Source organism: Equus quagga, chromosome 3 (genome assembly GCF_021613505.1).
Source record: "Equus quagga isolate Etosha38 chromosome 3, UCLA_HA_Equagga_1.0, whole genome shotgun sequence".
NCBI lineage: Eukaryota > Metazoa > Chordata > Mammalia > Perissodactyla > Equidae > Equus > Equus quagga.
The window spans coordinates 136,433,913-136,722,270 of NC_060269.1; the positions used below are offsets into that span (position 1 = coordinate 136,433,913).

General features: G+C 41.3%; 1 long non-coding RNA gene across 1 annotated transcript; it reads left to right on the plus strand.

Annotated features, from left to right (window-relative positions):
* The first annotated feature begins 7,329 nt into the window (after positions 1-7,329).
* Positions 7,330-177,763, plus strand: LOC124237130 (uncharacterized). Its single transcript, XR_006887945.1, has 3 exons — positions 7,330-7,397; positions 160,110-160,277; positions 177,492-177,763. It is a non-coding gene; the product is annotated as an uncharacterized LOC124237130 (long non-coding RNA).
* Positions 177,764-288,358: the final 110,595 nt, after the last annotated feature.

Below are 288,358 nucleotides of genomic sequence, written 5' to 3' on the forward strand. Positions count from 1 at the left end.
TAGGCTTCTCAACAACTCTCTTGCTGACCCCCTCTCTTGCTTTCTCTCTCTCTCTCTCTTGCTCTTTCTTGCTTGCTTTTTTTCTCTCTTGTCCTTCCTTCCTTCCTCCGTTGCTTCCTCCCTTCCTCCGTCCCTCCCCTTTTTTCTGTCTCTTCCGTTGCCTCAGACATTGTGGGTGAGTCCTGTGGATTCTTTCCTCTGGAGACTGAATTCTAAGCACATGACGAACAGTCTTGGCTCTAGTTTCCTCCTTGCCTACCCCTTCCGCTTCAGATTTATTTAGTGTCCAATATTAAGTAAGATCTTCATGAAAAGCCCCATATATAAAAATCTTCATCTACACATAGGTAATTTTTGGACTAATCATTGGTGGAGCAACACATCCCTATAGAATTTCTTTTATTTTTTTCCCACCATCGAATTTCTGTTTATGAAAGTAGTACACGCTCACTGTGAAACATTTGGATAATAAAGAAAACCCAGGGTGACTTTAAGCAGCAGGTTCCCCCAGTGTGGCCAGAAGAGGATTTGGCTTTCAAGAGAATAATTAACAAAACTCGTTTTAAGAGCCCATTTATTGCAGAAAATAGGGGAATTACCTGTCCAAGGGAATGAGAAGCGTTCAGATGTTGCCGACATTTCCCTCAATGCACTGTAGTCCCAGAATAATGACTTCTTTTATAGGAAAAGGAGGAGAAGTTGCTGCGGGCCAGTGGATAGGAAACAGACTGCTAGGCTTTCTTGGCTTGCAGAAAGTATACCCATGTCTGCCTTTTCAAAGAAGGCCATCAGACCACAGCAGAACCCAATAGGGTATATATTCCTTATCTTTTTTGATTTATTTGTTCTTATAGCAAACCCACATTTCCCAAAGTCTGTTCCATTGAACAAGTGTCACATATGATATTCCATGCCAAAGGGTTCCACAGTCAAATAAGTTGGGAAACCCTCATCCCATTGTTCACATTTCTTGGAGATATGCGATGCACATTAGCATATTAAAGAATAGGAAGGCCTGAAGTAAAGGGACCTGCCTTTCATTTATTGTTTCTAAAACTTATTTGACTGTGGACTTTCTTTTTTAAGTAACGTCTGCTAATAGATAGAACTATTTGGCTATAAAAACAAAAACAAATTCGCAAAAGCAGTTATTGTAGACTTAACTCTGGGTGCATAGTCTTTATTTGGGGGCTTTTGCATTTCTGGTGTCCTTTTTTTCCTGGAGGAGAAAGTGAGTAAGGCAGGGACTCAGCTATCAATTCGCTAGTGCCAGTCACTGTGCTGGGCTCTTTCCTGGTGGTACTGCATTTGAACCCCATGGTGACCTGCATGCCTCGTTTTGCAGATGAGCATCCTGCAGCTCAAAGAGGTGATGTAACTTGCTTACAGCCACTCAGCGAGGGAAGTGGTAGAGCTGAGTGAGGGCTACGGTTGCCCACCCTATGCCAGGGCTGTCAGTGCTTCCAACACTCATGCCCTTCAGCGCAGCAGACATGGCCCCCACTGTACCCTTCCCACTGTTGGGGCCCCTTAGCGGCATTCATTGGTTGCCCTTTAAAAGAAACTGATGTCAGCAGAGTGGCATCACGCACAGACCCCTATTGGTGAAGACTGCATACCCTTCATACTCAAACAACTGGAAATCAAGCATGTGATGTGTATGTATCCATATCCATCCATCCATATATATGTGTACACATATATGTAGACACGTGTATACACACACACACACATATATACATATATGTATGTATGTGCATATGTAGATGCCGGCTTCCCCAGAATCCCTTCTAGGGCCTGAAGCATAGTAGGAGTTTGGCGACAAATATTTATTGATGTGAAACAGGGAAATGAACGCTGTATGAAGTATGAACTCATGTCCTTACACTCCCTAGCTGCCTCTGCTTTGTTATTCTCCATAGCCACCACTGGACGTATATTTACCCTTTTACTTTACATTTACTTGTTGATTTGCATACAGGGTGTCTCCCCACATTTGGATGCCTCCCCTCATTTTCCTTGGGGAGGCAGTTCTTTAGCTCGTTTATTCACCACTGTGAACCTACAGCAGGTGTTCAGTAAATATTTGGTGAAAGAATAAATGGTTGAATACAAGTTTTTACCATTACTTCTACTTCCCCCAAAGTCCTCAAATTCCTTGCTTTATTTGTCTACTTCTCTCTCAGGAGTAGTTAAAATGTACTGAGGGCTGTAAATATAGAAAGTCTATATTCTTGGCTATTCCACTATAGCAAACATGGGAGGGCTCTGGGCTAATGGGCACGGGGCTGTTTGCAGGGCAGAAACAGCTACAGAGTCTAGTGTACAGGAAGGTATGTAGTCACAGGGACAGTACACAGAGTCGCCACCATATGCTTTCAACTACAGCCCATCACTGTCACAGCACAAATCTCATCAGCAGAAATCCCAAGTTAAAAAAAAAAAATCCAGATAGCTCCACTTTCCATCCAGTAAAACTGCACCCTGCTGGGGTTCTTAACCTGGGATGGAAAAGTATTTCAACATAATGAATCTCCATTGCGAGCCTTTAAAAACCATTCTTCTTAGAAAGGGTCCATAGATTTCATCAGACTGCCAAAGGGATCTGGGAAGGATCAGGACTCCTGAAAAGCCCTGACTAATGTAGACCGGGTGGAATATTTTGGTTGACGCTTAGGTAAGGCAAAGGGAAAAATAAGTTTTCTTTAATCTTTGAAGTTAAAAACAATCTATGTGTTTATTCAATATTTGCCCCTGCCCTCCTCCTCTCTGCACTTGTAGGTGGGTACAGTCAGAATCAGACACACGCACGTGCATGCACACACACCTTACACACTCTCCATTCTGTGATGGCAGAAGTGCTTCTGATGAAACCCTGTGGTTTAGGAAGGTAGGTGAAGCAGAGCTCCACTGGCTCGGCAGCCTGTGGCCACCTTCCCTTCTGCGGAGCCATCAGCGATGAGCATGGGACTGACACGGAATGCAGAGTGTGGTTGAAAGGCATTCTGCCAAAATGTTTTCCGACCGAATGGTAGAGATTGAAGCTCGCCCAGCCCTGATTGGATTACTGCAGCCCCAGAAGCACTTTAATCTCAACTGCTGCTACTCAGAGTGGGGAGGGAGCCGGGGAGGAGAGGCAATGATTGAGACGTGTTGCTTGGTGAAGGCTCTTGGAGGCTTGGGTCTCCCAGCTTTGGGGCTGGCGCTGGGAATAGGAAACTGCTTGTCACAGAGATAAAGTAAGGGATTCTTAAGTATGGGTCTGTTGATAACTTCCCTTTAATTTGGATTCTGTTGTATAAAATCTTGGTCAAAACAGGCTTTTAGCACACACAGCCTGGTGGTGGCAGATTGTGTATCACTGGCTGATTGTATTCAGGGAATAAACCAAAGCTTTAAATAGCGATATACTTTCATAATGGGTGTGTGCTGGGGGTGGGGAGGCAAAGGAAAAAAAAGAGTTGGATTGTAAGAAAGAAGGGACCCTTTCGTAACCAGAAACAGCAAAGTAGAAGGAGAAAGGAGTAGAATAAACTGTGAATGAAATAGAATAACCGGAAAAATATTGTAATCAAAATGAATGATGTTTATCCAATTACATACTTGTATCCAATATTAAAGTAGTTGGAAAAATGTAAAACCCCCACCTTGGAACAAATTTATTTTCTTAGGCCACACAGAATAATAGAAATCATGATAAGCTGTGATTAATTATATCTAAAGTAAAAAAGGGAAATAAACCAGGTTTTCTGCCTGACTGGGGCCCAGAGTCCATATATAAGGGCAGGTGTCCTGTAATTAGAAGTGAGTGTCTTGGACACAGGAGAGACCAGATGACCCAGGAGAAGGGCTGGGAGGGATGGGAAGGGCTGAGAGGCACATGTGGATCTGGAGCGGTCGAAGCTCTGAAGGTTGAGCCATTTGCCCTTTAGGCGGAGGGAGAAGGAGAGCCAGGGGCAGGGATTCAGGAATGTGGTCCGAGGGGAGGCAAAGATAGATTTGCCCAGCGTTGGCATTTTAGATGGATTGTAGTGATGAGAGATGAAGGCTACAAAATGGAAGGCAGGAAGAAGAACAAAGGAGTCTATTACTCAGACTTTCCCAGTAGGGTGAGAAATGCAGGGGAGTGGGTGCTGATTTCTGGAGTGATATTTACAAAAACAGGTCAGGAAAACTGACAAGGACGCAAGCATAGAGCTTGTTGGAATAGGAATGTCTGCGTCTTTCTATGTACGAGGGATGTATGAACCCGCGTGCATGCAAGCAAGTGGCAAAAGTTATTGGAGAAGCGTCAAGGTGGAAATTCATAGCTATTATTTTTGTGGCCTCTAGCTACAAGAGCTAACAGGTGAAGATAGTCTAGAGACCCAAAGTGGGAAAAGATGACATTTTAACATTTTTGTCAGGTAGGCAATTTAAAAATAAACTTGAATTCAATATATACCATTAATGCTAGAGGTTGTGTTATAACGATGCAAAAATGCCTTCTTTTCCATAGCAGTTAAAAAAAAAAGTATGTTGTAGGGGGCTAGAAACCATATATAGAAGAGGCATATGTGACTGTGACAGCAGCCCCACAAAGCTATTGAAAACATATCACGAGTCTGCCCTCCAGAATTAACACCGTAACCTATGTCAGGGACTTACTATTATCCTAATATCTGCTTTTGGATTCTGTCCAGTCCCATTAGCGATTCCCATGTTGATTGCTCTGTTACTCGTGAATGTTAATTGCTTCTAAATCTCTTTGGATGTTCAGATGCTTGGGGAAAAAATTCTGACTGGCAAAGGTGCGAGTTTTATTAATGTGCAAGTAAACAGGAAATCTGTTTAGAGACCCCAGTGAAGTGTCTGTGACTCAAGATGTCATAAACAGTTGATGCGGCATCCTTTTTCTCATGTCTGTTGTATGTTGGTGGTGTGACAGGAGTGAGGAAAGCAGGTTTTCAGTGATATCTGTGGTGTTTGTCCAAAATCGCCATGCTTGTCGATGTGGTTGGATTATCAAATCCTTTCCTCTGGGATTCCTACTTGCTTAGTATGAAGTGATCTTGCTACCTTTGAGATAAGCTTGTACTTAGACAGTGCTATTAAATCGGAAGATGTAAAAATATGAATATAATTTGGCCCATCACCGACATGTCGATCTCCATAGTTTCTGAACCAGAAGGAACCTTGAAGGAAATAAGCTTCTTAAGCTTCCTTATTTTGCCTTTGGGAAACAAAGGCCCAAAGGGATGAAGAGGTCAGAGTCACAGAATGGATCACAGTAGAGATGGATGGAGAGCAAGTTTACCTGACTCTTGTCCCAGCGCTTGAGCAATCAAGAGATGGGAAAATGATCAAACTGGTGTTTATTATTATATTTTTCAGAAACATTTCATTGCGTGTTTGTGGAGTTTTTCTTTCCTTAGGATGGAAAAACCTATTTTGATCCAGTATTGAATTTTATTTGTTAGTAATTATAGCAGGATCCCAGTGAGAATAAAAGCAGATAGAGGAGAAGGGCAGAACACTCAGTTCAGCATTGCGATTCATTTGTTCAACCAGTATTTATGGGGTACTTTGACCCTGGGATTTGGGAGTGAGCAAAAAAGTCCCTGCTCTATGGAGCTTATATACAAGTGGGAAGGACTCAGGAAAACAAGTAGAGATGGGCCATATACTGTTAGGTTGTGGTGAGCCTTAGGAAGAAAGAGACAGAGCAGTAAGGGGACAGAGCGTGGTGAGTTGCAGCTATTTGAGATAGGTGCTCAGGGGAGAGGAGTATATGAGCAGAGATCATGGAAGTATCTCAGCAAGACTGTCCCAAGCAAAGGGACCAATTGAAAGAGAAAATGTCCTGAGATGGGAATGTGCTTGGGTATTTAAGGATGAGCCAGCCGTGGCCGTCTAGTGGTTAAGATTCGGCACTCTCACTGCTGCAGCCCAGATTCCCTTCCTGGTCAGGGAACCACATCCCCCTCCCCGCCCTCCCTAACTCTGTCTGTCGGTTGTCATGCTGTGGTGGTTGCGTGTGGTGCTGAAAGCTATGCCACCGGTATTTCAAAAACCCGCAGGGTCACCCATGGTGGACAGGTTTCAGTGGAGCTTCCAGACCAAGACAGACTAGGAAGAAGGAACTGGCCACCCACTTCCTAAAAAGTTGGCCATGAAAACCCTATGAATGGCAGTAGAGTATTGTCTAATATGATGCTGGAAGGTGAGAGGATGGCTCAAAAAGACTGGGCAGGGCTCTGCTCTGCTGTGCACAGGGTCGCTGGGAGTAGCAATCAACTTGATGGCACTAACAGCAACAAATTTGAGGATGAGCAAAGAGGTCAGTGCGGCTGCAGAAGTGAAGGTAGTGGGAGATCATGACCCTCAAATCATGGGCTTTGGGAAAACTCTGGGTCAGACATTTTATGGAGACCCATCTTTAGCAGTTCTGTAATCTCAAATAGTATGGCTCATAAACAGAGCCCAAACTCATCTTTTTTGAGAATATTCCCCAAAGGAGTCATCGTTCTGGGATTGGTGTCTACGACTCACTAGTAAATTCCAGAAGCCTTCAGATCCTTCCAGAGAGTTTTAGATCAGAGTAGTTGTCGCTGTACTAAAAATCGTTTAACCATAACATTACGTCTCTTGATGGTAGGACCCGTGTCACACACATTTTTGTGTCCTCTGGGAAACCGCATGCAGCGTGAAACTTACATCTAGTAAGAACTCAGTAAATACTGATTATTTGGTCAATGCATGAATAAATGGCCTGAGAGTGGTAGAAAGGATGAGGTGTCCTAGAAAGGATTGTTAAAAATACACACTTCTAAAAATGTTGTTAGCGAGATTACTTCTGAAGCATTCTGACTTCCTTGAAATAATTTTTAAGACAAGTCCATATGCTGATATGTGAACATAAGTGTATAATGAACTGAACAGTAGTAACATTATTTTCAGGCCAAATTTTAGCTGGATGGTTGTATTTTGTCAATCTAATTTTTTTCCCATGTTTTAAACTGGGTATGGAAGTTTTTCCAATCTTTTCTCTAGTATTAAAGGAATATTGGTGTCTTGGCTCATATGAGCAAGGATTATATTCAGCAATGTCTTACTCTGGGTATAATGTATTTAATATATTGAGATTGTGGGGGAATTACCTGGGAAATATCAGTCCCCTAGGAAAAGATGGGTGATCAAGTTGCATTGTGATGGGGAAGATGGAAGTTGTAATTCTTGTCCGCTGTTACTGAATTCTCTCACTATAATGGACCAATAATTTATTCTCCTATTGCATTTCAATATCCCCATCTGCAAAGTGGGGGTAACACAAACTTACCCTCTGCCTTTCAGGTTTTTTGCGAAAATCAGTGAACTAATATTGGTAAAATTGGAGCCCCATGGATGAAGGGTACTTTGTAAGTATAACACATTATTGTCATGTTATGTTCTGTTACTCCAAAGTGCAAACACCAGATGTCTGCTCTTGCCATATTAGGCAATCAGTAACACCAAGTTTCACACCCAAATATTGATAATCTGACTTCTTTTGAGGAATTTAGCATTTCTGAACTCTCTAATGTTTTGCCAATGTGTTGGATGTATGAAAAGCCTCTCTTCTCAAAAAATATTCAGGCAATGTTTACTACACAATTTGGAAGAATACATTTCTGCAGGTTGTGTAAAAATGTTGATATAAACCCTGGATATGAATGTAAGTTATCTTTATTTCTCTTTCCCCACCTCTCTCTTCCTTTCTTTTTGATTTGCATTTAACTCTGTGTTTTGAGCTGTCAGTTTGTGTATCAAAGAAATGGTTGGCTTCAGGGAAAGACTGAATGTTTCACTGAGGTGAGCGATGTTTTGTTAATGATGGAACTAAATTAGACATTCCTTAGACAAGTTGCCAAGTATTGTGTTTCAAGACTTGGTTTGGGGTAAGGAGGCCCACTAGAATGGTGAGCCAAGTGTGACTCACCCCTCCCTGACCGTGTGACAGCCCAGGTGACTTGGAAGTGGCCTCCTGTCCATGGAATGGCCAAGGGCTGGAATCCACAAAGCCAAACAGCAGGCAGAAAATGTACAACCCCTTAGCAACTGCTTTGACTGATTTTCTCGCTGAATGCCACAGCTTTTTATTTTGCTAGGTCAACCAATGCCCTGGCTTACGTAGACTGGTTGGTGACATGCCGAGTGTATAACTCATGGTATTTTTTTCAAAGGGTGGCCGTCGCCCTTTAAAAAATTTAAAAAATGTTGTGACTGCTTATTAAAGCCCATTTTAGTGAGTCCCCCTTGTATCTGGAAGGGTCCGTACATGTCTCATCTAGTCCTATTTCTCGGCCAGATCTAAGGATTCTATCTGATGGGTGCCCAAGAACCTCTGGAGGCAGATATACTACCTCAAGAGGCAACTCTTTTCAGTTACAGCGTTCTTTCTTGAACCCAAATCCACCCTCTATGTATCTTCCACCCTTGGGTCCTAATATTTACTATCCATACCTACAAAGAACAAGTCTTCCTCCTCCAAAGTGACACCCTTTCAAGTATTTGGTGGCACTTATTGGGTCCCCCTTCGATAAGCTTTGTCAGCTTCAGTTCCCTCCACAACTGGACCTTGTGTGCCATGACTTCCAAGCTCTCTACCCCTCTGGAAAGGTTCTCATTTGTCTATATCTTTCTTAACAAGCAGCACTAAGACATCTTACCTTCTCCAGGCCCCATTCTGCATCTCAGAGTCAAAAGATCTAACCAAAGGTATGGAAGAGAATGACCTCGAAGAAATCGTCTGGGATCTCTGTGCCCATGGATTGCTATGAGTAATCAGACAGCAAAGCCCACATCCCTCTGTGAGGTGCAGATGATTGACAGGGAGAAAGTTGTTTTGGTTAATAATACAATCTGCTTGCCTCCTGGAGACACAGCCGTAGCCTACTAATTCGTTAGAAGTGAATTAAGGTTGTTTACCGATGTTTTAAAGTAACTGTCAGAGTGAAAAAAAAGTTCCTACCAGATGAGACCACTCACCTACTTCAGAGTTGCTATTTATTTTAAGCTGAGTGCATAAATAATATATTGAGATACGAAGGGTGATTTCAAGCATTAGAACACGAAGCCTCCTGTTTACTAACTGTCATTGGGCTGAAGAGAATTTAAACAGCTCTGAACCTTTTTGTCTGTGAATGCAAGGCATGAAATTAACTTTCATTTCGTAGTTAGCAGAAATCGTGATTAAGGCAGCCTTGTTGATGTGTCTTGTGCTGATCTGGGGCTCTTTTGCTATGCAAGACAAGCCTTGGCAGCAAAATGCTTCCCGTGTCTCCACTGAAACAAGACCCCCTCCCCACCCGACTCCCCCAAAAAGCACAGATCTGTCTGGGTCACTGAATCAGTTTGTTCTGGGTATAAAGAGAAATAGTGGAAGAATACTAGACTGGGTTCCAGGGGTGCTACTCCTGACGGCCAGTAGCCCTCTCTGAATCATACTTTCTTCACTTGTAGAATGGGGAAAATAGCACCTGCTTGCACTGCTTCACAGGGAGATTGTGAGAACCCAGTGAGGTCATTGCTGTGAAATGACTTTGAAAGGTATCAGGTGTCATATCTGGACGGGACAAGGCTGTGTTCTAAGTGACTTGCATATCTTAACTCATTTCATCTGCCTGACAATCCTTTGGGAGAGGTACTTTCATTATCTCAGTTTGACCACTACAAAAACTGAAGCCCAGGGAAGGGAAAGGACTTGCTCCATCATCTAACAGCTAATGAGGCAAATTGGGATTCCAACACCAGTCAACTGGGGTCCAGAGTTTGTGTGCTTGACTATTACTTATTTGGGAGAAGGGGCCGGGTTTTCCTACATATGATTGTGTCTCTTAGTCATGTGCAAGTAAATGAAACATCATTCCTAACAACCTGGACCCAATTTAGCTGGAAAAAATGCAGGTATGTCTTCTCCATGAGTGATTATCAGCAAAGAGGCTTCCCATTGGATAAGGATGGAGCAGACTGTATGGATTAATTATGTTTTATGTGTAAAGAGCTTGGTGATTCGTAGATGAAAAGCCCTCAGTGAAAAGGTCTATTACTTGCAATGCTTTCAGAAACAAGAAATTTGATTCCCTTTTTGTCCCTGTAAACTTGAAAGTCTGATAGCCTATTTTGGAGTATAGGGAGAGTATTAGAGAATGAATAGAAAATGTATGGAATGTTTAATTTTGCATGATTACATTTCATATTTGCTGAGGTAACTGTGGCAAATAGAAGTGCATAATAATATCACAGCACACCTATTTTAGATGTTTTGATGAAATACTCTGTGTTTTCCAGTCTGATACATGAACCCTTTGGGATAAGTCCTTATTAAGCAAATGAACAAGAATGTATTTGTGTCCGCATCATTGAAAATATGTAATTTGTACAACTGCTTTTTTAGTGATATTGACATTATATTTATTTGAATTTCAAAAGAGGAAAGAGCCTAAGTGATTAATGAAAACAAAAATGATGTGAGTTTGCCAACATTTTCCCCTGAAATATTCTCAGTCTGTAGTGGGGTCGTACTTAAAAGCTGGAGTGGGAAACATGGGGGTCTAATTTGCTTTGGATTTTTAAGGGAAGCAGTTCAAAAATAGGGTCATTTCCATAATCCCCCCAAAATAGATGGACTCATGAGAAGTAATCAGCGGAGGGAAAGAGTAAATTCTGCACTTCCAAATTGCAAAAACCTCAGCCATTGCTGCTGTGCCCTAGAACTTGTTAATACAATAAGATAATTGCATAATTAAATACACTATGGAATTTCCATAATTGGAAACTTTGTTTTCTCATCACAATATGCAACTTGCTGATGCTGAAAAGCATCGCAGCATCTTACGGAGGCCCGGCTCATTCTTTCACGTCACGTCCTCTGCAGTGTTCTGCGGCAACTCTGGCAGTTCTGAGACACTTCTCTTTCGGGTTATTTTTAGTTGGTTATATTTAGACAAGGTGAAATTAAGCAGGAAGTCCCCCAAAGTCTGACTTGCCTGCCCAGGCCATGGGAGTTGAGGATCATTTTGCTAAAAGCGTCCCTGGTGCCCTCTAGATCTTTCTAGATAATAATGGGTGAAAAGTGAAGCTGAAGATGAGTGCTGTTTGGAATAGGGGAGGACCCCTCTGGACAGTGATGTAGCTTAGTGGAGTTGCTGAGAGGGCAGTCTCCAGAGCTGGCTCCTGGGTTCAGACCTTGGCGTGGCTTCTTACCTGCTGATTGGCCCCTGGAAAGATACTCCATCGCTCCTGTTTGTGGTTCTGTAAAAGGAGACTCTCGATCTCCGTGCAAGCCTTGATTGAGTTAATACACGGAAAGAGCTTAGAAAATACAGCGCAGGTTGTCAGCGCCCAGCAACTGTTAGCTAGTATTATTAGGCAATCCTGGAGGAAGTTTCAAATTCATTTGAATGTGGCAAATCTTTGAGGAAGAACAAATAAGTAGATTTATGGTTTTGTCCACTCAGGAAGTATTTATTGAACCCTTTATCTGCCATCATCCTGGGTGTCAAAAAAACAAAGATGAATATCACCCATTTCCTGCTCTGGGATGGTTCAATCTGATTGGGAAAATAGACACGTAAATAGATGATGATAAAAATAATAGTATTAAAACAGTGTCTGGCAGATAGTAAGATATTTTGGCCGGGACTGGTCTGTCATCATAGTATCCCCAGCACGTAACACTTAGATGAATAAATGAATGACAGGAATTTGGTCTAAGATTATTTTGTCTGACAGTCAAAGCAGTTTACTAGCGCGGAGTAGGTCCCTAGCTGAGTAGGAGACTAGATGAGTCAATGCATTCATGGACCAAATTGACTTTAAGCTTCTTCTCTTTAGGGTTACTGTCGTCAGTGTGAGAAAGCAGATGAATTTGCTAATGTTCAATATTAGGGCCCACACTAGGGTGAAGCAAGTGAGATGTGTTAAGCTGCAAAATTAAGGAGGCGCCCACTCTCAGAGTTGTGCTGGTGCTGAGGAGGGGCTCAATTTCAGGGTCCTGCAGGGGCTTCCTTAAATCTTGCACCGTAGATGCCTTACTTTCCACGCTCTGGTCCAGGCCCTGTTGAATATGCTAGTCTTACATGTATGACTCTGCTTTATTGTTTGTGCGTTTGAACACTTCCCCAAATTTTATTTCAAAAAATTTCAACGCTGCAGAAAAGTTGAAAGAATATTCCAAGGAACACCCTGTACGCCTTTTGCCTGTATTCATTAATGGTCAATATTTGACCACACTGATGATATCCATCTCTACAGACATGACTCTGAGCCTTGTCCTAATTCACCAGAGAAATCATGTATCCTCCATACAGCGTCCTCCCCCCACCTCTAGTGCACGTAATGTTAAATATACTTCCTAAATTCTGCATCTCTAATTTATAAATTTTGAAAGAAAAAGACAAAAAGACCATCAAGAGAACTTTGCTGAAATATTTTTTTCATGTTTCAAAACTGCTACTTGAAACTTATTTTTAGACTTTTAATATACTAACATATTTAGAACATGGCCAATGGAAGATGCCTAAAATTTTAAAGGTTATAGAGTTTTCCTGGATGCTTTGACATTCTCTTTCACGGAGGAGAGATTTTTTTGAAAAGGCAAATTCCCTTGACCACTGTTTTTCTGAGAGCCTTTGAAAGGGAGATGGTAGTCCAATCACTGATACGATGAGATCACCGTTTTCTGTGTTAAGAATATTTACTGTAAGAGGTGACTTGTAAATATGATAGAGGGACTATTTATAAATTGGTGATATGCTCTCAAATAAAGAGAAATACATGCTTGACTTTGGACTACACTGACAAACTTTCATGAAGAAAATCCTTTCATGGTAATCTTGAGTGTTTATAAAAAATAAGGTATCTGTCACTATAAAAGTGTGGCAAGATCTGCCAGAAAGTTGTGTTATTTCAGTGGCTTTGAAAATGCTCTCTGTGGAAGCCTAGGGGATCTGGGGAGGGGCCTCAGGGCCACCATAGGTGGCGGTGATGGGGACCAGAGGGAAGGGAGCCAGACCGGCATTGGGAATCCAGACCACTCGCTCATGTTCCATCAGAATATCTCTGATATCATGTGCTTTATATTGGCAGCTGCCTAAGAATCAGTTTTCAGGAAAGCATTCTAACGTTAAAAAGAGAGAGTTCGGAAATCATAGCATTGGTGGCTAGAAGAAGAAATAGGAAAAATTTGTGCAGCAGTGTTGGTTGGCAGTGAGAAATGATAGCTGTCAACTTGCAGGGTGGGAGAGGTCAGAAAAACCATGAAAAACAGACGCAAGAACTATAACACAGTTGGTGTCTGGGAGTAGTAAGCAGGGTCAAACGCCCATGCACAGCCTAAGGCGGTGATTCCGAGGCTCCAGTGAGTCCTGGTCCTTAACCCAGATATTCTGACTCAGCAGATCCAGGGAGGGGCTCAGGAGGCTGATTTTTAACAGTCACCCTGTACCACACACAGAAAAACTGCTCTCAAGTCACGTCTACATCATCGAACATTACAGTTTTTGGTGTTGATAAAGATGACTGGCATTGTAAAGAATATATTCAATTCAGTCCGGTGTAGTATAACCCTTTTTCAAATGCAGGGACATTTTAGAATGACTTCTCTCCAAAATGCTTAAAATAGAGAAGATTATCCTGAATACTAGAGAGGAAAAGGCAAACCTAAATAATTATTATCGAGTTTACTAAGTCCAGTGGGAGATGTACGTACAAGGGGAGAGGAGAGGAAGCTTGTGTCTGGCTGGATGCTGAGATGGGCTCTTGGAAGAGGGAGTCTCCTGCTGGGGCCTCATGGCTTGACGGGATATGCCTGGGCTGTGGAGCTAGACGGCCCTGGATTTGAATCCTGACTCTCTTACTTGCTGGTTGTAGGACCTTAGGAAATTTACCTAATCTCTTTAAGCTTGGGTCTCCCTCATAGGGTAAGAATGAAGATTAAATTAGATGGTGTACTCAGAGTACTGAGCACAGGGCCTGCAAAATGATAGATATTCAATAAGTGGTTATGATTATTATTACACCTATTTAAGATGGACCTTAAAATGGGTAGGCTTCCAAGAGGGCAGGAATGTGAGTGTGGTGTCTATTGGTTTTGCTTTTGGATGGGGTCGGGGAGGGAAAACAATAGAGTATCCTGAATGAGAGGAAGAGCATAGGCAAATCTTGACGTAAGAGATGGGTACACTTTCGTGCCTTCAGTGTTCTCAAAAGTGTTGTTTGTGTAGAAGGTGCTAGATGATACAAATGTTTTACAAATATTAACTAATTTAATCCTCATAGTGACACTATAAAGTAGGTGTTATTATTTAACAGACCATGAAACTGAGGCACAGAGAGGTTAAGTAACTTGCCCAAGATCACACAGCACGCAGTGGTAGAGCCAGGATTTGAACAATCAGCTTCTGTACTTCCGTCCACTGTGCTATGCTGTTTTAATAATTATGCTTGATATTAATGTGTATCAGGAAAATACAACTAGCACGGTAAAAACCATGACTTTACTGATATTATTGCCTCAAACAATAGTAAAATTTTAAAAAGTAACTTGATTTAAATGAGTCGTATAAAATGAATAATAGTAGGGGTGACATCTCATATGACAAGAATCCTGCAGGTGATCCCCAGATGATTTTTAGCCTGGGAAAATCTGGGGCAAGGAGAGAATGGGACCGCCGTGGGAGACTGTTACCTCCAAATCATTGTTGTGTAAGACAATAAACAACAATAAATCCCTTCAGTTCTGGGGAAGAAGCACGTGGGAAGCCGGGGGAGGGAAGGCCTTGTAGCTTGCTGGGTTCACTCCCACGTCTTGCAGTTCCTTTGGGAAGGGGGAAAATGTCCCCGTTGGCCCAGAAGCTCTGTTGGGAGGCCAGGCTGTGATCTGGGCTATTTTGGAATTTTTCAGTTTTCGCTCCTCTCCCTCTGTCCCCCCTCCTTCCTCTTCCTTCTTCTCTCTCCTTCTGCCTCTCTCCCTTCTTCCTTCTTTTTATTGTGCATGAGGACAGATTTCAGAGAGGCCATGCCCCAAGAATGCAAGTGCCTAATGCAATTCAGTAGGAAAAAGAGTTTCATCCTCTACGTGGCATTTTAATTTACCTTCAGCTTTCCAGGATGGATGGGGGCAGAAAAATCTAGAAGCCCAGGTAATCCGAAAAGAATCTGTGCTCAGGCTTTTATATTTGCAGCAGACTTACCCTCCTAACAACCTGAGGCTAATATTAAAATGTTTGCATTCCTGGGGCAAATGAATACAGGAGTTGGTCTAGAACTTGCAGAAAACCTGAGTGTAACCAGCCACCCTTGGGCAAGGAAGTTTTGGGTAATTCCACAGTCCCCTAAACCTGGGTGAGGATGCCTGCTCCTTGGGCTCCAGATCTGCCGTGTGCTGCCCGTGCGTGGCTGGGTCTCATATTTAGAGACGATGGGTCTCCTTCTCCAGTTCTGTGCATTTCCCCTGTGTTACCCTGAGGACAAACCTCATACTCCATTCTTCCTACGTCTCTATGCCCACACTGCATGCTTGGCATATGGTAGGCATTCAGCACCTTGGCATATGGTATGTATTCAATACATAAACTTTGCCCATCGGTTAGTAAATGATATCAATAATGCACTATTTCTTGGTTCAGATTATGTTTCGACAAATATTTACTGAGCACTCACTATGTGATAGGCATTGCGCTGAGGGCTTTCATGCTATTGGATTCTTACGACAGCCCTCTTCACCTGTCAACGGTGGGGAAATCAAGGCTCAGGGAGGCTAAATAATTTGACTAAAACCACACCCTCTTGGCGCTGCATGATTCAAGCCCAGCTGTCCCGAATTTCAAGCTCAGTTTTCTGTCTTTTGTGTGCTATTCTCCTGGCCTTGCAAACGTTGAGTGGGTTTCCCCACGCCTCTTAGAGTTCCCTCGCAACCAATTCTCCAGGATCTCAATAATCAACCCACGAGTAGGAGGAAAGTTTCTCCCTTTCTGACTATAAGTAAAGAATCTGTCTTCGTGGCAGGAGACCCCGAGTGTCCTCAAAGCCCCTGCTCACAGCGAGTCCGGGAACGGAAGCTGCTTTCCGCGTTTCCAGCAGAGGCTGCCTGGGAAAGCACCTTGGGATTAGGCCTGCGGACGTGCCCCGGACGCGGTTTCCCAGATGAAAATAGTTGTTACAGCGACTAGAAAACTGGATTGGTTAAACCTTCTGGTTTTAGATTGTTTTTGGAGAGTAACTATGATTTTTACTTGTCACAGGCTAAAAGGAAAAAAAAGTAAGAGTGAAACTTCATAGCTATTTTTCTTCCCTGTATGTTCATAGTGGTTATTTATATCTGGGAAGTTTCCATTGGGATTTAGTTCAGGATATAGACTTGGCAGGGTGGCTTCTGCACTCTGCGGTGACATTTGACAGACTGCAGGCAAAGCAGGATGGATTTCTAATATCTAGATGGATGGATTTGGGGGCAAAGTGTTAGGATTGTACTGTATTATAAAATGGATTTATTGATTTGAATCTAAAAGTGGCCCATCGCCTGTCAATATCAGATCGGTGTAGATACGTTTGATAAATTAGGGCTCCCGACCCTTTGCCTTGTTTGCTTTATCAACTCCACTTGGCAATAACAATAAAAGACTCCAGGTGGTGTATTGCGAATGGCTTATTGCACGCGTCATGTGCGCGACTGACCTTAGGGCCCGGTTTTGCGATCCCGCATATGTTATAACCCTCCAGAAGTGCGCTGCTGTGCCTGACTTTCTCCCCTGAATTAGACATTTCCCTGCGATGTTGCGTTTCAATATCAGCTTCGTGCATTAACCTTGAAACGCTGTGCCCATGCTGTAGGCAGCATCTTCATTTTCCAGATGAAGAAATTAAGACACTGTGAGGTTAAATGCGCTGCCCAAGGCCACATGATAAATCTCTACTACAGCTGGGATCCAGGCAGAGGTGTTATGGTTCCTGGGTGAGGGTAGGACACCTTCCTTTTCTGTGGTTACAAAGTAAAAGGATCTGAATTTGCAAAAAGCTTGCCAATAACACACTTTTTGCCCAGGTGTGGTGAGGCTGCTATTCTATCTCTGAGTCTTTTGGGGAAGAAATCCATGCCCCTGTGCTGGAATCAGAAATTTCAAAGAGTGCTTTATTTGGTCTTTGTAGCCACAGACCCAGGTTGAGGACTTTCTGCATCCCACTGGGTGCCGACCCTTGTGGCGTGGTTCTTATGCCGTATGTACCTTTCCGGGGGCAACTGTATGTCCAGCCAAATGTTAGGTGATATGGGGGTCATAGAAACAGAAGACATGGTTCTTCCCCCTAAAGTGCTTACATTTTGGTTGGTGGGAATGGTAGAACGCTAGTCTGTATCCCCAGATCCTTTCATTTGTGGGCTGGTAGACATCTTTGGTAGGTGAAACAGGCCCTCTGACTCCATTCACATGACCACAGCCACAAACACAATAATAAAGAATGACTGCATGTGCTTACTGAGCTAATCCTGGCAACTATGTGGAATAAGGTTAACAACGGTGTTTGGCATTGGCAATCCCTATGTGTGCCATGTGGGGTTCAGGTATAATTCTGAAGGTATAGCTTGGTGTAAATTATGTTACTATTACTGTTTTACTTTGCTGTTGTTGTTTTTTGAGGAAGATTAGCCCTGAGCTAACATCTGCTGCCAATCCTCATCTTTTATTTTTTTTGCTGAGGAACACTGGCCCTGAGCTAACATCCATGCCCATCTTCCTCTACTTTATATGCGGGATGCCTGCCACAGCATGGCTTGACAAGCAGTGTGTAGGTCAGCATCTGGGATCTGAACCAGCAAACCCTGGGCCACTGAAGCAGAACGTGTGAACTTAACCACTGCACCACCAGGCTGGCCCCTGTTACTGTTTTACTTTTGAGCCCCTTCTGGAACTTTGAATTACAAAGTCACTTTACTCTGTCATCACAATGATATAAGCTAGAATAGAAAACCACAGAGATAGTTACTTGGAATAATATAGCAAAACCTTTCTGAGCTGGAATATTTGGGAGGTAAATGGAGTTTTATCTAGGAAAACATTTTTTAAAAGCCTTTCTGGTTGAAAATTCGTTCTAAATTATATCATGGAAACATGCTTGTATCTCTGTTTTCATGCCTTAGTGTGCACAATATAACTAAATTTTCCTTTTTGTAGAGCCTCAGGGTTATGATTCTGAAGACCAGAATTTATTTTTCAGGTTGACAGGGTGTAGGGCATTAGCCAACTGATGACTTTTAGCATGAAATTTTTGACATTAGTTTATTTCAAATACGGTGAGTTAACGAGCACGTTTTCCACAATCTCATTTGCATCCTTTGTCCCAAGGGAGATTGTCTAATAGCATGTTTTTGCTTTCTCTCCTCTATCCCCTCAATCCATATTCCTCAAGAGTCAAAGAAAAAAGCCAATTCCACCTGAACGTATTGTCAGAAGTGCAGATTCCCCCAGAGATTCAGATCTAATGGATCTGGAATGGCATCTAGGAATCTCCATTTCTAATAGGCACTTTGTGCTTTTCTAACAAGCTTATTAGGATCTTTATTTATAACAAGCAGGTGTTCCCGGGCCCACACTTTGAGAAACAGTGTTAAGAGGCGGAGGAGTTGGCTCCGAGGAGATTCTAAGTGAAGGAGGAGAGGGGGTATTTGTTAGAGAAAGTATTCCTTATTCTGGAAGATGGTTTCATGGGTGACTTGGTGGTGGCTTTTAGTCAATGACCAACTGGTTATACAATCTTATAGAAACTCACATCATACATTTTACCCCAAATTCAAGTTTACAAACATTTATCGCAGACATCCTCTTGAGATCCCAGGATTTAAAGGAGAAACAGAATAATATTGATCACTGGGAAATATATTTATTACGGGAGCTGTTTTTTTATTGTAGGGAGAATTTATTTCATGCAAAGAATATATTATTTGATTGATATTATCAGATTATAGGAAGTCTCTGAGAAAAGAAAGAATCACGCCAGCAAATTATCACGTTAGAGTTATTCATCCAGCCGTTTGTATACCATATGAACAAGTGCTCTTCGAAATCTTTCGTTATTCTGTCAAATAGAAGAATTATTCACAGAGAACATTTTCATTACTTTCAAAGCAACAGCACTAGTATGACTGAGCGCGTGTGCGCGTGCGCATGCACATGGCTTGTGGGTGGATGTCAGCAAACAAGCCGTGAACTAATAATAAAACAACAAATTAGCCACAATTTAATTAAGCACAATTTATCTCAAAGTATCTGAATAGGGATATGATTACATAATTATATGTAAAAATTTGAGGGAAAGAACAGACATTTTTCTTTTCTTGTATTCAACACCGCATTCCGCCATCATCCGGCAGCTGTTTTTGGAGCTGCCAAGCTGGGTCACAACTTGGGCCAAACCTTTTCCGAGGGAATGGTCTGTGCGAGCTGGCGGGCTGTCAAGCTGTGTGTGGTCCTCGTACCAGCAAATGAGTAAATCAGAGTTATAAGTTGCAAATGTGCCTCAAATTAACTTCTACATAGTAGGGAATGAGCTTGGCATAATTTAAAGTCCAGCTCAGTGACAACCTTCTCTCGCGGCAGCTGAATCAAGAAGATGATGGAAAATTAAGGCCTGGTGGGCCATGGAGCTTCCACAGGGCATGAACTCAGTGTACTGCACTCGAAATGTCACATTCCGAGAGGTCCTGGAATTAGCAGGCTCAGTGTCATATCGCGCTGTGGGCTCTGTTCACATGATGCAAGCCTTTGCTTATCTGACCGGGCCTAAAATAAGACACTCCGATGCTTTATTTATGAGCTCCGGGCCACCCAGCCCGGTGATGTAAGTAACCTCAGGGTACACAGCATTTGATCACTTCAATTCCCATTAACTACCTGTTTCTAAATGGGGAAAAGCATTTACCCAGCACATTGCGTTATTCATGAAGACACAAAGGCAGCCTGTTGTGCTGTCACTGGGGTTGATTTCCATGTAATGTGATCCAGCTGTTGAATGCTGCAGTGTAATGTTGGTTTTCTCCTTCTCTTTTTCATTTTCTTTTTTCTCTTCACTTTTTCCTCCTCCTCTGTTTTTTTCATTCTTAAAAAGAATTGGCCAATTCCAGCTATTTTTAAGCACATAACAGTTTATCAAGAAGTTAGGAGCTGTTCCCCTTTGTAACAAAGAAGGTCACAAGTTGGTGACAGAGAACCCATTTTACATAATAACAGGAGCATTTACTGCAGAGATTCTCACACCAGCACTATTTCTATTTGGGACCTGATAAGTTTTTGCTGTGGGGGCTGTCCTGTGAATTATGGGATGTTTAGACCATTCATGGGCTCTCTTCACTAGATGCCACTAGTGCCTATCCATTTGTGAACCAAAAATGTCCCCAGACATTCCTGAATGTCCCCTTGGGAGTGAAACTGCCCCTGGTTGATCTATGTGACAGCTTACTGGGTCTTTGTTAACGAACGATCTCACTGACTCTCCCTGAGATTGTACAGCGATGGTTATCAGATCTGGATTTGGAGGCAAAAAATCTGGGTTTGAATCCGGCTCCAACACTGTCTCACTAATTGGTGTGACTCTGGGCAAGATATTTCGCTTATCTAAGCCTTAAATTCTTCACCAATTAAATAAGGAAAATAATACTTAACTTATAAGGCAATTGAAAAATCAGTGAACTAATATGTATAAAAAATGTGGCATATAATACATGCTCAAAAATTAATGATGTAATTACATGACCTGATGTATGAAATATTATGGCTGTCAACTTAGACATGCAGAGAAATCAAAGGCCGTCCTGTGCGCCCCTCTTATCATGTGTTGCTCAGTTCCGGTTTTATCCTTCTTCTATTTCCCTCTACTTCCATCCCCCAGCCGTTCTTATATTCCCGAAACTGACTAATTATAGCTGAAGATGTGAAATCGGGAGAATGGAGAGAGAAATGGTGAGGGGCATGGAGGAGAACGGTTTCCTGGTGGGATCGTTCTATTAGGAAGCCCCACGAAGAGGTGTGGGCAATTCATTTAGCTTCTTGAGTCTGAAAATATAGAAGGATTGTAAAAACAAAGAAAGCTCAACACACCATTAATCTGAACCCCACTCGGCACTCAACAAATGCCAAATCCACCTTGTGGTTTTTGCTTCAGGAGAAAGTGAAATCGCTTTCCTTATTTGGGAGTGAGGGTGATAAATGTTAAATCTGTTTTCTTAGGAAACAGCTGAGAAAACAGACAAAATGATTTCATGTGACTAGCACAGTTTTCTGCCTGGGTCTTCAAAGTCTGAGTCCCTTTTGAGCTGTATCTAAATCTAGAAATAAGGGCCACGCGAAGAATGAAGGAGTAGACATCAGACAGGAAGTTGGACTGTAGTCTTTGACATTTCTCTCTCAGCCATCACATGCGTATTTCATAGAGCCTCCACGTCTGCTACTTGCCAGCAATTAGGAAAACGTTGGCAAAAAACCTACGCTACCCATTTGTTTGGAAATACTTCTTTCTGGGTATGTTGCAATTTCACTCACGTTTTGCACATCTCTCTTTCTTACGTCCACTTGCTTTCTAGTTGTACCACAGAACACAAGGATTGGAAAGTGTCTGAGAGATTGTCAAGTCCATTGGTTGAATTGCTTCTAGACCATTCCTGACATGGACTATCTGTCCTCTCTCCTTGAATGATTCCAGAGATGGGGAGCTCACTGTTGTGAAGGAGGATGCTTAACTACTGAAGTGCTTTCTATGTTAGAGGCGTAAAATCTGCCTCTCTGGATCTGCACTCAATATTCCTTCAACAAATACATCCTGAGAACCCACTGTGTGCCAGGACCCAAATATGAATAAAATATAACTTCTGCCGTCAAGAAACAAATTGTGGTCATGGTGATATGTTACATGGATGTAAATAATTCATTTATTCATTCAACAAACATTTATGAGCAATTATGGTGAACCAGGTATCTTGCTAGGGACTGAGGATACAATAGAGCAAGAATACCATCTCTACTCTCAATGGAGCTTGCAGTCTAGTGGAAGAGAAAGGCATTAGTGGAAAGATCATCTTAATTAGTATATAATAGGATTGCACTAACTTAAGTGCAATGAGGGATAGGGACAAGGTTCTGTGTGTATGTGACCATGAGAGCTGACTTATATTAGGTGGAAAGGGAGGATCGGGAACTGATTCCCACCAAACAGTCTGTTTTCTCTGAGCTGTGAAGGATGAGTGGGAATTAGCCCACTCAGGGAGGAGGGCCCTGAGTTTGGAAGGAGAAGGGAAGAGTGAGCATCCTGATTGGGGGATGGCAAGTGCTGCAACAGGAGCTGACATGAGGACCCAGGGAGCGGTGGAGGCCAGCAGGACTGGAGTCCACACAACAGAGGTGGGTGAGGCCAGCAGGGCTGCAGGAGTTATAGATTTTGGTCTTTATCTTAAGATCAAGGCTGTCGAAAGGATTTCAAGAACTATTTAGGGGGTAAAAAGGACAGACTTGGTCATGGTGAGATATGGACCAGATCAGATCAGTGGACGGAGAGAACACACTGAGATACGTACTATGAGGGTGCCAAGGATGGAGCAGCTGGCCCTCCTGGTAAGGCTGTAGAAGGCTTTATAGAAACGGTGAAACTGAATCCTCGTGAAATAAGAGTGGGCATCCTCCAAGCTGGTGTTCCAGGTAGGGAACTGCAACAACACAGATAGGCAGGCCTGAAGCTTTACAGAAATATTCCAGAGCACAGCAAGTTATCCTTCATAGGCTGGAGCACAGGGCCAGTATCATTGGTGAGTATCAGGACAGGAGGCTCGAAGTTGGGTGTGGCCAGCTGGCCAAGAGCCCTGCAGGCTACGCCGAGGTATTGGGCTTCGTTCTGAAGATGAAGCTTTGGGGGAGCTTTGAGAGGGAGATGGAGAGCCTCAGCTGCATTTAGAACAGTCACTTGGCTGCTGTGTGGAGGCGGAGACTGAATGCTGGAACATCTGATGTAAGGTCTGTGCAGTGGTCAGGATGAGGAATAAAGAGATCTTTCGCCAGGGCAGCGGCAATGGGCTGGAGCTTTTAAAAAGAGAGAATGAACAGGACTTATTGTTGGGACTCTAGTATGCCATAGACACCTTGGCCATTGCTTCCCTAATAGCTGGGGAAATGCTGGAGAGGCTAATATGAATCTACAGAATGTGGCCTGGAAGAAAACTTTAAAGTGGAGCAAAATGATAGGAATGAAATACTCCAACACATACAGAAGCAACAATGAGTAGTTCCCATTTTGTCTGCTCTTTTGGATTGTTCACGTACCTGTTCGTTTTCTTTGTTAAAGGCAGAATATTATTTATAAAATGCTGTTTAATCCCCCCAAACATCTGGATGTTTGGAGTTGCACAGATAAAACATCTGGATTTAGGCCTGAAGTTTTGCCCCTTCTTCCAGATGTTCAGTGTCCTGCTGACAAAGCCCATGGGTTTTTGCAAAGAGCCATCTTGTAAAACCAGGTGCTAAACAAGGCTTGAGCCTGTAGATGAATTTTAAGGGGTATAAGAATGAATAACCCCCACATGCATGTGCTGTAAAATGACCAAACTAATTGTCGGCCCAAGGGAGTTGGGAATTTTTCTGGTTGACCAAAAAGGATATGAAATAGTGTATTTAGGCTTTTTAGGAATATATTTTCGGATGAATATTTGCTTCGAACAACGCTAGGTGGAAAGGTCAGGGGAGATTAGAATGTGATGCCTATGGAGGGGTTCTCCAGCTGAATTCAAGTCTATCGTTTAACTTGGCTGGCAGACAAGGAGCCAAAGAATATGAGGGTTGAGTTTATTCTTTCCTAAATAGCACTTTTTGTTAGAAAAGCATTTTCTAGGCTTTTTGATTAACCCCTTGTGATCTTTTGTGAAAGAATGATCCACAAGGGGTTTGGGCAATTATTTAAATGTAGGAATTATACACAAACTTTCGAAAAGTGCAGCTCCATTATAATATCTGGGGCAGGAGAAACACGCATGAGAGAATATGCAAACTGTGTTAATAAATTTCAAGTGAACCATCTTGGCCATTCCTGGAACTGGGCTTAAGTTAGTTCGTTTTCTCCTCCCCCTGCCACCCCTCAGCAGCGTAGTTTCTCTTTTATCCTCAAATGTGTTTATCTTTGGGTGGGACGGGAATGTGACTGCAATAGGTCACGCCATAGTTGGTCCCAGAGTTCCAGGAGGCTGCTCCCATGGACTGGGGAGATACTCCCCTTCTCTCGCACCCCATCTCATGTGTGTACCTCCTGAACAGTGTCTCTGCTGAAAAACCACTTCCCCTTTCTAGATAGAGGAGACCTGCCTTAGGGCCAAGGGTGCATCTGACTAGCTACGTCCCTCTGCTAGAAATGCCTCCATCTGAACTACTGTCAAGGCAAAATTGCTTTATTTTCTAATTTTGATGATATTAGCAAATACATGTAATGGGAAGTAAAATTAATCAGTTTGTGCTTGTGAAATTGCCTCCTGTTTACCTCATTCTTGTAGCGATTTTTCCCCCTCCTACAGGGGTTATTTTAATTAACAGCATGAATTTTTGGTAGTTTAATTTATTTTATGATTGTGTAAAAATACTCCTTTGTAAGGGTTTATATATAACTAGCCAGCTAATTAGCAGTAATATTTTAACAACAGCTGTAGAAGCAGGGAGTCCCATGAAACACGGCTTCTCCCTTCAGACTGCCGAGATATTTATTGGTGTCTAGCCTTATCAGCTCTAGCTGAAGGCAACAGAGGAGGGTAGTGTGAGCATCAGATAATTAAAAGAGAAGTCAGCATTCCAGTCGTCCTCTCACCTGACACACAGAACTTCCTAAGGACTTCTGTGTCTCCAAGCCTCTGATTTAAGACTCCATCTCCTTGGCTTCTTGTTCTTCCAAAGTCTATTATATATTCCTTGTGGGCCTCAGCATAAGACATACCTTTCTCGAAAATTATGAGGAGTCTTTTAACGGCATTAACTTGAACTAATAATAGTCACCAGCATTTGTATTACACTTTCCATTGATGCAAAGCATTTGAACATAGAGTGAAGTCCATCCTCAATTCCTTTAACTTATGGGAATTCAAGTATCAATCTGGGGAAAGGGTAGGGGTGCAGGGGGTGGGAGAGAGGACGGGGGGAGGTGATGCAGAGAAGCAGAGACACGGAGAGTCAGAGAGAGAAAGCAAGATAGACAGAGAGAACTTCTCCCTCTGTAGCTAACACAAACCCACGATCCCCTTCCACGCCTCCATTGTCACCAAGCCACTGTTTTGCTGCCTTGGGTTGGGGTTCAAGGACCAGGCACAGGAGAGGCAAGAGGCCACACATGAAGAGGACTGTCGAGACAGAGATGCGTTAGGGGACCAGCAGATTCGAGAGCTCCCACTGCATCTTGTTTCATGGTGTGCACTCATTGGCCACTCTCCGTGAGATTTCAGAGGTCAAAGAGAAGTCGCTTGTTTTTTTTCACCACGTGTTTTATTCCCAAAGGCAAGCCAACACTTACTCCAGAGCTCAGCGTGAACTCTGCCTACACTCTCTTTTCCCCTTATGTGTGTGGATTTCAGATCTAAGTCCCGCAGAAGCGTGTGATCCTCATCACCATGTGAGGGTAGGTATCCTCAGCCATATTTGTCCCTAACCTTATTTTAAGATAGGGACACTAAGGGCTAGAAAAGTCAAGTGACTTGCCCAAGATGTCACAGAGTTAGTGGTAGAGAGGCAACTGGAACTACAGCCGGCTCTTGGAAGGCTGTGCTCTGTGTTTTTAAAGAATGCTTGGGAAGCCTAACTTTATTTTCCAAGGGAGAACATACCAGTCTTTTCTCTGTGTACCCATGGCGCTTCACCTTGATGATAGCACGACCTCAGTTTTCTCAGCATGGAGCATTTGCATGTTTGTTGCCCTCACTGGTTTGTGAGCTCCGTGACAGCGGAATCTCCTTGTGCCTGGCTTGGTGCCTGGTCCATAGTAGATGCTCGATAAACAATTATTGTGTGGATGAGAAAAATCATAGTAAGTCGAATCTGACTTTCCAGTGCAAACTTCTTTATAGTAAGGAGTCTAAATTTCTGATTAAGTGCTTGATATTCACCTACTTACACTAATAGTTGTGTTTGAAAATACTATACGTGCCATGATGGTGCAGTGCCTGAAACATAGTAAGGGCTCAAATGTTAACTATCGTTGTTTCCTCAAGTTTAGTAAACTAGAGGGAAAGTCTCTATAGAAAGTACAATGTAAGTGTTTCCAAAAAGTGTTGAAATTGATAAAATATGGAGAATCAGTAATCACGTACATACGTGTACACACACACACACACACATCACACAAAACCTTGGTTTCACTGGATTCACTTAAGAGATCTTCTGGAGAGATGAAATGTCCAGTGGGGGGACGGGTAAAACTTCCTAAGCAATGGCGACCTTCTTGTACAATAGAATCACTCCAGTGACCAATGTGATGTCTCGCAGTGTGAAGCGCTTTATCTTTCGCATACCTGAGGATGAAATGTAATTGAGATCAGCAGCTTGCTTTGCCTGAGGCTGCAAAGCCAGAGCTTTACCAGTGCATGACACATAGTAAGCGTTCAGTATGTATTTGATAAATGGCTGAATGATCTTATTTGGCTTTTACCGTAACCCTTTGAGGTGGGCATTGTTATTATCTCTATTTGGCAAATGAGGTGCTCTCTGAGAAGTCACGATCCCCGGGGAAAGTGCCCTAGCTGATCAATGACAGAGCCAGGAGTCAAACCCATAGCTTTGCATTCCAAAGTCTATGCTTTATTTTATTTATGTAAAATAGCTCCACTAATGATGTATTAATTATGTGGATAGACAATAACTAAGTCTAAAGTAATAAGTTAGCAAGTATAAGATAGTAACTAAGTATAAGCAGCTCATGGTAATATTGAGAGGATAGTAGGTGTAGTGGTTCAAGATAAGGCTCTGTAATTAGATAAACTTGGGCTCCAGTCTTGACTCTACTGCCTATTATCTGTGCGTCTTCAGGTAAGTTACCTAACCTCACTGTGCATCAGTTTCCTCATCTCTTAAATGACAGCAGTATTAGTGTCTAATTTACGAGGTTGTCTTGAGGATTATGGGAGATGATGGCACTGGCTGAGCGTTGGGCATAGAATCGGGGCTCAGTGGTCACTACCTAAGAAGTAAGTGACAGGTCCTGACTTCTGTCCCGAACTGCAATGGGGTCTCCCTACCGTCTTCATCTGGAAAATGACAGGTTGGATGACATAATCTATAAGACCCCTTCCAACTCTAAAATCAGTGATCTGAGCATAATTTTGTGATGTCTCACATGTGATTCCCCTCAGCATTTCTGAAACGTTTTCATTCTCTGATGAAGAGAAAAAATAATAATGTGAAGTGGAAAGAGAGAGGAGAACGGAGGAATTGTAAGAGCATCGGTAAAGGATGGCTGAAGGAGTGGGTATCATATGACAAGTAGCTAAATTGACCATTATGGGTATTGAACTCCATTTGGTGTGTAATAGTAGGTGAGCACTTGGCCATATGAAACTCATATCTATCTATCAGCTTTCCCCAAACACCATCTCAATTAATGAGCACTGAATGAGGAATGGAGATTTGGCTGGGCAGAGATAACGGTAGAAAATATGAGAAATATAAGTATAATACTGTAATTAAAGGAAAACCGATGTGGCTTATGGCCTCCATTTCAATTCCTTTTTCTTTCTTCCCCTGTTAAGCAGCATAAAGCAAGAACTATTATGGAAAGTAGATAGAGGAAGCAACATTTCTTTAAAAATCTAAAAAGAAAAAGTCCAGACTTGGGATTTCTTTTGATGGGGAAACAATGCAACGTTAGATAATTCTGAGGTTCTCACTGCAAGAAAACAATAATTGTATTTTGTATTTTATTATAATAATAGGTTCCCAGCTAAATGCACAAATCTAATAAAACCATAATACCGAGCTACAATGGGCTTCATGAATTGGAAATGGAGCGAATTTAAATGTTTTTGGCACCTGCCACCCAGTTCCCCAATAATAAGATCTATAATTTCCTGATAAGGGCGTGCACAATTCTTGTGAATTTAGCTCAACAGAAGGGCTAAGGGCTGTTTTCAGTGTGCATGTTAATTTCTCATTGGCCTTGTCAGGCCCGCTCTTCATGGCTAACCCTTTTGCCATTTAAAAACACTAAAAGTACTGAGGTAGATTTTGTGACTTTTAAAGAGATTTTTGACCATATAATTAGGAGTACAGGACAGAAAATGGTGAGTCATCCTGGGCTTATTTGAGTGTTTCAAAAGCACTGGGTGTCACTCATACACACTTAGAGAACACTGTGTGTTTGCAAACGGAGCAGGCAATATTAGTACGTGTTTTAAGGCTCAGGGCACAGTGGAAGAAAGCTGTTGCTGCTTTGATCTGAGTGGTTAGTTCAGCAAAGTTTAGCGCAATTTTCCCTAGTGGCTGCTACAGGTATAACTAGAGATTGGTGTGGACGTGGTGAGTGGGGTGAGAGAGATGGGATTTCATTTCCCTGCTCAGGCTCTTGGGCCCTGACAAGGCCTCTAGGCCAAAAACAGGTGCCTCATTGGGCTCTCACACAAAGCATTTCCGTGTACAACTTGGGGTACTGCCTGGGGTCCTTGGAAACCCCCTTTCTTCCAAGAAAAGGGGTGTCATCATTGGTGGGAACACTTCAAGTTGGGTCCCATTTTATGACTATCCTAGTGCCAAGTCCACAGGGAATACATGAAGAAGCCACCAAGAGTGTCTTCTGCCTTTAGCTATATCTTGCTTACCCCTTCCAGACCCACATGACACCAGATGGGTGGCTGCTGATGGTATGACCAAAGAGTCTGGGAACTGTCATCTCCTTATAAAGCTTCCAGGTGCATGGCAAAGGTTTCAAACTGTTGGCTCACCAGTAAAAACTGCTGGCAGGTACACTTCACCAGTTCTCTTTTCCTCCTGCATTTAACCTCTACGCCACCCCATAGCAAGGATTTTGTTCCTTTAGGCTCATGGTAGACCTTTGGATGTTGATGGTCACTTAACAGCCAGTGGTAAGAGTTTGAGATATTTAATACATATAGTACCAGGATGACAGAAAACACACCTCTGAAAAATTTGCACTTTCCTCCCTGTGTCCCCCACCTTCCGCCATAACACTTTCTGCTCTCCTTTCCAGCTTGGAAAACACAGTTTAATTGAGCTGAGTCACCTGCTTCTGATCACTTCCTTATCAATGGCAGAGGAGTCTACCTTGACTTTGCCCCCAGTCTCATTTAATTAGATATAAGCCTACCTCAAAGTCAATTCATTCTGTTTCTTAACATTGACTGCAGTTTCTCTTTTGGCTAACTCCTTGCCTTTCCCTGTGATTGAAGCAGTGGAGGTTGATAATTCATTTTGTTCCGCCATTATTGATTTGGTGGCTCTGGTCCAAAATTTGAAAATTTCTCTCCAGGTTGTTCTTGCCCTTGGTTTTTACAAAGACGTTGCATAAAATGAAGGGTGTAGGTCGGAAATAGAAGCTTCAGCGCTCCTTTAGGGTATGAGGGTCCACTTTCAATTGTGAAAGAGGCTTATTGTTAATTACAGAGATTTCCAAGGGCATCACACACTTCTCATGCGGTGGCTGGGAAAAAATCCTCCTTACAGAATGCTTTCTAAACTGAGAATGGATTTGAAAGACCATTGTCTGCCCTAGCTCAGAAATTATTCCCTCATAAAGGACTTGTGTAAAGGTTTTCAAGATACCTTTATGTGAAAGATAAACTATATTAAGGGCCCAAGAGCTTCTGCTCACCACATTTTTACTGAAGGTTTCCTTTCTTGATTCTTATAAATGTCAGTTTCACCGAAGAGTTTCTTAAAGTCACCGCCTCCCTTGGATTAAGAATTCTGAACCAGAAAGTGGATACTTCTCTGACATCCTTTCTTTTTGTTCCGGTACCTTGGTGGATGTCAAGTGGCCAGTTGAGTTTTTCTTGAGGGATCATGAGATTGTTGGTAGGCTCTTATATTGCCTTAGAAAATCTTCCTTAAATGAGCATTGCAGAAACCCCAGGAACCAAGAATTTGTTTTGTGGGGCTCTTGTGGAGGCTTACATTTCTCCATTATTCCTCTAGCATGTGATGTTTTATTTTCATGTTGCAAATAATTGTAATAAAGGCCTATCCTTAAAAAAAAAAAAAAGGGAAAAAACCCTATCTTTCTTTGTTTCATTTTCCCCAACTGGTACGGCAAGCTGAGTCAGTGACCCCTGGGGTCTATTTATTGGATTTTATGAAAGAGCAGTAGAAATGAACAGAATGCATTATTTTCTTCAGGTCACTTTAATTCCATATGAAGATGGGTCCTGTGAATTAGTTCGTAACCACTGTAGTGTGTAAGCGTCTTACTTTCCTCTTCTGATTTTTATAAAAGCCGACAGAATCCATGACATTGTCTTATATCTTTAGAAAACTGGTAGTAGATGCCTTCCAGAGACACTTATTCTAAATAAAGCTAAATTCTTCCCTCTCCTTTCCATCTAATTTGATATGGGTCTCTATAAATAAAACAAGCCTGTAATGTCAGTTTATCATTGGCTTAGAGATCTACTCAGCCTTGACCTCATGCCTGTGATGAACTCGGTTTCCTACGGTCAGATAGTAAAATCACGACCAAAAAAAGTATTTTCCTGAAGCTCGACAGAAAACCCAAAGATGAAACCACCATCAAAGGACTTTTGAAATATTTCCCTTCTGTCAGTCATGACTGTTATAAAACAGGTAGTGCGAAGATGTTTATAAGCCTCGCTGGCTGTCAGCTCCCAAAGTATCCAGCCAAAATTGGGGAAAGCTCTTACTGCGTTAAGTATTCTGGCTCAGTGCAGCAAGATCCAAATCTGCCCATTGTGCTTTCATTTCAATAGGCCCTCTAGATTCTTAATTACAACATGGGCTAATTATGCAGTCAAAGTTCTAAGCTGCATAGATGTGCACAGCACGTCTTCCCTTTCCTCTCCTTCTCTCTGGCATTCTTGGATTGGTTTTCCCGACCCTGTCAGACTGAGATGTAAATCCTTAACCTGACATTCATTGTGTCCTGTGTATCAGCCTTTCCTGCCTCTCTGAATTACGTGCCCAATAAAGTTCTCATTTCTGTCATAGGTCAGGACTTGGTCTTTTATAAATTCTTAGGCCGGGACCATTTAAATTCTGTTTTTGATTTGATCCTGCCTCTTCAAATTATTTACCTTGTAAGCGCTTTAACTTTTTGGTCTTTAGCCTCAGCATCTTAGGCTATTAATTTTTTTTTTTCAACTCGTGTGACCGTTGAAGCAAATTTATAGAAAATCTTGTTGACAATGAGGTGGCTTCATTCAGGAAATGAAGAGAAATGTTTGGAAGGTCTTCAAATGGGAGTAATTTGCTAAACCGTGTGTGTGTGTGTGCGTGCCTGTCCTCAGTGCAGGTCACTGAGGGAATCTGCAGCTATTAGAGCCTCTTGAGTTTAGCACGTGTAGAATATTCTCCATCTATGTATTTCTTCTAGCCACTTCTTTGGGTGTTTGGTTACAGTTTCATTGGGACAATGCCTTAGTTTCCTCTGAATCTAGTTGAGAGAAAGAAGGAGAGTGGGAGAGAGAGAGAGACAGAGACAGAGACAGAGATAGAGCGAGAACGAGAGCTCTTTAGTACGATGAGTGCTGTGAAAGGCTTATGACACATGAACAGGCCAACATATCACCTCATATTTGCTTGGTTATTGGGTGACTTGTCAGAATAGTTTTGTTTCTTTGTTTTGAGTTGGAGAGGAAGTTCTCTAATATTTTATTCTCATATACCTTCCAGTGAGACTTTTTGGGCTATTCCTACAAATTGCAAAGACACATTGGAGTCACATTGTTTTAGGCTTTCCTCAATAAGAGAAGGGCCCAAGGTAATATGAAAAAGCAGACAATGCTGGGCCTTTCTAGCCCCAGGGCCCTGATGCGGCCTCGGGGCACCTTTTATGGGTATTCTAGCCACTACTGGGCATTCTCAGTCAACTTCTGCTTGCCTTGGCCTCCCCTTCCGTACATGTACTCTTTGCACTTACCTGTCTTTGACCTCTGTCCTTGAGAATTTGCTTTCTGCCAGCTAAATCAATAAACATGTTCATGCAAATATGTTGGAAGTTACTAATCACCTAATATGTTATCCCTTCTGGATAAAATATTTGCATTGCAACAGAATCCTTCTAGATACAATGCCCTAAGTCAAAAAGATGGCACTCCTGGATGGAATTTCATTTGATCCTGTGAGTATTCCCCAATCGGGCCAGGCTGAAAGCCAGCTTTCCTATACTAGCATAGGAACTAAACCGATTCTACTTGGATTAACAGCAAGTCTTTGTGAATTTTTAAAAAAAGTGTATTTATGTATTCTATATAGATATAGATCTAGTATAGCTATGTATGTATTATGTATTTTTTTCCTGGTTGGAAAGCCTATTGATCCCAGCAGCTGTTGAATTTTTATATGCCATTTATGCTTGTTCCCGTGATATAGTGAAATATTCAAGGCAAATTTGATCAGTGTTTCTTAAAAAGGTCAAGTACTTCTATAATACTTTAGTCTGAAGACATCCCAAGATGTTCCCTGCCAATCCAAAGGGAGTTGGACAAGTATATGTAACTAATGGAGTCACAAATTGGAGGCTGGCAAAGTAGTGCCAGAGGAGTTTAAGCAAACCTGGTTCTGCATCGATAGTTCCACTGACCTGAGATCTCTCGGAGAAAGGAACAGTGTCATTCCACTGGGTCACTTCACCTGCACAAATAATCAGGTGTGATTCTGTTCCAGGATTTTTTCAGTGATTTTTTTTCCTCTCTCAGGGAGAATGGAGCATGGTAATGATAGCAGTTGGTCAGCTACAGCCTAATTCAGTCATGTTCCATGCTGAACTGTCTGGTAATTTCATTGTCACACTGAAAGACAGATTGAGACATATTTCAAAAAAGTGTTTTATGGTGACCTCAAAGGTTGTGTATTTGAAGACAGCCGCAGAAAAGCAGACAGTGTATACCATTTTGTGTAAATCTGAAAAGTTTTTCTCTTAAATTGAGGGGAAAACAGGAAAAAAAAAAGACCAAATGCAGGGCTATTTTCTTTGCTAGAATAGTTGTTACTTTTTTTTCCTCTGGAAAATAAATAGGTTACTATCTAGGTCTTTGTGTTTTTCTTCCTCAACTTTATTGTATGTCTTGTCAGTTTCACTCTGGCAGTATTATCTTTGACAAGAAAAGGACTGGATTTTGAGTTGGCAAAAAATAAAAAATAAAAAGCGCATGCCCCAAATACCCAAATAATGTTTAGTGGCACCCTCATTCTTTGTATTCCCTTATGGCAATACAATTTCTTCCCCAGTGGAAGTTTCTGGAAATAGGTATTTGACCTCCCCTACAAACTGCCGCTTGACAGCTAATTTGGGGAGGATTGCAGTTCCATCTTCAGAGGCCTTTGTAGTCTGGGTTAAGTCCCCAAATGTGAACTTCATCTCCTAAGATTTCTGTGATTGAGTTCTTTGGGATGGGCCACTCTTGGGCATCATGGTGAATCCTCTGTACTAGGAACTCTTAGGAGAGAGAATGGACCAGACGGGAGGATGCCTTATATCTGTTTGAAATGTTGAATATCAGGGCTCTGAATGATGAGGAATTTTTAGTGGAATTTATAGGACAAGATCCCAAGAGACAGGATGTGCAGGGAAATACAGTTGCCACCCTGATGTCACAAAACGAGTAAATAGTGGAACCAGGTTTTCAACCCCGAGGCTTTTTCTCCAGACCACCCCTCTTCTGCCTCATTTCAGTAGTCTAGTCCATCGCTGTGGCGAGGGTTTAGGTTGTGGAGTGTCAGACCCTGAGACTAGGCAGCGAGGCAGAGCGGAGTCATAAAGGGACTTGGGACTGAGGCTATGAACTTTGGACTGTCTCTGAAACACTGCGGAGCCCTTTTTATCCTATATCTGCTCACTTACGTCTTTCTTCGGATCATTCCCTATTTGTTCTCTGCCCCTCTTCCATTTCTGATGAGAACCTTCTGATTATGAAGTTGCAGTGACATCATCCTTTGTCAAACAATAAAACCTTTCCTTCTTTTCTATAAATTTGATGATCCGTCTGGTTCCTTCCCCTGCTGTGCCTCTCCCTGGGAAGTACAGCCCTTGATCAACACTCCTCCCCTGCGTTTCTAGATACTATTTTGAAATCCATACTGAGCGAATTTACTTGATGTGTACAGTTGGTAATGATCTGTCAAGCCTAACCACATCTGTCTCATGATATCAAGATTCAAGTGGCCCTCTTCGCTTTCTTCCCCTTTTAGATCTTTCCTAACTTCTGCCTTTAGATCCCTTTCTCTTCTTACACTACCCAGAGTCATTTTACTTTGGAACTCATTTTACTGTTCCTAGATTTCCCCCTTTCTCTTGGCGTACTCATGGACCAAATCTTGGGACAAAGGAAGGTGCTGTATGAGGTGGGTCCAAGGGTGCCAGATAGGGATTAAGAAAGAGTCTATTCTGGGGGCTGGCCCCGTGGCCGAGTGGTTAGGTTCACGCACTCCGCTGCAGGCAGCCCAGTGTTTCGTTGGTTCGAATCCTGGGCGCGGACACGGCACTACTCGTCAAACCACGCTGAGGCAGCGTCCCACATGCCACAACTAGAAAGACCCACAACGAAGAATATACAACTATGTACCGGGGGGGGCTTTGGGGAGAAAAAGGAAAAAAATAAAATCTTTAAAAAAAAAAAAAAAAGGAAGAGTCTGTTCTGCTCCCTGCTCCACCAGTAACCAGCCGATGACCTTAAGTAAATTAATTTACAGCTCTTGTCCTTGCATCTTTCATTTTTAAAATGAAGTAGTCCATATAAGATGGGAACTGACTCCTGTTAAACTCGGTCTCAGATCCTTGGCCTACCCATGCTTCTCCCCAGAAGGAAAATCTAGAGGACCAAGAGAAGAATCCCTGAAGTTGGGGGCTTTTATGTTTTGGGTTCATTTCACAGGCAGGTTAGGGATTTCGGAGGTGATCCTTTTCACCCCCAATTGTGTGCTAGGTTAAATACCAGGGCTTGTTTATATCCATGTAGTCATGCCAGAATGACTAAGGATGATAAAATTGGAATGTGTTGCTAAGAGTGGGGCTGCAATCAATAGGATTGCAATGGTAATAACACCAATACATCTAGTTATAGAGATGTAAATTGCACTTCATTTGAAAGTAAGTTGGAACCACACTGGAGCAAGGTGGGATGAGGAGCTGGGCTGCCTTAGAGTGGGAAGTGTTTTGATGCTGGCGCTGGAACTTTGGGATTCTGGTCCACATTTCCAGAAATGCCTTCAGCTACCATGTTGTCCTCTACAGAGGAATCAGAACTCCAGAGACCAGGAGGCGTCCAGTGAACAGAAAGTGTTTCCTGCCATCAGCAACAACAAATGCTTTAAAGAAGGATTTCTTTTGAGGGGATATACCAATAAGTCTCACCCAGGCTGCACATTAGAATCACCTGGAGAACTTTTAGAAGTCCAGATAACCAGGCTTCATCCCTAATCAATTAAATCTGAATTTCTGGGAGTGGAACTCAGGCGATCAGCATTTTTGAAAACTTTTCAGGTTATTCCAACGTGCAGCCAAGGTTGAGAACCACTTGTCCTAGACTTTCTTCCAAACTGTGGAATACTTTGGGGTGCTGTAAAAGACAGTTACTGACGCAGAATCCCAGGGGATTCTGCATTGTAAACAGATTCCTCAGATGACCTTGATTAACAGGAGTTGGAAGATAAATCCACTGGCAAACAAAGAGATGAACTGTGGTGATAAATATCAACTTTTGATGACATGAATAATTATAGCCTTAATTGGTTAGTGGTAATTCTTATTAGCTGTGATGAGTGCAGCTGGGCAGCATTAGATCGAAGACCAGGGCTGATCTTCATTGTTGGGAACTTCTGAGGGGTCCTACCTTTTCTCTGCCTGGGTTTTGGACAAACTGAGAAATAAAATGGAGGCCACATCTCATCTTTATTTCCATGAAGCTGACACGTGGCTTGGTCAAGAGAGGCAAATGGCCCGTCACTGTAACCCAGATGAGGTAGATTTATCCATTTAGTCATCACAGGATATTCCCCCACCCCCTGGCACTTGCTGGAATAACCTGGAATGCCAGCTTCCTGAGGGCAGCTCATGCCCAAGATGAGAAGGATGGGAGTAGCGCTCAGCGTACTCAGCTGTTCTTCCCAAATTCAAGCTAACGGATCATGGCACTGTACATTGTAATGGGATGGAGAAAGGCAGCTGTTTCCTAGGGAGATCTTTTCTCCATGTGGACTGGGAGAAGGGGAAAGGTGGTTCTTTCAATCATTAGGCGACTCTGTAAGTTACTTTTTGCTTCCTGCCCCCATTTTGTACTTCTACGGTTTATGTGCTCACTGTCCTCCTGTCTGGAATCTGTCCTCAGATTTTGATTCATGTCCAATTTTCTCTTCTGGGTACAGAGATCCTGGAGGGCTAGAACCAGGTTGGGGTTTGGAGGTCTGAGCTGAGGCTGCAGGTAAGGGATACTGGGCACTCTTCCATCACTGGACTAACCAACCTCTGTATTAAATGCCCCCTGTTTAAATATCTGGAGTGATCTCTGTTTCTGTGATTGGACCATGACTGATGGAGTTGGCATTTTATGTTTATCCTCTTGTTTAATATTCCCAGCATCCTGGATATCTTTGTCTTATTCTATATCCATTTTACAGATGAGCCCATGGAGATGTAAAAAGGTTAAATAATTTGCCCAAGGTTATATTTCTAGAACTGTTGAAACCAAGAATTTAAACCCAATTCTGGCTGAATGTAGTCTCTGGTTTCCTATTGTTTCATGTTCCATTACCCTGCACAGAATAAAAAGCCAAGATAAGAGTTTTCTCTTTTTGCTAAAGATCCCCTAAGAAGTTCTACTCTGAGAAGGTATGGGAGGGTGACTGGGCGCATCTGTTCCCTGCACACATCTCTCAACTCCTGCTCTTGTGCATTTCACTGTTTGTAAACATCACGCGATCATAGACCTTGGAGCTGGAAGGGCCAGAGCTGATCATCTGGCCCAGCATCCTGCCTTCTGGCAGGCAACCGCTAATTATCTTTATTTTTCCAAATGAGCTGCTGAACACTGAAGGGTTACATGACTCGCCCAAGATGACACAGTGACCAAGTGATAATGCAGGCCCAGGCCCCAGGACTTCTGGGGGTGACTTTATCTCTCTCCAAACACAGAGCCAGAGAAATTAACCCAAAAGGAAAGGCTGTGAGACAGTTTTCCCAGGATCATTCCAGAGGAGCTAATTCTTTGCATTACATCAACCCTACCACTTAACTCTGAAGGCAAGAGCAGAGAAAGCTGCTGACTGGGGAATTCCCCACCTCATCTGCCCTCCCTCTGCCCGTGTCTTCCTAATTCTCCTTATTAAGGGTGAACCCTTTCCCGACCTGCCGAAGCCAGGAGTGCAGAGGAAGGACCTTGGAACAATTCCTATTCCACGACAAGTGGGTATTAAGGAGACCCAGGCTGAGCTGACAGCCTGTGATGCAGAAGGCCGGGCGCCTCTGCTCTACCACCAGATTTGCAATTTCTAACGATCCCACCGCCCGGTCAGAATGAGCACACTTTAGACAAACGTGCTGGAAATCATCTTGTCACTGGTATTTACAGTGTCAGACAACGGCCGACTGGGACACATGCTCTTGGTTTAGCAGGAGTGGTGTGAGTGAGGCTGGAAAGGAACTCATCCTCCCCAGATGGGTGATGGGCGGTTACAGACTCCGAAAACGTGGACTCCTGGAACCAGCTCTCCCCTCCTTGCTCTCTCTCTTCCCTGGTTTTTAGGCTGTTTCCTCCTCTTTGCCTCTCTCTCTCTTATTTTATTTTTAGTGTTATCGTTTTATCTTTCTCCTTTCTTTTTGTCCCGTTGTCAGTTTTGATTTTTCGGTTTTCTGTTCTTCGATCATTTGTTCAGATATTCGTCCAAACGAAACTCCTCTACTGAAATAGCTAGTAATTCCCAAACTTATCACGTCCCCAAAGTGGACTTTTGATCTTTTCCACCCAAACCAACTCCTCGCACTGCCTTTCCTAGCTCAGCACACGGAAGCCCCATTTTCCATTTTTTCAGACCAAAAAACCTGGGGTCATCCTTGATTCCTCTCTTTCTATCACACACTATATCCAATCCATTTGCAAATCTCTTGGGATCCATCTTCAAACTATCCTCAGAATCCAATCACTTTTTAGTACATTTCAGTTATCACCTTGGACCAAGTTTCTTAGCTAGATTGCTAAAATAGGCTTCAAACTGGTCTCCTTCCTTTTTTTCTTTCTGCTATGGACTCTTCTCAACACAGCCGCGTACTCTGTTAAAACTGGTCAGATCATATCACCCTTCTGCTCTAGACTCTTCAGCGGCTCCCCATTTTACTCAGAGTAAAAGCTTTGGTCTTAAGACAGTCTCCGAGGCCCCAACCTCTCCCTCCCACTTTGCTGCATCTATATTGGCCTCCTTGCTGATCTTTGAGCATGATGTATACACTCCTCCCTCAGGGCCTTTGCACTTGCTGTTTCCTTTCCCTTCTGCTTACTCTTGTAGTTCCCTCAAATCTTTTCTTAGATGTCACCTTCTCAGTGAGGTCTTCCCTGATCAGTCTTTTTAAAGTTCAAACCTCTCTCTTACCCCCAAGCGCTCTCGTCCAGCTGAACTCTTGTATTTCTTCCGTAGCACACACCAGGATCTAATGTTTTGTAGGCTTTACTTAGATGTTTATTATAGCCAGTCATCTCCATCCACCCTCCCCATCTTGCCCCCTCCCCACCAGAATGTAAGCTCCTTGAGGGCATGGATTTTTGTCTGTTTTGTTCAATGCTTTGTCTCTCTTGCCTAGATAATTGCCTAACACTTAACAGATGCTTAGTAAATATTTGTTGAATGAGTGGATGAATAAGTGATTGAATGAATTATTGAGCACCTGCTATGGGCTGGGCATGATGTTGGCATTTATGAGTATCTAAGTCATTATTTTACTTATTTATTCCTTTAACAAATACCCATTGAGGACCGATATGTCACGTTTTTGAGGATGTTCTAGTAACATTCTCTCTTTTCTTCACTTATTTCTCCTCCTAGGGACCTCTTTTTTCCCACCTCCACATCAACTTCCTGGCATCTTTCTCATTTTTGAATACCTGTCCTGTCCCCAGCACCTTATCTTCAGTCCCTTCCTCTTTCTATGGAGCGCAACTCTTTTTGGTCCCATGTGACAGTAGGTACACAGTCTGAACAGGTCCCAAAATCTACCTTAGGGGTTTGCTTTGGTTTTGGGCTTCCTCCCAACCCCCTGCAGCTTTTAGAGGTGGATATACTTCGTCATGACACTGCTACTCTCTTCCCCACCCCTGCCCCTACACAGCCTCTATTGGAAAATACGGAGGAGACAAAGATGAAAGATTCTGAAGTTTCAGGTTGTACAGTAAACAGGGCATTTAGATGGCTTTTCACTCCCATCTTGTTTATGATATTTCTGGCCAGAATTTCATGGAAATCGAATCTCAGAGAAGGCATATTTCTTTCTTAAAAAGAACAGAGAAGAAATGTTAACACATGCATAATATCGTAGTAACATTAATGGAACTCTAAGTGAAGGGAAGAAAAAATATTACTTGTAAATCAAACTCCATTTGTCTACATTCGTTTCTCCTCTAGCCACCAATCATACAAAATTTAATGTGATTCTATATTTTCACGTTTTTACATAACTTCCATAGTTACTATTTTTAATGACTGCATACGACTGCATTTTCTTGATCATAAGATGCTACTGATTTTAAGATGCAGCATTGCTTTCATAACAGCTTTTTGAAGAAGAAAAAAAATATTACCACTTTATTTGTATACATTTAATGCAAGATGCAGTCTAATTTCAGAAATGTTGAAAATTTACTAAAAAAGCTATCTTAAAAATAGAGAAAAATAAAATAGTTCATAGAATGTCTATTCATTTTACATTTACATTTACTTTACATTTATATTTACGTAGTTTACTTTACTACAAATAACCCTGCTGTGAAAGTCTTTGTGCTTTTAGCTTATATCTTCTGAATTGTTTCCTTGGTATAAATTCACAGAGATACCAACAAATATTTTTATGGTTTTAAAGCATATTGCAATGATGTTTTTTAAAAGGGTTAAAGCATTTTAGCCTGTTACCCAAAATGTATGCTTGAGTATCTGTGCTTAGTTGCAACTCTGCCAGCATTAGGTTTTATTGTTTTTTGTTTGGTTTTGTTTTTTGCTAATTTTGTATATGTAGATGGTTTATATTTGCATTGTTTTGATTATTTGGGAAGTGATATAAGATACATTAGTGGTAAATTTAGTGATTTGTTTAAATGGCTAGTAAAAGGTGTTGCTGTTGACAAGGTGGTATAATATTATCTTATTCAGGCGACAGACTGGAATTTGATCTTCAAAGTTCTGGCCTTTGGCTGGGGTGGAGGAGAAGATTAAATTAATAGAATTATTGAAAAAGAAAATCAATTTTTGTTTCTGAGAACAAGTCTAATTAAACTTTTGCCATTTCCCAAGGACCTTTAAAAGAAGGCACTGCTGTCTAACCTTGGAATTTTCAAGAATATCTGTTGGGAACTTTGATGCTGCTTGTTTCTTTTACAGAATACGTAAGGAGGGATTCAATTTAGTCACTTCGAATACATGATAATAATAGCCACACACGTTCATTTATGGCATCTACCATATGCTGGACAAAGATCCAATCACTTTGTATACTCATTGAGTTCTCACAATGACCCCATGAGATCAATATTATTAGTAGTAGTCCCATTGATGGATGAGGAAATTGAGACACAGAGAAGTTGATGTATCAAATAAGTTAAAACTCTTGGATACCAAGCCAAGCAGTCTGGCTTCAAGCCTATGTTGTTAACCACCTCAAGGCACTGCCGCCTATGAGCATAACACACTGCAGTGTAGACAGGAGGCTGGGGAGGTTGCTGGAGATGCTGGATCCTGGAAGACTTTCTCTATGCTGACGCGCCTGACTTTCCATGTTGAGGATGGGAAGATGACATTTATTCTCTTGCCAACTGAAATCACGTTTTCCAGCCACCTCTGCCTTTTTGACTCAAGTCCAGAGCCAAACACCGTGATGATATCTTTTGCCCTTGGAGATGGTCCCTGAATTATACCCTTCTCTCATATCCTTCACCTTCCCCCTGTGTTATCAATGTGTGACTCTCAGTGAGGCAGATGTTCAAAACACTGGGACTTGCTAAACTTAATGCAGACGTTCCAATGCTGCAGCATCTGGGATGTTTCTAGAACATTTTATCTCTCTACTGGACAGAATGGTGAACTTTGATGGAAGAAAGGTCCTATTGTTATTGGAACAAACAAATCATTTCAACTAGCTAATTTAATTACAACCATGCCATTGCTCTTCAAAACTTAATCATTTTATGCATTTCTTCTGTGCTTTTGTGTCACATGCAAAAATCTCCTCTGTGTTTGTTTGTCAAGAATTAGTAATATGTTTTACTTATATGAAATTTTATTCCTGTTTGGAAGATAATTTAGCCCAGTGATTAAGGGCACAGGTTTTAGAGTGACAAGGACCTGGAAAAAATCTTAGTTCTGCCGTCTCTCATTCTGTGACCTTAGCCAAGTTGTCTAATTTCCTCAGGTATGAAATGAGGATAATACCGTCCTACCTCATATGTTTGCTGTAAAAGTTAAAGAAAATTAATGAGCTAATGCTTATAAAATGCTCAGACAGTACATGGGACATGCTAAGATTTCAATAAATTAGCTAATAATAATATAGGTAATAAAATTTTAATGAAATGTAATAAACATTTAGGTAAAGTCCAAACTCAGAACTCTTTGGGGGAAGTATTTCATCTTTTTGCTACTTTTCTTTCTCTAAATCAATGACTTCTAGCTGCTCTTACTGTTTAATTTTGTGATCTCTCCCCTCTAAAAATTTCCTCTAAAAGTACAATGAACTAAGATTTATTTTGTCTGTGGAATTTTAAAAAATAATGTCACAGGTTTTTTTCGTAAGCATTGGAGACATCCTCGTTTTTTTTCCCCATCTGGGGGTAAGATGTGCTATGTCCTTTAGTAGTTTCCAGGGTTGTACAAAGGAATTGTAAAACAAGTACACTTACTTTCAAGGAATGAAAATTTTAACCTTCATGTCTAAAATTGGTCCAAAGAAAGAAATAACTTCTCCTTAAGAGTGGGCACCTGTCACTGGGTGTTGTCATGAGGAAGGGCTCCTCGAAGGGGCTTCTCAACAGGAGGGATGGGATGGTGGACAGATGAATCCCAGAGTGTGGCAGTGGCCTTTGTGTTGGCTCATGTCGGAATGGCCTCCAATACCAGGTCCAAGGCACCACGTATAAAGCATCAAATATCTGAACATCATCCCCATCTCTACGTTTTTAGCTAGTCTCCAGAGCATACATATTCGGGGGAGGGGAGATGGGTCTCTGGAGCCCAGCCAGTGGCTGCAGGTGTTTAGTGAAGATAGATAAGAGTTAACAGAATAATGGAGACAACTCATTGATTGATTGATTGTTAACTGAGCAGGACCCTTCTCCTGAGGCTTTATCTTGATGGTGGCTCTCATAGGGTGGACGCAGGGATGCAGGTGTTGATAGAAAAATGACTCCATCACTGAACAATTCAGGGGAAGCCAGAGTCCAGTATGATGGAGCAGATAACCTAGTTGCAGTTGTTACGGAGATTCTGCCTGGGAATGTAACAATCCCAGCCTGCGGGCATTGGTCTGACAGCTGCTCTCAGCATTGGAGAGAGATTCTGGATGGTTGCTGCCAGATAACAAGAGTTCAGAGCATGCTGGCTCAGGTGTGACTACCCCCGGCAGTGTGCTGGCACTTGCAGAAAAGCATAGCAGTCTCCCTGGCTCCATTTCCAAGGGTTGTGAGGCCATGAAACATCTCCAGGACTTTTGGCCTGGTACCACTCGCTCACCTTGTGGGCTCACCTTTCTGCCTTCGCTACTTCTGAATCAGCTGAAAATTTGAACTCTAAGGGGGAAATACGCACCCCTCTCTTACTCCACCCAAATAGCACTACAGTTGTTTTAATTGGAAGAGGATTGCGGTTTCCCCACCTCGCACTTGATGACTGCATTGGAACGTGCATCTCAGCCAAAGCAGGTTCAAGGGTGGGCAGCAGGGCAGATTCTGGGACACTAGTCTCAAAGGGACAATAAAACAGCCCTGGGAGTGAAAGGAAGACAATGTCAAATTTATCAGAACTCCACTCGGCGCAAAGACTGACACGTCTTTGGAAGGAATGCTGTGATTGTGCTGCTTGGCGAGGGGGGCGTGGTACTGATCATCTCAAGAGACACATGGAGTAACAATGGAGGTTTCCTAAAATGCCTTCTGAGGAGGATGGAAGTGGTTAACTGGTTTGCTGACTAGGATGTGGAAGTGTGGGCCAGAGCTGGATTGCTGGGGACGTTAGAGAAAAGATTGACTAGTGTCACCTCCTCCATCCTTCCTGTCTGAAGCTCTTCTAAATAAATGTGTAACTAACATTTTAGTGCCTTTTTGCAAAGATGACAAATTATAAGTCTGCTTGGTGAATCCACGTGACTTGATCCAGCCCTGCATCCTAGCATAGGTGACAGGACCCATCTCCTTCCTTCCTTCCTGGTTATCTCCTCCAGGCACTGCTCATTGACCAACCAATTTCTCTGTACCCTCCAAAGTGTGAAGAAGATTGTGTGCATGGTTTGTCCAGGGTTTTCCAAACTCATCATGGAATCTCTTTGTCCTTTGACAACTCTTACCATTTAGTCTTTTGTGTACCAGGCTTAATAAGAGTCTTTTCTAGCTGTTTTATCAGGTGCTCCATAATTCTCAGAGCAATAGTCTATGTCATTTATTTATTCTTTTGACAAGTATTCACTGAGCACAAGCTATATTTCAGTTGCTGCCATGTGCCCTACCAACATTTTAGATTCAACAGGTCTCTGGATAAATCCATCACCATTCTTCAACCCATGCCCCAGAAAACTTATCTTGAATTTCTAAGTCTGTATGAATGGCACCAGCATTCTCTCCCATACACTCAAGGTTAAAGCCTTAGAGTAATCACCAATGCCTTCCTCTTTTGAATATGTCATTTACTTTCATAATTTTTAAAAACGTTTGTTGTTTTTATATAAATGTTGCACATTTGTTGTAGAAACATTAGAGGAACACACGTTAGCTAAAAGTGGAAAAAAATGCTTGCCATTTCAAACCAGTTGCCAAGTTCTAGTGTTCTGCCTCTCTGTGTTCTTTTGTATCAGGTCCCTTCTCTTGTCTCCATGGCCACCAGCCAACACCCTCCATACACTCATATTCTTGCACCTGAACAATGGCAATAGCCTCTAATAAGCGCCTCCACTCTCCACGTTCTAGTGTCTATGGGGCCCACTTCTGTGAAGGTGTGGAATGGTCGCATGATCCAGAATGAAAGTTAGAGTCCTACGTTTTCTCAACAGGGTGTTAATACCACCTGTGCATCTCTAGTAGTAAAGCAAGGTTACAGTTCTTGAATAAATTTAAGGATCTACTGTTTCTTATGAATATGAATGTGCTACAAGCCAGCTGAAGTTTTGCTTGAGATCTCTGGCAGAAAATACCTAAGGGACAAATAAACTCTTTACTCCCTTGGATCCTTAATTTGTGCTTCTCCTTGCTTCAACATATCGCATGCGTATATTAACACATGTTACCTCCATTCCAGATTCTGTGAGATGGAGACCTAAAATTGAGGACCCACTATGTGTCAGGCACTCTGCAAGTATTATGTCTTATGTGGTCTTTGCAACACCAGTAATTATATTATTTAGTTCTGTTCTAAGATAAGGGATAGGTACAAAGAGCGTAAACAATGTACCCAAGGTCACAGTTTCAAAACCAGGTCTTGATGCTTGCTGAGCTGTCCCTTCTCAGGGAGAGTCTTGGATAATCAGAAAATCCAAGGGCTGCTTCCTAACCAAATCCCTTTCTAGGTGAGATTTTCTTTCTACCCCCTTTCAGGTAGTAAGTTTTGTTTGTAGGGAAACTGTTCCTTTAAATCCACTCAAATATTTGAACAAAAAAGAGGCTGGGACTCCTGATTCTTTTTTTTAAGCTATGTTTCAGGGAAGAAACAGTTTGGGCCAGAAAAAAACTGAAGGGCAAAAAAATTCTCAGTGGATCCTTTCAACTATCGAAGAATCTCATTATCTCCTCCTGAAGAAGAGCTGATTTTGAGTAAGTCAGCTCCATGATATACCATTTTATCAGAAGTTAGCTGCAAAATGGATCGGCCTGCACAGTGAGGTGGTTCCATATAGTAGGGAGGTCTGGTCAGACTCGATAAATTATACCCGCCTCAAAGACACCTGGTGAAAAGAACTGCTTCCGAGGTTTACAGACAGATTTCAACAGGAGCTGGGAAACAGTTGAGTGAGTTGCATTATCCACAGCACCTAGGCACATGGCTAGGATAGTCACCTCATTTTTTCTAGTCTGGGGTAGGCTACAAGAACAAGTAAGACATAGGTTTTGCCCTTTCCGTAGGCAAGCATCTTCTCACAGACATTCCAATGTGTGACAATCCAATCTGCTTAGTACAATAAATGCTCAATAGATATTTCTTATGTTAATTCACTGTGGATACTTTTCCACTATAGCCATCTTGGTCATTTCCTTTGTTCCCATAGGAGCAAGGAGAACTGTGGGTAGTCACATGGTGTTATTTCATTTTGTCTTCCACCTCTTCCCTGTCAAACCTTTCTAAGTTTGTTTGAAAACTTCTCTATTTATGTCTCCTTTTTCTTCCATAGTAAGCGTAGCATTATTTTAAAGTTGCATATAAACCCCTTTGAGAAGATATCAAACCCCCATTGATAAAAATGTAAACTCAAGTACAATGAGATTAAATCACTGGTCATTAACAAAGGCAAGATTCACCACCAGGATTGTCTGATCCCAAGCACTTTTTTTCCCCTCTCTCAAGAAGGACCCTACTAAATTCTGCTAAAAATCATTTAGTGAGGCAAACGCACTGGTGATTTCATCAGTGAAATTCAGCTCGGGTCTTCCTAAACTGATCAGATACCAGCATCCTCCATGTCCCATGCAAATGTGCATGAGCCATTCTCTCTGCGTGTGGCTCTCTGGCTCTCTGTCTCTGTGTGATGTACGAGCTGACAAGATGCTGGTGAGATCACAGGAGGGTCTGAAGCCATTTGTTTATTTATAGCCTGGGCATATCCTGGGGAGACCGACCCCCTTTCTGCCCAGAATAGAGCCAGCGCCTCTGGGAAGAGAGAGCCGGGGACGTGAGTATTTCCTTACTCCTTGGCTCTCAGATTTGCTGCTAACAGAAGGTGCACTTAGAACTCTCTGTTATGGCGACTGGGTTCTTTTTTAATGCTGGACTCGGGGTTGAAGCCACAGACTTGAAGACCCATGATTCAGAGCCATTCAAATATGCTACTTACAAAGAGCAAGGGCCAGCATAGTTGGCGTGTGTCTAAATATCGTGTACCTCGACTCTCCTGGGTCATTTCCTTCCGGAGATACTTTGCCTTTTCCTCTCTTTGCTCCCAGGAAATGTTCTGCTTTTCTGCTTTCAGAGCTTTACCTTCTCTGGAGTGAGCATTTCAATTTGGCAGAGGAATTAAGGATTAGCGTTCTGGTACTTATGTTCTCTTCCCTTAGCACTCCTGCTTCTCGTCCTACGGCACACAGAAATGGCCTCTGCTGGAGGGGCCATCCACACACAACAGACAGCCTGGAAGTTTCGGGGGCGAGATTGAGGAGGTAGCACACTATAGTCAAGAGAGCAATTGCAGAAGAACCTGGGAATCTTTGTCTTTGCCATTGTGTAGCTGTCAGTTCGGGTCCATCTTATGCTTCTCGTCTCTCACATGGTAGTAGTACCCATCTCTGAGGTTTTTATGTTCTCTACTTCCTCTTTGTTGCCAAAATCTTCCAAAGGCCTTTTTAGAAAACCCTATTCTGTAATTCTTTCTGTTCAACTTTTATACACAGGGCAGAGTTTTAAAGGCATGTATAAAAGCCCTCCACCCACTCCAGCTTTCCTAAATCCTTAGGAAAATAATGTGGAATAATGCTGTTGTTTTCGGGGAAGCTTGCCATTTGTTTTACCGGTCTGTAGTTGATTAATTTGCAAATGATATTCCCAATAAAGTGCTTAGAAGTAGATAATTACAACTATATTAACAGTTCCCGGGGAAGCAGATGGTATTCTGAGGACCTGCCATGTAGCATTAGTGCTGAAGCTCCACTGTAATGTACCGTCTACCCCAGAAAACCACAAACAACAAGCGCAAATCCTGCTGATATTCCAGATTGGGAGGAAATTGTGCTTTTGCCTCACATTCCATTCTTATCGGAATTTTTATGAGTGTTTTCTTGATCGCTACAGTGCTCAGTGAACTGGTACATTTTATGTTAAGTCTCATAACTCCCCAACTCTGTAATTCTGAATTAGCCCCATATTAAGTCTGCACGAAGCAAGTTTTTAAACTGTTCATCAGTGTTCCTCCTACCATGCCAGATATTTTTAAGTGCAGATTATCTCCGTACAAACATATAATTTCAATTTCCTAAATTACCTGAGCCAACATGCCATGATAGATAATCAATTAAGAATTTTTGGGTGCAGAGGAATCTCTTCCTCTCTCTTTCTGTGTCATACACAGATACACACGTGCATGCACATACATACATGTGCATACACACACAAACACATGCCCTTGTCTAGTTAGCATCGTATTTTCTTAAGCTACCTGATAAAAAGGCATCATTTTTCAGCTTCTAGCTCTCAGGAGAAAAGCCACCACGTCATGCATTCCTGTCTGCCTACTGGGAGTTGTCCCTCTTAAGTAGGCTGGAGTTATGTAAGTGTTAACACACAACAGGGCGTGGGATTAGAGTCGAATATTCACTTGTGTTCTGGTCAGCTGAAGACTGTTGGGCTCTGGAGAAGAGCCCATGGATCACCAAGAGCGGGATGTTAGTGTGATATGGAGCCTCCTTGGTGATCATTGCCGGGTCTTTGCTCTAGGTCAGGCTCGCAGTAGGCCACCAGCAAGGACTAGCCTTGTCTTGGCAGGGGTCTCCCTTCAGTTGCTGTTTTCTCTGAGTCACTGCTGGCCTGGAAGGGCTATGTACAGGTCATTGCAGTAGACCTGGAATGACCACTCTTGTACTTGCCCAAGTCCATAGTCATTTCTGCTACGAGAGTAGGAAAGGATAGTGACCATTGTTTTCTCTGCTTCCCTTAGGGGAGAATGGGCTAGGAGAATATGTGTGGGCTGCTGAGTGCTTTGTGCTTATTTAAAGCTGTCTCAGAGCATATGCTCACGGGCTCTTCTAGAAGCAGGCCTTGTGATTCTTGCTGGGGGCTTACACATTAGGGGGCTTAGTTCGATACACAAGTAGGCTCCAGGATTCCCAACAAGTTGTTCAGTTATCACCATCAGCCTTTTTACTGTTGATGTACACTAGAAGCTTTTAGTGTTAGCTGCCATCTTTTGCGAGTGTACCATGCACCAGGCACTGTGAGAAATGCTTTGAATACATCGTTCCATTTAGTTTTCACAATTTTCTGTAAAACAGATAATAGCTGTATTTCACCAAAGAAGAAATAGAGACTCAGAGAGGTTAAGTAACTTGTCCAAGGTCACAGAGCTAAGAAGTGTCAGAGTTGAGGTTGAAACTCTAATCTGCCTGCTGCCAAAACCCAGACTCTTAATCGTGATGTCATCCAGTATTCAGTTATTTTATGAAGTCAATTCAATGAACATTAGAAAAACTCACCTAGCATGTTTTTATAGTTCTTTGCAGCTATCAAAAGTGCGTAGATGGTAAAACAATGCACATCCTTGATTTTATATAGGCTGTGCTCAAGGATCAAGAAGAACATGGGAAAGGCATGGAGATGGGGTTGAATGGGAGGTTGGAGCTGGACTGGGAAAGGTCTTGATAGTGACAGGAAAGAGTTTGGAAAGCATCCTACAGGCTGTGGGGAAGCCATGGGGGTGTTCAGGCAAGTGAATTACGTGATCAGATGAGAATTTTAGAAAGAGTTTAGAAAGAGGATGCTTTGGGAAAAGGTGGGGGCAGTAGACAGGCAATCTAGTTAGGAAGGTTTTGGAACAATCAAGATAAGTAATGCTAAGGTGCTGGCTGGCATAGGTGATGAAACAAGGGGAAATTGCATCATGGAGGTAGAATATGCCAGTGCAAGAATAAAAATAACCAGTATTTATTATCCTATGATGGTGTATACGTCATTGTTTTAAGCATTTTTTAAAAATGTATGAGCTCATTTAATCCTTACAACATCTCTATGAAGTAGCTGTATTATTTTCCCCATTTTACAGATGAAGAGATGGAGAGACAAAGAGTGCCCGAGGGGACATTGGTTATAAGTGGCTGAGCTGGATTCAACCTCAGCCTCTCTCTCTCCAGATCTTGAGATCTGGCTAGCGTGATGTCAGACCCTGGACCAAGGTGGGGCGTCAGCGTCCAACTTGTCTTTTCCTAGACATGCCAGCCATGCACGCACATAGGGACATATACCCCTCTCTACCCAGGACAAAATGCATGTAGGGCACAGAAGAAGGGAGTTGGCATTAGCCTGTGTGATGATTCTGTTTGTGCCCCCTTCTGTATCCTGGCAGCCCTTTCAAGGCTGTACTCAGGGGAGCGACATTCAGCTTTCTTTCTATTTTCCTCACTTAGGTAGGAATTACCTTCGATCTTGGAGTCTCTGGTGAAATTGAGATCAGAAGACCTGGGTTCATGTCTGTCTCCGTAAATTATAAAAGCATGTTTTTGGGCACATGACTTAAGTTCTCTGAGTTTCAGGTTTCTCATGATTAAGATGAGGATGATAATATTCATCCATCTAGTCATGCTGTCAAGGAATGGATATTGAGAGCCTACTGTGAGACCTGCAAATGTGAGGGAGGCACTGGGCAAAACAAGACATGAAAAAGTCACAGTGTGTGCTCTTAATGAGTTCAGGGTCAAGTGGCTCGCACAGGTAAGTAAATAAGCACCTGCAATTCAAAGAATCAAGGAGATAATATTCATTACAGCTTTGTAAAATCTAAAGTGCTTTAAAATAGTGTGCTACTATTGTTATTAACTCTATTTGGGAGAGTGAGGAAAGAAAGTCAGAAAATGCCAGAGAAATCTAGGTTGGGGTTGAGCTCCTTGCATCTCCAAGGCTCCCACTGGGAGAGGTTACAAGACTGCAGGGCCCTCCAATGAGGGCACCAAGGCGCCTGCCTGCTTTTGACCTTTCTGGAGAGTGCTTGCATGAACACACTTCATTTTCAAAAAAAGTTTAAAAATACGCACTTGGAATTGCCGATGATCAAGCATGAATCTCAGGCCAGAAGTGTGTGGGAGAATTGTGCTGATCTGGGAGTGTGCAGGTCCACGTGCCCCTGCAATTTGACGTCAGCACAGTCCAGGAGGCGCATGGCATCTGTGCCCCTGTGCGTGGTCAGTGTGTGATGCAATGTGTTTTCACAGCCTGTGAATCAATTCCCTCTAGGACAAGAAAAAAACAAACACCGTGCTGATTAACTGGATTTAACACTGTTGAAATTCCTGATTTTGCAATATTTAAGCACTTTCTCAGCTAAGACGGTGAAATAGGGTAAGCAGAAAACGAAACGCCACACATATTTATTAGAATCAAGCCCTTTCCTTTTTTGAATGTTGACCTTTGAGTTTCCAAATTGGGCAGAGGAGTAATTATCAGGAATACTTTGATAAAAAGTTGTATGATTGCAATTTAGGAAAATGACTTTATATTTATAAATCCTTTGTATTTTTGGTAGCACTTTAATATCTGTTATCTAATTTAATCCTTCATACCAGCTCTGTAGAGTAGATGGAACATCTATAATTAGGTTATAGATGAAGACACTCAAGACGGAGAATCTGTGACCTGTCCAAGGCTCCTACACCCAGGAAAAAGGGGAGAGGGAAGAAGCTAAAGGAAATCAATATGTATTGGGCAGCTATGTGCTCAGTGCTTAATACACAATTGAATTTGATCGCCACACAATCCTGAAGGAATAAGTATTCTTATTCCCATTTTACAGGTGGTTAAACCAAGGTTATACATTTAATGATTAGAGGCTGAGTTGGGGATTAGACCCCAGATCTCCTTAATTCCAAATCTATAGCTCTTTCTCTACATTTCCAACATCCTCTGATTATGTGCTCTTGTCAGTAAACTGTTCTGAGCATTTACCTCCAATAAATGTGTATTTGTTTATATACAAATTATTTGCATGTACTATTGCACTGTTACTTTTTGCACAGGAAATAAAAAAATAAAGATGCATAAATATGAATAGAAGACATATTATTTTCTTTCTGTACCCCATTTTGAAGACTGCCATCTAGGATATGCTCCTTTCTTAGCAAGTTAGGAGCACAAAGTTCATTCTTATGGTTCATTTTTTTAAGAAAATTCCACTAGATAGTATAGGAATACTTTAAAGCAGGGTTTCTCGACAGTGTCACCGTTGGCATTTTGGACTGGATAATTCTTTGTTGTGAGGGGCTGTGCATTGTAGGATATTTAGTGGTATCCCTGGCCTCTATCTGTTAGATGTCAGTAGCATCTCCTCCCCAATGTGACAACCAAGAATGTCTCCCGACATTGCCAAATGTCCCATGTTGGGGGTAGAGGAGCAAAATCACCCCCAGTTGAGCACCACTGTTTTAAGGTAGTCAATAGGAATGTTCTCCTTGCTAATGCCCAGTGAAGAAGGCATCAGGCAGCACCAGTTTAGGAGACATTTTTTCTTGCCCATTGAAATTCATCCAGAGGACCCTTGGGCTCTGTTCCAACCTATATCCGGCAACTCCTGAGGTTGGCCAGCCAGAATGGAGGTCCAGCTGTTCAGTGATGATATCAGCCTTTGGATGGCTCCTGTCCCCAGGCACATCACGTCTAATTTTAACATCTTGTGCTTCACTGCCAATGGACTTTGACAAAACCACTGGGGAAGACCATGGTGGTGCAATGTGGGGTATGGTATGACATGGCAGTCAAGGGCATGGGCTCTAGAATCAGGTAGGCCTGTGTTCAAATGTGTGTTCTGCCACTATTATCTGTGACCTTGAACCATTCCCCTGACCTCCCTAAGCTGCTCTTTCCTCACCATGGTGAGACATGTAAGGGAGAAGAACACTTGTATTATAGGATTGTAATATTTAGCACAGTGACTGTTACTGGCTCTTAATAAATGGTAGTAGCTATTATTTTGATTATGATATGATTATAGAAAACATTTAGACTCTTGCCTGGCATATAGTAATCACTCAGTGAATTACACACATTATCATAATGGATGATGTAAATATGTATATTTCTGAGTTTTGTGAGTTTGATTACAGATTCCATGAAATAGGGACCAGACCTGTCTTATTCATCACTTGATTCCCATAGTCCTGGTTCGGCCTGGCGTGTAATAGGTGGTCAATAATTGTTTGTCATGAATCCATGAATGCAAGTGTTCTTCCTTGTAAGGTGTCAGAAATTGCGATCCCACTATTTCTTTTGGTCTGCTTTAATATCGTGTACAATGGCCCCGGCTGGGCAATGCTCCTAAAAATTCTCCTGCCCACTTCACCCTGTGCAGCTTACTGTGAATGAATGCATTTGGCTCTCCCATCAAGGAAAGGGAGGGGAGGCAGCTCAAACTTTTCTTTTTTATGGCTTGAAGCTCAAGGAGAGGGAATTCTTCATAATTTTGTCTAGTCAATGGAAATGCAGAAACTTAATCATCAGGATTGTCTACTTGTTCCCTTGGATTTGACTGAGATCCTTGCTGTTATGGTATTTCCCTGAATTCCATTTCATAATGCAGGTTTCCTTATTTGGTTTCAGGTTTTTGATTTATTCTTTGTTTCCTCTGGGTAGTTTTAGAAAAATTAGGACTCTTTTGTGGCTTTAGGAAAAAAAGATAACTTATGAAGTTGAAGAAAAATTTTTTATTGGGAATACATCAAAAATCATCAATAAATCAGGCAAAACAATGCTTGATAAATTTAGGGGAAAATTGATTGCAGCAGCAATAGCTGATTTAGACTAATGCCTGGTTGCGTCATTACTCAAACAAACACGGGAGCTACATCAGTTTTAATTTCTGTCTTGTTTAAAAATGAGCAAGTTCCTTTCGGCAAATGACTGTTGATGATCTGTATCTTTACATTAAAAAGGGAGAAAATTTTCCACCATTTTCTGACTTGTTGATGTTGTATGTTCTTCAAATTTTCTGCACCTCAAACCTATAATTTTCAGAATATGTTTTATAAAAGCGGAATTAGCAGTTTGGGCTTACTTTTGTGTTTGTATGGGTATTGGGAGTGTGTGAGAGAGGTGTGTGCATAAGTATGCGTGTGGTTTTTGTCGTTTAACCTAAATGAGATATGCAGTTGGAATGTTCCTTTTGTTCGAAAAGCATGTATTCAAAAAACATATTGCCTCTCAACTTCACTGAGTAACCTCTCTTTAGGTATTAATGGAGTGAGTGAATAGAAGCTTCCATTTTGCCTTGTCTAGTATCACTCAAAGACTGATTTTCTGTTAAATTATATGTAATTGCCTAGCCACATCAAAATATTAAAAAAAAATTGAGAGCAAGAGTAGCCAGCCCCATTATTCCCACTGTGTCTAGGAAAGGATGCTGAGATTCAAAGGAAGTAAACAGCTGAGAGACTGGAGGTTTCTAGTTTCTTTTTTTCCCTCAATTATGAAAATATGTGAAAAATGCAGAAAAATTTTTTAAAAGTCAAAAGAAAATATTTAAAAGTTCTATAAAGTTTTGCTGTCTAATTGCAACCTCTGTTAGCATTTTTAATATGGTCTCAGGCCGTTTTCTATAGATGGGTTCAAATAGAGGAATTGAGGTAAAGTCGCACATACCTTTTTGTATCCTGATTTTTCTTTCATGTAACTTATAGTCATGATTTTGTGTTATTGAAAATTTATAGCAATTTAATATCTTCATCGATCAATAAACCATAATTGACTTAACTTTTCCTCTATTATTGCATATTTAGGTTGTTTCCATTATTTTCGTTATACCAAATTTTGCACTTAATTAGGTGAGAGTGCTCTGGCCCAGATATGTATTCCACTTCTCCTCCTTTTACAATTTGCTTACATCTCCTTCTGTGGTATCTTAACTTGGCTTTTTCACTAAGCCAAATGGCCTGGTCTATTTGGCTCTCTGTATCTTTTTATTAACATTTCCACAGCTTTACCAGGGGCTGGTCTCCAGCATAAAGGACCCAGGTGATTTACTGCAATTTACCTCTAAGTCTTGACCATAGTATGGAAACATTATCTCTCTGAGCCCAAAGAATGGAGCTATAGTTGCCTCCAGCCAAGAGAGGAACTTGGCTGGACGTGGCCTTGCATTTAAAGCTGAGTTTTAATAATTCAAGGTTTGCTTCTCCCCAAAACTACCTTAAATCTTGAATTGTCAGAAGTTTCTTATGTTTAGCCATATATTGCTCTTATTGAACATGGGTTGCTTTCCCCAGAAAGTGTATGGTTGATTAGCCATAGTAATGGACTTTCCAATATGAACCTGCCACAGAATGATTCCCAAATATCCTGGCTCTGACTTTAGTGTTCTCTACGTGAGTATTGTGTTTAGAGCAAAAACTATACCATACACTGATCCTGTTTCTGTAAAGAAAATCCTCAGTTGCTCTTGTCCAGGTTGGAAGCAAAGAATCACGTGTTTGTACTGTTCTATTGTGTAGAGAGGTCAAGGGTGAACATTTTGAACATCTGCCTCTTTAAGTCTCATCTTTTCCTAATTTCACATTACAATTTTCATGACCGATATCATTTGCTAAATGTCTGTATGTTATATTAAACCTCTCTCTGTATACCTGAAGTCTCTCCTTTTGGTTGGTAGTTCTAGGTTTTTGGCCAATGGCCTCGTCTCACTGGTTATGTCTTCCTTCTGGTCTTGCCAACTTTCTTGCTCACAATGGTGATCACCACAGCTAGTCTGGTCTGAAAGGAAGTTTTAATTCATTTAAAAGGTACCTATTGAGGTCTTGCTATATTCTAAGGGACTGCAAATAAAAGAAAAATAATTTAGCATGGGATATGAGGGGCTGAGTGATGCCTTTAAGATGCTCCAGATCAATATCACCAGATGTACTCATGGCCTGCCCCATTGGAAAATAAGAGGAGAAGGTGATGTCTGTTGCATGGACTTTTCTGCTGTTAATACTCAGTTCTGAACTTGCAATGCCCCCATGTATGTCTCTGTTAGGCCCTGTTTCTCAATGGGCAGGGTTGGGCAAACGAGCTTATAAACAACTAATAAGGTACAGAGTGGTGGTAAGTGCCAGAGAGGAGTTGTGAACGGCATTGCGAAAGAAGGGTGATGAATTTGGTGCTCCTACCCTGACATTCACAGCTCTCCTGCCAGCTCTTCTTCTCTGCTTCCATCTTTCAGGTTGTTGAGGGGTATGTGGATATGGGAAGAAATAGTTTCCAGGAAAATTATCCTAGGAAGACTGTTTACTGAGGAACACAGATGTGTCTGTCTTCTTTTCCTCAAGTCCTTCCTTCCTTCTGTCTGTCCTTCCTTTCTTCCTTCCTTTCTTCCTCTCATTTATTATTTAATTTATCCAACAACTATTTATTAAGCAGCTTCTGCTTACCAGGATGGAAATAAAGTGATGATGAATCCAGAGAAGGTTCTTGCCCTCAAAAAGCTTATATTCCAGTCAATTAGCCTACTGGCACTGCTGATTACAGGGCCAAATTACAGTGCTCCACATGCAAATGTTTTCACTGTGATTAAGTCATGCTGTCTTGGCAGAAAAGCTCCCTTTGGCCCTTTAAGTTCTTTAACTCTTTCCTGGCCCACTGTGAGTTTTATTAACATCATGTTGTGTCTATGGTAGGCCTTTATTAAGTACTCGTTAATTAGTACTTGGCTAATTCTGCAGGTTTCCTAATAGATATGCATCTTTGATTTATCTCATTTTCAGGCACAGTCTCTGCAGGAATTGACTCAATGATAGTTTCAGCTCTACATCTATAATAATCAAATCCCTTAAACATTTATTTTTAGAGGTTATGCTCTACTCCAGCAACTTAATTTCATAGTAACAATGAACAGTTTTCCAATGAACACTTCAAAGCACCCATAGGCATAGAGTCAAGTTCACTGCCTTCAAGTAATCCAGAATTTAAACCATTCTAAGTCAGTTCTTTGGCACATTCCTTTTCTTTCAAAGAGCTCAGAGCAACTTGCTTGCCTTATCTCCTTGATCCTCACATTACCCATCAGACATTCACGATGGGGTTTCATCATTGCCTCGCCCTCTGTGAATCTGCAGCAAAAGGATAGATTTTTATATTCAAAGATGTTTTATGCTTTTGTATTGTGAATCTGAACTCATAAATACTTCTTTATTTTTTCTCTGTTTTCTTTTTTTTTCTCTTATCTATCTTTCTCTTTAGTTTTTTCATCCTTTACTTCCTTTGAATAGTTCATTATTTCTGTATTGAAAGGATAGATCTCAAATGTTACTCATTCTTAGTAAAAATCAGCCACAGGAGGGATTTTTGTGTTCCCACTGGCCAGCGATCCGTTTCCTCCCATCATGAAGTCTTCCTGTGTGTGGACCACAGGTTGGATTTTAAAAGCTGTTCCCTGTTAAATTGATAATGGCTCATTTTCAGAGCTGCCTCTGTGGTTATGGATCCCCAGTCTCTCTTGTAAGCCCCTTCTGGGGCCACAAACCTTTGTGGAGAGAGAACTTCTTCCTGACGAGGGGGCAGACACCTCCTGAGCCTCCTCCGGCTGATTGGATGACTTGGCCTCTCAAAAGGTCGTGCACACAGTGGATTCTTTAAAGCTTGTTTATCTGGGAAAGGGCTTTAGAAGAGAGATTGAATCCCTGCTGTCAATGACTCTTTTCTGAAACAGGGCCAGGGAGATAAGGAGAGTTCATGTTGCCAGGTAATGACCTTGCCTGGACCACTTGAGAGAGGAACCTGGCAGGCATCTTGTTTGGAGGGGCCTGGCAGAATGATGACTGGGCTGACTCTCTACCCAGGGGGAAGAGGGCTGTCTCCTCTCTACCCCCAAAAGGCCAAGGAAGAAGAGAGTTGACTCACATGGACAGTTTTCCAACTTTCGGGCACAATGCTTAGGTTTATTCAAGTCATTGGGGTCATTCAATATTTCTCAAAGTGTCTACTATGCATGAGATGCCAGTTGTCAGCTTTTACCCCAGCACACTCCACTCATCAGAGGACTGGAGACAGTGGGAGTACCAGGGTCAGAAATGTACTCAATTCACGAGCATCTCTTGAGTACCTTGCAAGTGCCTGGCTCTGCATTAAGTTCAGTGGAACTACAACAAAAAATATGTGACATAGTTATTCCCTCCTGAGTCTTGTTTGAATCATGTTGGGGCCCAAAGTAGAGATATATGAAGCAGCTAGAAAACAGTGCTTGGCTGTGCAGAATTGAACTTCGAAAGGAAATTAATTGCAACATTATTTAAAATTGCAATAAAATTAGAAACACTTTTGATGTCCATGAACATGGGAATGCTTAAAAACGATGCTTTAACCATACTGTAGAATATTCTGCACCTGATAAAAAGAATGCTGTAAATGGAACTATAGGCAATGGCATTGGAAGATTGCCAAGATTATTAAGTGAAAAAGAAGAGAATTTTACTTTCTCTACAAGCCATTTATATTAAAAATACCTATATATGTTTATGAATGTAGATAAATGCATTGAAGAGAGACTTCCATCATATTTACATGTGGGCTTTTGTTTTTCTGTTTCATAAGGATGATGTATTTTTATATTACTTATATAATTTAAAAAGTTAATAAGGAAGTAAGTGCTAGATTATATGAGATCAGAAGAGAGGAGGGACAGGGCAAGTGCTCCCTCTTTCTTGACTATGCATGTTGAGCCACTGTCTTATTTGAGCAAAAGCCCAGGGGCCTGGCTGGAGTTGCTTCTTCTCAATCCTGGGCCAGGGGAGTAGCCACAATAATCAATATGACTTTAAAAATGGCTGACTCTGCTTGTGAACAGCACCCAGGTGGAAAGATCCACCATTTGTCTTCATTTTCTCTTTCTACCCAACGTGTTTGTGTTAATGGGGATGAAGGTTGGCAATGTAACTTGTGCCTCCTTGTCCTCAAGAAAGTCATAGCCTGAGTGTGTAAGGTCCTTTTCTGCCATTACTTTTTTTGATATTGACAACTGCCAAGATACAAAAAAGCTGATATTGTGTTTATGGCTCTAATTTTATTTTACACTAATACCAGTCACATACTAATAAAAAAAGAAGATGCATTATAGTGATGTAGTTTTATGGTGTGTAATTTCTACATACTTGTTTGAGAATTATTTGAATGTATATATCTTTTGTCTCGATGGATTATTTACTCATTGAAGTTGGGGATTTTGTCTTTTGAGCTCATAGGTATCCACTAGAGTTATGTAGAACGGTAGCTTGTTACTTAATGGACATTTAATAAATGCTTGTTGATTGAATAAGTGGCTGAATTAATGAATGGAGTAAATAGTTTCTGACTTTTTGTTTAAATGTAGAAAGCAGAGTCAACTCAATAAAAATGAGGCCATGGACTGAAAACTATAAAATAAGTCTGTCTTCTGAGTGAAATTCCTTTGGCCAATTAAAAAAATATGAAATCAGTAAGAAAAATACAGAACAAATATAACAAATGCCTAAGAAACACCCATGTGTCCAACATCCATATTTAACAAATGCTCTGTTTGTCACGTTTACGTTAGATTTTTTTTTTTTTGCTCAAGAAATATCACGTTTCAGATACATTAATACTCTACCTGTCCCTTTTCCAATCCCATTAGTCTCTCTCACTTCTCAGAGATAACCACTACTCTGTGGGAAATGATACCTGTTTCTATACTTTTACTTTTTATGTAAGAGTATACCGCACAGTCTAGAGTTTTGTGAGTTTTAAAATTTGCATAATAGTATCAGAGGCATGCACCCTTCTGTGACTTGCTTTCTTTTATCAATATTATAACAGAGATTTCTCCCTGTTGATAATGTAGATATAGTTCATTAATTTTGACTCCCCTATAAATAAATTCCGTGATTTATTTACTGCCTATTGATAGATACCTATTCCCCTATGGATGGAGACCTGGCTCTCCCCTCGTTTTTCACAGTTATCAGTAGTGCTGTTGATGACACCTTTTGCTTAGGAGAATGTTCCTCTAGGCCATGTACCGAGAAGCGAAATCCCTCAACTGTGGGGGAATTATGTTTTCAACTTTACTAGACATCAATAAATTGTCCTCTGAAAAGGTTGCACTAATCGACATCCCCACTAGCAGTGTGAGAGAATGCCTGCTTCTGTCCATCTTCAGTAACACTTCATATCAGTCTTTCACTTTTGATTTTTTAAGGGAATTTATTTCTGGCTGATGAAGGCTAGGTTACAAAGTTCACCCCCTGCCAGTGTGCTTCATGCTCCAGATTTATGTAATGTCATCCAGTGATCTAAACATCGCAAAAGTTATCCCCTTTGCCAGGAATACCTTTGATGCCTTTGAGTAGCAAACCCTTACTCATTCTTCAAGCCCCAATTAAAATGTCCCTGCCTCTCTGGCACTTTCTCTGATTCCCCCAGATCATTTGTTGCTCCCTCTCCTTGCTTTCACAGCTCTCCGTGTAGATCTCACTTGTTACCCTTACGATGTTATATCATTATTACTTTCTGTGGCTGTTTCCAACACTGGACTGTGAGATTCTCCAGGGGAGGGATGATAGGCATGGGACTCAATTCATGAGCATCTCTTGAGTACCTTTCATGTGCCTGGCTCTGTGTTAGTTTCCACAGAACCACAGCAAAAAGATACATGACATAGTCTCTCCCTCCTGAGTGTTGTTTGAATCATAGTGGGGCCCAAGGCAGAGGTTGATGAAGCAGCTGGAAAAGCCTGGCTGTGTAGAAATGAGCTTCTGTCACTTCTTTACACCCTAGCACTTAGCCCAGGTACAGCTCAGTCAATGGTTACTCCATAAATACATGAGCAAATAAATTAATAAATTAATCCACTCAGCGAAATCTGCTAAGCACTTTTCTAGGTGTTGGGGATGTGGCAGAGAACCAACCTATTAACTCTCTCTTCTCATTGAACTTATATGGGTGTGTTGGTTGAGACGGGAGTGGGCGGGGAAAAGGATAGACAAGAAATAAGTCAACAAATCAACTATGTCAGGGGATGAAAACTACAGGAAAAGAAATCTAAGTAAGGTGATGGAGAGGTAGCAGATGGTGAGATGCCCTGTACCACGTCCCTTCAGCCACCTCTGACTTCAGCTGCTGCTGAGGAGAGGTCCTTTGCTTACAACGACCTCCCACCTCTGGCACTTTCTCCAAAGCTGAGAAGCTGGCTCTCCCTGGGAGGAGCAGCCTTCCCTCCAGCAGGATTAGTTCCAATTGCCCACAGTGGTCACCAGCTCCATCTTCAGCCCTTCATTGACTTTCTCTCCTACCTTGTTTCACTCCCCCATCCTTCACTCCAGCTCCTTAGAATCACCTGTCAAATAAACATTCTGTTTCAAGTTCTAACCTCAGGCTGGAGGAACCCAGACTAAGACAGAGGATACTAGAGGGGCCGCTAATCAATACAGAGTAGTTAGGAAAGGACTCTTTGAATGAGCTGCCTGAGAAAAGAGAGTAAGCTACGGTCACCTGGAGGAAAGGCGTCTCAGAAGGAACAGCAAGTCTCACCCTAACCCTGAGGTGGGTGTGTGCCTGGCGTGTTTGAGGAACAGCTGGGGGAAACAGCTGGAGCAGAGGTGAGCCAGGAAGGAAGCAGGAGATAATATCGGAATAGGAGCAGAGACCCTGTAAGCCAAGGTAAGGGGTTTACAGTTTATTCCGAATGAATGAATTGGACGTCTTTGAACAGAGGAGAGGCAGGCTGCACCTGAGGTTTTAAATGAACGAATGCATGCATGCATGTGTACTGCTTATGACCGAAACAGACCTAACAAGTAATTTGGTTATTTAGAGATTCCAATTCATGCAGATCTGAAGGGCAGTCGTATTTCATGAGACAGAGTGGAATCACAACCAATTCTTCTGGTCAGGACTGATTTGACTCTGCACTCAGATGTCTCTGAAGTCAGCTGCTGTCCAAAGTCACTTGACTTTGGTAAGCCTGTGCAGGAGGGAGAAGTAGGAAGGCAGGCAATAGGAATTCGAGGCCAGGCAGAATTTCCCTGGGTACTGAGGATTTTGAAAATGATGTTGAGGCTGCATAAAGGTCACAGACTGCTTGTTACTTTGTGATGGGTGGGATTAAGTCAGAGTGTCCGCTGCTTAGCAATGTTTTAGCAGGTGGGCTGCAAGTAAATTTCAGCTTCCTTCACGAAACCGAACTCCACAGCTAAAGGGGATGTTAGCTAATTCATTGGGTTTGTGAGAAACTGCTAACTGGCAGCTCAATTACTTTTGCCTTCCCCGTGGCAAAGCCATGCAGGATTGTTGGGTTCCATAGCAGTTTCTCCTTTGCAAGGTGGCACCCTCCAGCTTCATTGCTGGGATTTCTGAAAGAGGTGTTTATGGTATTTATTTATGGCTTCGCTGAAAAATGAGCACCCTGATCGGATCACAAAATGAGATGACTCAGAGAAATGATTGTGCTTCCTCTTTAAGACTTAGGAGCAAAAGGGCCTAGTGGCATAGGAATGTGGAAAGACTGGCGTGGAGTTACTCAGGCCCAAGGGTCAAGGTGTGGGCACCAAGCTAGGACCCGGAGGAAGGAAGATGATAAAAGTCCTAAGGAGAGAAATGCCCCTTTCCCTGGTGAAAACTCAGGAATGAATAATCCCACACTAATCTGACTTTTTCTGGGCCTCCCGTTCATTTGCTCCGTGTGCATTAAATTTATCATCACTGGCGTAGCTGGAAAATGGAGGTCAAATTTCATTTTGGCCTGCAACGTGATAAAAATGACCCGCAAAAGGTAGATGACAGGTTGTTATTTTATGCCCTGGAAAATAGCAAAGATCAGATAGTGCCTCCTCTGTGTCCTCTTTTTTTTTCTTCTTGGATGGCTGATACTAACTTTCCTTAGTAATGCATCATAAATGCACATCCTCATTTGTTATAAGGTGGTCAAGGTTTAAAACAAGAACGATCTTTTTCTAACTGGCAATTTCAATCAGTACAGGTTGACTAGGCACCCTTCGCTGTGTGAGTTCTTTACGGAACCACTGACAAGTCGTAAAAATATCCAGAGCACAAGCGTGACATTCAAACACACTGTCTCTTCTGCTTATAGTTCATTGACTCCCAGAAGTCATCTATTTATAGCAATTAATGATTTCTAAGCAATTAGATCCCCCTGTTTCAACAACTATCATGTCATAGGATAAATCCTTCCCCACAGAAAGGCATGTGGCAGGCAGCTTCAGGTATGGGAATCGAGGCCAAAGTTGGGATGCATGAGGCGGGGGAAGAAATCTTTTCTTTTGGCGTTTGAGGTAGGTAGGATTCACATCAATGAGGACTATCAGGAATTGTCTCTACATCAAGATTTTGAAACTTAGGAAGTGCTCACTTACCCTCCACCTAGCTTTGCCTCCAAGGATAAGAGCGATAGCACCTGCCTGTCACTCTGCCAGGTGACAGCCTGGCTACTGCATTGCAGCCTTCTCCACTGGAGGTCCTCCATGAGTCAGTACTACTCTTGCTTTTGCTTTGCTTTGTAAAGATCATTGCAAGGGCTTATCTTGGGTAATTGTTATTACTACCATCTGCATTACGGTATAATTACCTCTCCAAAATGCTAGATCTCTTTAGCTGATGTTTAAAGATAAGTAATAGCCAAATAATTGCAAAGCCTTTGGATAGAGAGCAGGAGCTCTGCAATAAAAGGTGGGCTGTGTTTACAGCCTGCGCTTCTCTCTCCGGTTTTTATTTTTCCTTCTTTGGGAGTGGTAGATGGGGGACCGATTTTCCTCCCTAGCTCTCCCTTTATTTTTACACAGACTGATGACTAAGTCAATGTGGTAGAATTTATCCTTATCCCACTCTGATATCCATCCTATACAATTGCCCGGATGAGGATGTGGCATTCAGGAAAGTTAACTTCCGTTGATGGGAAGTCGTGGTGGGTAAATTCTCTCTCTCTTCCTGAGGACTGAAGGTGGGAAAGCAGATGAGATAGATTAGAGAGAAGTCCCATGGCCTCTCTCGGATCAGGCAGGCAGGTTTGGTGTCTTCTCATCCCGACTCCTCACCTTTTAAATAAGCTGTTGATTGGAACTTCTTTCTTTGTGGCTCCTGATGCTCTGAGGTTCAGGCTACAATTTCAAGACTAAACCTTGAGCGTATTTCTTTATTAGCATGATCGATCAGCAGAACCTCAGCCACCTGTGAACCTGGTGCTTTTGCTATAAATTCTGGAATACCTCAGACACAGAACCATAGACGGTGAGGCTTAAAAAGGGAGAGAATGGGGAAAATGAAGAAAACGGGGAGAAAAATATGGATTAATTGGTAATGCAGAGAGAAAAAGCATGACGGCATCATGATGGTTTGCGTAAAGAACAGTATTGAATTTATGGTTTTAAAATCACTATTTTAAATCCTGCTTGCTGTTTGACATTCTCATTTTTCTAGAAATTCATTTGATTAAGCAAATTAGCCCAAATATTCATTTCCTTAAATTTTTAAACAAGTAAGGCAGACGGATTACTTTGAGCCTTGTGGACTCAAGGAATAGACACCACATGCCCGCAAGATTTGGGGTCAGTAGTATACTAGCTTGGAAAATACTCTCAGTCCTCAAATTTGCCCTTCTGTGAAAATTTATGGCAGATGTAATAATTAATTTTATGAAGATACTTAAAAATTGCAATTATTTGGGAGTTACTTTGTGCCATTACCCATACGAGGCTTTTTATTAGCGTTATCTCATTTAATCAACACAATAGTCCTATGAGTAAAATTATTATTCTTTCAGTTTTATAGATGAGGAAACTAACCCTTAGAAAGTTTAAATAAGTTGTCCAAATCATATTAACAGAGCTGGGATTTGAACCCAGCTAAGTCTCTGCTGTTAAGAACTTATATATGACGTATGTACTCTGCTCATGTGGTGGAGTGGATATCTGTATCTATATCCATAACTATAGCTACATCTGTACAGATATATAGTCATATATACATAAAAGTTTACCTGTGATTGTGCAATATGACTGCTGGATATCTTAGCTATGCATTTATTATAAGCCAGGATTTATATTGGGCAAACCAGGAAAGATGATAGCTATTTTGCTGAGGAAGATTCACCCTGAGCTAACATCTGTTGGCAATCTTCCTCTATTTCACATGTGGGCTGCTGCCACAGCTGGGTTTGATGAGCATTTTGTAGGTCTGTACCTGGGATCTGAACTGGTGAACCCCGGGCTGCTGAAGCGGAGTGCGCAAACTTAACCACTACGCGACGGGGTCGGCCCCTTAAGATTCTAGTTTTTTCTCTCAACAGCTAGTTATATTCTCCATTCTGGTGGAAAACATGCTGGAAAAGATTGTGGTGGGTTGGTGTTTATTTGCTAGGCTGCTGATTAGCCTCTCCCCAGCTGAAACAGCATCCCTTCTCTTGCTCCATTCCCAACACCACCAATTAAGCAATCATTTTAAAAGCATTTCTTCTAGCACCATTTTAAGAAATATCTGCACCCGTAAGAGCTGACATTCAAACAGGCAAATCATGCAGCTTCCTGAATGTGCTTGTAAGTGTGTGTGTGTGTGTGTGTGTGTGTGTTTTAAGGGGGACTAGAAATGTGCCTAACTCCCTAAAATACATTCCTGGCCCACCAGTGTCTGAAATTCCTCTGGTAGATCTTGGTTCCTTTTCTTTTTTTTCTTTTGGCCAGGAAGATTGGCCCTGAGCTAACATCTGTTGCTAATCTCTTTCTTTTTGTTTGAGGAATATTGTCCCTGAGTTAACATCTGTGCCAATCTTCCTCTATTTTGTATGTGGGATGCTGCCACAGCATAGCTTGATGAGCAGCATGTAGGTCTGCACCTGGGATCTGAACCTATGAACCTTGGGCTGCTGAAGCAGAGTGTGTGACCTTAACCACTGCACCACTGGGCTGGCCCCAGATCTTGGTTCTTTTGACATAAAAGTTTATTCTATGTTCAAGGACAAAATTCTTGGAAGAAGGGCTATAGTAAACCCTGCCATGTATTGTAAGCAGTTTTTATCAGATGTTGTCTAGAGACGCAGACTTAGATGAGGGCAGGTAAAGAAAGCATGAGGAGCGTGGACAGCTCGTGGGAGGTTGTGGGGGCATTGGTTTTGAAGACTAGAAAAGGGATGCTAAGGAATATGAAGGTAAACTCCACATTCTTCTCTATTTTCCATTAAACCATTGCTAACTCTGGCTAGTTAATTGGATTAGCCAAGGAAAGAGTTGAATCAGTGCTGGCTGCTTTAATGGAAGTTTCCATACTTGGCACCAAGACAACACATTCTCCCTAGTAGAGAGTTGCCCAGTCTGTGGTCTTTCTTCTTCCTTCCTTTTGGTTAATGGTGGACTCTCGATGGAGTGTCTCTTTTGTAGGAGTCCCCACGCCTTCTTGGAGCACCCACAGAAACAAGGCACAGAACCTGCCCTCATGGAGCTCCTAGCCTAGGTGGATACACTAAGAATCAAAATGCCCGAAGCTTCATAAAGGTCAGGAAGGGATCAATCAGCTGGAGTTGTTGGGATAGATTGCATAAAAGATGATATTGAACTCTGGGTCCTGATACATGAATGGCATCTTCACGTGTGGAAAGGAGGCAGGGTGTGAAAACTTCTCAGGAAAGAATCGTTCTGGAGTCAGAATTTTCAGGTCCCAATGAAGCCTCATATAGCTTGAAATTAGTAAGGATAGAACAAATCGGTCCCCAAGGGGTCTCATTGCAGGACGTTCCCCGTCAGGATTCGCTTACCTGGAAGGCTGGGGAGAGGTGAGCCGCTGCTGATCTGAGTCCTGTGTCCCGTTCCCTTCCATGGCTGTGGCATGTCTGGAATGGATGCTAATTGAATTTCAAAGTGAAGGTACCCCTCCTGTTACTGTGGTGAATACCCCAGTCATTGAAACCTGGCATCGCCTTATCCGTTCCCAGCCTTGCCTCCCACTGTTTGTTTTAGGGGACAGCTCAGGTAAAGGCAAATACATCCCAAACAGATAGATTAATGCCTTTTAAACAAAGAAAACCAGGAAGACTTCTGAAAAAATGGAAAAACCGTAGTTTGATATTTTTGAGAAAAGTTACTAAAGACTCTTAAATTTGCATTACAACTTAAATACGCTAAAGCTTTTGCAGTTATAGACTCAGTAATCGATCTAGATATCTCTTCTTGCTTTCTCTTTTCTAATGTTCTGGTGCCGAGCAAAAACAGCGTTTCTAATTTACATGTCCAAATTAGTTTCAACTTACTTATATTGAATGATAATAGATTTCTTTTCTTTATAATTAATGTTGTCTGAAAACATAATACAGATTTAACTTATCATTGTAAAGATCTTAAGATTTTAATATTTTTGCAGAGGCATAAATACAGTGTAGCTATAATTATTTCATTATGTATGTATAAAAATAGGATACGGCAAAAAGTACATGCTTTCCCTCACTGATTACTCTTAATGTCTCCCAAATTTCCTGATTTACAATATTCTCTAAGGATGTAGATTTTTCTAATTGAAGTACAGTAATTTGCATATTTTTAGACCTTGTTGACACAGTTAATTGATATGTCATTACTTATATCATGCTGAATATAATTTACACTCTTTATTCACGGCAGACTTACAATACTGGCCTTTTGGGGAAGAATTCACAAAGTCATGTTCTTTGTCTTGCTTTTCTCTTTTGCTTAGCCAGCCTTTGCCCAAGGAAAACCAACAGGAATGGTGGCCAATTGGCAGAGTCTTCTGTTTGGCTAAATATTAACCATTAACACAATAATCTAATAAATCTTAGCATTGGTGTTAAAATGTACATTTTTCTAGCAGTCTGCTATTTTCAAAGGACATTCACTTATTATTGTCTCAGTTAATCCTCACATAACCCTTGAGATAGGGATTGCTACATTTCCTTTACTGATGAGCAAATAGAGGCTAAGAGAGGCGTGAAGACTGATCCAAGGTCACAAAGCTAGAAGATTGCAGAGCTGGGATGGGACACAGTTCTTTCGTCTCCAGGACAATGTTTTTCCACTGCACCACGCATTCTGCCAGAGAGGTAAGGAAATAGGACTGAAGAGTGTGAAAGACAGAACAGGAAAATAAGAAAGAAATGCTAGTGGAGCCATGGACCAAACATACAAGCTTAGAGACAGGGGATACAAATTCATGTCAGTGTTGTCTATCGAGGTGTGTCTGAAAGATTTAATGCTCCCAGTACAGTTGCACATTTCTCCCTCTCTCTCAGAACTCTGAATGGGAGTGTTGTATACACCCTATGGCTTGGGCCCAAGCTTTCCACTCCTTTGTCCCTCCCACAGTGCTTTGCTATGTTCAAATGAGGCACTCAGAAATAATTGTTGAATGAGTGAATGGCATTCTTCAAAAGTTGGAGTTATGGCTTCATTGTTCTCATGATGGGCTATGATTATATCTGTGCCTGCTTCGGCCACCCACACCCATCTGAATCACACAGGCCTCCTCTGCAAGGTAGAATTACTTTTTGCCTTTCTCCTTTTCTTTCTTTCTTTCTTTTTTTAAGCCCCATTACTCAGGCTGGAGAGTTCTCGTTAAAAAGATGGCTGGAATTTGGCCTAGCGTTTACGTGGATTGCTAAAGATGTAGGATCTGCTTTTGGTGGATTTCCAAGTGTGCAATCCATCCAAGCAGCTGAAAATCACAACAAATGGAGTTCAGAAAGCATGCAAAGGCGAGACATTATTGTATAATGGAAAAAGCATCAGCTTGGGAGCGAGACAGACCCAGGCATGGATCCAAAATCTGCCGTTTGCTAGCCATGTAACTCCTTGCAAATCACCTCCCTGAGCCTCAGTTTACGTTTCTGCACAACGGGACTCTAGTTCATGCTTCCCTCTGAAGGCAGTTCAGAGATAAGGCATGTAGAGTGCCTCGTCCAGTACCTGGCACCCACTGGATCTTATGTCCTGTCCCTCATTCATGTTCAGGCTGATGTTGACCCCATTTAGATGGGTTGTAACTTCTGCTCAAAGAACACATACAGCTCAATTCTTCATTCATGGGTATTGGACCATGTGACTTTTTCATGCCTTGTTAACGTCACGGGTTTGTGTTGGGAACTGTGAAGCGCTTCCTGTTGTCCACTGTGAACACAAGTAGAGGGGCTGCTGTGTTCTTCCGCCAGCAGCTGTGGGGGCCGTTCATTTCCTGGAATCTGGGGGCTCACTGGGCTACCCTGTTTTACGGAAGGGGGCAGTGTTTGGGAGCCGGGTGGGATCCTCCTGCTCTCTTTATTGGGAGACTCTTTTTCTGATGAACGACAGGCTCATCTTCCTCTTGAGGGTGCTGCTGCTGTCGATCGCTTTCCACCAACAGTGGGAAATATGCTGAGCTTGACAAGAGAGTGAGGGCTGGCCACTGGCTGTGGTTTTCCTTTATTTCTTGAGGAATGAGCTGGTAGAATAGAAAGAGCCCAGGCTATGAAGCCCTGCAGCTGAATTCTGCCTTTGGATTTCAACTGCATGACGTGCAGAAGCCACTTCATCTGTTTGAGGCTAAGTTTCTTCCTTTGTAAAATGGGGCTAATAAAACCTAATTTATAGGGCTTGGAGAGGATTAGAACCTGGGAGTTAGTGGCGGTTCAGGAAATAAGAGAGATAATGATTTTTGTTGTTTTCATGAGACGACTTACAGGCCAGTTGTATCCATGAGTTGAGTTGGTAGCCACCTACGTGTTGTGATTGTGCCAAGGACTGGCCAGCAGTAGAGGACCCTGCTGCTGGCCAGGGGCTCACAATCCTTACAAGTCTTCTGTAACTCTGGACATTTTGATTGGGTTATGCTGTGAGGCTGCCTGGCATGGCACCTCCTTGGCTAGGTACTGTGTTAACAAGGATTTTTTGTTGGATCGACCAATTCCCTTCCCTTCTAACCTAGGAGGAAGTGGCAGGGTCTTGCAGAATCAGGTTACAGAGCAGGTGTGCTTGGGAAGAGGATGCTGGGAAATGGTGGAAGGTGCTGCCAGGTGAAATCCTTTGGTGGGGAGCTCAAGGCAGTCTGATAGGGATGGGGCATAGGAGGCAGTGAAAGAGAGTGAGGCCTCCCCATGGCTAAATCTATTAAACTAAATGCATGGAAAGTAAGGGTCTCCTCTGTGCCAGCCACTGCGCCAGGTGCCAGCAAGGAGAACTCTTAAGTCAGCCTCTGTTCTCAAGGTGCTGACCGCCTAGTGCACAAACTGTGAATGCAAGTCAGAGTAAGGCAACACCTATGCAGGTATGATGCAAGAACTATAGGTGGTGCAAGGAGTGGTTCTCACTTGTAGTAGGGGTAATTAGAGAAGGCTTCCTGGAGGAGGTGACATTAGAAGGGCCTGGAAGTCTAAAAGAGGACAATTGCCACGTACTTCCTATTTTGTAGTCTTGCCAGAGGGTGGGCTAAAGCACTTAGCTAGGACTTTCTCAAGGGTGCAGCAGAACTTACGTTTCTGTCTACACATGCAGAGTGAAATGGAGAATCCAATCAGCTATTTGGATCGTTCAGGTCGGTTTTTGAGGCAATGTTGGGGCCTTTACTTGAATTATCCTGGTGGTTTCCATTTTTTTCTTCTTTACTCTAGTTCCCCCGGGACCATCCCTGTTGGTGAAGAGAATGATACTGGTAAATGTTGTCAAAGCACTCATGGTGTCTGAGGGTTCCTTAAGAGTTAGCGCCTTAGCCTGATCCCCAAACTCACCTTCCACTTCCTTGGGGAAAGCCTGACATTGAGATGGAAGCCTCGGAGGTGGGAACAAGGAAGACTTCTCTACTGTGGCAATTATTAGAATGCTAGTGTAGCCTCAGGATACAGGACATAGATGGACAATGACACCAATGAGCTGGCCCTTGCCTGCCTTGCCAGTTCTATCCAGTACCGCTTTTCTCCCCTACTCGCCATGTCTTGGCCATATTGCCTTTTCTCAGTTCCTGGAGTACGCCATATTCTTTCCCGTCTCAGACCTTCACCTGTGCTGTTCCCTCAACCTGGAATACCTTTTCTGCCACACTTTAACCAACCTCTGCTTATCCTGCAGTCCTTGTTTTAAATATCACATTCTTAAAAGATCCTCTAATCTACATCAGGTCCTTCATGTTATTCTCTTTCATGGGACCCTGGTACTTATCCTTTAGGGCGCTTATAAAAATTTGTGATTGTATATTTACTTGTGTGCTTGTTTAACATTATGTCCTCTGCTAGACTGTGAGCACCAGAAAGGCAGGGAATATTTCGATTTTTTTACCCCTGTTGCATAAGGACCTATACAGTGTCTATAGCATAGTAGATGCTTAATCCACAACTATTATTTACTAGGTGAGTGAATAAATCATACAGTTGTTGATCTGGAAGAGATCTTAGCAGACATCTAACATAAAGGCCTCTCTTTCTTAGAAGAAGATACTGCAACCACAGATGTGCAGTGACAAGCCAGGTTGGGTTAAACAGATAAATAGGTAGTTGGTGGCAGAACCAGGATCAGCCACTGAGTTTCCTGAATTCCAAACTGGTGATTTTTCTATTAGATGATTTTAGAGGTAGCCTAACATGGTGATTAAGAGTGAAGATTCTGGAACCAGCAGCTCCATGGGCAAAGTACCTAACTTCTCAGTACCTCGGTTTCTTCATCTATATACTGGGTGTAAAAAAGGCGACCCATCTCATAGGGTGGTCATGAGATGTAAATGAGAAAATGTAGGTAAAGCACTTAGAGAAGTGCCAGCTCATGGGGAGTGCTCGATAACTGTTAGCCATCGTCATTACATCACCACGATCATCATCATCATCATCATCTTGAGTCAATGAGGGCATTTGCGGATGACAAGTGATACCATCCTAAGGTGCATAAGCAAAGAGGACTAGTATTCATGGCATTTTATTGCCCTAAAACCCAAAAGTCCCTAGAGAGGCAATGGGGGCTGCAGATGCACAGGTCTCTCTATAAGTGGTGCAATGTTTGGCAATGAAAAAAACAAGTGTGTTTAAAGAAAACGCACACTAACTTTTTCCACACTAGATGCTCATCTGGAAAATACCTCTGGCTGCACATGCAGAAGCAGCCTCGGTGGTCACAGCAGGTACTCAACTTTTTGCTGGCAATTAGCTGCTGTCTTTCCTTGGCAGTCCCGCCTGTGGTTCTGTCAACCAGTGGCACTGAACGGGTTAGAAGAGCAATCATGCCCCCATGCAAAGGAGCACATGCTCCAAATGGCTCCAACTGAGTATCAACCTCTTTGCAACCTACCTTCAGAGATGATAATGCAATAATAAGGCGCCCTGCTAAGTGCCTTACCTGCATTCACACTCATTTAATCTTCCCATCAACGCTGTGAGGTGGGTTCCATTTACAGACACTGAGGACACTGAGACACAGTGGGAATAAACTGCCCAAGGTCACATGTGGCATGAGCATGTGGCAAATACAGATCTGAACCCAGGTGGTCTGATGCAGAAGCACCCACACTTTTAATAACTGGGTGATCCTGCCTCATGAGGCACAGCTGTAGTAGGTGACAGGTGGAGTTATTGGAAGCCCAAATATTTATTCTGAGGTGGCTCGACTCTAACTTAATGTTTTCATAGAAGGGTCCTCTTTGCATTCTGAGATATTTCGCACTGTGTGTGCCTCTGTCTCTGTCTGTCTGTCTCTATTTGTATGTCCCTCTTATTTCTCTTGCTCTCCCTCTCTGTCTGCCTCCCTCCTCGTCTCCCCCACCCTCTCTCCGCTTCACACAGGGCCGAAGTCTCCAGTCCACACACAGTCTGATAATTGACATGGTCAGCACAGGTATCAACATGCCATGAATTCACGAACATTCAAATTGCACTTGCTGTATATAAGTGACCAGAGATCGGTTTAAGAATCACCCTCCCTCCAGCAATATCTGTAAATGGAATCAGACCCAGGGATGATTCTTTATACATATAATGCTTTTGCTGCTTTAAAGGAGAGGAAGAAGGTAAAAATTCCGAAGCCCTGAAAGCAAGCAATATTCTCAACTAAAAAAAAAAATCTGTTCTCTCCAGCTATAAACATGCAATAAATCACCCATACAAATAGCCTAATCTTTAAACTGAAAGTTGGCAGCTGTGCTAACTTGCTTCTTGGACCAGCAAGGGGAGAAATACAACGCCAATGGCACTACCTTCGAGAAGATGGGGCATTATGTGTTGGTTGTGTACATTGAGAATACTGCAGGTTCATAGATGAGCATTTCTGGGGTCTTGGACGCATGCTTGCTTTAGCTCTTTTGGAGAATTCCAAGGTTTGCTTTGTCAATACGAGCCTGATTTAGTCTTCAGTTTTAAGATAAGAAAATCATCCGCCTCTCAGTTTCTCTCGGTTTCTCAGGTATATGACTTAAGAATTTTAATGATTTTGGAATTACATCGTGACAGGCTGAGTTTTTTTGTGGAGGGTGGTGAAGGACATAATTACTCAAGTTTCAGGGAATATCTGGTATTTCATGAGGGAAAATGTCAACATTTGGTACATCTGATGATTTCATTTTATATGTGTGAAAACAGAGGCAAATGTCTGTATTTGAGGAGAGTAATTGTATAGATCAGTGTCTGTACTTTTCTCCAACACACTGTTAAAATAATAATTAAGGCTCCACACCTGTTAGACTGTGAACAAAATCCTTTTCTCAGAAAACAGTGCCTTTCGAGAAGCTCACAGAATCACTGAGACGAGGATGGGAATGGTGCGTAGCTTTCTTGTCTCTACTCCTTTTTCCACATCTGTCTCCATATGTCTGTTGTTTTTTCTTCTTCTTCTGCCTCTTCCATCACTATCTCCTTATTCCTCCTCACTTCTCTCCTGGGGAAAGCTGTTTCTTGACCTTAGGAAATGATTTTAGCTGGGATATCTCTGGGCCACTGGTATTTTCATTACCAGCAGGGTCACCCATGGTGGACTGGTTTCAGTGAAGCTTCTAGACTAAGGCAGCCTAGGAAGAAGGACCTGGCCACCCACGTCCAAAAAATTGGCCATGATAACCCTATGAATAGCAGTGGAACATTGTCTGATACTGTGCTGGAAGGTGAGAGGATGGTGCAAAAAGACTGGGCAGGATTCCACTCTGCCATACGTGGGGTCACTGGGAGTCCGAATTGACTCAATGGCACTACCAACAACAAATCTCTGAGCCAGATTGGGATGCAGCACCTCCTTCTATGTTTCTTGAGCCAAGTAGAATTTCAATTGGGCTCTGAAAAAAACAGGTGGCAAATTAGGAGAGAAAACCATCACCAGCACCAAGAACAGCATCCTCACTTTGATCTACCCCGGGCTGAGGCTGGGCACAGAGGAGGAAACTAATCAACCAGGCATTTATTGAGCACCTACTAAGTGCAAGACACTCAGCTGGGTCCTGGGGAAGCACCGTTTCTGCCCTTGGTGACCTGATGGGATTGGTTGCTATAAAACAAAGGCAGCTCCCTCAATACCAGGTCTGGATTAAGCACCTGGTAAGGACTGGCTGATTAATTTCCCAAACACCTCTTCAAAGTGAGTTTCAGAGTTCTTAAAAGACCCATGGGAGGTGGCAAAGAAAAATATAGTTAGTGTGCACCGCTGGACCATCTGTTGTCTCACTGAAAAATAGAATATTCTTTTTTTTCAGTAAATTTATGTATTCTCCTTAAGAAGTCAGTTTCCTAATTTCCAAATTGGGGATAATAAAAGTACCAAACTCTGGGTGAAATACTTAGCACTGTGCCAAACACATTATATTCAATGCTTGTTAGCTACTATTATCAGGGTGGTATAGTCCATTGGCTTCCTACAATTTGTATCACCAATTTCAGGTGGCTCAGTGATACTTTCACACCACCACACTTCATCTAATGATGTCAGAGGACAGAAGCGCAACAAAGAAAGTTGGACATGAGATGTCAAGGAAGTGCATTTTTTTTTTTTAAAGATTTTATTTTTTTCCCTTTTTCTCCCCAAAGCCCCCCGGTACATAGTTGTATATTCTTCATTGTGGGTTCTTCTAGTTGTGGCATGTGGGACGCTGCCTCAGCGTGGTTTGATGAGCAGTGCCATGTCCGCACCCAGGATTCGAACCAACGAAACACTGGGCCGCCTGCAGCGGAGCTCGCGAACTTAACCACTCGGCCACGGGGCCAGCCCCCAGGGAAGTGCATTTTTTTTAGCAAGATAGCAGAGGAAGATTCAGCAGGTATTTTTTTTCGTTTTGTAGGTAAGTATTTTTCACACCAGGCCTTGTGTACATGGAGTTTTATATCTTTTCTTCAACTTGCAAACTGATCATTTCCCAGAAACTAGACTCCAGTAACATTTCATTAAAAAAACATCTTCGCCGGGCAAGGCACTGAGTCACATCTTGCATTTTTCCTTTTATCCCTAGCAGATCCTTTTTAAGATCAGATGTTCCTGATACAGGTAACAAGGTCATTGAAGGTAGAATGAAAGATCAGAGCAAGGAACGCAAACCAGCGCGCACAATGAGATTATTTTATATCACAGGGAAGCTGCCCCCCTTGCTGCAAGTCTGTTCTGAATATAAACATTTAGTTTCACCGCAATCCAGTACCTAGCAAGGGGCTAGAAACATGCCAGGTGTCCAATGACCATTTGTTGGTTGATATTCACAAAACTCTTTTCCAGGACCTTAAAGAAACTTCCTAACTTTGGTTCCATTTCTGCCCTCTGGTCCACCTAAGGACGTAGACACTCCCTTTCGGTGAGATGATCCTTCAGTACTTGGAAGGCATAGTAGCCAAGAGCCTAGGCTTTAGAGCCAAGCTGCCTGGTCCAGAGCCTGGATCTTGCCAGCTTGTAACTAGTGCGATCATAGGCAATTACTAAGTGCCCTGTACCTCAGCATTTTCATCTGTAAAATGGGGTAATAAGGATTCCTACTTGACAGAGATGACTTTATATATGCAAGGTACTTAGAGCAGTGTCTGGCACTCAGTAACTGCTGTAGAAGTATATACTTGTGTTATTGTTGTTACTATTACCAGCTACTGAGTCTTTTACTACACTTTGATAAATGCTTTTCATCTAGCATATCGCTTTATCCTTATTTCCATTTGATCTTCTTTGCATGATTTCCACTTAGAGTCATCTCCTTAGAGAAGTGTTGTGTAAGCTATTTTATCTTCCTTGCAGCCCTTCTCAGGGCCTGAAGTCATTTGTGTTATTTCTTTGATTACGTGTTTATTGTGTCACTCTCTGCACTGGGATGTAAGCTTATTGAGGGCAGAGGTGCTGTCTGCCTTGTTCACCATGTGATTCCTGGTGCCTGGGAGCCTGGCCTGTAGTAGGTACTCATAAATATTGACTGACTGACTTGGTTCTCTTGCCCAGTGGAGATATCCCTAAGACCGTTAGCCGTTTCTCAGGTGATCTGGTTTCTACACTTTCTCCAGCCTGCTATTCATCTTATCCCTCTTAAGCTGTGGTACCAAGAACTGAGCCGATATACAGAAGTGATCTTGTCAGCCTCAAGGGCTGCGGAAGTGTTCTGTCTCGGCAAAATGGGCCTCCGTATTGTTTTCTCAGGGTGAGATTTTAATAGCTTTTTTCATTTCTGTTTCAGCCAGGTAGCACCTTTAGCTACTGACCCGCTAGACTATGCAGCAAGGTTTTCCTTGCACAATTGTAGTTGACTATGCAGGACTTTACTTTTATCCTTGTTAAATTAAGTTTTCCTTGCTCTCTGCCCAAGGTTCTGTTTGTCAAGGTATCTTGGAACTTTCATTCTGACATCTATTGTATGAGCTCTCTTATCTTCATGTACCATACATAGTTAATCAGCATGATTTATACACCTTCCTTCAAGGAACTGGCAAAAATGTGGAGCTGTGGATATACAGCCTGTGGCAACCAAAGAGACACCCCATATTGACATAAAAAAGAAATGATCGGAATTCCTACAATAGTAATATCGAGTGTTAATTAACTACTTGGCACATGTGAGATCTTGTTCTAAGAGTTTCAAATGAATTAGCTCATCTAATCCTCACAAGAACCCTCCAAAGTAACTACCATTATCATCACCATATGTATGTGGAGAAACTAAATAACTAGTAAGAGAGAAACTAATTTACCCAAGATACTTGGTGTTGGGATTCAACCTGGGGAGGATTTGAACCTGTGTTTTTCTCTCTAACACAACTACTCTGTGATCACTCTCGTAGATACTAATCCATTAGTTAATACTTCCTGGTTACAGTGATTTTTAGCTATTAGTAATTCACCTGAGTCTACCATCTTATTCTCAAAGAAACTATGGAGCAATTTAGCCAATAATTTGATTAAGTTCAGATTTACTCTGTTTATGGCATTTCCTTGGTATTCTTTGTGGGCAGTAATTGAAGGAGCAAAAATACGTTCCCAAAGCCAGGAACTGGTTTACTTTGGACTGGCAGCTGCCTACTTAGATGAGGCAGAGGCAACCTTTCTTATCCCAGAGAGGTCATTTTTTGAGTCTTGATTTTGTAAGTGACACAGAAAAAATGGCTTTAAATGCTTCTACTTAAATGCTCATATTGAGGATCAAAAATACTAAAAAATGGCATGAGGCATTGGGAGTTGTCTGGCAGCTTTTACACATCCATCTTCTAGTCCATGTGGACAGGAGTGAACGGTTTCACAGCCTCACAGCCATCGAGGGCCTGGTGATATTTACCATGCCCTACTTCAAGTTGCTTATTCAGATCATGAGTGCTGAAAAGAGTGAAAAACTCAGTTGGGACCAATGAAATAGTGTCTGCTTGTTGGGCCCGGGGCTGGAACACTTGCACATGGTTCTTCAGATGGCAGAGTGTAGCTCACGTAAGTGACCCCTGGAATTGTCATCTCCATTAGAGTTCTCTTTGGCCTATAAAAGCCTTGTAAGTTGCCCTTCCCTTGTACCTGATATTCAAAATAAGGAATTGAAGTTTATCAAATATACGGTAATAGAGTATTTCTCAGAGTATAGCAAGTAGGATGATTTTAGGTGGTATACAGATGAACATATGCATTTTTTATTTTAACAGTTATGGAGAAAATATGTAATTAGTTTATAAAACAAGTGATCTCATGGTTATTATTGCTTAGAATTAGACAAAGCAAAAAATGTGACTCAATTTGAACTTCATTTAAAGAAAAATATTCAGTAAATAACAATATTGGTGGTTTGCAGAGTAGCAATGATTGTGAGAGTGATATGTAAATGAATGATGTTTGTAGAATATTGGGCTAATGCAATGTTAATTAAAAATGTAGTGTTATATATGTAAATGCCATTAAACGTTTTTCATGCTCATTATATTTCCAGAGCTCAAATTGGGCATGTAGTCACAGTGGATGCACTCATTCATTGCAGGAAGAAGGGCTGATGGATCGGAGAAGGGAGGCAGTAATGGTGGTAAATCCTAGAGAGACATCAGTCCTTGGTAGAATGGTGGATAGGATCTGGTAATGAGAAGCAAACACCTGAGAATTATTAACTCCTACTCGTCGTTTAAATCAAATTATTCCATATTTTTGTCTTTGAGTGTTACTTTAACCCTCTCACCCCCAACATTTGTTTTTTAATTACAAAGGAATCTAGTTTTTCAGTAACAAATGAAAAACATGCCAGCTGAGACAGCCTTGACTATCTGAACTCTGTTTTCAGTAATGCCACTGTATCAGTCAGCTCTTGCTGTGTAACACACCATCCTAAGATTTAGTGGTTAAAATAATAACCATTTTTTGGCTCATGAGTCTGTGGTTCTGTAGTTTGGGCTTGTCTTATCTGGGTTCACCCACACATTTGTGGTGAGCTGGTGGTTAGCTAGGCAGCTTTGCATTTGAGGCTTGGAAGGCTGTCACCTGGGGTGATGGGGGTGACTGGACCACATGTCTCTCATCATTCATCAGGATAGCATGGGCTTGTTCTCTTGGCAGAGGCAGGATTCTAAGAGAGAGCGCATGGAAGAGTGCAAGACCTCTTGAACCTCAGAACTGGGACATCACTGCTTCTGACACATTGGATTAGTCAAAGCAAGTCCCAAGGCCAGATCAGATTCAGTAGAGGATGAGACTCTATGTCTTGATGGGAGGAACTGCAGAGTTACATTGCAAAAGGGAATGGTTATGGAGAAGGGAAGCATTGTGGCCATTTTTTGCAGTCTATTACACCTACTTGGCAAACATGTCACCTTGGACAAGTCACTTCATTTCTGTGGTTTGTGGTATCCTTGTGTGTAAAAAGGAGATAATATACTAGCCCCTCAGCTCTTGGAGTTACAACCAGGCCCCACAAATCAGATCAGCTATATCAAAACACTTTGAAACCTACAAAGTCCCTTTAAAAGGTGTGATTTTGTGCTTACTTTGCACAGATTCCTCTTTAGAACAGGACATCATAGTAGAACTTGCCTCATAAAGAGACATGAAGAGTCTATAAGACGATGATTGAAAACTGCTCAGACCAGTCCTGGCACCAAGAAGGATTCCATAAATGGCAGTGGTTCTTTTTATTATTAATTAAAAAAAATGAACATAAGCTATAGGTGGAGAATACTCAGTAGATTGTGATTAAAAAAGAAACAAAAACAAAAGACAGAGCAAATTCATTTTAATGAAATATAAGCTTACCCCAAATCTCCAACTGTTTTACTATAAAACGTACTTGTTCATCACCAGTTGAATGGCTTTTGAAATCATCTATTTTTATTGTCTAACAAAGGGCACTTTGTTGAGTGCTTCATTATCTGTAGAAATGTTTTAGCATTCGCACCAAAACCCTGTGCTCAAATGCTGGCGTTGGCAATACCTCTTAGTGATAATTTTCGAGTTAAGTATTATGCATCAGGTAAATGATTGTGCATATAAATGGTCATTTTAGATTCTGCATTAGCAGGTAGAAATGGACAATCTTTTCCAAGAAATATTCGACTTTTTTTCCCCCTACAGTTAACTGCTTCAAGTAAGAGCATGCTGTGATGTTGTATGAAGTCAGATTAAAAAGAATAATAATAAAGATCTTAAAACTGTTAGCTATTCCAGGAAAAGACTCGGGACATTTACTGTTTACTTTTTTCTGCTGTACAGCTTCACTTATGTTTATGATGTTATTTGAGTAATGCTAATAAAAGCCACTAATAGCAATATGCCATTTAGAACTTATGGCTCTTACTCTTTACAAACATTGTTTTAAAGTACAGACACCTAGATATTATAATAGCACGTATCTCCCTTCTAGAGAAAGTGCTCCTTTGCTTGCTGTTTCCAGCACTATACTTAATGTATAGTGACTCTGGAAGACATGAGTTGGATTTTACTTAAATCTTGGTGAGTTGTACATAGTGGGTGCTAAATAAATGTATGTTAAGATGAATAATGAATGAATGAATGATGGTGGCTTATGGAGAACTCTTGTGTCTCATTTATGTAATATTCTTGAAGGCCATCTTTTAACCAAAATCTCGCATAGTTGATTAAAGACACAAGAATATGTCCCATGAAGGATGTTTTCCATTATGCTGTTTCTCCCCATGCTGTTGGCAGAAGTGTACTTCTGTAAGATAATCTGTATATGACATACAGAGAAATCAATTCCCTTACAAGATCGCCTTCGAAATTGCAGATGACTTCCTGAAAGTGGAATCTACACTATCCTATGTAAGTGGCAGTTCACTCATTACACACTTCTATCCTAAGACATTCAGATGTAATTAAAATGACCTGTCTTCCTGTTGGCCCACTACTGGACATGGTAAGCTCCTTGAAGACAGAGAAACTGTGTTTTGTCACTTTAATGCCTGTCACCTCTCAGAATGCCCAGTATCTACTAGGCACTTATAAGTCCAAAAATTCTTTGATGGCTTGAAACACCGCCCATGCCCTGCCCTCCAGGAGCTTTCCATCTGGTGTTGAGGCAGTGGAGAGGCATAAAAATTCAATTTTAAAATCCATTTTCAAAAATCATGAGGACCTTTAACTGACTCCTGTGCAGAATGTGTAAAATAGAGAAAACTGGTGCCACACCAGGGGTTTGAGTATGTTGCTTGCACTCCTCACCTTTGACCTTTCTTCCTTGGCTCTGCCTCCTTGTCCCCAGCTCTGTCTTTTCCATGTGGTTGTCTGAGTTGATATTATTATTATTATTATTATTATTATTATTACAATTTTTATTAATCTGGGGTTGTGTTTCTCTGAGGAAGTTGACAATCAGTGCAGTGGGTCCTTGGCTACGAAGTGGTAGCTCTTCCCTGTTCCTCACGGGTGTGTGTCAGCGAAGGACTTTGCACACTCCACATGTTCAGGAACTATATATATATTTTTTAAAGATTTTATTTTTTTCCTTTTTCTCCCCAAAGCCCCCCGGTACATAGTTGTATATTCTTTGTCGTGGGTCCTTCTAGTTGTGGCATGTGGGACGCTGCCTCAGCGTGGTTTGATGAGCAGTGCCATGTCCGCGCCCAGGATTCGAACCAACGAAACACTGGGCCGCCTGCAGCGGAGCGCGCGAACTTAACCACTCGGCCACGGGGCCAGCCCCTCAGGAGCTATATTTTTAAGTGACTAAATAGACTCCATCTTCTGCTTTTGGCTGTTTTCTAGTTCTACGCAATCCCTCCCTCTTGTAAATTTCAGGATCCTCTTCTGCCTTTGAATGACATCTCATTGTGCTCCTTCACCCGACTCCACGTTCAAGGATGATGCTTGTGTTACGCCCCCATTCCCTTCTCCCACTACACTTTTTTGTTGTGTGGCAGGACAATGGAGGACGATGGAGGCTCAAGAAGTAAAGGGCATTAATAAAGTAGTTGAGGCACGTTGCAAAAAGAAAAATAATCACCAGGTAAAAAGGTAGTTCTATTCTGTGTCGGCACTGTTCTAGGTGCTGGGATAAAGCAGTGAATAAGAGTGACTGAGTTATAGCATGTTAGGGCTGGAAGAAGGGACCTTCTATGCAATACACATATATTGAATGTCATCAGAATGCCAGGAACCATGGTTGGTCCCGGGGATACAGCCACACTCTAGTCTAAGGCTCTGAAGAGTGACTTTCTGGGGAGAAGGCCAGCGAGCCTCAAGACTTGAGATGACCAGAGTGAAGGTTAAGTCCTTCTTATTCATTGTGTTTCTGGCTGGAATCCCCAGAGTGGCTGCATTTGACAATGGGTCAATTGATTCTATGCCCACGACTTCTAAGCTTCCCAGCCCTGTGAGATGCAAGGATGCCATCTGCTACGTGTTTAAGCGTTCATTACTGTAGTCATGAAATAAATGAGATTGTGGAGGATTTTGCACTCTCTTCTGCTAAATAAAGCTATGAATGGGATTACAATAAATTTTATTAATAAGATTTTATTATTTACAGTTGGCTTGGAGCCATTAACTATATATAAAATAAAAGCAATGAAAGGATTTAAAAAAAGTCTCAGAAATCAGTAAGCTCAATGGTTATTATCACAAAATGGGATCATCTCTTTATCAAGGAGAGCAGGGATGGACCTTCAGCCCTCCCAGGCGGCATTCCATTTTCTCCAGTAAATAATACAGGGTTTCCCCCATAATTACCTGATAGATTGGAATAGCTCCTTGGGATCCATTTTGGTCTGTTGGGTAAATGATATGTTTTCTAATGGCATTTTTAGCCAACAGTGAAGCTTGTGAACTAATGATACATGTAGTGAGGGCTCTGTAGGGAACTGTGAGGAGGCAGTAGTTACTTTTATAAAGTTATACACAGGCCCCGAGCTACCAGATTCCAGGGACACAACATTTGTGTTTAGTATTACCAGAGAAAATAAACACTTTGCAAGAGCATTCTTAGGGCATTTTCACAGGATGTCTGAAGAAGCCATGCGTTGGGCAGGGTGCCATTTCCAGCCGGTGACATCCCATTTGAAATGCAGCTGCTCTTTGCTGCTATGAAGGACATGTCAGAATTAGTCTGGGACGATCCCATGACTAGTCCCACATGGCTGCCTGGATCATTGGTCATGGAGTTGTTGATAGAGGAGTGATTTAGATTACTGAGGCAACCGTGAGATCATGGAAAAAGGCCCTGAATTGCAGTCATAAGACCTGGGTTGGAACCTCAGCTCTGACATGGGCAAGTCACTTACCTCGCTGAGCTTCAGCATCTGTCTTTAGAATGAGGATCACACAGAACTTAGGAGGATTGAGAGGCATGCCTTATGTGCATTACTATAGGAAGGTTACTGGCATACACCAGGCCCTCTGTGAGTGTTTGTTACGCAATCAAACCAATAACAAATGACTTGGCACTAAGACGTTCTCCAAACTTGCCTGCTTGTTAAAACACAGATCCCCAGGCCTCCTACCTGACCTGTTAACTGAGACTCTCCAGAAGAGAGGCCTGGGAACCTACATTTAATAAACATCCCAATTGATTCTTATGGTCAGACAAGGTTGGAAAATAGTAGTGAAGACAAAGAAGCTGCAAAGGATTCATTTGATGTTTTCTGGTCATCCATAGAGCTGAATCAGGCACGTGATCCGGTTATCCATCCCAGTCATGTGGCCCTTGATTTCTGCAATTAGCAATATAATCAACCGTTATGGTCAGTTGTTTGTTGATTCAGGTGTGTGTGGAGATGTGGCCTGTGACTCTATCATGACCATCTCAGAGTGGCTTGGCTACGTTTCTATGGCACAATGAATTTTTTCTTTTTGCATAATTCCAAATTGCAAGGCATGTAAATGTATTCTAAACTTAAAATCAATGTCAGTCCAAGAAACATGATTCCCCAAAGAGATAGAAATCGAAGTGACAAGTCTGCATAGCCCTCTCAGAGCTGACCCAGCCCCCTCCACGCAGTTTCAATGCTGGTTGTCTCATGGCATGGAGCTATCATTAAAAGGCTTTCCCTGGAGTGGTAATGAACCTTCCAGGGGTCCGCCCAGCCAGGCATCTTACAAGATGCCTATGAAGCAAGCTACGAGTTAGATCTATGGTCTAGCCAGCCTGGCATTTTATCTGGAGCTATACCTCTCATATAGTTTGTAGGGCATCTGCTACTTCCTTTCCACGCTGACGGTCTAGAAAATTAGACACTTCAGTAGAATAAGAATTAATAATAATGAACCACAATATCTGGGAAGCTTCTTATGTACCAGGGACTGTCTGCTTTTCCAATGTTATCTCGTTTAATCTTCGTAACAACTCTGAGTCATTATTCCCATTTTACAGATGAGGAAACTGATGTTTGGAAAGAGGTTAAGTAACTTGCATGAGGTTGCTGAGCTACCATAGTGAAGGGCAGAAGTAAACCTGGAAAGTTTCCAAGCTCCAACTCTCAACCATCGTGCTGTGGTATAATCCTCATGATGTAGCCCAGTGTTTCAGATGTTCCCAGCTGCTGTGTACAGATGTAGTCTCACTGATATTAATGCACTCAGGCTCTGCTTCTTTGGCTTCAGTTTGCCTGATCTTTGACAATCTGTCTCTCTCCAGACGTTTCTGAAAATTTCTATGGGGAGAGGGCTTATTTGTCCAGTTTAATAGTGGCCACTGCTGTTTTGCTTTTATAATGCCTTATGTATCTATCACCGCCATTTTGAATAACAGAATCTCAGAAGTACAAGGGGCTGTAATGGTTATTTAGCCCCTTGAACAATGAATGTTGACTCTGCCATCTCTGACACATCATGAACCCTTTTTCTAAATGCCTCTGAGGATGGAGAACTTGCTGCCATCCTAGGCCATCTGTGACAACTCTAGGCAGACAACACAACCTGTTTACATTTACTTCCATATACATTCTTCGGTTGGGGCTGATGGAGAAGCTCAAATATACTCAAAGATAATGTGCAGTATGTAGTAGTTGACTGAATCCAGGACACAGGATCCCTGGGTTTCGGAATAGTCACCTTCCTTGGATAAATAACAAAGTGACTTCACCTCAGAGCAGAGGGGAATCGTAAGATGGCAAAAGCTGAAGAGGCTTTGAAGTCACCAAGGGGGCTGACGTAAAGGAAACACTGCGGTGTTTTCAGGATTGAAGGGAGAGTCTAAACCAGCAAGGGTAAAGTGCCATGTTTGCATTTTATTGATTTCCTACCTATTGATTTCAACGGATGAACTGTCTGCCTGAGAGAAAGAGACTGACAGTGAAGCAGAAACCCAGACGGCCTGGCCTTCAAGGGAGGGAGGGAATTACATATAAAACACCCCAGGCACTTAATTCTCTCACAGTCTACTCTGAGCACATTCCAGGGCTTTAATCCTTCTCTTGGAATCCTGGAGGGAGATAGATTTGTGGGCTTGCCTGAGCCTCCTCCACTATCCTCCCAGGAAATCTCAACAGTAGGGAGAAAGGATTAGGGGTTCTCATTTGGATCCTACTGACTTGAGCCACAGTATCAGAACTATTCTGAGCTTCATTGTGTCTGATGCATCTGTGTGTCGTCAACACCTAGCAAGTGGTTACACAAAGTAAGTGCTCAATAAATGTCTTGAAAAATGAAAGAATGAATGCTTGATGAATTGCTGTCTTTCTTTGGGGGCTCAGGCATTAAAATAGTCTTACGTTGGGAGTTTATCTGAACATCTCAATCCTTCCAGTTGGGAAACAGTCAGAAGGGCAGGGACCACTCTTAAACTTCTTTTTCAGTGCTCTGCTGTGATACTGTGATATATCTTGGGAGGCCTTTGTGTTCAGCATCAGCCTTTTCTCCCTTTGATAAGACTAGGGGTAGTTTTTGCCCTGGTAGAGGACCACTGTTGGAGGCTGTTTTTCCTCTGTCTTGGTCCAATGTATTGACTTGGAACACAATGGTAAGATAGTACTGGCTGGTTCCTGAATGCTTTTTTTTTTTTCATTTTAAAGTATCTTTATTGAAGTATTCTTACCATTCAATAAAGTTCACCTGTTTTAAGTGTACAACTCAATGATTCTTAGTAAACTACGTAATTGTGCAACCATTGCCACAATCCAGATTTAGAATATTTCTATTACCCTAGAAAGATTCCTCAAGTCCTTTTGCAGTCAGTCTCCAATCTCACCCTCAGCCCGAGGCAACCAGTAATTTATTTCATGTCTCTATAGAGTATGTGAGTTTTGCTTTGTTCATGTTTTAATGTTTTGAAAGTTCATCCGTGTTGCAATATGTATCGGTAGATCATTTCTTTTAATTGTGGGATAGTTTTCCATTGTATGAAGACATCACCCTTTGTTTTTCCATTTACTACTTGGTGGATATTTGCTTTTTTTTTTTTGGTTTTGAGATTGGCCCTGAGCTAACATTTGTTGCCAGTCTTCCTCTTTTTCATGAGGAAGATTGGCCCTGAGCTAACATCTGTGCCCATCTTCCTCTACTTTGTATGTGGGACCCTGCCACAATGTGGCTTGATGAATGGTGTGTAGGTCTGCACCCAGGATCTGAACCCGTGAACCCTGGCCCGCCAAAGCACAGTGTGCGAAATTAACCACTATGCTGCTGGGCTGGCCCCATCCTACTTTTTGATTTTTATGTTGTGAACATTCTTGTACAAGTCTTTGTGTGGACATATATGAGAAGGAGTCTGCTAGGCTCTGTGTAGAAGAAAGGAGAACAGAGATGACTAGGAAATGAATTTCACATGTATTTGTGACTTTTACACCTAGTACCTAAGTAAGAAACAAAAGAAATCTGTGTCATTATTATCACTTTTAATATGTAAAGTGATTGTATTTTCTACACCAAAAGTCAGTCTCAAGACATGTTGATAAAAAGTTTATAATATCATAAAAGTGAAAGGCCATATATACACATATCATGAATTAACTTTTTTGTAGGAGTGGGGTATTGGGTTAATAGAAATATGATCTGCTCATCAAACAGAAAGAATTGCTTGAGAGTTAAGAATTCATTCATTCATGAATTTATTTGACTTTAATGACATGTGCCAACCATAGTTCTGAGTGCTGAGAGTACAGCAATGAATAAAGACTCCTGACCTCAAGGAGCCTATATTCTAGAGGAGAGACTGAGACAATAAAACAATAAATCAGTATGTTACATGGTGATAAATGCCATAGAGGAAAATTAAGCAGTTAAGGAGGTTAGAGTGTTGGGGATGGAGGTGGAATGGGACAGTTTAAAATAAGGTGGTCAGGAAAGCTTCTCTGAGAAGGTGAGTCTTGGGCAAATACATGAAGAAGGTGAGGGAGCAAGTCATGTGAGTATATGGCAGAAGAGCATTCCAGGCAGAGGAAAAAGCAAGTGCAAAGGCCCTGAGGCAGGAGTGTACATGTAGCGGACAAGCAACAGTGAGGAGGTCAGATGGCTGGAGTGGAGGGTGTAAGAGTAAGAGATGACATCAGAGAAATGGGATCAAGCAGGGGCAGTGATGCCCCTGGAACATGCCTTGAAAGGTAGTGAGGTCCTTGCCACAAAGAGAAGCTGAAGGAGCGCTTGGCAGGGATCCTACTGATAGATCAGGCGTCAAATACTCAGCTGGATACAATAGCTTTTCAGGTCCCTTGCAAAACTGGGACAGCACCATGATGCTTTGAGATAGAAAATGACTGTTCTCTACTAAACAGGTGAGATGTCTGGTGGATGAGATTTGAGCCAGAGGGCCTCCACTGTCATCGAGCTGATGGGATATTGCCCGGCATTTGCTGTAGGTGGGTGATGTGAAGTGAGCAGACTCTGAGGAGCTCAGCGCAACATCTCATTTCACCGACTAGCATCTTACTGGGTCCCCTCCCTGCCATGGCCTTGCAATTTAAAAATCAAGAATTCTTTTTTTCCCTTCCGTAGAGTGTACCCTCTTGGTGTATAGGTAGGAGGGAAAATAATTTAGTTTGTGAGGCTCCAACAGGTACTTTACAGTACATTAATGTCCACTTAGCTTCCACATGGATTGCTCCGTCAATACCCAAGGCATTTAAAGTTGCAATTTTAGGATCTCTTTCACACTGGGTACAGACACACTCAAGCTGAAGTTGTTGCCTCTTACTCCCCCAACTGTGAGTGACTAACTGATTTTCACCCTTCACCACCACTCAGTAGAGGGTTGTTGGGGCTGGAATCAGACAGCACAGGTGGTACCACCTGCCACACTTTTTAATTTTTTTTTGAAAGCTTTCCATGTTTCTTTAGCAGCTGTTGCCTTTGGTCTTTTACTACTTTGTTCAATGGTGAGAAAGGCTGGCTCACAGATTATGGAGGATCTTTTAATTTTTTAATATTCATTATCAAACATTTAGGTGGTTGAAGTATTTGGGCTGCCATGATGGCCAGTGTATAGAAATCATAGTTAAGTTTCCTTGTTGACCCTGAATTAAGGCCCATCCTTTGATCATGTAAAATGGTTTATTTGTCATGTGTATGACTTTGGTGCAGAGGGGTCATCTTTTTCTTTTTTTTTAAACAAACATTTAATTTTAGAACAGTTTTAGATTTACGGAAAAATTGCAATGATAATACAGAGTTCCCATATACCCTGTACCTAGTTTCCCCTATTATTAACATCTTTCATTAGTATGGGACATTTGTTACAATTAATGAACCTATATTGATACTTTTCTAGTAACTGAAGTCCATACTTTATTTAGATTTCCTTAATTTTTTCCCTAATGTCCTTTTTTTGTTCCAGGATCCCATCCAGGACACCACATTACATTTAGTTGTCATTTCTCCTTAGATTCTTCTCGACAATTTCTCAGACTTACCTTGGTTTTGATGAACTTGACACTTTTGAGGAGGACTGGTCAGGCATTTTGTAGGATGTCCCTCAATCGGAATTTGCCCAATGTTTTTCTTGTGATTAGATTAGGCTGATGGGTTTTTGGAAGGAAGACCACAGAGGTAAAGTGCCATTTTCATCACATCAAATCGAGGGCACCTACTTTCAACATGACATCTCACTGTTGATGTTGAACTTGATCATCTGGCTGAAATAGTGTTTGGCAGGTTTCTCTATGGTAAAGTTATTCTTTTATTTTGCTTTTTGCCATCCTGTACTCTCTGGAAGGAAGTCATGATGTGCAACCCCCACTGAAAAAGCTGGAGCTGCACTCCACCTGTTTGAGGGCAGCAGATGTGCAGAAATTATTTGGAATTTCACTGCATGGGAGATTTCTCTCTTCCCCCTCATTTACTTATTTTATTCAAATCGTTTGCTTATATCAGTATGGACTCATGGATATTTATTTTACACTTTGAGTTATAATCCAAAACTATGTTATTTTACTTCATTCCAGCTTTGGCAGTTGAGAGCTCTTTCAGTCGGCTCCTGGGTCCTTTTGACATGCTCCCACCATTGTGTATGTATGTGTGCATGTGTGAGTTTATGTGTGTGCGTATGTGTGTATTTGAGCACTTCCTTATTTTCTGGCGCTGCAAGATGCTCCAGAGCCATTTTGTATATTACTTTTCACAGTCCAAGAATTGGCCATTTCTGCAGGGAGCCCTGGTTTCTTTTATTGGAGAATGGTATCAGAAACCAAAAACTAGGCTCTAGGAGTGCTTATCATGACTAGGATGTTATTGCTTCCATGCCAGGAGGGGTTATATTTAAATCAAACCTTTTTCCAAGTCTCCCAAGCCTTGGCTATAGTGTATAATGCTGCCATGAACATAGTGGTGCATGTACCTTCATGCCTTTGTGTTTTCAAGTTCTTTGGATAAATACCCAGCAGTGGGACAGCTGGATCACATGGTAGATCTCTCCTTAATTTTCTGAGGATATCCATACTGCTTTCCATAGTGGCTGCACCAGTTTGCACCTATTTTGCAACCTAGGTGCCCATCAAGGGACGAATGGATAAAGAAGATGTGGTATTTATACACAATGGAATACTACTCAGCCATAAGAAATGATGAAATCAGGCCATTTGTGACAACATGGATGGTCTTTGAGCGCATTATGCTGAGTGAAATAAGTCAGAGGGAGAAAGTCAAATACCGCATGATCTCACTCATAAATAGAAGGTAAAAACAACAACAAACAAACAGATAGCAATGGAAATTGGATTGGTGGTTACCAGAGGGGCATGGGGGGAGGGCAAAAGGGGTGATTAGGCTCACATGTGAGGAGATGGACTATAATTAGTTTTTGTGGGTGGACATGATGTAACCTACACAGAATTCAAAATATATTACGAGGTACATCTGAAAGCTGTATATTGTTATAATCTAATGTTACTGCAATTAAAAAAATAATAATAAATTTTAAAAAAACCACAAATGTTTTTTGAGGAGACAAAGTTGTGATATGGGAGAATGGGTTCTGAACTCGAAGCTGCTATTTGGGGGTACTAGCTAGCTCTTGCCCATGTAACTGTGTGTGTGAATGTGAGCAAGCCACTTCGCTTGTGAGTCTGTTTCATCTGTGATATATAACATGGGGACATTGGTGTTGTGCCTGCCTCATTTACGGGGTTGCAACAAAGATCCAGAGAGTTCATATTATTTGAAAATGTTTTGTGAATTGAAAAGTTCTACACAAAGATTGGTTTTATTTTCATCATCTTAATACTTTTGCGTATATTATGCCTGTCATTGTTGTAATTTTAGTTTGAACATATTTCATGCATTTTCAAGTACAGGATCCTAAATACTAGTATTCAGTTATTTTTTATTTTTTTGAGGAAGATTAGCCCTGAGCTAACTGCTGCCGGTCCTCCTCTTTTTGTGCTGAGGAAGCCTGGTCCTGAGCTAACATCGTGCCCATCTTCGTCTACTTTATACTTGGGACACCCACCACAGCATGGTGTGCCAAGTGGTGCCATGTCCGGACCTGGGATCCGAACCGGCGAACCCCAGGCCCCCGAGAAGCAGAACGTGCAAACTTAATTGCTGTGCCACCGGGCCGGCCCCTTCAGTTATTTTTTAAAATTAAAAATGTTATCATTTTTAATCTTAGAACTTGCTTGGTAATATGTCCATTAGAAATTTCTGTATGAGAAAAAGTTTCTAATATTTTGCTTAAATTATTTCCCTTTCCTCCAATTCTTCCATGTTTTCAGAGGTTTAAAGAAGAGTCAAGTCAGATACTAAACAAGAGACAACTGGAGTTACTCCTAGCAGTTGTGTCAGAGTAGCTTGGAGGGATTTCGAACTTTCCTCCTAGCAGGCTTCCCTCCCACACCAAATAAATGTGCTAAGTTGAAACAGTGCATTTTCCATGCAAAATGTCACATTGAGACAGGTCCCCTCAGCCGCCATTCCAACTTGCTTGCCCACCCCCTGCCCCCTTATAGGAATTCTGGGCCTGCCAACGTGTACAGCCAGAAGGTTTATTTACCCTCCAATCTGTGCACTAGAAACAAAGCATAAACTACATCATGCTTTCTCCATGCACCGCAAGCTATGAAGACTGCATTGTATGTAACGTGGTGGAGCTCTCGGTAATTTTAAAACAGATTCTCCAAGGCAACTAATTTGAAAGGGTACAACAAAATCAAATCAGCCTCTTTCTGTTTGATGTCCCTTGTGTAAACCAACTAGATGGCATATGTGTGTGTGTATGTATATATATATATATATATTTAGCACCATGGAGATTCACTCAGAGTTTGAGGACGGGAGGCTCGGCTCAAAGCTGTCAGTCTCTGGGTATTGCTCCCTGGCCTGGCGACCCTGTGGAATAACCCCCAGCTGTGGGCTATAAATGATGTAGAAGGGCGGTGAACCATCTCAGCAGGAAGACAGACACATTTTGCTGGCGTTGCTGTGTTTGTGCTGCTTATTGGAATTTTAAAATGTGGTCTTATCCAGAAAAAGGATCTCCTGCTCTTTCCCCACCACCAACGAGACTGAGATTTCACTTCTGCACTGGGTGCCAGCTCAACTCTGCTCCTGCCCTAGTCAACTTGGTTTTCCTCTGCATCTCTGGCGCTCTGCTCACTCATAACACCTGTTTAAATCAGTTTGTCTTTCTTTTTAATTAAGAGCTAATGTCTGAGAGAACAAGGAATGAAACGTGCAAGGAAGAGAGTTGTTTATTGTACTAAGGACACAATACGGAGATGCTCATACTGAAAATGAGAATTATCTGGTTCAAACAGGATTTTCATTTTGCTGTAAATAAACCAGCCTAAGGTGAAATGATCACAGAAAGAGAGGGCAGGGCAGTGGAAATCCAGACTGCTTGAAAATGTGTTTATTTAAATAAACAGCTACGTTATTTCAAGTCTGATGTGGGAAGGAGGCTTTCTCATTGGTTTGGGAAAAGCTCCCTTTGGGCTGTTTGTCTTAAACACAGCCTAACAGAGTGCTACTTAATGAGAGCCATGCGGATCTCAAATTCAATTTGGTTTCTAACTGGCTATAGCACGTACTTAACTTTGATCTGTAAGTAGGAATCAGGAGCATGATTGGCTAATGTTTGACTTCCAGTTGGCCTAATGAGATTTTATGAATATCAATATTGCTACAGCATCATAATGTATTTGCTGGCTTTTTGTGGCAGTGAAAAAATATTGCTGTCTATTAGTCAAATAACTTGGTTTCCTAACACCACAGTAATTAATCCGATTTCCCTTTGGTGAGTGTGGACAACTGCTCCTTAATTTTTGGGGAAGTCAGCATATATTTTTAATTGATGCTTAGTTTGACTACATCTAATGTCAGTCAAATGTTGTTAATAGGCTCTATTATAACACAAAAGTGCTGATATTTTAAAAGCAGTTGGTGAACCCCAACAGGGCTGTGTTTTCAGGACTGCTCTGCAAGGTTGCATTACTCATTCAGCAGCAGTACCGAATTTATGTCGTTAAATTCATTTTAGCCATTGAAACTTGACAACTAATTTTGGATAAGAATGATTGGAATTGATAAACTCTTACTTTTGGAAGTGGCTGTTTTTCAAAACAAATCTTTTATCTGATATGGCATATAATTTAGTGGAAACATACCCAAATCGGCATTGCTGTTGATCATGGGGGCGGGGGAAGCATTCAAATGATTAGATCCTTTATTTTTCAGGAAGAAATAAAGAATAATGTATGAGGGCCATGATGTTCACTCAAAACAATACATATTTGGCAATAGTTTGTAAAGTGTTATTTTTTAGAGAGGGAGATGGAAAATAATACACTTGGTGTCTGTTTTCCACAAATCTTATATTATTACATTTAGAAGAAAAGAAAACTCTTGGACATTTCTGGCATGGCAGAAAACTCCAGTAAAAAGGAGATAAAGAAAATCTATTTCATGAGTGCCTTCTTGTATAGGAAGGGCTCTTTACATGTGTATCCCACTTAATCTTTGCAAGAACTCTGAGATAGCTAATATTAACCTCATTTTACAACTAAGAGAAAGCTTTGGTGAGGTCGAATCACTTGGTCAGGACCCATTGCTATAACGTGGCTGAGCTGGAATTCACACCCAGATGGGCTTGGCTCCAAAGCTCTTTTCTTTTCGTTAAAATGGAAGCTTCATGAGTGAATGGGTCACTTCATTTTTGCTCACCTCTGCCTCTCCCAGTGCCCAAAGCAGTGGCTGGCACCCAGTTTAATGATAGCTCCCGGCCATTCCCTTCCCTGACCTCCAAATATACCGTCTGAACCTGTGCAAACTACCTCTTCCCCTGAGCTACCATCTTCATATTTTACCCCAAACTAAATCAAAACCCCCTTGTAGTACTGACTTTTAGTTTGCTGCCTGTCTAGCCACCCTTCCCCTTTCTAATAGTCCTCTCATGGTATCTCACTACAACCCCGTGAATGAGATAGATCCCGTCAGCTCCGTTTTCCAGGTGAGAAAACTGAGGCTCAAGGGAGTTAAGTGGCTTCCTGTAGTGCACATCTCGTATGGGGTGGACCTGGTATCAGATTCCAAATGTGTCTTACTCCTTTTGCATGGAATCTGAGCTGTGTCTTGAAGGCGGAGATAGGACTGTTGAGTCAACATTCTAGGTGACAGCAGGGCTAGAATTAAGTTTGAGCAAAACCTCAGAGGTGTGAGTGCAGGTGGGACCCTTGAATAAAGTCATCGGGATTCTGGTGTTTTAGACTTGTTTGCAAAAGGTGACCTGGTTCATTTAACAATGTCATGCTCTTCCTTCCTGACCATTGCAAACCTGAGTCATACTCTTCCTTATTTAGGACCAGCCAATAGAACCTGGGAACCATTTTGTTGGAGGGTAGCTCTTTGACAAACTCCTTTTCCAATCACTCATTCTGTAGCCAGCAGCTGCCTCCTTCATGTTTTGAGGGATCCACACCCACACCTTTCCTGTTATTGCTTCCTCTAGGCACAGAAGATTTGGCTTGGTCCTCACTTTGAGTTTTGACTCTAAAGGCACAGCAAGGTGCACTGGTTAAAGCGTTTTTGCCATCTCCCACCATGTCTTCCACAGTTACTCCCCCCAGTGAATACCTGGTTTTTGGCAGAAGGAGGGAGAACATGACAGAGCCAGAGATTCTCAAAAGCCCCTTGCTGATGAAACGGTTTTGCTTTTTCTCCTCTCATGCTGTTGTTTAAGTTTCAGGTTTCTGTCCGGGGAGCCTCTTGAAGTTAAGAAAAGAGACCACAAACAGTGTCACTGCTGAGCTCCCGTGACAAAGTGGTATGCTATGAAAGCCCAGCGATATCAAGCTTGTCAAGTGTTTATTTTAGATCATGCAACAAAGGAAAATCCTTAGCTGTTCAGGTCTTGCATTGCTAGACTCGGGGAAGCAGGAGAGCCCTGATTTCTCAAATGTTCTCATCTGATAAAGGCTTCTTGTGTTGGCCACTCTGTCCATGGTGGAAAGTTACCCACCTTCTCTCTGTCCCAGTTCTTCCTCGTTGTCACAAGAATCAGAATCGTTGACTGTTGTTCTTGGCAAACAACCCATTCTCTGCTCAGGTCTCAGGACTGAAGAAACAAGGCTGACTGTGAGCATAGTTTTAGCTCCTCCTTCTCTTCTCCAATGTCTCCACCGCCACCAGTGCCCTAATATACAATGGAAGTCATGTCTTAGCTGCCTAGTGCCTTTCCCCCTCAATTCACAAAATTAGCACCTGTGATGTGCTAGGCTCTGGTCTAGACCGGGGGATGCAGTGACAAACAAGATAGTTGAGGCCCTTTCCCTCCATAACCTTTCTAGTTACTCTCCCTAGGGGAGAGCCTACCATTTTGAGATGGTTTTCTACACTCACAAAGCTCCTCCTGTGATATTTTTCTGAGCATCAGATAGCAATGTGAACTTTCTGCCCCTTTATTCAATCAGCTCAACATTTTGTTAACCTGAAGAGTTCGTGTTGTTCAGCCGAGCTTGAGAATTGGGTGCATGCTTCTATTTAGATCATTTATAAAAATATTAAAGAAGGCCAATATCAGGGTATCCTCTGGGCGCCCTCTTGATGTGCTCTGTGTTATCCTTAAGCCGATCTGCCTGACACAGCTTAGGTATGTAGTACATATTCAATAAATTTCTCATTGATTCATTGATCCTCTTTTCTTGTCAGGCTAGTTCCCACAATCCTAGGATGACTCAGTGTTTTAATGGCCCTCGATTTGAAATATTGTTAGAAGTCTTTTTTGAGGCTAAATAAACCCTATGAATTCATTTCTCCTGGTTCCCACGCTTGCCTTCTTAGAGGAGTTACATGATCGAGCAGACCTCAATTCATTGCCTCCTGCCTCAATCCTATTCTTATTCTCCCATTGGTTTTGTTGTCTTCAGTGTTTGGTGATCTGAAAACTTGGATTCTAAATTTGCAAGTCTCAGAGTGAAAGGGAGTGATTTGTCTTTCCAGGGCCTGCGAGCCAGCTTCTGTAGCCTTCTGACAACTGTGCATCACATTGGCTGCTGGTAACGAAAGTTTGAGTGTTTTGTTCAGGAGGTCCCCAACTTTACCCTTGAGTTCAATGTGTTTATAAATTGTAGCTGATATCACTGATGCTCATTCATGCAAATATTAAGTGCTGGGTCCTGTTCTAGGTACAAAGAGCAAGGGCTCCTGTGCTGGGAGAGCTTACATTCTAGTGGAGCATAGGGCAGTGAATAAGCCAAGACATTTAAAAAATGAGAATTTCAATCTGCAGTGAGGGCTATGAAGCCAATAGCCAAGCTGCAGTGAAAGAGACATGGGGCCATGCAGGAAGGAAGAGGCTGGGTTAGGCAGCATCTCCTCTTTGAGAGGTGACGTTGGGCAGAATATGGCATGATCAGGAGGCAGACATATGATGATCTTGATGAAGAAAGCTCTTGGCAGAGCAGACCCAGGCACGAGGGCCCTGAGATGGGATCAGCTTGGTGCTTTATGAAGAATTCCTGGGTGAATTTCAACTGGACATCAGTTCCAATCATAATATCTGATGTGAATACTTTTACTTAGTTTTAATAATGACTATTGTTTATGGATCATCAAATGATATGCTAGATGTTCCAGCTCCACATCCATTAGCACTAGTTGCTAAAATGTAAGCTAAAATGAGGGCAGGGATATTTATTTGTTTTGTTCAATGATGTATCCCACATACACATGGAAAGTACTCGATAAATATTTGTGAACTAAACAAATCCTTACCATAAGCCTGCAGAGGAAGTAGCACCTCCCCTAATTTGGAGATCAGAAGACGAAGGTCCAGAGATGTTAAGGAGAGTTGGGGTTTGAGTCTGAGACTGTCAGACTTGAAAACCAGTGCATTTCGCACTGTGCTCTACCTCTCATGCTTGTTCTAGTACATTCCACCCACCTGCTTCCAAAGTCTAATCTCATTAGCGTTCCTCTGAGTCAAGACTGAGGCAGGGAGTTAATTTGGCTGTTATGCTCTCCCCTGTTCATCAGGGAGTGGTCCTTCTGCAGCCTGATCATTATATGGTCCCACTGATTTCTGAGCTAACTTGCTGCCTTTGATATGGGCTCAGATCTTTTCAAAAAGCCAGACCTCAGACTCTGACTGCCAAAGCTTGCCCTCTAAGAGGTTTTACATAAATCATAGCATCAGAGCACGGTTCATGCTCTTACATTCAGGCAAATGTGGAAGAGCAGAGGAAAAGGGACCTTACATGAATTGAATACCTGCTATGTGCCTCGTTTGTGATGGGCATTTTGTATTTTATGTACAGAACCTAATTTAATTTAACAATTAATAATTACTATAGCAGAATGATGATGAGAATTGGTTTGGGGGCTCAGATAGATCTGGATTAAATTGTAGGATCAAGCATTTAGAAGCTGTATACCTTTAGAAAAGTTATTTAATCTCCCTGTTCCTTAGTTATAAAAGAGGTCTAATGTCACCTATCCTCTAGGCTTATTGTGAGGATTAATAAGAACATCTGTAAATGCTTGCCTGAAGCCAACATTCAATGAATATAACTTATAATAACTTGCTACACTTTAGTGAGTTTAAGATGCCATATATTAAGTACCATTATTTTATATGCCACTAAGAAGTGGTGCTGCCAATTTGACTATCATGCACTATCAATTGTAAGATACATTCTGATATTAGAGATGGAATGTGGGAAAATGTGCCTCTTAGAATGGATGAAGTATTGTTATAGGTTACGTAGGTTGTGTAACCCATTAACAGTGACAATAAATTAACAAATTAGTGAGCATCTAAATCTAATCATTGGGTATTGTTTGTCAAGTGCTTTAGGAATGAAATGGTGGCACCTTTCTTTATAGCCTCTTTCAATTATTTGTGACCCTCAAAAATCAAAAAGATTTTTCTTATATCAAGTCAGGCTCTCCAACAACAATTTCAGCCAGAATCTGCTTGTTTATTCCACTCTGCAGATAATAAACGAGTCATCAGTGTACTCAGAGCACTCATTCATCTGCTTGTTAACTTACAACTTAAATGCCTTTCTTTCAGACTAACTACAACATAATTATCTAGGCCTGCAAAACATCTCACCAATGTAATGTGGGTGAGTTCAGAGAATCAGGAGATTTTAAGTTTGCTATTCATTCATTCGACAAATATTTATGGAGAGCATAACGTGTGCCTGGTCTTTTTTAAATATTGGAAATAAGATTGTGAACTAGACAAGGTGCCTGCTGTCATGGAATCTGGGGGAAGATGGGTAATAAATGAGTAACAAAGGAATAATATTTCAGATAGTGATGAAACCTATGACAAAAATAAAGCAGGATAATGAGATAGAAAGTGACTTGATGCTGAGGCTGTTGTAGGTAGAACAGTGGGGAAACGTCTCTGGTGAGATTACTATTGAGTAGGGACCTGAATGATGGGAAGGAGGGAGAATATTCTGGTCAGAGGCAACTATTACAAAGACCTTTAAGGTAGAAATGGACTTGGGCTATTTATAAAACAGAAAGAAGTGGAGGGTCTAGGAAATGTAGGGGTGAGTATGGGAAGGAAGGTGGAGAGGTAGGCAGCGTCTAGATCATGGTGGCATTGACAAGGCAGGAGAGGGAGAGAGGAGCTTATTCTAAATGTAGAAGGAAACCAGCAGAGGAGGGCAGGCCATTAAACTGGGGAATGATAAGGTCTAATTTGCTTTTTATTTTTTTCTGAGTTCCCTTGCAGCAGAGTAGAGAAAGAATTATGGGGTGGGGAAAGGAGACAAGAATTGAAGCAGGGAGACCAGTCAGAAGGATGCCACAGAGATCCAGACCAAGTCTAAAATGGCAGGAATAAAAGTGGAAAGACGTGACTGGATTGGGACAGATTTGGGAGGTGGAGCTCTTGTGATATGGATTTGGGAGGGAGAAGGGAAGGGAAAAATCAAGGCTGACTTCTAGGCTTGGGGACTGAGCCACAGAGCGGATGGTCGTGACACTTACTGAGATAGGAAAGAGCTGGGAGGAGTGCATTTAGGGAGACATCTGTGGTCAGGTTACCATTGAGATGTCTGTCAGTCATCCAAGTGGACAGGGACGGGAGGCAGATATGTGAGTCAGGAGTTCCAAGGAAAAGTCACTGTTAAAGGTGTAAATTTAGGAATTATTTAAAACTCAGGTGAAATTTTCTAGGCAAGAATGGAGATAGAGTTGAGAAGATGCTTAGAGGAAAAGGAGAAGCAGCCCACGAAGGAGCCCCCACGGCGGGTGATGCTATGGAAAGACGACAAGCTTTGCAGATCAATTGAGAGGAGAAAAATAAACAAAGGATGAAAGATGTTGAGGGGCTGGATCATAATTGCAGAGTGATGGACCGCTGTTGGGCTGGGAGTCTGGAAGAGAGAGACTTTCGCTAGGAACAATGATGCTCAAAGGAACAGCTGCCTTTGGTTTTGGGGAAATTGAAACACAGAAAGTTTAAGTAACTTGGCCAAGGTGACAGGAGTGATAGAGCTGGGATTCAAACTCAGAGATCTTGGCTCGAGCATCTGGATTCTTAACTACCACACTGTACTGTGCCTGCCTCTATGTGGATCTTTGAAGAAGTTTAAATTAAACAGAGGAAAAAATAAAATAAAAAGAATATTCTGTAACAAAGTTGCAGCAGGATGGGAACTGTGGACTGGCTTAGTGAAAAGGTATTTTGGGTCAGCTTCACCATTTGGGTGACAGTGCCATTTTCAAAGAGACCAGAAGCACTCATAATGAAAATAAATGTTGTTTGGAACGGAGAAAGCAGGCAGAGTTCATTTTCTTCCTTTCCCTTTCAGGTAGTTCTGAGCAATAAAGGCCACCAACCACTATTCATATCTGATTAAACAAAAGTAAAAAAAAAAAAAAGTAGAGAAAAGACCACAAGAGCGAGTGGCAAGCTTAATCTTTGGTATTTAGAATGATGAAGAGAAGCAATATGTGAAATCCACTTAAAATATGATTTCATGTTCTAATATACATTTTGAATTTATGGGGAACTGACTTCTGCCATTTATTCAGAGAGCAAAAAAATGCATATGCTATGCAGCTGAACTTATCACACCATAATGGGACACCTAGCATTTTTCACAAGTGATTGATCTTCCCCACCCCTTAACAGTTCTTTCCTAACTGTTACAAAAAATGGAATACATTTCAAGCTTCTCTTGAGTTGAATTGAGCAGAAAACCAAAGAAGCCACTAACATTCACCAGCTATAGTAAGAAAAAAAAGAGAGAGATGGAGCTGGGGAGAGTGTATCCTTTACGAAAAAGGAAGAAAATTTCAGCTGGGAGAAACACCCTGGGGGTGGATATGTTAATTGGAATATTCCCTACTAAGGTTAAATAGAACTTAACCACTGTTTGAAGCCTATGTTATATATCCCAAAATACATACTGAACCAGGAGGTAAAGAAACTGGGTTTCATTTCCAGCTGTGTCGTTGATTTGAACAAGTTGTTTAACCTGTCTGGGGAGCTCAGTTTATCCATCTTCAAAATGAGAAAAACAGCGTTTGCCTATACCCAACAGAACCTGAAAGCCAGGTTTCATAGTCAAAGCTCAGGGTCCTATTTAAATTTGAGTTTTAAGGTGAGTGGATCTTTTTTCAAAAAAGAATCCTGAGAATAGGAAGAAAGAAAAACAGCTGGATGTAGAGGTCTAAAAAGTGCTTATTTTGCACAGATCCTTCTCCAGTTATACAGATCCTAGTCCTAGTTCCTTTCTTGGAGCTCTTGAGGAACTTTAACTTGTACTTTTCCACTAGGGTGACCAACTCATGATGGTTTGCCCAGGACTATCCTGATTTTAGCATGGAAAGTCCCGTGTCCTGGGAACTTGCTCAGTCTGGGTCGACCCTGCACAATTGGTCACTCTAGTTTCCATTGAGCCCTGGGTCACACTTGCCTTGGTGTTTGTGTGTTTGCAACTAGACTACAAGCTTCATGAGGGTTTGGAAAGTAAAATATACTGATTGTTCCTAGTCCTTTTGTATTTTTGACGGTAAGTTTTGGGTCCACAGTATGTCCTTCTTGCAAATACTTCATTGATGGATTTGTTTGCCAAATGCACCCTAAGATCTTTAGCCTCTGCCTCCTGCAAAATATTTTGCCAAGCAATTTCAAATACGTTATTACATTTAACATAAGGGTCCATTGAGGTTAGCAGTGACCTTCCTACCTAATAGATAAACTAACTGGGCTTCAAAGAAGAGAGCAATTCACACAAGGCCACCCATCTTATAAATGTCTGACCTCAGACTAGGGCCTAGATCTTCACTGAGCAAAGCCCAGATTCTTTCACTACGAAACGCTGGTTCTTGTTTTGTGGGCCTGGAACACCCTTGCCCCTCGCTTGATGGGTGGATATTGAACACGTTTCTCAAGGCTTAGCTCAAGACTTAGCAACCACTCCAAGGGGCTTTCCTCAATGCCCCTGCCTGTTAGAATTTCTCTTCTTTCTGAGTCCACATCATTCTTTTTTTCTTTGGAACTTAATCTTACCCTGCCTTTTATAATATTGGTTTTCATATCTGTGTCTTGCTTTATGTCTCCTGGGTGATTATGTGCTTCATGAGGGCAGAGACAAGAGCTTCACTCATTTTTGAAGTCCTAGCTCCTAAGTGCCTGCTTATTCATTCATTCAAGGTTTGATGACTGTGTTTAGCAATATCTTGATTGGAGGGGAAGGGACATGCCCTTCACCTGGCTTGAAGTCAGCCAAGCTAAAAAAAAAGTAGAGAGGAAGTCCTTCCTCAGGTGGAGTGGCCATATATTTTCAGTTTTATTCAAGGGCCGGACTACCACAACTTGCAAAAATCTTCCCATAGCATTTTCTCCAAGTTTTTTTGCAACTCTTTAAGCTCGGCCAGTCAGAGAATTAAAATGTTCAGATTCTACGAATATTAGAAGAAAGTCATTTGCTTGGTTAATTTATTTGACAGGCATGTTTTTGAGCATCTGCTCTGTGCGAGATGTCGTGTCCAGGTCCTGTGGGGAATTTGAAGAGTGTAAAGTTTGGCTCCTGCCCTCTAGAAGCTCACAATCTGGCTGGAGAGCCAGGACAGACACATTAATCACTGCAGTAGAACACGGCTCATGAGTTCCCAGAATGAGGGGAGACAGCTTACGCAGTGGTGAAACTGGACGACTACCTTGAGGAGGTGGGATTCAGGTTGGGCCTTGAAGTTTGAAGACAATTAGAGATAACAGTGATTATCAATCTCAAGTGTCTTAATGGAAAGGTGGTCCTGAGTTTGGGTTTGTGGGCTCTTTTTCTTTGCTTCATGGTCGTCTATCTTTCTTTGTGAGAAAATCTGGCTTTTCTGGGGTATTTGGTCCTGTATTCGCTTCTCCCTGCTCTCCTTTCCACATTTGTTTCCTACTGTTTTTTTTCCCCCTCTGTCATTTGGAGAAATCTGTTTTTGTTTGGCAGACCTGGCATCTCTCTGGGGCCAATGACCCATTTTGGTTTCAATTTGATCTTGTTTCTAGGCCTGTAGTGATAGAAAGCCTACAGTCCAGCCCCTAAAAGTTAGATCACACCATTTCCATTCATGAACAGAGTCACCATGCACCCTATTCACATGGCACAGGAAATAACATCATTAGGTTTTCATGTGAATGAAGAACCTGGGGAAATGTTTACAGCACTTTGTGAAATTTTTATGGACTAAGCCATGATTGACATGTTAATAAACAGCTGAAAAATATTTTGGTTTGCTTTCTACTTATCCTTGTAGTTCCTATTGGAAACCTGTTGTCAACTAGCGTATGTCTTCCGTGCCCAGCGTACATGTATCTGCTGATAATTGCTGTTTATTCTTCATTTACAAAGAAATCCTGGAGGAACACTGGAGCACCAATCTGTACCATCTAGTGTCATTTTTATTCAGATCAAATCTTCTGGTTGCTGAAAGCAGGGGAGGTGCTAATGCTTGATATTTTTTTCAAAGCATGCCATTTCTTTGAGATGTTATCTAAATTATTTTATTTCTGAGTGCTGGGAGCCTGGCAGAAATAATTGAATTGTCAGTGTTTGGTGCAAATTCTAACATCCATTGACTAGGAACTTTCGATTTACCAGTATTCCTGATTCTCTCCCATGTGACCGTATGAGTAGAGTGATGGTACAATCGTGTCTTCCGAGAACACTCCATGCTCCTCTTCAGTACCTTCTCCACATATGAGCTCATTTTGCCTCCTGTATCCAAAGCGTCTCTCTGAAATCAGAGTCAGTGCCATTATTACTGTCGCTAACAATAGCTCATGTCCACAGCAGGGAAGAACAATTAACAAATTCATGAATTGTGTTTGTTTACATGTCTGAGCTCAAGGCTAATTATTTAATTAATGTCTTCTGTCTTGAACAGAAGTGTTAGCACATGGAAGTGTGGCTGAGTGGCAAACAAGGTGAGATTTGAGAAATTCCAACTTATTCGTGATACGTAAATAGCCATTTATTCACTGCAGACCTAGAATTAGGGTAGGAGTGTTTTAATCTCAACAGCTAACTCTGGCAATGCTTGGTAAAGAGTTCATTAATCAATTTAGTTAATGCCTTTTGCAGTCATTGGAAGGTACTTCATAGCTGAGACTAATCATTATAATAATAGTATTAAATGTCAAACTATTCAAATACGTCAACCAAAGCTTCATCATATTTCACGTTGTAGGGTTGGGCAAATGTAGCTATTGATTGTTCACAACCTCAGAGCCCTAACTCAATCTCTGACTCTTCTGTGTGCGCCCTGAACTCTTCATTTATATTTTTCATATGGTGGTACCCTTTGCATTGTGTAAAAAGCTACCCTCCCCCTCCAGTGTTGACTTATGTCTTGGTGTCCCATGGTCCCTCACGGTGTTTCACTCATTTCAGGTGCTCCATAAATGTTTGCATGAAGGGAAGGCTGATTTTCAGAGTTTCATTGATTTTAATATCAAACAAGGAAATAGTTTGCCCTTAGAGCTGCTTCTTTTTAAATATGTAAGTACAGATAGAAAAGTGAGACAGTTACCAGGCCTTTGTAGTTAATACAAAGCTTCTTTTCAAAATTATCTTTATGTTTTGGGTGGAAGTGGCTTAAAAAGAAGAAGGAAAAACCTTGAAGTATCCAGCAATTCCCTGAAGTTGGGGAGCAATGCTTTTTTTCTTCAGTTTCTTCAACAAAAGACCAGCCCTGGCATCAGGCTGTGCATTTCCCCTCCCTGTGCCTTATTGTTTAAAGAAATGAATCAGATGCTTCCAGAGATCCCAAACTCCGAGTTGATTGAGTTTGATTATTCCGCTGACCCTGTAATTATTTATTTGTTTCTGCCTGTGTCTGAGACACTCTGCCACGTGCTCTTTTGGAGGCATGGATGAATATGAGGATGTTATGGTGTCAAAGTTGAGGGTGTGACCTCTAGAACCAGAAGGCCTGGGTTCAATCATTAGCTTCATGATGTATGGGCTGTGTTACTGACGACTCTGTGCCCTTGCGTACCCATCTGTATGATAGGGATAGTCATAGTACCTGGTGATAGGGTTATTGTGGTGAATCAATCAATTAATACATCTCATCAATATAAAGAGCTTGGAACAGTGCTTGGCACAAAAATACGTGCATTTAGTAGATGTTAGTTAGGTAATATGGACTGAATGTTTGTGTTCCTCTATTCCTATGTTGAGGCCCTCATCTCTTATGTGACAGTCTTTGAAGGTGAGGCCTTGGAGGTGATTAGGCTCAGATGAGCTCATGAGGGTGGAGCCCCATGGTGGGATTGATGTCCTTATAAGAAGAGGACGAGACCAGAGTCCTCTTGCTCTGTACCATGTGAGGGTGCAGTAAGAACTCTGACATCTGCAAACCAGGAAGTGGACCTTCATCAAGAGTGGAATCTGCCAGCACCTTGATCTTGGACTTCCCAGCCTCTAGAACTATGAGAAAGAAATTTCTGTTGTATAAGCCACCCAGTAGATGGCATTTTGTTATAGCAGCCCAAGCTAACTAAGACACTAGTTTCTGACCTAAGCACACGGTTTCTGATCTCAGGCAACATATAGTTTGGGCGGAGGTGGGGAGGTCTGGGGAGGAGAGACAAAGCAGAGAAATGAGGAAGGAGTAACTGACCATTAGATAGCAGTAGAAATGCCTTGTTGGCAGCAAGACGAGGCAATAGGAATTTAGGGGAGCCAGTGCTTACAGCAGAAGCTTGAGGAATGGTAGACTTTAAAAGTGAAGGGAATCCCAGAACTGGGGAATTACATGTGGAGAACTGAGCAAGTGGTAAGCACAAGGCCTGTTTGGGACATGAAGGAGATATGTGAGAATAGAGAGGAGAGGCTGTGAGGCGAGGTGTGGAAAATAAGGATGGGTAGACTGTGGACAGCAGTCCCCAGCCACAGTGGAAGGCATAAGGGAATGGGCTTTGGCATCAGACTGACTTGAAGTGAGTCCCAACCTTGCCTCTTTCAGCTGTATGACCTTGGGCACGTCAATGTACCTTTCTGAGTGTCAGAGTCTCATTTATCAAATGAGCATAATTTACATAAGTCCTAATGCTCCAGGTACTCAAAATGTGGGTGCACTTAGCATATCTCCTGTGTGCAGTGCACACTGGAGATTTTGCAGTTGAGTTACGCTCCACCAACAATGTTTTAGAGTTAACTGGCACAAGAAAAGAAAGGACTTCTTGGCTATAAAATTTCAAAGGAGTTGGGCTAATTGGGGTGAGTCAAGCCCTCTAGTTTTAATGTGAAGGGTTTAGTCTGTGTTGATAAGTTTTCTTCTGAACTTCATTTAATCAAAAACTAAAGCAAGAGCTCTCATTCTTGCTCCCACAAAAAGAACAGAGGCTTCAAAGCCACCAAAATACTTGCTAAAGGAAGTTTGTAGAAGAATCATTCATTAATTGACATTTGTGTCCAGTGCCCTTTCATGTTCCACCCACTTGTCCTTTCTGCATTGCAAATCCCACAGCGTGCTGGTCTCCATTGACCTTCTTACTCAATGGTTCACAAGCACACCATCCTGGGAGCAATTTTTAACCACAAAACACAGCCGGTGTATCTCTTCAATTCGTGACTGAAGATGAAATAAGATTCTCTCATCTTGTTTGTACTGCTGATTTGTTAGCTCTTTATTGATTAAAGATCGCAATGCACAATTTGTTTTTTATCTTAAGTAAGGATATTCTGTATCTGTCCCACTGTATATGAGTTATTGATTTACTATGATCTGTAAAAACTCTTTTGTCCCAAAAGTTGGGGGCTCTCCACCTTCCTGAAGGGTTTTGGAAGGATAGTCATCCATCCTATTCTAAATCAATGAATTTCAGCTTCTCCCATGAGGTTTGCTGTAAGTTTAGGAAAAAATTGGATTTAGATTTAGATGAAAACAGTCAAGGCTAGGATGGCCCCTCTTAATTTCTTTTCTTTCATAACTGGCTTATTGGAGGAGGATCTATAAATATATGTAACTGCTGAAGAAAGCTTCCCCACTGCTCAGTGTTCTTCCTGTTTATTGCGAGTGGTAGGCATCAAGGCATTTTCATTCTATTTGCAAGTGCATCTTAAGAACATGTGCATCTATTCGACCATTAGAGAACAGCTTGTCTGAGCTCTTACAAACTGCATAGCTCATTCACATCAGGAAATGTGTGTAAATTGTAAAATGTATGAAACTCAAGCCTTTAATGGCAGCAAATTGATTCCCTAAATGAACAAAGCAAATTAGTAATAAAACTGGTAACCCAATAGGCCTCTTTGCGTTAGCCCCAGACTAATTCTGTAGACACACGTTCTGTCTTTTCACTACCAACTTATTTTTTTTTATTAGCAGGATTGTCATAAAAGATGCTAGATATTAAAATCTTTTTAAAATTTCTAAATCCAACAACTCATTAATACTGCTTACCTTGGTTTTATCTTTTAGAAATATTGGCTTTAGGAGCAAATAGTGAATTATGGAAATAGATACAGGTGGCATATCTTCATTATTCTTGATTTACCAAGATAGATAGAGTTAATAATAACTGTACTCATATAGAAAACTCTTCATCAGAATTATTTTATCCTTTCATCCCATGCAGTTGTGAGCATTCTCTTTATAGTTTGTCAATTTTATTTTTGTCATTCATTGAAGTGTGCTTTCCCTACCATTTAAAGATAAATGCAGTAATAATTTTAATGGGCATGGTGAAAGGGAAGACCACCCAGAGATTAATATTTGGACACAGCATGATTTGAACGCAGTCTTTGATGCTCCTGAGCGCATTAGAGTTTTGACTGATATTTCAAGTATGTGTGTTTACATTGCATTTAGAGAGGCATTTAGTCTTATGTCATTAATGGGTTGTCTCAGCTACTGTTTGTGAATGTCCTTACTTATGAGGAGGAAGTATTTTTCATCCACCTTGACAAACATGTATCACGTCCATGTCTACATGACAGAAGGATTTCTAAGTACATTTTGTGTTTTTTCTGTGTTGAGCAGATACCTTTAGCTTTGATATGGTGAGCAAATAATCTTTTCCCCTGTCTTAGCCAGTTTGAACTTAGGATTCATTACAGACAAATAGGCACCAGTTCTGATCCTGAATCTCCCCAGGAGATCTCAGGGCTCTCAGTCCATTTGTTGCTCTGTTTAGTTCTTAACATTTTGTGCTGCAATTTATATTGATGTGCCAGTTTCTTTTCATCCTGCTAGAAGCTCCTCCAGGTCACAGACCGTGTCTCCCTCCTTATCATATACCCGGAAGCTGACAGAGCATATGGTAGATACACGGCACATAGAGGAAGGAATTTCAGTAGGTGACTAAGCTTGTAAGGGGGAGGGATCATTCTATGGGGGCTCAAAGAAGACTTTAAAAGTAGGTAGTGTTAGAGCAGGGCCATGTAGGAAGGGTGGAAAGCAGAATTTATGGGGATAGCCTAAGAACACAGGTAAAGGAAGAAGATGTCAACTGTGAATGTCAATGCATCTTAGACCCAAAGTAGGTGTCTAGACAAGAGTATATTTGATTGTGAGATGGGAAAACCTACATAAGCTGGTTTGTAATAAAAGGAGTGTGTGATGGGGTGGGGGCAAATTCAAAGATCCAGGAAATGAAACCTGGTCAGACCTCAGGTGAGTGGGAGTTAGACATCTGCCAGAAGAGGAGAGCACCTCTTGCTCTCTCTGAGAGGATGGAACCTGGCTTTTTAAGTTTCTCAACTACAGAAGCTACACAGTATCTCCTTCCTGCTTCTCTCTGGCTTCACTGTATTTTAATTGGTTTCCTTCTGCTCATTCATGGGCCGATATGGCTGCACGCACTGATTTGTTAAGACCTCATGGTTCTATTGCATATGACCACCAGATGATGATCTTTGTGGCATTTAAATATTCTCTTAGGAGAATTTGAGCTGATTGGCCACTAGTCAGGCAGTGGGTTGGCTGGCTGTGACCTTGTGGTCATTTCTCATCCAGTTGGCCAAGAGTGGGTAAGGGGGCAGGCAGACCCGACTGGGGTGTTTGAGTGATTCAGGTTCTTTGGAAGGGGCTGTGGGCAGGGCAGGCAATAAAATAATGCCAATGAATTTGGGTAGGAGAATAAGAAAAGGCACAGCGAGGGGCCCTCTCAAGTGTTTCAAGGCTTTGACATGCCCATTGTAGCCAGAGGGCTGTTACAAATGCTTGATGTTGTCCACTGTGATTCAGGAAGCTGGGAAACAACTGCTTTCTTGAAGAGCCTGACCTTCTGGAGTAAGGCTCAGTCTGAGCCCAAGGACATGGGTGACAGGCACCTCTACACCAGAGCTCTGCCTCCTTCACCCTGGCCCTCTTATTGTCTTCACTTCTCTTGCCCTGGGTTAGGTTGTGACTAATAGGAGGGTAAGGAGGAGTGACAGTTGTGTCAAGGTAGGGCAGGAAATTAAAACCCAGGACTGTCACTCCCTAAGGCAGGGTATCTGGTTGCCTGAATCAAAGTTTCCTAAAAGCAGAACGTTCATTCCATGTTTAATGAGTATTTATTAAGTGGTTTCTCTGTGGCAAGCCTTGTTCCAGGCTTGGGGGCTATGGTGATGAATGTGACAGATAGGTCCCTGACCTCATGGAACTTATATTCTAGGTGGGGGGAGACAGGCAATAAAAACAGAAACTAATAAGATAATATGTGGCAATAAGTGCTATAGAAAACAACAACAGGGAAACGGGCTGGAGAGCCACCGGGGGTGCTTTTGCAGATCAGGTGGTCAGGGAAGACCTCTGATGATGGGACACTGTCAGAAGGAGGTAATTTCTGTTGTGTGAGAGTGCCCCCAGTGCCCCATTCCAACTGACCCCATTGTGAGCTGCCGTGGAGGTCCAGTGTTGGTCCTTGTGTTGATTTTCTCTCTCAGGCCTCGTTTAGGCTGTGTGCACCTTGTTTGCTAATAATGCAGTCCATCTTTGGGAAAAATGCTGATGCTGATTGGGACCTTTAATAGGTACCTCCTTTTAGGGTCTAACAATGCTTCCCTAGTCAGTGGGAGAAGGTGCCTGTGGTCCCAAGAGTAAAGACACTTGAGGTTATGTGAAACTTCTAGCTGACATTGACAGACAAAAACACTCCTGTAGAGTTTTGGAGTTCTGTGTTGAAGCTTTGATTCTAACTTTGTGAAGTGCTTTTCAATTAGGACTTCACATCTGCAGAAATGTGCACTCTCAGTAACACGTCAGTCCACAGGAACTGACACATGACACAGACACATGAGGACAGACAACTTTGCTAGGCCTGGGCATACACATGGCTAATGCTAAAGAAATGAGCCATGCATGTTCTGTTTATATTTTGGTTATGACTTAAATACTGGTTTTTGATTCAACATCCATTAGACTAGTGTTTTAATGGCCTTATAATCAGAGCGGTCCTCTTGAAGAAAATTTCTTTGGTTGATATTCAGAACATCTGACATGGTGTGTCCCATCTTGGAGCTTCAGAGGACACATGAACATCTTATACTCTGCTAGAGACTTTGAGGGAAAAAGAATCTGTTTCACTTTCCTTAACTCACAGTCCCAAACTTGTTTGACCACTTGGCTGCTGTCTAGGGCATAACACCAAATAGTTGTTCTAGGTGTAAGCATGAAAATACTCTTTGGCTTTGCATCTCCCAACATTGAGTGTAAGGCTCAGAGGAAGCCCCAGTACTTGTGGAAGTTTTAAGCACATTATCACTCACTTACAGGCACTAATGACTCCGATAATGTTGTGAAGTTTAGCATAAATAGGCTCATCATTAAAGTTGATGGCAGAAGTACAAACAAGGCCCACACTATTAAATTTGCTATTTGTTCGTTATACATCTGGAATTATCCTCCTGTCTCTAGCTGTGTCACACTGGTGTTTATAAACCTAAGTAGAATGTAGTACTATTTTGTTTTTCTGTGCAGTGAGTTGATTTTTTAACTTCTCTCCACAAATTGGATTATCAAAGCTGAGAAGGACAGATTTTGGCTTTTCCAAGGTGGCGTCTGCCATTCTGGTCACAAGGCTTTTCAGAGCATCACGATTGTACAGAAAAAACTTTGCAGTAGATTTAGGGATGAGGGTTAAGGATCTCATGTTGTGACTTTGACAAGACACTTAGCCTTGCTGAATTTTTGTGCCATTATCTGTTAGGAGAGCTGGTAAAAGCAGCATTGCCTCACAGGAAGGGTGGCACAGGCACCATACAGTCACAAGTGCAGGTGGATTCGGAGCCAGATTGGCTGGTCATGGCTGCTGGTATTGCTGAGTGCCTTTGGGCAAAGCACTTCATCCCTTCCTTACTCCGTGGAGTGGAGATGATCATAGGGGAATTGTGAGGAGTAAACGTGTGAATACTTACAAAGTATTTAGGCCTGTGCCTGGCGTATATACATATGTAGTGGAATATATATGTATTAGACTATGTATATTTGAGTATATATATATATATATTCACCAAACACTAGCTTTTATATCAAACAGATGTACTTGAAGGGGTGGCAGAGTGTGGAGTTAGGTAGGATATTAATTATTCCTGGTTCCCAAGGATCCAGAGACTAAAAGGAAAAAGAAGACCAGAGACATATTTACTGCCCTCTTAGAGCTCGGGAGTGAAAACACACATGCCCCTGGCTGAGATACAAAGAACACTACGGTTATTTTGCCAAATGTCAACCTCAGAGGAGGGCTAACATTTATTGGAAGAGTGCATCTATTTTGTAGGGATGCTGGCTCTGTGCTTCTAATGTCTGGATGAAGTGACAATGAAGGCTCAGAGGAAGACAGATAGGGAGAAGGCCCAGGGAGAGGAGAGAGGCTAGTGGGGCAAAGAGAGTGGAAGTGGGCAGCCTTTCCCAGCAGCTGTCATTCTGCGTGGGTCTCACTGCCGGAGGGAAGCTCAGGTGCCCTTCTGGGCAGTTTCCTACGGCAAGGTGCAGGCTTCCCTTAGTCTGCGCCTAAGGCCAGCAACGGTATGGAGAAGGGTCGCAGAGTGCCCGCAAGGGTCAGCTGGTAAATCTGTGATATGGAAACTCCCAGGCTCCAGTGAATTCCCACTTTCTTTTAAAACTCAGCTCCAGCATCGCTTCCCCTGGGAAGATGTCCTTCAAGCTTCCAAGCAGACCTTTCCCCATTTCTTTTTTTTTTTAAAGATTGGCACCTAGGCTAACAACTGTTGCCAATCTTTCTTTCTTTTTTTTTTTTTTAAGGATTGGCACCTGGGCTAACAACTGTTGCCAATCTTTTTTTTTTTTTCTGCTTTATTTCCCAACCCCCCCCCGGTACTTAGTTGTATATCTTAGTTGCAGGTCCTTCTAGTTGTGGGATGTGGGACATCGCCTCACCGTGGCCTGATGAGCGGTGCCATGTCCACACCCAGGATCCGAACCCTGGGCCGCCACAGCGGAGCACGCGAACTTAACCACTCGGTCACGGAGCTGGCGCTTCCCTATTTTTTAATCACAGACCTGTGTATCCCTCCATCAGACTGTTCCTTAGGCCGCCGAGTCCCCTAATAATAATATAAACCTGTCTGAAGTTAATGTGGTAAGTCAGATATGCTGGCAGGAGTGAGGGCTTTGAACATTTGTGACTTTAACGTAATCAAAACAGTTAACATCTGTCCACCCTATTTGCTAAAATCCATGTTAATCCTCACATGACCAAGTTGTGCAGACACCTTCTTGGGACGCTCCGCAACTTGAAATTGTTTTCCTGTCTGTCTCATCAAATAGGTGCAAGCTCCTTCAGGGGAAACTTCCTTCCACCTCTCTACCTTTACGTCTGGGCTCTGAGTCAGCACAGGACATGTGGCCAATAGGGCTGGTTGAATGTGAATACGAATGTGAATAAGTGAAAAGCACACAGACTCACTGTTGAATCAAAAGCATGCAAAAGGAAGCCAGTTTAGATGCTATTTTTGCTTGAAACTTGCAGTAAGACTACCACATTCCTGAAATTCGTCACTGGCTCTTCCCCAATTTGCTATAATGCCAAGTGGGGGTTCTGAGATTCTGGTTTTGCTTCTGATTTGACTTAAGCCTTCCTGAGAGCAGGGACCACGTCTGTGTTTTTTATAACTTTATTCCTAGTACAGTTGCTTATGTATAACAGACATTCAGTAAATGCTTGTTGAATGAATGAGTGATCAAAATATTGGCACAGTCATATAACTGTGTAAGACACATACACATACACACATGTACCTTACAATATACATGTATTTTGTGTGTGTATATATATATGGCTATACATATTCATACCATCTCATGCTATTCTAATTTACATTTCTTCATGCACTATACCTTTATTTTAGTTCTTCAAACAGGCCTCTTTCCTGCCTCAGGGCCTTTGCATATGCTAGTCCCTCATTTAGAAAGCCATTCTAGCTACTCTTGCATGATCAGCTCTTTTTGATCCTTTTGGGCTCAACATAAGTCACCTCCTCACTGAGACTTTTCCTCATCACTTTCTCCCAAACCAGATATTCTTTTTTTCAGCTTTTGTGTGATTCTTCACAGCGCACATTACAACTTGCAGTAGTTTTGCCTATTTCCCATTATTTATATTGCCCCTCTCCCCTATTAAAATGTCAGCTCACAGGGGAAAGTCCTCTGTCTGTGTGTTCACCATTATGTCTCCAGAACCTGGTACACAGTACATTCTCCATAAACATTTGCTGAATGAACAATTGAAGGGATCAAAAAGAAAGGAACAGAGATCATTCCTAATCTTCATAATTCTTTCCCTCACAAATAACCACTGTTAACATTTTTGATGTATATTCTCCCATTTTTAAAAGATACGTATTATACATATATTTTTTCATAGACAGTTTCACCCTATGCTGACAATTTTCTTACTTGCCTTTTTCCCCACTTACTAATCACTATATTTTGTCCCTTTCTCCATGTTGCTATTACTAAGCACATCAACACTTTATTACAGTCACAGTGGCCTCCTGCCATTCCTTGACCATCCCAGGTACGCTCTAGCCTCAGGACCTTTGCACATCCTACTTCATCTATCTAGGATGCTTTTCCTTTGGATAAACACAGGCCAATGCTCCAATCTCCTTTAGGTCTTGTCCAATTATCAACTTCTCTGTGTGATCTTCCCTGATTGTCCCCTCCTTCTTTTTAAATTGCAACCCTAGCACTTTTCTTTCTCTCTTCCCTGCTTTGTTTTTCTCCATAATACTTTTCGCTGTCTGATATAATCTACATTTTACTTACTTATTTATTAGTGCTCCATTTCCACCCCTTCTGAAATGTAAGCTCCAGGAGACCAGGGAGTTTTCTCTCTTTTCTTCTTTGCTGCACCCCCAGTGCCTGGAACAGTGCCTGTGATGCTTTATTGAGGTTGGTCTCAATAAATCTTTGCTGAATGAATTACGTCTCAACACCATCAGTTTAGGTGGTTGGACTGTGTGGGCCACGACGATTTAATTTGTTGAGTGGATGTAATACTATGGGCTTACTCTCTTATAACAGAATAATATTATGAACGTTAAATAGTTCTTTGAGCGCCTCAGGAAAGGCTCATAAATTAGTTTTATGGGTGATTGTTTTTAGCACGATGCCATGGTTTTTGAGCCACGGTTTGGTAGCAGGTTTTGTGCCCTGATTAGAAGCATGCTCCCTTTTCCTGGTAGCTGTTCTTAGAACCTATCGACCTGCGGTGTCTTATTTTCACTGAAGGAAACTGAGTGTTTCTTTCTTTGCTTCAGATGGTCACATCTTTAGATCCTGAAGCAAGAGATGCAGCCCATTCTCTCAGGAGTCCAAATGCAGCAACAGATTTTGCCTCCAAGCAAGTAAGATATGCCATTAACACAAGCAACTTTCCTTCACCAGCTCGGCTCTCATTTGAATTTTTGATGCCTCGGTGGTCATTTCGAGGTGATAGTTGGTAGGGAGAAAGTCGCAGCATGGAAAGGGGGAAATCATACACCGTTTTCCCCAAGGCCTGCTGCTTTGGCTTGATAAAGTAACTTCCCGGATTCCGTGTTCTCTGCCTCTGGCCACTTAGCTGGGAGTCCCTGCCGATTCCTCTGAGAAGCGCATCATTTGGCATAGCTGGTTAGCAAACCCCAGATCCGGGGTCAAACTGTATCAGGCTAGTAATTCTTCAGCACAGGTCAACACTGAAGGTGAGGGACTTCAAAACCCTCCTGTGACAGCTGAGTAGATGTTTCTAGCAATGTATTCCCTGAGGGGCGAGCAAGCTGAGGATAGGCAGGGCACCGAACTGCGGACTCGGAGGCCCATTGGCCGTTGTCTTGCTCTCTCGGCCTCTTCAATGTGCCCGCTATCATGTGAACCATAGAAGGTGTTTGTCAGAGTGGTGGTGAAGTTCTTCTGGCGTGAGACATTTTGCCTGTTCCTTGTTTCCCCACTTCTTTCGCTAACTCGCTGCTCCAAGGATCCTGGCTCAGCATCTCCTGGCGTCTCTAATGGCTATTTGAAGCCTGCGTTTAGTGCTTAGCCTTCTCTAGGGTTCTCCCAACTCCTATTAGTCCTTTTGTTATTTGGAGAATTATTCGATATGTTTCCAAGCAGGAACACAGATAAGTCTGTGCTGCCAAGAACACCCTCCACCATTTTTGGATGGGACGGTCTCTCTCTTTGCTTTCTTTTGGGGTGGTCCCAGGTGGGAGGGGGGCAATGTCTCCTACTAGTCTGAAAGGGCTGGTGTCTCTCAGTGATTTTTGAAGATAAGTATGTTCATCAGGAACTGGGGCTTTGAAAGAATCCTCTAAGTCACGCTTCTCTCAGGTGTGTGAGCACAAAGAAAGAGATTCACCTTTCTTTGTCTCCCTTTTCATCAGCAGAATCCTATTTTTAGGCCGTTGACATATAATTCAGCTTCCCTTACAACCAGGTCCTGGCATTCCTTTTAGGAATTTCTAGAGCCATTAATGGTATGTGACTAAGTTGAGGGCAGAGTGTCTTATTACCTCAGTCCTCTTCTGGGGATACATACGTTTGAGGAGCGAGCTATTTTCAGAAAGTTTCCAATGTAGCATTGTCCGATGATCAGGCCACGACATCACAGATCTTGGCATTGTTGTGAACAAAAGAAATTCCTTGTTCCTGTCTCAAGGCAATGTGATTACAGGGCCCCGTGATCAGATAGGTGACCCAAGGTGGATGCCTTTCTGAATGTGACTCGAGTTTATCTGTACCTGTCCCCACCATTATCTCTGAGTACATCCTTTGCATTTGAAGATGACATGCCTGTTGGATTTATTTCCAGTCCTGTCTGCCACCACGCCTTGTGTTTACCTTTGCTGCCGTGCTGAGGACGAATCATTCTCTCACCCCTGCCTTTGTGGTCTAGTGTCTCACACAGCCAGATGGCAGGCAGGTATCGCTGGCAGTTTTGGCTCCAGACCGAGTGACGCTCTCCACATGACCTCTGGAGTGGTCAGGCAGAAGCTGGTCTGCCTCTGCTTGGTACCTGGAGATCCCCAGCTCGTCCCCATTCTCCACTGGGAAGAAGCAAGCCTGTTTTTGTCTGTTTGTTTTTTGGAGAAGTTTCCAGTTGGGTTTTCAGATGAACTTGTTTTGGAGATGCTACCTTTTAGGTTTAATTCGGTGGGTAATTGAGCTGTAATGGACCAGAGTTTTACAGACCTCCTTTTTGGTGCACTCAGTTCCAGCATTTCAGCTCACAAATGAGCACTTCCCTTGTGAGTCACGAGTGTGTGGTTTGCCTAATGCTCGGGCTCAAATACTTATTAATATGTGGGAAGGAAGGAAATGTACCCTCGTGTGGGGCCCACACAGGAGCCTATCACGCACTGTCGAGAATCCCCAGGTTTCCTCAGGGCCATGAGAGTGGAAACACTTCAGGGTGACTGCAAACAGTGATCTTCGTTGGGATTTTGCATATTTCTCACTAAACAGGATCATTTGGATGATATTGTATCAACTAATAGCAAAGGCTGTTTTTCTCTCCACTACTCTGTAAAAAAGAAAGCGATGTTTACTCAAGCAATCTGTGTATTTCACACTTAGAGTCATTAATGTCAGTTGATTTTTTTTCAATAACCATTTAGCAAAAATTCACTAGTAAACATAAGTAATTAAAAGTTCCTGATGGTGGAGAAAAACAACTTGTTAACTTGCTTCTTTTGAAATAGCTTAACCCACTTCGCATCCGCCATCGATTCGAAGGAAGAAAAACTACACCGGAGAGCCCCACGGAGTTTATGAGGAGACATTGCTAATGGAAACAAGCTCTGCTCGGTAGATCCCAATATACGGCTCAAAACACAGAAGTTAAAAGAGGTGCTGGATAGAGGCCACAGAGTGTCTTGTAGGTTAAAGGCGCAAGTCTCAAAATCAATACTCTTGCTTAATAGACGGTGCCTGCTGGGCTTTCAGGCAGGGTGAAATGTATTCGTATGCACACACTAGGATCTTTGCATTCACGTGGATTTCTCCTGATGTTTCCAGTTGGACGGAGTGGGTAGGCTAAAGGGAGAGGTGACTATTTTAGCGGCCAAAGGCTTTTGCTGTTGTGAGAAGACAGTTCTACTCTTTTGTTTCTTAACAAGAACAAGCAGGAACTGAATTCTCATAGCCCTGGTAAGACTTCAGTGATTTGCAAAAGGGAATGCATTTCATGTGACCAAGCTGGTTATTCCCAGGCGCATACTTTGGGATTTCACCAGGAACAACCAGAGGTCCCAAAACAAACAGCCCTAAAGGATTTGTGAACAGGAAGTGTTCCCTCCCTTGTTGACCTTAACTTCTATGTTGAGTAAACAGGTCTCTGTTCTGTATACCCTGATGTGTCTAAGGCAGCTTCTAATTTCACTGCAACTGGACTGTGTCCAGTTGACCCTTTGGTTCTGGATCTTAAAACTGCCAAGAATTAAAGGTTGAGAGAGACCTGACTTAACTAGAGAAACTGAATCAGAACAGGCCGTGGGTGGCTGTGCACATTTCTCAGGTCGTAGGTCAGTTACCTGACCTTCGGCGGGGTTAAGAGGGGCCCCCATGACTTAATGGCCCTGTCTGACTGCAGTTTAACTGCAAACCTGGCAGTGTGTTTGTTGTTCTAACTTTTAGATGCCTTATAGCTAGTTTAATCTGGTGAACACACAGACCAGGGGTGTGGGCAGATTGGACTCAGAATCTTGGGTTCCACGCTCACCCTGGCCTTCTGGGGCCCTGGTTTTCTCTTTGGCATGGAGCTCTTCAGATACTTACATGGCAATCTGTGGCAATGACTGAGACAGGATTTCACAATCATGTTAGATGGTTCTTTTAGGAGTGGTGGTTAGGAATTGGGCTAGTTTTCGTCATCGAATTGTCAGGTAGGTTTGTCTGTAGATGAGGGGGAAAAATGGCTTAGACGTTGCTTGATTGTTGGGATAGCACTTCAGAGAAGGGACTTTTGCAAAAGTTGCTTGCTTACACACCGTGACCTCCCACTGACCCCTTGTCTGTGGCTTAGAAACATTGAAGTTATATTGAGATAGGAATCTGCCCTTGGCTAGAAGCCAGGAGTGTCATCTAGGTCTTTTGTTTGATGGGCTTCCCTACGCCCGGTGCAGGCGGCAATGTGGTCCAGTAGACCAACCATGGACTGGGGATCTGAGTCTCTGCATTTTGGAAGGTGACTTCCTCCTTCCTCACTTACTATATCACCTTTAGGCAACTCATCTGAATTGATCTGTTTCTATTTGAGCATCTGTATAACGGGGTTGGTGAGAGTGGAATGGGAAGTACCATCCTTGGAAGGCCCGTGCTGTGCTGAGTACCTATTGTGTCTGAATGCTCTGGCGACTCAGAATGGCCTGTAATAGTTTATAAGGGCTGCCATAGCAAAGTGCCACAGACTGGGTGGCTTAAACAACAAAATTTATTTTCTTACAGTTCTGGAGGCTGGAAGTCTGAGAGCAAGGTGCTCGCAGGGTTGACTTCGCTCTGAGGCGTCTCTCCTTGTCTTACAGATGGCTGCCTTCTCCCTTTGTCTTCACATGGTCTTTCCTCTGTGTGGATCTGTATCCGATTCTCTTCTTCTTAAAGGACACCAGTCATACTGCCTTAGGGCCACCCCTATGTCCTCATTTCACTTCATTACCTCTTTAAGGCTGTATCTCCAAAGACAATCACCTTCTGAGGTCCTGCAGGTTAGGACTGCAACATATGAATTTGGGGGCTGCACAATTCAGCCCGTAATATGGCCCCTCTGAGATGGGTCTAATATTACAATTTTTGGGTAAGAAGACAGGCTAGAAAGGTCCGTTTAACCTCACACAGAAAGAAGCAGAGCCAAGACTTGAGACTCTCTCTGATTCTACATCTTGTGCTCTATTTTGTTTCTCTGCTTCTGCTGAAACGGACCTCCCTCCTGGGGATAGTTGGTACAATGACTTCACAAGATCAGCGTTTCCATGGCACTGTTCTCGTGATTCCTCACCTCTGATTCTGACTTTCCGGACAGGGTTGGGTAACTTAGATCTGCTTGTCTTACACTCAAACCATGAGGTCTTATTACGTGTGTTTATATGTTTCGTAACACAGCGTAACTCATAGTCTTCCCGGCCTCCATCAGAAATCCAACTGCAGACACATAGATTCTAGAATTTAAAAGATCATTCTTTGTGAAGTGGCAAATGGACTTGTTATTACTTTTGAATCACCTCTTCATAGCCTGAGTTCACAGAATAAACACTCATTGACCCGGTTGACTATACCCTTCATGATCTTGAAACAGTTCAATTAAGTGCCTGTACAGTGGCTCCATATGTTGGCTGGATGCGAGCTGCCAATATTTCGACACTGCTTTCTCATTAAAATGATCAGGGCATGAGCCTGGAAGATTCCAGTGTGTGCCTCACCTGGGACCTCCCCAAGGGAAATGCGCCTGCCAAGCAAACCAGAAATAGTGTCAGAGAGGAAGCATCCCCCTCTGCTGGCTGCCCTCCTGGATCAAGTCATTAATGAGCACTTTTTACCCTTGGCAGGACCAGGTAAGTTTGAGAAGTGTGCCTCCTGTGGTGTTGAAACACATTCCAGTTACTCCCATGATAGCGATGCATGAAAAATCAACATATTGACCCCCCCAGAGTATATATTAAATTCTGAAGGATTAATCAAAACTGCACCATGTTGTGTGCAATTAAACCCTTGAAAGGCAAAATAAATTTGCTGGAGCAGTAGCAGCTCTCGTACCACTTCTAGCCGGAATGAGGCATTTTTCAGTTCTATTACTAACAGATGAGTTTTTGCTTGGGTGCATTTTTCAGGAGGTGGGATGGGCTAGTGGAGACATCTGCAGAACATTTTACGGATGGGAGGAGAACAGGGAGTCAAGCTCTTATATTGTTACCCTTTGGAACTAGGTAAATACCAAGCAAAATCCTTCCATCCGAAGGAGCACTGGATTGTGTCATTTTTCTTATTAGAGAAGAAAATGCCAAAGGGTCACCTCAGGAAGAATGGAGGGAGTGAAACCTCGCTGTCTGCCAGGCCCTCCGTAGGGATGGGTCCCTGCAAGGAGGGCCATGGGGAAGGATCGCTCTGCTCACTTAGCCATGCTCCTACATTGATGAAGATGACGATTTGGTGTGCATTTCCAATTCAGGTGAACAGAATCCTGGAGCCAACTCTTTTCTCCCCCACATGGCTATGCCTGAAATCACCCACACAGCTCCTCACAGAGGTACCTCTACATGCCCCTTAAATGTCCCAGTGGTGCCCAGTTGCACATTGTGTAGCCGTTTTAGTTTATTGTATTTTTTAAAGATTCAATTGGAGTCTGTTGCAGAGAGCTGGGAAGCTGTATATTCAGTTCACCAAGGAGTGAAAGAAGAAAAGTTTGGTGTCGGATTGCTCTGTAGTGACGTATGGTAGCCACAGAAACTGTACTTCCGAGCTAGCCCATGAGCTAAAGGAGAATCGGATCAAAATGAGGTCTGCGGGAGGGGAGTGAAGAAGTTAAAATAGTCTTATGAAGGCAAGAATGAGACCAGAATTGCTTTTTTCTTTGTCCACTTTTGACAATAAATTTCCTCTGCTAGCCAGGATGCCAAGGCTCAAGAGAGACTCATAAGGATGGACACTGTAGTGTGCTGCTAATGGCACAAATGTGTCTCCATGTCTCCTGTTCTACTGGAAAAAAAAAAAAAATTAGCGAATCAAGATGCTTAAGTCACTCTCATAAATAATCCAAGACTGTATTCATTGCAAGAAAAAATATTATGTAGAATGATGTGAAATCCTTGAATTAATAAATTCAGAAGCTCTCACTGTGTTAAATGTAGCAATTAGAAAAATAAGGATAATGTGCTTAATTTATACAAAGTACATTTTTTTTTTCAAAGTTCCGAAATAAATTTTATTGGGAGATGCATTGAAAACTCTCATGACATCTGGAATATGGAGATCTAATTGCTGATTCAATGGCATTGCGAACACGCAAACATATTTCCTTGGTGAAATGTCAAAAAGGCAGCAATCAAAATGAAGCGTTTAAGCATTAAAATGAAGAAATGATGACTGGGTTGATTTGTAAACATTTATCTCTAAGCTTACTTTATGAAAAAGAAGACATAAGTTTAGGAACATGTTGACAAATTCGCACATTCTAAGTCCTCGATATCGTGAGGGCGTGAAAGGATGCATGGTGGGTTCACTCAAAACTTGTGTTTTCCTAAATTCTGATAACCTGACTTGGCTTTTTATATGGCATTTCTTGCACTTTAATGAACAGCAAGAGGTTGCAAGGGGATTAGGGAAGGAATGGGTTTATTTTTCACCCCACCTTAGAGTGATGGAACATTTCTCTGCTTTTGAAACGATCATTTTTGAATGTGTTCTAGAGTCATTTACTTGTCCTGTGATGTTGATTGGTGACAATATTTACTTTCACTTGTGTTATTGAATAAGCTAGGTTAGGAGCCTCCAATCCCAGCATCATCGAACTTTGACCTGACCATGTAACCCTGACCCCTTCTGAGTGCTACTTGTTCTGTGGGCCAGTGTTCCTTCAGACTGATTAGATTCTGAAGAGGCAGATTAGATTTCAGGATACATCTCAAGTTTGCACCTCCTTCTGGTAGAAGGAGCACCTAGCAACTGTTACCCAGGATGTCAACTATAAAACCAAAATGTGTTAAGCCACTTGGCAGAGAAGGCAAATAAACCTGTTGCTGAAATAATATTCCTCTGTGCTGGCTTAGACAAATCTCTACCTTCTACAGAAGCAGTCTAGAAAGAAGTTTCCAATGAAAGGAGGGAAATTGTTAAATCAGCGAAATCCCCCATCTAGGGAGGGACTCACAATTATCATAGCCACTCAATGAATAATCTCCGTCAAATGAATATATTTTCAGGGTCCCAAATTATGCCAATCATATACCATGAAACCCCTCTTCGATGAAGACCTGATCAAGAAATAAAATCTGCTTGAGGAGTGAAGTTGCCTTCCCTGGAGGCAATGCATTTGTAAGGTCTCCACTGTATTGTGCTTGCGAATAACATTTATTTCTGTAGTGTAAATATGCAAGAGTTCATTTTAATAAAAAGTAAGTCCTAAAATAAGATAAAACCCATGACTAGACGTGCATTTGAAGATTTAGAGTGTATTCATCTGCTGGTTTTCGGTATAAATATTCATTGGTTTTGAGCTCTCAGGTGTTGGAACTTTTAATCTGTATTCAGATGGAGGTACTTTAATCAGAGAGTTCATAAAAGTCTGCAACTTTCACCCCCCAAGAAAAAAAAAAACAGAGTAACAGATAGAATAGAGGGTGCTAGGGCTTCAAAATAACCCACCGAGCTGAACTGTATTGCTAGAGGGGGAGAAGAATAAACACCAAATGCCATTTTGTACCATAATATCAATATTCTATTAAAAATAAATCTCTTGCTGTTAGACGGAAAAGTCTCAAAAAGCTGTCACTTGACTGCAGTCTTCAGAGATGACTGATAATGGGTAAAAAATCCCATAGCATCTGTTTACCATGTACTCACACAAACTGTTAGGAATGTTTTTAAATGTCAGCAGTAATGTATGCATGTGTATTAGCTATCACAGCACAACGTTGCCACCGCGACAGCACCAGGGACTGCTCCAAATTAGGTAGGTCAAGTGAAGAAGATACCAGAGGAACCCTTTGAAAGGATGTAATTTGTCTGGAAAAAAAGAATCTAAACTGTAAATGTTAATATGTGAATACTGGGAAACCCCCTACACCAGATTTTGAATCAAGCTGTAAATCATAGGAAGGTTTATCAAGACCCCAGTGCTAAGGTGAGTTTGGGGAGAGCAAAGGCTGGAGGGAAAAATTTTGCGTTAGGTGTATTTTGCATTAGCAGGCTCTCAGATTTCTCTTGGTGACCTAAGCACATATCAAGAGAAGAAAGTCATTGAGGTGCAATCGCTGACTAAACAATGCGATGGTGACAGCGTTGTTAGCAGCTGCCGTATTGCTTGAGAATTCTGCGCTATTTAACTACTGAGAGGGGAAACACTGCATGTTGTCCCAGCAAAGTCATCAGGACTGCGGGCAGTCTTCAAAAGGAGCTTTACAGCAGTTTTTGCTTTCTTCAAGAAAACAAAAAGAGGTTTGATAATTGATTTTGAGAGTGGATTTAATTTTTTCTGATATGGTCAAGCCCCATGAAGATAATATGGCATCTTGAGGATTAGAGGATGCAGGAGTCAGAAAGAACTGAGAATGAATTTTGGTTTCACCACTTGCAAGGGCGTAACCTTGGACACATTTAAGGTTTAACGTCTCTGCCTCAGTTTCTTTTTTTCACAATGGGGATGATAATAGCACCAGCCTCACCGGGTTGCTGGAAGGATTCCATAAGTTTATGCACGCAAAATGTCTTCGTCAGCACTCAGTAAATGCTCCAGACAAATTCAGAGGAAGGCCAGTGTGAATGAGTGAAAAATATAAACTATGCCGTGTTTTAACATAAACGTGGGGTCATTATTTTCAAATGTGCATGGGAATTACGCCATGCTGTCTAGAGAGTTCTGCCTTCATAATTCGGTGGCACGATTCATAATTCACACATCAGAGCTGCTGGCCTCTGTTTATACCATGAGAGGTGTGTTTGTATACAAAATGGTTGCTTCTCAAGTGCTTAGAAGAGTCGGCTTCCTTTTTGATCCTGTTTCCAACATTAATTGGCTTATTAAACTCTTTTTTTAAAGAATAGAACCAAGGTCACCTTTAGAATACCTCACATTCTCATTTATATTTTAAATCGTGGTGTTTTAACTAATGTGGTTTCATTTTGTTTGACTAATCATATAAATTGCAGAAGGGAAAACATATAGAATCAAAAGAAGTGGTTTCTTTCCATTTGTCCAATCTACTTAGATGGGGAAATATTCAGAAAGATGCTTACTCTTCTTTCCTCTGTGGCCCAGTATAAAATTTCTCTCTCATACCATGTGTCCGATTGCAGTATAGCTCCTGATGTTCACTGCATCCCTGCCTTCTCAGCTAGCATAAGATTTCTACCAGGGCAGGGACCATGCCTTATTTATTGGAGCAATATATAGGCTCAGAACAATGCTTGGCACTTCATAGATGCTCATTTATTTTCTGTTGACTGATTATAGTTGTAAGGTTGGGCGGTAACAGAATTAGTGAAGTCAGTTCTTAATGCTTTTAGAGCAACCAATGGATTATGTTTTGTGTGCTGGACATAACCTGGGTGCTCAGATTAAAACCATTTTCAACACTTCCTCACACTACAAGATTTTCCCTTGCTCATTCAACAAACGTTTCTCCACTAAGCCCTGGGTGACTGGCACTAGGTACTAAAGTTAGACATGGCCCCTGGGGCCAGGCCTAGTAGTGCAGTCAAGGGAAGTGGACTTATCAGTAAAGAAACACAGTGGAGTGGAAGAGGCACCCAGACAGAAGGGCAGTGAGCACCCAAGAGGAGGACATGGTGTGGTCTCTCTGAAAGAGACCGGAAACACTTCCTGCAAGCAGTGGGTGGGAAAATCTCAGCAGGGTTCCCTGGGAAAAGAGTGATGGGAGGAGAGCATTTTAGGCTGAGGGAATAAAGTGCAGACCGCCTGACTCAGCAGGAATGGAGTGGTGCTGGAGAGATGAGCCTGGAGAGATGAGTGGGGCCAGTGCCCTGTGCTGTTGGACTGTTGTGTATCTTATAGGTAGTGAGTGGCTGTGATAGATCTTGAGAAGGTTGTTGTGTGAATTGACTTTCATTTACAGAAGCATCAAATGTTAGAAGTTACAGATGACGAAATCCAGGCCTGGAGACATGAAATACTATGGAGGTGATGGTGCATAACAGAAAGTTTGGAGAGATTTTTAAGGGGACGGTTTGTGGTCAAAATTGGATCTGGTCATCTCGTTAATTGTATTTCATTGAACAAGTCACTTAATCTCTCTGAAACTCAGTTTCTCCATCTTTAAAATGGAGACAGTAATTTTACCTGCTGTCCAGGTGGGTAGGTGGGTATTGTTGTGGAGCTTAGATGAGGCAATGCGTGTGAAGGCCTTTGAAAACGTGATGTGCTGGAGAAATGTGAATGTTAGTTGTTAAAAGCCCGGTCTTTGGCCTCAGCTTGGCTGGGTTTGAACTTTAGCTCTTCCACTTTCTAAATGAACATTGCTGGGCAAACAGCCTACCCTCTCTGTTTCTGGGTTGTATGTGAAGATAATAATAGTAACTACCTCATTGGTTCTTGTGAGCATTAAATGACAATGCATGTAAAACACAGTCCCCTGTACATTATAAGCACTTATTATTAATTTAACTATTCTGTCTAGTATTCTTTCCAATATACCCTGCTGCTTTTCTTTGAACCTCTGCAAGACAGCTGCAAAGCCACAGAAATCTTGGAACTGATCAAATGTACATTCTAGACATGATAATGATGAGCCATTGCTAGGTGATGGCATGTAGACTTTGGCTGTCCAGTCCTCCCCCTGTGGAACATTGGGCACTGTGTGTAGATCTCTACCAAGCAGTTCATAGAGACTTTTGACTCTCCCTAGAGGGCTATCTAAAGTTACCCTCATCACCGAGGTACTCTCGGGTCTCAGTGATTGTATGAAGAATTGAAATCTGAAAGATTAAATCTTCCACCTGCCACCTCCATTACTGTTACTGTTTATTACCTGCAGTCTTGTCAAATATATATATATATATGCGTCAAATGACAAGAACACCCAATAAGTTCATTTTAACCTCAGTACAAAATATAGAAGTCCTTAAAATATTGAGTCACCTTTAAAATTATTGCCATACTTACACAATACACTTCTGTCCTTTCATGGCCTGTGACTCCTTGTTCAAGTATTCTGGTCTTCCTGGTGAAGTATTCTGGGCTGCCCACCTTCTTAGAGGGTGAAGGGTCTTTTGTTGCCAGGTGAACTTCATTGTTTGTTAAAGGGGACACTCCTTCATTTTCTCAATTATGGGTGACTTTTCTCAAGTTACGGGTGAGGAGTAGAGTCCTATTTGGGGCATAGAGAGCTCATCTAGGCTCTAACCTAGCCAGACTGGAATGATTTTAAGAGAGGATTGGGGAGAGAATCATTTTTGTTTTTCTGATTGCTATTAACCTAATAATGATACAGAGGAATAATTTGAAAACAAAGTTAGAAATCACCCATGACCCACACTCACACATATATTGATTTTGGTTTTGCTTATTCCCTCCTATCATTATCCACATGTGCACGCACACACACACACACACACACACACACACACACACTAATAGAGTGTGATGGGCTTGAATGTTGATTTTGACTCTGAGGGCTGAGATCAGCTTTAGTTCTTTCAGTTACTGACATGTAACTTCTCAGGACTGGATCTATGATTCACTCTTTCAACCACATCATAATAATCATCGTAATAAAATGTCACTTACCTAATACTTATGAGGCATTGGTCCAGGGCTTTAGACATATATCAATTCATTTAATTTTCATAACACCCCATATGAGATACATCTTATTATTATCATCTCTGTTATAAAGAAGAAAAAACTGAGTCACAGTGAAGCTCAGGAATTTGCCCAGAACTGGTGGGTGGTAAAGCCATGATTTAGTGAGGTTCTCAATCTGAGCCTGCTTCACAGGAGAGGCTCTGCTGTGGGACTGTGGCCTGGACTCTTGCTCATCTGTTCCTTCTTTCTGCAGATATATATGGGGGATGCTAAGGGAGCTCATTCCAATGAGATATGGACACAGAAATGACTTAGGTAAGAGGAAGTTCAAGAAAAGTGTTCAGAATTTACATTTGGTCTAAACATTAGTTACAGAGCTATTACAGGCATGGGGAAATCTTGGAAACTAGCCTTTGTCCGGTTCTACTTTTTGGGGACTCATTTGGTCCTTTATGGCTTCTTATTAGTCCTTCATGGTTGGACTTTTATGTGTTTCCTTTATTTTTTTTTTCCTACAATAGCACCCTTCCTGATGTAGTGATGTAAGTCATGTTGATAGAACTGCTTCCACACATACTAGTGAGCTCCAAGTTCTTGATGTCTGTGGAAGGCTGTACAGTGAGGTAGGACAGGGCCATCCTTTAGGCCAATTTAGCGTTTTTGATTATGGAAATTTGGAAATTTTCTCCTGGAAGAAATGGAAAGTCATCATAGAACTTAAGGGGTTAAGTTTTTATGAAGTTGAGTCTTTATCTCGATTCATGTATGTTATATAATATTATGTGTACATATATCTACATATATGCATACATATGTGTGTACGTATATCATGCAATTCTTGAGAATTATACTGGAATTCTAATAACCAAAGCATGATCCGTGCCCATCTCCATCCTTTTCCCCACCAGATAAAAATGTTTCTAAATGAAGACTTTGATGTGATAAAAAATCTTCAAATTTGGAAGCAAATTGTGGTGCTTTGGTTTATGATGTGAAAAGGCTCCTGGTCCCCCCATCCCTGCCCCAGTTTTTATTAGCTGAATTTTCTAGGCACAGGACACATTTGAAACTTTTCAGCTACTCTGGTCATGACAGCTAATGGTAGATAGTGCCATGGTTAGGAAGTTTCTCAAGGCTAATCATTTTTCAAAGGAGGAAAAATAAAAACAAAAAACCAAGTAGATTGATAAAAAGGGCATGGTGTTCTTGATGAGGCAGGCAAAATCTCAAGGCATGGCTCATCCCCTCTTTTAATTATCCAGTTCATTTAGTCAGCTGTGATCCAGGACTTTAGGAGGTCACCTGCAGTGTGAAAAGAAGGCTTGGCAGCCATTGACCCACGGTTTGGTTCACGGATGGAAAATGGCCACCCAGGCTGACTTGTCCTTTTATAAATGGAACCTGGAGAGAAGGGCTCCGGGTGTGATGTGTGGTGCCGAGAAGTCCTCCTCCTGCCCTGAGCTTTCTTGAACCTCATCATAAAAAAGTAATTGTATCTGAGAAATTGGCTGGTCAGCCAGCTTTTGTGATGGCTCATTCACTTGAGCAAAGAGTGCTCAAAATGGAAAGTTATAGGTAATGTAACTGGAATGCAGCCCTCGGGAAGAAATAATATCAGCATTGCTGTCACACCCCTGCATGCCCCTACCTTTTTCCCACCTCTGCTGATTATTTGACATATATAGGACAACCTTTGGGGCTTCCTGTCATTGTGGCCAGGCAGCCTCTGAGACATCATCTTCAGGCAGAGGAAAAAAGTCAGGAAAACTCACCTTGCTCCTGCCTCACTATCTCTGAGACTCACTTATTCCAGGATGACTAAGGAGAGTACCCATCTCGTCCTGCTACCAGGCTGCTTCTCAGGCCCCTTGAGGATACACGTCTCCATTAAACCGCCTGCTGTCTTGTAGCCCATTTAAAGTATGTTTCATCCAAGGAACTAGAGAAATGATTTTGTCCCTTGTATAACTTCAGACTGCAAAGGCCATTACTGATTAGTTAACTTAGAAGACCTTTTGGGTCAATTTACCCATGTGAAAAATGGTTGTGTCTGTATGTGGTGAGAAGCCAGGCCCAGTCAATGATTTAAATTACTATTTCAACACTCACTGAGGGAAGAGAAGTTCATCATTGTCAAAGCTGCATGTTGGCATCTACACTGTGTTGTAGAGTCTATGAGATTTGGACTGGAGTCTCGTTCTGTCACAATGGGTAGTCACTACCTTGGGCACGTCACTTGACCTCTGTGATCCTCAATTTTCTTTTCCCTATCTGTAAAGTGGGGATAATGATGACTACCTCATAAGATCATTGTGAAGATTAAAGACCAACTGCATTTCATAGCCAAGGGTTTAAAAAATTACACTTTTGAGCTCACCCTCCTCTTGAGTTGGTTTTAGTCGCATAAAGAAAAGGCATTCCCTAGTTTGTTCTCGGAGCCCTGGGCCACCCCTCTAGGGAGTTGGGCGGATCAGATATGTGAGCCACAGCCCTCTACCCCACCTCAAGGAACCAAAGAGCTAGTGGCCGTACTGTAGAAATAAGCCACATTTAGAAAATTTGGGATATGAGGTCTCTCTCAACTCTTCTTATACAAACCTCTAAAATTCTATAAGACTTTTCAGCAACTTTGTGGTTTTGATGCCATTGTTTGTGAATTGCTGGTCTCTCCTATAGAGATAATCACAAATGTAAGGGATTATAAAGTAGGGAAGGAGAAAGGAGGAGGGCAGGAGAGGAGTTTTCCATTGAGCTTGGTGGGGTCATGAAAGTAGACAGGTTGTGGTCCTTGCAGAACTGCTTCAGTAAGAAGAGAGGGTGGCCAACCAGGTGTCTTTGAAAGTAACAGATTCAGAGTCATTTAAAGGCAGATGCTTTGAAGGTGTGTGGGGGCTCCTCTGGAAGACTCAGAGGCCAGGGCTCCGTAGCTGCATGTTATATAATCAGAAAGGCAGTGACTATTTGCCTGGAGACCACCTTGGGGAAGGGCTTGGGGCGGAAGCCTCCTTGTGCTTGCTGTCTGTGATGGAAATGAATTTATAGGCATTTTGTTGGCACTCTAGTGGAGGGAGGACCTGGCAAGTTTCTCGAGAGCCCAGAATGATAATGATGAGTGGGAGTTAATTATGTGATCCCCATCATGATTCATTTAAGATGCGTAAAATACCATTGTTGGACTCTATATAGCAAGGGATCATTATTCTGCATGCAGTTTGTGTTGGTCATAAAACGTATTTTGAGATCTTTTCACAGTGCTGCCTCAACCCAGTATTTTCTGCGAAGCCTTAAGTTCCTAACTGTGAATTTCAGGAGTTTTCTGGGCTAACTCTCTTCCCATGTTTTCTTTCATTCAAGGAGAGAGTGTAAAGTATTTACTCTGAGAAATTGCGAAACCCAGGGAGGTTTTCTGAAATTCTTGTGCACTCCTGTGTTTATCATAAATCTGAGACAGTGATACCATCAGCAAGCTTATTTATGTCTGAATACAAAACACGAATACCATTTAAACAGAGCACTCTCCTTTCCCAGCATCTCCCGTCATAGCTTGACTATGACTCTTACAACCATGGTGGACAGTCTGCTCCACTATTAGATATTGATTAGTAATTTAGTTTGCAGTAAATTGTTCTCTGTACTAACGTTTGCATCTCCTTCCCAAAAATGTGTTTCCACCTTCGGCCCCTTCTCCAATGTCATTTGAAGACTGTATCTGGCCAGCAAGTGAAGCCTTCCTCCTCCCTGGCTTTCTAGAAAACAAGTTACTCCCGGTGAAGACCTGTAGCTTGGGGTTTCAATGCTGCTTTGAAGTGAGACCCAAATTGCAGGCCATGCCATAGACTGTCAATGTAAGGTGTCTGCTGGCACCAATCGGATGACTCTTCAGGAAGTGATAACTTTAAAAATGTATGATGAGTACCACTGAATTAAGACAGATGGGCTGATTTGTGTTATTCCTAAAATAAGTGGCAAGTAGGTGTTTATCTCATTTTACAACAGGACAAAATTGCTTTTGCAGTGATTCATTTGTGATCCCAGCTAAGCTGTCCTATTAATTTACTTTACTTCTGACTGGTGTATTTGCCTCAGTATTTATTGTGTTTCCCATCAGTGTTGTCAAACTGTGGTGCTGCTATGACACCTTGACATTTGCATTTAGATGATGGGGTTATGGGTTAGTATTGTAAGATAGTGTATCCGGCTATGGTGTGGTTATTGAAGGTGTATTCATAGCCGTTTCTGACATCTTTCCTTGAGTTCTGCATGTGGAATCGTGATGATTATTGTAACCCTCCAACAGGCTCTCCTGCTTCCAGTCTCTTGCATTCCTATCACCTATTCTGGATGCTTTTGCTTGAGTGATTTTTTTAACATGCAAATTTGATTTTGTCACGGCTCTTTTTTTTTTTAAAGCAAACCCAGATTCCTATAGGAAATCAGGCTTTCTAATAGCATGAGTCCAGGTAGGTGTGATGGGGCCTATAGTGCCCAGGAGAGCATCCCCCATCCAATGCAAAAAGAGCAGTTCTATCTCAGCTAATGGGAAAGTCAACCCAGCTTCTTAAGGAAAGTTAGAGATCCAGGTTTTTACAGAATGTCTTGAAAACCTTGCACAGGCCAAACACATTGCATCTGTGCACAGCCTCAACTTCGAATCCCTGGCTTACAGTCACTTGCCAGTCCCCCTTTGGACCTTAAGATATTGTCTAAACTCTTTAGCATGGAATATGCAACTCTTAATAATTGGGCTTTGTTTCCATGCTTGTCTTCTTCTGCACTGCACTCCATTCCCACTGGTCCCTATGTTATTCACGCTGAACCAACTTCGGTAAAACCTTCCATAATGCAATGAGTGAGCTCCAAATAGTTAACTGTATAGAATGAGAGGGGCAGGGGCATTGGCTATGAGGTGGATGAAATGAATGGGGAGAATCTATGTAGCTAGGCATCTGGGTTTCAGGGACCTTGCTGCAAGATCCAAATCCATCTCAGTCCTGTCTGTAGTTTGGTACCACATGGTGGCAGGGGTCTACTCTGGCTTAGTTATCTAAGGGAGCCCCTATGGCTGGCTGGGATGTTCAGGAGAGCAGCACTGAGTCCAGGAGTCTATAGGTAGTTGTCATCTGTCTTATTGGTCCATTCTGGAGCAATTGGGATGAGTGTATACTTTGTATGTGGGACTCAGTGTCACCTCCCTTTGTATGCATGAACACCATGTGCACATGTACACACACACACGCACACCGATAGACACACGCACATGCAGAGCAAACAACTTTAGCTGTCTCCATTTGAGAACTGGGTCTGGACAGAGGGCAGGAGACAATTCTTAATTATGTCCAAATTCATATCATTGCATGTAATCCTGGGGTTTTTCTGTACTTGTAGTTCCTCAAATGCCAGCACTAAGCTGTGTTTAGCCTCTGGGCCTTCGTAAGGACTGTTCTTTCTGGTGGCATCACTCTGGTTAACTCCTCTTAATCTTTAGGATTCAATTTCTACTTCACCACCTCCTTGAAGACCTCTCCACACCCCTAGGAGGAGTCAGGTACTTCTTTAGCATTCTTGGTACATCTCACCAACTTATCGTGTCTCTGTAATTGGTTCATTCCACTTGGGGTCCCAGGCTAGCCCTGAGTTGCTGAGGGACAAGGACCATGTCCTCGATAGACTTTTCTTTTCCCAGTACCTTGTGGTACCTAGCAAGTTCTCATTAAGTGCTTGTCGAATGACTGGAAGAATGGAGACAAAATGTTGCCAAATGCTGTAGAAAAGTTTGCCAAGTAAGAATGAAGCATTTTGTTTGAAATATATATATATTTAAAATGTATTAATATATATAACAATATAATATATAATAATATAAAATATAATAACATAATATATTAATGTATTTATATATACATACATATATATAATGTGTTCTGGCTCGTACAGAGCAGCTAAGAAGTTAGCATACCTTCCTCTCCACCCCCTCCACCAGCGACATTATTCCATGTGTTAGTTTTCTTCTAAACTTCCTGGCCCAGAACGAAGTTTTCCATGAGTGAAGACTTTCTTGCTGCTTCCTGGCTTGACCTGAAGTCAGATGCAGGAGAAAGGAACCTCACAAATAGGTCTGCTCTTGCCAGGTCATCAGCCCAATTGAGAAGACTCGATAGGCTCGTTGAAGTTCTAAGCACACTGTCACACGGAACCCATACTTCCTGCCGTCCTCGTCCCATTCCCCCATCATGAGTGTTAACGTTCTCCAGCTCGCTTCCTTCCCCCTCAACTCTTACACTCCCTTTGAGTCAGCGTCAGTGACGTGCTCTTCCCAGTCACTTCGAGTCTTGCGGTTTGCTAAAATGAGGTTCTCAGGAACAAAGGGAACTCAAGTTCAGGGTTAAGATGCTAAAATCAGATTGTTCTCCTCTGGCAGTAAATTGGTATGCCACTCTCACCACTGCCGCAGATAAAATTAACCATGCGTTGAAATCATTGCAATAGGCAGTGTCATCAAAGCTTATTTGTAATGAAAATATGATGTTTCAAACCTAAACTCAGGAGTATAATGAATGTAGGACCATATGTTCCCCTCCCACGTAGGGCTGCAGAGAGGAGATGCTATTTAAAATATATAGCTGTGGATGGGGCTCCTGGTTTCCTCTGTATTTCTCGCTCCTGGTCACCCGTGGGTTGTCCAGAAAGAGTTGAGGGCAGATCCTAGTGCACAGACCTGGCAGGGATGGCTGCTGGGTCTGAGGTGGTGCTGGTGGGTCTCTGGCTTGATCGGCTGCTCTCCTTCAGTGGCAGTGGTCTCAGTCCTTAGTGATTTTCCCACTGTTGCTGCTTTGTGTTGTGTTTAGGTAACTATTATAATGAGGAGGAGGAGCGAGGAAGAACAGGAGGTAAACTCTAGTGAGTGGGTCCTTGAGACTTATGATCAGACTCAGAGGTTCCTGAGGGCAGAGTTGGTTGGTGTTCTAACTTGTTAAACATGGATGGAGGAAGAGGCTTAACTCCAATAGCCGGAAGCCTGTGTTTTCTGTCGCTGGCCTTTTCCTGGCCAACGCCGGCTCTCTGAAGGGGCTGATCACTGTCATTTGACAATAAGCTTCAGCCACAGAGATGCTGGGGCTTCTGATCCAAGTGCACAGGATGTCACAGGTGTGGAACCCTGAAGCCTGACAGTAACCCTGACCAGCGGGTATTACTACTCCTGTTTTTCTTTCAGATGAGGAAACTGAGGACCAGAGAGATTGAGTAGCTTGCTGGAATGATGATGGGCAAGCTGAATTATTTCATGCTTGTTACTGCAGGAGAGAGTAAAGCAGAGGAGTCTAATTGCCTGGTTTGAATCCTGGCTTTGCCATTTAATAGCTATAAGACCTTGGGCAAGTTGCTTATTCTTGCTCTTTATTTTTTCTTCTTTAAAATGGGAACAACGCTTATCTCAAAAGTCTTTATGGGGATTAAATGAGAGACTGCAGGTAATGGACAGGAATCAGGACATGGTAAGGGCTCATAAATCTTGCTTATGAGTATCATGTTGTTACCTCTGTCAGGGTCCGTGGAGTTTCTCTCTGTCTGCTGTCTCTGAGCCATGCCTACCTACGTCCTTGCTGGCCACCCTACCTGGGGTGAGACCAGATGGTGGTATTAAATGTGTACTTTAAAAGAGTTTTTTTCTTGCAAAGATTAAAGGGGACAATATATGTGATGTTGCCATTACATAGCAGGCATGCCATACACCCGTGAGGTTCTTTTTCCTCTCCTACCCTCAGTGGCCTTCCTCCAAGCTCTCGGGCCTCTTACGGTGTCATCTGCCCTAGGTATTCTTGTATCCTCAGAAGGGGACTTATGAGGCTGGACAAGCATTTAAGACTCAAGGAATATGTTTCCAATGGAGGAATTTCAGGCCCCTTTTCAAATACAAGAAGGTGATTTCGGATGTGTTTAAGAGTTAGTGAAGAGGAGATGTGTTTTTGTGGGGTTGAGGGGCCGAGGATGGCTCATGCAGTCATTCACATCTCCTAAGCTCATCCCAGATAAATGAAAATGGATAAAAGCATCCATTTCTTCTTTTCTTCCTCTCTCCGTTGAAACACACACCATATTATCCAAATTAAAATCCTCCAATCAGTTGCTATTTGTAATTTTTTTGGCCAGTGCGCATACTACATTATTGTAAAGTTAGGTAAGCCTGCAGCTTTTCATTAGGCTTGTTAAAATGAAGAGGTGCAGTTGAAGAGGTGACAGTCTTGGGTAGCTCCCTTGATGCTCCTTTGATCTCCTGATAGTTTGCTCAGTCACCTCGGAGAAGCCCCCGTGTCTTTTCTCTCTTCAGCTTTTACACCTGGAAAACTGGCAGGGCACATTGCTGCCTTCTAAGCCCAGGGCTTTTGGGTCTAGTGAAACAGTTAATTTAGGGCAAACAATCTGAGCGCTCCTGGTGAAGTGGTCGCATTGAGAGCCTAAAGGGGTGCTGCTTGGACTTGACTCTTAGCTCTTAGACTGAGAGGTTTTATCAGCCAGTGTTGTGGGCCACATCTGGGGCCGGGAGGAGGAAAATGGCCGTGTCTCATCTTGGTTTTGATCAAACGTCTTTTAGAAAGGTCTCCTGACAAAAGAGCCTGCCTCACGCCGTCAGGGAAAGCAGGATTGGCTTTCCGTTTTCTGTTGAGACAATGCAAAACAAGATCCCTCGCCAATGACTGCCCGATCAAGGTAGAAATTGACTGGACCAGGTGATGCATTTGATAGGTCACTCTCACCGATGCGCCAGAAACGCCTTCTATTAAGAACAAAATGAGGACAAATTGGTTATGCACCTTTTGTTATTTTTAGATTGCATTGACATTTTTTTTTTCCAGGTTGGAGCCTATTATCCTGAACTTTCTAATAAACAGGAGGGACGTAGAAAACGTTTCATTGTGTTGACCTTTACTTAATTTTCTATGCAAGTGCAGAAAACTGTTACGGAGGACCAATCAACACCTTAAATATCCTGTGTGTCTATGTTATGCTTATAAATAGGTGTGGGCACAGCTTTTGAGTATATTTTTATCAGCTCGTGTAAGGGTAAAGGGCTTATTTAAAAAAACATATATGTCTCTATATTTATCTGTTTCTGAGAATGGGGTAAAATGGTTCATTTAGGGCCATTGTGGTTCCAGAGATCACGTGGCTGCTAAAATGTGAAAATCGGGTAGTGTTCTAAAAATAATAATATTCCTCTGTGGCTTGCCTTTGGTGAGAGCTCGGTGTAGGGCAATTAGAAAAATGATATTTAGTTGACGATTTCCTCTTTAGCAGAAGGCAGTGGCCGGCAGTCGAGCTAAAAGTGCTTGCAAGGCCAGAGAAACACTGCAATAAGCTGCGCACATTGGGGAGAAGCACCTTTTAACGTTTTGGGATTTTTCTTTCAATTTTCTTCAAACGTTCAAACTGCAGGAGGGTGGGTAATGCAGCTGTTCTTTGTAGCTTCTCTTCTGGCAGGCCGACAAGAAAATCAGGGAGCTGCTGGAGTCCCTGACTTGGCCCATAAATAGCGGCAAAGTGCTTGGTTTTGAAATGCCTGTGTAGCTCATTGACCGTGCGCGATGGCTGGGATGCTAATGGTTTATGTGGCCTGCAGGTGACAGGAAGATTTCTGCAGGCAGGGCTTTGTTGTAAATTCAGTCTGCCTCACCGCCTCCTCCCATCAGAGGTGGTTTCCAAGTGATCACAGGCTTTTTGAGTTACGGTGAGGGGCGCCAAGATGAATGATGGGTTGGCCTAACACAGCTGTTGCTCCCGTCGTGAGGAATTCCAGAGGACGCATAAAAAGAGATTGTGCTGCGGAGATGTGGGAATTAGAAATGAGGCCCAAGTTGTGTAACAAAGCGGGGACTTTTGTGACGACACTGTAAGAAAAGCTTAGAACTTTTAGGTTACTGTTCCAGAACTGCATCCAAGGTATATGGCTCTTCCTTATTATTACTATTTATTGTTAATAGCAATTATGTCTTGTTCCTGTAAGGGACTTTAGTTCCACAGTGTCCTCACATCTGTCATCTCATTTTATCCTCATACCAAGTGGCAGATATTTATAGAGGGGGTGGTGTCCTTTTCGAGGGAGCCACCGGCCTCCTTTTGAAGTGTTGTTGTGTGCCAGGCGCTGTTGAAAATTAATTAAAAAGACACATTCTCTATCCACTAGGCACTTATAGGCAAGAGAGACGAGAAAACTGCAAATACTAACCATGTAATAGCTGTTCTCCAAAAGGCCCTTTACAAATAAGGAAAAACGAGGTGAAGGGTTTTTGGTCTGTTTCTTGTCTTGGTGGATTTGCTCCTGGAGAAATAACATTGATAAACAACAACATAGTCCAAGGACATTAGTATGCACTTGGCCCTGTCCTAGCTGGCACCTCATGTGGATTCCCTCATTTAATGCTCACAGCAACCAGGCAATGTTGATATTACTATTAGCTCTGTTTCATCAGAGGAAAGTGCAGCACAGAATGAGCCCAAGGCCACACAGCTGGTAAAGACATTGGCAGGACTCGAATCCAGGCCATTTGGTCTTGGAAAAGTTTAAAGCTTTCTATTTATGGGAATAGTATTACTCTCTGGTTCCAGAAAGGCTTCTGGGAATCCCCTTGCTCAGTACAGATGTAATCCTTTCAGTGGAATCTAAATAATTTCTTTCCAATGATTATTTACCAACTTCACCGTGCAGGCTTCTAGTCATCCTTTGTTTTTATTTTTGTTTTTTAAAACCTGGTCAAGGCCAGAAGAGAACCCAGTGGGGAATACAGCACTGTTCCGAGGCTGGGCTCCCCAAAGGCCCTTTGGAAGTCTGTACTGAAGAATGTGACAGAATCTTTTAACCTAAGAAGAGCAGAGCTGTGATGGAGGGGAGATGCAGGCTTACGAGTCAGAAGGTCTGTGTTTGAGGCTTGAGTGAGTTTTCACAAAATCCCATCTGGGTTCTAGGTTCATCCCTTATAAGATCAGGACCATCAGACTCGTCTCGCCTGTTTCTTCGTGCTTCTTGGTCCTGCCGAGCTTGTTCCCGCCTCTGAGCCTTTGCATGTGCTGTTCTGTCTGCCAGGAGTGCCCTTCCCAGATCTTTGTATTGGCTTCTTGTCTTTCATCATGCTCACAAGTCAGCTTCCAGAAAAAGTCTTCCTTGACCACATTACTAAAGTGACAACTCTCTACTTGAGCTTCTAGTGCATTATTTTCTTTCATATTTTTGTTATACTTATTCTGGTCTTTGTATATTTATTACTTTTAGAAACAGCCTTTTTATTTGCTTACTCGTTGATCGTCTGTAACCCCAAATTCACTAGAGTGTCAGCTCTTGAAAGCAGGGACCGTGACCATCTTGTTAACTACATGATCCCAGAGCCTAGAACTGTGCCTGGATGAGAGAGGGTGCTCCATCAATGTTTGCTGAAGAGTGGAGGAGCAGTGGACTAAATGAGTTATCTAGTTGGAGGGCTACTCAAGATAAAGTGAACAAAAAGCATATCTACAAATTATTGCAAATATCAAGCACAAATAGAATGAAAACAAGGGGGCAGATCTGCTTAAGATACTTAGATGCAGCCATGTGCTCCACCAGAAAACTTGCTTAGGTGGCTGCATAAGGACTTTTCTCTCATCTGCTTGTGTCAGTTCCAATAACTGGTATGTAAGATAACAGGTAACTTAAAATTAAAAAGCCTGCCCCCGCCATTATCCTCATCATAATGCCGGAATTGAGTAAGTAAATTTCTTGCATATGTTCTTGATTGGGATTGAATAAAAATCAATGTAAGGGGAGCCCAAAGTCTTCCTTTAGACAAAGTTTCATGCCTCTGATCTTATCAGCAAGGACAGTCAAAGGGAGGGTGTGTTGGGTTGGTCTGCGGATAAAAAGGGAACTCAAGAATAGCCATTAATGATTTTCTCCTACTTGGTCAGCATTAAAGCCCTACATCATTGGGGTACGAGAAGGATTGTGCTCCTGATAGCTGTGCAGAGTTCATCTTACTGGGAGCTGGTCAGAGAATCTCTCAGGGACCTGCCATTTTGCATTCTGTCTTCATTGGCATAGTATGAACCCTGGTTGATAATGTTCAGAATCAGAAAACCCTCTGAAAGCATGTATGGGATACACTTTCAAAAAAGATTGAGATTGAGATGTTTGTCTCCACGTATCACATGGGCAGAATGATGTACTCCAAGATGTTCTGTTGCTTTGCAAGCCACAGGATTTTCCCAAGCCTGTATGACTGTCTTTGCTACCTACCCTTTACCAGAAAAATGTTTATTTAAACATTGTGCCATCCCCACAAGCACTTTTATTATTTACCGATTTAAAAAAATGACACCATTACTTTTCTTCTGAATTTTTTAAAGCGACAATTGTGCAATTAAATTACTGAATTCATTTATATTTAATTGTGCTTTTGGTTTTAATGTGCTATTGGACGACTCTTCTTTCTGAGGCTGTTAGTTTTCCATGCAACACGGAGAATCTAAGGCCGTATCAAGGAAATATATTACATGGCAAGACAAAGTCTCATTAGTGTTATTTATAGCATGCTGAAACCTCATTAGGGGAAGGTATGCTGGATTCAAAAATGCATTACTGGGAACGCTTTAATTTTTGTACTGGAGAAATTGCTTTTATTGTGTTTCTTTGTCACAAGCATAGTGGCTACTGGACGTTTTGGTTTCTTAAAGTATGAAATAAATTAAGTTAGAAGAAAAGAGTAATTAATCCATTAGCAAGTATCACCGCATCATATTAGCAGAATGGCCTACATGTGGTTCTAAGGAATTTCTATTTACCCACACACCTTACCCTTGACCAACCATTAATTTATAACTTGTTTCACCTCAGGTAAAAAGCAATATTTTTCAGGGTAGTAGTTTGCATCTTAAACAGCAATAATGTGCTTTTAGTGCATTTCAAATCAGGGATGAGTGAAACTTGAGGTGCAAAGTCACAAATTGCCCAATTTAGGAAGTTCTATTTGTTCTAATGTGAGCCATATATCCAACTCTGCGTAAATATTGTCCAGGAGGCGTGCTGGAGAACTGTGATTTGAGGCAAATGGAAACAAAAGAATGAGTCCCTGAGTTGTCAGTCTCAGGAATGAAACTCATTTGAACTGTGTGGTTGCCTGATGAGATGGAGCAAGGAGATGCTGGACTATTACAGTTGAAACTCTCCTTTTTTCCGAGACTTCCCCTTGCTGCTGGATGGGATAGGGAAGTAATTCAGACCAAACCACTAATTTCTCTGCTCCATTATCATCCTGACTGTGGTTCTTCATTGTCATCTATGTTTGAGCGAAAGGCTGTATCAGTTAGGATTAATTTCCAGTATAAGATTCAGAAAACCCAACTAACAGTTGTTTACAATATAAGCACATTTATTCCCTACTTAACAGGAGAGATAGGTAGTCTCAAGATTTGTTCATTAGTTCAGCAATGTCATTAAGAATCCAGGTTCTTTCCATCCCTCTTCTCTTTTTTTCTCAGCCTTTTCTCTTCATGCTTATTGCCACATGGTCTCAAGATAGCTGCCACAGCTCCAAGTATCACATCCTTACACTAAGTGTTGCAAGTAGAAAGGGAAGGGCAGGGGCAAAAGTCTTGTAAGTTTGTATCTTTCTTTCCATAGAAAGGAAGCTCCTCTCTCAAACTCTGCAGGCTTCTCCTTAAGTTTCATTGGCCAGAACTGGGTCACATGACCCTCTCCCTTCCCCAAAGAAATTACTAACATGCAATAAAATTACCAGTGTTAGACTAGAGCATGGAGAGTGATCCCTGTTCCCTAAGATCAAGGGTTCTCTCTGCAAGGAGAAAGTGGGATTATGGCTATTTGGTACTGAATATGCAATATTTGTTGTCTGCCTTGTTGGCCACAAGTAATTTATAAGACAGTTTTGCTCAGTAAATATTTCTATTAGTCACACTTGCGATTTTGTTCTCTTGGCCAGGATAGAGAAGATTTTCTCATCTTTCCTTCCCCTTTCCTTCCATCTATGCATCCATCCATCCATCCACCCACCTACCCACCTACTGAGCATTTGAAGAATAGCTACCACTTACTAAGTATGAATGAATTGTTTTGTGGGATAGAGTGATAAACCAGGTATGGACTCTCCATTAAAAGGAACCCTGATATATTTTGGAAATTAGACACATGCCCAAGTAATTGTAACTCAAGATAGAAAGGATCAATTGACCTGGGAGTTCAGAAGTGGGAGAATCAGGGAAGCTTTCAGGAATAAGATGGGATTTGAGCATTTTATATCTAACACTCACATTAAACACAATAGCCCTGTCTGCAGCTTTCTCATCAGAAAAAAATTCCTCGATTTTCTCAGGAGTTATTTTTGATGGATTCTCTTGCCCCAGCTTCCTGCAGCTGCCAGTGACACCCCTAGGGGTGGCATGGTCCCTGGTTAAGAAAGGAGTGGTGATGGGGCGAGAGAGGAGTCTGGACATTCTTTTGCCTCACTTGATAATGAGTGCATTTGAATTTGTGGATGAATTAGTTGGCTGGGTTTGATGAGATTGCTATTGGAATTGTGTCATCAATGACTCCAAGTGATGCATCCAGGGCAAGATCACTACAGAAAAAACCAAGAGAAGCAATAGAAATCATCAGCCACGTTAACGGTGATGAATGATCATGGCATCGATGTGGCCTATTCTTTTTCTTCCTCTTGGAAGCAGACAGCCTATACCTGGCTACGTTTCTAAGACATAATGACATAAATAGCTCCTAGGTGTACATCTACAAATGGTCTGCCTGCCAACTTATACTTGAAGTCAGAAACCATTTAGCGCAGAGGGGAAAACTTGAGGTTTTTGGGTCAAATCCAGCCTGTGGTCAGATTTTGTTGGGTGTACGTGCTGTTTCAAAAATCATGAAATTTCAAAAAATAATAATAAAGATTTTGGACCTTTCTTTAAAAAATGGAAAGATATAGAAATTCTGGGTTCACATCCTAAATGGCAATAATTACCTAAAACTAAGCAGCTCCAACTGCTTTGAACAGGGCATTACCACTTCCTTTTTGCTGCAATACCTACCATTCCCTGCTACCTAACACTGGATCTACTTGATTCACTTATATTCCCTGTTGGACAATGGAAACTTTGAAGTTCGGCATCTCTGACTTAGAGGTTTTAGTTCAGATTTAGGCAACACACAACAGATACACTCTACCCACTTGGAAATGACTCTTCCCCTCTTTTCAAGTCCTCAGAGAAAGCTTACCACTGTCTTCTAAAGGTTTTATTGTTTTGTTTGTTTGTTTTGCCTAAAGTCGCGAAGAACTTCATATTTGAATTGCTAATAGCTTTCTTTATAATGTGTTGACATTTCAGTTAGTTTTAAACGGAGTAAAACTATTTGGGCAGAGTTAATCTAGCTAAGTGTAAATTAATATGTTTCTTCAGAGGTATACTATATATATATATAACATGAACTCTCTCCACTGGGAGGCATTTTGGAAGGCAATGAACTCTTTTAAGAACTGTCATTGAATGATCCCAAGTGGCTTGAAAGAGTTAACCCACTTCCCAAGTATGCAATTAACTTCTTTGGGGCACTGCCAATTACAATCTTGGAAAATTTGGTTGAGTTATTGTGGTTGTTACTATTGCTGTTAAATAGTAGTAATAACGGATTTATGTAGTACCTTGACACTACAGAGCTAAAAACAATTACATTTAAATATCAATTTAATTTAATGTGAAACCATGTTTTGTCTAATCATTGTAGCTAATTGCCATCTTTTAGAAGCAGTTTCCACAACATTTTTATTAATGGTCTGGTAGCAACTTAGCTGTTTGGAAGCTTCTTGCATGAAATATTATGCAGTGTGAATTTATGTGTGTCAAAAATATCTTTTTAAATGTATTTACTAGCTGATGTGTATATAATGTATGACCTACTGAAGATTAGAAATGTCAGTCGAGTCAACATGTCTTTGAATCAAATATGTCTGGAGAATGTTCATGAGGATAAGATGAAGCCTTCATATAATGAAGTCAATATACAAAACAATGAAAAAAGAAAGTTGGCCCTTCCATTCCATCTGTCAACTAGGAATCCCTATTGACAATCAATAGATGTTCAATAAACCCCAGAGATCAAACAGTACTGGAATAAATGATGTTGGAAATAATCTCCCTGGGGGCAATGCAAGTTGTGTGATATCAGAGTAACCCCAAAGAAAGATTAAATACCTTAAATGCTTTCCCTTAAGCCCCTAAGATAACAAATGATCAAAAAGTCAAAGTCAGTGGGAAATAAAAAAAATATTTGTTTTTATATATGATGACTAGGCAGAATGATGGGCTTAAAAGTCAGAAGGCCTAGTGTTCAGATCTGGATTCTTCCACTTTTTAACTGTGGGACCTTAAACACGTTATTAGGTATTTCTGAGCCTTTTTCAATTTCCCCTTTTTAATGAGGATAGGTATTACATATTTCTCAGGGGGATCTTGAGAAGTTTAAGTGAGATGATTTCTTTAGAGAGCTTGCATAGTGCTGGGCGCACTGGAGATACTCAGTGTGCTTGTCAAGTGTCCGTTCCCTTTACTTTTACACGAAGAAAAGATTTTTTGCACCTTGTATGTTAGGAGTTTTCCAGAAACTGTCAATATTCTTGTACCAGGTTCATGAAAATGATCTGATTGTTCTTGCCTGTGTTTCTTGCCTCATCCAAAAATGCCTATCTGGCTACCAACACCTGGATTGTCTTTCCCATTGATTATTTTCCCAGTGGTTTGGGGATTCTTGTTGCTGAGCTGGGGAAGGAGTTGGTAAGTTTGGAGCTAGACCTTAAGTCTCATAGCACTAAATTAAGTGATTTAGGCAGGTGTTTGGTTAGTATGCACAATTCAAGCAACATAACAGCATCCACTTGATTCCACTTTCAGGTCAACCTCTTCCTAAAAGCCATCAGTTCAGATATTTGGAAGTAAAGTGGGGCATCATATTGACCTCTTAGGTTAAAATCTAGTATTATTTTTACCACGCTTGGGTCATCTCCCCACAGTGTGGCCCATTGGTCTTGTTGCCTAAGGCTAAGTTATGTGGTTGAGATAGGTAGGGTAGACCAGATGGCTAGGTAAGGGTGCTGGCATCTAAACCAACTTGCTCAGGCTTGCTCTGATAGACAGCAGAGCACCAGGCAAGCAGAGAAGTGGTGCAGAAGGAAGTTCAGTCTGGGGGCCACCGGTAAAAAGGATGGAGAGCTCAGAGAGCAGAGTTGGAGACCCATGCTGGGAGATGGTTGCTGCAGGCCCTCCTCTCTTCATGCCTCACCTCTTCTCTGGGCTCCTGGGGCTTCTTCCTTCTCCTCCTCCTCTGTGGGGATGCTGAACTCATCTGTAGCAGCTGGAGAGGAGGATCTCTGGCTCTGTGTCACCACTTCTAAGGAGGCAAAGGTAGACGAGGGAATGGAATTTCAACAACAGGGGCTCCAAGTGTCCTTGCCCCTCCTCTCTTCTCCCACATCCTTGAACTTGCTCCTCCCTCCCACCCCATGGCTCACATCTGTTGTGGAGGCCTAGGAAGGAAAAGAGATGTGGGCTACACCACTTCTCAGCATCTCTTTTCAAGGTCGATTGTGGGGATCAATAATTGAACAGTGAGTTTTAAAATATGAAGTGCCATATAAATGCTAAATAGACTTGTAATTGATGGGGACTCTAACGTTTCAGATACCATAAGGTGGGATGGGAATGAATAGATATAAAGGCTTATTCCATAAATATCATGACAAAGTAACACATTCATTTGTTTGACAAATATTTATCAAGTGCCTGAGTGCCTCCTAGGAGCCAGACATTATGGTAGGTGCTAGAGATACAGAGTGAACAACCACAGAAACAACAATAAACCTGCCCTCCACCCCTGCCCAAGAACGCGCGTCCTAACAGAGAGAGAGGTGATAAGCAATGGAATACGTAAGATATATAGTATTACAAAGTGGTGGTAAATGCCGTGGAGAGAAACTAAAGCAGAGAAGGGATAAGGAGTTGGGGAGAGGTGCAATTTTAAATGGGGACGGACTAGATTATTATATTTTACTAATTTATTCTTACCAAGGAATTTAGATTTTCCAAATTAAAATCTATTTCGAGCTAGGTTAAATGATGCCTTTTCTGTTATGTAGATATCCTTTCCAGAAATGGCATTTATGGTTGCAGGGGTGTGTGTGTGTGTGTGAATTTTTATAGCTCCCGACTCAGGATTTCTGTTTTAACCAATACTTCCAGGTTCCACTAATTCACTAATCCTTTTTTCCAACTCTTTCCAGTTCTTTTACCATTCCTCTTCCAATCTCTTCCTCTCAACATATCCCTTAGTTCCCTAAGTTTAGTAGCATCTTCTGGCCAAAGTTAGCCCTGTTTGTGCTCCTAGAAATTAAAATTCAGAAGTCCTAGGGCAGACCTGGTGGCTTAGCGGTTAAGTTCGTGAACTCCACTTCAGCGGCCTGGGGTTCGCAGGTTTGGATCCTGAGCCCAGACATACACACAGCTCATCAAGTCTTGCTGTGGCAGTGTCCCATGTACAAAATAGAGGAACATTGGCATAGATGTTAGCCTGGCGACAATCTTCCTCAAGCAAAAAGAGGAAGATTGGCAATCGATGTTAGCTCAGGTCCAATCTTCCTCACAAAAAAAAAAAAACAAACCCCTAAAACAGAGGTCCTTGAGAACTCAAAGATGAGCCCCAGGCACCCCTTGGTGTGCAGGAATTTGTGCCCAGCTTTGGTATAATTGTCAACAGCCCAGGCTCTGGAGTCAGGGCTGAGGTCTTGGGCAATAAGACCTTTCTGGGCCTCAATTTTCTCGTCTGCAGAATGAGAAGGATGATTTCTCATTCAGAGAGCCATGGTGTGAGTTAAATGAGAGGATCCAGGGAAAGTGCATAGCACATTGTCTGACCTATAATATGCTCAAGAGATGTTAGCTGCTCATCTCTTGATTTTTTCCACATTCTTAGTTTTGAACGATTATTAGTATAGTATTTTTATCTCAGAGCTAGATCAGGGAAATCATCTGGTTTAATGGTTCTCAAATTGTTTTGTTTTTTAAATCAATAGAAAGAACCCTATTTTTTCCAAATAAAATCTGGCGTGGAACCCCACTACACAAGATAATGAGGTTAAGCTTGTTGAAATGGGAGCAAGAAGTCTGGATCCTGCGCACTTGGCGTGTACCCTGTGAGACCTCACCCTTGTCTTCTCCCCCATGAAAGCATGTAAGGCACTTCTGAGAAATACTAGGGTTTCTTAGGTCTTTTAGATAAACCAAAACAACTTCTCAGAGGGAGCCTGACTCTAATCTTCCCTCAAATACTCTGCATTCTTAAATTCTCTTTGCAAACAGTCAGTCAACCTTGCTTCCTCCCTAGAAAAATTTGGGGTGGGAACTGGCAATTTGGATTTCTCATTCATCGGCTCCATCCCCTTCCTCTTTTGTATTCCTTTCCAGGCTCACTAGAGACTATCTACTTGGCAAGACCAATGCGTTTTTCATCCTGTTTTACCTCTATACAGCATTTGTAGTTGACCATCCCATCCTTTCTGAAACTCCCCTCACCCTGGGGCTCCTGTGATCCTACAGTAAGGACCTGAGGCCCCTCAATAATGCTCCTAAATGATACCTTTGATTATGTCAACCTTTTCTAAGAAGCCCTCCACGGCTCCCTCTTACCTGTAGAATCAACTACACACTCTGCAACCAATATTCAAGGCCTTTCACGATCTATCTGATATAAAGCTTCTTTTCTAACCTTATATTTTATGACTGTCCTGGACTATTGCCTGCACATGCTTTAGACCTCCCAAATTGTGTTTTTAAAGTTGAGAAAGTTTACTTGTGGCTGGGGAAAGAAAAAATAAGAGCGGGATTAGGGAAGGTGTGAAAGAGAAAGCACTCTTTCATCTGGACCTGGTAAGATGGGTAAAATTTAAAATGGTATCAATCGTAGGAGGAGCATGCCATGTTCCCTGCCATGCATTGAGTCAGTATGTGCCTTTGTCAACTCTTCTAGATGGGAGTTATTTGAGATCAGGGACAAATGTGTAATTCATCTTTGGAGCTCCCAAAGTACCCAACTCGCAACTTTGCTCATCATAATTCTCAACAAATGAATGCATAAAAGAAGGAATGACCGACTGAATTTGAAGTCTAGTGAACTTAAAAAATTTGCACAAGTTAGTATAGTCTATTAATGAATAGATTAAACCCTTTGAAAAATGAAAACTAATATAGAAGTATGTTTTAATTATCTAATTCCCTAATGTGCTTTTTGTTTTATAAATGATGCAATTATGTTATTACAATGTATTTGTGTTCATTAATAATTTTGTCAGAAGAAAGCCAGTGTCCTGTTGGAATTATTTGTATACATGGACTTTTTATCATAGCTTTTCCAAAGGAAGCTGTATTAGTTATTTTTTTGCCAAATAATGCTTCCTCACAAAGGACTCCAAAATTTAGTGGCTTAAAGCAACCACTATTTATTACTTCTCTTGAGTCCGAGGGTTATCTCTGCAGTTCTGCTGGTCTAAGCCAGGGTCAGACAATCTCAGCTGGGCTCACTCTTGTGTCTGGTGGGTCAGCTGGGGGCTGGCAGGTTGGAGGATAACCTTGGCTCTGCTCTAAGTGGTCTCAGGCTAGCCCAATTGTTCTCTTGGTGAAGGCAGAGGAAAAAGAGAGTAAGCAGAAGCATTCAAGGCCACTAGGCTTAGATCACATACTCACACTGTGACTTCTACCACTTTCTACTGGCTAAAGCAAGAAACAGGGCAGCCAAGATTCAAGGGATGGAGAGAGAGACGCCACTTCTGAATAGGAGAAGCTGCGGAGTCACATGGCAAATGGTATAGATTCAGGGAGAGGCCGAGAACTGGGGACATCCATCTTTGTAATCAGTCTGCCATGGAAGATCTACATGCTTTGTCAGTTTTCCTTGCGCTTAAGAGGGAGACAAGGGAAGATGCACGTTATTCCAGCTTGAAAGACCGTGAGCTTCCTTTCGTCTTATTGATACTCAAGCTGCTACTTGAAGGTGCTCAGTGTATTACTATTCAATCTGCCCCTGAAGCTGATTTAATTCTTTAAAGGCTAATTCTATAATCTGTCCTTTTCATGCCCTCTTAGTTTCTTATCTTCTGACACAGGAAATGATAGATCAGTTGATTTGTTGCCTTTGTGTCTATAATGAGTAGAGAAAATAAAAGAGATTGGGAAGTTCATGGGAAGCGGATATGAGGAGAAATGAAAAGAGATATCTTTCATTTGCCTCTTTCTTGGCTTGCTCTTCAAAGGCAAAATCTAGAAGAAAGTGGAGTGAAGTCTCGGGGGATATTTTTTGGTTCAGGAAGGATCTAACTAGGTAAGTGAAGGCATCTGTGGGGGAGAAGTGAATGGAAGTGCTGATCTGGAGTATTGGAAGGCATGAGAAAGAAGGGACTGATCAATAGCTATTTTTCAAGAGCAGAGCATAATTTGTGTCAGGCTGCTGAAATGAGTTAGTGCTTCATAGTTAATGGCTGTGAGCACATTCCTTTATCGCAGCACTCTCCAAAATGTTTGCCATCAACAATTCTAAAAGGCTGTGAGTGACTCACAGCCCATGTGAGTAATGCACTGGAGCTTCGTGAGCTGGGGCCTCTTTTCTGGAAATCTTCCCCTTGGACATCGTGTCTCTGTATTTACATCTCTGGCTTGGCTGCCCCTCAAATCGTCCAGTACTCTTGCCATCTTGTTTGGACATTACTCTTTTTCAAGTTGCTCTTCTTTCACTTGGAGCTGTCCTGGTTTCCCCACTCAGCCCTTTCTTAAGCCCTGAGGAAACACCATTCTCTTGCTATTTAAAGTGTAGTCTATGGACCAATAGCATAGATATCACCTGGGAGCTTATGAGTTCCAGGCCCCGTTCCAGACGTACTGAATCAGAGTCTGCATTTGAACAAGATCCCCAGGGGTCTTGTGGGATTCGAAGGAACACGAAAATTTTAGAAACACAGCGTTATTCCACAAACATTGATTTTCACCCGTTATTTCTATTCTCTCACTGTTAACCTCCCCAAGGCCCTTTTTTCCTCTTAACTTAGGTTGGAAAATGCTCCTTAACTTTTTACTAACCTCTATGTGAGTGATTCCAAAATGTGATGAGTGATTGAAATGAAGTCTTGTTAAAAGATTTTTTTTTCAAGGTTACATATTTGCTTTGGTAATTGGAAGCTGGGAGGGGTCTTCTTGCTCCATAAAGTGGTATGGATCACACAGAAGTCTGAAAACCAGGCATTTACACAAACAAAGGCCATGCTATTTTGCCTTCGTCATACCCTAATGTTAATCAAGGCTTTCTGCTGGAAGAGTGGGTGCTTCACGTGATTGGGGGCATATTAGGAATATGACCCAATTTAAATAGCTCCCACTTGACTGAATTATATCCATTTACTTAATGTTTTTTGTGAACCACGTGCCATACACTAAGCCAAATATTATATATTCCTGATACGATTTAATCAGCACATCAGCCCAAAGGAGTATGATCCCCATTTTACAGATAAAATTGAGGCTTGGGAAGGGAAGTAAATTGCCTAAAGTTATACAGCTGGTGAACTGTAGGATTCAAAAGTGGCTGCGTCCTTAATTACTATGTGATTTCTTTCTTTGGTTCTAAAAGGCTTTTTCCTCTGGGTTTACTAGGCACATCATTTCGAGAAGAGGCATTACAGTAAGCTAATTTCTGACCTTCTTCCACACCAGGGCTTGGGTATTTTGAGTTCTTCATCCCCATCCTTGTCTTCATTGCCTGTTTCGAATGCTGTCTCCATCATGCCGTCCATTCTGATACCTTCCAGCAAGATGTCACCTCTCTCTTCTTTGAATTGTGCTGCCTCTGGTCCTCTGGAAGCTTTGCTTCCTTGTGGAACTACCTGGCACCTTCTCTAACAAGGACATTCCATCCTTTGCTCCCCTCTTTCTCCTTTGCCCTGCCTGGCACTGTGCCTGGCACATCACAAATAACACATATTTGTTCAGTGAATTGAATCTGAGCTGATTTCTCTCTGACAAGGACTTTGGGAGTGTTAGAACTGTAAGTGGAGGAAAGGTTGTTAACAGAGGAGAATTTCTCTACACAGACTATTTCACACTTTTTGCCAAGGGCCAGCCCGGATGTCTCTTAAAACCTAGTCCACAAAGAACTGAAACAGAGGGGATGATGACTAGGAGGCAAAGGATGTTATAAAACCCCAATAGCCACTCTGACCCACACTCCTAGGAAGGCAGAGCCCACTCGACTGCTTTTGCTCCTTAAAATTCTCAACTAGAAAGAAAGTAGAAAACATTTAAAACTTCCTCTTGGAAAGCTATTCTGCCTTTGATTTTTCAGAATGTCTTCAAGTGATTTGGGTCTATTTTTAACACCCGTGAGACATGATGTTGTAAGGAGAGCTAAATATAGGGGCCACATCCCCCTTTCTTTTATTCATTGGCCTTAATCTTCCTCGGAGGAAAAGAAAACGCACGCACTATTTCACCACGGAGTTGTGACGTTTGCCCTGATGGGGCCTGCTGAAAGGAAATTCATAAATCCTGTGTCGGAAATAAAGATAATGAATGGCTTCTTTTTGGAGAAAACGTTAAGTGGGAGTTTATTTATGTAAAACCTCCCCTGTCTGCTGAAGACTGCGAGATAGTTCCTCTTCCTTTCCTCGGGGTCCTTTGGGGACAGCAGTCAGCCTGAGTTACTAGAGCAAGCTTCAGCACCCTACCATCAGAATCCAGAAGAGAGGACACTCAGCCAAAAATAACACAGCTTCAGAGCAGCAGCTATAATTCCGGTTCATTATATACTTACGAGGCTGCTGCTGCTTCTTTTTTTAAAGAGGGCATTAAGCACATGTTAAAAGCAAACAACTTTGTGAATACCCATCTGACCAGAAGCAGAGTCTGGGGCTTCTTGCAGTAGCCCTGAGCCCAAGGGACCCATGCGAGAGGGCTCTGCTCTCTGTCTTATGGGTTCTTCATGCCTTTGCGTTTCCCACACACCTTCAGGATCCGTCATTTCCATTTGATTTGGGTGGATCCCTATATTGTCAGCATCTGGGATGTGGCTTGGAAAAGTCCCTTGGGTGAGTCTCCGATCTGGTGTTGGTGCCATCATTGCCTTTAGTTGTTGGTGTGGAGGCTAAGAAGTGAAGGCCAGTGGGAGTGTGGCTAACAGAATGGGGTCTGGAATCACCCACTTAGTCCAGGCTCTACTCCGTTAAAGCCAGGAGAACTTTGGAAAGTAATTCAGTGTTTCTATGCTTCAGTTTCCTCATCTGTAAAAGAGAGATAATAATAAGACCTTACAGAATTGTTTTAAAGATTGAAGGACAAGGGGCGAAGTAAGCATACTGTAGCCTCTAAGTTTACCATTGTAACAAAGGGTGGGGCCAGTGAGTCTTCTTGAGCAGTGACACGATTTTCAGCTCCTGGTTTGATATATTGACTATGTTTTAACAACCATCTGTAGGGTGACCGAGGCTTAATTTGGTTTCTAAATCTGTTCATGGTCCTGCTTCCCAGTGTTATTTTAAGGATGGTGGCAACCTCGGCTTCAGCTGAGAAGCTGCGTCTACAACAAGTGTTGTATCTGTGCTCCATGCAGGCTGCCTCCTGGATAAAGAAGAGCAGCCCACATCCCTGGCCGAGAGGTGGAACTGCAGCTGCAAACATTGGAGGATTTCTTCCAATGAGGTAGAAATCAAAAGGTCCTGAATAGCACTCTTCCTGCCCAGCTTCCAGAAATACAGTCCCGCCGACTTCCTAAATCTTCCAAAAGCAGCTGCCTTTTTAGACCTCTTGGCTTGTGTTGTTCCTGTTCCTCTGTCTTGAAGAAGGGCACTCTCAAAGGAGCACGTCTTTGTTGAATGCCATTCAAAAGACCCTGACATCTCTGCTGATCTCCAGCTGGTCTGTCTCTGAAGAGGACCTTTGGGGAAATAGGGCCTTGGGGCTATTAGATCAGAAGGACACTTGTCCCTAAATTTCTCTTTATGCAAATTGTTGACTGGAATCCAGCAGAGGAGAGTTTATTTGTCTGTGTGGACATCAGTGTCTTGTAGGTGTCCATGGATATTTGGATTTAGAAATAAGTCTAAAGAGAAAAAAGCATCCATAGGTCAGAGTACTGTCAAGTCTGGGTGCTGTGGTCTACATTACTATAGAGATATTTCAGAAACTATTTTATTTGAAAACACTACCACCAAAACCTTAAACTTAGCATTTATACTAAGGGTTGGGGCAGGGTCTCCATGCTGTTCTTCTCCAAGGACGCTGCAATATGTACAGGATTCTTGGAGCTGAGCTGTGATGGGCTAGGGCGTTGGGATGGGATGGACCCCCAGGGAAGTGCAAGCATGCTCCCTCTCCACAGCGCAGATATTAGTTGTGGCTGAAACGATTTGCACACCTGGCTGTCTTCCTCACGGCACAGAGAGGGCAGGGATGTATTTTCCTCTTCTCTTAATCATTAGTACCCAGTCCCATCCTTAACACATAGTAGGTGTCTAATTCATGCTTTTAGAATCCGGGAGCAGTAAAATGATGTGAAGACACGACTTTGCATCTGTTTACTTGGGAAGAAAGACATCTATCTTGATTTCTGTTACGGGACTGGATTTATCTCTGATGCCAGTGTAGGACTCAGAAAAACATTTGAATTTGAATTCCGACATCCAGTGGGATCTGTCTATAAATTTACAGTTTATTTGATGGCCCTCATAGGCACATTTAAAATCTGAAATAAAGTGAGTTAAATAAGTTGTAGAATTTGTCTCCTTTGCCCTGCCCCCACCCCCTGAAAGTGTTAAACAGCTGTGTGCTCAGTTTCATGGTTGCGAGGTTAATACACGGTCTGCATCTGCAAATTGGAGTTTATTTGTTGTAGAACCTTAAAAAATTATGGCTGTTCAGACAGAAGCTAGAAAGTATGAATTCAGCTCTTATTTTGTAGTTCCTGTCATAATGCTTTCCTGGAAAAAAAATGGATAGCCATGTTTGTTGCAAGTGGCCTTACCTCTAAATTATATTGTTTTTTGTGGTTTCAAGCCAGATCCTGACGTTACTTTAACTTGGTTTTCATGGTTTAATTTATTTTGTTTGGTAAAGATTATTCATCACTCATTTAATTCCAAGGTTATCTATTGACTCTTTTCTCCTCATTTGGTATTTTCTGACATTTTGTGGCACTCAATATTGATTTATACAAAATCAGTCATCTAAATGTCCAGAGGAGATGTCATTCACGTGTTATCAGCTGTTTTTCTGAACTAATAAGTGGAATAGTCATGTATGTGGAGGTTGGTGGGTGATTTAAGGGTGGGAGTCCTGCCCTTCGCACCTGCTGGATCGTGCTTATAAGTATCCTTATATAATTTTGAAAGTGAGGTCACTCAGAAGGTTCTCCACAGGCAGCATCAAGCAGTTTCTTGGTGGGGGAGGGGGGGCTCAATTCTTCCCTATAACATCTATCAGTCATTCTATTCCTGAGCCACTCTAAAGCTACCCTCTAAAAAAATAATAATAAAGCTTGCTATGCAAATAGACCTTCAAGGTAAGTCTCCCTAGCCCATTGTTTCTTAAACTTAATGAATCAGCCTTGTTAAAATGCAAATGAAATTCTGTAGATCTGGAGTGGGCACTGAGATTCTGCATTTCTAACAAGCTCCTGGGTGATGCTGGCCTGGACCCTTTGAGTCACAAGTCCTTAGTCTACCTTCCAACCAAATTTCCATCCTAATTCCCTCCTATTTTGAAATCTTCCAACTGCATTTGAGGTTCCCTTTGCATTAAGATGTTGTTATTAGGAGTAAATGAAGAGGGAAGAGATGCGCCACTCTCCCCCTCCAACTTACATTTTATAACAGCAATGAGAACCTAGGTATTTGTTACTAGTATGTAAACCAATTGGACAGTTTTTAATAATCTTTCATCAAAAGAATTTGGTGGTTGGTAAAGTCAATTTTCGTGAGTCTTTGAATTTATATTTCCTAATTTTTTTGTGCTTGCTGGACTTTGGCAATCCCTCATCTCCTGTCCTCTGTCTTTTTCCTCTTCGAGGTGCCTCTTGTTCTGTTATTATTCCTTGCCTGGTTGCAAACAGTCGTACTCTGCAAGCTGAACTGGAAAATAACTTGTGACAAAGTGTTAAGAGAGAAAGCTTTAGGGTCCCCTTCTTAAGAGTATTTGCAATTTCATAGACAGTGACAGAAAAGTTTTTAAAACCAAAAGCCATTATTGGTGGAATTTTTAGCACCATGACCGACTACTGGAGGATTTTGAGGGGGGTGGTTGTGGAGGGGAGAAAGGGAAAGAAGTTTCTAGCCTGCTCTATAGCCATATAGCCTATTTCTCATTCATCCTACTCACAAGATCTATCTTCCCCCTCTACTCATTAGTCTATTGGTTATTATTTCTGGGTCTTGTGGCTTCAGATGGTCTTTAAAGGAAATTCTGTTAAGAGAGCTTTCTGTATGGGCTGGCCCTGTGACTGGGTAGTTAAGTTTGCGTGTTCTGCTTCAGTGACCCGGGGTTCGCTGGTTCAGATCCTGGGTGTGGACCTACACGCTGCTCATCAAGCCATGCTGAGGTGGCACCCCACATAGAAGAACTGGAAGAACCTATAACTAGGATAAACAATTATGTACTGGGGGGCTTTGGGGAGGAAAAAAAAAGTATTCTGTAATTCATTTCTGCTGTTCTTAACATTTGCTAAGGCAACACTCTGTGTCTCTGGGCTTTCTTGATGTCCAAGACATCAAAAAATTGGAAATAGTATATAAACATACTGGAAGGGGAAATATTATTTTTGTATTGAACTGGGAAGGATGATGTATGGAATGTCTTCACCTGGGTTGGACTTAGATTTGATTCTTCTCAAATCAGCCACAGATTCCTATGTAGAGAAAAATTGAAGTTCTCATCTGTATGTTGTTTCTTATTACATTATTTTGCTTCGGGCTCAAACATATCAAAGTAATTCAGACACTCTGGATGAAATCATCTGATTTCTATCAATAAATGTCTACTAAATCCTTCTGATTCTAGGCAGTTGGTATTATTACATAGTTATAGGAAGACACGGTAATGCCATGCAGTAATTAATTGGAGTCTACGTGGCTCCAATTTATACAATGTTTAATGTTTATAGTTACATCCAGGCTGTTTCTTACTTAAGTGATATAAGTAGACTTAGGTATTGAAATGGATTCTGTTCCTTGGTTTGAATATTTGAGTCTATTTCTCTCTATCTCTGTTCATAATATGTAGGTTAATAAAAGTCCTGCCTGGTTTACCATTTTATTTTTTCTCATAGAAACCTTATTATTCCATACAATTGAAAATGCTAGTTGACTGATTAATCACATAAGTTGATTAAGTTGGAGAATCATAAATCATATACCTACACAAAACATTAGATTTTGCTTAAAATCTGTAAGTGCACACTTATTAACAACCATTTTGCTGTGGAGCTAAAGTCTTTTCTCTGGATCTACAGAGTGGAATTCTGGAGTCTTTTTATATAAGCCATATTCCAAAAGGAACCTCTATCAAGCTCAGTTTCAATTTCTTTCTTTTTTTGTGTGTGAGGAAGAATAATTCTGAGCTAACATCTGCTACCAATCCTCCTCCCCTCCTTTTTTTTTTGCTGAGGAAGACTGGTCCTGAGCTAACATCCATGCCCATCTTCCTTTACTTTATGTGTGGGACACCTGCCACAGCATGACTTGATAAGCAGTGCATAGGTCCACACCCAGGATCGGAAACAGCAAACCCTGGGCCACTAAAGTGGAAGATGTGAACTTAACCACTGTGCCACCTGGCCGGCTCCCAGTTTCAGTTTCTTTGATGTGAATTAAGAATTTAAAGACAGTGACCAGCAAGCTGAGTAGAGGATCTGAGTAGATTTTTATGATCTCTGCTCCTATAACAGCAATTTTTCTTTCTTTCTTTCTTTCTTTTTTTTTTTTTTTTTTGAGGAAGATTCGCCCTGAGCTAACATCTGCTGCCAACCCTCCTCTGTTTGCTGAGGAAGCCTGGCCCTGAACTAACATCTGTACCCATCTTCCTCTGCTTTATATGTGGGACGCCTGCCACAGCATGGCTTGACAAGCAGCGCATAGGTCCACACCAGGGATCTGAACCCTTGAACTTCGGGCTGCTGAAGCAGAACATGCGAACTTAAGCACTGTACCACCTGGCCAGCCCCTAGAACAGCAACTTTTTTAAAAGCAATTTTTCTTTATTAGATCTTTCCAAAACATTTGACTAGTTTCATGAAAGCAAAACTCCTTTTCCATTAAAACTCATATTTTATAGATATGCCATTTAATTACATTGTATCATTACATTAATGGGCACAACTGTATCAATAGGATTGGGAAGAACACAAGTGAATCTTGGGAGGCGTGTAACTCAGCTATATGGGGGCCAAAGTACGTGGGTGTGTGAGAGAATGTTCTAGCAGCTACGGCTTCTACCGGCCACAGTCCTGTGGGCATCACTGTAGTTCCGTGTAGATATTTTACAGAGCGGATGGTCAGCTTTCATTATTCCCATGAAACAGTGAACTGCAAACTGATATTCCTTTTTTTTTTCCCTTTTCTGAAATACAACTACAATCCGGGAGTTCATCCTTTTCAGATTTGTCACTCTTATGACAGCTGTTTTTGTTTTGTTTTGTTAGAGTTAATATACAGACACCTCTGGTGTTGTGTATTTCGTACATTATTATAGTTCTTTTGTGAAGCAAATTTCTGAAGAGAAACACCTTATTATTAGCTTCTAATTAAAAAAAAGGAAAAACAGAAGTAAAAGTTTGTGGGAAGATGTCTTGGAAAACTTCATTGAGAATGGATTTAAAGGGAAAGCGTATAATAAAATGGGTGATAGGAACTCTTAAAAATTCTAGCCCAGGTATTAAGGGAAAGCATGTACGAAATCCTGTTGGTGGGTAGAAGACCATCATATTTCTTCCTTGCCTGGGGACTCCTTGGCTCTGTACTTATTTTCATCAATGTCCTGCTGCTCCCCCCACCCCAGGCTTCCTTTCGTTTTCTCTTTTAGACAGAATATCTGCATCTATTAGAACAAATTAAAGTGCCATATTCCATGATCATATAACAAATGGAATACAAGGTTTAATTCACTTGGAAAACTCTTTATCTTCTAGACTTTTGATTCTTGAAATGAAGTATTAACCCATTTTTATACTATAAATTAAAGGAATTTTCCTTAAAATCAAGGGAGGCTGAATGATGCATTTTGTATAAATTTTTCCTTTTTTAATTTTTTATCATTATTATTATTTTTTTTTGGTGAGGAAGATTGTCCCTGAGCTAACATCTGTGCCAATCTTATGATATTTTTTATAGTTGGAATGCGCCACAGTGTGGCTTGATGAATGGTGTGTACGTCTGTGCCTGGGATGCGAACCTGTGAACCCCAGGCTGCCAAAGTGGAGCATATGAACCAAGCCACTACGCCACTGGGCTGGGCCCCCTTTTTTATTTTTATATATAAATTTTCCATAGGGAAAATGTTACAAATTCTAAAACTCTTTCTATTTCTTATTAGTTAGCCTATTCTTAATAAACTGCTTATCTTGAGGGAAAAATAGTGATTTGCTGGCAATCCTTGGCGTCCACTGGCTTGTAGATGCATCACCCCATCTCTGCCTTCATCTTCATGTGGTGTTCTTCCTGTGTGTGTCTGTCTTTGGGTCTGCAGTTCCTCCTTTTTATAAGGACACTGGTCATATTGGATTAAGGAAGGCCCACCGTAATGACTTCATTTTAGCTTGATTACCTTTGTAAAGACCCTGTGTCCAAATAAGGTCACATTCTAAGATACTAGGTTAGGACTTCAATGTATCTTTTTAGGAGGACACAATTCAATCCATAACACAAGGCATAGTTATTAGCACTTGTATTTGAAAAACATTAAAAAAAAAAAAAAAGAAGGACTCTCCCAGTGGCATCGCAGAGCAAGTTTGGGTTTGTGTCTTAAAATGTCAGTGTTGTGATCTGACCAGAGTTTTATCCGTGCTTTCCTTATAATTTATTTTCATAGTTGAATCTCCCTTTAATGCAAACGTTTAACAAAGACAGAAACAAAACTGGTTCTTTTTTGATTTGATTTAAGAAGAGTGTATAAAAGCTACGCTACTTAATAAGCTCCTGTATTCATGTATGTTCTCATTATGTTTACATTTTGAAGACGTGTACTCTATCAGCAGTGAATTCATACCGAGCTACATTTATTATTTGATGCTTCATTTTGCTTTCATTAATTTCCTTGCTAAATGATAAATAGCATTAAAGTCATGCTATTCTGAGTCTGCGTTCTGAGACAGAGTGACGCTGCATTATTGAACACTTTTACCCTTTCTTTTTAAAATTCATATTTCTACATCATCTATGGAAATTGCCACACTTAATGCTACTAACACATGAGCAGGAAAAACCCAGGCTGTAAAAGAAGGAAGAAATAGGACAGCATGAGGGACGTGAATGGAACAGCCTGGGCTTGTAATGGAATCTATTTAAAATGATATTGCAGACTTACTCGATGTTTGTGATAAATGCTGTATGTGGATTATTTCATTTTATTATTGCAGCTCTGTACAGTATGGGCAGTGTATTGGTCAGAGCAGGCTAGGTTATACTGAGGGAACAAACAACCCTGGCAGTTTATTCCTTCTTCCCATGATGCCTGTTGTTGGTCCAGGTGACTCTCCAAGGTGACTGTTCTCCATGAGCCGGCTCAGCGTTCCAGTCTCCTTTGATGTTAGAGCACGTCTTATTAACCTGTGCCGTCACTGCAGTAGGGGAAGAGTTGGCTATGAATCAAGTGCTGGTGATTCAGGCCTCCGCCTGGGAAGTGATACCCATCATTTTTCTTACATCTTGTTGGCCAAAACAAGTCATATGGTTATGCCTAATTTTAAGGGGTTTAAGGAAGTGCAATCTTGTTGTGTGTCTGGAACAGAGGGAAACCAGATATTGATGAACAATGCTATGGCCGAGACGATAACACTTCCCTTTTACAGACATGGAAACTAGGGTTCAGAAAGGTTCGGTGAGCTACCCAGGGGTTTAGAGCTAGATAATAATGGAACTGCTCATCAGACGTAGGTCTGTCTGACTTCAAAGACTATGTTCAACCACTTCGTTTACTGTCTTCTGTAAGAACTGATTCTACTACCTTGCAGATGGTGTGATTCAAATGGGAAAACGAATTGCTCCCAGTTTTCCTTGTGGAGTCCTGTTGATAAGGATGTAGAGGAGATGAGGAAGAACCAGATGGCCAGTGAGGCTTCCACTGAGTCTGGTCTCTGGGGACATTTTCTGGACCTTTTCTCCTCTGGCCTTTCTCTCTTATACTTCAGGGTAATCTCTGAAGAAGCATCTCAGTATTTCCAATAAAAGAGAGGAGCCAAGTAAGTAAAGGAGGGATTCTGCATTTATCTGCTTTGCCAGAGATGAGGGGAAGGTATAGTCTTGTAATTATTAAAAAGATGATAACAAGAAGTTACGTCTTTATGGCAATTTATAGCCTACAAAACATTTCCTATATAATCTGAAGATGAGAGCAAATCTCAGTGTACTAATTGACTGAGATGCCATATTAGTGAGATGTGATTGTCAAAACAGCCAATGGGACCTGACACTGCCTCAGTGAAAGGGCATTGACTAGCATGGAGTAGGGATCAAGAACACAGGCCTTGGAATCAGAATGGGGCTAACTCCTGGCCCATCACCGAGGCAGATGTCTTTGTCTCTTTTAGATTCTTCATCTGAAAATTAGAAGTATAGTGATGACTTCACAGAATGTTTGTAAAGGAAAAATATGGTAAGGTTAATAAAGCAGTGAACACAGTTCCGGGTACCCAGATCCATGCTCCATAAATGCTGGCTGCTCTTATTATTATTATGGTGGTTGTTATTATGAGAATTTTTCAAATAAGACATATGATTGATTATTAGACTTTATATGCAATGGTAGATCATAGCGAGAATATTGTAATAGCTTCTGGAATATTACAATCACTATCATTAGAGATAGTGGAATATATTTTGAGGCCAGCAACCAAGATGGAGAAATTACCTGAAACCATCTTACTTAATTTGCTTAAGGAACTAATAAAATGTAACCTGGAAAAAGACACTTTAGTAGAGGCTTGAGAGCAGGGGCCACTACTGTCTTTAGATCTCTGAAGGGTTGTCCTCCAAAATAGGCTTTATCCTCATTCCTTATGGAATTAAGAAACAGTATAGCCATGGAAGTTGCCAGGTGAAGGATGTCAGTTCATTTTGGGACAAAGCAATCAACCATGGAACAGGAATGTCTTGGTAGTGTGTTTACCGTCCTTGGTGGTATAAGCATTGTTTCTATGGATATTTGGATATTGACAAGGGCATGGGGATTCAAGCATCAGATGAGTGATTAGATTAAAGAAACCTTAAGTGATACTCGATACTGAGTTTTGTGATTTTAATCCTGGGCACTTAATAGACTCATCTGGTGGGATTTAAAAAAAAATACCAGTGTCTTCGCCCCCTCCCCCCCAGACCAATTAAATCAGAATCTCTGGGAATGAGACCTCAGTAACAGTATTTTTACAGATCTTCCCAGTTGATTCTATTGTGCAGCCAAGTTTGAAAGCCACTGTTCTAAGGGAAAAGAACTAGCTTCCATTGATGGTAGCCCCAGCTCCATATCTTAAAACTACAGGTAATCAATTCTAAACAGCAGGAGAGAATATCATTCTGTGTGAGAAACAGTAATGAAGCAAGATGGAGTTTGGTTCAGTTTTGCTTGATTGAGCCCCAAGTTTTGAGGAGTCGCTCCAAACTGAAGCCTCTAGGCATTTTGAATAATGATTTGGGGAAAGGGTTGAGGTTCATGGTCAGGTTGAATGCCTGCCGTGGAACATCCTATACAGGGGAAACTGGGGACGATAGATGCTCAGGATTCAACTCTAGGAATGAGTTTATTTTCACCCAAAGGAGCTTGCTATTATTCATGTTTACTGGCTTCTGAGTGATTCATATGGTGTTGGGGGAGATGTGTTCAAATGAAATGTGTTGCTTCTATGTAAAGTAGCTTATTTCTTCCAGGATACTCCAGCCCACTGATGCAACCCTGCAGAACAATGCAAATTCTGGTGTGAGAGAGAGTGTGTGTTGAGTGAGGAGAAGACGGGGAGCACACATAGAAGTGCATATTTCTAGGGCACACAGCATGCCTTCGCAATTCCCTCCTCTGACTTTTATGCCAGAAGCATAAGAATGACCTATTGTCCCCTGGCCCTGGAGCTTGGTTGTTCCTAATCTCTGGATGCTCAGTGGCTGAGCTGGCCTCCTGCCTGGCCAGTTGGCAGCTTTCAGGGTAGTCCCATGTATCCCAAATTTGTTCCCCCGTGGCTTCTCCCTGCCTGATCCCTCATCCTCTGGCATGGCGTTTTCTCCATGACAGTCGGCCCCTGAGCTGCCCTCGCTGCTGCTTTGGTAAAGGCTTACAACGAAAGAGAGTCACAGCCACTGGCGAATCCAGTTTGTGCAAGCAGCATCAGCAATGGATGAGACCTCCCCCAGGCTGGAAGAAGACTGGAAAAAAGGACTTCAGCGAGAAGCGAGCTGGCAGGTAAGTGATGTCCTCAGCTCCAGATGGACTCAAATCTCTCGCTCAGCTCTTTTCACCCAGGTCTAGGTAATTTGCATCAGTGTGTTTGCAGAGCTGCATTATCTGCAGCCACATCCATTTGGGAAAAGTTATCATTAGTTTCCATTTCTTTATAAACCATGCAAATAAGACTCCAAATGAATTTACTCTAGATTCTTGAGCAAGCTAATAGGGTTTTACAAATCTATAGATGTTGCTAAATTTATACTTTCTTAATAAAGGCCCTTGAATTAACAAGTTGCAGGTGTATATCAAAGGAAACATGCAGATTTGGTTTGTGTGAGTACAAGTTCATTGCAACATAAAAATTTAATACAACACCTGTCATCAGACTTACTTTATGGTGTTATAGTAGCCCGGAATAAAGGGCTTGGTTTTAACCTATTTTAATGAGGTGACCATTCTTTTAATGCACCTTACGTGCCTTTCTTATTTATGCTGAACTCATAATAGGTAGGAGCTCTGTGGTATGCAGAGAGTTCAAGCTAAAGGATTCATTTTAGTGTCGAGGCAGTTTTCATTAAAATATGCAAAGCAGTAATGTTTATACGTTACAATACCTATTTCAAATTAGCAAAATTATATGCTCGTGTCTCGTAAGCTGCCAACTGAAATCCTTTCCTAAATCCTGTTGAATGGCTCAGATTACTCTTCTTCACATTACGCATTACACACCTCTAATGCATATTTTTACGCATCCACTCCATTGCCATTTAATTAGACAACAATATTGAAGAGTGATGCCAGAGCTTTTTTTCTTTAATGCTGCTGCCTTATGGAAAAACAGCACTTCCGTGCGTGAAGCATTTCTTATGGGTGTTGGATAAAGTGAAACTGTGATTTTCCGTTTTGTCTATAGCAGAAAGTTTCATATAAAAATAATGATTCACAATGAGTTGATTTTCAACATCAATTTTTTAAAAATAATTCTCCCTTTTTATAAAAAGAGGGAAACTTCATAAGATTTCTCCTCTGCAATAGAAATTTTAGTGAAATGTAGTACTGTTATTGACAGTTCTGTTCTGTTCTAAGCAATGTGATGTTAAGTAAGAAGCTTCAGAAAAAAACATCCTCCAGCCTGTCGTGAAATTGGAGTCCTTCCATTTTGAGTGAGAGCATTATTTAGGAAGTAGGAAGAGATACAAAATACATCTCTGCATGCTACTTTGAGTATGTCATGTGGTGGCTCTCTAGGGGTCTAAACAAGTATTCAGGTATTTTATGGTATGTTGATGTGACTTTTGGATTTTTGTCTTTTGTTTGTACCTTTCCTTTAGAAGGTTGGCATCGTATATATAGTCTTCATTTCAAAGGAGGATGAAGGGAAGAAAGATGTCAGGAGATGACTCAGAGATCACTGTGGACAAAATGTTTAAACTAGAACCTGAAATCCAAATGTCTATGTTAAAAAAGCATCTATCCTATTAATGTTAGCATCCCATGAACCTTTAGCGTAGTATTTTCCCCAAAGGCAGATAATGAAAATGTTCTGTATGCTGCTTGCCTCCATAGACGTGCTCCTGCACAGCTGGTTGACCTCTGTCACTTCCATTGTGATAACTGAAGTTCTCCCTCCAGCCGTGGAGGTAGTGGTTATGCAAAGGGCACCCCAGTGTCTCATTTGATCTCCCCAACTCTTGGTAATGCGTGGCATTTGGTGTCACAATGTGTCAGCTCCAGCCTCATCTGCTTCTGGCCCTCCCCCCCACCAGCGAGGCCTGCCTGCTGCTCTCAGTCATCTGTATTGCCATCCTGGGTCTCCACATGCATGGAGTCGCCCCTCTTCAGCTGACATTCAAGCTGTCCCTAAGGGAGGAAATTAAATCTGATGGCATGAGATGCAAGACCTTTGTCATAGGACTGACTTCTTTTGGCCATTCATGGCAGTGATGGAGTTGGGGGAAGTTTTAAAAACAAATAGTGATGATGCTGAAGCTTTAGTTTAGCCAAGTACTTCATTTCTTATTGAAACTGATCCAATACTTTCCTATCTAACTACCCTTTACCAATCACAGTGCCCAGGGTTTTGTGTGTGTGTATGTGTGCATGGATGTGTGTGCTTGTGTATGAACAAAAATACATGCACACATGCTCCAATCATCCCCAGAAGCCTATAAGGTAGATATGATTACCCTCATTTTACAGATAAAAAATTAAGACTCAAGGTTGTACAACCTCTCCAAAACCATCCAGTATATTTGTCTCCAATGCCTGTGTTCTTCCCACTTTGGTTGCTGTGCCATCTGAATTGGATTTTATTTCATTTTTTTGTCCGTGGAATAATAGCTTATGGGCAGCTGTGACGTGGGCAGGCAGGAAGCAAGAGGAAGAAAGGGAAAAAGCATGACGATCTTCTAATGGAATAATCAATCTCTGAATCATTAAGACTTTAATAAAATGCTTTTTAATGGTTTATGTTTTTAACCCTTACTCTATACCAGGCACTAAGCTACACTTCTAATTCTTACAAGTACTTTGACAGACAGATATTATTTATTCCTATTATACAGATGAGGAAACCAAGGGTCAGTGGTGTTAGGGAACATGCCCAAGGTCACACAGCTACTGAGATGCTGAAAAGGAATGTGGACCTGCTCAGACTGACCCTGAAGCCTGTACTTCTATACAAGGCTGCCTCTCAAAGTGTATTTTCAAGTTATATTTTGATCATACCTATTTTAACTCTCTCAGCTCATAATGATGTCATGGGATATGGTCCTTGAGAAGTCCCCCGATAGTTTTTGTTTTTTTCCAAATAAATTAAGAGTTGAGCAGAAATGCCTTGTTCATTCACTTTTTCGGAATGTATTTTAATTGGATGCTGTTTGCCTTAAATGAACCAGCTTACCCATGGAGTTGGAAATGAACTAGATGCAATTTCTAGAATCAACTGTAAATCTGAAAATCCATTTAAGCATATAACCCATACTAGAAAACCAATAGCAGCTGTGTCACAGTTAATGCTGCTGTCTCGCACAGCTCACTTCAGCTCTGGGAAAAGCTTGGGTACAGAGATGCCAGTGGCTTATGCCACCAGGTAGCCATCTGACCACTGGAAAACTTACTTAAGGTGGCAGCTTTGCTTCTTCACTTGTAAACCAAGCTGATTATGCTTGAGTGAGGCCCTTAAAGGAAGATGGGAGGAGACTGGATGATGCTTCATTGTTTTGGGCAATTGTCAGTTGAAAGACATTATGGAGAGGCAAGCGACTCATTTCTGGCTAATGTTTTATGTTGGGGTAGACCCCTTTAAAATAAGCAATCTAATTATAGTGTGGCCATTGTGAACTCATCTATTGATATTGTCTATCTGTGCCTGTCTCCCCCACAAGAAGATGACTTCCTCAAGGGCAGAGATGTATCTTGTTTGTCTCTGTGTCTCTGCACTTAGCACCGAGTCTGACACACACTCAACTCTGATGATGTTTGCCTGACTAAAGGGAGTTGCAAATTTGATCTGGAAAGGAGCTAAGATGTAATGTGGACCCAAAGCCCTGATTTTACATTCGAAGAACTTAGGCTGAGGGAGGCTAAGTGACTGCCCCAACTTCTACTGCTGGTTGGTGAGGAGCAGGGATTGTGATCTCCCTGTTCTGCTTTCTTCCTTTTCCCTGAGGGGGTAGGGACAATTTCACGGAGTAGGTGGCATTTGAGCCAGATTTTTAAAGAGGAGTACAATTTGCCAGCAGTGCAATCCTGAGTTAGGATCCAGGCTCTGCTGCTTCACTGATGGCAGATTTGCTCTACGTGGGGCAGAGGACAGTTTCTTGTGCTTGTCTCTGGGTTCAGCAGGTCTCCTAAGGTTATTGGACTGACTGAACTTCTCAAAGTGGTGTAGGCCAATTCCATGGCTCCCAACAGAGGTTGCACATGGTGAAGGAAGCTTCTAGGAAGCCTGGCCCAATGCCCAGCTGGCCCGCGCCTAATAAGCCACGGTGTTTGGGAAATGGTAGGTCTGGAAACTAGAGGACCTGACTGGGGAAGGGCTACTGGTCCTAGACGTGTGACCCCAGACAGTCCCTTACCTCTGTGAGCTATTTCCTCCTTTGTAAGCTACTCACCTCCCAGGTAAAAATTTAGTGAAATAATGTGTGTTTGAAAGAATTTTGTCTGATGTAAAGCATTCTACAAGTGTAAGGTTTTATTTCTATCAGCTGAAAATAAAGCAGAATTGTACTTTTAAATAATACCAAATACAAAGATAGTTTTGGGTACTCTCTACCTTTCCTGCCAATTCCCTTACTATTTTGTGTTTCAGTTTCCATGTAGGAAGGAAAATAAGTAAGTTTGATATTGTTTTCTGCTGTCAGGAGAGGATTTGTTTGTATTTGAAGCACCTGTTGTTGAGATCGCTGGATTAGGGTTCATATTTTGAGTTTAGTTCATGTTTAGAGAAATCTGCTTCAAAGTACTAATGTCATCTATCAAATAAGAAAATCATGATGAGAGGTCAAAATCAGCACCTGAGGATGTAGACTGACCAGTTCTAACCTTATGTCAATAGAATGATGGGCCTGGCAAGAAATGGTTTGAATGTAGAAGCTATAAGAGTTTAGGTTCATCAAAAAACAAGTTCCATTTTTTTCTTCTTTTGTTACACTTCTGGCACAATGGTATGTTTGGGAAGACCTCTTTTCTTGGTTATTGTAATTTTTTGTTGTTGCTTTTAAATTATGTGGAACTTCTTCATTCATCCATTCATTCGGTCAAGGAAGGTGGAGTATTTGATATATTTCTTAGATTCAAATATTGTAGATTTATAAATGCTAGAAGAGACCTTGGGATGACATGTCATTGTTTTCACCCTACATGCTCCTCACTCTGAGCAGAAGCAAGTCTGAAAGGCTGAAGACAGATGACCTTATATAGCTTCTGTCCATAACTCATTCCTAGGTCTAACAAACAATTCTTAGGCTAAGGAAATTCTTCCTTGTGGTGGATTTAAACCGTGCCCCTTGCAGCTCAGGACCAGTTCTGCTCCTTCATCCTCCCTGGAGGTGGAGAAAAACAGCTCTGTCACTGTCCTCGGGAATCAGCCTTCCTGGCCTTGAAGATCATTATGAAAGCAGCCCTAAGCTTTTGCTTCTCAAGGCTAAGCAACCTAAATCCTTAGGTGTAATTCTTCATTTCCATCTTCTTGAGTTTCTCTGAATCTTCTCCAAGTCTGCTCATTACTCTTCACTTATATAGCTGGGAACTTTTCAAGAGGAGCTAGCTGGGGCTAACCAGTAGTGATCATCTGCTCATTTATTTGATCAGCCAATATACATTTATTGAGCTCCACATTTTAAATACTGGACCTCTGGGCAAAGCACTGAGGTACAAAGATAAGTGAAAATAGCATAATGTAACACTTAAGAGCTCGGTTTGTATCATGGATCACTGCTTATCAGCTGTATGACCTTGAGCATGTTACTCAAACTCAGTCTGTCTCAGTTCTCTCATGGGCAAAATGGGAGAATAGCATCTATCTCATAGGGTGATTGTGAGGATTAAGTGGGTAATGCACTTGGAATAGTGCTGACACGTAGTTATGGCCATGTAACTGTTAAATAAAATAAATTAAATAAGATGCAGACCCTGACCTCAAGTTGTACCCACTCTGCTTGGAAGGATAAACTAATAAACAACTGATTACAATTCAGTATGTTCAGTGCTCTAGTTCAGTCTGAGCATGTGGGATGGAAGTTCAGAGGACCAAGAGGAGTGATGCCTCAGGGCATCAGGAATGGCTTCGTGGTTCAAGGAAGGTGAACTGTTTGATATACTTCTTACATGCACATATCATTGATGTATAAGGCTGGGAGAGACCTTGGGATGACATCTCATTGTTCATTTTCACCCCCACAGATCGCTGAGTTGGATCTTAGGGGAAGAGTAAGGGCTTTCTGGCTGGTGAAGAGGGTGAAAAGGCATTCTAGACAGAGGGAGGCTTGTGAACGAAGAACTGGAAGAATAAATGTTCGGCACATGTTTGAAAAATTGTGAGTGACTGGTTGTGTCGTGGAGTGTGATGGGCAGTGAGGCTGGGAAGAGGTTCTTCCATCTGGTGGCATCAGATTGCGAATAGAGTTGGAGGCCTTGCTGTGGCATTTGTCTTATCCTTAACCTAATCCATACTCCTGGGGTTTATTTAAAAAAGCTGTAGATCAGTTAGGGAGGCTTCCAAAGCATTTGATGTTTCTCTTTTAGGAGTTTTCTTACCCTGTCTTGGATCAGAGTTATGTGTCAATCCCCAGAAGCCAGAGTCTGAATTTTATTCATTTTCCTATTTCTCTCAGGGCCTAGCATAGTACCAGGCGTGGAGAAGGCTGACATCATGTGTGCTGAAATCAAGTTTGCTGTGTATAACCAGGGCCCTCATCTGCCTGTTCTAGGACAACCAATTGTACTTAGGCATGAATGAACAAATGCAAATAAATGAATCAGGGACTTTATAGTTTTCAAATTTGACTCAATTTCAAGCACCTCTTAGGAAGGGAAGAGTTTTGTGGAAAACCCAAAAAACCAATATGAGAAACAAATTCTCCCTGTAGTGTCTTTGCCTTGTACATTCAGCTTCCTGTACTCTTATGTGCCATCTTCATGGCTGATTATTCTGATCGGGCCCCACTGAACCTTGAGAGTCTAAGACTTGTAACACACTTCCCTTCTGGAACTCTTTCTTGCGCATTGACTTAGATAGGTCACAATCCACGCTGACAACGGGTAAAGAACTTTGAGGTGTGGAGAGCAGATTTTAAAAGAAGGTTGAGGGGAAAAGGCAGCTCTTGAGTATCTAAAGAGACAAATATGTTTTACATCAAGTTCCCCTGTTGAAAAAATGTCAGAAGAAGTGAGAAATACTCAAGTTGTAGCAGCTGGTTGAACGCAGCAATTCTCTCACTTAGGGCACAAAAGCTGCAATTTTCTATCTAATTCACTACTCAATCATTCCATGGCCCCTGTCTCAAGCTCCATTTAAGCTCAGTCCCCAGTCCACAGAGCCACTGTACAGTGTATATAGAAATGACTGGCCAAAGGGACTGAGGGGACTAAGGAGCTGTGTGGTGACCCAAAGCTTGAGTTACCAAGTAGTCCTGGGATCACAGGGCACTTCTTTCCAACATCTCTCATAAAGTCCATGTAAAATAGGTCACTTCTTCTCTAGCCTTTAAATTGTGATTATCTCCACCTTATAGGATAATGTGATCGGGCATAGCTTGATGCTTCTGTTCAAATGCTCACCACATATATTGGGGGAACAGACAAATTTACTGAGTAATCAGGGGTAGTGCCTGGACTGAAAGTTCGCTGCCTCGAGGGCTTTGAATTGAAATGGAAACAGGCTGGTTCTCTGCAGAACTCCATTACTGTTGATGACTGTTTGTCTTTTTCAGAGGAGTTCGGGTGAGCAATAAATATGACTGCTCTTTAGGGAGAGCGTCCTGGAAACTGTTGGATTTTTCCTTACACATGTCAAGTGTGTTTCAGTTTTCAAAAGCACCTTTCCATTTATACTCCTTTTTCAATCTCACCAAAGCCCTATGAAGGAAATGGCAGCAGTGTTATTATTACCAATAGTCAAATGGCTAAACCGAGGGCTGGCAGGTTAAGAGCCTTGCCTGGCAGGACCAAGACTAGAACCTGGGTATGAAGGGTAAGCCTGTGCTGGTTAATTCAGATCCAGTTGCCTCTCTGTTCACTGGTCAAGGGTAAGCTTTCCTAAAGCTTGTAAAAAATTGAGTTCTTAGATGAATACCTAATTAGCCCCGATCAATTGTCCCCTTCCTAAAGAAGTGTGACACTTAAAGCAAAAAACTTTTATGTAATCGCTTCTTTGGAAGAGCTCCTCCCCCCAACAATGAAATTATCTGGTGAAAAAGCAAGACGTTCATGTTTCTCTGTGCTGATCACACTGCTTCAGGCCTGGGCTTCTTGCGGTGGTGGGAGCCCAGCAGGGCTATTACACAGTCAGTAATCCGGGGATACGCTGCAGAAATACATAATTTTGTGTAACACTCTAAGAGACTTTATTTTTAGCATTGCTGGATTCCTTTTTTCACACTGGAAAAGGAGATACACCGCCTCCCGCAACTCAGCTCCTCGCCAAGATGCGACTTAAATAGCATGAATCTCCTCAATCCTACCTTCGGGTAAATCAAAGTGTCAGTGAATCAAAGATCTGAACTAATGAGGCCAAAATGTTTCCTTGAGAAATTTGTGGAAACTGAAATGGTCAAGAGGTCATATGATACAGCTTTGTTATTTGTGTGCGAATAACAATAAGCTCCCAGATGCATATCTTTGAAATATATTCTTTTCCTCAGTAATTGACCTTGGTGTTCATACATAACTTGAGGAACTATGGAGAAGCATCTTATGTTGTACTTTCTTGCATTAACGTATTCTTCCTGCCTGTGTTTCATCCTAGAATCAACTTACTTGTCTCTCTCCCATCTCCTTTCTTAACCAAAATAATCACAGCAAACCTCATAGTAGGCCTTAAAAACTCCTATCACCAATCATACTTACTTGAAATACTAAAATATAATGTTAGTTATATTACTTATGAGCGTGAACTCTGGAGTCAAACCAATGTGAGGTTGAATCCTGCTTTGCCATTGACTACTTGGGTAACCTTGGGTATATTTCTGCCTTAAAGTATCCTTTCACTACCTTTAAAATGAGATTACAATACAATAGTAACTTTCTACTAAGATGATTATAAAGATTAAAGGAAATAATATACCCAAATCCTTTGGCAAAGTGACTAGCATACAGAAAGCACTCAGTAAAAATTAGCAATTATTATTCTTATTGTAAAGGTGTTTCCATTAAGACCAGGATCATGACAATCCTGTTAATAATCTCATTCATGCAAACCTACTAATACATGAGACAGAAATAAGATATGGAAAACAGGAGACAAAAATTTCATATTAATAAGTAAAATTATTGTCTACGTAGAAAAACAAACATATTTAGAAAAATTGAAAAATTGTTAGAAAATATGAGAGTTGTTAATTGAGTCAATGTAAAATAAATATACAACAATTAGTAACTTTCTGGCATAGTAGTGATAACCAGTTAGAAATATGAAGCTCCCTCCCCAGGTAAAAGATGAGGCTGTCTTTCCAGGCTAAAAGCCCTTCAGAACGACCCAAGATATGCATTCTAGCCCTCCAGATGAACAGGAGTCCAAGACTCTACATATAGCACCTGCTCGATAAATACGTACCAAAGTCACACAGGAACGCCTTGAAGAAAGAGACAGTTATGCTCCAGTGGACTATGTTTTCACTTGAGGAAAAAAATATCCACCAACTGCTCTAGAATGACTGATTCAATTCAATTCAAAATAGCACTAAAATATAAGCTATCTAGGAATAAACTCATTGAGTAATAATGTAGACTCTGTATGAAGAAAACAGTAAAACTTTAACAGGAGACATAAAAGAAGACTTGGATAAGTGGAAAAATGTGTCATCTTCCTGGAAAGGAGGAATGAATACTGTCAACACTTTTATTCTTCTCAAATGAATGTACATATTTAATGTAATTCTAATCGAAATCATGTTGCTGCTGTTGTTTTCTGGAAACTTGACCAAGTATTCTAAAGTTCATTCTGAATAATAAATGCAATGAGAGAGCTAAAAAAAAATTTTTAAAAAAAGAGCAGTAAAGCAGGCTTTTCTCTAGCAGATATTGTAATGCACTATAAAGTTATGGTAATTAAAACAGGATGTTCTGGGGTAAGAATTGCAGACAAATGGGGTTGAAATAGACCAGAAACAGACTAGTAAAAATAAGAGTTTAGGATGTGGATATGGTCAAAGTTGGATTACATATTAGTTGAAGAACTGACAGTTATGCAATAAATGATGTTGGGTTACCTGGTTAACTGACCAGGAGAAAAGACAGCAAATTAAATTCCAGAGGGAAAAGAGTAAAATGAAAAAATAAAAAACATATAAATAAAAGGAGAAAATGCAGAGTAATATTTATCTGATCTTGGAATGGGGAGGCTTTGTAAGCATAAAAGAAAAGAGTGATAATTTTTATTATGTAAACATTTAAAAATTCTTTATGTCAGAAGTGTAATAAACAGACAAATAATGGAAACAACAGCAAATAATGAAGTGGAAAGATATTTTTGACAAATCTAGTGTAAAAGGCTTTATATCTTTAAGAAATTAACAGTTCACAAAAATAAGAAATAACCTAACATTCTACTAGGAAAAAAATGAGTTTGGTTCATGAGCAATTAATGGAAGATATATGTTACCAACAAATACATGAAAAAATTATAGTCATATTTGTCAGCAGAGAAGTCCAAATTAAAACAATACTGAGACACAACTGGTAAATATTTTGAGAAGCAATAATGCTGGCGATGATGTTGGTGGTGATGTTGGTGATGATGAGATGAATTCCAAACAGCAACTGCCTCTGCCTTTTGAGGGGGTGTAAATTATTACCACCACTTTGGAAATCAATTAGATAACATGTATCAATATCTTAAATAATTTTTAAAACTTGACTTAATACTATTCTAGAAAGACATCTTAAGGAAGTTATCAGAGACAAAGATAAAACTTTATGTAAGAGTATGTTTATTCTGATGTTGCTTATAAAAATAAAAATTTGACTCATCTTAAATTCTCAATTATAGATTCATGGTTAGACATCCTATGATATGGCCATCAAAAATGATGTTTTCAATATGTAATGTAGGGGAGAATGCTTTTGATCTAATATTAAGTGAAAATATTGGAAAATATACTTTGGATTAAATGTGGTACCTAACACCCAACCAAAGACAATAAAGACATAAAAATGATTTGAACCCCAGAGGATGAAGAGAATGAAAAAGGGGGTGACATCGGTGAAGAAATGTCAACTACATTTTGTAATCTCACAAGAGAATAAACAATGGTAACTGACTTGGCACAGCATTAAAATAATAGTGAAATTTGACCTTGTGGGGGAGGAATCAACAAGAAGCAGGCTGTTTTGCACTGCCAAATTCTGGAAATACTCAGGAATTAGAGGTACCAGGTATCTTAGAAGGTGAGGGTGTGGGGTGGAATGGAAAATAAATGAACAGGCTGAAATCATACAGAAAGAACAAAGAGACCAGATCCCATTAGACGAAGGCAGAAAACAGGTAGTTTGGGTCCTAATGAAGTTGAGCCAGAAAAGATCTAGATTTGAGGACAATTAGGCACCATGGAGGAACAGGTACTATGCAATAATGAAAATAAGGAAGTTTCAAGAGAAAGTCTGCAGACTGAACAGTGAGACCTCAGATCTCTTTTCACTTCCAAATGTTGGCAGCATGCCTATCCTTTGCCAGAGAGGAGAGCAAAGATTCCTTTCTGGGGAAACTGACCAGTTCAATAGAAAAGGCTTCACTCATCATGTCACACTGCAGTAAAGCCAACCACTTGTAACTCCTTCTCATGCTCCTAGACCTTCCAGTCAGCCTTGGATGTTTTACTCTTACAGGGAGCAGATGACCAGATATTACTGGAAGGACTCTAATATGAAAGAGAGACTAAAACAGAAACAAAAAATAATTGGAGAAAACTAAGGCAATGTAGAGCAGAGGAAAACATTTAAAAAAAGTCTTCTTATTTTGAGAGGTAAGATAACATATTGCATTCATGATATAGGAACAAACTACTACGGGAAGGAACATTCAGAAAATCAGAATGAGCTCTTGGAAGTTAAAAATATGAAAGCAGAAATTAAACTTAATGGAAGAGTTGGAAAATACATTTGAGAAAAATCTCTGAGAAATTAAGTAAAAAAAAAAAAACAGAGATGGAAAATAAGAGAGGAAAAAAACCCAAGAAAATGTGAAGAGCAGCCCAAGAAGTCCAATATCCAAACCATACAAATTTCAGAAAGAAATACCAGATAAAATGGAGTAAAGGGAACCGGTAAAGAAATAATACAAGAGAATTCTCTTGAACCAAAAGATATAAATTTATAGATATAACGGCCCACTCACTTAATGCCAGCCTAATGAATGAAACGCATATGTGCATGCACACACACACTCACACACACACACCTAGACACATCACTGAAAAACTTCAGAACATTTGGAACAAAGAAAACTTATGAAACTATTCCAGGAAGAAAACAAAGAAACAGGTCATATGCAAAGAATTGAGAATCACATTGGAAAACACCACTTCAAGCTAGAAAAGAATAGAGTATTGTATTAAAAATTTTGACTGATTGTCAACCTAGAAGTCAATATCCAGCTACTGCCTCTCACTGCCATGGGAGTAAAACTAGTAGGCATCTCATAGGATTAACTAAGATAGTGAATGTAAAGTTGATCAAATTTTGGAGCAGAACAAAATATTTTTATATTGCAAGGTCTTTACAAGTAGCTCAGAAAGTTACTAAAGGATGTGCTCCATAAAAACAAGAGAGTAAAACAAGAAAGAAGATATGAGTTCCAGGAAATAAGAGGTCCAAACCCAAAGAGGCAAAGGATATTCCTGAGGTGATGACAAAAGAGAGCTCTAGGATGTCAGCTAAGTGAATGCCTGAAGAGAAGCCAGTCAGAGCAAGAGGATTAAGGGCTCCTGGTGGGATGCCTCCCAGAAAGAAATGGAATGGATCAGTTGTCTGATGAGTTTGAACGTATTTAGAGGTATGTTTTAGCTCTGACAAAGAATTTCTCATTGGGTCAGGAAAAAGCAAGTAAAAACATTAAGACAATTATTAACTCTAGGGCAAACAAAAATGTATGTAAAAAAGAAAATTTAATTATGAGACATCACAGAGCTCAGCAGTGAACAAAATCTAAAATACTTATCATAACATAGATATTATTTATTTAACAAAAAACCCCCTGTGAAATAGCTATATTGGGAGGATGAAGGGAGAGGAAGTCTATGTGTGGATTGGGGTGAGGTAAGTTGTAATTCTCCCCTTCCATTTGGAGTCAGCAGATAATATCAGATGCAACAATCTGGTTAGATAGGCCTGTTATAATTTACAAACAAGGAAATGAGCCCAGGGGTTGGATGACTTGTTCAAGATTTCACAGCAAGCCCGTGGTAGAGCCAGAACCAGAACCTAGCTGTCTGGCTCCCTAAACTTGGTGCTGAACTGTGGCAGAAAGGTCTGTCAAAACATATCCTCTGTCTTTCTCTGGCTCTTCCCACAAATTCAAATTTCAGGAAGTTCCTTTCTCCATAAACTCGTATTGAATTAAAATGGGTAGCCAGTGATTTTTATTAGGTATTCCATGTGAGTTTCATTCTAAGAGGCAGGAATTGTGCTGTTAAGAAAACTATTTTGTAAGAAGAGGTAGAATTAATATATAAATTGTGATTTGGGGGGGCTGGCTGTGTCGTTACTCAGGATCCGGGTTTGAGGGCTGACTCTTCCACTGATTAGCTGTGTGATCTTGGACAAGCTACTTCATCTATTCAAGCTTTGGTTTTCTCATCTGTAAAGAGGGAATAAAAAGAGTGGGTATCTCATAGATTAAATCAGACAATGAATTTAGAGGGATGAATACAGTGCCTGGCTCATATAAGAGCTTAATCAGGTTAAGGATTGTGGCAGCAGTGCAAACACTGTTGTGGGGTAGGGAGCAGGGGAGCAGTTGATCCCAGTAACCCACTACAAATATTATACTTTCTAAACGTATTTGTATTGTTAAAATTACATTACATGCTGTTGGGAACTATGACATAAAAGTGTAGAAGGAGGATGGAGATATGTAGAGAGAAACTAGCCAAAGTGGCATGGTACCAGTTTTAGGTCTCATGCCTTCACCAACCGCTGGCATGGGTTAGAACCTGGCCCTACCTCTGGTAGTGGTATTTAACAAGGGAGCAGAACTGGTAGTAGTGATATAAGATTTGTTATTTCTTCCAGTTATCTCCAGAATACTTCATGGGACATCGGTCAATATGAAAGTCGTTTTGAGAATTATTTGAAAATTTCACGGGTGATAGTTCTGAGCAGTTAAGCAAAAGTGGGAGGCTTGGCCTTGCTCCTTTGCCTTTAGAGGTGACTCCAGTGGAGACCATCACCAATCACACATTTACACAAGGAAACAGAACGGACCACTAGGTTGCTTGCTGTATAATGTGAGGCCCGGATGCCAATTTCTTTGTTTTTAAGAAACACACCAGTGATGGTACAGAGTATTTTTAAAACATGATGTATTATTCGATGACAAGCCCTACTCTCTGATATATGAGGTGGAGATGGGTTCATATAAACCTGAGGTTTTCTGCAAAGGGGGGAGTATTTGTCTTCCCCTCTAAGGAAATGTTGCATTTCTCTCTCTCACCTGAGACTGCTACTTGGCTTCTGGGACTGGAAAAGGAGGGAGGGGATGCATAGGGCTTACCTAGGTGTCTCTGGAGCGAAAAGCTGGAATCTGTGAGGGGTACCAGGAGAATCTTCCTTCTGCTTTCAGGGAAAGCACTCTCTGCCACTTAGGAAAGGTGGGAGCTTCCCATTCGTTGTCCTCTGTTCATGCTTGTGGTTCAAAAAACTCAAACATCTGTCTGTGCAGAGTGAGGGATGTAGGAAACGCTTGGTCAGGCAGATGCTTAAGGACCAAAGCATCCAATTATTTGCCTCCCACTGCACTGGGCAAATATTTTCAGTCAGTGGGAGTTACACAGGGAGAACACTTTATCCAGAATTTCAGAGAATTCTGCAGAAGAATGGGAGAGCAAGGCTGATTTCACAGTAGAAAGATCAGGGGAGGGAATCGAGGGAAAAGGATCAAGCAGGAGAAATGACTTTCATGGAGAAAGGTGATATAAAGAAGGAAATAATTGGGAAATCAGGGAGAAGGCAGCTTAGGTAATAAGCTGCTGGTGTGTGTGTGGTGGTTTACAATCAATTCTCTTGGCAAACCTGCAAACATAATTGTATAATTATTCCCGGTGACAGATGAGGAAACTGAAGGATGGAGAAGTTGGTTCTCTGTAGGGTGTCCAAGCTCGCACAGGTAGTGGTAGGAAGTGTCTTCTCAGGTCCTTCTGGCTCCAAAGGCTATCATTTTCCTTCCCCCATGTGAGAGGAATGTTACTTCTTTTCTTTTCAAGGTGTTTCTAGTTAATGCTGGAAATCCTCTTTGCTGGGATCCTCCCTTCCCATTGTTTGCTGGCCCATCCACTGTTCCTTCTGGTAGTGATTAGCTTTTGCAAAACCCTCTACACAGATGAGGAGGAGGATCTGGGCGTCTAGGCTGAATGCTGTCTCCATGTCTCTCTGTGGCTGTGGTACTGGATACCCCCCAGTGATGTCAAGGGGTCCAAAGACATCACAGACATTCCCCGCCTTCTCTCCTCTACCCCAACATACTCACACTCCACAAACTGGGACACACAGTTGGCTAACAATTCCTTGTGATTGCCTTAAAGAGGAGAGGCCAGTTTAATGCTAGTCCTTAGCATTGTTATTTTATTTTGTGAGGAAGATTGGCCTTGAGCTAACATCTGTTGCCAATCTTCCTCTTTTTGCTTAAGGAAGATTGTTGCTGCACTAACATCTGTGCCGATGCTCCTCTATTTTATGTGAGATGCCCAGCATGGCTTGATGAGTGGTGCTAGGTCTGCACCTGGAATCCAAACCTGCAAACCCTGGGCCGCCGAAGCAGAGCACGCGAACTTAACCACTATGCCACCTGGCCAGCTCCCAGTCAGTAGCATTAAATGATCCAAATCCTGGCTCTACCTCTTAGAAGCAGTGAGAACTTGACAATTACTTAGCCTCTTTGTGCTAACCTTTGTGTTTCCCCATCTGTAAAATGATGATAATAATAGTAGCTGTCTCATAGTGCAGCCGTGAGGATTAAATAAGAAAATCACATCGTCATCATCATCATCATCGTCGTCATTATCATCTCACTGCCAGCCACAAAGAGCCTGCGCTTCGTAGGTGCTCACAGCATGTTGGCTATTTTCACCTGAGATTGGTTTCAGCTATTGGAAGTTTGGATTTGCAGGAATAGGAGTGAGTTAAGAGAGGGGTCAGGGTTCAAGAGAAGGAAAAGCAGAAATAAGAGCAATGCTTGTGAACATAAGCTCCCTGCTATGCTTGATGTTTCTCCTCTTGATTCCCGTGAACATTCCACCTACCTTGCTCACACGTAGTGTCACACACACACGCACATGCTTCTCTCTATTTTTATTGTGGACAAAGTCCACCATTCACTGGAATACCCTGAAACCTGTTTCTCAGAAAAACTAAACGTTTTCTGGATCACCTTTCTCTCTTGAATGAAAGAAGATGTCAGGGAGCATTTTAAAAGACATCTGGGCCTCTATGCTGTCCTTGGAGCTATTGTTCATCCATCTCTTTAGTACAACTCTAGCTGGACTTAAATTTGTGATTAAACGCAATTACTCATTGTGACACTGAGTGCTTTAAGGAACTTCCACCTGGTGACATTCCTTTAGCAGATCTCACTTGGCCCACAATTCCCTGTGCAGTTGCATCATGACAATGTTTCTACCTGGTTTTGTCTCCCCGGCACCCATGAGCCCGTCCAGCAGTCATTGAATTGCTCTAGCATCTCTGAGCAAGGCTGAATCACCCTCAGCCTTTTAAAATACCGGGGAACTTTCAGACAGTCATGGTTCAAAATGTTGAGGCTGCTTGCGGTTACCTGGAGAAGTTTGCACGTGCCTTTCAAGAAGGGTAGTTTAGAAATCTTTGATCAATGGGTACACAAGGCCGGTAGATTACCACTGAAGGGATGACAATGTACTGGGAAAAATGGCTAAGCCATTAAGAATCAAGTTTCTCTTTGTGTGTGTGTGTGTTTGAATTCCTGATTTTCAGATTTATAAGAGCAAGTAATTATATCACCAATTAAATGAGTGAAAAAATCTATAAAACTAAAGAAACGCTATTCTTATTGAATAATATATGTACATAAAATTAGAGCAATTCACAAATACAGAATTCTAATGTTATATTTGATGCTTGCAACTGCAAAGCCTGCATTCATATTTTCATTACAGCTCTGTTTTCTTTCAGTTTGAGAGAATGTTTCCCTTAACAAAAAACTCTAATGCTTTATTTTAGCCTAAAGGGATAAATCTCATACGAGATCTGTTTTAAATGATTTTTGGAGGTTTTGAAGAAATAAAATATTTTTATTTTAATCGTTTTTTTTCTTTTTTGTTCTAGGAGAACTCAAACATAAATGAACTTTAAAGGTTGAAACTTTCCACCTGCCTAGTTTCCAGTGAGGAGGCTGCTCAGGAACTGAGAATTGTTCAGAGAGAAAATGAGAGACTTGAGAGGAGGCAGAAGCATAGAGTCTGGCATGGGAAGGGACTTTAGGGTCATTTAGCCCCACTTGCTGCTGTCAGTGACCCTTGGGAAATGTGTGTAAAATCAGTATGCATGTCTAAAATTCAATAGTATATCTAGCCTCATCAATCAAGATATGAATTGGAAGTAAAGTTCCTTCCAGCTTTACTTAAAAATTGTTTAAAATTAAATCAAAATAATATATGCTTATGATATTTTCTTTATTTTTACTATTTACTATTTACTATTTACTATTGTTCAAAAGGACTTGTAAGGAAAAACAGTTGGCCCACCTCTCCCCACTTTGAGCCCTATTCCTTAGTGGCAAATACCATCACCCCTTCTTGCTTTTCAGGCCATAAAAAAACAAAACAAAAACTTAAATACTCTGATTCAAACTGCCGTTTAATATTTCAAATTCTTATGTGATGCTAAATAATTACTTAGAATCCATGGGTGAGTTGTCTTTCTAGAATTAGGAAATGTGGGGATGCGAAAGTTCCTCATGATCTAACGTAACTCGCTTATATGATAAATGAAGAAAACAAAATGTAAAGAGGTGCTGTGACTTGTCCAAGGTCAAACAGTTAGTTGATGACACTCGCTGAGACAAAACGTGGGTCTGATGCCCTTTCCCGTCTACCATACTGCTTCTCAAGATGTGTTTTAACACAATTCAGGCACATCCTGAAATAGTGCTCTGATAGACTAGGTCTGTTCTTCAGACAGACTATTTTAAAATACTAGTTAACAAGAATGCAATGGGAGTGGACCGTTTGTCATTTAGAGACTAGTCCAAATTATACTGTACCTACAAAGATTATAATGTATCTACAAAATTGACCCAGTTTGCCAAGTAAAAAAGAAAGAAACAGGCATTTTGGAACAGAAAAAATAAAGCATTATTCATATAGGGAACCATGTAATATTAGAATACTTGGTAGGAGCTTTCCAATGTTAATAGTAAGTTCCAGTAATATCTTTCCATACTTGATGGTTCCTTCAGTTTGTCATTGGATGAGGAAACCAAGTATTGATGGTTCAGGGAATGTGGAAGACAATGTAATAGAGGAAATCCAAGAGTATAAAGATTGAGGAAATAGAAAGCAGAATTTGGGATGTACGTGTGTGTAGGGGCTGTGTATGTACATGGAAGTGGTGATGGTAAATTAGACGCAAGAGTGAAGAGAGTGTTCTGGAGTTCTAGGAACCCTCTTTAACAGGGGCCGACCCATTTGAAACCTAGTCTTAAGGTCAGAAAGAGTTTGTTTGATCAGGTAGCAGCTAGGCCAGTTGGGTCAGTTTCACAAACTGAAAGAAAACATAATTGGCCTAGACAAGGGGTTGGCGAAATTATTCTGTAAAGGACCAGAGGGTAAATATTTGGGGCTTTGCTGACCATAAGGTCTCTGTTGCAATTACTCAGCTCTGCTGCTGTAGCACAGAAGGGGCTGCAGACCACACATAAACAAATGAGTATGGCTGTGGTTCAATAACACTTTATTTATGGCCACAGACATTTGAATTTTATATAATTTTCATACATCACAAAATACTATTCTTCTTTTAATGTTGTTTTCAACCATTTAAAAATATAAAAAGCATTCTCATGGGCTGTACAAAAACAGGTGGTCAGCTGGATTTGGCCTGTGTGCCCTGGTTTGCTGACCACTGGGCTAGACGTACAAAGGGTTAGGGTCTGTCATTTAAGAAATGATTCTGCTGTCCTAGCAAACGAGGAGGGAGGAGCTGCTACTTTTCTTTCTCCCTGATTTTGTGGTTTCCGGAATCTAAGAACTCTCTGTTTTGCTTTGTTTTCCGTAGACCAGCGGCCTTGACAGAAAACAGAGTAAGGTCTGTGTGTGATCTTTCACTCTAATACCCCATTTCCTGATCCACAAAGCAGTCCAGTGGATAAAACAAAGAGAGTTCTTTACTGCGATCTACAGACCATTTGCTGAATATGTTTGCCATTGTGACTAAGGTGTAGCACTTCTAAAGATTTTTGTTGCTCTCAAGTGCATTCTGCGTTCTGATATAGTTCTGTGTAGGGTACACACTGGTGGGAAAACCTTTCCACGTGTCCTTTGGGTTCTAATTTCCTCCCGTATGTCAGAGGGGCTCTCCTTTGCTAGCAAACCCCAGAAGGGCACTCAGTGAAGAGTGCTTGGCTACGTCCCTCACTGGTCACTGACATCCCTCATTATACTTAGTATAATTCATATCCTAATCCCTACACTGTCTGATTGGTTTCTGGCCCTTTTTATGACAGTAATACCATATACTAATGGCATGCTTTCAAGGTGACGAGTTTCTTCCATAAAAAACTCTGGATGCAGATGGCAGACTGACACTCAGGGAAATCACACAGATAGAAAGTGGTGGAACTATAACTCAAAGCCAAACCGGACTCCAGATGTATTGTTCCTTCTGCTCAGCCACACGGCCTTGCCTCCAGTTTAGAGTTTATCGAGCTTGAGGTCTAAAGCCACTTGTAAACTTTGATGTGATGGGGCCAATTATTCTTAAAATTTATTGCCGGTAGAGAGTGTTTATGCATTTTATTAATGTGCCAGCTTCCTCCTAAGCGAGAGTCATTGACTTGAGTGTAGGAGGGCATCTCATGCCTTAGAAAGTAAAAAATGAATACACACATTCACATTTGTTGAGCAATTAGCCCCTCTTTCCCTCTGTTGACCTGGGGATTCTTGCCTATGGACATTAAAAGAAAATAGATACTTAAGGAAACAAGAGAATTTAAATAAAAGATTAGAATATCACTGTAAGTTCCTTGGAATCTATAGGATGGGTGGAGATATGTACAAATTCTTCATATCTCAACTAATTTAAAAATTAGTTTTTTTTATTTTATTTATTTATTCCATGTGGATGCCTGTAGTATTTACTTTTTGTTTATTTTGCCAACCCATTTTGAAAACCCATGCCCTTGACAATGCCCTCGCTTCTGGGGAAGATACTGGAGAAGACATAAACCTCATTATTGGCCCAAAAAACATGCAGTGTTATTGGAAAAACCAAGAACGCTTGAAATAATTCAATAACGATACAAAACAGTATCACCAGTGCCAACACTAATGGCAGATATTCTGAGCTGGAGGGGATTTCAAAGAAGGAACATGTCAATGTAAACCTAATGTCTGGAAAAGACTTCATGAGAACGCACCAATTTGATCTGGGCTCTGAAACAGGGAGGGTTGGGACAGACAGACAAAATGAATATTTCTTGAGCGTATACTGTGCTGGGCACTGAAGTGCCTCATTTAATCCTACCAAACATCATTATTACTATATCCACTTTGACATTGAGGAAACCATGGCATCTAAGAGAGGTAGGGTAGCTGAGTGGTTAAGATTTCCTGGGGTTGGCTCTGGGAACTACCATTTTACTAGTTGGGTGACCACATGCAAGATGCTGAACCTTTCTTTGCCTTAATTTCTTTCTTTGTAAAATGGAGATCATAATAGTACCTACCTTGGTAGCATTATTGTGATGTTTGAGTGAGTTAATGCATGTCAAGTGCCTGGCATGTATTAGATGCTCAATAGATGCCAGGTATGGTGGTTTCTATCATTACCAAGCACCTTGCACAGATTGGAATGCAGATCTGACCCTAACTCCATGCTCATTTCACTGTAGCGCAGTTGTTGAAGGTGGTCCTAGTGCATCCAGCATCATCAGAAGGCGGGAGGGCAGGGTGAGGTACCATGGCAGTACCATGAGTGTCATGGGGAGAGTGCTGTGATGAAGTAGAAGATTTGAAGTGATGACTGGTGTGAGAGAAAGTTGGGTGTGTAGGGAGAGTACTAGTGTCATCCTTCAGGGCAGGATACGCTGCTCACTAGGCAGTTTGGCCAGGTTATGACTTGGTAAACATTACTACATAACTTTTCCATCGACTTCAATTCCGGCCAGGTCTGTGGGAGTCCTGTTGTAATATCACATGCCTCCCACAATATGCACACGTGTGCACATGTACACACACACACAGTGGCACTCAGGGTAAAGTCCAAATCCTAAATGTGACACAGACTAAGCCATGCATATTTCTCCAGCCTCAGCTCTTATCCCTTGTGCCCACACTGTGCTCCAGTCATACAGAATGAATTTGTAATTCCCTAAAGTCCACTGGAATGTAAGCCCTGTGAGGGCAGGGCTGGTTCTGTCACACCCCACTGCATCCCTACCCCCTAGGGTAGTGCCTAGTCCATAGTAGGTGCTCAGTAAATGATTGTTGAAAGAGTGAACGGATGAGTGACTGAGGGCTCTCTCATGCCTCTGGACTTTTGCATATACAGTTCCCTCAGACTGGAACAGTCTTCCCATCTTCTGTTAACTTGTCAGTCACCTTTTCCAGAAGGCACATCCTGCTTCTTTCTTACCCCTTTCTTAAAATCTGAATCAGATGTATGTAGAACCCATACTTATTCCTTCCTTGGCATTTATCACATCGTGCTGCAATTGCCTCTGTATTAGTTTGTTCACCTCACTAAACCGTGGCTTCCTGGAGAGCAAAACAGAGCTTTCTTTACTCATCACCAAATGCCCTGTGCCTAGTAGAGTGTCACTTTCACAGGAGGGCCCAGGACCTATCTGTAAACACAGTGAGTGGGCACACCACGCACACGCACACACATACCCTTTCAGGAGCTGTTCTGTTCTGGCCCCTCAGAGAGAGTGAGTCACCAAGGTGAGTAACAGGTGACTCAGGACAGTGGCAGATGTCTCTCTCCTCCTTTTCTGGCAGCGGGGGAAGCCCGGCTCAGCCTCCACAGTTATGCTGGCAGTTGGAATTCAGAGAAATCAGCAGCTGACAGCAGAAGTGAAGTGCCTGAGACCCGGAGTCGGTAATCAGCCTCGGGACTTTTAATGAGCGTTCTCCAGAGCGGAGTCGCTAACAAACTGGCCTGGGTTCCCTTGATCAGTTTAATTGGAGGACAGACGGTCTTAAACATTTAAAAAAGCTGACAGAAGGATCTAATTCCCAAGGCTTCCCCTCAAGCTGAACCTGTGCCTCCGAAGCTCGCTTTCTTGGACACGTGCGATGGTACATTTGACCTTTGATAGATTCTGGATCGCTGTGTTCCCAGCTCTGTGTCTGAGCATGATCTTAGTTTCGTCCTTTTGAGCACATACAGAAGGATGCTAAACTCTCCATTAATTCTGATGCCTTGCTACTGGAAAGACATTTAAGCGAGGGAATGCTTTGGGGGTGTTTTGATGCCTGTCTATGCCACAGATTTTGTTTATCTGTTTTTATAAAGCATATTTAAAGCTAACTCTCTCTTTTTGTTCCCTATTTCAGAATCACTATAGAGTTTCCTAGTAATTGAGCTGCTTCTTGGCATTAAGTGCATTTTGTTTTTCTTAGCAAATTAAAATACTTGGAAAATTGAATTTTTGTAGTGCTAATATGTATTATAGAAGCTGATAAATGTGAGATTAATGGCCAAAAAGAGACATTTCAGATGGATAATTTAGATTTTTATCATTTATTAATCATGGAAAGTAAACCTGCTGTATAAGTAATTTTAGTTTTATCAAGAAGATAAATTGTTCTGGCTAATGAACGTATAGATATTCTATGCCAAAGGCATTTGGAGTAATCTGTTAATCATTTAACTGTGTCAGGGCATATGCTATGTCTTCATAAAGCAATTAAAACACATAACTTTCTCCACTGAAATGTGTGTTGGCCTTCACCGCCTAAAGCAAATTAAAATGGCATTTATCTTAGACTAGGTTTGGGTGGCACAGTATCTAAAGGGAAAAAACATGGGAGGCGATAGATGTCACGGCAAAGAAAGACAAGTTCAATCTCTCATACTCGGGGTGAGGTTGCAAATCACTCCTAGAGTGGAGCTGGACTAATGAGGAAGGATTTTCTGGCTCCCAAGTACCTATCAGAGTGGATGGGTTCCTGGCGGAAAATCCCAGGGGACCTTTTCCCTGACCAGTGCCTGGGGATTTACATCTGTAGCTCCCATTAGCACTAATGGGTGCTCCCCGCATATAAACTATCCTCTCACTGATGGAAGAATAGACCCCTGAACGATATTCTTGCTCCATTTATCTGGTATTCGGAGACGGACGGAGGGCTGCATTAACAGGACTTTGATAGCGTTCTGGTGCCATTATGCTAATAGAGATTTGTGTTAGCTCTTTTTCAGAGGGTCATAATTCTACTTTTAAAACTCTCTTTCAGCTGAAACAAATTTTTAAATATTAATATTTTATTTTATCTTTTGCAAACAGTCACCACCACCACCACCACACAAAAAAATGGCTCTTTTACTTACTCGGCAATAGTTTGTGGAAGGTGATTTTCACTCCACATATTTTCCAGACACCCTTCCACCCAATTTTCCCCAAGCTCAGGACTGGGCTTCCGTCATCCTCCCTTGTGTGGCTCTGTCAGTACCGAGTCTTGGCGGACCCCTGTGACGGAGGTGCTCAGCAGAAAGCTTCGGTTGGCACCCGAGGAGGCCAAAGACAAAGAGAGGTGAAGCAGCAGTTTGAGATTTTGTGGAAACCGGAGGCTGAAGTCCACTTGCATTGGAAATCAAATTTCTGATTCCAGAGATGGTAGGAATCTGACAGGCAAGCTCCCCCAGAGCTTCTGGGTAGGAATGGAGGGCACTGATTTCTGTCTGGGTTTCCTTTGTCCGGCAGAGGGCACAGCACACAGTGGTCCCTCAGGAAATGTGTGACGAACTAACAGATGTACAAACGGACTCGTAAGATTGGTGTTGGCTTTTGGCCTTTTCTCTTACTGGCTTCATAACCTCCTCAGGTCTTGCTTTCCTCACCTGTAGCCAAGGGAAGGCAATTTTTTCAGACTTCATAGTGCCTTCTTGAGGAGTCAAGGAGTTCATGCACATGAAGGCCTCGGCTCAAGGCCTGACCTAGAGTAAACCCTCAATAGGTGTTTCCTGTTGGAGCAGTTCCTCCTGGTGATACTCTTTCTTCAGACCAGGGGCCATTCTCAACAGGGACTAACTATACCACTAAATTGGCCTACTAGCAGTCCAGCAGAAGAAAGGTGTGGATTCTGTTAAATGCATCCCTTTTCTTAGCTACCTTAGGCCATTGCAAAACAGAGAACAAGCTGGGCTACATTGGGGTTTTTTGGGGATAGCTTCTCCACCTGAGTTAGGTAGGCACAGGAGGCAATTAGCTAAAGATCAGAATGTCAGTGCTATTGTTGATAAAAGTCTGAATGAAAGATATGGTATAGCTTTGTGGGGAAAAGGCTTTCTAATGCCTGCACACCAGGATTAAACTGGTCAGTGCAATACTGGCAGAGAAAGACTCCTGCATGGGGGAGCAGATGCTGGTAGGCAGGTTCTGGTGAGAAGACCCAGAAGGAACTGAGTTACCCAGTTTGTGTTCCTCTTCCAAACTTGCTAATTAAGTAAGTCCCTTCTCCTACCCTGGGGTGAAGGGAGGTCAACAGTGTTACTCTAAATGACACTTTCCCTCATGGAAACAAGACAAATGGGGAATAAACGTTCCCCCTAAGCAGGTTGTAAGATGTCCCTGAATCCATTCTTTAAAGGACTTGATGAACAGCTTTCTTAATGATACACTAGGACAAAGTCCCCAAAACCTTTTTGTTATAGAGTGATCATCTTTATTTTTGAACCCCAACATCCGCTAACCTGGATTGCATGTGAGGCCCATGAGGGGCAGTTAGGAAAGGAAAAGTGAAGATGGGCAGTCATTTCATAGTTAGCAAGGTGTACATGTTGGCACTTAAAAAATCCAGAAAGGACAATGTTTTATGTAGATGAAATTTGAAAAAAAGGAAAGTGCAGAGGGCATTTTGAAGGAGGAGGGTTGTTACGAAAGGACGAGAGGCAGTGGAGGGGCATGTGGGAGAGGACAGTTGCCTTGTGTGTATGTATATGAGCATCTCGAGTGGGCTTTTTGTCACATTTTCAGGCAGAAACTAGCTCCACGGTATCTTCTCCTAACCCCAGCTTCTGCCCTCTGCTCTCTGACAACTAGCTAGATCTGATTGTCCTGGTTTGCCAACTCTTGGGACAGCTCTGAGTCACCCACCCACGTCAAGGCAATGACTGGGAGAGTCAGTCCCATGCCTTGCTCTCCTTGACTCTTTCCCTCTCGGCCTGTGGTCCACATGCCAAGCAATGGAACTATTGCAATTAGCAAAGGACTCATTGTCACTGAGCCCTACACGGTAGCAGGCCCTGCTGGTCTCCTCCACTTCACCCAGTCTCCACAGGCTTTCTGGGCACAACAAGAATGAATGGCCACTGACTTGTTAGTGAACCAGGGCACCACACTGTAACAACCCTCTCCCCTTCTTTCTTGTTACCATTGAGTTATCTTCCCAATTCTTTGTCCTTATTGGATTCCTCTTCTAAACTTTTTATCCCCAGATAAAATCAGCTTCTTTTCTGGTCACAGTAGTCTTCACTTCTTTTTGGTGCCTGGGGGCCTGGAAAGCCTCTCCTGGGAGGAGAGGGAGGGAGGGGAGGTGCTGCTTGGGCAGTTTGGATGTGGGCGTCTGGCCAGCTCCAGAAGGCTGGCCCACTCCAGAGTCTCGAACACAGATTCCCTGCTGAGTAGCATGTTGATGCCAGCAGACTGCCAGGCGGGCCCCCTGATGTTTGTAATACACAGATCCATATCAGTGTTATGAAGTTCCATATTAATATGATGCTAAATAGGGATTCCGACACTTGCAAGAGGGGGATGGGGAGCACTGAAAGAGGTCACCAGTAAAAATGAAAGCCTTGGGACTGGAATAACAGCAGACTGGCAGGTGACTGTCGAGATGCATTAGCAGTAGGGGGAAGCTCAAACAGCATCTGCCTGCATTATTCTTGGTTCCAGCCCAGTGCCCCCTCTCTCCTCTTTCTCATTGAATTTGATGCTTTATGGAAGCTGCAACGTCATAAAAATAACACTCTGCTGCATCCTTCACCCCGGGATCTCAAAGCCCTCTACGGACATTAATATTTATCGCTAGGAACCTGGGATGTCGGTTGAGAAATATTATCCCAATTTTACAGATGAGGAACTTGAGATGGGGTGGTTAAGTGACTTGGCAGAAGTCACTCCCTACCTACTGAGTAGTGGGGCCATGCCCTGGGCTAGATCCCAGGAAAGTATTCTGAGCCTTGGCAGAATGGGAGAATGCCCTTTGTTTAAACGGAAGAAAACAGAGTGTGCCCTGAACAAGCTGGAGGAAGGCAGGACGAGCCGTCTCATCTCCTCTCTCTGACTTTGATTCCCCTCTTGTCAGGCTTGAGGGAGTCGACTCTCATGGCCTCTTTAGTTTTTCACTTCTCTGCCAACCTTGCCAATTAAATCTGCCAGCTCAGAATCTGTGGCTGGAACGTAGTGGGCAGTTTCAGTTACAGAACTTTCAGGAAGTATGAAAGACCTGCTTGGGAGAAGGACATCTATAATGATGAAGAAGAAGGGCGACCTGCCACAGGAAGACAGGAGAAATACTCTCAGTCTGGAAAGATGGAGGCTGAGAGGAGAATATCATCCAAATCGAAGGAGCCTTGAGGATTTTAGAGAGGTAGACCATTGGATATAAGGCAGAATTCTAGAACTATGGGCTTATTTTCTTCTTTTACCTTCAAATTGTTCAGGAGGAATAAAGGGTAGTTCTACATTTTTCATGTAAATGTGAGAAGTGAGAACTTCTATGTCTTGAAAAATACATGGATTTTAAAAAATGGTTTAAAGACATTGATAGATGAGGCATCAATTTGAAGGCACATATCTGACCATTTGGGTTGATATAGGGAGACAGTGCTGCAGTTTTAGGTTTTAGCTCTGGCTACAATGGAAAACTGGAATATGGGTGGGATGGTGCTTTACTAAGCATTTGCTAAGCATTTATAAAGCTCTGACGATGGGCCATAGACTCTGTGGCACCGGGGATACAGCGCTGCACAGAATGGAGCTTCTGCCCTGCCAGTGGAGGCCCCCAGGCTAGTTGGGGGATGCAGACGTGCAAATGAATAATTATGGAGTTGTGAGATGAGTGCTGCAGAGATTGGTACACTGTGCTGTGGGAGTACAGAGGAAGAGGTGATTTATGTCAGGGAAATTCTACTTGCAGATTATATTCTTCCCAAACTGGCCTTGATGAGGCTGGCACATTTTACCTATTAGGAATTGGATGGTGACCACCTGGTTCATTTTATGGGTAAACAAAAGCTGTTCTGAAACATTTGATCTAGGTGAATGTTAGTCATATCCCATGGAGTTTTAGGAGGTGTCAAGAGTCAAGAGTCTCCTGCCAGGGTGGCAATAGTGGTGTTGTCACCTGTGGCACCCCCTGAGTACCGGTAGGGAAGGACATCAAGGTTGCTCTCTTAGGGCCAAGTCATGACATTTCCTTCTTTCTCAGGTTTTATCAGTAATGTTAGAACAACAGCCTAGAATTGAGTTTGCAAAGGGCTTTGTTTATTGCTAGAAGTACTAATAGATAGTAGGATACGTTTTGTGGTGTGGCGTATTTTGTAGGCCCCAGAGGCTTGTGTGCGAAAGCTTGACCAGACCTGTGGGAGCCATGATCACTTCTTCCCATGCAGTGCCTGAAGATTATATAGATGACGAGGTGAAATAAGCCACATTAAATTAATAATTGAGACTGTGCTCCCCCCACCTCTGTGGAACCCAAGCTCTGGTCAGCTGGCTAGGCCAAGAGAAGGTAGTTGAGGACTCCTCTACCCATATTGGGGAGACCAAAATGGCCTCCTTTGTCTTGATTTCTATTTCAGCTGTAAGCCTGTCCTAGATGCCATATGGGAGCATCAATTTAGAGCAAGCATTTCAAGGGAAAGGCCACAGACACCAGGTTGCCCAAGAGCCTGGATCCAAAGGGAGCACAACAAGCTTACTCAACAGCATGGTCTCTTCCTTCATCATATCCTCCTGTCATACCATGGCTCAGTATAGGATCTTCCTCCTAAGCCTGACTTTTCTCTGAAGGAGAAGCAAGTGCATTGCTTCACAAATATTTATTGTGTTGAGGACAGTTCTTGGCACCAGGAGTGATTGGCACTCTAGTGATTGGTGTGAGTCCCAAGGAAGTCGAAACAGGATGGTTGCTGTCATAAGTTTTATGCAGTTTCTAAGTCAGTTGTGCAGCATTCCCTGTGGCCAAACTTGCTTAGTTCAGTGTGCAGAGTGGAGCTTCTCCCGAGTTGCCTGCATGAATGGAATCTAGTCATCGGCCAAACCTGGCTCCCAGCCAAGGTGGCTGTGCTTCCGCACTGTGAACCCAACCGCCTTTACCCATTGAAGGCTGGAACAGTGAAAACTGGGTCAGTTTGTAGAGAGAGTTTATTAGCAGTACATTAGCATGGTGGCTAAGAGTGTGGATTTGAGAAGGAGGTGGCTCTGGGCTGAATCCCTGTGTGACGTTTGGCACATCCTGTAGTTCTTTGATCCTCTTTTTCTTCATTCTTTTAGACCAAATAAAAAAAGTTTATGCCATAAGGATAATAATAAGAATTGCAAGGGTTAAAGTAATCATGTATGTAAAATATTCAACACTGTGCTTGGTGTATGGTAGATGCCTTCATGTCCTCATCTATAAAATGGGGTTAAATATTATACAGACCTCACAGGATTTTTGTTAGGATTAAATGGGTTAAATTCATGGAAAACACTGGCATGTAGTGATCACTCAATAAATGTTATTTTTACTAGTATGTACTCATTGCTATTATTATGATTGTTTTGGTGAGGAAGATTGGCCCTGAGCTAACATCTGTGCCAGTCTTCCTCTGTTTTATATGTGGGCTGCTGCCATGGCATGGCTTGACGAGGGGTGTGTATGTCCATGCCTGGGATCTGAACCCGAGAACTCCCGGTCTCTGAAGCAGAGTGCACGAACTTAACCACTATGCCACCAGGCCAGCCCCTCATTGCTATTATTTTTATACATTTATATAAAGACTTGCAAGGCAGACCTCATGAAACACTGCCCTTTCCCCTTCACCTGGCAAAATGAAAGATTTGATTTGAAAAGTTCAAGTGGCCAGCACGTTGTGATCAACTGACAACCTGAAAGCATTTCCTTAAAATCCCTTTTTTAAAACTAACATCTTTCCCCAACCTTAGAAAGGCTTAAATATTAAAATGCAGTGCTTGAGTGCTTTTGTTTTTATAGAGATTTTGTTTTTCTTTTTCTTGTTCCACAAAAGTACTTTTAAGAATGGCACAACCCAGTATTAGACAAATGTTTATCCCATTACATAGGCACATCAACCAAGAGAACGTAATAAGGCAGAGTTCCTAGAAATTCTAAACGTGAAAAACAGGCATATTAAAATGAATGAAAAATTATAGGTATTACAGCAGTAAGCTGCTTGTAATATTCTGTAACAGCACATATTTCCCAAAATGTGCTCCGTAGGTTTTTGCTTGCAAAATGAAAGAAAGCTGGTTTCCCAGGTCTGCTTGTGTGGCAGAAAGCATGACTAGCAGATAACTAGCTAATATTAGCAAAAAAATTGGAAAACTTTTGTGTTTGTTTATTGTATCTTTTTTTGTTTGTTTGTTTTGTAACTTTCTGGGCTTTAGTCAGGTGGAGTTCAGTTTTTCTCCATGTGGATCTTCAGAGCTTAAAACCACGTGCTGCTGGTAAGCCCAAGAGTCTGGAAAAAATAGCTTGGTGATGATGAAGCCTTCTGGATGGCAGATGCGGAGTGTTCTGCGGTGCTGGGTGCCCGAGGCAGTCTGAGGTCTGCTGTGTGTGGTGGAGGTGGAGGTGGAGGTGCAGAGAGGCGGCTCCTAAGTTCACTCCTTCTAGAGTGGGGTCATGAGAGATGGGGACCCAAATGGCTTTGGGATTGCTGTGGCTTTGAAGGAAACGATCATTTTAGGCCATGTTGCCATAGATTTGGGGGGCTCCTGAGAATAACATGGAGAAAAGAGACCCTTGTTACAGGCGTTGAAGAAAGCTGGGGACCCCACAGGGGAGGATGGGAAGAAAATCCTCCCACAGGGTGCCAAAACCAGATTGGGAGTGCAGCTGGCACACTGGCGACATTTGGCTGTCGTTCTGCAGTGGGGATTGTCTTGAAGATGTGGTTAGACTTTTCAGGGAAGTGACCCCCATCAAGAGTGTGTGACGGCCACCGCTGTGCCCGGGATGGGGGACTAGGGGGTGATAAATATGGGTCCAGAGTCCAAAGCAGCTGGCTTTTTGGAAGAAGAAAACGACTGTGGCTGCTATTTCTTTTCTCTCTCCATACCCAAGAACACCTCATGACAGACTCAGGGTGCCCACCTAAGGAAATAATACTGTCCGTGGATTTGCATTGATACGTTGGATAAATTCTGGGGCAAGTCCTGTAATCCACGAGTCTGGTGAGGCCAGCTGCTGCTCCCCCTGAAAAGGTCAGGATGGCATTGCATTAAAAAGCCCGTTTTTATTTTTTGCTCCTGGTGCCTCATTATGCATTTTGTTTAGATTTTTTACCCCCTTGGATAGCCCAGTACTGGCATGTTCTCTTTGGTTACAATCGTGGAACTTGATGGAAATAAACATGGAACAGAGTTTAGGAAGAGATCTTTTGACGAGCTCTATTAGTAGAACAATAAAAAACCACTTCCAACCCCACTCCCCCCACCGCACACACAGACAGTTATCTTTCCTTCTTTTCTCTGGTCAACCGTGGCCTAGAAATTCATGGTCCTTAGCACATACAGTTTTATCTTTAATCCTCTCAGTTGTACTTTTCACTGTTGTCCTGAACTCATCTCTTTTGTTTCCTTTCCCAAATTTATCGTTTATCTCATAAACAGGAGGAGGGGGCCGCAAAATTAGTGTCTGCCTGGGTGTGTGGTGGGAAGAGGGGCTCCTGATTCGGGCTTGTGGGGGAGGGCGTAGGCGGCAGAAGTCAATTAGTTTGCAGGTTTCAGGAGTGTGCATATCACTGTCCTCTGCCAGGGATCATGCAGAGTGCCAATGACCATTGATTTCTCAATAAAATTGAGTTCAACCTTCCCCAACATAATCCAAGACAGAAATGACAGAAAACGGTAGAGAACCGTCTCATTTTAAAAATTTTATTCTTTTCAGGCACTTTTGTTCTTGGAGTTTTATTATTGTTATTAGCCTTGGACCATGAGACCCTCACCTCATGGGCCTTCCTAGACATCACGAAAGAGGCAGAGTCAGCTGAGGAAATGTGGGATCGATGTGCCAGCCTCTTAGGATAGCCCTCTAGGGCAGGGCTCCTTGCTGGGTGCCACAGGAAGATGCAGCTGCCCCGAAGCCAGAAGTGCAGGAGTTCACTCTCTCTGTTTCGAATCACGAGCTCAGAGCCTAATGGACTGATAATAGCAGATTGCTTCCCTTCATTCCAATCACTCTCCTTGCTCTCTCTCAACCTCTCTCTCTCTCGTGCATGTGCATACTGAAGCACATACATGCACACCTCTACCTTCTACTCAGAGCCCATTGCTTTGGGAACCACCAGCCAACCAACCTAATTAAAACACATTTTTCCAATTGCTGGAGCAATTCCCCAAATGCAATGCCTTGCCACCACCAGGCTGGGCTTGCTCAGTTCACTACCTGTGTTCAGCTCCCATAGAGACTCATCTTGTGCAAAAAAAGTCAATCCATTTAGTATTGCTTTGCATTCTGAGATTTAAAGCATGCATCTTTCTCTCAGGAAGCCAACTTCTTCCAAGGAGGAGAGGTGTAGGTGCGCCGCATTAACATCACACTACTACCTCCACTGCCTTGGCCACCACCTCACACCACCTTTCCTGCCATCTTTACCAACAGTTCAACGTTCATTAAACAATTGCAGTGGGCCAGCACTGTGCTAAGTACTTTTTCTTTTTCTATTTCAAGTGTTTTGATTTATATTATTGCTCCCTCTCCCTGAAGCTGATTGTCCCTAGGGCTTTTTTTTTTAACCAGCTTGACCATTTTTAAGTGTATTTAAGTGGTATTAAGTACATTCACATTCTTGTGTAACCATCCCACCATCCATCTCCAGAACTATTTTCGTCTTGCAAAAGCAAAACTATGCTCATTAAACAATAATTCCCCATCATCCCCATGCTCCAGCACCTGGCAACCACCATTTTACTTTCTGTCTCTGTGAATTTGACTCCTCTAGGTATCTCGTGTAAGTGGCATCATACAGTATTTGTATTTCTATGACTGGCTTATTTTACTTAGCTTAATGTCCTCAAGGTTCATCCATGTTGTAGCATGTGTCAGAATTTTCTTCCTTTTTAATACCAAATAATATTCCATTGTATGTACATACCACATTTTGCTTATCCTTTCATCCATCGATGGACACGAATTGTTTCTACCTTTTGGCTGTTGTGACTAATGCTGCTATGAACATGGGTAAATAATATTTCTTTGAGGTCCTGCTTTCAATTCTTTTGGGTATATACTCAGAAGTGGAATTACTGGATCATATGGTAATTCTATTTTTAATTTTTTGAGAGACCGCCATACTGTTTTCCACAGCAGTGGCACCATTTTACATTCCCACTAACAGAGCACAGGCGTTCCAATTTCTTCTAATCCTGGCACACTTGTTATTTTCTATTCTGTTGATTGTACCCATTCTAATGGGTGCAAGGTGGCATCCTAAGTACTTTATATGCCTCACAACCACCTGGTCGGTAGTAGTATCTTCCTCATTTTAAAGATCAGGAAAATGAAGTTAAATGTTCTCACTGAAAAAAAAAGAGATAAACATGTGAGGTGATGGATGTGTTAATTAACTCAATGGGGGGATCCTTTCATGATGTAAATGTATATCAAATCATCACATTGTAAATTTTATCTATCTTACAATTTTATTTGTCAATTTTACTTCAATAAAACTGGAAAAAAAAAGATCAGGAAATGGAGGCTTGGAGATGTCAAATGAATTGTTCAAGGCTACACAGCTGGTTATACTCAAATCTGGCTGGCTCTAGAGCCTCCCTGGGACAAATGAGGTCCCTGATCTATCAGGTCCCCTGTGCTGGCTATATTGACAGCATATCAACAAAGAATTGGGCGTTTTTCTTTTTCTGTGTAATGGCTAAAATTACCATATACCTTCTCAGGGAATCAGAGCTCTGCCCATTGCATATAAGCACAAAGAAGACATTCTTCCTTTATTATTCTGAGAAAAGCAAAGGAAAAATACACTAAACAACAGTGGGGCAATTTATTCTCTATGCCATGATGTCTTTCCTAATTGGGCAGGTAGGAATCGACCTGGTGACTCCTCCTAGGGTTGGAAGGAGAATGACTATTTTCTGTCAGCCTAAGCAGAACACGCCTTTATAAAGAAGAATTGGTAGCCTGGAGGGTATTATCTTAGATCCAAGGTGAAAGGCATAGACATATAAATGTATGCATTTCATTGGCACTGCTGAAACTTTTGTTCAGCAGTCCTATAGCTGAGTCCTAAATCTGCCACTTCTTAGCTAAGTAACCCTAGGCAAATTTATTCACCTCTTTGAACCTCAGTTTTTCAACTATAAAATGGAAATAAAAATATCTAGCTCATAATATCTGTCCTCTTCTAACTAAAGAAAGGGTGAGAACAAATAAAACCTCTATGTGCATTAGAAAGTCAAGCTTGCTGCCCACCACTGCTCCCTTTGGTTCACTCTAACAAGGGGTATCCATGATTCAGATGGATGACTTCATCACTAACCAACCCTGGGGCAGAATGTCTCAGCTGAGATCTGATCTGTTGCCAGGCACCAGTGGAGAAGCGGGAGGGCAAAGCAAAGATGTTCTCTCTGGAGTTGGATGCAAACATGGAGACTAGTGCAGAGGGAAATCCAAGGACTGGTCCAGTCTTGCAGTTAGCATTAGCTTCATGTGTGACTTGGGGCATGCTGCTGAAGCTCTCCCCATGAAAGTTCTCTGATCTGAAAATGAATAGCTGACTTTTCCTAGTAAGTCAATCTAGTTTTCTTGATCTTTCTGTAAGTTAATATAGTTCTATCTTTTGATCACTTTTGTGGCTCTCATTCTGAACTCTGTGCTCCAATGAGATGAGTCCTTTATATAAAAAGTGCTTAGCACTTTTCTTGGCACTTAATAGCTTTTCAATAGAAATTTTCTCTTTCCTCTGTCTTCTCTCTCCCTCCCTCCTTTCATCCTCCCCACTTTCACTCTGGAAATGAGCAAGGTTCCAACTAAGGTCTATGGCGCCACTTTCGTGATTCCAAGAAACAGTCATGAAATGAGTCATGCTTGTAAGCAGGCAAAGGACTCCCACTTACATTCATTTTATTTTCCATCACTACCCACATCTAACGCGTAGCTACTTCTTGGATGAAGATGGCTGGTCATATAATCTGAACTCATGGGTTGAGTCCCTCAGGACAATATTTGCCCATAGGACCTGGGAGCCTCCTGAAAAACAACTGAAGTCTCATAATCAGAGAGTGCATTCTGGAATCACACAGATGTGGGCTGAAATCCAAGCTCACCTTCCTTCTAGTCATGTAAGTGAGGCACGTTCTAGAGAAGTATTAAAAATCTCGGATTCCTAAGTCTTTCTTGGTTTAAATTCCAACTCTGCTACTTAATAGCTGTGTGATCTGGGGCAGTACTTAACTTCTTTGTTGTGCCTCAACTTCCTCATGTGTAAATAGAGATAGTAATAAACTTAATTTATAGGGTTATGAGAATTAAATGTGATAACACACGTGACACCTTTAGAACAGTGCCTGGTGCAATTTAGTAATATTGTGACTGTACTATTACTGCTGCTACTACTACAAATGGTATTATTACTTCCACAGTAACTACTACTGCTACAGGAGAGTCCTTTGCCTGCTTACAAGCAGGACTCGTTTCATGACTATTTCTTGGATTCAGATATATCTTGTGAAATACATTTTAAAGCACCATTGCTAGGTGTTTTGTACTGACTTCAAGTTCTAAGGGGATTATATTTCTTAATTTAAATAAGATTTCTCATATTATTAATAAAGTATGTTAATAGAAACTCATTTGCCAGTTGAGTGAGATTGTTTTTACCATGAGAGTTAAATATGTATATAAAATGTAAATTATGTAAATTTTTTACTCAGTTGAAAAGATGTCTTCAAGAACCCTCCATACTACAGTGTATGTCATTCCAGAGTACAAATAAGATTAGTGGCAGGGAGAAGAGAGTAGTATTTAAAACTCTAAGTAGACATATGCAGAAAATAAGTTGAAAACTCAAGTGGAACAGACATCTCCACAAAACTCTCCTTTTTCATAAGATGTCAGTATTAGGCTGTTATCTCAGATGGGTTACTTCTTCTAACAAACACGTGTTTTAAGTGCCCGTATAGTGTGCGTGCGTGTGTGTGTGTTTTTAAGAGGGTCTTAAGAGGGAATATGTTTCAGTCCCTCCCAGAGACCACCTATCCTCAGTAGCAAATAATACTGTGCATGTAAAAATGAGCATTTTTTTTTCCTTAGAATATCTCTTCTTAAAAATCTCGTTCACTGGGGCTGGCCCCGTGGCCGAGTGGTTAAGTTCGCCCGCTCCGCTGCAGGTGGCCCAGTGTTTTGTTGGTTCGAATCCTGGGCACGGACATGGCACTGCTCATCAAACCACGCTGAGGCAGCGTCCCACATGCCACAACTAGAAGGACCCACAACGAATAATATACAACTATGTACCGGGGGGGCTTTGGGGAGAAAAACGAAAAAAATAAAATCTTTTTTAAAAAAAATCTCATTCACTTATAATTCCAATCTCCAACAGCTGGCTCTGTCCTCTAATCCTTTCTCCATTAGAGAATTCAACACTACTTTGAACGACTGGTTAGCTGATGACCCAAATCTCCTTAATCCAGAGCAGCTGGAATGCTAGACCGGCAACTAGTGTGTATTTTTCTAATTTACTCCACACATTTTCTTGTTCCCTTCACATCTTCATGGTGTTCTGATGATTGAAACAGTGTTGCATCCAGAGGTTTGGCTGAGGCTGGTGGAGAGTATGGGTTTAAAGGAGCAAGATGTAGATTTCTTTTGATTCACCTGGGTACTTATCACAGTATGATAGCGTGTTGAATAACTGGGGTTTATTGAGCAATTTACTGTGCCCCAGTCAGATGCTAAGAGTTTAAACATATTATCTTATTTAATTCTCACAACTAACCTGAGACTTTATCTCCATATTACAAATGAGGAAACTGAGGCACAGGGAAGTGAAGTATCTTGCACCACATCACTCAGTTAATGGCAGACATGGCTGAGATTCAAACTCAGATCTGTTTGACTTTGAAACTCGCTTTCCTGTTCGCTATAAATATAGTGTTTGGATGGATGGACTGATCCATCTAAAATTCATTTTTAATGTCTCCGAGATTTCGGATTGATGAAACCTGGATTATTTTTTTTTCTTGTTCCCACTTATCTTTTATTTAGGCTACTTCTGAGGCATAGTGGCAGTGGTTATCAAAGCTGGTGTCTAACCTTTTATGACTATGACTTTTCACCCATGTTATTCCATTTCCTCTTCTGTTTTGCCCTTTTCATGTGTGCCTTATGTCCAATGCACAATATGACACTAATTCTTTAGGTTATTTGGGCAATTCTTTGGGTCCTCTTTTTGACTTATATTCTGAAGGAGAATTAAAAAACCTTGTATTAACTTGATAGAGGTATTTCTTGGGCCTTTCTTGTTACCAGAGAACTTGGAGAATGAGAAATCCTTCTGGATTAAAAAAAAAAAAAATCTGGCTGCACAACAGGAGACTTTCTTTGGAATTACTTCTATAAATCTGAGTGTTTATTTACCACATTATCTAAAATAACTCAGAGGAAGAGTTTGAAAAAGAATACAGAGAAAGAGAGGAACGATCAGTCTGCTTGGTTACAACAGGGGCAAGTTAAAAAAAAATGAAAGAAAACAGGGAAGGTAGATTGTTTCCAGGGACAATTTTATGGGGTCTGATTCTACCTAGGGGGCTCTGCCATTCCCTCAAATTCAGCTTTGTAAAACACCTCATTCACTCATCCATTCATTCGTTCCTTTATTCATTGTAAGAACATCTGAGTGCCTACTGTACACCAACTATTTCGTCAAGCTCAAACTGACACCTTTTCTTGATTTATATGATTTTCAATAATGGCAATAATAGTCATCAGCTTCAGAACCTCAGAATCATTGTTTATACTCTCCAGCAAAGTCCAATATGCAAATCTTGCCCATTGTTTTCTGTGATGCCCGTTCTCTTCATTCAATTCCTTATTACCCCACCCAAGAGAATTGTTATCTTCTTCTAATTAGTCTCGGGGCCTCCAGTTTTCAGTTCTTGGGGCACATCACTACTGAGAATAGCTGTCCCAAGCTGACACGTTCACCAAGTTTCCTCTCTGCTCAAAAGCCTTCAGTGCCTTCCCCCGTCTCTGGAGGTTTCGGTGCTCACTCTACAACCTTGCCTCCCAGAGGAGGCTAAGACCATTCCCGTGGCCTGCATGTCCTTTCCTTGCTTCCGTGTTTCCCTGACTCAAACTTGTTTAAGCCACACTGTTGTCTTCCTAGCCCCTCTTATTACTAACGATTAACCAAGCATTAAGCATTGATTGTGTGCCTACCATGTGCCAAACACACTCATGCTCATTCTCATTCTTAGAACTTAAGAATGCAGACACTGTAGCTATCAATTCTGCCTCTGCCACTGGTAAGCTGTACGATTTGAGCTGTGCCTTAATTTTCTTAATCCTCCATTCTCTTATCTGTAAAATGGGGATAACAATAGCACTTAACTCATAGGGCTGTGATAAATATCAAAAGAGAGAATGAACATAAAGCTCTTAGCATAGAGAGAGCTCACATAGAGTAAGTGCACAATAAATTGCTACCATTATTATGGATGTCACTTATGATGGAGTATAGTCTTTTAAAAAAAATGTGTTCTATTTTTCTCCAATATGAAGATATTTCCTTTGAAACCCCTTTCCAGGGGTCAGGCAGCATATCTTTCATTCTATTTCCCATGCTTAGTACACTACCTGGCTTTCAATAAATACTTGAATGAATGGATAGAGTTCTGTGAATAGACTAGGTTCTAAATGAAGTGTTCATTGGATTTGGTAGCAAGGCTGATAAAATTGCTTTTGAAATAAGCTAGTTGTCAATGAATATTTAAGAATTAGACTTGCCTTGGACAATTTGTATTTTGCAGAAATAGATTCCACAATGCCCAAAACAACCACAACCAAAATATTTCTTCTAAGCAATGGAATTAGAAAATGAAGGAGAAGGGGCCAGACAGGCCACTTCATGTGAAGAGGGAAGCCAGACTATTAGAGAACTGTGCTGTGAGGGAATTAATTAGCAATTACTTGGCCTCCCCCTTTAACTAAATTACAGACAGGAGAAGCTTAGAGGAGTCAAAGTCGAGGAGACTTTTGGTGGGAGAGTCAAAAAGCTACCTAAGAGGCTAAATAAAAGAATACTCTAGCCCTAAACTATACCATATAAATCAGCAAGATCATATTATCTATCCCAAGCATTCTTAAAGAGCCAACAAGGGAGTCATTCATGAAAAAAATCTTCAGAAAAATCACAAAATGAACATTAGAAACCATGAAAATACGTAATTCTCCACACAGTCAGTCCTTGATTAAGCACACTAATGGAGGAGAATTCACATAAATCAAATTTGTGGATAATCCTCAAACTATTGTTTTGATTTTGAAGTGCTTCTGTGCTTGTCCCCTTCACAAAAGGAGAATGAAACTACATTTACTAATGTTGTTCTGAAATCCTTTGGTAGACATTGACTAAGGTTGGGAGCCAGGGTCTCAAAAGGGCATGCAAAGGTTGAAGTGGGCTGTTCTGAATTTGGGAAGGTGGAACCAAGCGTGGCCTTGGATAATGGAAAATGAATAATCTACATATAACCTTTATAAAGCCAAAACCTCTCAGAGAACCATCTTGTCAAGGACCAAGTCAAAGGAAAATAGTTACTGACATTGATTTAAGTTTTTTTTTGTTATCTCTCCAACAAATGCTCTGGAGGTAGGACATGTGTAATACCCACAACTTCTTCCCTCTTTTCCTACCTTATCTTTCAGACAGGCAGTAGTCATTCCCTTCAATACCCATTCTCTTCTCCAGTCTCCCCCAGAATTTCCCCAAAATCCACCACAGGAAGCCACTGACTTGTACCTCTACAGCAACCCTAAACAGTTATTTTCCACTTTCTTTGGAACAAATCCCATCTTTAAACCTTCTCAGTTTATCCCCTTCACTGATTATTCTAATATATATTATGACTCAGGAGCTCACAGGAGGAGAACATACCAATACTAGAATTTTTGTTGGGGTTGAGAGAGTTAAGAGAAGAGGCTGTGAAAATTAACACATTGTCCCCGTGGCAACCATATAGATAAGTGAGAATTCCCTGCATCAAGAAATATATAAAGAAGAATATCGTCTCCATTTTACTGATAGAGAAACTGAGGTTCAGAGATGTCTTATGTTGCCTAAAGATAGGGAGATTTTTCCTTAGTCTCCATTGGTTAGAATTAGTTTATCAAATTAGTTGACTGACAGTTTTGAAGAATTGGTATCCAAGATTGGAGTATGAATACTGGAGGATTAGGGGAAAATAAGGTCTTGGAAAGCTTGAGGGAAATTATAAAAAGGCATGAGAATAGCAGTGCAAAATTTTCTCTCCTTTATAAATTCTCTAGGCTCAGGGTGGGTATGGGCCATGTTCTCACAGGCACTGTTTGGGATGAGATGCATTTCATCAATATTTGAAAAACTGGCTTGAGCCTTGTCTGAACCCTGATTTTCACAGGGTGCTGCAAAGGTCCATTTATAGTTCTTACATTCGGGGCTCTTTGAAATTCTTGAGTTTTAAAAAAACTGAACCATAAAATATGTCTACTCATGTATATCACAGCAGATCAAAGAACCACTTGTGACCAGTGAAGATAATTGGGCAAACATGAGAAAGACAAATCCAGGTAAAGAAGTAAAGTGTTGACCAAAAAACAGAGCTGAGGAAGAGAGAGGCCAAAAATTATGTCAACTCTTGTCAGGAGAGGATTCTGATGGAGATACTGGTCCTGGAATACCTGAGATTGTGCAGTGTGTGTCCGTGTATACGTGTGCTTGTGAGAGTGCCACTTTGCTTTTAAAAAAAGGTGAAAAGGAAATACTGCAAGCAAGGATGACGAGAATGATAAATGGATTAGAGGGCATGACTTACTGTACAAAGAAAGATTGAAGTAATATAGCATAGATTGCCTAGAGAAAAAAAATAGCAAAGGAAAAGGGAAATTGCTAATACTTCTAAGCACCTGAAAGGTTGTAACATGAGTGACATTCATTTTGGAACTTGAGCACATCAAAAGACATGCTTAATATGGTCTGGAGATATATATTTGCCCGTTTACCCACTAAATTCAATGGCACTGAACCAGAAAAGGCAGGAAGTAGAATGTAAAGTCTGAAGAGTTGGAAAGAAAACATTTTAAGTGTTTATGTTACCTTAAAGGAATGATATTACTAACTTTCTGCTCTGTAAGATTGTGTGACGTTAAGCATTGGAGGTTGTATAGCTTCTCTGTGTGTGTTCATGAACAGAATCCCTGGTTAGCAGCTCTGCCTTCAAAGGGGCCTGGAATAGGCTCGGGGACTGCTAGATCTTGGGGGCTTTTCTCCTGTTGGCTGAGAAGGACTCATTACAAAGTATTTATTCATTTACGAACTATTGGTTAAATTCAAGGGTTCTGTATCATCTTTCTGGGTTCAAATCCTGACTCGGTTACACACTAGCTGTGCAGTCAAGCAAGAAACTTAATCTCTTTAAGCCTTATGTTTCCTTATATATAAAATGAGGGTAAAGAATAGTCTATCTCAATATATATATCTGTTAGCACAGTGCCCGGCACATTGTAAACACTTGAAATTATTAGTTGTTGTTATTCATTCATTTATTCAAGGAACATTCAAGAGCCTACTTTAGACTAGCTAATCAAGGTGCTGGGGATACAAGAATCAAGTGACTAAAGGTCCTGTTCAAGGGGCTTAATTTCTAGTGGAAAAGAGAATAAACATATATATACATAACATATCAAGTAGTGATAAGTACAATGAAGAAAAACAAATCAGGCAAAGAAATGGGGCAGTGAACTATTTTAAGTAGAGAGAGCATTCCTCTAATGGAAGCAAAGTCAAGAGGGACATAATGAGTTAGGAGAACCATGGTGGTTCACTGAGGCAGAAAGATGGTCTGGGATGGAAAGGAGTGATGAATGAATGATGAGATGGAAGAGGTAGGTAGGAGCCAGAAAATTGAGAGCCTCAAATGGTGTATTGGTGAAAGTAGGTACAGTGCTGTAATAAACAACCACCACAACTCAGTGAGTTAATACATAGAAATGAATATCTCACTCATTTAGAAGGTGGCTTTCAAGATTAATTCAGGAACACAGATTATTTCCATCTTGTGGGTCTACAATTGCCTAGGGCCCCAGTGCCCTGTAGAGGACCTTCTGCATCCAGTGGCAAACTGAGGGAGAGAGGGAATAGGGAATGGCTTGAGAGATATTTATGGACCTGGTTGGATATACCACATGCCATTTTCTTTTGTGTTCCATTGGGTAGAAAGGTACTCATGTAGTCACATCTACATGGAACTACAGGGAAGGCTGGGCAATGAACTCCAGCTATGTGCCCAGGAGAAGAGGAAATGAGTACCAGTGAACATATAGCCAGAAGTGTCTGCCTCATATGGCATGCTGAGAATCTTGGATTTAATCTTTAAGGCGGTAGACAGTCACTGAGGTAATTTAAGCCAGTGAATAACTGAGTTTGCATTTTAAAAGATCAATCTGATAGAACAAGGATTGGCGGGGCCAAAAATTCAAGTTAACAAAGTGAATGATCAGATACACAATGAACTCTCAACCAAGGGAGTCTTGTGGGGATGGGGAAGAAGAGGCTTATTTGAGAAATGTAGAAGAGTTTGAATGGACAAGGTTACAAATTAGTGGATGGGAGTGAAGAGGTCAGGAATTGATGTAGAATGATTAAGAACTCCCACCTGTCATTCACTCAGAGAAGAGGAGAAGAAACCTGTGAGGAGAAATGAAGAGTTTAAAAACAAAACCATTGTCTTTTCTTCTGACTCCTATATTTTAGTGAGCCTGTTTTCCAAACCAATATTGGGACATATATTCTGACATGTACAAGTGAAGTTGTGGGGCCAGCATATTTATAATCAGGATTGTTGGAATATCCAGGGTATACTATTACTCTATATCTGTTGTTCTCCATAGTCCGTATGGTCATTCATTCACAATATTTGTTATTTGACATTTATTGAAGTCTTAATATGTGCCATGAATAGTGCTTGGCACCTACAACTAAATCATGGTCCCTATTGCCCTGTGAATCAGCCAGAAACAAATAATTACAATGCTTGTGACTGATGCTAAAATCTGGTTGATTGGGCTGTGTGGTGTAGCCCATATGTTGGTACTTGTATTGATTTTAGACTATGAGGTCAGGGGATGCCTAATGTGCCTGTTATGGATTGAATTGTGTCCCCTAAAAAGATATGATGAAGTCTTAAACTCCATAACCTGTGAATGTGACCTTATTTGGAAATAGAATCTTTGCATATTTAATCAAGGAAAGATGAGGCCATGCTGGATCAGGGTGAGCCCTAATCTAATTACTGGTGTCCTTATAAGAACAGGGAAATTTGGACACAGGCACAGGGAAGAAAACCATGTAAAGATGGTGGCAGAGATTAGAGTGATGTATCTATAAGCCAAGGAATGCCAAGGATTGCTGGTAACCATCAGAAGCTAAGAGGCAAGAAAGGTGCATTAGGTTTCTCCAGAAGAACAGAACGAATAGGAGATATATAAATATGGAATGCATTTAGACAGATAGGTAGATATAATACATATATAGATATATAATACATCTATAAATAATAAGCCTATAAATGTATATATTTATGGAGAGATTTATTATAAAGAATTGACTCGTGATAATGGAGGCTGAGAAGTCCCACAATTTGTTGTCTGCAAGCTGGAACCCAGGAAAGCTAGTGGTGTAGTTCCAGTCTTAGTCTAAAGGCCTGAGAACCGGAGAGCCGATGGTTTAAGTCCCAATCCAAGGGCAGGAGAAGACCCCTGTCCCTATTCAGCGAGGCAGAGAGCCGCTCTCCCTTCCTGTGTCTTTTTGTTCTATCTAGGCCCTCAGTGGATTAGAGGAGGCCCCCGCACACTGGGGAGGGCAGTCTGCTTTACTCAGTCTGCAGATTCAAATGCTCATCTCATCCAGAAACACCCTCCCAGACACACCCAGAAATAATGTTCACCCAAATATCTGGGTACCTCGTAGCCCTGTCAAGTTGTCTCATAACATTAACCGTCACAGAAGAATTCCTCTGCTAGAGCCTTAAGAGAGGGCATAGTCCTGCTGACACCTTGATTTTGGACTTCTAGCCTCCATAATTGTGACAGAATAAATTGCTATTGTTTTAGGCCACCCAGTTTGTGGCACTTCGTTATGGCAACCCTAGGGATCTAATGCACATGTGGTATCTAACGGCACCAAGCAGAAAGAGGTGTTTTGACAGAGGGATGGTGTATCTTTGCTCAGCATTTAAACTAATCATTAATTCAAAAATATTTTTATATTCTAAATTATAAAACTATTTTTAGACATATTTTTGTTCTCATATAACATAATTTCTATGGTAGATAAGAGGAAATTAAGGCTTAATAAGTTAGGACCTTGCTCCCGTTCACATAGCTGGGAGGTCCTGTGGCTTTGATAGTCCTTCCTGGAGCTAGGGTGATCCGTTCCATGCAAGAATTTGGATGTAGTCTCTTGCTGAGTCATCAGGCGCCACCCAGGGAAATTAGAAAGCAGTGACCCTGCAGGCTGTGGTTAGTTCCCCTGAGAACTTCTGTGCTCAGTAGGGCTTAAAATACTTGCCTGTGTGGAAAGGCTTACCTTTCCTCTTCCATGAGCACCGCCTGGGAAGTGCAGGAGATAAGCGCAAAGCAGGAGTTGTTCTTGGTTGTCATGTGAGCTGAATGCAAGGAGTTTTGCAACTCTTGTCTACTTCAAACGTTTCTTTGGGTGTTGCCCACGTGGCCTTCCAGCTGCTGGAGAGCTAGAAGTGTGCTTTCTAGTGACCAGCCTTGCCAATCAACTAAGTGCCCTGTGCCCTGGTGGGACTCTATGTCACTATATATCATTTTGAGATGTATCCAGTGCTCTTTGGCTCAGAGTTTCTGCAAGCTGAGTATGCAGTGCCTAAAATGTTTCAGAGAAGTTGAATGTACCTCAGCTCAGATTTTCCACTCTGAGCTCTGGATTAAGAAGCAATCTTTTGACAGAACGAAACCTGTTTAATGCTTAGGAGATAGTTATGAGGTGTGTGTTCCTTACTAAAACAAATCCAAAATGGGTCAGTCTGATCCTATGTGAGGTGGCCGTGATTTTGACTAATGAGGTTATATTTCCTAATGCTTTCTGCTGTGCTTGCAGGCATCGGAGTGGTTCTTTTAAGAGACTCATCGCAGTACAACTCAGATTAGAATCTGACCCTCAAGGTCTTTTAAAAGAGGAAGGCTTTGTGAGAAACTGCGGACCAAGATGACAAAGTGACATCTCATTTGCTTTCTATGTAAGTGAGTGCCCAGGAAAGCTGAAAAGGAAGGAATGGGCCCGACTCAAAGACAGACTCAGTTCCTTTGGTAAAAGTGGCCAGAGTCCTTGTTACACACAGCTGCCACCTTGCTCAAAAAGAGCTTCGGTCTAGGTGTTACAGTTGACATCTCTTAGAATTCAATTAGTGATAGTGCAGTGACCCACTTTAACACTCTGTTAACTGAAAGCCAGTGTACACATATGGCATTTCCAGGCCAAACTGATCCACATAGACGATATACTCAGAATCTGAAACTGTTGGCTCTTTCTTTGCCCCAGAATTGAGGACATGTACTTTCTTTCATATGTCCTTCCTCTCTTCCTTCCTAAGTTATTTATATTGTGGTAGGAGCAGTGGAAGATACAAAAATAAACAAAATCACATCCAATTTTCAAGTTCCTTACTTTATAATAGCTGGTTTAAGATAAAAGTAATAACTGCAAAAACCATATTTGGACTTTAAATATTTTACATATTTAATTCTCACGGTTACTTGTTATTAACCCCATTTTACAGATAGGTAAACTGGGTCTAGTAGTTTACAAATAGGCAAAACTACTACCCAATAAACTACTACCCAATAAATCACTGAGGTTGGACTGGAGAGTACTGGGTAGGAGGGTATAGAAAAGATGCCATAATGTGTTATAGATGAGGTAACATTTGAACTGCCTTCAAAGAGGCTTTCTGTATTGGTAGAGGGAAAAGATAAGCAAAGGCATGGTCATAGAGAATATGGTACTGCCAGGCCAGGGAACGGTGATGTAATTCATTTGGAACCCACAGTAACACAGAGCAGAGAAGTAGGAATCAGAGTAAAGCCAGTGCCAGATTATGAAGACTCTGAATACCAGGCCGTAGAGTTCAAACAATTTCTCCTTTCAGTAGGACAGGAAGAGCCCTTGAAGGGTTTTGAACGGGATGGGTTGGGGGTGAGAGGGTGGGGAGTGATAAGGGCTGTGCTTTTAGGAAGATTAATTTGGCAGCAGTGTGTTTGATGGAGTCAGCGGTAGGGTCCTTAGGTGAGCGGGAGACAACAAGGAGAGAGCCTTCTTTGGACTTTTGAATTCAGTTACATGTTTATTCTTTTAAGATTAAACGGAAGTCATCTCCTGATTCAGTAGGAGAGGACCAGTGTGGGGAAAGGATGAAGAGAAGATATCACAGTTTGCTGACCCCAGATAGCCACCTCCAAGGTTGGTAGCTTCACGGCAGATTAGTAAATCAGTAGGGACAAAAATAGCATTTTAGAGTAGATCACTTTCTCAGGACTACTGACGACTGATGTTAAAGATGAGTCACCAAGATAGTCAAGGAGATCTTTGTTAGTAAAGAAAATAATATAGGATAAAAAAGAGAGGTAGTCCGCTACTAATAAACTAGGTGAACTGTGGAATTAATATATCCACATATTCTTTAAAATAATGAACATGAAAGGTATCTTTTATGCCAATCTTATTTTTGGGATAAAAAAGAATAATTTATATGCTCACAGAACATACAAATTTATATATACTATATCATGGTATTTAAACAAGTTTATAAAAAAAGGTGACTTTTAAATAGAGGGTCATTAAGATGACTGACATAAAAAGGAAAACATCAACTAAGGTTTTTTTCACATGGTCATCAGGTGACATTTATGTGATCCGGTGTCTACTGTGTTGGTTCTTTTGTTCCCCTCTGAACCACACAGAATAACTGAAGCTGCCAGTAGCTTAAGGAATCTAAGTAGCACGTGTTTTCTGGAGTCAAGGATTATGCAGGGCACTTTAAATTTTACTAGCCACTGATAGAGACCTGAAGAGATTCAAGCACACTGGAGTGGTGGACTTCAGCTTTCTTTTTTATTTTTTTCTATGGAAAGATGCTCATCCTGGGCCATGGGGAAGGCATAAAGGCAAAGATGGTGACTATTTGAAGTGGAATTTATTTTTCATCACAATCCATGCATGTTTTCTATTGGGGTAACTTGGTATATACCTTTTTAATACTATGAAGCCACCCATGTTAATAAAAAAACAGCTGAATCCATATCGGCATCCTTGGAATGCTGAGTGAGTCTAGTAGATGGTAAAATTTTAGGAAATCTCTTTCAGAGATTTTTAAAGACCTTTACTTATCAGTAGACCAGATGGCACTGGAATTGATGAATAATAAACTTTACAAGTAGGTAAAACATTGGCTTATGGAAAAATATTCTAAGGGTATGTACTTACATAATATGAAAAGCAAGGAAAGAAGTAAAATTAAAGATGCGATATAGAGCAATATTTCTATATTTGTTCTTTGGAGATTTTTTTTAGGGGTGGAGTGCTTTATTATAACTTCATATTCCACAATCTAATGTCCAAAGTAGGGCTCTGTGAAGAACAATATGGTACCCATATAATTCACTTCTGAAAATAAAACTTATTTTCTTTTTTTTTTTTTTTTTTAAAGATTTTATTTTTTCCTTTTTCTCCCCAAAGCCCCCCGGTACATAGTTGTGTATTCTTCGTTGTGGGTTCTTCTAGTTGTGGCATGTGGGACGCTGCCTCAGCGTGGTCTGATGAGCAGTGCCATGTCCGCGCCCAGGATTCGAACCAACGAAACACTGGGCCGCCTGCAGCGGAGCGCGCGAACTTAACCACTCGGCCACGGGGCCAGCCCCTAAAACTTATTTTCTTAGAAATCACCTTGCCATAGTAGGGCTTCATACCTTGGGATCCATGGATGTGCTTCAAGGTGTCTGTCAGCTCTTTGAAATTGTATCAGAAAATTCACATGCAAGTGACTATGTATTTTGGCAGAGGGAGGTCTCTATAACTTTTTTTTCATTTAGTTTCTCAAAGGGGTTTGAAACCACCAACAGGAGGAGAACAAGTAGGTTAATGGAAAGTAGACGTATCAGTCAGAATTCTGGCAGGTAACAGATGGCACACTCAAATGGGATTAGAGTTTAATGAAGAGACTATTTTCAAGGGTGTGGGAAGGGTTAAAGGAAATCAACAAGTCATGAAGCCCCATTAGTAACAGTGGAAGTCCAGGACCACCGCTAGACCTGAAGATGCCAAGGCAAGGAGTTTATTCTGGAACCCAGAGAGCTGTAGCTATAGCTGGTGGATAGCGTACATCTTAGGAGTGCAGCATTGGTGGAGGAAGGCAGTCTCTTTCAAGCTGTGCCCAGAAAGGAGGGAATTGGAGGGAAAATACCCACCTTATTTTCCTCCTGGCCTTGGATCTATTGTTAGTGCCTCCTAATATCTGAATCCAATCAGAAGTAGAAGGCAAGGAAGCCCATGGTCAACCTTTGAAGATCAACCTCCGGGGTCACAGGTTAGAGAAGGCTGAAGCACAGATCCGGGGGAGCAGATAGAGAATGTTTGCAACAGTGAAATTTAGCTAGCATGCTTTATTATAATCCCCATGTCTGTTTTCCTACTGCCAACGTGAACTGAAGCCAAGTTCTGCTATAATAACATTCTCAGTTTAGAAATATTCACAACCCAGACTAAGGAAGCTTTATTTCTGGTTATGTTTTTTTCAATCTTCTATTTCTTAAGGAGGGTTTCTAATTGAGCCATGTGGACACTAGAGGATCAGCAGCTTGAAATTAATTTTATGTTGAGATGGGTATTATGGATGTTGGGAAAATTTTAAGGCAGGTGGATATCACATGAACATATTTTGCTAGAATGCTAGAGAAGCAAAGAGGATAATAATTATTTACTCACTCCTAGTGAAACAAATCTTTGATCGTACTATATTCAACAGAGTTTCTAGTTGGTTTTTATTTCAGTGAGAGACTCAGATTTGTAAGCTCCAGTATTGCATTAACTCATTGTACAGAGTTCATTATTGTAATTAGACTGCTTTTTAAGATTATTAGTGGACTCACTAATGTACTCTTAAAAAGCTTTATTTGGAAGGAAGTCAATATCCAAAGCCAATAGAGCCGATGAGCTTGTGCCACACGTTCTGTTGCTGAAAATCATGTTATCAATTTTCATGTGACTGTTAATCAATTAGAGTGACAGAGAGATGATTCGAAGTCAATTTTCTGTTTATTGCTAAATTAGCATTTGATCACATGTGCTTATTTTGAGTTTCAAAGAAGCTGTGGTTTCCTTTGTCAAGAGACAGAATGGAAGTCAATGATGGGAGTTATCATTTGTAATTTTTGAAATATTTGCATATTAAGATGCAGAGTCTACAACTGTTACAGAGCTGAAGTGGCAGATCTGGGTGTGTGTTTGAGTTGGATAGCAGAGGAAGACTGATCTGATAAAGTATTGCACCTTGTGCACACATACCTGGTCAGTGTATAACCCAGGAAATGAATCAAGCATTGGATGTTTAGTGGTTGATTCACATATTGTCCTCAAAATGAACAAGGATCCAGTTTTTCAAACTGGAGAAGTATGCTGTAAGATATACTACCTTTGGGATGGGATGTAAAGATATTCTGGCTATTGTGGAACAGTAAGCATGCTAGGCAGTGGCCAAGTTGTGGGTTAGATATTGAGAGTGTCAATAGGGTTTACATAGAAGACTATGAAATAATATAGTGACTAGCACTGGACATGATGATGATGATGGTGATGGTGGTGGTGGTGGTGAGGATGATGGTGGCTAGTTTTTTATTGAGTACTTGCTGTGTGCCTAACAATATGCTAAGTGTTTTAGAAAGCACACTCTGTCAGCAACTCTAGAAGCTGCTCTCTGTTTGTTGCTAATTACTTTAGGAGTCATCATTTCTATTTAACAAAGGAAGAAAAAAAGGCATCTTTATTTAACTGGTAATAGTCTCTATGTAGTTGCTCTAGGAATTACCATCTTTAAGAAGAAGAAACAAAGGCATAGAAAGATTAAGTGGCTTGTATATCATCAAGGCTGAATTTTGTCCAACTCCACAGATTGTGGATTTGACCATGATGCTAAACTTTCTGAATTGGAATCAGAAGGCCTCCTTTTGAGACCTCCTTTTGCATTTTATAAGCTGACTGATTTTTGAGCCTCCATATCCTCATACATAAAACAAGGGGTTAAGCAAGATGAGCTCTAAGGGTCTTTGTAGCCTTAAATATTCAGATTCTAGAACTATCCAGAAGGGAACAATTTCTCTCAAATGTAGAATATTATGCCAATATTCCAATTATAAATCAAATACTCGGGAATCTGGAATGCAGACATTATATTTCTCATAAGAACCTCAACTCCTTGTAATTGCGTATTTTCAATTACTCAGTGGTGTAATTGAATCACTAAAGTATGGCTCCTTAATTTATGTCGGATAGCAGGTGGACAAGTTTACTATCAGAAGTGTTGCACATTCTGACTTTTCTTCCTTTAAGATATGCTTCCAATTGGAAAGCAGAATAAATTACTGAGGATTTGTCGATGATTCACAGTTATGGAGGGAACATTAAAGCTTTGGGATGACAGAATGTATTTTGTCCATATATTTGGACAAGTGAAGTTGAGTTTAAATTACTTATGATAATATTTAATGGTGGGCCAGTAAATGCACTGTTGTCTATTTCGTGAGTGTAATTAAATTGTGTAAGACAAGACCTCACTGTGGCTCTTAGCTATTAAATCTCTGTGGTGACGTGAGGTGAGGCTGTCAGTGTTCTGCGGGGAATTACCAAGCCTGAGGAGTTAAGAGGGAGGATTTGCTAGCTTCTGCCGTATATCACCTGCTCTATTTGGATTCAGAATGCCCATCTCAGTACAGCGTCCGGGGTGCACTTACAAGGTTTAAATAGAAATTAAACTGGAGATGGGTCCATCCCTGAATATAACCATTTGCTTTCATAAACACAAGAGGGGAAAAAAAAAGAACGGAGAGGAAAAATCCAAGCCAACAGCCCATGTAGGAGACTGTTCTCCTACTTTGAGGATCCCAGCGGGAATCTCACCTTGAGGGAGAGCTGTTGGGATGGTGTCAGGGCCTGGATTTGGAATGTTCTTGCTCTGGACTCACTGGGAGAGAGAATTAGAAGAGCAGGCTGGATCCAATAACCTTGGAGAGTCAGAATCAGGAGAGGCAATTACTCTGGTACCTGGTCCCTGAATTATAACTATCACTTGTAGACTTTTCTCCAAGCTTGAGTTAATTGCATTGGCTCAGTAGGTTCCTGGGTTATGGAGGATGGGTGCTACTGATTCTTCTGTTAAAGGAAGGTTTGGGCCACTGCTGCTAACCCAGGTCAACCTCCCTATTAGTCGGGTACTCCTTGAGTTACAGTAATCTCATCTAGAAGTGATGAAGACATCCAGATTAGGTTTATAGAGGGGACTGTAGATGATCCTGAGCGAGAGAGTTGTGCACAGTGAAGCCATAGGCACTTTATGTTGTTTTGCTTGACAAGGTCATAATGTTCTTTTGGTCGTCCACTTATGTTTGGGCAGGTTGTTTACTGCACAAGGGGACTTGGTTTGAGAGGGCACGGGGAGGCTGAAATCCAGTCCATTCTCAGCTTGCTCAGCTGTGTGTCCTGGTGTGGGACTGCTTGTGCTGGAAGAAAGAGGTACGTACTTTTGATTTTTAAAAAGCTGCCATTTAGGCTAGCAGCAGCCTGGATCATTCTAGACATTTAGGTCAACACAAAATTGTTGAGTACCTGCTTTGTACCAGGCACCATGCTAAGCTTTGGTATGGGATGAGCAAGCCGTGGCTTCTGCTTTTTAGTAGTTTGTGGTCTAGTGGGGATGGCAGCCAGGTAAAGGGATAAAGGCGCTCTCCTGCAATATATGCAGTGATAAAAGTACATGCACACAGCATGTCCTAGCTACAAAAGGGAGGAGGCTGAAGCGGTTTGGCAAGGTTGAGGCAGTACATATACCAACACTGTACAACACACCCTCACACGTGCAGAAGCCTACACTGATTTTTTTCTTTTAGGTCATGGGAAGATCTGTCAGTAATCAAGAGACAAATGTAAATGTACAGCCACGGGTGCCCTGCTTTCTCTGCTGGTAATAGAGATAATACTTAAAAAGAAAATCATAATGGACTGCCGTATTGACAGGTTTTTACAAGCATGTCTGTAAACAAATTGGAGTTGATACTCCCATGTGATCTTGAAAGATCATTTAGCTTTTCTTAGGTCACATCTAAACAGACGTTCTGAGATGATTCAGACAAAGGTAAACCTGGGATCATGGCTAACGCAACTGCAATGAATGCTTCTAAAATATTTAGTTTTAGCCCTGATCATTTTTCTCTGAATGTTAAAGCTTAAATCAATCTAAAATGACTAATAGTAGCTAAATTTTTATAGAAATGTTATAACAATCTTACGAAGGAGCTTCTATTATCAGCTGTATATTAAAGATAAACGGAGACTCTGGGATGATAAGGAACATTGCCAAGGCTCGCAAATGGCAGAACCGAGAATCACAGGCAGGTTTTTCTGCCTTCAGAGCTTGTCTGCTTAATTGCTGAGCCATGATGATGCTTCCAGAATAGTAACTGGAACTGGTTAACACGTCTCAAACAACCTGTCCACTTGTTAGGATGGGGACTGTGTTTGATAACTTTTCTGCCCTCATAGCATATTTAGGCTTTCAACAAATGCTGTAGAATCTTTGAAATGGATAGATAACTAGAAGATAAGAATAAATAATAATAGCACACACTTCCACAGCACTTACCAAGTACCTGGCATTGTTCTAAGTACTTGATATTAGAATTTACTTTTGATCCATGTGTAAAAAACACAGTAAAGTGCTTTAATCTTCAGTGTATAGCTCAATGGATCTTTATCTGTGTATACAACATTTCCAACACTCCAGAAGGTTCCCTTGTGCCCTTTTTAAGCCAATATCATACCCAAGAGGTTACCACTCCCAGAGGTTACTCTATCGTTATCAATTAGTTATGTCTGTTCTTGTACTTCTTGTAAATGGAATCATCTATTATTTATTCTTTTGGGCCCATCTTCTTTTGCTCAACAAGATGTCTGTAAGAATTACCTATGTTGTTACATATTAGAATTATTTTTATTGCTGTGTGGTATTTCATTTTATTAATTTACCACAATTTATTTAGTTCTTCTCCTGTTGATGGACAGTTTGGGTTGTTTCCAGTTTGGGGCTAATATAATTAAAAATGTTAGAAACGTTTTCATATGTGGCTTTTGCTGGCCGTATACACTCAGTCTCCTTGGATATCAACCCGGGAGTGGAGTTTCAGGGCCACAGAGCAGGCGTGTGTTCAGCTGTAGTAAATCCTGCCAAATAGTCCTCCAAAGTGGTTGAACCAGTTTACACTCTTACCAGCAATGGTGAGAATTCTAGTCACTCCACATTTGTGCTAACATTTGGTGGTGTCACTCTTTTTAATTTTAGGCATTTTTGTCGATATATGGTAGTATCTCATTTTTTTCCTTCTAAATGTGTTATACTTAATCCACACAATAATCCCTGGAGATAGACACTATCTCCAGGCACAGAGCAGGAAACTAAGGGCATAGACAGGTTAAGTAACTTGTCCAAGGTCACATAGCTAGTCAGTGGCAAAGCCACTGTTTGAACACAGGCAGTCTCATTCCAGAGTTCACATTCTGGAACACTTTGCTACACAATGGGGCACTTATGAGGAGTAAACAGGAAGCTGTTCTCTGGGATTCTGCCATTTAAGCCTGGGAATAGTACTTTCAAGCATTTTTGTCATGGCTCTTTACCAATAGTATGAATATTTACTTAATAATTTTATTTAAAATGTAAATTATTGTAGCATCTCCCTAAACTGTTGCATCTGTGTAAACATCAATTACTTTCTTCTTAATAAATATTAAAAGTAAACATATAACTCCTAAAGGAAAGTTGTTTGTGACCCATATAAAATCACCTTGCCTACCACTGTGGTACTCAAAATTTGAGCAACACTGATTTGAGCTATGTGATGAACTGCTTGCCAAAATAACCCCTTTCCCAGAAGTTTTTAAAAATTTTGTTCCTATATATAATGATGAAAAACATGTATATTAAATTTAGCTTATTGACCCTAAGGGGACACAATCGCTACCTCAATAGTTTCCCTAAGTGTTTCTCGCACATTTGCTGTGTCCCAGATATTGTGTATGGCTCTCCAGGAGGCAGAGGGATGAGTGAGACCCAGTCTTAGTGATGGTCAGTCTCATGGAGGTTGCAACACAATGGAGGAGGAGAGGGAAGAGTTCCGTGTGACCACAAGCTACAGTGGAGGAAGGCAGGCTGTGTCACGTGCTACGGAGCTGTTCAGAGTTCTCCACATCACTGTCTTTGAAGCAGCTCTGCTCTATCATCCAGATGCTTCCCAACACACTGTTGAGTCAGGCATTGATGATTCTATGTGCCACTTTTTGACCAGAGGGAAAAAAAGCCATTCTATCTTTATCCTCAATCACTTTCCTTTTAAAATATTTTTTCCGGCTCCTTTAAAATTTAATCTATTTCAGTTTTTATCATCAAACATATAAAAAAACAGACAAACTAGTATAATAGTATAACAAATCACTATATACCTGTTACCAGCTTCAACAATGAACAATGCGTGGCCAATCTTGTTTCTTTAATGCCACTACCTACTTCCTCCTCCCATATTACTTTGAAGCAAATCCAAGCTATTATTTCTCCTGTAGATATTTCATTGTGTATGCTTTAAGAAGGCAATGGCAATACCACTAGCACATCAAAAATCTTAACAATAATTCTTATTATTATCAAATATGCAGTCAGTGTTAAAACTTCCAATTATTTTATAGAAGTCATGTATTTTAAGTAGTTTGAATAGGGATCTAAATAAGGTCCATGTGTTACTATTGGTTGAGGTGTCATTCAAGCTTCATTTACTCTATAGATCCCCCTCTCTCTTTTGGTTTACCTTGTAATTTATTTATGGAAGACCAATTACTTCCAACTTCTGAATTTAGAGTAACAAAATGGAATATGGATATTGGAGTTTCTTTTCTCACCATCTTAAGTTTCTTGAAAGAAAAGACCTTAGGACTGACTTCTGAATTTCTCCTTGGGAGAAATAATGAGGCTTCTTTATTTGTTTAGAAATATCTTTTCTGCGTGTCCAGCAGATATCTACATAATTATTTATTTATGATGCTATGGCACCACTAACTGGTCCAAGACTCTGCTCACCCGCGTGTTTAGGAAGATGAAGGTAAAATGGATCACTCAGCATCCTGAGGCTTCTGAGCCAGAGCTTTGCCATTTTGATATGAATGGTATTTTTGAGGGAGAATCGACTTGAAAGCAGCCTAAATGTAGCAGTAAATGAATATGAGTCGGAGTTAAGCATCCAGTCAGCGGGCTCCACACAGCGCCCATCTCTTCCAGCCATCTGAAGCCGTTTCTGCAGAACTCTGCTTAGTCACTTCGCACAGGGGGCCGCATGGCACAGGGCTAAGTGCTTTTGTATGTCTGTGTCTGTGCCTTTTTCCCTCTATCATCCACTCAAAGGCGTTTTGGAATAGTGTTTTTTTTTTAAACACCATATAAAGCTAAATTGAATTCAATGCTAGTAAAAAGAGTGGCTTATGTTAGAGACAAGGATGTGTTCCTTTAACTCTAAATGCAATAGCAAAAACCTGAATGCAAGGTGTTATTTCCTGAGGGGCTGAGAAAGATTATTTTCCCCGGTGATACTTCTCTGTGCCACTCTTGATTCACTCTTGTCCTCTTCTCTAATTGGAGTGTGTGTGTGTACATCTATTTATTCCTTTTTTCTCCTTTATTATGACAATAATAAGTGCTATATCAGTATCAGCTATTATATGTTGGGCGATGTTTAAAGCACTTTGTCTATATCGACTCATTTGTTCTTCACAATAACACTTTGAGGTAGGTATTCTAATTACCTCCATTATACAGATCAGGAAACTGAAGCAGAGAGAAGTTACTGGTCCTGGATCACACAGATAGTAAGTGATGGGCCAGGGGTGCAAACCCAGGAAGTCTGGCTCCTGAGCCTGTTTTTAACTACTGCTCTCTTCAGCCTCTTTGGAGTTGTATGTATATTCGCTTTGGACCATACACTCCTTCTGAACTGTTGCTGGGGCAACACCAGCTGTGTGACTTTGAACAAATCCCTTAAAAGTGTCCGCTTCTGGGTTTTTATCATTAAAATGGAGATATATCTCATGGAAGGTTTTGGTGAGATCAAATAAGACACTATTGATATTGAAGTATGCCTGTCCCAGAGCAAAGGACTCATCTATTCAGTTTGGTTTCACAAGCATTGGTTGAGCATGTATTCTGTGCAAGGCACAGAGGATACAAGAATGACCAGGACAGACAAGGCCCATGCCTTCTTGGAGCTTCCTGTCCAGTGGGAGACCTGGTCAAAATCAACAAGCAATAACTAATCTTGACAAATGCTGAAAAAGAAATAAACTACTGTTAGCTTCCCTAGACATGCTGAGCCTTGAGCTTGGCTCATCCGAGAAGTTCAGCAAATACTTGTCAGATTAGGTGGATTACATCAGGTGCTGAAGACTGTCGCCAAATGTGACTTAAAAATGCAAATGTCAGATGAAAGTGTGATCTGAAAGGACAGAGGGCAGAGCAGGGCTGGCTCAGATGGAACGACAGCCAATACAAGTCACGAACTACAGCCAATACGGTAGGGCAGTGCTCAGCTGGGAGCTGGCTCTCCAGGTGTATGGGGAGCCCTGTAGACAGGTGACAGAGTGGAAAGACAAGAGGCATTGTAAGCTGGGAGCCCCCCTTTGAGCCCTGTCTCTGCTATTGGCTTGCTCTGGGACCATGGACGAGGTTCTCAGTCTTGGCAAGTTGCTGCCCCTCATTTATAAAAATGGATCTGGGAATATGTACCTTGCAGGATTTCTGTGACTATTATGTCAAAAGGTTATGAGAAAATGCAAAAGGATTCTTAGAAAAGTGTCTAGTGCATTGCAATCGCTTTGTGAATGTTAGTTTTCATTATGATTATTATTCATTAATTTTATTATTGTGTAAGAAAGTGCTATATTGCTGCTAAATCAATGTTAGCTTCCTTTCTTTTTAGATGCCTCTAAAAAGAATGTCATATAGAATCATGGTGTGGTGGAAAGATTCCTGTCTGAGTGACAAGAGAGATTCTTGTCTGGGGCTTATTCTGCCACCTTTGGTGGGGTGTCCTTCAAACAGTCATTTCTTCTCTCCAGCTTCAGTTTCCTCACAGGCAAAGTCTGAGCTGGGCTGGATGAGCTCCAAAGTCATTTTTAATGCTGGGATTCTGTGATGGTCTTCTGAGATTACCCATCTGACCATTGGAGACCCCCAGGGGGTAGATTACCAAGGGGCCATCATCTACAGTGGTTCTTAATTGGGGGTGATTTTGACTGCATCCCACCCTGGGCCATCGGGCCATCTCTGGAGATATTTCTGATAGTCACAACTGGGGAGTGCTACTGGCATCCAGTGGGTAGAGGCCAGGGATATTGCTAAGCATCTAACAATGAACAGGACAGACTTCCACAACGAAGAATGATCTGGTGCAAAGTGTTAATAGTACTGAGGTTGAGAAATACTTGCTCATTGCTTACCTTGTGTTTTTAGAACGTGAGGGCTGAGCCACAATTGCACGTACACAGACACTCCCATCTACATGTTTCTTGGTCATTTGAAGGGGCCACATAGAAATTTTATTATTTAAGACCCTTGTGTTCCTATTCTCTTTTGTATCTTCATGACAGGCAGGTGGGAACAAACATGAGGTGTCTTATGACATAAAAAATGGAATCAGGGAGACCTCAGAGAGGTCAACATGAAGCAACTTCTGTGTAAAGGAACCATTAGGGAATGGGAATGGGTCACTGTCTATCTTGCTGAGGGACTGGTGGGCAATGAATGAGTAGTTTCTCGTGGGAATCCCTTTGTGCCATTAATTCATTCACTCGCTATGCGTGGAGTACTTGTGGGGTGCCAGGCTCTGTGCTATTTCTGGGAATATAGCAAACAGCAAAATGGAGCAAATCTCTGTTCTTTATTATGAGCTTTCCCATGCCTTCCCTCTTTTCATCTCCTGGACAAGTCCTACTAATCCTTCTAGACCAGGTTCAGAGAAGCTTCCTTTTCTGACTCTCTGGGTGAGCTAGGTGCCCTCCTGTCTCTTCCCACTGAGCCCTGCGTTTACCTTATTAGTCTTCTGTTTATCTGTCAGCTTCCCTGCAGAGATAGGTCTTATTCTTCCCTGTATCCTGGGCATCTTACCTCATGCCTGGCACTGAGCAGGCCCTCAAAAACTGTTGAAAAATGAGAGAGCGAGCAATTGAGTTAATGAATGAGTGAGGCAAGGCTTCAAAGACCCATCTTCATGCAGTTTTAAGACTTCCTCTCCTTTCATCTTCCATCCCAGTCTACTCTGTGTATCCCAGATTGGAAAGAGAGAGGGGAGAGTGAGGAGGACAGCTTTCCGGCCGAGGTCTCACTAGGGTGCATAGAGGTGACCGTCACCTGGAGAAAGGAAAGCTAATGGGATCTGAGGGCAATTTTAACACAAGCAAGAACTGTGGATGAGACGGTGTTGTGGGTCAGGAGCGTGAAGGTGATCAAGGGAAATAATGGGACCGGTAACTGCTCTATTATGGAGAAATATTAATGATCTCCATAAAGATGGTATATGGCTCAAAAGGTATTATTTTTAGTAGATGTCTTCAAGTTGTATGAATTAATAAGGAACAGCTTGGGTAGTGGAACTCATTAACTTCTCAAATCTAACTTATTTACACCGAATGTAAACCTTTCTCAGACTGGTGGTATGAGCCATTATAAATGATGTTCCCAGTGAGAACTGTATTTTCTGGTAGAGACCATATTTTTGTCTTAGGGCGTAGGGGTGGGGAGGGAGATTTGGGTGCATGAGATGAGATATCTATTTATAGGTGACTTCATCTTCTCTTATCTGAAATCCTTGTTGAAACTGAAAGTTCTGACCCACTACAAAGACATTTGCAACCAATCAAATAGTGACTGCGTTTCTTAAACACCATTGTGTAGCAGTTAATTCAGTTCTTTTAGAATTGCTTCAGTTGGTCAATCGTCTGTTGTCCTTGTCAATAGGTTATTAGTGTTAATTTACAGTACAGTCCCTCCCTTTTACTTCAGCAGCAAAGGCACTCTATCTGCAGGGTGAGTGGTTGGCTGATGATGGGGAGCCTCTCACTGATAATGGCTTCTTCCTGTAAACCCCTTTCCGGACCAGCACCCCTCCTTTCTACAGAGTCCTGGGCAGCTTGTGTTTTCCCCAGCTCAATATAGGACATTTCTCTCAGGTCTTCAGTCAAATGGCCTTGCTTGCTGACACTTTTTTTTCTGGCAACCATATGAAAGTGTCGAGGTGTTGTCTTTCACATTGTTACTATTTTTTTACTATGGTGTAACAGACAGTTTGGAGTCTTGGCTTTAAATAAATAATAAGAGTGAAGCGACTCTGTTGAAGTAGTTCTCAGAAGTTATCATTTCCCTCTCCCCACCTATCTCCGTTCACTGTTGCATCGCCTGCTTTACCAAGGAGAATGGAGAAGGGGAATCGAAACTGTTGGGTGTTTTAAATATGGTATCCCATTTGACTCTTGTTTTAAGGTAGGCTTTATCATCCCAATTATTGAGATGGGAAAATCACAGCTCTGAGACAATAGATAATGCACCTACGATCACAGATCACAGCGCTGGTAGTGGAGAACTTGGGTTCCCAATCTAGATTTATCTTTGCCACAACTTCTGGTAAATCCCATTAAACACTATCTCTAAGGGTAAAGAGAGGACCAGAGAAAGGTTAAGGCAAAGGACTTTATAACTGGAAAATAGGAGAACACTGGGCCTGGAATACAGGGAAAAAGTTGAGAGATTGGATTATTTTCCACCATTTCCACTAATGAGCATCTTGGAAGCCCATTGATCTGACCCAGCAAAACCCTCAGAATTTCCTCATAGTTTCTCCCTGTAGATCATGAACCAGAGCTTGGAAAGAGTCAAGCTCTGGTCAGTAAAGTTACCAGAATCCTATGTCTCTGAATCTATCTTCTTGATGCTGCTTGAATTTGTGGCTCCCATTATAGGAAGTAGAGGGACAGTGTAGCAAATAATTATATTAATAGCTAACATTCCTTGAGCACTTTCTACATAATAGGTAAGCATCTAATCTAGTACTTCTCAAACCAACCCCTTTTCCTTTTTTTTTCCTTAAAATATTCTAATTTGTCATGGACTATTGCCCTATTAAAATAAAATGAAAGTTAGTTAGTGGAAAAATGAAATTTAAAAATAGCATATAAAATACAAGGCCCATTGTTTATTATGATTGGAGTCAATGGACATAAAAATTACTCTCTCAGATGGTCAATTTCAGTATTTATCTGATCATGGACTGGTGACATACAGGATGCAGACTGGTGTGGTCCATGGACCATACTTTGAGTAGCCTTTCTCTAAACAATTTACCTGTAGTCATTCTTGGGAGAATTATTTTCTTCACGTTGTAGGAGAAGGGACAGAGGCACCAGAATTAACTTCTAAAGACTCAAGAGATAGTGAGATGAGGAGCTAACATTGGAAGGCAGGCAGTTGATTCCAGAACCTTCCCTGTTAACCTCTCTGCATTCTGCCTTGACTCATAGTTCACAGGATTTGGGCTTAAAATGGGATGGACTCCAGGCAAGTCCTGACTTGGTCATTTAGCACCTGTATGACATTAGGATTAAATGACATTTCAAAAGCTCATAGATGGCTCCTGGCATGGCGTAGGTACTCAACAAATAGAAGCCATTCATTCTGACAAGGACAAAATTCCAAGTGGCACTTTGATAATGATTTAGGGTGGATTATTTGATTTGGTGCAGTTAGTATTCCACATGCCAATGTGTCTCAACTGTCATGTTTGTCATAAAACACTTTGTCGGTGGTTTTTTTTATTCCATGAAAGAAATTAAGTTTTACTTTATCATTTTAATATCTCTGCGCATTTATTTCTAAACCCTGTGGCAGAAATAGCCAGCTATAAAATAGATATTTTTCCTTTGGGGAGCCAGTAAAACAACTGTGGGGTCTGATGCCTGGTTTTAAATTCCAGATTTTCCAGTTATTAGCCATTTTTTCCTGACTAAGTCACTTTACTTTGCCAAGCCTTAGTCTCCTCATCTGTAAAATGGGGATGATAATAATATGACCCATTTCAGAGCATTGCTATGAAAATTCAATGAATCAATACTTGCGATGTACTTGCACAGTGTCTAGTAGCTAATAAGCACTTAGCAAACATTAGTCATTATTATTGGTGCCGGTTAGTGGGGAAAGGATGAGATTCCAAGACATCACTCATTCACTATATGTGGCCTTTAAGTGAAAAGTTTGCAAAAATTAATGATAACATTAATGGTTCATTACTAGAACTATTTTTCTTTAGCACCTGTACATGCTGGACCTAGAGCTAGTCATTTCCACACACATTGTTCATGCAATTCTCTCAGCATTTTCCTGACGGGTAATGAAATCTCAGTGTGATCAAGTTAGGTGCTCAGTGTCCCATAATGAGTGCAGAGAGGCCCCCCAGGTTGAACCCAGAGTTCACCTGGCTGCAACCCACACCATTTGCCAGTCAGTTCTACTCAGAAGCAAAATTGATAATAAGTAATGAGTTAGCACTTACTTAGTTCTATGTGTTGGGCCGTGTTCCAAGTACCTTACATGAATCATCTCATTTTATCCTCACACAATCCTGTGAGATGAGTACTACCATTATCCCTATTTTTATAGATGAAGAAACAGAGTCAAAGGCAATAGGGGACTCAGGTAGTGAGAGTGGGACCAAGTTTTGGGCACAGGCCATCTGGTTCTACAACCCAGGCTATGCTATAAATGGGGGAGAAACAAGTATACACACACATCAGCCGGGGGCAGGTGTGCATAATCCTGTTTCTTGCGTTCAATGTTTTTCCTTCTCTGTAAAATGAGAGGGTTGCATTAGGGCCTCTTAAAAGTCCTTTTTGCCACTAAAAGCCTATGACTCTGTAAGTAGAAGACAAAATACAGCTTTCCTTGCATGTCTCCACCATGTTACTGACCAGTTAAATAAATGGCCATCACGTGAATGGCTTAATTTATACTTAGGCCCTATTTATACAATTTTGGGGAAAGAAGTCAGGATGGAGGCCCAACAGAGTAATTTGAGGCACGTTATCAGCTTCTTACTTGGGATTTAGTCCTAGAGTGCTGGTTCTCTTCCCAAACACGTACACCGGCATTGTGCCCCGAGAGCTTTCTCAGGGTGTATTTCTTATCCCACAGCTTTCCTATACACCCACTCCTTAGAGAAACTGTGGGTGATTGCCTGTTGTGCAAAGTGGACGCTCCATGACTCAGAGTAGAGGATGGACGATTATTTGGTGAAAGCGTGTGTCTAAAGATTTGCCCATTTTCCCCATGGAGTCTTTGAATTTGTTGTTAGAGGTGGCTCCTTTGTTGGCCTACAGAATAAAAAAAAATGTTTTTTGAAACTCTGAGCTTTCCATACTTATCTTGAGAATTCATTTAAAAAGAGGTTTTGTTGTTCACTTAAATTCAACGGAGAAAGGGACTTAAGAGGTGGTCGTGCACACTTTTTATTCTACAGACAAGGGAGCTAAGGGTCAGGGTGGTCAGTTGGCCAAGCTCAAGAAGCTCCGGAGAATGGATAATCTCTAACAAGGATTCCATCCACCTCTGAACCTTTACAATGAATTTTGTGTGTAGAAACATTTCTCAGAAGAGACGTTTTGTGGCAGAGATCAGAAATTCATGGGCCCACAGATCTTGCAAATGAGTGATATAGTCAGGTGGAAGGCAATTGGGACTGATGACAGGTGTGGCCAACTGGTTACTACATACTCCATTGTCAAGAAAAGTTGCTGTTCATCATCAGCCAGTTGTTACTACGGGGTAAATCTGATCCATTACTGTCAGGTCTTTGAACTTTTCAAGAAAAACAAGTTTTCCAGACTTTATGTAAAATATTTCAATTTTAAATGTTTTCCACTCGTACAAAGATTTTTAAGGGATAGTACAGGCCAAACACAACATGATGTTAAGTTAGATATCAACCGTGGGCCGCACATTTGCAGACACAGATTTATAACTCTCATCAGATTCTAAAAAAGGCCATGATCCAGAAAACATGGGGAAATGCCAACTTTGCTAATGACAGTTCCAGCACTAGGACACAGATTTCTCCTACTTCCTGTCCAACCGAATTATATGATGATTAAAAAAAATCACCTAAACCAGGAGTTATATTTAAGTCAGTTGAGAGCAACTCCTCCTTTACAGAACATTATATGTATTTATGACAATATCTCATAGTCTGTCTCCCTCTATCTGTTGCACTTGAGACCTAGCAGACTTCGTACCACCTATATTAATATCCCTACCTTCTTTCCTGGTGACAAATACCCATCTGTGAGGGGATGAGGCATTGGACAGAGGTGACCAGCAGCTCTAAATAAGTATTAGAGGCATGTCAAACTCAGTTAAATAAGAGAGATTAGAAGGGGGTTCTGGGGAGAGAGCATAGATCTGTGATTCTTGGGGAGGGAGGCGAGTATTCCTTCAAGAAAGATGGGAGAAATGAAGGTGAATTGAGAGAAACTGGAGATTTTATCACTGCAGATAAATCTCTCTCGCACTCTCCAAATCCAGGGCCTTAGCTATGACATAAAGATGATGGTGTGTAGCCAAGGGTATTGAAACTTCCCCAGATGTTGATTTGAAGTTCAGTGTTAGTAAAATACATAGATGCACCTCTCTATTTCTCTCCTCCTCACTCTCCCCGTCTCTCTTTGTTAATTTATTCCATTGAGCACCTGAAGAATTCCCCCTTTCAGGAAAGACATTGTATAACTCACTGCTCTGGGTGTACCACATTTAAAAGTGTCCAGGAATGATCAGTGTTAAGGGACCAGGGATTATTTTCACCTTTAGGAAAGGAAATCCTGAGTTTAGGGACAGTTTTTATAATGCAACTTTCTAACAGGGTGGGTTTTCAGCTCACTTGTCAAAAGGACTTTATTTATCAGTCCTAAAAGTACTAAGTAACTTGTCATTACTTCTCTAACAGTGGACGATAATTAAATCCTACATGTTTTAGGGAATCAAGCCAGAGTCAGAGCTGTTTTGCATACAGCGTGCACAGATTAGGTGAAAGTAGCCTGTTTAAACTGTCACTTGGTATTATATTAGCTATTAGATAAATGGAACGGAGCTGTGGAGCACAGCAGATATGTGTCTGTGCCTCTCCATCCTTGCATTGTGCTCTGGCATGATCTAGGACTCGCGTATTTGGGGATAACTTGATACACTGAGACAGTGGGAGAGCTTGACCACTGGCTGCTCTGTTTAGACTGTCATTAAACACCGTAATGCTTGGTGCTTTTCGTTTCTAGAGAACTCTGAAGTCAGTCTCTGAGAAGGACCTGGACAGGATGAAGTGGATCTAAATTGCTGCCCATCAGATTTGGAGACTGTCATACGGGGTTGTGGGCAGCAATGTGACAAGGCTGTTGAGAAAGAGCAAAACCAGAAATTGAGTGAAGTAGGAGGACGCGGGTGGACAGTGAGGGTGGAGGCAGGAGCTGCTGCTTGTGAACTAAGGCAGGGAAGAGCTGCCTGCTGATGCAGTGGGAAGATCACGGACTATGGAATCAGGCCCATGTGGATTCAAAATCTTGTTCATCGCTCACATACCGTGTGACTTGACTTAACCTCTCAGCCTCAGTTTTCTTGTCTGGAAAGTGGGCTCGTGCAAGCTGCCTAGGTCAAGGCTTAGCACATAGAGCATGCTTTCTACCTGCTGAACTTAGTAAGGTATTGATGAGTGAGTTAAGTTTGAATACTGATCCAAACGCCGAGAGTATGTTTGTCATTTCTTATTCTAGTCTGCTTGGTAGATGTGGGTGGCCTGTGCCCCCCAGGTGTTGATTATACCCAGAGGAAAGGCAGAAATAAGAAAATTATGCCACTGTTTGCAACACAGACATCTCAGGATAGCATTTGTGCTCTAAACTACCGCTTAAGTTGGCTGCACTTTGGAATGCACTCCTAAGAAAGAAGCTTAGATTCCACCTACTTTGACGGTTTGTAACAAAACAACCTCAGCCATCTATGGTCAGAGATGCTGCCTGCTCTGCTCACCCCTCAAGCTTTAATTTTACTTTTCTTATGCCACTTAACATTGCTACCTTGTATCACAGTGTTTGGGGAGTTTTAATCTTCTCTAGACCAAATCCCTGTGTGGTACAGCTTTGATGCATCCGGAGCATCCAGTACCATCCCTGGCTATAATAGGAGCTCAGCAAATGTTTGTTGAACGATAAACAGTTTGCTAAAAGGTGGGAGGATGATTTTATTGACCTGTCGTAGTTTCTCTTGGCCAATGATTATATCGTCTCTGCTTCAAGCGTCCAAGGGAAATAAGACTTAAGTCAATGGCCCCAAGAGTATATATTTCCTATGATACCAACCCCCACCCATATCCTTAAAGTATCATAGCTAGAAAATTCTGGAATCCAAAGATAAGAGTGCCCTGAACTTTAGAGCAGGAAGCCCCATGTGCAACGCCAAAGGGCACTGGTCTCCATCTTTTCCCACTTATTGATGAGGGTCTCAACTGGCCCTACCTGTTTTTTTTCTAAACCTGTTTCCTCTTTGTTAACTTAGACTTCAGAAGCTGTAAAAAAGGGACACTTGGCTGGAGTCATAGCAGAATGGAGTGATCCAATGGGCTATGACCCACCCCCACCTCTTGGGGGCTCAGAGTCCCTGGCTGCTCTCCAATCTAAGGCAACTGGTGATGCTAACTTCGAGTTAGATGTTTCAGTTCCTACTTAGGGAGGCATCCTGTGCTCCTATCTCACCCTCCTCTTCCGGGCCAGTCACTCACCTTCACCACAATCACAACAAATTCCAGATTCCCTACGGGACGCCTACTATGTGTGAAGCACTTTTCTAGGTACTTGGAATAAGTCAGTGAGCAAACAGGTAGAAAATCTCAGCCCCATGGCACTTACATCTTAACAGGTAGGCGTGGAGGTCCACCAAAGAATGACAAACAGTAAGTAAATGACATACATGTTTGGAGTCAGATTGTGCTATGGGAAAAGAGCAGGGTGAGGGGCAGACAGAAAGGGAGAGACAGACAGAGAGACAGATTTGAGATAGAGCCAGTGGGAGAGACGTACACACATAGTGAGAGACAGACAACCAGAGACAGGGCAGAAAGAGGAAAAAAACTGCGAGGGACGGAGAGAAGAAGAATAGAATGAGTGAGACCCAGAGAGAGCCCAACAGATTGGCAGACAGCAAAGAGAGAACTGATCGTGCCAGAGAGCAATGGGTCCAGCTCCTCAGCTCTCAGCTGCTTTTTAGTCTTATAACTCTCTCCCTGATGCTCTGCCCCCTCCCCAAGGTGTCTTCTCACACCACCAATGTAGCCTTGTTGGTACCCTCTACAACCCATCATTTTAGCACCACAATCCTACCTGGAAGTCATCCAGTCCCTCCCTATTGCCCTTGGGATATATTCACCCCCAGCACTGGCCACTCCCTACCTCTCTGGTCTGGTCTCAACTCTTGTCATCACTCTGCCCTGGCTATGTGCACTAAGCAGCGGTTCTTAGAGGCAGAGTTCTTACTTCATTTATTCCGAAAAGACTTCTCTGACCCCACTCCAGTCTGGGATGGTGGCCCACTTGAATGTACTCCCACCTACTCATCTCAATTCTCAGTGAACTGAGAGAGGAAATGCTAATGCTAGTGCCAGCTCACACTTTGGATGCTTACTAAGGACCAGGCAGTATGCTGAGCAGTCCCATGCCTTAGCTTGTTTAATGTTCCTAACAACCCTTTAAATTAGGTACTATCATTACCTTCACTTTAGACATGATGAAGTTGTGGCACAGAGAAGTTTAGAAACTTGCCCAAGGTAACCCAGCTTGTAAATGGCACAGCAGCCTACTCTTCTAACCTAAATAAATATGTACATGTTGCTCTTATTCCTAACACTAGATTTATCACCATTTTTGTGATGTTTTCATGCTTCCCCCTCTCTCTCGTCTCTCCCACCCCCTAGATAATACATACTCCTGGACTGTGAACTGGGTGAAGACTGGTCAGACATCTTTGGTGTGTAGCTTAGCACCTGGTGGAAAGTCAGCTCTAAATACATCACTGAGGAAGGAAGAAATTCATCACTGTTAGAACATCCATACAGGAGAGGGGCCAGGAGGCGCCCTGTGTGCTTCTTAGCCATGGCTTTGGGATACCTGTCTTAGGTAGCACAGAATGCTAGAGGAGGGGTGTTCCTGGGTGAGGAGACCTTTGGAAGTGGATGGGCCATGTCCCTGGAGGCAGCTGCCAAGCCAGCAGACTCTGCAGTTTCTCACGTGCCTGAAAGGGGGAAGAGGGAAGATGAGGGGTACCCCTGCTTACCTCCGATGAGCCAGGAAGCCTGCCTCCAAGCCCGCATTTTCAGGTGGCATCTCCAAGGTTCTAAGGGGCTCTGATATCTAGGGGACCGTGCAGATCTTTGCCAAGAAGCCTGGGGAGTTGACTGGAATCTCTCTTGTTTCAGCAGCCTTAGAGCTGTTAGACCCACCACTGAAGGTGGGATGGTGACCTGTGCACACTGGCCTGAGCAGAGCCAAGGAGGACACGTTTGGGCTCTTGTCAGCATCTTTGGTAGTGTTTTCATATGGATTTTTGAGAGGATAGACAGTCTCTGAAAGAACAGCGAGAGAAGACAGAATAAAACCACACCCAAAGTACTGATGTTCCCCATCCGGAGAAGAATACTTGTCTAGATGGACACATGCTCCACCAGGGCTTTAAAGAGATAAGGGATGTAGGAAACTGAGCTCCAGGATGCAGAAGAGAAAGGGGTGCCGATGCACCTCCTCTGTCCCCCCTTCCCTGTCCTGTCTCCACTCTCTTAGCACGAACTCCCCACCCTCCAGGACGGGGGAACTGTGAAATCGCAGCGTTTTCCTCACATGTCTGATCCCTCCTGAAAGATAGAGGGCCCACCTCCTTCCTAGCATCAGAATGACTTTCTCTAGTAGCCGACTGCCTCAACCCTGTGAAGTATTGTCTTGCAGGTTAGAGAACATTGAATGCAGGAAGAAAACATAAAATAAATAAGAGCTTCTAAGACAGTGGTATTGATATTGTACTTATAAAACTTAGAAGCCCCTGCTGACTGTGGAAAATTAATGATAGGTACAGTCGATATTAATTGTCCCTCCAAAAAGCAGGGGGGAGAAAGCCTCCAAAATGAGGATCAATATAATCCCCCTGCCAGTACCGTATTGAGCCTTTCTTCCAAAAATAAATATATATTTTTAAACCATTGACAGGATTATTTAGGAAAGTGTTTACTTAGTCCTGCTAATGGAAAACCATGATAATGATCTTTGAACAATAGGTTTTAGAAACATCAGCTCTCGGGTGGTAGACTGGCTTCCCACCCGGTCAATGATGCAGTTTTTCTTTGAAAGAGAAGCAGCCCAGGGCTCAGGGGTGGAAGGAGTTTGGAGACCCGATCTGCCCTGTAGACTTGTGGTGGGTTTTTGTTGCATCTCCTATGAATTATTAAATGCAAATCCAGCAATTCATTTGGGAGGAAAAAGCAGACGATTTCCCTTTGAGTTTGCTGTTTAACCAATTGCCCGGTTCGGAGAGGACTCCACGTGTTTCTAGTTTCTATATACGTCTGTAGAAACAGAGCATCATCCTTACTGCATCTCAAGTGAATGATTTTTCAATTAGCCTGTCCTTCCTTTGCAGTATTCCCTCTGCAGTCCTACGTGGGTGATGTAAAGCAAAGGTTTAAGAGGTTTGGGACAATTTATGTGGTTTGGAGAGGCTGTTTGTCAAGAAACAATATCTGCAACAACTTTTATGTGCAATTTGAGTCCCAGGTCTTTTGCTTATTTTTATAGCACCATTTTCAGAGGTGTTCAAGCTAACTCATAGCAGTGTTTAAATGGTGTTGGTGGTGTTGGTAAGGTGTTTCTGGAGGGGGCTGAGAAAGCCTGGAAAATCTTTCCCCTGAAGACGTAGAGACAATGGACGTTGGTATAACTGGAGGGCTATTTGGCGGGTCTCATCAAAATACTTTGAACCACGAGTATTATTTGAGCCGAAAACTTCACCTCTAGGCTGGTAGAATAGTGTGGGTGGGTAAAATAATGGATTTTGGATTCAACTAGATCTGGGAGACAAGTTACTTATCCTCATCGTAATGTTGCGTATCCTCTGTTTTCCAACCTGTAAGACTGGGAATTAGTACAAAGATTACATGAGATAATGCATGAAAAGAGTTTACTCAGAGCCTGGCACAAAGTATCCTCAATAACTATTGTTATTTCTATTATTATTGCTGCTTCTATTAGGAATCTAGCCTAAAACAACAGATAGAGACATGTGCAAAGATTTAGTTGGAAAGATGTTCCTCACGGCATTATTTATAATAGTGAAAAACTTGATTGACTAAATATATTATGGCAAATAAATACAATGGTCATTGTAGAATTTGGCTATTAAGGACCATGTGGTTGATATTTATTGATAGAACAGTATTCATAGCAATTTAAGTGAAACGTTAGGATGCAAAATGATATCTTATTGTTTCATCAAACAGTATAAGCCTAAATATATACTCACACACCAAAAAAGTATATCTAGGTGAATCCCTGGGTGATGGAATACAATTTTTTATGTTTTACTTATTATTATTATTGTTTTTGCTTATGTGAAGTTTTTACAACATCTACATGCTACTCTTGATTAAAATCTACTTTTGGTTGGAAAAAAGAAAGCCTTAAAATTGGTGAGACTCTCAGTTGGGGGATATCCCCTTTTATGGTGGGGAAAAAAATGTCACAGTGTCAGTATGGCTTTATCAGAGACTTCAGGCTGTGAACTGGGACATGCTGGAGGTTATGTCACTCCATCAGAAAATGTAAGCAAGGGAGGAAAGATCAGGCACATTTGAAAATGAGATCGTGAGGAACGAGAACTACACAGTCGCTCGGCCCTGTGTATTTTCTTTAATAGAAGACGTACTGACATTTGAAAAATGGAGACCTGTGCCACTGACTTGAAGTTGCCTGGCATTTATGGGCACTATAAGGCATTACTTGTCCTCTTCCGCCACTCTGACCCCACATCCCAACTCTCCCTAATCTACCCTCTAAATTAAATTGAATAAACTATAAAACTTTCTAAAATTGCTATGTGCACAGACTAGTTGTCGTTTTCAAAATATGACTTACCTGGATAGAAATTTGAAAAAGGAACTTGTGACATTTTAAATACTTTTACTGACACTTGTTAAAAAAGAAAAAAAATAAAGAAAAAAGAAAATTGCACCTGTTCGGAGAGAAAAAAAAAATGACAAGAACTGAGAATAGTTTCATATCAAGTCTTTATTGAAATACTTGGGCCTAAATCCCAATGGATTTTGTAAAAATTGAAATAATGTTTGGAAGGAGCACATGATTGCTATAAATATCTATTTATATTCATTCCTCAGGAGTGGGCTAGGACCCTTAATTTTCTTCATAAGTGGGAAATTATTTTCATGAATGGAGGTTTATCATTTTTATAATGCTACAACTTGACCCTCAGAGTTCTGGAATTTTCAGGGCTTCCAGCTGAATATATATTTTAGAGACAAGGTGCCTATGTGTTCACATATCAGATTACACCCTAATGCTTATGAGCCCCCCTTTGTCCCCCAAAGGGTTAAAGCACATTTATGAATATTTTGTCCTTTTAACTCCAAGCCTTTTGCAAGGGAAAAATTATATTTGTCTCAAAACTATCATACTCTCAAATATGTCCTCAGACACTTTTTCTAAGTATTTAATTCTGAGGATAATAAGTTTTAACACATCATCTTTAACACAACCCAAAAGTTGAGCATCATAAAGTATACTGAATGCTATAAAAAATGATAATATTATTGTCAGTAAAAATTCTAAATCGTTTTGCTAGCAAGACTGTTATAAGTGAAAATTTAGAGGAATTATATTTATTTCCCTGAAATGCCCGTTTCTGCCTTTGTTCCTTTCTTTCTTTGTTCCTCTGTGCTGGCTTTCTCTCTCTCTCTCTCTCTCTCTCCAATCTCTCTTTCTATGTGCTTGCTGTCTTTCTTTGTCTTTGCTTATATGTCTCATCTTTCTTTTGTTCTCTCTGGTGTATGCCATTTCTATTTATTTTTTATGTACAAAACTTTACCCACTCTCCTCCAATCCCAACTCCTGCCATGGAGATCTTAGCTTTCCCAATTATATTTACCCTCATGACTCATCCTCAGAGCTCTTTTAGTCATCAAGAATTAAATCGGGGCAGGCCTGGTGGTGTAGTGGTTAAATTCGTGGGCTCTGCTTCAGTGGCCTAGGGTTTATGGGTTTGGATCCCGGGCACAGACCTGCATACTGCTCATCAAGCCATGCTGTGGTGGCATCCCATATACAAAATAGAGGAAGAGTGGCACAGATGTTAGCTTAGGGCCAATCTTCCTCACACATACACACAAAAGAATATTATTATAATTTCATGTATAGCATTAGGAGATGAAAATTTCAATGTTTTATCATCTACTATAGAGGTCACAACTGGCTACCTGTTTGTTTTCTTTGCTCCAAATGCTATTTAAAGTTTTTTTAACTGGTTGCCAGGGCTTTAAGATTTTACATGAAATTCTGAATTTTCTTTAAAACAAAATGAGAAGATTTAGCTGCTGTGGGAACCTTACCACATGGCTGAAGCAGAGAGTAGCTGCCCATGTTCTCCAATACAGCACAGTCCTGCCCCCACCCTTTGGGGTCTTCAGTCATCTACGTGACTGCCCTGATCTCTCTAGGCATTTGACTCTGTCAGCCCTGTTCTCTTCCGTCCTGATCCTACAGTTTCCTCTCCCAGACCCCCCGACCACTGCACCAAAAGAAGTGAGAATAGTGGGAATTCCAGTTACATGGCGGGACCTACAGGAGGGGGTACCTTTAGTTATCCCTCAAATCACTCCTCAGCTTATATATAAGGCTGGCCTTAAGACAGAATGTTGACAAGAGACCTGCTCTGAATAGCTTCTAATGTTATTTCAGGTCACTGATCCCTGAGTCAATCAACCATTCAGATTTATTGGTATAATTTGTCCTCTGGTATTTTTCAGGTGTGTAGTTCTTTTTTTTAGCTTAGGGGTCATACAATGAACTTAAATATATTTCATCATAATTTGAATAGTAACTAAATTGAAAGAATTTAAAAATTCTATTGAGGCATGTCTAGGTTCCGATAATGCATGTGTATTTGTGGTTCTTCTGAGATTTCGAAGGGATCTTTCATAGAGTCAAATCAGGGTTTTCCTTTCCTCCCACAAATGTTTGGTAACTTTTTCTTGGTGTTGCCTGTTCTGGCTGTGCTGATGTCTCTGGATCTACCAAGAGTACACCAGTGACTGACCTGTGCTTAGCATTCAATAGACGTTTGAGAAATGAAGGAACCTTGTTATAAATGTTTGTGAAATGGAGGCAGAGAGAGGAGAGACAATTTACCTTTGGTCATACATGAAGTCACTGAGAAAATGGGTGAGATTTGGCTGTTTAGTTCAAACATCTGTTTAAGTGAAAAAGTGCTGCTTTCTTTCCATTTCTTTCCGTTTCCCATCCCACTACACAGCTTTTCAGTAAATGTTCAATTTTCACTTACCCTGAGCCCTCGAAATGGTCGTATATATTGATGATTCTGATTCTAATTCATGCTTCCAACAGAATTGCACTCAAGTAATGGTTTCCAATTTTCAGAACATTTACAAACTGTTTCCTTGCTTAAACGATTGGGGAAATTCTGACATTTTGGGTTCGTAATTTCCTGTTCATATTGCAAACATCACAGCCCCTGGGCCACTCTGCTGGTAGTGCTTTTATCAAGTGAAAGTGCACACAATCACATATTTGTGCGTGTCTTATCAACCTGCAGCAACTCATGACTTTGTGCTGTTGTGCTTGTCCACAGAAGTCCACCTCATCTCTTTTAGCACATACTGGCATTGAGCCCAGCATGTTTACTCCAAGTTCATGTAGGATGTTTGCTCGAAGGTTTTCTGCTTTACACAATGGCCATGGGTTGAGTTACTTTTGCTTTGCTTTCCTGCTCTGGGCAAGGCTTTCTCTGTGCATCTTTGTGAGAGTTGTATGTATTGCTTGTTAGACCTGACTTAATTCATCTGTCAAAAATGACACGTACTTTGGAGGTACTTCTTTGCAGAGTCTCCCCAGTGTACGCACACACTCACACACTACACACACACACACACACAGACACATGCATGCCACCATGAACTGAGAATTGCTCTGAGATGCTCAAAATCTAGGCAGTCACGACGAAAGCTTTTCTTAGAAACAAAAACCTCATCTAGAATGACTTTCTCTTGTTTCTCTTTTCCTTGGGACTCCATTGATGCTGCAAAAATGAAGCTGGCAAAGAAAAAGAGGACTCATTAAATGGAGAGTAAATAATAACTATTTTACCCCTAAAACCACCAAAATCTCAGTTCAAATATGGATAATATGCACCAAACTGAAAAGAGCATTCATGAGCATCCCAGAGACAGAGTGGTTTGGAAGACCTCACTTTACGAAAGAAGACTGATTCTTTCTCTATCTTCTGTATCTATAGCATCTATATCTAAATCTATATCTATATATGTATGTATTTGAGTTATTGGTGATTTCATATGGTTCAGCCCAGTAACTCTGACCACAGAATGGGGCCCTGCCTCTCTTCCCTACCCATTTTCCCCTACTTCTTTGTACTCTAGAAAAGTGACCAGGAGCTGGAAATGTCAAGAGAGAATTGCAGCATTGCGGTAGGCAGAAGTTCACGAAGGCCCCCAAGATTGCTACTCCCTGGTGTCTGTGTCCTGTATAATCCCATCCCCTTGAGTGTGGTCAGTCTTGTGCATATGATGCTATGTCACTTCTGTGATCAGGTTACATTATAAGGCAAACATGAATGAATTTTGCACATGTAATTTAGGTCGCAAATCAGTTGATTTTGAATTAATCAAAAGGGAGGTCATCCAGGTGGGCAGCACTTAATCAGATGAGAGCTTTTAAAAGAGGAATTGGGTCCTTCCTGAGGGGATAGACACTCTCCTCCTGTCTGTGACGAAGCAACCAGCCATATTGTGAACTGTCTAAGGAGGGAAATGGCCCCTAGGAGCTAAGAGGCCCAGTCTTACAACCTCGATGACCTGAATACTGCCGACAGTCTGGTTGAGTTTGAAAGATGAGGACATAGTCTGGCCAACATCTTAATTGCAGCCTTGTAAGACCCTGAGCAGAAGACCCAGAGAAGATGTGCCCAACTTCTGACCCACAGAAACCATGAGATAATAAATTTGTGTTGTTTTAAGCTACTAAAGTTTTGATAATTGGTTATACAACAATAGAAAATGAATACAAACATCGAAAGATCTGCATATTCAGATAGTGGGTCTGATGACACCTGTGCTTACCGCCACCTGCCTCTTTAGCATCTTGTTTCATCCACCTCCAGCCATAAGTGAAATCAAGGAAAGGATCTAGGTGAGAGTCCACAGTGCAGAGAGAGCCTCGTGTTCATTCTGGCTTCAGCTGGTACTTTTGCACTGGTATCTGTGAACTCGGCTTTATTCTTATTTTTTTTATTCTGTTACAGCAACAGCGAGAAAATCTCTTTTCAGGAAAAATATGTAGCTTGCTCTTGGTTTGGAAACATCAGATACCTGATGGTAGGAGTGGAGTCTTGGGCTGTTCCCGGCAGACACATCATCCTACAGCATTGGGTGAAGAAAAAGGCGTGTGGCTGCCATAATATACTTCTTTTATTTCCTTGCTCTCTTTTTAAATGTTCTTCCTGTTCAGGCTTCTGGGCTTTTCCTTCCCTTTCCCTTTGTGTGGTGGCATTTGCCTTGAATGTTGATGAGGAAAACTTGGTCCCTCCCCAAGAACTTATTTGGGGGTAATTAATTCTTGGCACTGTAGCAATGCTTCACGACTGTGACTTTCTTAGGTACGAATTGACTGACTAAATGTCCAGGCATGGGACACGTGCTATTACTGCATTTCCTTTTGCCAAAAATTAATCGTTTATTGAACCTGCCCCACTGGGAATGGGAATGGTGATTGCATGTGTGGGAGGGTAAGGATGAAATTCACATGAGGACCAGTGAGGGAATCCTGGGGAACATAAACTCTTGCCTCTTAATTCATTTTCTTTGCAAATTTATGCTCTGGAGCTCTGGAACAGGAGTGATCCAGGAAGCTGAAACATGCCACAGGGAGATTACAGTCTATGAGGGCAGCAAGCATCCCAAAATGAACATTCATGAACTCTTGATAGACCGTGCAGACATGGGTACAAAGAGATGAAGGAGAAGAGGGTAGAGGGACAAACTGTGTTTAGCGGGGTAGGGAAGGCATCTGAGAAGAGGCGTTTGAACTAGGGTTGGATGAAAGAATTTGGCTGGAAGGAAAAAAGTATACGGTGATGATGAATTCGTTGATTTTTCAGCATATGTTGAACTTGAACTTGAAACTGGGTATAATTTTAGGGGAAATTTTGTACTACCCAATACGTGGCAAAAGAAAAGTTAATTAACTAATACTCTGCTAATTTAGAATTTGTGGGAATTTGGAATGTAAATTATGCCAGGGTAGGGGTCATTGCCATCTTGTTCTCTGTTGCATCCACAATGCATAGCAGAGTTTTGCCTGTAGCAGGTGCTCAAACACAATTGGGGCCTAAGTGAGTGAATCTCACCACTGAGCAACCCATTAAAAGGGTCTTCTAATAAGATTAATTGTGTGATTGCATGTGTAAAAACAAAAGTGGGAAGAACAAACTATTTTCATAGAAATGATTGCTCAATCACAAAACATTGTTTCCCATTCATTTAAGCAGAGCTCCAAAGGAAGGCTGCAAATGAATTCATTAATAGCCCAGTGGGATTCACTGTATATTTCGAATGTACAAAAGTGTATATATTTTTGAAAAATAGTGTCTCATTCATTAGTCTTCCTCCCAGTCTGACGTTCTGAATGAGTAAAGATTTCATGAGGTTTCAGCAGGTTCTCCTTTTTGATATTTTACCAGGTTTGAGGATGATAATGGGTTTTGGAGGCTAATCAGTAAACCAGACCTGAGTTCAAGACAAGTGATGCAGATATGAAGCAGGTTTCAGAACAGAAGAGCATGTACCACATAGCCTGTCAAGAACCTGGGGCAGAGGGAAGAGTCCAATCCAGATAGGCTGGCAATGGCCACAGAATATTCCAAAGGTAGAAGCCCAGGTAGATGCTGTCTGTGGAGGGGAGGCTAAGAGTGAACAGCAGAATTTGTATGTCCAGTCTGACTAATGGGTCAAGAGCATAGTAAGGTCAGGTCAACCATTAAGAGCTGACAGTATGCCTCTTGGCTATAGGCTTTCCTAATATCACCATCCTCCCCTAGGAATGATCAACTCTATAGTTGCCCGATGAACTTGGCTGATCTACAACATACTTTTTCTCCCTAAAGGCTCACTTCTATGTATACAGGCAATTTTAACTTTAATCATTCTGGATGCTCTTCACAAAAATATTTCCTGCTTTCTAAGACTCATTGGGCATGTGATGGCAGCTCCACTTTGTGAAGAGTCACTCTATCATTTGTTTTCTCAGTGAATATTGTAAGTACTCCTGTGAGGGGGCTGAGAGTATGAGAGGTATAATATAAACCCCAATTTCTATTTTAGGAAGCAGGAAGTTATGTGCACAAAAGGCCTTTTGCTGGATTGCGTGTTAGATACCTCATTAACAAAAACAGAATTCGAATGTAAATTATAACCTTTGTTATTACTCGTAACTGCAGTTCAAATGATAAGTTGCCAATTTTCCCTACCTTCATAAACCAGTAACCACGAGAATAAATTATATATTGTACCTAATACCAATTGTCCTTAAAGAGGCGATACTCGTTCACAAATAGTATAGGTTGCCACAGATTGCACGTGAAGCTGCTGCCACAGCTTGTGGTGGTTTATCCTCTTTCCATCATTTCCCTGTAGGCTCTGAGCTGACTGAATTCAGGTCTTCAGCACGAAAGAGCTAGAGTTGTTACATTTGAATGTAGTGATTGTGGGTCGAAGCTCGATGAGAAGGAAAATCCAGGACTTTGTGAACACAAGAGAGCAGTCTCTGTGCAGCCTTTGCATGGTCCTGGATGACCCTCCCCAGAGCCCGCAGATTGGGAAGCCAAGGGACTTTGGCACTTTCCTCTTGGGCTCAAACTACCTTGCTTATTCTCCAAGCATAGGGATGAAATGTTCTAAAAACTCTTTGAATGAGAGTCCCCTGTATATATTTGCATGTATGAGTATGAGTGTGTATGTATGTGTGAGTGCGCATGCATGAGTCCATGAGTGTATAATTGGTGCTGTTTTATTTCCATCAAGACTTTAAAAAGGAAAGCGAATGCCCTGATGGCTGATGCTAAAGTCCCTACATAGATAGATTTGCACAAGAACTTCAGAGAGAGGGATAGAAAGTTTTTTGTTTTTTTTTTTTTTAGGAAGATTAGCCCTCAGCTGACTACTGCCAGTCCTCCTCTTTTTGCTGAGGAAGCCTGGCCCTGAGCTAACATCCGTGCCCATCTTCCTCTACTTTATATGTGGGATGTCTACCACAGCATGGCGTGCCAAGTGGTGCCATGTCCACACCCGGGATCCAAACCAGCGAACCCCGGGCCGCCGAGAAGCGGAACGTGCGAACCTAACCGCTACGCCACCGGGCTGGCCCTGGATAGAAAGTTTTGACCTTTCTAAAAAAGGTGACCCCGCTTTAAAGTCCATTAATATTCACTTGACTTATTTCACAGTTGCAGGAAAAAGAAAGGGTGGAAGCCTGGAATCTTACATGGAGCAGACAGGATGATGGTGGTCGCTTTCATTTCTTTTTGAAACTGCAAAGTCCTGCTTCTGCTATCAGTTCATCCATCCCAGCACATTCCCCAAAGCAGCCCACTCCCCCTCATTATCAGACTTGAACAGATGGTTCTGAGCAGTTCTCTGGAATTCTGTATGATGCCAAGTGAAAATTAACACTCACGGGGACTCTATTATTCTAAAACCAAGATCTTAGTTTTGGTATTTGGAGACCCTGCCCCAACCTGGAATGTGTCAACAGTCACAATTTTCAGTATTTCTCTGCCTCTTAGGCAAATGTTACAGAGATGCAGTCTGCTCTGAGGAGGCTATGTGGACACTTCTAATTTCTTACCTCTCTTCATTTCTTGATATTTTAGGTACATATTTCTCAAAAATTATTATCCTGTGATCAGAAAAATTGTTATATAAGCTCAGTGAATTACAGAAAGGAGTCATAAATAAATATACATTAAATGAATGAATGAATAATTATTATGCTTCATTACTTTCTGATGTGTTACAGATTTCTTGGTGTGTTTCTTACCTGTCCTTCCTACTAGAATGTAAGTTCTATGAGGGCAGGAATCTTGTTTTAGTCAATGCAGTTTTCTCAGAATAGGGATATGATAGGCATTTAATAAATACTTATTCAATGAATGGATCTCCCGTGGGGACTGAGTGAACAAATGGTGGCAGTAAAGGTCAATTCTGCTTTTGAGGGTGTTTCTGAATTGCTCCTTCCTTTAAATGCTCTAGCCTCACAAAACTGTGTTGGAAGTTTATACGTATTGAGTGGTCTGTTGTGTTTCAGCTGCTGGGATAAGTAGTTTGTTGACACATGAATGAGTCTTTCATTTACAATTCTATGAGGTATGTATTATGATTATACCTATTTTGTAAATGAAGAAACTCAAGTTTATAGTGGTTAAAGACTTGCCCAAGAACAGAGGACTAATTAGGTGAGTGGCCAGGATTTCACTCCAGGTCTGATTAACTCCAGAGCCACCCCTTGAACCACTGGACCCGTCCATTGTCTTTCTTTGACTTATTTATTCAGCCAACCAATCAACTAACCTATTCTTATTGAAGGCTTACTGTGTGTCAGGCACCACGCTAAGGAGGAGTGGGAGTCAGGGCAGGGGTTGGGGGAGGAGGTGTAGGTAGGTCTGTATGCACTAGTAGGATAAACTGATGAATTTCAGTCAATTTACTTCATGGAGGGGGTAATGAACAGTGAAATGCCCCATAGCTGGACCAGAGTGACGATCTGTTTGCAGGACGCAGCTGCTGCTGCTTCCACGGCAGACTCGAGTGTTGTGTTCTGAAACCGAGATCTTGTCAGTTTCCCTCCAGTCAAGTTAAACCCAGAGTTGTCTCTTAAAATATTGACCCGGTCTGGGTTTTACCCACTTCACTTCTTCTCAGAATGGAAGTTTACAGAGAGTTGTTTGTAGTTACGAGAAGAAGAGTGAAGAGATGGAAGCTAGCAATATATCGTCAGCCCTGAAATGTGCAGCTTCTCACTGCTTGTCATTTAGGGCTGTATTATTTTAATGTCACTCACATTGCTTCCTAACCCTCATGCCATCGCGGGAAGACACCTCTACCAAGAGCAGAATCAGACCCTGTTCTCCGAAAGAAGCCTATGGAAGTACCTTGACCACCTTCCTTTCTTGCTCCCTTTACTTGCAGAGACAGTTTCAAAATGTTTGTAATAGCTTATTAATGCAAGCGTGTATAGGAGAAGTTCTGTGCTTTACAATCGAATGCTCAATTAATTATGTAAAATTCTGGTAAAATAGCGAATAATCATCAGAAGTGTTTTCCCTTCTCTTTTTTTCCTTCACTGTATTTTTTTAACAGGCTGCGGGACACAATGCAGCAAATATTTCACACGGGAGTTTGTGCCACTATAATAATTAATGCCAGAAAGTTATGTGAAGGTCTTCCTGTATTAAGTAAACTAGCCCTTGCTGAGAACGGAAAGATAAATGGTGAGAGAGTTCAGAAGAAAGCTGCTGTAAAAATGACCTAAGATTTAAGATATATAAACTGTGGGAAAAGAACCCACATATTTTTATCTTTGCTGAGAAAGGTTACTATTTTTCTAAGACAGTAACAGAATAATAACATCTTCAGTTAGCAAATTGCACAACTGTGTGATCAGATGCTTATAGATGTTGCAAGGGAAAAAAAAATTAACAGGCAACTGTGCTTTGCCCAGCATTTGTTTGCTGCCTGGCTAGTGATTAGATTCTGTCAATCAAAGAATGTTTTTATATAAAAAGCCGTTAGGAGTTAGATTTTCAGTACTTCTGAAGGGCAACCAAACTTGAACGCCGCTGGAGATGGCAGTTAGTCCATGGTCAGCGTTATCATGGGGGTGAGTTATAGGTATTGGCATTTAGCTTTGTAAACTGTGCTTACCTGGGGATTTTAATAAACCATGGATTGAAGTTTTATGTTTTCCTTCCTAAGAACATATAGCATTTTTACACTGAGACTTTATTAGTTGTTCATATGGCTTCATCAAATCGCAATTCAGAGGGTAGATGTACAAGGACTGGAAATAGATATATTCCAACCAGTGGAATAAGAGGGGTTTGTAAGTCAATATCTGCCAAGAAAAAAATGCTCCTAAGGACCCTTTGTGTTCCCTTTAAATAAAGAGCTCTTTTTCTTCAAGCTTCAAATAAACTTTTATCTTCCCCAAGTTGGTTGTGAGATCTTCAGTGCATCTAATCAAGACCAAGCCAGACTTAGAGTAGGTTGACTCAGCATTGGAAAGTTCAGGGGAGGGTCCAGCTGGTCACAAAACTTCCCAGGTGGGAGAGACTGGCAGGACACGTGGGCCGTGCTTCCTTCCTCTCCCCGTACGTTCCCAAACCCTTTCTCTCTCATGCTTTGTTCTCAGTTCTCTCCCATCTGCAGCAGGAACCTTTATTGAATATTCTGACCTCATTCTCTGGGTTTTGCTCCCAGGATGTCACTGCAAGGTCTGTGTGCAGAAGAGGCGATGGAAATGACTGCACTGCAGAACTGAGGTCTGCGAGGCTGAGCTGGTGAAGAGAGCAGCCTTGAGTCTGTATTTCCCCATCAGTTCTTGTCTGGACCACTGGAATGGTCTCCTAACCTGCACCCTCCACTGGACCTCATACAGCATCTAGAATGTTTTTGATCTGAGCATCTTATCTCTCCCGCCCCTACCCTTTGGTTTCATCTCTTGAATGCCTTCAAATTTTCTTAAGATAAAGACAGAGACCCTGCCATAGTCTGACTCCTGACCCATTTCACCCTACATCTATACACACCCCCTTTGTTCTCTGGGATCCAGTGACATGACTTTCTCAAAGCTTTATTTCCGTCTACCAAAGGACTTTTTGATATGAAATTCCCTCCACACACAGGCTCTGCCTTCGGCCTTCACCTTTACCTCTTCTCAAGCATGATATCTCAGATCATTCTTCGCTTCCTCAGGGAAGTTTTCCCAACTAGGTCATTGATCTGGTCTGTACTCCTTCATAGCACCATGCCCCTCTCCTTTCAAGCATTTTACTAGACTTGTAGCTTTACACTTGTTTTTGTACTATTGGGTCAATATCTGTCTCTTCCAAGTAGATGATAAGCTTCATGAGGGCAGAGATCACTTCTGTTTTGGCTCATCATTTCATCTCCAGTGCTTAGCTAAGTGCCTGTCACAGAGGAAGCATTTGAAAAGTCTTAGTTAAAATAAGGAAAAGATGAGAGAATGACAGTGATAGTGACAGAGCATGTGCACACACAAGACAGAGAGAGAGAGAGAGAGAAATGGGCTGTTCACTTTCCTGTAGGCTATGGAAGATAGTGATGGAATGGCTCTCCATTTCTGCTTTGAATGCTGCATTTCCTGGAGGCTAAGATACCATAATCATAATCATAATACATGATCAGTTTATATATCATAAAGAGAAAAAATTGCCAATTGAATTGTGACATACTATTGATTGTAAAATGCTTCCCCATTTTAGACATCAAAATTTCAAATGGTGGGCCAGCCCCATGGCCTAGGGGTTAAGTTCGGCACTCTCCACTTTGGTGGCCTGGGTTCGGATCCTGGGCCTGGACCTACTCTACTGGTTGGTGGCCATGCCCTGGTCACAACCCACATACAAAATAGAGGAAGATTGGCACAGATGTTCAGGGTGAATCTTCTTCATCCAAAAAAAAAAAATTTCAGATGGCAAAATGTGAAAAGATGCGCACCTTAGAATTAATGCACATTAGAATTGGATTACATTAAATCTAGGGAAAATGAGCTAAATGGACAGTCATGTGAATATAGGCTAGGTTGAAGAATGATGACCATGAGGATTGGTGCTACTGCACAGCAATTTTTAAATATCAGGATGCCATTGCTGACCTAGGCGGTGGTTCTTTAATTGTTTTCTTTTCTGGTAATATGACACAGATTGGGGCACATCTAGTCACACAGGTATGCTGTGGTCATAGAGTGAGAAGTAGCATTCAGCTTTCAGGTGGTTGGGATTATGATGGACAGTCTACACTGTAGCAAGAGGAAGACCTCATGGCTATCAATGGTGTGCACTAACCAACAGACTAGCAAGTTAAACAGTATCTAGAGAATGTAGCCCAAAAAGGTGCCCAAGCATGTCTTCTCTCTCAGCTCCTATAGAGTAGTGTATTTATGCATGTCTTTGAGATTGTTTCAGCACCAATGTTGCTCTGAAGAGGAGTAATGGATTAACAGTCACTTGAACCAATGTTTAGGGGCAAACCTACGGATCGCAAAGCTGTTCCTCTTGCTCCCAGCAGTAGATTTTCTCAGCAGCCCTTTGCCACATGTGCACTGCAGCCTTTTCTCTATGAACTAATCTGTAGAACTTCCACTGGAAGGAAGACTCACTGGTCAGTAGTCAAGAATCTTGGGTCTATAACTAGCTGAGTGACCTTGGCAGGTAATGTCCCCCCTGTGAACCTCAGTGAGATTACATGTTTCCAAGACTCTTCCAATCCCCACTCTGAATCTGAGCCACCTCCCCATATGATAATGAAATCATAACATTTCTGGGTTTTGTTTCTTTATGCCCTCTTTTCCCTACACTCCATTGATTCCTCTCCTTTCTTTTTAAGCAATCAACACACTTTTGTGCCGGTTAGTATGCCACAGTGGGACTCTGCTTTCTCCCCTGCTGTTGCATTTTTTCCTCACTCCTGGTATTTGTTCTTTCCATGGGTCCAACCCTGTGTCCGTTCCACCAGTTTAGGTGTAGCGTTTCAAATCCAGAAACCTCCAGTTGTGTGTAGAAATGAAAATGTAAATCACGTGTCACTTAACGCTGCTCTCTCAGTCCCTGTGATCTTAGGGCCTTAGAAGTATAAAAATGCTGGATCTGACAGGACCTGTAGGGATTGTCTTAGCTAATTAGCTCATTTAACAGATGAGCAGACTCTCAAGGGGCTGGGGGGATGATTTATCAGAGGTTACCCAGCTGGTGGTGGTGGACTTAGGACCTGCGTCTCTGGTCTGCCGTTTCATGCTCTCTCCCATATACGAAGCCAACTTCATTCTTAACAATACCCAGGACAATAGATTCTTGTACCCTATTTTAAGTTCCTATTCACTTTGCCTTCTGAGTTTTGCAAACTTGTTTTGAAAAAGAATCATATCTTTTTTTTTTTCAAAAGTTCTCCTTTTATTTTACATTTAAAAAATATGAATATGAATTCCCTTACAAGTTTAGTGCTTATAATTTTCTTTAAGTCACCAGCTTCAAGACTCTTTGTTGCTGCATTTTAAATTTAAATTTTCCTTCTTAGGAATAACCTAGGGATGTAGGACATTTCTTCAGGATTCAGTGTTAAGGATTCTCATTCCTTTGAAGACCTCATCTCTGTTTGTAACCAGATTGTCTTAGCTCGGGTTTTTATAACAAAAATCCCATAGATGGGGTGGCTTAAACAACAAATATTTATTTCTTACGGTTTGGGAGGCTGGGAAGTCTAAGATCAAGTTTCTAGCAGATTCAGTGTCTGATGAGGGCTTGCTTCCTGGTTCATGTTGGAAGGGACAGGGGATCTGAGATCTTTTTCATAAGGACACTACTTCCGTTCATGAGGGCTCCATCCTTATCACCTGTCACCTCCCAAGGGCCCCACCTCCAAATACCATCGCATTGGGAATTAGGTTTCAACATATGAATTTTGAGGGGACACAAATATTCAATATGTAGCACAAGTGGAGTCTTTCTAAGTCGTGAGTGCTGTAGGAAAGCCCTCAAGGGAGATAAAGGGGGTCAAGCTGTTCTGGGCTGAACATTTCTTGTGTACCTACTATGTCCCTTACAAACACGACCTCATTTTGATCATCCCAACAATCACCTGTCAATATGACTTTCATTTTACAGATAAAGAAACTGAGGCACAGAGAGGTAAAAATAATGGATCAGTAAGTCACTCAAATAGCAAAGCATAGTACCAGGATTCAAATCCAAATCTGTTTCTTTATGAAGCCTGGTGTTCTAGGAGTTTGCCTTTTCAGATCCAAGAACTTGAATTTTTCATCATGTGTGGTTATGTGGTCCTTGAGCTATTGATTTAATTATTTATCTTTTACTGAAGACAGTAACACAATTGATGATTTCCCTAAAGCGATTTCTAAACTGTCCCTCTCATTTTCTGTCTTATCTGAACATCTCTGGGAATTTAGCATCAACAGGCAGCACTTTAGAGGTGAAATCTGCCTTGGGTTAAAAGTGCATGGTCACCACGGAAACTGAAAGGAGATGAGCAGAATGAAATTAATCTGTTTGAATTTAGCGGCTGGTACAGGACTTACTACTCCTTTGTTGCAGGAAGTCGCCAGCTGTGTTTTAACCATCCCAACTGATCTGGACTTTGATCCCTAAAGTCATCAAGTGTTGCCTCTTAATGCAGAGGCTGCATTTCTGTCCCTCGAATCACTCATGCCATTTCTTTTAGAAGCAGGAAGATCTTTCGGGTCTTCTTTGTGAAAAAGTATTGTTTCCCTTTATTCAACTTGGAAAGCTTAGGTGAGAGAATTCTGAAATGGTCACAGCTTTGAGCACCAGAGACTTGCCCGTGTTAGAGTCTGAGTTTTCTTAATCTGCACTAGCAAACCAGATGGCTTGAATTCCAGTTAGGACTCAACCCAGTGATGCCCATCATCAGTTTCATCTCGCCTCTGTTTCAAAGACCTATCACTCAGTGTTTCAGAACATGGACAAACCATATGCTTTGGCTAGTGCCAAAGTTTAAGACATTCTCTGAAAAATATCACTGCATTATTATTTTTGAAAATTGTGATGCTGTTTATGTAATGACAGCCACTGCTTCCATTTAGATTTTACCTTAGCATTTTGTTTTCAAAAGGACTTTCATGTCTGTTATCTCAGTCGTACAATCCATTCTTCACACTGCAGCCAAAGTAATCTTTTTAAAAAAAACATCAATCTGATCATATCACATCCTTGCTTAAAACCCTCCATTCACTTCCTGATGCCATCAAAACAAATGCGAAATTCCTTTCTATGGTTTAAAGTTCCTAAGGAGCTGACCCCTGCCTGCCTCTCTACTCCATCTCCTGCTTACTCAATTGTAGCCACTTTGGTCTTTTTCCTATTCCTGGAATTTATTTCTGCTTCAGGGTCTTTGCACTTGCTGTTCTCTATGCCTAGAATGCTTTCTGTGAAGATGTCTGTGCAGCTGGTTCCTCGACACCTGATATGTGTCAACTAAATTAATCCTCATGGATGTGTTTACTAAGTTCGGAACCCAAACTCTCACCCTCTTCCTTACTCAAATCTTCTTCAACTACGTGTTTTTCTATTCTAATTCTGTCTTTTCATGTACTGGACATCTGGTTTAGGCTTTATGTAATGTTGAAAATATATTCAACCAAGCTCACAGAGGCTGAAGGAGCATATCTTCGATTTCTTTGTGATTGCCCACTTCAGTCTGTTCACCTGAAGGATTAGAAGATGTGAGGTTCGACAGCATAGTGGAAAGAACATCGGACTCTGAGTAGGGGATATGTGTTCTAGATTGACCCACTTGTTAACCACCTGTGTGGGTATATGGGTAAGTCATCCACTTCTCTGGGTCCTATAGTTTCCTCTCCTGGAAAATGAAATGCTTTTGACTCCCTCTCATTCTTGTTATTCATGGACAGAGTTTTCAAACATGACCGTGATTCCTTGTGTGATCATAAAAATGGATTTCTCTGTGGTAATCAAGAGAGGATCAGACTAAATAAATCCAACAAGATTGAAATGAACATGGATTTCCATTTCAAATTATTTCTATGTTTTGGAAAAGATTCAAGACCCTATGAGGTGGACACATCCCATTAATGCGGGTTCATTTTCCACTTGTAATTGTGTTTAGCATGTCTGACTGGAATAAATCACGGTCAAAGTGGGACATTTGTGGTTATGTGTGGCATGCCTGGTAGCTGGATCCAAACTATGAGGTGGTCGCATACAATGAAGGATACTATAGGGTACGTTTTCTAGTTTTTTATCTTGAGGTTTCTAAGGAGAACTTGCCACTTAAATATTGTGTCTAGTTCTTTTTGTTTGTGTTTTTGTGGAAAACAAAGCTAGGAAAATATTGTCATGATTGTTAAAAAAAAAAAAAAGCAGCACGCACTTTTGAGAACCATAATTGACACTGGGATTATGCCAGGATCTCTTGCTTGATTTTTGTAAAACCATTTCCACCATCTCTATAGCAAATTGCAAGGAGATCAGTGACTTCAGCTCTCTAGAAATGACGAGTCAGGTCAAACTAAATTTCTAAAGCATAGGTGAATGTTCCAAATTTCCAGACACTCCTAGAAATATTTGTCTTCAAGTTCTCTTTTTTTGTTTTTACCGTCCAATTTGTGTGAAACAGAACAACTAAATAACAAACCACACTGAGTGACTCTCTTCCTGATGGTCTTGACATTTGACTGATTATATCCCCCCTTCCTTCGCTTCTTGGTATGTTTTGTGATAGATGTATGATTTGCCTGATTGTATCTCTTACTTCTTGAACTAATAGATTCATTATATCTCTTCGGATGCTTGAAGAGCGTCTGTTTCGGTGCCACACTCTAATTAAAGGCTGGTACCCAGCTGTAGGCATTTACAGTTCTTTAACAGCTTTTCTTGTGTTGTCACATGGCGTTAGCTCTCTCTGAAGGCAGGAGTTTGCAGCAGTTAATGCTCTTGAAGGAGATTACCGTAATTACCAGTGATCAATGTTTAACGCCTCTCCCTCCAACCCCACCTTTGCCCCTTTACAAGACAAGATGTAGAAGAAAAACAAATCAGTGCTAGCAGCTTTATAGTGAGCTTGATTTAGTTTACAAGAAAACTGATTCTGGTCTGGGTTTTGAAATATACCAGGGCTTCCCAAGGCATTGTTTCTGAGTATTCTCTGGGATGTCAGTTGCTAGATTGTTACTATATTTTTACACAATGGATCAGGTTCCTTTTAAAGATGTACTGTGTTCTCACTTAAAAAAATTACCGAGAGAAAAAAATCATTTGATTTTGCCCTCTCTCTTTCTTACAAGGGCAATCTATATAGTTCAGTAGGAGAGCTTGATTGGTACAAGTGTTAGCAAAGTGCTCAAGGTCCTGCAAAGGTTCAACACACAAAAATAAAGGTACATCTTGGAGAGAGGAATCATTTCTCCCCACTCTTACTAATTAATATCATCTTATAACAGAGAAAATCATTAAAACATAAAAGTATGTTTTTTCAAGTCACATTTATCAAACATGGTAAAGTAGACCCGAGCTCTATTAGTTCCTGTGTATTTTTAACATGATATATGGATTTTCCTTTTCTATTGTTCAAATGTGGAAATGTTTTAAAAAGAAAAACATGCTTTTATTGCCATTTTTTAAAGTATTGAAAGGGATAAAAAGGAAAGTGTAATAAGAGCAGTATATTTTGATGTCAAAGGTAACCTTTCTATGGTACTCTTTAGATAAAACCGAATATTGGGAAAGAAAGGGCAAGATAAGTAGCTCCCTTATTCATCTTAGTCCAAAATCTATTTTACTCACTGCTGGTTGCTGGCATTGCGTGGTGATGTGACATAGTACCAGAAGATCAGATTATCAGAAAAGAAGGAGATTCCCAATTTAATAGTTACTCACCAAAATTTTTCCCTTATCTCTACATCACAGAAAAATAAGTAGTTGTTAAATTTCAAATCCTGCAGTCTTTCTGATTTATCATCAAATCGTGGATGCACTTAGCTGCCTAGCGTCAGGGAATCCAATAAGTCCTGTCACATAAGAAGAAAAGAAAAAACCCCATTGGATAATGGGCTACATTCTCCCCCACAGTGATTTATTTCTGTCACAAGACTTAATTTTATCATGAGGCAGATGCTCTGTCTGTATCAGTGTATTCATTTCTGCATTTATCTGCTTCATTAAATAAAAGCACCTGTGCACTTTGGGGGATGTATTTGGCTTCTTTATTAAATGCCCTGATGACCCGATTATGGGCTATTTAATCACATCTTTAATTTCCACTATTTTATGATTTGAAAATTCCTTAGCTATTTTATAAAGTGAGTCTGATGTGAAGGGGTGCCACAGTGAATGAAATTGCATGGGGTAACTGTTACAGCGACAGAAGGTGTTAACATCTGAGCTCTCTGGTACCAAGTCTCCGAGATTCATGTCAGAGGGAATAAGCAGAGCTTACCGGGGTTATCAGACGATACCTGGGATGAAACGGTGACAGCCTCTCTTATGAATTAATTTTGCTGGCCTGCATGTGGAAGACATTGTTGCCTCTCACAAAACCTGCCAGGTAGACTTAAAAAAGTATATATAAATGAAAACAGAAGGGGAAGCAAGGAAAGAAAAAAGGAAGGAAGGAAGGAAGGAAAGAAGGAACTTAAAAAAATCCCATCATTTTTATTTGGTCTGAGTCACTACACCTCACGGCAGAACATTTTAATGACGTGCTTGTGTCTCATCAACTCGACCCTCCCTCCAATCTGCCACTTAATATAGATTCTGCTCCTCTGAATAATCATCCTTGTTCTTGGGACAGCTGAGGTCTACAGGTTGAAATCCTTCGCCAACTGTCATCATTCCAGAGGAGCAGCTACATCTGCCTCGCCACATTGCTCCTTTTTGCAGTCTCTCTGTTGCGGAGTGCTTTTTTCCCCCCGCAATGCAAGGAGGTCCCAGCGAGAGATTGTCAGATAGCTGAACTGTTCAATAAGCCTGGGAGCTCTGCAGTTCCCATTTTGACATTCAGGCCAAAAGACTGTCCTGTTGTGCGCTGCCAATGACAAGTAACAAGACAAACTGTGACTTTTAGGAAGTTTTCACAATCCCTCCTTTACTTTCTTATGGCTTCTCTCCTTTTGATTCTTGCTTCCTCACCTGATTTCCCTTAAAAAACAAACAGAAAAGAATTGGCCCAGACCATTCACTTTTTTTTTTTGCATCAGAGAGGGCGCAGAGGTTAAGGTAGATTGTGGTGCTGTGTTTCCCAGATTTGCATTTTAGTGGGATCGCTGCAAGAAAGCTAATAGACAGGAAAGGAGACCAAGTTAATGACAATTCTCTAAACAGCTGTTGTACGATTCAGCTTCACTACTTCAGTTAATTAATCAGCACCTTGCTGGCAACTCTGGGGGAGAGACTCGTTAGATACTGGTAGTGAACAGACAATGCTTTCATATCAAATATGTTCAACAACATCTAATACAACGATAACTTCCACAGAGGAGGGTAGGGAATACTGTGGCTTATAAAGGCACTCAGGAAGAGGCCCTTGGTATTCTTGGAGATATACACTTGCTAGAAGTGCTGCATATGCTGTTTTTCTTTGTTGTTGTAACCAGCCCAAATAAAACATGGGCAGAAGAATCTCCAGAGTTCCGTGTTACCATAGATGCCTCTTTTTATTGTAATAAATAAATATGTATTCATAGGTTGATCTCAATGTTCATGATACATAATAAATCAAGCATCTTCATTTCTGATTTTAGTCACAGTATCTCATTTGGAATTTTAATCATTGAAATAGTCCTCGAACTTGACAACAACTAAGGAAGATCAAAACATTCCAATATAGGCCACTCACCAAGCTACCACAGCATTTAGTATGAGAGCTATTGACTCTTAAGCTTCTCCCTGACTTTTTATATTCTAAAGGGAAGCAACCTCTTGTTCCTCCTAGGAAGTCAATAAAGCCATACATATTTTATGAATGATAATGCACAGAAATCTTGAACCGACAAAATTATATCTATATCTGGCCAATGTACTCTGCATTTTCTTACTCTTCCAAAATTGTTGTCAGGAAAATCGGTACTGACTTTAGTGTAAAAGTTGTGTTATTCTGTTTCCTGTTATCACGTGGCCTTCTCATTGATTAATTAAGAAGATACCATTTTGCATAGCTCTTACTTCACTCTCTTTGTTACTCTGTCTTTCCCTTTCCATTATTCAGAGATAATGTAGAAACATGATGGCTTAAAAAAAAAAAAAGATTTACCATCGAACGATAATACTTTTCCAGTTAAATTTAAGTTTCCTATTACTGATATAATGAGAAAGATAATATTGATCACAATAAACAATATACATAATTATAAATCTTAAAAATACACGTGTGTTTTATGTATGTGTGTAATTTTATCTATTTTATCATTTTCCATTTTTAGGAATAAAATTGTGAAGTAGAAATTCTTATGTGTGTAAAGATTATCGTGCTTTGGAAATTCCCTTTGAATTCCCTTCTCTGATATTCTCATAAATAAAACTCAGCCTTGAGTTTCCTACCCACCTGCCAGGGGTCAGGTGGAGAACTTCATACCAAGGACTCGAGGTTGTATTAGCCAATTCATTTGGACAATTTATCCAGTTGGCCTGTATGTACTGATGTAGACAATTATAGCTTTAGTTCTTTAATGAATCCTACATTATGGCAGAAGAATATCATTGAGTCTATAATACTCCAGGGAACTATAAAGAGAAATGTCCCTTTTAAATTAGCTTTATGGCACTGAAGCTTTATGTATTTACTTGCAAATTCAATATTAACTCAAAGTACAATTCTTGAACCGTCTCTACTGTTGATGACAACATTGCTTGTAGAAAGGGCTTTCTTGGCAGTTATTAATGGTGAGTCTGTTTAAAAAAGAAAAACAACTCCCACCTGCTGCAGTTGCTTTTGCTACAGAGAGAGCAGGATGCTTTCATAATCCTAGGTAATCTGACATACAAACCTTAGATAAAAAAAGGATTTTTGCTTAATCCAACTTCTCAAAGTATGATTTACTTTTAGATTGGGTCTATAGACAGACTTTTTGACTTTCTCCTTTTTCAAAATCATAGGTTCCTGATTTGTGATCCGTTTAGAATATAAGTGAGATGAAATTTACTAGAGTAGAAGGCAGCGGCAGGGTAATGGCTTGGCCATCGCTCAGCTTTGGTGAGTCTCGGGCTATTTGAAAACTGTGCATGCTTTCACGGCCTCTTTATAAACTCACTTGTGTGCTCAAACCTTAACCAAAGATGGCAAATATGGCACATGTACCACCATGATCCTTCTCACACCTGTGGCAGACATCACTAATTGATCATACCATCTTTCCTACTAAGCCCATAGATAACCTTAGAATCTTCATGAACACGAAGCTTCAGGAAGCCAACTACTACTCATTGATCAAAGCTGGCACATGAGATGAAATTTATTTACTTCCCTTGACCTAGACCAGGGGTTGGCTAACTATAACTCATGGGCCAAATATGGCTGGCCTCCTCTTTTGGAACAGAAAACTTTGTTAGAATGCAGCCATGTTCATTCGTTTTTGTATTGTCTCTAGCTGCTTTCACGCTACAATGGCAGAGTTGAATAGTTGTGACTGAGATCATATGGCTCTCAAAGCCTACAAGTATTTACTTTTTGGCTCTTTATAGAAAAGTTTCGTTGGTCCCTGGCCCAGATCTTCATATGTTTCCTGAGGCTTGGGTTTCCTTGTTTTGCAGAAACAGAGCATGTTAGGAAGCTTTCTCAGAAGAAACAGGGTGGGAGGGAGGGAGATAGGGAAGAGGAGAAAGGAGCAGAGGGGGAAGCCTACTGCCCAACCAAGCTTTGTGAGATGATCCTTTAGATTTTGATCAGATCTGAGTAGCACTGGGAATGAGAAGCAGTGAACTTGCTTCATGGAAAATCTTATTCTGCAATTCTGATTGGGAAATCCTTGTTGATTGAGACAGGTAAGACCAATGGATAGAAGGATTTTTCTCATCTGTGGGAGCTGCATTTTAAGGAAAGAGCTTGGGTTTCGCATCATCATACCTGAGATGGAATCATGAGCACTACTCACCTCCTCTGTGACTTTGTGCTTTGCATAATAAATGGGGATGAGACTTACCTCTTTAGATTGTTAAGTGATATAACGTGAAAAGTACTGGTAAGAGGTAAGAGTTCATTCATTATTAGTCTCCATTACCTCTATTTCATCAAAGGTAGAAAATGCTATCACAGCTGTGAAAGCGCTTGTAAATTGCAATACCTGGGCAAATGTGAGTAGTCCTCTTGCTGTGTCATGTAGACATCAGTCCAGCTAAAGATGAGAAGAGCATGCTTTCCTTTCAGCATCTCTGAGAGTTTCTAGACTTACATTTTTTTCTTGCCTTTGAAGATCTTCTGCATCTGGCTCAAAGTCAGGCTGCCTTTGGAAGGCTAACTAGAATTTACCTCACCTTTTAAAGCATCCTCTATTGCTAAGAGGGATTTTTCATTGTTTTATTCAGCTAATCAATGAACGTATAAAACCAAATATGACTCATTTCCTCCCCATAGTCTACCAGAGGAATGAGTAAGTAAATGACAATTAGGATGAGGAAGGAAAGAGTGGGCCCACAGTGATGTTCCAGATGGGTCTGGCCCCTTCCCTGGAAAGTCACTTTCCCACAGAAGGGGCTCTTCAGCCAAATCTTAGTACGTAGAGAATGTGGAGAGGGATGGAGTTAGAATTCCAGGCCTGTGTACAGTAAGCAGGTGAAAAAAGTAAAAATCAAAGTGAGAGGAGATACATGCAGTTAGGTATGGCTGGATAGTGGTAAGAGACAATTGTGGAGAGAATCACAAAAATCTCGATGTGTGAAGCTAGGGAAATTTGAATTCTATCTGACAAACCACTGAGGACCACTGAGGGACATTAAGCAGGACAGTGACATATTCAAATGGTCAACAGGTCCTTAAAAGAGTATTTTGGAGGTCAGAGAGAATTGTAAACTGAAATAGGACACTTGCAAGCCTATGGCAAGATGGAAAATTCTGTGTGTGTGTGTGTGTGTGTGTGTGTATGTATTTTCCTTTTCAGGTAGTCAAACTATATGAATTTCCCACATTATTTTCTACTGTGCAGCCCAGGATGTGGAGAGGACCAACAAGAGTTCACCAGTCCTTGTTTGGGTTCTCTATTGCTCTGCAGACTTTATGCAGACCTGAGAAATTTTGATATGATCAATACCACCAGGGGTTTTTAATTGGAACTTGTCACAAACAGAGATTGATTATAAAACAATGATTTAGACTCACACTAAATTATATTGAACTGCTAACTTAGGTAGGGGATGATCAATTTCAAACATACTATTGTAAACGTGAGTTTTTGGCCAGCAATCCTTCATAAGGGAATTGGTACACATTTTAAGTCTGGGACCGTCTCCTTCCTGCTCTGTTGATTGTTACTTCTATCAGTCATCTTTTATGTATATTTCAGTGACCAAATCCATTCCTTGGTAGTGTCTGGTTACTGTTGTTTTTTGAAGGGACTCAGCTGTGGCTGCCCATCTTACAAAGCCTGACCAACTTCCTTTCTTAGTGTCTAGGCTTCTTTCTTTCTTACGGTGTTTTATGCATTTTTAAGTGCATATTCATGCTTCTTGCATCTTCCTTCTGGATTGCTGCTGCATCTCTGGTCTTGAGGCAGTGGGGCATGCTGGAAGGAATATGGACTCTGAAATCTGACAGACTTGAAGTAGAAACCTGGAAGTGTCACTCAGTATCTTTGTGACCTCTGAGAAAAGTTTGCTTAAGTTCTCTCATTTTCCTTTCCTTCATCTATAAAGATGAAATTACTAGTATCTCCCTTGCAGAGCATTGACAGGTCTAGATTGGCCATGAGGAATGTGTCTAGGGTTGTGCCGGCTGCAATTCACATGCCTAGAAAATGATGGCTATAGGGCATTATTAGTAGTAGTGTTTTTCTTGTTTCCCTTCTCTGCCCAATCTGGGTGAATGTTTATTTCCACCAGGAAACCTACTTCATTAGCAGGAAGACCAACTTCCCTACAGATCACTTCTCTCCTCTACCCCCTGGAAGACTTTCACCCCAGGAAACAAAACAGCCCTTTTCGATAGCACTTTCTGACTGGTGTACTTTAAAGTCTCTCTGCTGAATCTTCTAGGCAGGATCAAAGCACTCTGGGCTCCTGGAGCTTCAGAACGTTTTAAATCTGCTCAGGAGCCTTTAACTGGTTACCACCTACACACAGGGATTACATAGACAGGGGCAGGATGGGTTTAAGCCGAGACAGAGGCAAATGGCCAGCATGGTAGTACAAAGAGCATTTGACTGGAAATTAAGTGACCAGGGTTCTAATCCTTGGTTTATTCTGAGCTCACGGCCTGGGCATCTGAGCAGACTGGAATATTTTAGCTCCAATTCACATTACCTGGAAACTTGTACTCTTTTTTTTTTTTCTTTTGGACCTCAGGAGAAATTGTGAAACACCAATGACAACCGTTTTAACTCTGACATTCCTTTAGGAAGGAAAAAATGGATTGTTTCAAGCCCCTAGGATACCACTAAGAAAATAACTCTTAAGGGTACTGAATGGTATGCTAGTCGTTCAAGAAATTATTATGCCTTTGCGGTGCTGTTTAGAAAAAAAAATCCGTTTTCTTCCTTCTGTCTTCTAAATACTTGCTGACTTTGCAATAACCCGGACACCACATAGGTAGGTAACGAGCAGTCAGGAGAGCCTTTTAGCTTAGTGGTCAAGAGCTTGAACTTGAGAACTTGGTTCAAACCTTGTCTCTAACCCTGATGAACCGTGTGTCCTTGGGCAAGTTACTCACCCTTTTCAAGCCTCAATTTCACCATCTCTAAAATGGGGCTGATGACAATAGTCCCTGGCTCATAGAGGTAGACCATGCACAGAATATATTGAGCAGCTACAGCCGGCAGAGCATGGTGAATTTCACACGTGCTACTGCAGATGTGAGTTTAGTTTTTGAACATCCCTCCTCCTTCATGGAGGAGGTTGGCAAACGTTTTCTGACCGGGGATGGATAGATGTCGGTGTTTCCTTCCTGCTCTGTCGGTCCAGTGAAACTTCTCCTCTGTCCCTGTTTGTTATCTCGTCTGCACATTGCAAGGGTTCAATCTACGCCTTTGGCAGTGATGTGATTCAGTGTTGAAGGAAGAAATAATCTGTGTAAGGCACTTGGTGAGTTACCTGGCACAGAGAATACACTCAATAATTGTTAAATACCATCATTATTCTTACTAGCTACTGTAATGTGGTAACATAAAGTATAGCTTTTCCTTAATTGTTTTTTATTACTATGTACAAAGAGTTTGCCCTTTTGTTTTGTTTTACTTTGTTTGTTTTAGTGGCCTTTGTTTTTTAAGGGAGGACAGAGTAGGGCCAATTCCCTTCAGACACTAGGATTAGGGGATAAGGCTAATTTGTCATCTAAAGGGGACACAATTAAACTTAAGGAATAATTTAGGTACCAAGAGAATCTGATTAAAAGCACCTAAGGCTCTTTGAATTTTTCAGCAGGAAAGTGCTGTGTGAATTAAATACTGTTTAATTGAAAGTAGAGGATGTGCTTTCGTTGGTTCTTCAAATCTTGAAAGATTTGGCTAGAAGGAGGCTCCAGACTTCATTTTTGATGTGTGCACATAGAGGGCAAGAGTGGCAGAGAGAAGGAGAAGAGTTTAAAATGGAAGCAGAAAAGCTGCAAAGGGAATTGAAGAGATTTTGATACAAGAGGGTATAAAATTAATGGGCTATATCAAGCCTTTCAATCACTCTTTTAAAATGGGAACATGCAGCTTGTCAAAAGGTACGATTAGCAATCACAAAGCCAGGCATCCTCCATTTAGCTGTGGTTAAGATGATGGGCCTTGATGTCAAACTGACCTGAGTTCAAATCTCAGCTGTGCTGTTTTCTGGGTGCAAACTTGGTAGGCAAGTTCTGTCTCTTGGGGTCCCAGTTTCCTGATTTTTTAAACTGGAGACATATGCCTATTATATACGGTTGTTATGTGGATTAAATGAAATAATGTATGCAGTGCTTAGAACAATGCCCGGCACACGAGTGGAACATAATAGGAATAGTATACCTGACAGTAATCATAATATTAATAATAGTACAATCAGGTGCATTCCTGCTCTCTGTACTAGCACAACAGCGTAAATAGAACTACTAAGAGAGTTCTAGTTTCTGTGTGACAGACACAAGGAAATATGACTGAAACTTCTCTTCCCAAGGACTTGAAAGGAGGAAAACAAATCACCGAGCATTAGTTGATGCAAGAATCATTTATTATATTGTTCAATGCGTGTTAAAACAAGAATCCCACAGTAAAGACTTTCTAAAATGCAGTGCCTGGAAAATGCTTCATTTTGTTAAGCTGAGATCTTACCTAGAATGAGATAGAGAGAACTTGCTAGATGCAAGGAAATTCGGCACCAGCTATTTTGTGCTCTAATGTTGTAGCATTCCTGGGCTAAGGTTTTTTGCTAGGGTTTTTTTCCATTCCTCTTTCTTTATGTCTTGACTTTTGACCTTTGTCACATGTTAAGTTTTTAGTCTAGTTGCTGAATTGCCTGGGGTGTAAAGGAGAGAATGTGGCTATGGGTTTCAGAAGCCTGTGCTCACATTTCTGCTCTGCCTTTTGTTGGTGGGAAATTTTGAGCAACCGATTTAAGCTGTCCCAGTCTCATTTTTTCATTGGTCAAATGAAGCTCTTAAAAATGACTTTATATGGTTGTTGTAGAAATAAGCTCAGCTTCAGCCCCCAGAGCAGGATTTGGCCCATTGTAGGCTCATGTATGTCACTGCTCCGTCACCAAGTTTTCCCTTTCACACTCTCTTTGAAGCTCTCTCTGTCAGGAAGGACATGCCTCCTAGATGGGGTCAAAGTGGAGGAGCCCCCAGGCCTGAAGGGACCACAGCAGAGCCTGCGTTTGTCTGAGAACTTTCTCAGGGTCATATGCTTCTCTTACCTGGTTAATTTTTGTTAATTCTGAGTTAATCAATTGTTTGGTTCATTCAACAAATATTTATGAAGCAGTATTGTGCTTGTTACTGTGGGTTACAAGGGCAGAGATGACATAGTTCCTAATTTCATAGAACTTTTATTGTAGTCTCCAAACAACCAAGCCATCTGCCTGCCCATGTCTCTTAAGCGTCCTTGACTCGGGAGGAGTGGCCTTCACTTCCAGAAAGTGGAGTGGCCCTATCATGTGTGACCAACCTTTGGGAATTAGGCTTGGGAGGGGCTGCCCCTTTGTGTCAACAATATGATTCTGGAGAGCTCTTTATTTCTCATTTTAAATGGATATGTGAAAAGTACATTTAAACAAGTCTCCTACTTATAAGGATGCTTTGATTGCAGCTGCCAAACTCTCACAGGGTGAGATGTTTCAGTACTTTTTATTTTATTTTATCATTTAGGGGAACAGTTTTAGCAAACTATGCCAATTTCTGTATCAGGTTGTGATGCTTCCTTTCCTCTCCTACTTGCCTTGAGTTTTATTTTGTCAGGTGGTTATGGCTTGTTTCCCCCAATTAAAGGAATTGATTACAAATTGTGCCCGAGTCTTTGATGCTCTTGCCTTTCCGTTGATCGTCTGTGAGTTAGTGATACCTGCAGAAGCCCCTGTGTGTCAGTACAGCTGCTTCCATCTTGGAGCTGGACCTGAGCACAGCAATCGAATTCTCCAGTGGACAGGAAATGCCACGTATTTCTCAGGGAGAACTTACTTTTCAGAGAGGCCAGCAGAGTTCTGACTACAATGAAACAGGAGATGGATGTTGCTCCCTATGTTTCTTGAAAGCATGTGGCAGTTTTCTTGTGGATAATGTAGTATCCCAGTAATTACTGTAGGAAAATGATCTATCCTAACATGTATTAATTCTGCTTACTGCAGTCTAAGGTGCACGACTACTGTGGTCACGCTAGGCAAGGTAATTGCTGCATTAATACATACGTGGAACACGGTATAGTGAATGTGTTATTTACATAACATAATTTACTGTTATTGGTATTGTTATTCTGTGCATTCAGGTAAATTATCAACAACGAGGCTCAATACTTTATTATTATTATCCATGAAGTATATATATTCGAAGTGAGCATTAATGGTGGGGACAAATTATTTAAAGAAGCTAATTAAAAAAAATCTTCAACAGTTTTTGCCTTCTGGGCTGGGGATAAAACTTATTAATTGTCTGTGTTGAATATTGTAATTATTTTCCTTTAAATCAGTTTTAATCTTGTCAAGGAATAGTCTGAGAACAAAAGAATTTATCTTAGGGAGTTCTTGAGACTGAGAGTCAGGCAATTAGAGTTGAAGTACTATTTTGCAGAAAATTTTAGTATGTATTTATTTACTCATTCATTCACTCATTCGTTATTTAATTTACTAAATATTTTTGAGCAACTACTAGGCTAGGGATAAAGCAAACAATAAAAAAAAAAGGCAGATAACATCCCTATTCTCACGGAGTTTACGTTCTGAGGTAGGTTACACAACTTTTCTATATTTTGGTTTCTGCGGTTCTATAAAACATAGAATAGCATCCTCTACTTTTCTTACCTGTCCCTCTTCCTCTCACTGCAATTTCCTTGCAGGATTCATTGTGCCTGTTAACTGGGCTAATATGAAACAACTCTTTAGAGTACAAGTTAAAAATGTGAAGATCACATGCCTCATGCCACACTTTCTTGTTCCTTTATCCACTTGCACTCAGTTAGGAAGACAAAGCTTACATTTAAAAAAATCTGTCAAGGAAGTGAGGCAGTGTTGAATTGCTACAGAAACCATTAATTATTGACATGACCTCTTGTTAACCGAGGATTGAAATGTGCATTATTAAAAGAAAACTCCACCCAAAATTCTAAAGCCATTAATCTGAAAGTTTAGAAGGTATTAGATCTTATAATGACGGGGACATTAGAAACACTTTGATAAATATATGCTTGCTGGCAGCCTTTCCAACTCTGCTTTTCTGCGTAACCGTGTCTGTGTCAGGAAACGTTCAACTGTTCAAATGCTCCCTAGAGGTCAAGGAATTAGTATTCTAGTTTATAGACATACAGACACACAAAAAAACTTATGGTGCAAATTATTTTCATGGTTAAAACTCTTTTCATATGTCATACATAATGTCTATTATATATAAATATAGAGTATATATGTATATAAATATTCATATAAACATGCTCTACATAATTTTCTCTGTAAAGAACAGTAAACCCATATATACTATTGGGATAATTTCTAATACTACAAAACATAAGTATATCCTCAATACCTGAGAGAGCAAGGAAAGTGAGTCATCTTCAGTGCATTAAATCTCTAACCAATTTGTTTTTCAAAGGTTTGTCTGTTTGAGGATGGTTTTTGCATTTGGACATTCCCGACAATATTGACCATCAGAGTTGTTCCTTCTCATTCATTTAACAAATACTCATGGATCTCCCAAACTGTTAGTGTTGCACTGGAAGCTGCGGATACCATGGTAGAGAAACTAAGGTTTTACTTTCATGGGGCACACAGTTGAGTGGGGAAATCAGGCAAGGAACAGGTGGTTGTAACTTAGATGTGTACGTGTGAGGGCACAGAGGGGATGAGATGCTCTGGGAACGTAGAGGAGAGTCACCTCACATGGGCATGGTGGGTCAGGTGCAAGTTAGGGAAGGCTTCCAGGAAGCAGTGACACACTAACACCTAAAGGAAAAGAGTTAGGTGGGTAGTGAAAGAGCAACACAAGGTAGTATGCGCTGAGTGAACAGCACCTGCTAAGGCTCAGAGGCAAGGATAACACTATGGGCTCAGGGAACCAAAAGCAACTCTTGAAGGCAGTGATGTATTTGGGAGGGCAGAGTGGTGAGGAATGAATGTTAACAATCTGAGTGTTAATACAAAGTTAGAGTCTGCAGTGGAAGAAATCCCACTACAATGAAATCACTTTTTGCAGTTCTTTAGATTGGGAGGCATCGTGTGTGTTATCTGTGGCTTCAAGGCAGACATTCCTGAAAGGGAGGAAGGTGGACAAGCTCAATATACTTAATATTGCTTTCAGCAAGTGATTATGTGGTTCTCTGCCTTTGGTTTGATATTTCTGCCACATGGGCTACCATAAGGAAGATTCCATTCTGCATCATCAAAAATCCACAATGCTTACCATTAGAAGTGTTATGGGACTTGATAATTGAAAGTAGGCCTAGATACTTTGGGCTTTGCTTTTACAAGCAGTTCTATGTTTTTCTTGGTAGTAGAATTACTGTTGAAATATTTCTTAACAACCTGTAATTGCCAAATTATGTTGGAGAATTTGAAGATAAGCAAGAGAAATAATATTCTTGATGGTTGGTAGACATTTTGTGCTTTTCTTTTTGGTTCTTTCTCTGAAAATGCCATTTAATTAACATGGAGGCTCAACAATGCCTCATTGTTTATTAATATACTCTAGAGATTGATGCCATGTAATGGAGTGAACTGGCATGCTTGAGTTTGAATTTTGTTTTCACTGGATGCTGGGCTGTGTGACCCAGGGTGAATTTGACTTATCTCAGCCTCAATTTCATTGTCTGTAAAATGTAGATGATACTACCAACTGTTATTGTGAGATTGAAACAATGAAATGAGATCATAATTATCAAATGCCTAATGTAATCTGGGTTTCTGTAGGTTTTCCTGTAAGAGTTTTCGCTACCTCCTGAAGGGAAATTCAATTGCTCTGAGTTTGTTGAGAAGCCGTGCAGAGCTGTGTTCACTTGGTAAATATTGTCCCGTTACCCTTGCAAGTATAGTCTTATTAACTATTATTTTGAACTGAATGTTACCTGGAGTCATATACAAATCATTTTAATTTGAGGACCTGAGTCAAATGTCATTATGTTTCAGTTTAATTGATGAAAAATGCTGTGAACCAAAGTAAGGTAAAATCTTCTTTCTATTTTTTCCCAGCTAATCTCTGTTAAGTATATGTAAATATTTTAGACTCTTTTTACTCTGCCTTAAGGCATTTCAATTAATACTGAGATGCATCCCAGTTAACACTATACTTTCCAAATGCTTACTAGAAATTCTCTAATTTTCAGATTGACACAAAGGAGGCCTCCATATATGACTTAAATTTAATAACTCTTCAGAGATTTAAAATAAGAGAGGCAGGTTGTTTTAGAACTTGAAAAGGCTTGGGCAGTGCCCGGTCAAGTCTCTTCATTTTACAGACAAGTAAACTGAGGTCTTCAGAGATGTGGGGTCATTGTCCAAGATCACATGTCTGGACACTTTTGGCATTTACTTGGGGTTTAGTCTCAAAACTCAGGCTGGAAGGGCAGGTATTCCTAATCCATGACCAGCACCTTTCAAATTAGTTTACCATTTTCTGCCATCATTTTCTCATTGAAAAATTGGTTAAGGTATGATATGTAACATACTTTTGACATCACTGGTCTTCCTGAGAAATAGTCCCAGTAAGAGCCATTCTATTTTTCTGTCGTTGTTCATTAACTTGAAGACAAAGTAGAAACATCTAAATTTCCTCTCAGTCTCTGTAATCCCTTAAGAATTGTGATTTGTGTGTGATTTTAAATTTAGACTTTTAAAAATTCATTCTCAAATTTGAAAACACCTTCTACGTAGACAAGCAATTGGTCAAAATCTCCATACTATTTGCTAGATGTGCATTTACTCTGCTTCCTACCTATCTGTTTAGTCAAAATATTTCTTTCTAAATATGCTAAGCGTCAATGTCTGCAGTTGATATATGGTCAATAGGAAAAACTGTGGGGATATGTCTAATTTTCCTGGCCTTTCCTGCTTCCTGCATAACAGCCACCTCTGAACATTGGATGGTGTTAGTCAGCAGGAACCAGCGCGACATGCCTCTTCCATTGACTTTCCACCTGAGTGGACTCTCTGTTAGGTGAGCCCTCACTCCTCCTCATCAGAGAACGAGATACTATGCTGGGAGTGAATTCTACAGTCTAACGACTGTTTTGCTCACCCTACCCACCCTCCATGTAGTAAACATTGGTGGGCTTGAAGGCTGTTGCTAACTCATCTGTCAGTTTCCGTCCTCCAAACTTTCACCGTAGCCCTGTAATCTCTCTCAATTTTAATTCCCAGGGCTTTAATTATTTCCATTTCTGTCTTCTGGCCACTCTGAAACGTTCGTCACTATTATGCGGCATTACATATAGTCGACTCTTCTGACAGTTCTAATTCATATCTTCCTGAGGGCATCAAGAATTTCCCAAGCCTGGACTTGCTCTCCACGTCCTGCCTGACAATGGGCAGTGTGAACTGGGGTTGGGGACACTTGAGTTCTAGTTCTTGTTCTGCTACCAACAGGCTGTGCAGCTTTAGGAAAATCATTCCAACTCTCTGAGTTTCAGTTCCCTCATCCATAAAATGGGGGTAAAAATCCCTGACCTCATCTGCTTGAAAAGGTGTTGGGAGAACCTGATACAGGAACAGATAGGAAAGGCTTTTTGAAAAATGAAGATGCCCCTGGAAAGTGATGTGTGATTATTCACCTGCTTTATCTTATCAGCTACCTTCTTGATAAGACATTTCTTATTTTCTAAATTTATCCTCTAAGGCTTTTTGTAAGCATCCATTTCTTTTATAGAATAGTTTCATATATTTGTTTAATCAATATTTAGTAAGATCTACAATGTGTCAAAGCACAAATGATGAGGACACCCTGGTAAATAAAACAGACATAGTATCTTCTCTCATAAGAGGATAGAATAGACATTTGGATAAATATTAGAGTTGGTCATGGGGTGGGGCTGGCAGCGACAGAGAGAAAGACATTAAGTGAATAATTACAAATGAGCATCTAGTTTAAACTGTGAAGGAGAAGTAAGAAGAGTTATAAGAGCACAGAAGCCTTTCAGCCTAGGACTGCATGTTATTTGAACAAGATAAGTTTGTTTCAACCACTATTATTTTGAGAATATTTGTTATAGCACAAACTCTGTCTCCTGACTAATATAAAAACCCGTATTGAGGGGAGAGGGGATATTCTGAGGAGTTTCTCAGAAACTTTTGCTTGTGGGTGGAAGTGGGTACACTTTCACTGTTCAAGGAGAAATGAAATGAAAAGTTGTCACTTTCTTGATGCATCTAAGTCAAAAGATCTTGCTTTTTGTCTGGTTAATTCTGGGCCTCAATCTTGGTCTTCCATTTTCTTTCTTGCCTCAGGGCCCACTAGTCACATAACCTCTTCTGCTTTCCTTTCCCTTAGTGTAGTCACCCTCTTCCCATCTCTGAGCTTTCTCTTCCCACTAAGCCCAGCATTTCCTTCATTTTCCCATTCCTTGTGGCTTCAGAGAAAAGTGCCACTGCTGATCACTTTGTGATCAAACAAACCAAAGCAAGACAAAACAATACAAAACAAAGTAACACAACAGAAATAGGGAATACTAATAATTCTATAAAAACATACGCAAGTGGAGAAATTACAAGCTTGAAAAGCTGATGGCACTTCCACATTCAGGTCCCTGGTTCTGGTTGTTGACTTTCCTTTGAAAGGTTGGACCTGTCCTCTCTCTCTCTGTCTTGTAAAACTTGCTTCCTCCTTCTGACCCCTTCTCTTTGGTAGATGGTACTTATCCCTTCTTCCAGAAACACTCCCTGTCTAGCCCACGCCTAATTTCCCTGAAGCTGCCCAACTGGCTAGAGTGGCTGTAAGAGGAGACTTAGAGGGGAAATTTCTACAGCAAGAGTATCCTTGAAACATTTCCCCCTCCTTCTCCTTGGAAATTTGATGTCCCATGGTGGTATAATGTTTAGCTTTGTTCTGTAAGCTCAAAGGAGACAACACACATGCAGAATTGTTTATGTTCTTCTAGGTATAAGGCCAACAATTTGAGAAAACAGGCACCCAAGGAACACGGGTTCCTACTTCTGCCCTCATGGTGTATTTACTGAGGATAATGTGTAGAGCTCATTTTAAGTTGGAAGCTTGGCGAGTCATTCCTCTTCACCAAAATTCCACTACCCTGTCTATAAAAGGGGACCCTAAGGGATACTCAACTGACAGAGTTTTGGGAAGATCAAAGAGATATGTGTGAAAATGCTTTGTGGATCATAAGGTGGTTTAAATGTGTTTATTCAAGCTGAACATTTGAGATGTAGATAGTAAGTTAAAAGGAGTTCAGAGATGACATGGGAGAACATTACATATAAGAAAACTTAAAGAAGGTCTGATGGAAGAGGTAGGACCATGAGGGCTAGTGTAGTGGATGTTTGCCAAGTTCATAGTCGCCCAGCGCCATATGCATTTGTGCTTCCCTGAAGGCAGAAGACAGAAAATTGTTTCCTGGGTCCTTTGATTCTAGGGTGCGGGCATGTGATCTAAGTTCTGTCCCCATTTGAGGTTTCAGTTTAGAAACAAAGGATGTGAAGGAGTAGGCTCCACTTAGACCCTGCTATCAGAGGCAGCAGAGGGAGAGAATCTTGTGGAAGCCTCCTATGCCAGCCTCTGTCCCTCTGGTGGCGGGAAGTCTGTGGCCTGACTCCAACCTTGGGTACCACTGAGTGGACCTGGGATGTTATTTGAGCATTACTCTTGGCTGCTTAGCCTCCAGCCTGATGCTCTTGGGGTTTCTGGAAAGTACTTTCTATCCTTTGAAAATGTCTTTTTCAGTTTAAACTGGCACAGATGGGTTCTCTTATTTCTGACTAAGAATCACTGCTGATAAAGATTGGGAGATTTGTTAAGTGAAATGACCAAGGGAACACACACATGCTCAGAATAGTGTGGTAAGTGAGGAAAATGAGCTCACTCAAACAGTGGATTCCTTATAATGGGAATCAGGAGCTAAATTTGCATAGACAGCGTGGGACCGGTTGACAAGAGCCTTGAATGTCTTACAGAGGAGTAAGGATTGTAACCCACAGAGAAGGGGGGCTACTGAAGATATTTGAGCAGATAAATGACATCGCTGAATATGAGTTTGGAGGAAAGTGAAGACCAAGCTGCTTATCTCCCCTTTTCTGCTGGCTGGTAGCTTGAATTCAGGCCACAGGAAGTGATGCTGGCTAAATTAATTAAAACAGAGAAGAAAGGCTATGGAGGTGGCTTGCTGCATCAAAAGAAAACCTGAAGAACCAGGTTTCAGCAAAACAGGGCCAGAGAATTCCTGAGGCCCTAGACACTTGGAAGTATAAAGCAGTCTTTTCAATGGATTGATGACTGTGCTCACCCCATGACTAGGAGAGAGGCGTGTACCCTGATAAACAGTTCCAATAAGACCACCCATAGAAAGAGAGATCCGGCACTGTAAACAGATGAAAGAGAGGTCCATTACACCTGTCCTTAGCAATAGCCCAAAGACATGGGACAAGGGGAGCAAAGAGGCACACAGTACATCTGAGTCTGTCTGAGGAGAGGTGAAACAAAACCACCAGAGTAGTTATTTTCCCTCCCTGTACAGCAAGGACCCATGGCAACATCCCTCAATAGGTTTACAGCAGCTTCTTGTCCCCCCTGCAGGGTTGTGAATTGGGATCATTAAGTTTTAAGTTGTTCTGCTGCTTCCGTGTAAGTGATCATGTAAATATCAGGATGCTGGATGGGGGAAGCAAGTAATGGCACGATTCTCAAGATCCTGGATTACTGCTTATTAACTTACATCCAGAAAAATCTTAAGAATAGCACCCCCATCCCCCAAATCGTAAGCTGAGCATACTTTATGAACACTGCTTTAGAAAGGCAAAGCTAATAATTGTAACCATGTAGATGCAGAAACCGTTAATGTTTCTCATGCCCTGTGGTAGGAGGAAATATATTAAAAATTGATTTTTGGTTTCTGCCTTTGTCTGTGTAACATTTATAATAAAGGATACAGGAGAAAGTATCCTTTAAAATTGATATTTCAAAGCATTTTGGGCTTGTTGATGTTAAAATAAACTTTTATTAATGGTTTCATATTGCATAGTAAAAGGTCAGCATCCGAATATGACAATTTAGTCTTTTTTAAAAAAGAAAAGATGGTGCTAGAATTCTTCAATAATTATATATAAGCCAGAATTTTTGCTACACTATTGGGTTAAACCATTTTTAGACATGAAGTTGTCCTTGGAATGTAACGTGAGCTAAGTATAGTAAAATGTGTGGCTTTTATTTCTTCCTCCATTTTCTGTCATCTTTTACTCTTTTCCCTGTCTCTTTCGATGTGTAATAAGGTGTAACTTGTTTCCATGTTGTGTATACGGTAAGCGGTGAGCCGTGTGTTCATATGCCTCCTTGGCTGTGGGATTCTATTATCAGTTTACTCTTCTATAATTGAAGAAGCTTTTGTTCATCTGCGAAAAACACATTTCATTTTATTTTGTTCCTGTTTCAGCTTCTTGGACCTGATGTGGTGAATATACAATCCTCCGGGTAGTTTTTTTTTTTTTTCCAGTCACTTTAAATAAAATATACTTCTAAAAAGCCTGCCTCATTTGTTCTGAATGTTTTAGAATGTATCTTAGCTGTAATTCCCCAGAAATGAAATGGCATGGTGCACTTTCTGATGGGTTTTCATTAATCTGGTATAGTTTTGCTGCTGATTTGAGTTTATCAAATAGGGTTATAACCTGATAGAAATAATGCTGTCAAATGCTTGGATTTATCATATGTTTTGCACTTCCATAGATGATGTGGGCAAGATGGATCCATATCAGAAAACAGCCTTTGATTCAGAAGCGCTCTGAAGGCTCAACGCATTAATTGCCAAACCACCTGAACTGTACAAAGAATGACATTTTATGCCACCTCTTTCATCATATTTTTAGAAAGACTATGTGATGGATTAATAAAACATAGCAAATCTTCTATGCAAACCAAATGTTTATAATAAATGGAGCATAGTCTAACTGTTCTGCTATAAAATGAATTAAAGTAGTCTCTAGCCAGTAAATTCAAACAGAATAGAGTTGGATGGTTAGGTGACCTCACCAGGCAAGCGTTTTATATTGAATACATAATTTCCCTTCAAATGGTCCCCCTGTCAGGTTTGAGTGGGTTCACAGTAACACTGGGGTCTTTCCTTTAGCTGGTCAGTAAGCAAAACTGGATGCAAATTGGATTCTTAGAGCTGGGGGCGGGGTGCCAACCATGGCCCTCATATCTGCATGGAGTCCTTCTCTAAATGCCAACTGAAATACTGTCATTTTGATCTCATTCTCTTCTCTTTTGTACAATGTAGTAGTAGTTTTTTAACTTAGTTTGGCATCCATAGTATGTGAAAAAAGAAGGCAAGCTAGTATAAATTTAATGTAATTTGTGATGACAAATGTATTAGGAGGCTTATATTATAGATGTCTCAAGATCCATTTACTTTTTACCTTTATTATTGACAAACACGTACCATGTTAGCATTCAAAGTCAAGGGAAGGGGTGATGAGGACAGAAGTTGAATGAAAGTGAAAAAATGCTTTACTTTTTCATGTTTATATTCATCTTAGAGCTATCCGTTTCTTAGATTCTTTAATTTTTCACTGATCGCAGCCATGTATAAGGTGGACACCTTCTCTGAGATTTTGCTTACTTTATTATTTTAAACAATGAGTAGTTTTAGAGATAGCTAAGGTTCCATTCTATTCTTCTTCTCTTTAGCATAGAGGTGATTTTATTTTGCTTTGGGCTCAATTTCAGTGAATGCATGGCCAGGAAATCTGCTGGATGAGGAATCCTCATGGTTTTAGGGCACGTGCAGAAGACGGTGCGATCTACACAGCACCCCTTGTGGGGCTGAGCAGCATAGAGAGGCAAACTCTATCCTCAGCGGAGGGTCATGGGAAGAGTTTTCAGCCGTGATGATTTTATATCATGGTCCAGAGTAGATGCTAAGGAATGTTGTTCTTCTGCTCCTCCTTCTTTCTCTTCCTACAACTCCTTCTACCTTTCCTCTTTCTTTTGCAACAGTTAAGCAGAGGAACTCTTCTAAGGCTGCAAGTCTTTATAGCTACTGCATTCATTTGCTAGGGCCGCCATAACAAGCTACCACAGACAGAGTGGCTCAAACAACAGACATTGATTTCCTCACAGGTCTGGTGGCTGGCAGTCCCAGATACAGGCGCCAGTAGAGTGGGCTCCTCTTGCGGCCTCTCTCCTTGGCTTGTGCCAGGTGGCTGCCTTCTCCCTGTGTCCTCACATGGTCTTTCCTCTGTGTGTGCACACCTTTGTGGTGTTCCTTCCTCTTCTTATATGGACATCAGTACTACAGGATTAGGACCCTATGCTTATACAAAGAGATTAAATGAATCACACGGTTAGTCATAATGGGCCACAAACTCAAACTAGGTGGCCCTTTGTATTATAACCACGTTCTTTCCTCTCCCCTGGCTTTGCACTGTGCCTATAGCTGTGGCTCCAAATCCTGAGGCCCCCACCTCTTGCAAACTTTGCAAGGAAAGATTAGGCATGGCCTTGTCTCACTTTATGCAGTATTGCCTAAATAAAGCAGACAGACAGTCCTGGGAGCAAGCCAGCCTCTGCAATACTACCCATGGAGTTTCCTAACCTCTTCATGGCTCTCTGAGACTCAATTTTTTTCCTATGTAAAAGAGGAAAAGTAATGGTAACCACATCAAGGCAATGTTTATTAATTCAATAAATATTTATTTAACACCTTTTATGTGACCGTGAACATGAGAGACAGGGTTTTGGTTTCAAAGGTCACTGTAAGACTTACAACACACACAAAGGGCTTAGCCCAGTTTCCTGGTACACGGTAAACACTCAACAAACATTATGAAGTGCTATTATTGTATTATTTTGGGTCCCATGGCAGATATTTGTTCTACTTTCACACAGCATTGCCACAGATGTTTTGTGGGAAAATACACACACACACATTCTAAGCAGAGAACAGTTTTGTCCGTGTTGTCATTATTGAGTCCTCGATAAATATTTGTCCTGATGCAGCTAATTCTTACTTCTCAGTCTATCCAATACTTGGGCTGCTCTCTATGACTTTGTAGTTACTCTCCCTTTTCATCTTGCTAGGCCATTAGAAGTCCCTCTCTTTGATCTCCAATAGCTTTCAGAGAAGCTGGAGAAATCTCTTTTAGCCTGTGAGCCCCTCTTTCCTGCTCCGCATCCGCCATATGCTGCCCTTTCTGTAACTTGGTGATGAAGCCCCTCAAAGGTTACCAACCCATCATGGCACCAACAAATTTGTTTTGTTTTATGGATATGAGTGTCCTCTACCAATGATGCTCTGTGCTTTTCCCTGATGTTTTGATTTCATTTCAGAAGTAGATCCCATATATTCAATTAGGAACACTTATAAAACTTCTTTCTACTGGTTTATAGTCCCATCTGGAGGAAGCAAGTTACTCTGCAGAATAAATTGAGTGTGAAATTTGGCTAGGCAATAAGAATTCACTTCCGTTAAGGTAAAGAGAAGAGATGCATAAAATTCAAATCATGCATAGAATAAATGCTTTATCTTTAAGAAACATATAAATAGACATCAAATGCCATAGAAACATAGAGGGTTTCCTCCCTCTGTCTCTGTTTCTGTCTCTCTCTTTTTTAGAAACAAATTTGTGTGCAATTTCATAGCAAAAACTTTGCAGGGAAAGATTATGCATGTCCAATGCTGATAAGACTGCCCAAATATAAATTTTATGATGCATTTCCTTTAGAATTCCATCTTTCTACCAGCACAATCAAAGAAAGGAAAATAAAGTTTGAAAGCCTTTGGAGAGCCAAGTGCTGGCACCTGAGGAAATCAGAAAAGAATTGAGAACCTGATATTGTAGCTAATTTGTAACATTTTTGCTAAGGCTGCTTTCCTTAAAAGAAGGCACTTGCTCTAAATTTTCTTTCCTTCTTTAGCCATGGGACTGCCCTCCTGCTAACACTTGGCAATGATAAAAATGCAGGGTAGGAAGTGAGGGGTTGAAGTAATTAGGGAAGCTTGCAAGCCAGCATCCTGAGCCCAGGAGGACCACAGTGGAAGGTCTTATCTGATCCTTTGGGGAATTGACAGTGGGTAGAATTTCTGCAATCGAATAATACTACAGTTAATGTTTGCTTAACCAGCAGCTGAAGGACCCTCAAACCAACATCCCTGGTACAGACAGGAAGTCTCAGGTAGGAGCCGGAAAGGGTCCCTTTAAGGACCCTTAGAGTCAGACACCTGAAGATATGTACAGGAAATTTATGTCTCAAAAACCTTATGATAATACCTTATATTTTTCTAACACAACATTCCCCAAATTGTGACAAATACAAATCATTTCTATGCTCAGGTGAATTTGGGAAATATTGATTAAAGAAAGAAAAAAAGTAATATTATTGAGGGACTTTTCAGAGCCTTTAATAGATGAGCATTGTGAATATCTAAGAGAAACACAGTATGAAATAGTAGTTTGATTTTTCACTAAGTATCTTACAGGTCTTTGATTCTTTGGAATCCACTTGAAGATATAGCGGTTTAGTGCTTCACAAAGCACTTTCATACGGATTATGTCTGAAAAGGGAGCACATGTATATTCCATCAAGAATATGTTAAATTAAGGTCTGCCAGTTTAATAAAATCTCAGTAACCTGAGGAGTCACAATCCACATCTGTAATCCCACTGAGTCACAAAGCCATACTTCGACCGTCACTACCTACAATCCTCTGAAACTTTCTGGCTTGCACATCTGTGCTTTTTATTTTTAGAAACTGCTGTTTATTTTCAGGAAGTATTGAATTCATCTTCCTAGACTAGGTTTACTCTACTGGCAAGAGATTTCAGATTTTCATTTTTATCATTATCTCTTTAAATCTGATTATGTTTAACTTCTTACAGTTTCATTATTCCTAAGCGCCGCCTCTGACGTTTTACATTTCAAATTTTACTGTATTTCTTTAACTGTCTGTGCCTTTATTCCTGTGTCATTTGGGGAGGATGAATTTCCTCTTTTCCATCCTGCTTAACCAACATCACTGGAGATAAGCAACTCGGCAGGCTTAGCATGCTGTTTTTAAGTATATATGATGGTCCAGATGACAGATTTCACATTTGTGTTTGGTGAAAAACTGCTATTTCAACCAAACATATGAATTGGAGAAAGCTCGACCACTAGAGTCAAATGCCTGAAAAACAGGTCTGAGTTACCATCTTCATGTTGTTTGTGGAGAGGGGCTTGGCTTCAGGCAATTTCCCTGTAGAAGTGCATTAACCTTCAGTAAATGGCAAAATAGGTAATTTGGAACACACTATGCCCCAACCATATTGATTCCATGAGTTATTACTGTAATATTATCTTAAATTTATATGAAATCTTACTTTCAAAAATCTCTAAGTATTCTTGCATTTATTATCCCGTTTATCAAGGGATGATATTTGGAATTTATAACCATGGGTCAAACAACTTGTCAATGACCAATCAGAGTGGACCCAGGTCTGCCCTGGAGCAGGATAGGGGAGCCCCCTGCTGTGCTGTACTGGGTGCTTCCCTTTTGGCTGTTGGATCCCAGGGAAAGCCTACAGATCATAGGATGGGCACTGGAGTACCCAAGTAGTCAGCATGGAAGTGTTTTAATATTTAACAACGATGCAGCTGTACTATGCTGAATATCAGATAGGCATATATCATGAGAAGGATACTAGGAAACAGACAAAGTGGGTGCCATTTTTCTCATTTTAGGAAAATTGCAAAGGAAAAAAAAAATCTGAGGCCTTTTGCCCTTCGCCCAACATTATAGTCACTGACACTACTCAGAATAGTTACCAACCGGGTATTCTTTCCATTCAGGTAGGAAGAAGGGACATAAAGTAGTGACCTCAGATCCCTTGGCTGCAAGGTAAGATATTTTGGAAGGATTGGCAAACACTCACAAAAATAAACTGATCAAGGCAAAGAATATAGCATGTGACTCCATGAACTGTATCCGCCATTCTCTGAGGGTCACATTCAAGCTTGTTAATTGTGCTAAATACGTCCAGGTAGTGCTTCCGCATAGTTACCTACCCCCTTGTATAACACACAGCACACTGCCTGTACCGGATATAAGTAGCCATGCATATAAATCATGATCTGAAAAATTGGAGGGGCTGGACTGGGACACGTGGCTAAGAGCTCATTTTCTGCTAAGTTGCAAAATAACAGGGCTGCACTTGGGGTTGCAAGGTTCATCTGACTTCAGAGCCCACTGTTAACTCATTTGGCCTCAGCTCCAATAGCAAAGCCCAAGGAGGTTGAAATGTGAACACCTCAGCCCTTTGCAGCAATGGGAAAAGGGTGGCGTGTATTATTAGGTTTCCTGTCTTCTCAAATGGCTGCTGCTGTGGTGAGCTAGAATTTGTTGTACTCAAGTTTGTGTCCAGTCCAGACAGACACAGGAATTCCTAGACCCAGAGGTAAAGGATATCCAGTAAAATAAGAAGTCTGTCTAAACATTAGTAAGTCCACACTGCTTTTGGTACATGAGAAGTGGGGTAGTCACATACCAAACCACCCCATAGCATGTTCACAGTAACTGGTGTGTATCTCTATCTTGTGTCACTGTTTTGCTGTCTTTTGTCTGCTTTTGGAAGGTTAAGGAGAATTGTTTCCTCATCTCTGTGGGATAAGAAAAAGACAACAGAGGAAAGTCTTTACCCACCCCAGGAGAAAAGATTAAGGGACATAATGGGATATTTTGAGCAAGAAGTGTTGAAGTTGCTGCCTGCTGAGAGTGTGTAATTTGTGCTGAGAGGCTGCCCTTGAGGCAGGCATAGGTCTGGGTGTACCAATGTGGGCGGTCCAGTGGGTGACCCTGTGGTAGAAAGAAATAAAATAACAGAATGTCCCGCAGGTCTAGGGCTTGGAGAGCATGTCAAAGAACATTAGAGAAAGTTGATTCATGGATGGCCATCATCATTATAGGAAGTTTGGAAGAAAATAAACAATCAAAAAGCTTTCCAACTGTCCAAGATACTTAGACTTCCCGTGAGAGAGTAAACTGTTTTAAATATTAATAAATAAATATTCATTGAGCCCCTCCAATATTCAGTGTGTTCTTCCCAGCACCGGAGGATTGCCGAGAAATATAAAAGAAATTCCATCATCAGAAGAGGCAGTATGAACAGGGGTTATGGATATGTTCTATAGCGTTGGCCCTGGTGTAGGTCACAGCTGCGTCACTTACTAGTTTAGTGACCTCACGCCAACTGCTTAACATCTGTGTGACTCAGTTTCCTTGTCTGTAATGAAGCACATAATGATAGTCCCTGCTTCATAGGATTACCGTAGGTTAATTTTTAGAACAACATACATAGTCAACTCTCAATAAATGTTACCCATTTTATCAAGACTCTCACTAGACATTTCTCAAGACTCTCACCTTGGTATTGGGGCTATAAGGCTTGAGTCCTAGTGACAGTTCAACCATGAGGAAGCTGTGTGGCTTCAGACAAGGTACTCAGCTTCAGTGCTTCTGGAAGGCACAGCGCTATCGTCAGTAAAATGAGGATCTTCATACTTGTCCTTCTGACTGAGGGGAATATTCCGCAGATCTCTACAGCAATCCCTCTGGTGAAAGCCCTTTGCCAGCTATACAGTTCTGGGAAAGTTCAAAGTCCCAGTAGTTTTTAGTTTAATAAAGCATTTATTATTAAGAATAAGTTTTTATGACCTTGTTGCAGAAATAAGGTATATAGAAGAAGAAGAAGATGCCTGTGCATATAAGATAGTATGAGCAGAGAGTGAATAGGAAAGAAAAAGCGTGCTAAAGGTACTCTAGGTGAAGGAGCGATCTGCAGAGTGCCCTGAGAGGGCTTGCTGGGTGCAGTGCGATCAGCACTGTGACCTGAAAGAAGGGAAGGCCCTAGACCAGCTGATGGGAGACAAGAGCCTGGGGACCAGTTCAGTGAGAACGATGATCGTGATGATGATCACAGCAAAGTAGCCACCTCTAGTATTTATGAAGCCCTTAATATGTTCCAGGATATGTGCTCTACTCAGCGAATTCTCCTCTAATTCTCACAAAAACACTATCATGGTTCCCATTTTACAGACGTGGAGAATCAAATGGGAGATGTGGAGAATGAGTCTTAGAAAGGTTAAGTCACTTGCTGGAGATCTTGTGGCTAACAAGCAGTGCTTATGGGATTTGGGTGCTGTTCTACCTTGTGCCTGATTTCGGGGTAGAGTCTTTCGACCACAGACCACTGGGGCTCTGCGGCATCCTCTGGAGCGGGGACAGGGCTAGGACCTGCTGCCCTTGCGGAAGATGGCGCCAAGCACTTTCTTCCAGTTCTTCTCTTCTGTTGTTCCCACGGCCTGAAACATTCTCTCCCTTCCCCCATTTGGCTCTGTCCTGCTCCTCCTTTAATTTGCTGTTTCTAGGAAGGCTTCTTTGGTGTTCTTCCTCCCCATCTCTGGGCTAGGGGCTCCCTGTGTACTTTCCTACATGGCCCTTGTCACACTGTAGTGTCACACTGTTCTCCATCTACAGCCTTCAGCTGGACTGTGAGCTCTGTGAGGGCAGAGATGGGGTCTGCCTTATTCGTTATGGTATTGCCAGTGCTAGGAAGGAGGAAGGATGGAGGGAAGGGAAGAAAGAAAGAAGGAGGTTTATGCAATAAAAGATAAACCTGATAAATGACTGTGGAGGTTCAGATTGTGGAATAATTTTTAGAAGCCTCTTTAGGGCAGAATTCTTGTATCCCTCCCCCTCCTCATGCACACATATGGGAAATATATTATTCTTTCCCTTGAACCTGAAGCTCTCAGGAGCCAATAAGGAGCCCCGGTCCAGGTAAGCCGACTCATCCCGTCAGAACTTGAGCCGCTGTTGTCTGCAAGCATCTGCTTTACCTGCCTGGCTGACATGTGGGCCCCATTGCTCAGAGCCATTGCAGCCAATTTGGTCGATAATCTGCAAATTAAAAATTCAATAAGTAGTTCCCAGAATCATTTTCAAAAGCTGGGACACAGAAATTAACATGTTAATAATTGGTGCGTGGTGGGGTGGGTTTTCTGCTGTGGATTGTCATTGCTTTAATTTGGTATTACAAAAAGGCCACGGGATGCATTCCTTTAATTTTGCCGCACACAGTGCAGGCTTTTAGGGGTATTTGGTAAGTATCGATGTGGGTAATTATATTGCACATGGATTTTGTGGCAACTTAGGCAGAAAATAAATAGAGTGCGGTAGGATTCATCAGAATTTCCTTTAATAACAAGGCCTGACATCTGTGCAGCACTTTTACTTTTTAGCACATCCTCAAATGATCTCGCATATGCTCCCAACAAACCTGTGAGACAGGCAGGAGCCGACATTTCTTCTCGTACATGCACATGAAGAAATGTGTCCAGAAGTGTGTGGTCTCCCACCAACAGCTAGTGGGAGGCAAGGTGTGATGCGGAGCTAGCTCTCTCCATCCCTAGGTGGAGAGCTTTGCTGAGCTGAATGTTGAGTCCTGCGGTGCTGACAAATTCATACAAAGATTGCCCTAATGATTCCGGTACAATAACCTCAAGGCAGAATGCCTGGTCTAAAAACCACTCTGAGCAGCAAAGCATTGACAGACAGACCTGGGTTTGAATCTTTGCTCCATCATATGCTAGTCGAGAGACTTCAGACTTATCACTTAAACTCTCTAAATTTCAGGCGGTTCATTTAAGTGATAGAGATAATAATAACTACCCCATTGGGTCACTGTTAGGATGAAAGCAAGGAGGATGCGTGGGTATCAGAAGTGGATGCATAAGTACTCAGTGAATACTTGGTGTGATTCCTGGCATTAGGAATTGAAGATGTTTGGGGCAAGGTATCTGAAATGGAAGATATATCCATAATCTTTACTGTGCTATCCATGTGGTAGCCACTAGCCCCATGTGGCTATTTACTTTTAAATTGATTACACTTAAAATAAAATTAAAAATCTAGTTCCTCTGTCTCACTACCCACATGTCACGTGTCAGTAGCCACATCGTGCTAGTGGCTACCATATTGGGCAATGTATCTGTACAGAACATTTCTGTCATTGCAGAAAGTCCTACTGGACATCACTGCCTTAGAAGAAATGACCTCTCCAAGGAAGTAGTCAGGGGAGGTGTCATGCAAAGACTAGACTCCACATTGCCACAAGAGGAGGCCAGCAGGAAGACGTGGACCAGTGGGTGCTACTTCCTGTGGTTTAACAATGTTGTTTACATTGGGGCTATGCAAATCATGTGTGAGGAACACAGTGCAGGGCGTTGAATAGGCCCACTCCAGAACATCCTGCTGATAATTGTGTGGAGCGCTGCAAATAGTGGGTAATTTCCTCTCAGGTGCCTGTTCTACACGCTTGTTTGGCATGCTTTATTGCCGGGTGGATTTACACTCTGCATTTGCCATAAAAACTGTTTCCAAAAGAAACAAGAAGCGTGGCAAGATAAAAAGCGATATAAAAAGGGTATTTTGTGATTTATTTATGTCAAATTTATGGAAGATGACAGGAGGCATTACAGTTCCAAAATTAGTTGTCACAGTCAGGCTATAAATCCTGCAGGACAGGAGTTAAAGGAGTGAGTTGGGAACCAGGACCCTTGGGTCTACAGGGGCCTGTGGGAAGTCCAAAAAGGTAAGGGATTTCTCAAACCCTCCACAGAGGGGCTCGGCCAGCCATTGAGCTGGGAAGCTGGCACTTAATAGCTAATGATTATTGAATGCTTGCTATGTTTTAGGTACCTTCCATTTATAATCTCATTTAATTCCCACTAGCTTTATTTTACTCATTTTGCAGATGTGGAAACTTGCTAACGTTTCTCTGCACCAAGACATACGGTGAATAAGGGGTGAAGCTAGAACAAAGGTGGAGGCTGACTTGAATGTACCTATTATGCTTTCACTAAAGATTTCAATTCATTCATGGTCCATAAGCATTTATCTAGCACCTTGTATGTGCCAGGCAGACCACCAAGCACTAGTGGAACAGAAAAAAATCAATGAATTTTTGGTCTAGCAAGTGACTGAACTGATATAAAAACAACTGTGATATTAGACCAACAAAAACGATGTAGTGTGGATATGTATCTAGTTCTCTAGGACCACTGGGAACATGGTTTTAATTCCAACTAGAGTGCATGGAAGAGCTTCCTGGAGGGGGTAGTCTTTGAGATGAAGAATAGATGGGTCCTTGACAGTCAGAGATGGAGAGAAGGATGGGCCAACTGACTTCCCCTTAGCTCATGAGATGAGTTCTCTCATTTTCCCATAAATTGAGCTGGCATGGCACTAATCCATCTTCTGTCGTTTAAATTCCTTGTATTTGGTTGGAGAGTGGTCTCCTAAAGAGATAAGTAGGAGAAGATAAAATTTTCCCCAATTGAAGAACATACTTTTAAACCAGAGAAAGACTGTTGAAACCCCCTTCTCTCTTGGCTTCCATCAAGCACTCTTCTTCTCCAGCCACTCCTTCCTGCTCTACTTTAAGGGCCCTTCTTTTTTCAACCCTTAAATGTTGATGTCCCCCCTTCTTCCCCAAAGGGGTCCTCTTTTAACCTTCTTCCTTTCTCACACCATACACTATATGTGTGATCTCATCCATTCACGTGACTCCAGTTCCCAGGTATTTTCTGGTGACTCACAAATCTGTAACACCCAATCTAACTCCTCTCTTGAGCTCCAGATCCATATACCCACCTGGCTATTAACCATTGTACTTAAATACTCTAGAGATACATCAGACTTGCTCAATATGTCCCAAGCATGCTTCTTTTTCTTTGTTCCCCACCACTGTGAGAGATACCATGGGCCATCACTGAAGTCAGAACCCTGGGGAACCAGTCTTGGTCATCCCTTCTCTCATCATCCCTACATCCCACCAGGTACCCAGTCCTTACTACATCTTAAATCTGTCTCCGTTCCTAATCTATGGCCTTAGTAACCAGTACTAGCTACTATTCTTGGAGGAGTGATAAGGAGCATAGCTCCTGGAGCCAGAGTGTGTGGGTTTGAATCCTGGCTCCATAACTTAAGATACTAATCCTCTCTGTACCCTAGTTTCCTCATCTCTAAAATGGAGGCAAAAGATAATACCTACCTCTTGAGTTGTTGTGAGGATTTAATGAGTAATGGAACAGTGCGTGGCATACGTGAGCATTATTTAAGTTTTTGTGATTATAATCGAACATTTCTTCTACTGAGCAATGTACATTTATCTTATAGAATCTCCACAACACTATAGGGATTTTCATTGATCCTGTTTTACAGATGAGAAAACTGAGTCTTCAAGAAGGGAAATAAATCGCCCACATATCTAGTGAGTAACAAAGCCGGCATTCTAACCCATAACAGACTGACTCCAAAATTCGTGCCCTTGACCACTATGCTGTCCAGATTCACCCTATCAAGACCCCTAACCAGCCTTCTGGCCTCCAGCTTTGCCTCCCTCTAATGGCTCCTGCACACAGCTGCTTGACCGTGTTGTAAAGGACACTTGTTTTAAGAAGATTAAGTCGTCAAAAACGTCAATGTTTCCTCCCTGGCTGGCCTTTCCTCACTCGAGCCATGCTCTAACACCCTCATTTTCCATCCCTTTGGCCAAGACTACCCAGGAGTGAATGCAGGACTGCCAGGGTTCATAAATACAAGTAAGTGGTTAGTAGGGACTTAATATTATGGCCACACATTTATGGACAGTTAAGCCGCCTGGAGGGGGTTGAGAAATGTATTGACCTCCCTCTAGGGCTTGAGTCAAGACTGCCTCTGTGTGGACCCGCAATCCTTCCGGAGTTTTTCCACCTCTCCAAAAGGAAGATACCTCTTATTTCAAATGGACTGTGAGGCTTAACTAATGATTATGAAGGGCTTACAGGTGCTAGAAGACAAAGGCAGTAGTTAAATACACATGTAATATAAATCATATGTGGATAAAAAGAGACAACTAAATTAGATCAAGCAAAGGTCACTCATTTACTCAGCTGGGCACTCTGAAAGTTCATCCAGGATTGTTTCTTGCCAGGAGTGAATGAATTTGAAAGTAAAGATTTTCAATGGTATTTTGCTCACAAAAGATTCCTGCAGTGGGTAAAGAATGATATTGCTCATGGTAACAGCAATCAGAGAGGCTGGTGAGGGAGAATAATTTGAAAAATGAATGTCTCTTGCTATTTTCCTTTGACGGATGATCATAAAAGAGCGTCTAGGTTTAATGCTAGGTCCCAGTTTCTTGAGCCCGTGTTTTAGAAACTGATTGGTTGTGGTTTTTCACTGGATCTCCACCAAGTCCAGATCACAAAATGTCACTTTGCTGTTAGATGGCCCCCATCTGAAAGGCACCGAGAGATGCCAATTGCAATTCAAAAATCTCAATTTTCAAATATACCTTACAGCTTATTCCTGGTGAGAAACACTTTCCCCCCTCATGGGCATGCTAAGTGTTGTGCTGAGAAAAAAGGTGGAGAGTGTTCTTTTGAATGAAGGGAATTTGCAACTAGGAGCTCAAGTCCCTGAAGCTCAGAGGCCTCCCTTTTTTTAGTGCTTCTTGCTGGGCAGTTTTCCCATGGCTTCAGGGAAGAGTAGGAGACAATTGAAATGGGAGAGGTAAAAGGCATAGACTAATGGCAGTTGGGTTTATTACCTCCCCAACTTGGGCTTCAGTCAAGGTTATAATCCATATGTGCAGGTACCCAGTAGGCCCTATGCTCTCAGTGGACCAAGTTCATGTAGAAAGCCCTGGGCGAACAGGAGTCTTATATTGAGATCTGGGATTGCTCAGACAAATATCTTCCTGTCAAATTGTCTTGGGCAGCCTTGAACTCAGAGATGGTAGACTCTGGAGAGATCTTAGCAATGGATCTGAAATAATGGAGCAGTGAGGGAGGCAATGGGATGAAGTGGGAAGTTTTGTTTCCTGGTGCTCTTACTAGAGAATTTTCTGAGCAAGTCATTCACCGTCTCTGCGCCTCAGTTTTCTTCTCTTTGAAATGAAGGTGTTGAGCCGGGTGACCTCATGTCCCAACATGCTATGCTTAGGTGACAACCGGGGCTCAGTCTCTTTCAGCAATGCTTTGCTTTCACCCAAAATGTATGACAGAATTTGACAATTGTTGCCGAACAGATATTCAAATTTTTCTATCCCACTGTATTTTATCTAGAAGAAAAATAATCCCCTTGCTACTTTTGCTTTCTTCTTGGTGTTATTAAAAAAAAAAAAGTGAGAGAAGGGGTTGTGGAAGATGGACCCATTTGGTCTGTTCAGCAGATTTGCTGTTTGATTTTTTTCTTATCCCTTTTCTTACTGGCCAGAAGGGTTTGATTTAGTTGGAAATGGCACCTAACAGTGAAAATCCTCATTATCTTTATTGGTCATGATCCTTGCACCCATTTCTTTGTCCAAAGCACTCAAAACATGCTATTAGGTAAAGTATTCACTAGGACACCTTTAGGGCTGGTGTCACCGTGTGGGGAGAAGGATGATTTCAGAAGACTCCTCTGCAATGAGCATCTCATCACTGCATAAAAATCACAGGGGGCTTGTGATACACAGAGAATGTGGCCATATAATGTCTGTCCCAACTGCCACAGTGAAAAAGGCCAGCTCTTGTACCATGTGGTTATAATGCAAGAACAGGTGACACATGAGGCTGGGAGATCATGTGTCCTTGTCAGTCAGCCTGGTTGTCATGTGTGGCTCTGGCAATTGGATTCTTGCTGAAATTAGCCACAAGTGCCCTAACTTTTATAGGAAGAGTGATGTGGTGGTTAGCAAGGGAGATGGCTGGTCTCCCCACTAGGTTCTGAAGATACAATTGAGCCTGCTGAGAACTTCCTGGTACTATATGGTTTCTATAGAAGCATAGGGATAAATCACATCATATACTTTAGCTGCATCCCTGAAATCTTCCACAAGTGGAACTGCCATTCCCTGAGCCTTGAGTTGGGAGATTCTGACCTTCTTTCAAGTTTGATGAAATTTTGATCAGAGAGAAATTAAATCTAAATCGCTATTCTGTCATCAGACCGTCTGCTATGGTGGCGGATCTTTTATGGAGAGATAGTATTGTTACGAGATGAAAATAGTAAAATGGTGTAACTGCCCCTTTCCTGACATTTTTATGAGCTGCCTAGACATGTGATCATTTTTTTAGAGGACTGTCTAGAAAAACTACACACAGACACACACACACACACACATCCTTTTAGCCATCGTTTTACTTTTTCCCCTAACATGAAGACTTAACTAAATTAAAACATAGACACATAATGAATATAATTATTCATAGATTATTTCCTTGATGACTCTAAATAAGAGCACTCTCTGATCAGTGGGAATAGCCTAACTCCCATCATTTTGCTGTGTGTGTATAAGCCCACAAGTCCAGCAGGTTCCTAGAGAAATTGGAAAGACTTACTATAGCGATGCTTAATTTTGTTATGAATTTGGGCAGATTAAGGGGAGCTTGAAGCCTCAGGCACTGTAACAATAGGATGACTTTCACCCTAGGTGGAGGTAATAAAGCTAATTGAGCATGCTCATTAAATCTTACCCATCTGCAGGACACATCGCACGATTCAAGATGATGGGCTCTCTGCCAGAAATAATGATGCTTTTACTCCTTTTTCCTTTTTGCCATTTTCATGGGACAAGTGCGTTATGCCTAACAGGACTCCATACAGGACTTACTTGACCAAGGCCTGCCTAGTAGAACACAAATAGACCTGTAGGTTTTGCTTATTCCTGCCTCTCAAATTAGGAGCTGAATGTTTCCAGCTTACTCTTGGCCAAACTAGCTGTGATTTATCTACTTTTGTATGCTCTAGAGAAGAGTTTCTTGATAACACTTAAGTACTATTCATCTTTTGGGCCAGATAATTCTTTGTGGTGAGGGGGTGCTGTCCTGTGTATTGTAGGATGTTTTGCAGCATCCCTGACCTCCACCTATTAGATACGAGTAGCATCCCTGCCTCCCAACAATCACAACTAAAAGTGTCTCCTGCCATTGCCAGATGTCCCCTGGGAGGCAAAAATCACTACTGCCCTAGAGATATTTCTGACACAAAAGGATGAGAATTTAGGCCTTCATATCTAAAATACAGACTTAATCTATCTGGCCACCTTATTGGGAGATTTCAAATCAGTTTTTAAAGGTTAGCCTAGATTGCTACCTGATTCAACTCAGCAGGACAAATCATACCATGTTGCGTATGAAGTGACTATAATTTATTAGCTCATTAGTCCGGCCTTGAAATCACCATTTTGAGCACTTGCCCAGGCTGACCAAGCTTATAGGCTGAGTTGCTTTTTTAGACTCAAGGTTTCCCCTCTGCTCTGAGGCACTCATTGCAGGAGCTCCCTGAGCTTACCATGGCTTGGTGCACTTACTGATAAGCAGCCCTTACTTGTGCATCCAACGATTTGAAATCTTCTGCTGCCATCACTTTCCCAGCAGATATAAAAGTTCTGCTCTATAAATGAGAAGGACAAAGAAGCGCTGATCGCAGAGCTAAGAAGGAGAAAGACTGACCTGTCTCATATACCCTCCTCTTTCCACCTTCACAGGAGAGTTCAAGACTTCACAGCCTCTTGAGGGTTTAAAAGGGCAGCAAGAGTCACTATGTTCATTGTTGGCATCTTTCTAAATGGCCAAGATGAAGGTGGGGAGAGTGATTTTCCCCAAACTTACACTGCTGGTCTGCCCCCACAAAAAAACAGAAAGGATTCTCAGTTTCTATTCTCTTGCTGTCTTCACCACATCTTATCACATTCTGTGGAGTTAAAAGCATACTGGCCGATTGAGGATGTTTTTCCATTCAGGGGTATGTCATACACACTGTAACACCATAATAATTACTGAAATATGCAAGAGAGGCACATTTCATTTTACCTTGAACTTGATGCCTGCAAGTAATTTGGAGACTGGGCAGCCAGTTCCAGTATCCTGATGGATTTTTATCTGACCAGGTGTTCACTTTGTTCCCTGCTTAGGAAGTCAGCAAAGAGCTCCTCCTCATGTTGACTCCATTGAGCAAGGCCATATGGTGGGCAATGCCTCCCTTCAATCAATGTAGTCACATGTTCATTCATTCTCTGATGAGACAGTGAAGGGGAGACTCCTCTCCTGTCCTGGAACTTTGTGCTTGAAGCAGAACTGAAGAGAGACTGCTGGAGGCTTCATGTTTTTTTTTTTTTTTTTTTTTTTTTTGGTAAAAAAATGAAGGGTACTAGCTAAAGTCATTTATTTGCATGCTGAAGTTCTAGGATATGTTCCAAATTCTGCTTGTTTTATCAATATGAATAAACCCTTTGGAGATAAATCATACTAATAAACATAGTATTCAAAGAATTAAGGCAACTAAGATTCTATTTGGGTGTATCTCTGTTTTTAGCCTTCCTTGGTCAGAAGGACATATTAATCTATTTTTTCTATGTGCTAAAGGCAATTCTCTTTCATAAATACATTTAAGCACTTTCTAGAAATAATTTTACTATAAACGTTACAAGTACAAAAACTTCATTTTCTATTAGCTATTTTCCATTAGTTATGTTTTCTATAAGAAAACATACTTCATATTTCTATATTTCTATGTTTACTTATAGAAAGTACAATGAGTTACCTTTGCCAACATAGATGTGTATTGATATCCACATAAAACTATTTATTTGAAAACTGGCCTACGCCTGAACGAAATTGATACCATTAAGGTTAAAAGAATTGTCAGAGTGGATTACAGTTGATACAGATACATTTACTTAAAGTAAAGTAGAATTTTAAACACAGTAAAGAAAATTCTGAGTTATAAGATTGGAAACTATGTTAGGCCACTGGGTTCATATCTATTTTTACTATGAATTTGTAGTTGGTATGAAGTCAAGTTATCAGCCATTTTTAATTGCAATATACAGGGTTATATTACCGGGGTTTTACAAAGATTTTATAAGGATTTCAGGCTATATTTTTTTCTATAGGTATTCTTGTATTGCTATTATAACTATAATTCTACATACGGTAAAAATGACCAATAAGAAAAATGAAAAGTAAGTAAAATGGTGATTATTGTTAAAATAATCCAGTACTTGGAACTGAATTCAAACTTGAATCTATAGAAGTTAAGTCATTTATGCTTTTCATATCCAATTTAACAAGTATTCCTTCATTCCTGCAAAAGGTAACTGTTTCTTAATGTATGAAAAGTTCTTTCACATCTCTCCACTTTTCTTACTTGCAGCATCCTTATTTAAATGCATAGCCAGGAATGAGCTGCTGGCAACTAATTATATCAATTGCAAAACTATTACAATTTTTAGACCCCAAATGGACTGTGTAATCAACCTAAACTCAGGTATCCTTCTATCCTTTTGTCAACATTCCAGATTCTCACATATTTGCAATTTATATTCTTTAAAGACCAGAAGGAACTGAGTCTTACTTGCACACATACAAATTGATTAATAAAATTACAAATATCACCTATAAGAGGTTCTCTACTTGTTGTATGTATGTGCATATCCATATAAAAGAGTGCTCCTTTATTAGCTTCTATTTTCTCTCTCTCTCTGGCATTTATCATTGCCCGACATTGTTCTCTCTCTCCCATCAGACTGCAAAGGGCACAAGGACAGGGACTTTGCTTGCTTTGCTGTTGTATGCTCAGGACCTAGAATTGTGCCTGGCATGCTGTAGATGCAATAAATATGAGAGTGAATGAATGAATGATTATATGATGAACCTTGAGAACAGTTTAGAACTTATCTGATCCAATCCCTTCTTTATACAGATGTGGAAATTAGACTAGGGATGATTTGTTAAATTGATTTCTTATCCATTCATTTACTTCTCAATCCTCTTGTTCATCCATCAAATATTTATTGAACACCTACTACTTACCATTGTTAGTATTATCTGATTTTGGTTCCAGAAGAAAAGAAAACAGAGACTCTGCTTTATAAGAGAAGTCAATGTTAGTAGGGGAAACAGACAGAAAAAATAATGACTCTGTGCGCATTTTTGTACCTTGGGGAGAGAGGGAGACAAAGGAGACTTTGAGAGGTGGTGACATGTGCCTTGAGTGTTAAGAGAGGAGGAGAAAGAAGCAAGTGATGATGGAAGTAAGGGAGGCTGTAGGCGGAGGATGAGCAACAGCAAAGGCTTGGGGGCAAGAAATGGCATGGCGTGTCTTAGAGACTCTTAAGGAACTAAGCATGATAAATGTACGAAATAACTTTGGGAAGGGATACACCTTAGTGGTTACACTGTGGGCTCTGGAGTCAGAATGCCTGGGTTCAAATCCTGGCTCTATTGTTTATGAGCTCTGTAACTTTGGGCAACTTAAGCTCTTTATGTCTTAGTTCCTTATGTGTAAGGTGGAAATAATAGAACTTACCTCATACAGTAAAATATGGAGCAAAGATGAAAAGAAATACAATTGTGCCTTATACATAGTAAGAGCTTAACGAGTTTGGAGCTATCATTATTATTATAATTAGGAAATGACAAGGCAAGATAAAATTGGCCAATTTGGTTAGGTGAGATTGAAGAATGTAGCATCTGAGTTTTATTCTGTATGGATTGGGACACCACTGAGATGAGCATGAATCAAGAAGGGAAATATTTGGATTTTATTTTAGAGAGAAAGAAGTCTCAGGTCACAAAACAGAGGAAAGTCTGCCAAGAGAAGGGACTGAAGACTTCAGACCTGTTTGGAGGATATGACTGGACAATGGCATTGAGGAGGCAGAGCCTCCAGAGAGATAATTCAGAGGTGGGGCAATAAGGGTGAGGGAGGAGGCTCAAGGGTCCCAGCTTGGCACTTGTGTGTTTAAGTGAGGTCATTAACCAAAACCCTGGGTATAGGAAAATTAGCATCCTTAGAGATTGCTCAGGAGAGCATTATGGTGTAGAGCTTTGTTCCTCAGAGTGTGGTCCATGGACAGGCAGCATCAACATCACCTGGGAGTTTGGTGGGAATTCAGAATTCCCAGACCACACCCCAGACCTCCGGAATCAAAATCTGCATTTTAGCCAGAGCATGACATTGAAGTTAGAAAAGCGCTTGTCTAGAGGAGGTTTACAAACCACAGGCCCCTGACCAAATCTGGCTCACTGTCTGTTTTTGCTTTTAGCCTATGAGCTAAGAATGGTGTTTACATTTTTAAATGTTTATAACAAATTAAAGGAAGAATAATATTTTGTGACACATAAAAATTAGATGAAATTCAGACTTCAGTGTCCTTAAATAAGGTTTTACTGGAACACAGCCATGATCATTCATGGACACATCACCACCCGACAATGTTAGAGTTGAGTAGCTGCCTCAGAGAACATACGGCCCACTAAGCTGAAAATATTTACTATCTGGCTCTTTACAGAAAGTTTCCTGACTTCTGATCTAGAGAAAGGACTTGGGAGTTAGGAAGCACTAGGTTCTAGTCCTAGCACTGATAGTTCCCCACATGTAGTTAGTTACTTAAAGTCTCTGTTCCTCGATCTTTCCCACTTGTTAAATGAAGATATTATTTCTACCCCATGCAATCATAAGAATAGATAGGAATAATGCATCTATTGTACTTATCCAAAAGACTAGCACATAGTAAGTGTTCAGTACATTTTAACTGTTGTTCTCATTACTCAATAAAAATATTAATAAATGACCACGGTACACCCCAAGTCTTTTGCTTTAATCCTAGATATTTCTCTCGGATACAGATTTCTTTCAGGCACATCTACACTGCTGTCTTCCTGAACATTGACTCTAAGTTACCTTGATTTTTGCCCCTGTCCAACTAACTGGTTTTAGAGAAATCCATAGTAATAAAGAAAATTGCTCCTTCATGTCAGTAGTTAGGGCTGTCATGAATAATAATATTAATAACTAATAACCTACAGTGTGGTGTAGATACTAGGGAACAATTTATTTTGGTATTTTTATGCCATCATAATGAATTTGTTTGTTATTCTTTGTAACTCTACTTTCAAGGCATAAATCAATGTTGTTTTATATTCTGGGCAGATACTGTACGTATTTCCAGAGGTTTTCTAGGGTAAAGAATTAACATTTATTAATAGTAGCACGAGCATGGGCTGTTTTGAACACATTTTAAAAGCATCAATAAAGAAATCACTGCCATGGATATTTTTCCCATTTTGAGGGAATGCTGTAAATAACCATGCTGGTATTTAATGCTTGGACCTTGATTTGAACTTAAATTGAATGTAGATAAACATTTTGCTTATCTCTTCAATTGAAGTATAACTTTTCCTCTAAAGGAAGATACTGTTTCAAGAAAAATGGAATGTTCCTGCCTTTTTAAGTCTGCCTTTTCTTATTAGCTACACTCTGATATCTCTTCTAGCAAACACCGATAGCCAGGGACGCTTAGTGCAAAGAACAAGACAACAGCAAAACTGAGAATTTATGTGCTGCTATTTCCTGGTTGTGAACATAACATTTGGATTGTGGTGTTAAGTATCAGATAATTTCCTTAGATCTTCAATTATTGTAAATATCTTCTCTTAGTACAGCCTTTAAGAGTTAGGAAATAGAGACATTGACTCAGATTTTTAACAAGTTATGATCATTACAAATGAAAAAGAACAGAATATTGCCTCTTAATGTGAAACAATCTATTTCTTTGCAACTTTGTAGAGACAAATTCGTATGTTTTCTATTTATATTCTTATTCTCCATTTTATTTTGCTTTGTTAATCAATAAACATTTATATTTCTGATTGGCATCTGCTAGGATTATGCTAAAATTATGCTATATAATTATTGAGAATATTTCAAACTTCAAACTTCTTCAAATTAAGCATTTAAGTGAGAGCTCTTTC